Source organism: Phycodurus eques, chromosome 4 (assembly GCF_024500275.1).
Source record: "Phycodurus eques isolate BA_2022a chromosome 4, UOR_Pequ_1.1, whole genome shotgun sequence".
NCBI lineage: Eukaryota > Metazoa > Chordata > Actinopteri > Syngnathiformes > Syngnathidae > Phycodurus > Phycodurus eques.
Window position 1 is genome coordinate 7,300,601 of NC_084528.1, and position 236,392 is coordinate 7,536,992.

General features: G+C 41.3%; 7 protein-coding genes across 19 annotated transcripts in view; 2 read left to right on the plus strand and 5 right to left on the minus strand.

Annotated features, from left to right (window-relative positions):
• LOC133401915 (uncharacterized) overlaps positions 1 to 2,351 on the minus strand; it is a 4,533-nt gene extending 2,182 nt beyond the window's left edge. The window contains exons 1-4 of the mRNA XM_061675446.1: positions 2,267 to 2,351; positions 2,121 to 2,192; positions 1,929 to 2,047; positions 784 to 832 (exon numbers count right to left, since the gene is read on the minus strand). Coding sequence (XP_061531430.1) covers positions 784 to 832; positions 1,929 to 2,047; positions 2,121 to 2,192; positions 2,267 to 2,311 — 285 coding nt within the window. The 5' untranslated portion in view covers positions 2,312 to 2,351. The remainder of the gene's footprint in view (positions 1 to 783; positions 833 to 1,928; positions 2,048 to 2,120; positions 2,193 to 2,266) is intronic.
• Positions 2,352 to 34,408: 32,057 nt separating this feature from the next.
• Positions 34,409 to 49,221, minus strand: faxcb (failed axon connections homolog, metaxin like GST domain containing b). The gene is given in 8 exon segments (XM_061673798.1): positions 34,409 to 37,362; positions 38,024 to 38,140; positions 38,935 to 39,152; positions 44,515 to 44,651; positions 44,653 to 44,712; positions 45,090 to 45,225; positions 47,406 to 47,527; positions 49,089 to 49,221. Coding segments are annotated over 8 exon segments (1,167 nt in total). The 5' UTR covers positions 49,143 to 49,221; the 3' UTR covers positions 34,409 to 37,039.
• A 235-nt stretch (positions 49,222 to 49,456) lies between these two features.
• Positions 49,457 to 69,333, minus strand: coq3 (coenzyme Q3 methyltransferase). Of its 3 annotated transcripts, none has more exons than XM_061673801.1 (6): positions 69,300 to 69,333; positions 65,831 to 65,968; positions 62,610 to 62,706; positions 57,516 to 57,782; positions 55,751 to 55,910; positions 49,457 to 52,299 (listed from the first exon to the last, which is right to left on the minus strand). In XM_061673801.1, exons 1-6 carry the CDS (start codon positions 69,311 to 69,313, stop codon positions 52,145 to 52,147), a joined length of 831 nt encoding a protein of 276 aa, XP_061529785.1. In that variant the 5' UTR covers positions 69,314 to 69,333; the 3' UTR covers positions 49,457 to 52,144. The 3 variants fall into 3 exon arrangements, with proteins under 3 accessions (XP_061529785.1, XP_061529784.1, XP_061529783.1); XM_061673800.1 differs by lacking the exon at positions 69,300 to 69,333 and adding an exon at positions 67,944 to 68,199 and having other exon boundaries at positions 65,831 to 65,957; XM_061673799.1 differs by lacking the exon at positions 69,300 to 69,333 and adding an exon at positions 67,940 to 68,199.
• Positions 69,334 to 70,729: 1,396 nt separating this feature from the next.
• pnisr (PNN-interacting serine/arginine-rich protein) lies at positions 70,730 to 78,909 on the minus strand. Its single transcript, XM_061673802.1, has 12 exons — positions 78,802 to 78,909; positions 78,230 to 78,335; positions 77,961 to 78,134; positions 76,666 to 76,907; positions 76,208 to 76,370; positions 74,279 to 74,469; positions 74,020 to 74,157; positions 73,844 to 73,943; positions 73,269 to 73,322; positions 72,727 to 72,921; positions 71,523 to 72,618; positions 70,730 to 71,047 (listed from the first exon to the last, which is right to left on the minus strand). Exons 2-12 carry the CDS (start codon positions 78,315 to 78,317, stop codon positions 71,014 to 71,016), a joined length of 2,475 nt encoding a protein of 824 aa, XP_061529786.1. The 5' UTR covers positions 78,318 to 78,335; positions 78,802 to 78,909; the 3' UTR covers positions 70,730 to 71,013.
• A 5,476-nt stretch (positions 78,910 to 84,385) lies between these two features.
• Positions 84,386 to 148,006, minus strand: usp45 (ubiquitin specific peptidase 45). 11 transcript variants are annotated; one of them, XM_061673807.1, is made up of 19 exons: positions 147,712 to 148,006; positions 145,897 to 146,001; positions 129,479 to 129,648; positions 124,206 to 124,303; positions 123,907 to 124,007; positions 113,932 to 114,083; positions 111,041 to 111,136; positions 106,070 to 106,200; positions 91,896 to 91,983; positions 90,070 to 90,151; positions 89,550 to 89,641; positions 89,362 to 89,418; positions 89,121 to 89,240; positions 88,392 to 88,713; positions 88,074 to 88,298; positions 87,830 to 87,942; positions 87,641 to 87,727; positions 87,322 to 87,466; positions 84,386 to 86,113 (listed from the first exon to the last, which is right to left on the minus strand). In XM_061673807.1, exons 2-19 carry the CDS (start codon positions 145,991 to 145,993, stop codon positions 85,983 to 85,985), a joined length of 2,307 nt encoding a protein of 768 aa, XP_061529791.1. In that variant the 5' UTR covers positions 145,994 to 146,001; positions 147,712 to 148,006; the 3' UTR covers positions 84,386 to 85,982. The 11 variants fall into 11 exon arrangements, with proteins under 11 accessions (XP_061529791.1, XP_061529790.1, XP_061529789.1 ...); XM_061673806.1 differs by having other exon boundaries at positions 87,322 to 87,463; positions 87,845 to 87,942; positions 88,074 to 88,713; XM_061673805.1 differs by having other exon boundaries at positions 87,845 to 87,942; positions 88,074 to 88,713.
• A 406-nt stretch (positions 148,007 to 148,412) lies between these two features.
• tstd3 (thiosulfate sulfurtransferase like domain containing 3) lies at positions 148,413 to 152,910 on the plus strand. The gene is made up of 4 exons (XM_061673815.1): positions 148,413 to 148,651; positions 148,776 to 148,949; positions 149,985 to 150,144; positions 152,287 to 152,910. The coding sequence occupies exons 1-4, from the start codon at positions 148,510 to 148,512 to the stop codon at positions 152,339 to 152,341; spliced, it is 531 nt and encodes a 176-aa protein (XP_061529799.1). The 5' UTR covers positions 148,413 to 148,509; the 3' UTR covers positions 152,342 to 152,910.
• A 25,587-nt stretch (positions 152,911 to 178,497) lies between these two features.
• Positions 178,498 to 184,574, plus strand: prdm13 (PR domain containing 13). Its single transcript, XM_061675521.1, has 4 exons — positions 178,498 to 178,811; positions 180,037 to 180,168; positions 180,272 to 180,392; positions 182,268 to 184,574. Exons 1-4 carry the CDS (start codon positions 178,644 to 178,646, stop codon positions 183,698 to 183,700), a joined length of 1,854 nt encoding a protein of 617 aa, XP_061531505.1. The 5' UTR covers positions 178,498 to 178,643; the 3' UTR covers positions 183,701 to 184,574.
• Positions 184,575 to 236,392: the final 51,818 nt, after the last annotated feature.

The window sequence follows — 236,392 nt, forward strand, 5'->3', positions numbered from 1 at the left end:
TAGCACATCGAAAGTTGCAGGGCGCCAGTAGATGTGTAATGCTAATCGCTTCGTGTGCGGCTTAAGAGAAATAAGCAGTCACACGTACCCCCGTCATATTGGAATGAAAGTGTTGGCTATACCTTTTTTATAACCACTAGGTGGCGGTGGCATTTAGGAATGAAAGTGTACAGCTTTTTCATAACCACTCAAGGGCGGAATACATTTATAAAATGTGAAAGTTTTTTCCATTTGCCCATATACCCATGTATAATGCGCACTATTGACTTTGGACAATTTTTTTTGGGGGTGGAAATGCGCATTATGCACGATAAATTACGGTAAATCTCCACAAATGAGTATTATATAGTTCTTAGACTTTGCACACGTTTTCAGCTATTATCTTCAAACGTGTATGTTTCTTTCTCCAAATTCACTTTACAGGGTATTGAACTATATTTTTTTCAATGCACAACATGTGAGTGAGTAATGCAATTTATGTGGATATATTTTTAAAAATGCACTTTGTTACTGTACAGGTATGAATAATGTCATTGATGTACAGTATGTATACATGCGGCTTTTTATCTCTTTAAAGTTTGCTTGTTTTTGCTTAATTTTCTTTCCTACCCGCCACAGGGACTACCGACCGAAATTTGCTGAAAAGCTACAGTATAATCTCAGACAGAGGATCTCTCCGCTCAAGTTTGTTTTCTGTACATGTTCCCTGACAAATGAACCAATAAACTAAAAACCATGTGCGTTGGAACAACTGAGTGCAAATTGTAGGGAGTCTTCTCTTACCAGCTTGGACTCAGCCTCAAAGCAGTCTTCCACTTCAAACTCCCAAAGCCTGCAAATATAGACAAAAAAATATCAGCATCAAGCATTTTCACTCTTCAATAGAATCATATTCATGGGGAGAGATTTGTCTCAAAATTATGTACACAAATATATCCATGATTTACATGTTTTTCAAATCCACAAATATATCTGTGATTTACATGTTGTGTGTGCATTTATCATGACTCGTCATTTGTAAATATTAAATTCCGCTTGTAAATCTTAACGCAGTTTTCAAGATATTCACACACACACACACATTGAGAATATTCACAAGTGTGGGAAGGCCATCTCTCCATCTGCTAGGTGGCAGTGTTGCTGTCTCTGTTGATGACTTGACTGCAAGTAATTTTTATGGGAATCCAACACTCTATGGTCCAACCATGCTGAAATCCCCGGTAAACCAACCATGGCCGAACAAGGTGGACAACCAGTAGCCCCATCATTAGTAAGTAAAATAAAAAGAAATCGCCTTGTTCATCTGTCATCAAGATAAAAAAAACAGCTTACAGTGTTTCAATAATAACAGTGGCTAGCTCTCAATCATCTACTTTATAGACTATGCTCTCAACGGAGACAAAATACTGCCACCTCGCGGATGAAGGGACGGGCCTTCCCACACGTGTGAATTTTCTCAATTTGTGTGTGCGTGTGTGTGTGTGTGTGTGTGTGTGTGTGTGTGTGTGTGTGTGTGTGAGAATATCTTGAAAACTGCGTTACGTTTGTCCATCCATCCATTTTCCGTGCCGCTTATCCTCACAAGGGTCGCGGGCATGCTGGAGCGTTTGTCTCAAAAATAAATGCGCGGCCCCACTGATCCATAAACGCACCTTCACCAATTCACAAGCAGAATTGAATATTTACAAATGATAAGTCATGATAAATGCACACACAACATTAAAAATTTTTTTTTTAAAAACATGTAAATCGCGGATTTATTTGTGGATCTGAAAAATACGTGAAAATCATGGATATTTTTGTGGATTGGAAAAACGTGTAAATCGCAAATATATTTGTGTAAATAATTTTGAAACAAATCTCTCCCCATACTTATTAGCATGGATAGCATTTAAGTGCCATGTAGATGGAAATTCATAGTAACTTACTTTATTCGAAGTGAATTCTTTGTTTCCACCACCAGCAGGTCAGCCATTGCTTCAGCAGTCACCTCAGATGGGATCAGGTTATTCTGCTGAAGTCTTAAAAGTTCTGCCAACAGTCCAATCTAATGAAGAAAATAAGACCTTAATGCTTCTACTTATCTTTCTTGTTTTTGTAATTTTGTGCAAATTGCTTACCTGTAACTTGTAAGAGACAAGATTCCAGCAGGTCGCCAGAGATTGTTTATATGCAGGAGTGTCAAAAAACTTCTATAAAGGCAGCAGGACAATATTCACATTAGCACTTAATTGGTAGTTTTAAATATGCCATTGAACATACATACCATAAGGGGTCTGTAGATGCCAATGCTGCCCTCGATAAAATCCATGCTGGCGTTCTTTCTCAATCTAGCACAGACTCAACTCTTGTTGACCTAACGTGCGCCAAAACATTTAAATTCTACATGGCAGAGATGCACTTTATGACGTCAGCTATTACGTTGTTCTGTCTTTGATGTTGCTAAGCAACCCATTCTGCTGCCGTTAGGGAGTTACCTATGGGCGGAGAACTTGATCAATTTCAGCGTGTTGATTTAATCACGCGGGTCGGTCACGGCTTCCGCCATCATGCCGTGTCCTCGTGACTGACTGATGACGGAAAAACTATTATACTTTGGCACAAAACAGCGTTTATTGTTGATCATGTCAAAATTTCTCTTATGGCAACAAGAAGTGCACTTTTGACATTAAGCTTAGGGAAAGAATTTCGCTGCCACCTTAGGCTAGCTAGCTGGCTAAATCACGAATGACGCCCTTCACAAAAATAAACTAACTGCTCCGACAGTAGAAGCAACAATGTTTGAAAATAAAAGAATAACGAAGGCATAACAAATTAAATATAAAAGCCGCCATACTCACGGTTTAGTTAAAAAATATATATAACTAAAACATATTCGAGCTCCATGAAGGCTACACAAAGTCGAGTCCGCAATTAATTCGCTTTGGGCGTCGTGCTTCACGGAATGTCCGTTCCACAAAATAAGAGGAGACAATAGTCTTCACCAAACATGTCCATTTGTATCCATACTCAGTCACTTTTTTCTGTCTCAATCGTTGGGGGTTAGAAACACAGCTACGAGACGTTTGTATGGTTTCCCTGCTAGCGGTAGCGGGTTGCAATATGTTCTTCTTACCTAGCAACATACAGGACTGAAATCTGATTGGCTAAACTTACAAAAAAAAACACACATCTACTGTACAATTCGCTAATTGTATTCTACGTCGTAAATAAAATACACTAATAAAATAATCCAATAATATCATCCATCCATCTATTTTCTTTTACTGCTTATCCTCACTCGGGTCGCGGGCTACTGGAGCCTATCCCAGCTATCTTCGGGCGGGAGGCGGGATACACCCTGAACCGGTCGCCAGCCAATCGCAGGGGCACATACAAACAAACAACCATTCGCACTCACATTCACACCTACGGGCAATTTAGAGTCTTCAATCAACCTACCACGCATGTTTTTGGGATGTGGGCAAACTCCACACAGGCGGGGCGGGGATTGGAACCCCGGTCCTCAGAACTGTGAGGCAGATGTGCTAACCAGCCGGCCAAATAATATCATAGTCATGAGTTACTAAGATAACATTATCATATAGAGGAGACGAAATGTATTTGTTGATTGATTGCCAATTGACAAATTCATGAAGGACATGGGTGTATTCGTCATCCAAATATTGTCGTTCCTAGTTTTTATTTATTTATTTATTTAAACTTCTCTGGGATGAAAGTAAATGAACAAACATGTTTCGATGTAAAATATTTAGTGGACATATTTATTGGGGTTCTTTTTTTTTTAAATAAGGACGTGATTACCAGTAATATATTCTGGAATTTTTCAGATATTTCCGATCCTGTATTTATATAAAACCATATTTATATTGTCTACTGCACTCTGTGGAAGTTGTCTGGATTTAAAAGTGTGGTGCTATTTTTGCACACAGCAGTTTGTGTCAGGTCTCTGGATTTTCTAAATAAGCAAAGGCAGACTACAGTACATTGATAGGTGTGTATAATTAACAATGATGCCCATGAGCCAATTATATTATAAATAGTAACTTTTAACTGCATTTACGACTGGTTATTCAACAATTTAAAACACTTGTATAATTGTCTGTTTTGGGTAGTCTATTTCATACGTCAGACATACATACAGTACATCAGCTTATAAAAAGGGGCATTAATTTCTTTGCTTGAATAACATTGTTATTAAAACTATTTGTTGTTTCTTCATTGACACCAATGTATTGTCAAATACAACTAAAATGTACAGTTAATATACTGACTGAAACAAAAATTGCAGTGTTAACAGAAGAAACCACAGCTGATATCAACCATTAAAGGTTGTTATTGTCACATTTTTACTAATAGCTGTGGTCAGTTTGCTTTGCAGGGGATACACATTCAGATATAGTTAGACACATTCTCATTTACAGTGGGAGGAAAAAGTATGTGAACTCTTTGGAATTTATGTTTCTGCATGAATTGGTCATAAAATCTAGTCTGATCTTCATCTAAATCACGAGAATAAACAGCGTGCTGAAACTAATACCACAAAAACAAATGTATTTGTGTCATATTTCTAGAGAGCATAACATGTAAACATCAAAAGGACCAGGAGGAACAAATAAGTGAACCCTTGGATTTAATAACTGTTTGACCTGCCTTTGGCAGCAATAACCTCAACCAAATGTTTCCTGTAGTTGCAGATCAGACGCACACAACAATCAGGATAAATTGTGGACCATTGCTATTTCCAAACATGTTGCAGTTCAGCAAAATTCCTGGAATGTCTGTTATGAATAGCGCTTGAGGTCATGCCACAGCATCTCAATCAGGTTGAGGTCACACATTTGACCGGGCCATGCCAGAATGCGTATTTACTTCTACTGAAGCTATTCTGTTGTTGGTTTGCTTCTGTGTTTTGGATCAGTTTCCATTTGCAACACCATAATAGTTTGAGCTCCAACTGTTGGACAGATGGTCTCAAGTGCTTCTGCAAAATATCTTTATACCTTTCTCAACTTGTGAATTCATTTTTCCACTAATGATCGCAAGCTGCCCAGGCCCTGAGGTAGTAAAGCACGCCCATACCATGATGTTCCCTCCACCATGTTTCACATTTAGGATAAGGTTTTGATGTTCATGTGCTGTGCCATTTTTTCTCTCCACACATGGCATTGTGTGTTCCTCCAAAACAATTTAACTGTGGTTTCGTCTGTCCACAGAATATTTTGCCAGCAGTGCTGGGGGGACCATCTCAGTGCTCTTTAGCAAACTTCAAACGCACAGCAATGTTTTTTTTTTTTTTTTACAGTAGTGGCTTCCTCCTTGTTCTCCCATGAACCCCATCTTCGTTTAATGTTTTACGGATGGTAGATTTGTCAACAGAGATGTTAGCATGTGCCAGTGATAGCCACCTCCCACACTCTGGTGGGCGGTGTTGCGGGGCTGGGTGGGGGGGCCCTCTCTGTCTGTGGTTGTCCTGGCTGATGGGCCCAACCTGCAGGAGCCATGCCTCTTAATCACTCACTCAGCACACTCTTACACCATTCACTGTAAATATCGTCTTTTTTTCACGAGTCACATTCGGCCATAAAAGAGATACAGATCTTCCTTTCTACTTGACCTAACAGCAGAGTGTGTTTGTGTTACACATAAATAAAAAGAGAATACAATGATTTGCAAATCATGTTCAACCTATATTTAATTGAATAAACTACAAAGACAAGATATTTAATGTTCAATCTGATAAACTTTATGGTTTTTAGCAAATAATCATGAACTTGGAATTTTATGGCTGCAACACGTTCCAAAAAAGCTGGGACAGGGTCATGTTGACCACTGTGTTACATCACCTTTTCTTTTAACAACATTCAATAAACGTTTGGGAACTGAGGACACTAATTGTTGAAGCTTTGTCGGTGGAATTCTTTCCCGTTCTTGCTTGACGTACAGCTTCAGCTGTTCAACAGTCCGGGGTCTCCGTTGTCGTATTTTACACTTCATAATGCACCACACATTTTCAAGGGGAGAAAGGTCTGGACTGCAAGCAAGCCAGTCTCGTACCCGCACTCTTTTACTACGAAGCCATGCTGTTGTAACACGTGCAGAATGTGGTCTGACATTGTCTTGCTGAAATAAGCAGGGGCGTCCATGAAAAAGACGTTGCTTGGATGGCAGCATATGTTTCCCCAAAACCTGTATGTACCGTTGAGCATTAATGGTGCCTTCACAGATGTGTAAGTTACCCATGCCAATGGCACTAACACAGCCCCATACCATCACAGATGCTGGCTTTTGAACTTTTCGTCCATGACAGTCTGGATGGTTCTTTTCCTCTTTGGCCCGGAGGACACGACCTCCACAATTTCCAAAAACAATTTGAAATGTGGACTCGTCGGACAACAGAACATTTTTCCACTTTGCATCAGTCCATCAAGATGAGCTCGGGCCCAGAGAAGCCGGCGGCATTTCTGGGTGTTGCTGATAAATGGCTTTTGCTTTGCACAGTAGAGTTTCAAGTTGCACTTATGGATGTAGCGTCAAACTTCATTTACTGACATTGTTTTTATGAAGTGTTCCTGAGCCCATGTGGCGCTATCCTTTACACATTGATGTCGGTTTTTGATGCAGTGCCGCCTGAGGGATCAATGTTGGTTTTCGGCCTTGCCGCTTACATGTAGTGATTTCTCTGAACCTTTTGATGATATTATGGACCGTAGATGATGAAATCCCTAAATTACTTGCAATTGTGCCTTGAGGAACGTTGCCCTTAAATTGTTCGGCTATTTTCTCACGCACTTGTTCACAAAGAGGTGAACCTCGAAATTGTGGACGTCGTGTCCTCCGGGCCAAAGGGGATAAATGACTTAATCGAGGAACGATTGTCTTATTTCACCCAAAGATTCCTACCTCCTCCCGCTTCACTCCTCTGTCAATATTCTAGCTCCTCAATGGAATTTCTGGTGGGAGGCGCTAGTATGTAAACAGAGGAGCTCGGACCTAGGAAGTTCCAAATATAGAAATGAGATTTACCCCAAGTGCGTGTTTTTTCATGGCCAGAGCAGCTTTAAGCCACACATTATTTTAAGCAGACTGTTTATTGTTGGGATTTAGATGAAGTTCAGACTACATTTTCTGACAAATTTATGCAGAAATGTAAGAAATTCCAAAGGGTTCACATATTTTTTCCTCTCACTGTACTGTGATTATACAGTACAAATACATGCATATTGTGGGGACTTTTGTTCCTTATTCATTACTTGCGCACACACAGACATACACACGCACACATGCACACACCCTAACCCTAACCCTCAACAAATCAAATCAATAGTATTTTTTTTCTGATACACAAGGTTCTTTCACAGCAAATCTTAATAGTGCTGTTTTTGATATTGGGTATGTAGCAGTGACATCTAATGCATGATATCCACTGACTGGAAAGAGCTCTGTTTGCATTGTTTCAAAAGTCTATTGCCATTTTTGGAACTAACAGTGAGATGATGTGAAATTGGGACTCGTGAGCATACATGGTGATTGACAGACGCGCCGTCTGTCAGCTCCTCAACACAGGCATCAGCGAGCAGCAGCAGTTCCGCTACTGTCAACGCTCTGTTCTGGTTCACTGTGCCACACGTACATATGCACATGGTCGAGCACACTCAAATGCAAATGGGGATGGACACACACATGGATCCAAATGCATGCTCAGACACACGCATGCTTTTATTTTCCTTTTTCTTTCTATGTCGGTGGACACAGTCATGCAGTAAAGTGTTGATGTCCCTCTGCTGTGTCCGAGCATTCATAAGTTGGTCCTACTCTATGTAAATTCCTTCTTGTGAGTGATAAGTGCCAATTACATATAAATCACATATATTGACATACTGCTCAAAAGTTGCAGCATTGCTGTTTTGCAAAGATAAAGATGCAGAAGTTAAATGGTCGTGTGGGTGGTAGAGGCAGATGTATCCTTATTTAGGGAAGTAGGAAAGGCCAGAATGTGAAACTAAAAAATAGTCCGGAAAACCAGGAACCAAAACAACTAAGTAAAATATTTGTCTCTACTAGAACCACTATTTTTCAGAACGGTAATATACATAAAAGATAAAGACCTAATCGGAAGCCATATGAACATAGCATTAATAAAACTACTAATAAAACCAGGGAAAGACCCCACTCATGCAACTCATAACCGACCACTGTCACTAATTAATACGGATATCAAAATTATTTCTAAGGCTCGACCAAACAGACTAGAAAAAAATTCTCCCGTCGATAATACAGTGTGACCAAACAGGTTTCATTAAAGGTCGGAGCTGAACCAACAATGTCAGGCGACTGATAAACCTTAAAAGTATGTCTCAGCATGATAATCTAAAAGCTATTGTCTTGTCATGAGATGCAGAAAAAGCTTTTGACAAAGTTAACTGGTCTTTTCTTGTTGTAGTACTTCACAAATTTGGCTCCGGTGATTCATATGTTCACTGGATCATAACGTTATACAACTCACCCAAAGCAACGGTCACCACAAATGGGGTTACGTCACAAAGTTTCACTTTACAAAGAGGAACGCGACAAGCATGCCCACTCTCACCCCTGCTATCTGCACAATTAATCAAACCAATGACAATAGCGATACTGCAGAACACTAATATTAAAGGTTTCTGCTCTCCTGTGTCAGAACACAAAATCAATCTATACACAGATGATATTCTTTGTCACAATATGTAATCGTATAGTATTGTTAACGGAGAATTTGGTACCGCTGCACATGCTATTCTTGAAATTATCCGCAGCTTGGCGAATAATATGTAGCAAGACCCACGACAGCCTGAACCCCTGCTTGGAGGCGACGCCCCCGAGCCTGGCCAGCGTGTTGTGATAGTCTGTTCTGACCCGGACATCTCAGTGCATTCGCTTGCTTCTCCAATTGGTGATGACAAGCGTCCCGTCCAACAGACCGCAGGCATGCACATAACCGACCACTGCGATGATCAGGTACGACCCATTATCCACCATCCATTGTCTTCCGCTTATCCGAGGTCGGGTCGCGGGGGCAGCAGCCTCAGCAGGGAAGCCCAGCCTTCCCTCTCCCCAGCCACTTCCTCTAGCTCTTCTGAGAGGATCCCGAGGCGTTCCCAGGCAAGCCGAGAGACGTAGTCTCTCCAGCATATCCTGGGCCTTCCCCGGGGTCTCCTCCGGGTGGGACGTGCCCGGAACACCTCACCAGGTCGGCGTCCAGGAGGCATCATACACAGATGCCCGAGCCACCTCATCTGGCTCCTCTCAATACTACACGTTACTAAAACCAAAATTCGCAGACCAAAGGCCAGTGCGACAATTAGACTTCGACAGTCTCCGACCATACCCTGTGACTCACTGAATGACTCTAGCGTCCTGTCAAACAAAAAAGACAAACACACAAACATTTTGACACCTTCTACATAACCTCACCGTTAATGACTCGTTGGAAACGTTTTACTTGACAACCACACTTGAATGTATGTCCCAATATGACGGACTTGTGGATACTGCAGCAGACATCACGGTCATGTCCGAGGACGTGTTTGACTTACTGCGTGACAAATTACAGCAGGAGGGCCAGAGACTCAACCTCCAACACTGCGAAATGACAATTCACCCCTTTGCTTTAGTGAACATCCAATTAGACTCGCTCGTAATCGTTACATTGGAAATAATTCATCCTGTGTTTGTGTCACCTGTCAAATCAGTACCTTTGCTCATTGGACAAGATCTGCGAAGTCGTTTCATGCCACTAATTGACTATACTAGGCGCGAGATTTATGCACAGGTGCGGAGACCCTGCAAAGGCCAGAACACACAAGAGAAACTACCCAGCGCTACATTCTGAACCTTCTGGATGCGCCACGCTTACCAAAACCGCAGCCGGATGACATCTTTACGAAAGGGGGGTGCACACCAGTAACGCTGACGAGGTCGCTCTTGTGACACTGGCCATTCTTTCACGTTTTTGAGACCACAGGACCCCTTGGTGAGATGCAAAATTGCGCCCTCTGAATCGTACATTATGGGCCCTGTCCCTAATCATTGGTCCACCTATTCAACGGTTACGCTAACCTTGATTGGGTCTTTCCTGCTTAGCTGGCCATCACTCTCAGTGGCCGCTAAGTCATTGTGCTTCTTTCATGACTTTTACACACGCATTGCTTCAACGGCGCACACACACACACACACACACACACACACACACACACACACACACACACACATATATATATATATATATTGTCTCCCAAGTCATTCACCACAGTAAAAAGGGGGAAATGATGAAAAGTTTGCAACCACAATAACTATAGTTAAAACTAACATTTAGCCTATCTTTTATTTCTTTGACTCTACTACTACTACTACTACTACTACTACTATCAAACACTATTTCTATACAGTGGACTATAGTTTAATCATCAGTGAAATTCAAAATAATTTATGAACACTACTCGGGCGTGTGTTTAATTTGTCGTTGGCTCGTTTTTGCTGCATAATTACAACTTAATGGATCATCATCAGCTGGTTTACTTTCAATAATAAATATAGGACAAATAAATTATGATTAATTTGTATTGTTTGAAGTTGAATGTATTTCACAAAATTAATAGAAACTACTTTGTCCATCCGTGTTGAGATGTGTTGCTGTACTTATATTAAGAAGGACTCAGTGATTCAGTGAAAACTGCTTTAATACGAGACCTTTGGTATAATATAAAGAAATGTATGGACCAGAAGAGTCTAATAATCAACAGCTATTCATCAAAATATTAAAAATAATACACATGGAATGTGGAGAAAGCTGGAGTACCTGCAGAAACCCCCACAAAAGCACAAGAACATGCAATCTTGATAGAGGGAATGAGCCAAAATTTTAACCCGAGATCTCTTAACAGTGAGGCAGATGTGTTAACCACTAAAGCACCATGCTGCCCACTCAATAAGTTCTTAACATTGACTATTCATACAATGTTAAGCTCCGATACCAATATTGATATGATATGAGGGATCACAATTATAACACATAATACATGTGTTTGTGTTACCTGGACAAGAATTGCTGATATTTCTAATGTAAAAACTAATGCTAACACGTGGGCAACAAAAAAACATTTTATTTCCATAGGGGAGCAGTGTTTTGAATGTTTTTGTTTTCACTCTTTATGACTGACAAGCTTTGCAGACATCATGGTATATGATCACTAATGCTCTTAACAAGTTCATTTTCATATTAGTTATGAATGACAAACTAGGGTTCACTACAAATGTAAATGATCAAATAGAAAGTCATGTTGACTGATTACATTAATCATTTGGGCCCATGCACATGGCATCTGACTTGTGATAACAAATATGAACAATTACTAACTTCTCCACCATTCCAGAGTTAATGACAGAATCTGCAAATATAATTAATGCTGCAAGAAAACACAGCCAGAGATAGTGGAAAGCAGCTGTCATCTGCTATTGTTTTGCTGCACGTCCTCCAACTGAACTTCACCAGCCAACACATTAATTGGTTTCACAGAATCGGGTGTGAGGAGGAGCCATGACCTTGATCTTTCTCCCGGATAAATGATTTTTTTTCCCCAACCTGCTATACATGCAAATATACGGTGTGTGTGTTTGAAAGTGTGTGTTGTGTGGGAAGTAAACAGATACAGATTGTCTCATTTTTCTTGTGTGTTTAGTGGCTGATTAGCTGCCTAATTAAATAGAATGCTCCCAAGTTCAGAAGCAAACAGCGGAGACATTGACCCCGCGACTTGTAAGGCACCATGGGGATCATCTGAACAAAGAGAATAGATGTGCACGGTCCGATAGAGAACATACATTCAGAGACTTTGAACAAACAAGCATCATCAGACCTTTATCACAAAGCCATGTCCTGAATTCACTTTTCACCTTGCAAAGTACACATTTGATCATAATTGTGTGACTTTAGTTCAGGCACGGTGGAAAGTCCAGTGCACAGTTTGCATGTTCTCCCCTTGCTTGTGTGGTTTTTCTCCAGGTTACTTCCCACATTTCAAAGAACATGCTTCTTAGTTTAATTGAAGACTACAACTTATCAGGAGGTGTTTACCTATGTGTGTCCTGCAATTGGTTGGTGACAAGTTCAGGGTGTACTCCACTTCTTGCCCAAAGTCATAGGCTCCAGCGCACCTGAGACCTGAGTGAGGAAATACAATTTAGCTGAGGGGTATTTCAGAGTTTCAGACCTTTTGGATGAACAGCAACCATTAATAAGCTAACACATCACAATGCCTTCCACCGTATGACATTTCTCCACACTCGAGGACAACTTTGGCATACTAGCAGGCCAACTGCATGTTACAAGTGAGGTGAAATTGTGCACTAATTACTATCTGTAGGCTACTCCTACTTGCATAGTTTTACCTCACTAGTCGCATATACAGTAGTTGTCCAACTACAAAGTGAAAACGGATCTAAATGAGGATGCAGAATGTGTCAACTGGCACAGTGCAGTGTTTGAAAAATACTGCTTATTAGTTGGGTGACAGAGCTTCTTTTTTTCAGCGCGCCTGTCTCTGGTCACTGCACTGCTGCAATGGACAGGAACACACAGCACTGCAGGTGTCATGAATCACTACACAGAAAGAAAAATATCAGTAAAAATAACGTTTTTTTTTGTTTTTCCCTGTGCATGATGAGAAGTTATCTTGCAAGCAGCCACATAGACAAATGGTATGCCAGTTCTCTGGTAAGTGTACTGTACACTATGCCAAATACAGAACTGTGGAAGAAAGATGTGAAAATCAAAAGGAGCTCTGAGTTCCAGAAATTTAGAACATAACAAGCCCACTCTCCAGTTATGAGCTTACAAAAGAAACAAAATACTTCTTTTGTGCGACATCCAAACAGAATGTTTCAATTGAGTTCCAGCTAAATCCTGGAAAGTGAAATAAATTAAATTGAACATTTTTTGTTGAGAGAATCATTTGGAAAATATGAATAAATGAATAGCTATGTGTTCTTGTTTGAGCTGAGCTAATCTCATGTCAACTAATAAATGGCATGAGCCTTCTGCAGGAAGTGGGGGGTATTAATAGCCCACGACTGACATGGGGTGTTGAAAGTGCAGCATTGAAGTGGTGGGGTCCAAAGTGATATTTTTTTTCATGAAGCCCCAAATCCCTAACTGGCCAACATGGCCTGACCAATCAAATGTGATCCAATACAAAAGCTGTATGGCAAATGTGTGTTTGTAGGTTGCATGGGTGTAAAGCTACATACACTAAGAGCTTTTCTCCTGCTCAACTGTTAGGTCAAGCAGAATGGTGGATCTGTTTCCCTTTTATGCCGGAACAGTTTTACTGTTTCACAGTGGAGTTTTTAAGATGCCGCTGTGGTTTCTTAAGGCCACTTTATACTCCCGCGCTCGCGCGTCCAACAACGCCCGCATTGCATCACGTGACGTGACCATTGGGCCCTCACTTGACACGCACACAGCAAAAAATGTTGCTGCGCGTAGAATCCCGACGTATTCAGCGTTCCTCTCGGTTCCACATACCACCTACGCCACCACCGCCTTGATCGATTTTGCAGCATAATTAAACATATCATCTGGCCATCTAGGTCCATTTGTTCTAACAGACACTGTTCCACGGATGGCATTGTTGTTGCTTTGTTCCTTGTTATGGAAAAGAAAGTAAAATGGCTACCAGAAATGGCCCAAAAAATGCAAACTCCACCCTGTGGCGTGCTAGCCAATACCAGCCGTCACGACATGCCCGACTTGGAGGTGAACTGCAGCACATTTTCAAAACAGCGCGCGTGGGTTGCGCTCGACTCTAAAAGCAAACTGCGCGCAGGATAGCAGTCAGGGTTGGGGTGTAGGTAAGGGGGGTGTCAGGGCGCCCGGACGGGAACACTAAAATGCTTAAACCCGGTGGGACACCCGCACCCCCCGACCCCATACCGTATTGATGTCTGCCCAGATGTGCCTAGTGAGAAAAATATATACAGTGAGTTGTGTGAGTGTGTGCTAGGTGAGTGATTAAGAGGCATGGCTCCTGCAGGTCGGGCCCATCAGGCAGGACATCCCCAGAAGAAGAGGGCTGCCCCACAGCACCGACCCCGGGATCACCACCACACTCCAGCCAGAACCCACTACCCGCCCCCGAGTATGGGAGGTGGACCCCCCCACAAACCAGGCAGGGTCGAAAACTCCACAGAAGGCCCTAAAGCCCCTCCCCCCCCCCTCCCCCCCCCCCCCCACACACACACACACACACACACACAAACAAAGAGGAAGAGGCGACCGCAGCGGGACGCAAGGAACGGAGAGGAGGAAGCAGGCCCGAGGAGTGACAGGGGGGCAGCTGGCACCGCCCCAGCACCCACGGAACATGAGCGAGTCACCATCACATCATCAATGCTCTCCGGGAGATCAATCCAGTGGTCCGCCCACAGGCACCCCACATTTCTGTGTCAGTGTGTCAACTTTCAGCTTTTTCAACTTTTTCTGAGCAACCGTGAGATTTTGAGAATTGTTTGTCTTGATTTGACTCCAAGCAACATGGAATGTGATTTGAATCATAAGCAGTTGATTTGTCAAAACTAAAGTATAAAAATTCTATGTCCTTGACCTGTGAGTAAAGAGAGTACCAAGTTGAGGTTATTTTATATTCATATATGAGTTTAAACCCATTTGATCAAATTTGTAGACAAGATTCAGGCAGATGTGTTTGGTCTTCTCCAAATCGGCAATCCCTCTTGCCCACACCCCGCCTCTGGAGTATTTAACTCTTAACTCCCACCTTCTCCCTCTCGTCTTGTTTTTTTTCTCTTCTCTTGCCTTGCTGGCAGCTCGCCAGTTTGGCTGGCCTTGGGCCACCCCTCCCCCACATGCCCTTTCGTTTGTTGGGGAACACGGCTCGGTAACTGCAAAAGCCGGGATAGAACAGACATGGCTTCCCACCCTTCAATACATACCATATGTATATGTGCCCAAATGTGCCTAGTGAGAAAAATATATACAGTGTGGTGTGAGTGATTAAGAGGCATGGCTCCTCCAGGTCAGGCACTGCACTGCAGGTCCCAGTGTGACACTGCTAAGCGATCAGAGCAGCTACTACGAAGGTACCAGGTACGCTCCCAGCCAAGCGGGGTCGCTCTGAAATTGCCAGCAAGCAGCAAAAAGAGGCAGGAAGAGAGACGTCCTGTTCTCCCGAGAAGGAGTGACGACCAGCCCTTTTTCTTCTCCTGTCTCTTTTATTTTGCTTTTATTTTTGTCCATCTTTTTCATCTGCAACCAAATCTGTCGCCTTGCTTCCTGAGCCACTTCCAGAGAAAGACTAGCACCTACCAGCTTGAGCCTACAGTTGTGAGAAAACACGGCAACTTTACCAGACTACAATATTAGTGCCTAATAATTTCGGGGAAAGTACTAGCTTCAGACAAAATCAAAATTTTGTCCTCTCTCCCGTCCACACTGGATGCAGTAAACGCTCACGTTTCCAACTTTAGTCCAACACACGATGTTCTATTCCCCTTTTCGTATAATGATTTTCCTTCTTTTTACCATTATTAGTGTTATTTTCTTTTGTTAGTTAGACCCCCCCGCCCGAAGATAGCTGGGATAGGCTCCAGCACGCCCGCGACCATCGTGAGGATAAAGTGGTACAGAAAATGGAAGGATGGATGGATGGATGGATAGTTAGACCCCTTTGTGTGTTTCCCTCTAGATTCCTTTTAGATGTCATTAAATATACCATAAAATTTCATAATGTAGCAACCTTCAGATTACGAGACTGATAAAAAGGTTTCTCGTCATTTTTCCTAAATTTTATACATAAAAAGTGACGTGGTGCCCTAATATTAGCATTCTGACGTATAGTGGCAGCAAGAGGTTTGATAAATATTGCAAATAACATTGGTCAGACTGGACATCCTTGTCTGGTTCCTCTTTGTAAAGTAAAACTTTGTGAAGTAACCCTATTTGTAGTGACTGTCGCTTTCGGCGAGTTGTATAATGTTGCTATCCAATGTATAAATGAGTGTCCAAAGCCAAATTTGTGAAGGGTTGCAAACAGGAAAGCCCAGTTAACTTTATCGAAAGCTTTCTCTGCGTCAAGTGACATGATGATTGCATTTAGATTTTTACGCTGTGACATGCTCATTAAATTTAACAGACGTCTGACATTTTTCGTGGAGCTTCTACCTTTAATGAAGCCTGTCTGGACATCGTGGATTATCGACGGGAGTACCTTTTCAAGTCTCGCTGTGAGGGCTTTCGAGATAACTTGTCTTGATATCTACACTAATCAGTGATAAGGGCCGATAATTAGCCGGGAGAGTGGGGTCTTTACCTAAATTTAGTAATAATTTAATTGAAGCTGTGTTCATATGGCTAGTAATTTGAAATTCATCGTTTATCTCCTTGACTGTTCTGAAAAATAGAGGCGCTAGTATTGGCCAGAAATGTTTAATGAATTCAACAGGGATTCCGTCCAGGCCAGGTGCTCATCCTGATTGCATTTTTTTTTAATGCATTATGTAATTCTGTGATCGTTAAAGGAACATCAAGGCTGTCTTTAATTTGTGTATATAATTTAGGAATGTTTAGATCCTTAATAAACATTTCAATTTATTTTGAGTCCGGGCTGTTCGGAGATGCGTATAACCTGCTATAATTAATGTAACATATTTCATTTATTTCTAGCAGTGACTGTGTACAGTTGCCATTTGAATCTGAATTTGAATGATTTATTATTGTACTCAAAGTTAGTGTATCTTAACTGTTGTTGTAGAAAATCTGTTCTAATTTATGTTTTGCCTTATGAAGTTGAATTTCTCAGCGTATCTGTCGGATTAATTGCATATTCTCCTGTGAGGTGTTTCATTTTTTCCTCAATTCCATTTTCAAATTTTTCTTCTTGTTTTTTTCTTGTACGAAGAGTATGATATGATTCGACCTCTCAACACAGCTTTCCCGGTTTCCCACAGGAGAGATGGGGATATGGTTGGGGAGTCGTTGTATTTCCAAAACTAGTCCCATTTCTTCCTCATGAAAGAATCCAGGTCCTTCAATAGGGACATGTTAAAGTGCTATATATGTGGGGGTCCCAGACTTGATGACATTTTTAGATTGAGAGAAATTGGTGCATGGTTGGATGTGTTTTGGAGGCAATTCTTTAAGCTGCTGAATTGTTTGAGAGAAAAAAAAAATCTATTTTTGAGAAAGAGCGGTGAACCGACGAGAAAAATGTGTATTCTCTTTTTGTACATTTTCTCAGCCTCCATATGTCAACAAGACAAAAGTAGTCCAAATACTGCTCTCGTATATTGGAGCATTGTGGCTGATTGCTATTTTTGAGACTTGAGCGATCTATTAGAGGATTTAGTGTCAGATGATAAATGTAGAATTGGCTGACAAGTTTAACAAGTGTGAAAAGAGCATGTGAAAATAGGCTGGATCATCTTTATTAGGAGCGTATACATTGACATTTGTGTAAAGTTTATTAATTATTGTAGCCTGTATAATTATGTATCGGCCTTCTGGATCTGCTAGTGTACTATTTCTTGTCAAAACTAGTCTTTTATGGACTAGTATATGGACTCCTGTATATGGACTCCTGCTACTGTACTATTTGTTGAGAGACTAAATAAATAAATAAATATCTGTATGTTCTTGTTTGAGTTGAGCTAATCTCATGTCAACTAATAAATGGCATGAGCCTTCTGCAGGAAGCGGCGGGTGGTAGTGGTGGGGATTAATAGCCCATGACTGACAGTGGAGTGTAGAAAGTGCACCATTGAAGTGGTGGGTTCCAAAGTGATATTTTTTTTTCATGAGGCTCCAAATCCTTAACTGGCCAACACGGCCTGACGACTTGCACAATCTAATGCGATCCAATCCAAAAGCTGTATCACATATGTGTGTTTGTAGGTTGCAACACTAAGAGCTCTTTTTGAGGTCATGTAGCTTAATAAGGTAATCAAAATATTATAAACAGTACGAGGCAGTGCAGTTTCACTCCACTGCAAGCCGTAAACTTCAATCACAAGCATTGCACCTCTATGATAGTGACTTTCAAAACTGAACATTATTTATCTTTGCACTGCATCTCGTTAGATGGTACAAGTGGACATAATGTTGTGAGTGAACATGATAATTCTTAATACATTTTATTGAAATGAATTTGTAAAAATTGCACATCATGTTGCTTTAATTATAAATAAAAAACATTGGAAAGCAACATTCTTTAATTTTCAAAAAAAACATCAATATAAAAACTGGTCACTCTATATTTAGAAGATAATTTGTCATCTGTCCAAGGAAGCTGGAGCTAATAAGTGAGTGTAACGTGATCGAAAAGAAATTAGTTCATAGCCGCCACCTTCTTGATGAAGAGGCAATCAAAATCAAAGTGAATTATTCCGTGTGGAAGATTGTGTTTTGGAATTCAAACGGGCAATGCTTCAAAATGACAAATCCACCTGTGCGGTGCATGTTGATTGATTCTATCCACGAAACCTAATAGATTTAGCCTTCCGCGAATTTGGCTCTCATTAACCTCGCAGCGTTTTCATATGAGGATGTATTGGAACCATTTTATCCAGCACTCAAAGCCAATTCACTCCGTGATAAATCCTTTGTCTTATCTGGATGCAAGTGACAACACAGCAGAACACGGGACAGACTAGGCCGTAAACACATTCACAAACACACACACACGTGCATGTGAACCCACACTCTTTCTTGAAGGGGTCACCATTGTGACCTATGCCTGGGGAAAAAATGACTTGTGATCCAACCGGAACCAAAGACATGTTCCTCGACTCGAGGGATCATCCGCAACTGAAAAGTCTTCCTGTAAGCCTTCAGCAGAGAGGAGAAAGAAGAAGGAAAAGAAATCTGAATTCAATTACACAGTGGAAGCCCAGTCCTTGCCCTCTGGGAGTGATATCAGCACCATTTAAAAGTCTGATTACTCACAAAACCAATAACATTTTGACTCTTTGGTAATGGACCAGTAGATTAGAAAATTTAGATTACATTTAACTGCCTGTAGATTCTCATTAAAACGCCACCAACTAGTTAGAAACAATAGGTAATTAAGAGTGTAATGAAGCACAGTAGCGTTAGCACACGTCGGCTGCATGCTATCCTTGTGGGACCCGGTCTTACTTTGCACTTATCCTGCAGCAAAGCCGTAACAGCGTCTCATTTGGGCAATATGACATATCTAATTAGATTAATGAATTTCGGCGGCGTCTCCTTGGGGTTGACTGTGCGCCTTGAGGTGACAGTAAATCATCAGATTATATATTAGGGAAGCCTCCACGCTGAAGACAGGCCAGTGCAGGTTGCTCCCTTGACGGAGACACAACGTTCGAAGGGGACGGGACAGAACCTGTGTCAGCTTCACTCCTGTCAAAAACAAATAACCGTAAGCAAATGTGCTACACTACTCAAGATTAGATTTAGCCAAGTGAGACATATTGAATTAAACATGACTGACTATTGCAGGGAGAGCACAGAGGCAAAAAGACCCATGGTGATAAATAGATTAGTGCCAGTGTTTGGCTTGAAACTCTATTGGCTTCGGCCAGCCACAAGTTAATGGTTCTGTGTAAAGAAGCCAAACGTAAATAAAATAGTGTGTACTTGTGATGTTGACAAACACAACTGGTTTGTTCTTGTGGACTGTTTCAACTGCCTGCCACGCGCAACACAAATCGTTAGGATGATCTCAAAAATGTTCACAAGATTACACAAACATGCTTGACAAGAGTTACAGTACATAGTGAAAGTGCTCATGTTAAAGGTCCCTGAGGTTGTACAATTTTAGGGGAATAATATATGCCTCTAAAGATGCACGAAACCTGGGATTTTGAACTGCCAGATCTCGCATGACATCATGCGAGATGTTGCCAAATCGCGACAAGAACTCACATTAGATCTTAAAATGCTTAAGACTTTAGTTCAGAGTGCTCTGGCACCGTTTTGCTTTTTCTTTGGCTTTGTGTGGCTTTTTTTTTACATCACTTATACTGAAAGAAACACCATTCTCAACTGGAGATATTCAGCAAAGAAGAATGTGAGAATAAGAAGATACGTCGCAAATTACAGTACTGTATGTGAAGCAGGCATGCGCATACATGCTTTAGACCTCAAGTGGTGCTCAAGCACCTACCCTTTGGCCCTCGATGAAAAATGTGTCCCTTTTTGCTACAGACCATTTTGTTCTTCATTCATCAATGATTTAAAAAAATAAAAATTACCCTCTTTGTCATCAATTCCACCCAAAGTGTTTTGCTATCTGTCAGGCATTTATTTGACTCCTTTGGAGAATTATACATGGTATGATATATATATATATATATATATATATATATATACCTTGATGATTTGGATTTGTTTTGTACTCTTCTTCTGACTAATACCTTTGAACAATGAGACCCCACTGATGTTACGGAAGCTCTTTGCAGACCATAGCTTGTGTTGAAAGATGCGACTACAAAAATATCACAAAAAGCCTACTAGAACAGCTGAGGTTTTTGGGGGTCTAGTCAGAGGCACTTTAAATGGTGGCAATTGTGTGGTTGATTCCCATTTGTTTTTCCCATGAGTTTGAATCTTATTGGTGAGGAGAATCGGTTCAGAAAATGAATGGATGGATGGATGGATTCTGAACACAGCCACATCCCCATTTATATAAGGCTATGTGCACTTGTGCAACCACGTTATTTAAGTTGTTTATTTTTAGTTCCCCTCTCTAAATTAATTTTGTTGTTGTTTTCAATTGAGTTGTACAGGTTATAGGTTAACAAATAAAAACAAGTTTTGAAATGATGTGACTTGATCTCATCTTTGTGTATCACAACAACCTGCCATTTTAACAGGGGTGTGTAGACTGTCTGACCTCCTTAATAGATTATTATTATTATTGACTGTGTTGACTGTTAACAGAAATGAATTCATAATACATAATACTTATACACAACGGCTTTTGAATAATTTTGCTTTTGAATAATTTTGCTGACAGGCACCCTTTTTGTTGGCTGTAGCACCTGCCTGCAAAATGTGTGTGTTGTGAACTATGCGTGTTTTCACTTGTTTTCCAAATTAAGGCAGATTAATTTATTGTTATTACATTTTACTGTTTACAGCGGTTAACCTTTTTTCCATACAGTAGGTGTGCCACAATTTAATTGTTTAGTAATGATGGTAATGATGGTTTTATGATTGTGACGGGTTGTCCCTGAAGTGGATTATTCCCTTTTCCAGCCATTGCTGCTGTGAACTCACCAAAGAGAGGACGAAGAACGACCATTGATGCTCTGACACGCGTCGGATAGGCATGTGTCTTTGTCGCAATTCAGGCACAAAGAACTCATTTATCCTTTCAATGTAACGCTCGGAGGTCACAGTAACACAGATCAAACAAGGCCACAGATCAAATCAGCAGAGTAATGTCGGCGAGAGTGGAAGCCAACTTCCAGCAACGCTTTCAGAAATGCATCAATGAAAATGGACACCACACCATGGATGTTGTTTTCCACACTTGATTGTGTCAAATGCTGTTTCAATACAAACACGTTGATGTCAATAACATTTGTTTGCAGCGACCATTTATTAATTTGAGTTTTTCAAAAAGGTCTGTTCTTTCTGCCCCACCTTGCACCATTTACTGTAATATCACTGGCATTATAGTTTAAGAAGAATGAAGCTCAATTAAGAGACTTGTTCTATTTAAGGCAAACGCATTATCATAATCTCCCACATGCTTACCTGACTTTAAGAGTCTATTGTATTCGTTTCATCGTGTTAAGAACTGAGGTTCCAAGTTTTATAGTGTAACACTGTCCCCTATAGGGACAAATCTTAACTGCAGGAGCTCTCGGATTCGAACATATACAGTATACACTCCCAACAGTCATCACAACAGTGATTATTAAAAAAAAACAGAATTACATAATGTTGAAAGGCATTTAACCAACATGTTCCTCTGTTGAGTAGTTTTCACATTACACTGTAAATGGGTTGTATGGTTTATAACTTGCACTGAATCTGCACTATTTGAGAATCACAAGGGAAATATGCCTTGGAAACACATAGACACCTACAACCTGGCAGAGTGTTTGTGCTGGTAAACAGTTGAATGTTTGAGCTCAATTCAAACACAGGACAGGGAAGAAAGAGAGAAAGCGAGCAGATGGCCTGCTGCAGATAGACTTTGTAAGTGTGCGGGAGGAGTGCTCTCTGAAGGACGAGCCCTCGTATTGTTGTGGCAGCAAGGGCTGCTTCTGTCACACAGCGTAGCAGGGGTCCCCAAAGAGTTGGGTCTTATGGTGTCAGTGACGCTCCACCGCTACTCCCACCCCGCCGGGCCCTCATCCACCAGTGCTGGCCCATTGTCACTGCTGCTTTTTAATTTCTCAAATGCAATCAAGTGTGACACAACCTGTTTACCGAGCATGTCTGCCACAAGCAGGAGGAAAAAGAGGGGGGAATAAAACAGACACATAAGCCAGGATCTCTGCACAAAATAATCCTCCATAATGCTGGAGAGTTTAAAGAGGCTTTGCCAGCACACCACCCCCCAAAACCCCCTTCTCCACCTCCCTTGGTTCTTATGAAACAGAGGGGGTGAGATTAAGAAATAAAAGTAAGGGGCACATCAGAAGAAAGCTGTTAGATTTCTCCCTCAGTCTTGTTTGGGATTTATAATTATTGTTTTTTAGAGCACAACAATTGGGGTGTTAGGGCATAAGCAGCTATAGAGATAAGATCTCGGCGAAGGGGAGGGCGCATTGGGTGGGAGGTGGGATGGGGGCAATATGAACGGTAATGTAAAAGATAAGGGGTCTCCAGAAGAGGACTGGTCTATGGCGATGTGATCTTTCAGCAATTAAAAAAAAAAAAAACATCACAAATCATAAATATCCAGGCATGTGCACAGACATTTTTGGGGCTGGTGGGAAAACAAGCCAATCCAACACCAACATTATTCTTCAAGTTCGGGGGAAAAAAACTGCATGATACATTTTAATCATATATTTATGTTTGTTAACACTGTCAACACAGTCAATAATAAAACTATTTACAAAGGAGGTAAAGGGAAGTTACGGTGGATATAAAAAGTCTTCACACCCCTGTTCAAATATAATTATTTTTATGATGTAAAAAAAAAAAAAAAAAAAAAAACAAGCCCTACGCTAAATCATTTAAAACCTTTTTCCACCATAAATCTAACCTATAACCTTTACAACTCAACTGAACAAAAACAAAAAAAACTGTACCCATTTAAAGTCCGTCTGATAAAGCCGAAATAAAGTTGGACAAACAAGGACTGACGGGTTGTGGGTATGACCACTCTACCACCTGAGCTGGCCATGCCGCCCTGTGGGCACATCTTACAGCAAAAGCCATGGTCCGCAGAGAACTTCCCAAGAATTTCAAAGGCATTAAAATTTTCCATGGAACACAGTGAAGACTGTCATCACCAGGTGGAGAAATTATGTGACGAGAAGAAGAAGAAAACTGGTCAGGGAGGCTGCCAAGACGGGGATAGCAACAACGGAGGAGCTCCAGAGATTTCTGGTACGTACTGGTACGTTTAGTACATAGTGTATGACAAAAATCTCCTGTCTTTCATATGTGTGATCTATTTGGCTTAAACTCATATGGGAAAATGTGTTATGCTCTGATGAAAGTTTCATCATGAAACCAAGGTTATACTTTTGGGTAATCTTTCCAAAGGTTATGTTTGGTGCAAACACAGCACTGTTCACCACCTAAAGAACATCATACCTACAGCGAAGCATGGTTTTGGCAGCATCATGCTTTGGCCTGTTTTTCTTCAGCTGGAACTGGAGCCTTAGTGAAGTGGGAGGGAATTACGAACAGTTCCAAATACTCGTCATTGTTAGCACAAACCCTTCAGGTTTCTGACAGAAAGCAAAACGTGTCACTAAAAGCCTGCTAGAACATCAGAATTGTATTCATGTTTAATCAGAGGCACTTCAAATGATGGCAGGTGAGCGCTAATTCCCACTTAACATGAGTTTGAATTAATTGTGAACACATCCCAAGAGGGTCTGCACACCTGAAAAGCCACATTTTTACTTACCAGATCTATAAAAATGTTTTGTTCTTTTTATTCAATTGAGTTGAACAGGTATAGGTCACATTAATGGTGAAATGATTGATCTTGGACAATTTTTTTATATCACAAAAACCCGCCATTTGAACAGGGGTGTGTAGACCTTTTATGTCCATTGTACTTTGTAATGTTAATTGCCTATCAAAATGATTCCTCCGTTGAAAACCTCCACTGTTTAAGTATAGATGCTGATGCTTGCATGAAATATCTCCTTGAATAAACGTGACTTTACTTGCACAGAAGTTTTGGGCAAAATGCTGTAATCATAAAATTCAGAATATTCTAAATGCTTGTAGTCATATTTATCTTATTCTCTTTGTTCAGGCTTTCACAGCAACAAGGGAGCAGTGCCCCTGAAACACTGAGTCAGGACCCCACCAGCAAAGATTATATAGTACTGTAATTATTAAAATTCTGATAAAGCGCTGATGCCAAAATTGAACTAATGCGCTTGGCTCAACATTCTCGTCCTATCTGTAATATTTCGTATAAAGGGTTTAACAGACAGCAAGGTGTATTTTACAATGTCGACTCAAGGCAATAACACTTTGCAACACTCGGGTAACACCGGCTTTAAGTCTGGCCTAAAAAAATAAAGCAAACCAATAAAATAGCACCAAAGGATCTTTTCGTGCATTGCACCACTGAAAATAGCAGTCACGTTTTGTTGAGATACGCCACGAGCTTAAAGTTACTGGCATCGACCGGATGAGAGGCAGTCAGAAATAGCAAGAAATGATTACAACAAACAAAATTGTATTGTTATGTGACAAGCCTTATGGTCGAGAAATGTTATTGACTAACTTTATGCAACATAATAGCAGACTGCCAGACCAGCGTTAATGTCAGCTTGAGTTGATTGCATGCTTCTATTAACCTTCCCACAATTCAAAAGCAAACAAGCCCACAATAGTAACCAAGTATGATGAATGTTCTTTACAGACTAGTACATACTGCTGCGCTTGGTTGGCCTATCACCTGAGGTCACCCGCGACCCTACACTCGCCTCGAAGCCCATTTGCAAAAAAAAAGAAAACCATGCCCGAGGAAAAACAACCAATCAAGTTGTCAATCATTTCATCAATTTGAGGACTGCACTTGTATACATTAGTGAGGGGCATGGCTTCGGTCAGAGACCTGGGCGGATTAATAAAATGAGTCAATCAGCAGCTAAGTTTTTATGTAGTCACAAGCTGAACACTTTGGCTTATTCACAATGAGTATCACCCCGAAGTTTGCTCACTTTACTCACTTGTTTACTTCCCTACTGGGAGCTGGATAAGGACACCGTGTGGACAAATATGTAGCGAGAGCATTCGCCATGTATAATGCCAGGAAACAGCTTGCCTGGCTCAGTCAGTGAGGATCGTTAATTAGCAATGCAATATTTCCATTGTTCACACGCTACATTAAAAGTGTCAACTCAGTTGCGCTATTGGCACAAAATGTGCTGGACAATTTATTGGACAAAACATTCCTAAAGGCTTCACTGGTTGCCCAGCCAGAGATGGCTATCAAGATCACGTACTCCACATTATAGGCACGTAGACTCCCGCTCCCTCCCACTCCCACAAAAATCACTCCCACTCCCTAGCCACCCTGAGTGATTTATTTTTTATTTTTTTAAACTCACCAAATCCAGACTGTTTGAAAAACAATCTCGCCTAATCCTGAGTTTTTGAAAAAAGAAAAAAAAAATCCCACTCCCATGTAGATTGATCCCAATCCCGAGTCAAAATTACAGACTCCAGCTCCCACCCCAACACTCCCCCCCCCCCTTTTTTTTATTCCCAGTCAAAATGTTTCTGACTGTTTCTAAATGCAAACAAACTGGAGGTTGTCATCATCATTCAAAAACTACTGATTAGGGTTATGTTCAACACTATAGTCCCTTTTTCCTTTGTTCTTTGGCCATTTCAAAATACAGTATACCCGTATTCTCCCTTCCCTAAATTAATGCATAGCATAACTTTTGCTTGACCAAAATACACTGACCAGCTACAACATTACGATCACTTGCAAAATAGACAATAGACATAACAAACAAAATCCAATACAAGAGCTGTATCAAATATTCTCCCTTTGAAAAGGTAATACATGATGCTCAGTTTTAACTGATATTGTCAGAGAAGTTGAATTCTAATCTTTTGTTTCCCACAGTTAATTACTCAGCATGAGGCAGTACAATCCCATACCACTACAAACTACAGAAAAATTTAAATAAATCAATAAATAGCCTTTTTATATATATATATATATATACTGATGTATACAGAAAAAAAATGGCTGCCGCAAAAAGGGCACATTTTTTCATCCAAGGCAAAAAGGCAGGTGCTTGAGCACCACTTGGAGTCTATGTATGCATGTCCCTGATCATAACATTGTGCAAGTGGTCATAATGTTGTGGCTGGTTGATGAAAATACTCTGATAGGGGTGCATAAGACACATACTAGAATTGTCACACACACACACACACACACACACACACACACTAGCTCTTTTCAAAATTGAAGAGGCCAGCCAAAGTCATCTGGAAGCCTCTTCATGCCAATGAATAAATCAAGCTACAATTAGTTAAGAAAACAGCGCCACCTGTTGGTGTCTCGCCCCTGTTAGCTCAAGCCATTATGAAGGGCTATGGGGAAACAGCTGAGCCTGTAAATTAAAGGGTTGGCCAACGTCATGGAAATGTGTGTGTGTGTGTGTGTGTGCGCATGTTGTGTCTGTGTGCGTGCCTGTGTGTCATAGCGCCTCCATTTGTCATGGGTCTTGTGTGTGTATGTGTGTGTGTGTGTGCGTACGTGTTGTGTGTGTTTGTGTGTGCGTGCGCGGGCGTATGCGTGCATGCATGTGTGTCGTGTGTGTGTGTGTGCACGCGTGTGTCTGTGCGTGCGAGCAGGTGTGTGTGTTGTGATTTTGACTTGTTATTTGGCCCGCCCCTATAACCATGTGTGTCGTAGCGCCTCCATTTGTAAAGAGGCTTATTGAGCATATGTGTTGGTATTGTGAGTGTGTGTTTGTGTGTTCCTCCTACAAGTCCTGGGGCGCACCTGGCAGCAATGTGCACATTCTGGCAAGAAAGCAGCTGGCCTTCGGGCTGGGGAGGGTGTTGTGTGGGGAAGGGGTTTGAGAGGGGTGCAGGGGTCGTCCACGGACCCCTTCCCACCAGAATTAGACAGTGGGAGGCAGATGGACGGGCCAAAGCCACAGCCAGAGGGCCAAAAGGGGCCAGGGGGCCAAGGGAGGAGTCTGACTGAGCTGAAAGACAAACGCAGACAAATACTGGGGGGGAAAAAAAGAAAAAAATAATAATGTATGCCTGACATCTTGACCCTTTTTATAATCTGGAATTACCTCAAGGTGAGGAGAAAGCAAAATATATAATGTATTTAAAAATATAAATACAGTAATATCAAATAACAGATGCCAGGAAACCCAACCAAAAGTAGTTGTAAAACAACTGAAAACCATTCTGACAAGAATGTCTAATATGGACCAATATAATAACACAAATATACTTGCTGGGCAATGGGGCACAGAGGGACGCCGGTTCGTATCCCTCGCATGTCATCGTTGTGTCCTTGCAAAAGACACTTAACCCACATTGTCTACGAATGAATGCGGTTGGATGTTTGGTGGTGGCCGTAGGCGCAGAATGGCAGCCACACTTGTGTCAGACTCTGCCAGGGCAGCTGTGGCTACGCAAATAGCTTACCACCACCAGGTGTGATCGAAGAGTGAATGAATAATGCATGAATTTGGAAAGCATCTTTGAGTGCCTACAAATGTGCTATAAAAGTGTAAGCATTATTATTATTATTTATATTATGATTATTAGTATTATATACCTTTACTTTGTAATAAATTCTGCATTCGTGTTTTCATATTTTATATCAGCAACATAAATCAAAACTTTGTGTGTATTTTGTGGTCAATATTTGTAAATTTATGTAACAGTAAATTTCAAATGCAGGGATCAGGACTCTGGGCCATTAAAGATTAAATTGCTTGGGTGAGTTTGGTGTGGAAGAACTTGAAAGCCCTGACCTCTGCATCATAAAAAACACCTTTGGGATGAACTAATATATCAGGCCTTCTCATTCATACAGCAGTGAATATTTCATTTTTTTTCCCTTTTATTCCTCTTCATTTCGGTTTAACCCTGAGAAGCTCCCCGCCCCCCCCAAAAAAATATCTGAGACATTTTATTACCTTGAATCTGACAAATCAAGTTGAATAAGAAGAAATAGATATTGCTTGATTGAGGATTGAGGATTTGGAGGTTGGTGGGGGGCTCACGGCTGTGGTGTCCTTGAGCAAGACACTGACATCCCGAAATGCTCCCTGTTCCAGTGTGTTCCACTCACATGTGTATGTGTTCCCTGTGATGGGTTAAATGCAGAGAACACATTTCGTGTACATGCATGCATGTTCATGACAATAAAAGGTTATTCTTCTTCTTTTTCTTCTTGTTTGTGGCCAAAAACCAGTGCCTATAAACACATTTACTACCCAATAATATTTACTGACTTTTTTTTAGGATAGACTCAAGCAGGCACGTGCACAGATAGACCTGAGTGGTGCTCAAGCACCAGCCCTTTGGACCTGGATGAAAAGGTACCCTTTTTGCTGCAGCAGCTACCAATTTGGCCAGGACGAAGACGATTCAATATAATCCATTTGGCTGCAGCCCATTTATCACCCCGGACCAACTGGAAAATCCGTCAGCACCACAAACTTAGCCAACTGCTTGCTATAGTGTAGGTGTCAGTGGACGACTGTCACACACATGTTCAGTATTCATGAATATGTACCATGTAGTAGTAGTGTAGCTGTAAGCCACCAGTTCTAGCAGTCCAAAGAGCCACAGATGCTCGACTGTTTGTATGTTGACTCTGTGTAATTTGTTTGCACTAATTTGTTTTGCCGTACCAGGGGAGTTCCCTGGTTTAATTTAGCTCTATGTTTACCTCTCTTTGTGGCTCGCTGATCTGCTCAGCATCGAGACAGAGCGGGAGAGACAGCGCGGAGGGTGGGCCTTTCGCAAAGCCAAATTAAAAAAGGAGCCATGCAGATTGTTTTAAGCTCTGGCAGCCCCTTCAGGCCCAAAGGCCTCGCTCGCAGCCCGCACCTGCTCCGTCCCCCAGGAGCTTGCTACCTGATCCGTGGCCCTCGCTTTCTCCTCGCAGACTTACTGCCCAACACCTCCTCCTTTCCTCTTTCTCTTCATATACTTCTATCCTTTTTTCCTACCCTACCATGTCGGTCTGAGCCCTCTTCTAGTTGCTCCCACTACTCCGTATGTTCCTGTCCTCCTCCTCTGGAACTTCTTGCCACTCGTCAGGCCTCTTGTCACCACCACCTGTGACTCCTTATGCTTTAAGTTCCACCTTTTGTTTTCATCCAACTTTGTCCTCATTGACACTTTCCAACGTTTACTTTTGTAGCTACAGCATCTTTTTTCTTTCTCCTTCACTTAACTTTTAATGATGGTCAATTGTTAACCCAATTGACGTAATTGATATGTGTCCTTCTACACCACACAATGTTGGGGAGTAGCTAATTACATGTAACGAGATTAATTATATAATGTACGTAATTCCAATCCATTACATTGCTAGTAGAAAACGTGTCATTGAATTACAGTTCCTTTTGGAAATTTCTATGAGTGCAATTTTAGTTTGAAAAATAGCCGCAAAAGCTCAGGTTTGAAAAAAAATAATTCATATTACTTCCTCCTTCCAGAGCTGACTCCTGTGATTGGCTCTTTCTGGTCATGTGCCATTCTGCCGTAGTCTCAAACATTAAAATTTTCCAAATACGATCTCAAAGCGCCACCTTGTGTTGCAATCTATCAGTTTATCTGAGATTTTGAAAAGGTTAGACTAATTGTTACACCTTTGTATGGAGCATTCACTTACCTGGGTTGTCATATTATCCAGTTGTCTAAATTGTGCACATTTGTCATTAGGTCAACATGATTTGGTATGGTGGTTTTCCACATGCTGCACGCATACAACAAACACATTGTCTATTACATATTTAAATGTCCTCATGTTTTATTATCAATTTATTATTTGTGTAAAGAACAAATATGTGGTCAATTTGAAAATAATGATGCCACTTGGAGGCAGAGGGAAGAGAGGCGGAGTGCAGGTCAAGCTCCGTAAGAGAGGTTTCCGAATGCCCCTCCCATGAAATCACCTTGCAAGTCTGCGTTCCCTACCCAACAAAATGAACGCGCTTCTTCTCACAAAGACCAGTAAAGACTATGGACGTTCCGTCGCCCTGTGCGTCACGTAGACATGGCTTTGTGAACACATCCCCGATGGCGTCGTAATGCTTCCGGGCTTCCAACTACACCGGCCAGACCGCGTCATGAGCTATCGGGGAAAACAAAAGGCGGCGGAATATTGCTTCTTTACCAGTGATTTCCAACCTTTATGGAGCCAAAGCACATATTTTACAATTGAAAACTCTCACGCCGCACCAACAAACAAAAATGTCACAAAAAGTGGATACATTAATTACTGTATGTACTTCTTGCCATCTAATAGAAGAGCATTCATTTGTTCTGTCTGTCACTATGCCTCAAAACCCCAAGGATCACCGGTGACACCCCGGCGCACGCGTATTTCAAGCTCCTCGCTACTTTGTGCAATTTCAATCATTCAAACTGCCCCTGAAAGCTGTGAAACTAATAAATATATATGTTATTATGGTGCGAAAAGGGATAAATAGATGAACAAAGATACATTATTTCTTGAAAATAAATTATTTTTTGAGAGCAATTAAGGAAAATTTGATCATTTCCCACGCCTGAAAAGCACTCACGGCACATTAATATGCCACGGCACACTGTTTGGGAATCACTGTTCTATATCAACGAAAAATGGTGTACCGATTTCACGGAGCTCAACACAAACACTGCAGCCCAGACTTGGAGTCACTGTTTGTGAACTGTAAGCCATTCTACTTGCCACGCGACTTTGCTTCATTTATCCTCGCCGGGGTCTACATTCCTCCCCAGGCTGACTCAAACGCCGCACTGCTAACACTCGCTGAACAAGTAAACGAACTTGAAAAACAGCACCCAGATTCACCCCTCTTTATTCTTGGGGACTTTAACAAAGCTAAACTCAACCACGAACTCCCTAAATACAAACAACACATTGACTGTCCCACCAGGGAAAAACAACATTCTAGACCACGCTGACGCACGCCGTGCTATCCCCCGTGCAGCTCTGGTCTCGTCCGATCACTGCTTAATTCACTTAATACCAGCATAGAGGCAAAAATTCAATGTGCGAAGCCTGTAGTGAAAACAGTGAAGAAGTGCACCTATGAAAGTTAGAACTTCAAGACTGTTTAGCCTGCACAGATTGGAGTGTCTTTGAAACTTCAACTGGCAGCCTAGATGAATATACGGACAGTGTCACATCCTATATCAGTTTCTGTAAAGATGTGTGTGCACCAACAAATTCATTACATGTATATATTCATTCATATTCAATAACCAACAAGCTGTGGTTCACTTCACTGGCAAACTTCAGCAACTTCGCCAGACTAAAGAGGACGCCTATCAAAGTGAAGATAGAGCCCTGTATAATTGCGCTAGAAACCATCTTACTCAAGAAGTTAACATTGCAAAGACAAATTATCCACAAAAGCTCGAAAACAGTTTACCGCTAACGACTCTAAATCAGCAGGATCATCCTTGGTAGTCTCTGAGGTGAACTGTTGGGACAGGGCATCAGGCTTTGTGTTCTGGGCCCCTGGGCGGTAGGACAAGTTGAATGTGAACCGGTCAAAAAAAAATGTTGAACACCCACCTGGCTTCACGGGAGCACAGCCTCTTGGCAGAGCGGATGTACTCCAAATTCTTGTGGTCAGTCCACACGATGAATGGGTGTTCGGCGCCTTCCAGGAAATGCCGCCATTCTGCCAATGCCATCTTCACCGCCAAGAGCTCCCGGTCTCCAATCCCATCATTTTTCTCCGCCTGAGACAACTTGCGAGAAAAGAAGGCGTAAGGGTGGACATTATCATCATTCCGGGATCGCTGAGACAGCACCGCGCCAACCTCCGCCTCCGAAGTGTCAACCTCAACCTCAACTCGTTTGGATGGCGTTGGCCACTCGGTGACTGTGGCTACCTTGACTGGGTCCATTTGAAGCTGCCCCTCAGCAATGACGTAACCCAGAAAGGTGGTCTTTGGGACATGGAACTCACATGTTTCCGCTTTGACGAAAAGCTTGTTCTCAAGGAGCCTCTGAAGTGTTTGGCGAACATGTCGTTCGTGATCTGTGCCGGAATGGGAGAAAATCAGGATGGCATCCGGGTACACAAAAACACGTTTTCCGATCGTGTCACGCAGGACGTCATTGACTTGTGCCTGGAATACAGCAGGGGCATTGGTTAAGCCGAAATGCATGACGAGGTACTCGTAGTGGCCTCTATGGGTGTTAAATGTTGTCTTCCACTCATCTCCCTCCCGAATGCGGACAAGGTGGCAGGCTTGGCGCAGATCCAAATTGTTGCCCTTTGAAGGGGGAAAAGGCAGAGTCAATCAGGGGCAAAGGGTACTTGTTCTTAATGGTGATGTTGTCAAGGCCACGATAGTCCACACATGGACGGAGGGTCTCGTCTTTTTTGTCCAAGCAATACAAAAAGGGCTCAGAGAACTAGATTCAGGATTAGCAGGGTTTCCAAGGAGGACCAGTCTGGCTGGGTAGGAGACCGGATTGCTGGTGGCCCGCAAGAGCTGAGTGCTGGTTTCCAGGGAGCAAGGGCAGACGGCAGACTGGAGACAAAGAGCAAGAATGGGTCAGAGATCAAATTACGAGGTGGACAAGGTGGCGAGGCTACGAACTCGACATAGAGCGATGATAGTCTGGCGAAGAGTTGGAGTCCCACAGTGTCTTAAGAGTAGTCAGGTGTAGTTAGGATGATAAGATGCAGCTGCTAGACTCCAACACGTCAACCCTGCAAAGCACTCATGACACACACACACACACACACACACACACACACACACGTACACATACTCAAGGGCTGGACTCAGGGTGCTGAAACAGCAGCCCTGACACAAATGGGGGTCTGTTGTCGTACTGGAGTGGCTCCAACTACCGGAGACAAATTCCTTGTGTGTTTTTGACATACCTGGCAAATAAAGATGATTCTGAATGGTTTTAATCCACTTTTCTTTTAGAGGAAACATGCAGTGCATCACCAGGACACATTCATTCAATATTAAGAAAAGTAATCAAAATGTAATCAAATGTAATTTGTTATATTACTTTAAGAAAGCAATTGAAATGCAGTAGTATTCCATTTTCAGCAAGGTACCTTGTAATTGTACCCAACTATATTATCAAAGAAATCTTCCCAACACTGTATATGCTGTACATATACCCTCCACACCAAGTGGACAACTTAGCTGAACATTATTGTAACATTACTATCAGAAGCTAGTGCTGATTGCAATAACACAACCAACACTTAGCTTTTGGCTTTGACATGATGGAGCGTCTGCACAAAGTGGTTCTGTCATGGTCTGTGTTTTAGTTTAGATTATATCTAGTTTTGTTTCATGTCTTCCTGTGTCCCACGTTGTTCATGTCTTCTGTGCTCATTCATTGTGTCCACCTGTTCTCATCAACGTTCTACCTTGTGTCAACCAATCAGCTACCTCCAGCCTCTCATGTCTTGTACATGTGTTCCTCGTTGTCTTGTTAATTTGTTTGTATTTAGTTCCCTGGTTTCTTTCAGTGCCTGTTGGTTCATTGCTAAATGTTGTTTGTCGTTTCTTTAAGTCATTTCACTAGTAATGTCCTGATTCCTGTTTTGGGTTTAATCGAGTGCTTCATTGTTACTTTGATTATTGATCGTGGGACTTTGTTTAATTAGATTTTTCCCCATGCCTTGGTTGCCTGTTTTTTTTTTTTTTTGTAATTTCTGCACTCCTGCCTGACCTCCCTGCTTCCCCCGCACTTGGGTCCTCCACGTTTTGTCTTGCCTTCCAACACCACGAAAACAAACCCGACCCTGACAGTTTCTTTAATTTTGGAACTTTGGCCATCCCAGCTGCCGAGTCATTGGCTGAGAAACTTGGTGTGTGGGTGAATATTGTTATTCGGCCCCACTTTTCGAAGGTTCATAATGGTTCGCTCACAAACACATTTCCAGAAATAAACAGATAAGATTTACTTGGTAATTTCACACTTCATAGAGCTGCATGCACTCCAGAGACACATATTTGTATACAAGACATTAAAAAGTATTTTTTTTCATGTCCCCTTAAAAAAAAAATAAAAAAAAAAAAAACATTTAAAATTGTCAACGCTCTTTATTGAAATAAGACAGTCGACCCATTTTTTTTTTTTTTGACTACACAGCCACAGAGTGATCAATCAGTCTGCTCTACATACATCATGGTACAATTTGTCACACATACAATATTTACATTAAACCAGCATAGATGAGATGGTTTGAGACATTTACTTTTTAAATGGTTTGGTAGAAAGCAGTCCAACTGAAGGAAGGGTTTCAAGGGGTAAACATGAGAGAAGTTCTGCCCATTTTTTCTGTGTCCAACTCTTGAACGGGATATCATCTCGGGTAGTTTGTCACTATGCACAAAGATTTATGTCTAGATTTAGAGATTACGCTCAGTCCAACTTCAGTGAGCCTACTGCTTTTGTGGTACCAATGAACATGGTTAACATTAAATGACGGTCATTGGCATCAACATGCACCACTGCTAAATCCTTCATTGTGTTAACCTGACAAGACTTCTGTTTTTGTTCCCTTTAGCAGCTGAATGTGTTGCTGAAGGGAGTTAAACATGGACAGCATAATGAGTTATGATACCAATATGCATGTGAGGTGTCTTCACACATAGAAAAGAGGCTGACAAAAAGGTTATCGGGCATCTTCCTCAGCACACCTCACGATGAGGCACTGGAACCATGTGATGTCTCCCAGCCAATCAGGGGAAAATGATATTACTGCACAACTTTGTAAAAGTATAAGAAATTGTAATATCTTGCAATGTACCTCAGTCCCTGCAGGGTTTATATCCAATCATTGTTTTCTTTTTGAAGTTGACAATATATTTTAAAGTGCCCCTAAATACGGATTCAAAACTAAAAAGAAAAGAAAAAGACGAATCAGAGCATGTAGCAAGAAAGAAAGTGGTACACTGACCATTTCATTTACAGTATGTCGCAAATATTCAAAATTAGCCTGTTATAATCCCCTCACAGTTATTACGTTATTTTCACATCAGCTATTTGGTATGCTAGATCGCATCCAATGAAATCTTCCTCCATCAACGGGTTGTTTGATGACATTCACACAACCAGTAAGATTCACATCCACACAGAACAGCTTTTAGTAGCACAGTGTCCTCACTGCACAAACACGACTTAAACCTGCTTCATAAATCAAATGCATTATTATTACTACCCATTTCTTTAGCATTTTTCAACTCAAATAGAATCATATCCCCCAAGCTTTCACATACATAAAAATAAGGTGAAAAGAACATTTCACGAGTGCAAAAATAATTTCTTTTTGAGAGCAATAAATAAAAGAATAATAAAAATATATATGTATTTGACACGTAAGATCTTTCATAAAGAAAAACAAAGTGGCACTGGTGAACTAAAGCGCAGACTTTCAATCATTTGTTTGAATCAAATACTAACTATGAACTGTAGCTGCACTTAATAGTAGAACGCAAATATTATGTATGACTATTTTCTGACCGGTAACCACAATGTTCTTTTGACTCCAGGTCTTCATTAATGGCTAGGGTGCTATTGCCACCTGCTGGTCATTTTTATTAAGTACAACCACTGTGTTTGTACATCATGTACAGTAAGTAAATGGCCAAAAGCTCCAATTCATCCATCCATCCATTTTTTGCACCGCTTATCCTCACGAGTGTCGCGGGCGTGCTGGAGCCAATCCCAGCTGACTCTGAGCGGGAGGCGGGGTACACCCTGAATTGGTCGCCAGCCAATTGCAGGGCGCATTTTAACAAGCAACCATTCGTACTCGCATTCACACCTACGGGCAATTTCGTGTCTTCAATCAACCTACCATGCATGTTTTTGGGAAGTGGGAGGACACTGGAGTAGCGTCACACAGGCACGGGGAGAACATGCAAACTCCACACAGGCGAGGCTGGATTACAACCCGGGTCCTCAGAACTGTGAGGCAGATGTGCTAACCAGTCGTCCACTGTGCCGCCAACCTCCAATTCAACAAATAAAATAAAATTTTAAAAACAAATAAAAGAAAAATGGAACAGGCACAGAGATGCTGATCAATGAATTTCTCTTCAACCAGCCTGCGAAGGAATTAAATCCTGACTGATGTTTGATGTAGATGCGCATACATTTGATATGTAGTCTTTCCATGAATATAGGGCTAAAAGAAATAGCATGATAAAATATGATATCTAAAACTAAACAGCTGAAATAACTAAACAGCTATTCATTTCAGCCACATGATCAATCTCCATTTGTTTGTATGACTTTCAGCTTTAAGACAAATGGTAAAATGGTCGATATACCTGCACCTACCCGAGCTGTTTACTTGTTGCTAATCTCGCACACCTTCATCTGTATTACAAGATCACACAAATAAGGCAGAGACAAAATGCCACCGACATTTGTGACATTTTGGGAAAGAACAAACCGGGCGGTAAAATGTGAAATTAGAGATTCCGTTTTTCGTACTGTGCATTTCAATACCCACTCTGTCCAAAGGGAAGCTTTAACATGTTGGGTATTCACGACCGAGTCGGAACAGTGATCCTGTTGTTCGGAACTCAGCGGGCTGTGGTGACAGCTGCTCCACTCTCCAGTCAAACCTCCAGGTCAGGCATCGCTTCCTCCTTGAGCTGAATTTCATCGTCCGACCCCGTGCCCACATCCGAGTCAAATAGCGAGTGGTCCGAGTTGGGTGTGTGCGTGTGCGTTCGTCTGGCCGAGCGGCTGCTGGCGTCGCTGTCCTCAAGAGTGTCAGTCCTGGAGAAGAGCCCAAAGTCCGGCAGACCCGTCGGAGACGCCGTGCCGCCGCTGCTCTCGCTGTCGCCGTCGTAGTAAAGGTCCTCCACTTCCACGAACCATTCGGGCCAGAACCTCCTTCGCATCCGCTCGCAGAACATGGCTAAGTTGATCAGTTCCCCTAAGAGAACAGCAAGATCACATGAGCTCTGATCTGAGCTTTAGCAAGTGTTGTAAAAAAAAAAAACAGAAGGTACAGTATATGTCAAATTGGAAATTCCCACTGCTGTGCAAACATCTTCGGCATCTTTAGATTTACGTGGGGGGTGGCCAGTGAGGTGCCCAGCCTTCAGCACCCCTGGCCACCCCCCTTTTTTTTGTCAAGCCGTTCGCCTTTGGCAATAGATTTAGAATGAGGAAGCACATGAATTCCTCGCGGCTCATGAAAGCGACTCGCCTATGTTGAGTACTGTACATCAACAATGTCACTAAGACCAAGTACACCGACGTGGTAAGTGTGGATACATTTTTTTTTTTAATATCTATTCACAATAACTTTGTACTTTACTAGGTGTTTTAGGCCACACAAAAAAAATACTAAACAATAATTTCGTACTGTACAATAATATGGGTGCATATGGCCTCCAAAAAAAAATGGTTTCAATGTAAAGGACAATCGGCTATAGCGGACGACCTCCCGCCCTTATTAGTCCGTTCTATCGAGGTTCCACTGTATAGGGTTTGAAAATACAAAAGGGAAAAAGTGCACAGCTTGGTATTTATTTGTGAAAATTAATCCAGAAGCATGTCTTTCTTTTCAAAAAATATGATATTACACAAACCTTTCATGAGTTGTTCTGGCCGCGTACCAGGCAGAGTCCACATGGCCTGAGCAAGATGTCCAAACACTGTTGCATCTAATGTGGATATCTTGGAGCCCATAAAGTATTTCTTATCCCCTGTAGTGTGCAGAGGAGACAATTGTATTTAAACTCTCAAAGCAAAGAGATTTTGCAGTTTCTTCTACAGAACTAAATGATTAAAGATAGGAGGTGGCATTTGTGCGTAGATCCACACAATAGAGACACTAAAGGGAAAGGTAATTGTTTATTATGTTAGCTAGCCCGCGAGCCAACGAGCCAGCAGGCGAGGTGATGGGCTGTCTCCAGCGCCTTCAACGAACACGCCCACACAGTCCTGCAGCTCAAGGGCGAGCCTTATTTTTGCTCATTTCAGAGCCTTATTTTACATAGATGGTGATTTTTAAATTCATTCAAATTTGGCAGGCTTTTTAAAAACACTCTTCTCTATGGTGTGTCAATTTTACAAGGCTTTTTTTTGTTTTTGCCTCATTGGTTCAACTTTAATGTCGCTGTGTTGTTGTTTTAATGTATTGTGGTGTTTACATTTCCGTTGTGGGTTGTTGTTGTGTTGTGGTGTTTGCAATTGTTGTGACCTGTCTCGGCCACTATACATTTCATAGTTAGAGTTGAATCAGTACTTCTACTTTTACCTGAGACTTTTTATTTTTACACAAATATTTGTACTTCTACTTAAGTACAGAGTGTGAGTAGTTTTGCAACTTCTGCAGACTGCAGTATGTCCTCAAATCAAATGTCAGCGAATGTCCGGCAGGTATACAAAACAACATTATACTTGCATTATGTGGTGGTTCTTCATTGATTCAAGATTACCATTTGAATGTAATAAACCATAATTGCATCAGACCCAAAAGCGAAATAGTCTCTCCTACCCAGCAGGGTGGCCAGCGTCCTCATGTCCTTCTCCATCAAGGCGTACACTTCCTCCTTTGAGAAGCGACCGATGCCGTGGCCGTACATCTCCCTGCGTACCACGCTGCCGTTCAGGCGGCTCAGCAGCCATTTTAGTGTGTCGCTAAGAGGGCCACTCATTGCCAGAAGCTTCTGGGTTTCCTCCAAGTTGTCCACCCACTGACAGTAGGCGATCGTCCTGCATGAAACATGACATCCACAATGTTACAAATTAATAGTGCATCGGCCAGGTTTTACATAACATACCATGAATAATGCACACACACACGTAAACTCAGAAATACTGCATTTATGTAGGATCATTTGTATACTCCATGAAAATGTTGAGCATCCCGTGTTCTCTCTCTGGCGCAGATGTAGCGAGACACGATGGAAACCACAGCAAAGTGCAATGAGCATGTCTCTTCAGATTGATTTCCTCATTTGAAGCAACCATTTAATGTGCCATGACGCCCCTCACACAGCTTGATCGACATGTTACTCATTCCCTTCCTCACAGATATGAGCCCATCATTTGCACCATCACCATATGCGCCCGGCTGTCTGCATGCTTTACCGCAATTAACCATCAATCCAAGAAAGGGAAAATGTTCCTTCCATTTGGAAGACCAACTGTGGACACGAAACGTTGGTCGATTTTAGCACCTGCCCAACTTGCTACTTAAATGCTGACTGGGATGCTGTGAAGCAGGGGTGGGTGTGCATGACTGAGAGGGCCACTCTAAAATACTATTTTCAATTTGCTGCATGGATGTGGAGGGGTCCAAATGAGTTTTTTCACGGTGCCCCAAACTCCCGGATAGTGCTCCTGCGTGCAGACACTAACAAGATTAAGTCTCTATTCATTTACACACTTATACTTCCTCACCTTGTCTCTGGATAAACAGATTAGAGACTGACCTTTTAGTTCAGTCCAACTGTGGGACTAGACATACGATGGCATCATTCTAGGTAGACCAGTCAGGATAGTCATGATAAGACTGTAAAGAAGAGTCTGGTCTTCTGCTTGTTGTCTTCTGCTTCCCTCGATGGAAATTGGAGGAAAGATCAGGCTTATTTTACAGGTGGGGCTGGTGACTATACAACATCCCAACTTCATTGGAATTGGGGTTGTATGTTAAATCAAGGTTGTACAAATTTTTCCTCAGAGGGCCACCAACAGAAAAATGAAAGTAAAAGGTGGGCCCACTTCAACTTGAGCTTATATAACAAGCTAAAATCAATTTAATATGCTTTAGGTCAACATATGATAAGCAGTTAAAACAGTCTAAATCTCAGCTTGCTGTTATTGGTGACAAATCAAAAAGTTATAACGGTAGTACTGGTGTGATGATGACGATGCAGACCATAGCTTGTGCCGTAACACTACAAAAATGTCAGGAAAAGACTGCTAGAACATCTACACTTAATTTGGGGTTAATCAGCGGCACTTTAAAGGTGTGCGCTGACTCCCGTTTTACACGAGTTTGAATGTGATCAGTTAATTCTGAACACAACCATGTCACAAGTTATAAGAGGATGTGCACACTTGTGCAACTACAGCATCTCAGTTGTTCCTTTTTACTTTGCCTTTCTACAAGTATAAAATTTCAGGTTTTGTTTTGTTTTGTTTTTTTTTCATTTGAGTTGCACAGATTATAGGTCGCATAAACAGTGGAAAAAGTTTTGAAATGATTTATCATTTCAAAAGTTAGTTTTTTTTTTGTTTTGTTTTTTACCTTTGAGTCATTCATATATTCCTCCTACAATTTTAAGAAAGACACACAGTAGAGGATGTCGCATGATGATGTTGTGTGGTCGTATGGTTGCTAGTTGTTCAGTCTTCTGTGACCTTTTTCGAGGCCTCTTCCTAACCTGAAACCAGCTACACAAACAGCAGCATGCCGCCGCACTGCCCTTCCCGGACATTAATATTTAATCCAGGAAGTGAGCATGGAAGTCTCAACGTGGCACAGCGTAGACAGAGCACGGCGAGGAAACATTCGACGAGCGCGAGGCATCGAGCAATGTGGGTTACATCACTGACCTCGGTGGATGGAAAGTAATGCTTTTTGATGATCGCAGCATGTCATGGGCAAAATACACAGTGAGGTATGCGTGTGTATGTGTGTGTGTGTGTGTGTGTGTGAGTGTGTGCGTGTGTGTCAGTCAATGGAGCTTTTAGGTAATAGAAAAACACTCCAGGCTTGAGGCAGGAAAGTGAGTTCTGAGAAGTGATGTCTTTCTCACCCAGACAAGGTGGAGTGACTCACCACCGGAATGCTACTGCACATCCTTACGTGTTACACGAGCCTTCTTCTTGTTATCGTTTTGGCAGTACAATATTTCCTTCAATATGAATAGGGAGATGCAAATAGTCTGAAACCATGATGCACAACTGCTACAACCAAAGACCAACAATGAGTGCTTGAAAGAATTAAATGTTACCTCTGTGTGCCCAGCCAATTGCAGGGCACATAGAAACAAACAACCATTCACACCTACGGGCAATTTAGCGTCTTCAATTAGACTTACTTACTTAACTTCGTCAGGAATCCGGACTGTGAGCTGGTTTAACGCGCTGCACGGCTGACGTCACGTAAGTAAGCGCTCCCCCCGCCCCACCACCACCACCACCGTCAATCACCCACAGCTTTGCTAGTTAAACAGTTAATCTTGTCACCTTTTCTCGCTCTTCGCATCAAAATGAATATGGTGGGAGCAATTTTCAATCATTTTGGGCCATGATTACATTAGGGGCATTTTTACATTATGGGTTTCTCTTGTAGAAGCCCAAAATCGAATACTGGCACATATTGTATTAACGGCCCGTAATGCAATACATTTGCCCTTTTTAAAACGTAATAGGCTCATTACATAATTTAGTATTACGTTATAGACTCAATTATTACATTTGCAAAGAATGTTTTTTGTTTTGTTTAGTTTTCTTAACCAGGCAAATTAATTTAATAATCAGCCAATAGCGTAATAAGCTATTGGCCAAATAGCTTATTACTTATTATTAAGTTACTGGCCAAACAGTATCAGAATCAGAATCATCTTTATTTGCCAAGTATGTCCAAAACACACAAGGAATTTGTCTCCGGTCGTTGGAGCCGCTCTAGTACAACAGACAAGTCAATTTACAGAACACTTTGGAGACATAAAGACATTGACAAAAAACAATTGTGCAAAAAGATGCAGAGTCCTCGAGCACTTAGAGCAGTTCGAATGACTAATATTGCGATAGTCCGGTGCAATGACCATTGTGCAAAGGGCGCTGAGACTTCAAGGAGTGTATGCGGTTTAAAGTGACGAGTAGTGCGATCATCTGGGACAATGTTGGTTGTGCAAATGTTACAGATACTCCTCAATCAGTGTGCAAATGGAGCAGATGCTACTCTGGCATGAGTGGCCAGTATATGCAAATAGTGCAGCATGGCAAGACAACTACAGTGAGTGCACGAGTAATGCATAATTGGCCCCACAGAAATGTGACAACGAACTCAAGTCAAAAAATTGCCATCTTATTGTAATGGAATTATAGGTTAGGTGTTTAAGAAGTTGATCACAAGAGGGAAGAAGCTGTTGGAATGTCGACTAGTTCTAGTTTGCATTGATCGGTAGCGCCTACCTGAGGGAAGGAGCTGGTGACCGGGGTGCGGAGGGTCCGAGAGGATTTTGCACGCCCTTGTCTTAGTTCTGGCAGCGTGCAAGTCCTCAATGGTGGGTAGGGGGTACCGACAATCCTTTCAGCAGTTTTGATTGTCCGTTGCAGTCGGAGTTTGTCCTTTTTTGTAGCAGCACCAAACCAGACTGTGATGGAAGAACACAGGACGGATTCGATGACCGCTGTGTAGAACTGTCTCAGCAGCTCCGGTGGCAGGCTGTGCTTTCTCAGAAGGAACTTGAAGGTCTCGACGGTTGACACAAGGCAGCTGGACAGCGTGAAGGGCAGCTGTGGCGAAGGATGCCTCCTGAAGTCCACGATCATCTCTACAGTCTTGAGCTTGTTCAGCTCCAGGTTGTGTCGGCCGCACCACAGCTCCAGCCGCTCCGCTTCCTGTCGATATGCAGACTCGTCACCGTCCTTGATGAGGCCGATGACAGTGGTGTCATCTGCAAACTACAGGAGTTTGACAGTCGGGTTCGCTGAGGTGCAGTCGTTCGTGTAGAGAGAGAAGAGCAGCGGAGAGAGGACACAACCTTGGGGCGCCCCAGTGCTGATGCTGCGTGTGGATGAGGTGGTCTCTCCCAGCCTGACCTGCTGTGTCCTGCCCGTCAGAAAGGCTGTAAATCCACTGGCAGATGGCAGGTGAGACGCTGAGCTGGAGAAGCTTGGATGAAAGGAGTTCAGGGATGATGGTGTTGAACGCTGAGCTGAAGTCCACGAACAGGATCCTCGCGTAGGTCCCTGCACTGTCGAGGTGTTCTAGGATGAAGTGCAGTCCCATGTTGACTGCATCATCCGCAGACCTGTTCGCTCGGTAGGCAAACTGCAGGGGGTCCAGCAGGGGACCTGTGACACTCTTGAGGTGGTCCAGCACGAGACGTTCAAAGGACTTCATGACCACAGATGTCAAAGCGACAGGCCTGTAGTCATGCAGACCAGCGATTGGAATGTCAGCGATTGGAACGCATGCCAGACTGATTTAGAGTCGTTTGCGCTAAACTGATTTTCCAACTTTGCTGCATAGCAAAGTTTGCTGCATCTTTGCAATGTTAATTTCTTTAGTCAGCTGGTTTCTAGCTCGATGATACAGGGCCCTGTCCCCGCTCTGATATGCGTCCTCCTTAGCTTGGCGAAGCTGCTTAAGTTTAGCAGTGAACCACGGCTTGTTGTTGTTGAATATGCGAAATGATTTTGTTGGTACACAAACCGCTTCACAGAAACTGATATAGGATGTGACAGTGTCCGTATATTCATCCAGGCTGCCAGCTGAATTTTCAAAGACATTATAGGTTCAGGACTTTTATTGGATTATTGGCCAGTTATTATATTATGGGCCTATTACATTTTAAAAAGGCCAACTGTATTACTTCATGGGCTGTTATTACATTATGAACTTCTACAAACCACAATAATAAACAGCTACAAAAACAAATAAAATAAATGAATACAGCGGAACCTCTAAGGTAGACGTGTCAATCTCATTTTTGTCATGGGCTACATTGTAGTTGTGGTTTTCCTCAGAGGCCCTTTATGACTGAAGCCATATAAATGTATAGTCATCTCATTATATTCTTATGAATACATAATTGATGCATGCATAATTCTTAAATGAGCCTCTTCAATCTCGTGTGTAACTGTGGGCTGGATCTTGTTGGCGAGTGTGCGCATTCCGGTATTACAGAAACCAAAATACTGTCAAAACACAAACAAAGTCATCATCAGAAATGCAGCTGTTCAGTGGCACTGAAGTTCCTGTTATTTGTTTAGTTGTACAAATTACTATGTTTATGAGTCGGGACCTTCTCTTCAACTGTTGTGACTGGTGATTATATGACATGGCCAGATAAAAGTCATCTCCAAAGCTGCAAAACTACATGGAGCACCTTACCAGTATAGATGTTCTTCAACCATTTTGGTGACAGCTCGAGAGACGGCTCGCTCCTCTTGTGTGAGGTTGTGGTTGAGGTTGACTCCCAGTTTCTCTTCCAGGAAGTCTACGATGAACTCTGACCCTGAGACCTGTTCAGTAGTTGTACTCCAGCCAAGGCATTTTGCCCTGTGGTGACAGCTTCCCATCAAAATAGTTCTAGGGAGAAACACAGCATCGTGTAAGAATCCATCCATGCATTTTCTATAGCGCTTGTCCTCATCATTCACACTCGCACCGATGGACAATTTATAGTCTTCAATTAACCTAACATGCATGTTTTTTGGAATGAGGGAGGAAGCCGGAGTACCTGGAGAAACGCACAGGGAGAACATGCAAACTCCACACAGGAAGGCCGAGATTCGAACCCTCAACCTCAAAACTGTGATGCAGATGTGCTAACCACTAGCTCACTGTGCTGTGTCACGGAAGAATATTTCGCATAAATACAGTAAATAAAATTGGTTAAAAACAGGAAATTGTCATCGTGATTTCCAGGCTCGTTGCTCACAAGAACCCAAAAGGCCAGCACTTACCTGATAGGGCAGGTCCACCATTCTCAGATAAGTCTCTATTTTGAGGCAGAAAGGTGAGAGGCTGGGGACACCATTCTTTGGTCTGGAGAACTGATGGAGGATGATGGCGTCTTTAGAGTCCAGCTCCTGCTCCTTCCTGCACAGCACACACACACACACACACACACACACACCCAGAGAGAGAGAATTTTGTCTGATCTCGTCTGGTACTTTTTGTCTCTACATAATATGGTCGCTCACTCTGTAAAATCAAACCAAATCAGTTTCATCTGTAAACCGATCAATCCTTGACTGACTGAGTCATCACACTGTTTTCACGAATGGCTGGACATTTCCGGTCCCTCTCTAAAGATGCAGTCATACACTGTGCACAAATCATGTACTCACTTTTAATGCGCTTGGATGCTGTTTCAGTCATGCTGTGCGATTTGGTTGTTTTATTAGTTTTGTTTTAATCACAGATCAAAGTCCCTTTGGACATACAAGTATCATGGAATCAAATGCTAAATCACAAAAAAATGTATCCATTTTGTATACCACTTATCCTGTTCAAGGGTGCGGCAGGGAGGTGGATCTTATGCCAGCTGACTTAAGGGGAAAGGCAGACTACCCGCTGGACTGGTCACCACAGGGGACATGTTGACACAGACAACAGTCGCACTGGCACTGACACTAGTAGGAATTGAACCCACTCTGCCTGCGCCAAAGTCAGACAAGTGAACAACTACTTATACCACAGATGACTCCATTCTGATCCAATTCTTTCCATATTAGTCTAGCTGTGTGGCAACAGCAGTGGTATACAACTGCACTCCATCACAATGAGGAGGAGTCTCTTATACTGACATAAGGTACCCAAAATATTAGAAACGGCTCTCAGTGTGGTGCAATGCAAGAACACAAATTGTCAGTCAAGGGCGACCTGGCATTGACCTAAGTTGTATTAATATATTAGTTTTCACAGAGAGGACTCGCAAAGTGCTTCAAGTAGTTAAAATACAGTACAGTGATACATACAAAAATACAGAATCACAACGTTTTACAATTAATACTGAGGGGGGGGGGACGGGGGGACGACACAGAATCAAAATAAATATAAACGCTTTTAAATTGAATTTTATTTATTTTTGTAGTAGTATTGAGGAAGAACAGAGTAACATGTTTGGATGAAGGTTTATTTCACGAAAGCTTTTGCATATTTTTATAGACCTAATTATTCAACGACATTTATTTTATTAAACCATTTTTGTCTCCTTAGTTCAATTTCTGTTCAGTTACATCATTGTTTCAGTATTTGCTTGACATTTTATTGGGTTTTTTTTTCGTCTTCGTATATTTTTAGTCAAGATACATTTATATAGCGAAGTGAATTTATTGGTTTTTGCACCAAACGTCACTTGTGTTACTGTACCTGTTCTTTTTATTTATTTACTTTATAATTATTATTATTTATTTATTTATTAATGCCTAGATGATATTCAGTATCGAAATGCCGTACCACTTGTTGTGCAAATCAACCCCAGCAGTGTGTTTTGTTTTTGTTTCTCAGTTTCTTCAACACATGACACTCCCTCAAGGGGAACCGCACCAATGAAATCTAATTTTGTTCAGGGCTCCATGGAGGCTCGGGCCGGTTCTGATACGATAGGCTGGTTAGTGGCTCTGATAAAATCACGTGAGGCGGCCAGGCCGCCTTTGTGTCTCTGTCCACTGCCCTGTGGTGCTGAAACTGTCCGTCGAGCAGTCACAAGCGTCGCAGCGTTTATGTTCACGGATCAAAGGATGTGTGATCATTTATGCCCCCCATACATTAGATTTATAACAACAACAACAACAACAACTGCATTACACCAAAATGACGTCACGTGTCCCAAGCAGATGATGCTGGTTGGACTTCAGTGGGGTGCACGTGATTCTGCGGCAGCGCTCGAGCACGAAGGTTAGAGCCACTGTTTACACAGGATGTATTCACACCTCCGTACCGGCCTAGCCCGAAATAATCCTGCCATCGCCAGCCATGCACACTTAACTATAGTCCATTAATCCGTTTGGCATGCCAAGGACTGCTCACATCTCGAGGGAAGTAGACTGCTGCGGAGCAGCAGCGGGGGTTCATTAAAGGTCGGCCCTTGGAGCACTTCGGTTTTAGTCACGCTCGGGTGCCGACGGGGGCGGGCACGGGAGCATTATGATCGAAATATACATTTACCCGCCTCGCTTGTTGAGACGTGCCCTTGGAAAGAGGAAGTGGACGCTGAAGGCTCGGGAACAAGCTTGGACCAGAGTTTTTATGAGGAAAAAGCCTACCGAGCCTACCTGATGGCAAGCAGCTCGTGCAGCAAGTAGGCTGCAGCGGCCAGGAGGGCCCCCCCGGTGATGTAGAGGGTCTTCTTCCACCAGGAGTCCGAGCCCAGAGCCGTCATGATGCCGCCGTAGTCCTGCAAAGGGAAGGCGATGATGTATCCATACAAAGACTGCGGCTGCTCGGACACACACAGCCCGAGTGGGAGGCTGTGATTCCGGCCCAGATCCACCACGCACGGCCGGGAAGAGGCGAAGCCAGTAGCCCAGTACATCCTCCCTTCGTCGGTCACACGCAGCCCTCTTCCTCGGCGCTCGGCTCCCTGCTAGGCTGCATGTACGAGCCGGTCCGGTCTACGGCATGGTGCCGCGGGGGACTAGTATAGTTCCACAAAACTATAAGGAGTAAACACCTCGATTCCCCCTCCCCAGGACGAAGATGCTAAGCCCCCCACCTCCAAGTTCACTTTCCTTTGACGCGTCTGTCATCGTCAAGTTCCGGGGAAGTACAGCAGCCTCACTTCCGGAACACGTGTTTCAAAATAAATCCTATACGTGTGCTGACATTGACGAGGGCGCTGTTTCCCGCGAGCACAGCTACAGTGTTTGGAGTAAATAGATCATTTCCAGGTCAATCGATGATCTCTCACAGCACACTAAGGTGCCACAGCACAGACGTTGCTAATCCCTGGACTCGTAGAGCGCTCAAATGAACATGTTTGAGATGAACACCAAACTCCAGGTTGCAGTTTGATTTGCAAACCGTTGTATGAATTTTAGATTCAACTTTATAATCACCTCACGGGCAAATATAAAGAGCTAGGCTCTGTCACAATCGACTCAAGTACCCAAGGACAGTGACCAAGTATTCGTACTACAATACAATGTAAAATTGCCTGCCCTAATATAAATAGAGTCACCGACTGTGTAGTGATGCACTCGCCCTGACTTTGGTTCAGGCGGTGTGGGTTCACTTCTCACTCAGCCAACGTGTGAATGTGAGCGGAAATCGCTGTCCAATCTCTTTGTGCTCTGCGATTGACTAGCGACCAGTCCGGGGTGTAGTCTGAATTTGACTTGAATGTCGGCTAAAATTGGCTCCAGCTCTCATGACCCTGAACAGGATAAGTGCTGTGTATATATATAAAACGGATGGAAAGATAGATATTACATTTGGGCTGCACTACTTTAATTTTGGCAAACTATAGTTGAGAGCCGGTCTCAATGTAGGAAATAGTTGTAACTTAACACAGCCGGCCTATTGTCTGCCGGAGTTGAGGAGCGGCCCCACCCTGACGAATCACTGAGACAAGTGGCCACCATAAATATAAATGTACTTAGACTGCGTATCATTTTTAGTTCCATCCCACGAGCGTTGTATGTTCTAAATTGTTTTCTTGTAAATTGTGAATAAAGTGGATGTAAATAAGTTTCTATATATATATATATATATATATATATATATATATTAAACTGTACAACAGAGAGAGCCATTGTCGTTTGCAGTGCTACTTTTATTTATCGACATGACACATCGTGTGACATGTTATACTTGACTACAGTTAAATCGCTTCAAGGTCGCATTCTACAGGCAGCGAATGTTCCTCGCACGAATCAACATTTGAGCTTCTTGCTGGTCGACGTGTTCTACGCATATAAACTTCATCCCGAGAGAATAAAGTCTCCTACTGTACTCACTCCGGAGCAAACGCGGAAGCGCAGCAGGTAATTCATGTTGAAGCCGCCGACCATCGCGTGTTGTCGGACAATGTTGGCCGGGCATGCCTCCAGATGGCCGCGAACAACTTGCTCAAAGAAGATTTCGTCAAGATCCTTCCGACATCGGGGCAGCCAACAGGTGGCGACGTGTGCACATCAATAACAAGATCACCTTTAAAGCAGAGCAGCCGGATGATCTGCGCCCGTCCGTGCGCCATCAGTACCGCAATTTACAGGTTCCCGAACTCGGCTTGGGTGCGCGCGCAGGAGCACTCGAAGGTGGGAGGCCAAGCCGCCTGTGGTGGGGTGGCCAAACTTTGTTTTAAATTCATCCTTTATTGTTAACATGTGACGTTATCACGCTTGTTACATTTTACAATCAATTTCATAACATTAAAACGTTATCTTGGTTAAATACAACTTTATTCTCGTAAGATTTTATCATGACTAAATAGACCTTTATTCTATTCTTTATTCTTTATTCTCAAACTTGACATCTTTTTTTCCCCCTCTAAAAACAAAAGTACCATGTTTCTCAAAATGGGCTCTATGGCATTTAGGGGTACACGGTGATGTTGAATCGAGTCCTTGGAAAACTTTCTCCCCTGCAAGGGGTTTCTTAACCCAAAAATAAAAATTCTGAGAATCCTTGGAGTATACATAATTCCTATTATTTCTTTTCTTTCAGGTTGAGGTTTGGAGGGGGCCACTCACTCCATGACCATATATGCTTTTTTTCTCAAGTAGAACTCTGTTGCCCTGACAATATGTTTTTGTCATGCCATCCACAGCTTGATTTTGAATTTACATCATTTACACATTTTTCCCCCTACATTTTTGACCGATATTCTGCCAACTATCAATCAATAAACAAGCATAGAAATTGGAGATTGAGTTAAATTCTTTTGAAGTGAGCTTACTAAAAGACAGCGTGGATCAAATAATTGTTTCCCCGCCTTTATTATGTTGGACTCCCACAGAATACAGTGGGTACGGAAAGTATTCAGACCCCCTTAAATCTTTCACTCTTTGTTATATTGCAGCCATTTAAGTTCATTTTTTCCTCATTAAATGTACACACAGCACCCCATATTGACAGAAAAAAACGAAATTGTTGACATTTTTGCAGATTTATTAAAAAACAAAAACTGAAATATCACACAGCCATAAGTATTCAGACCCTTTGCTGGACACTCATATATTTAACTCGGGTGCTGTCCATTTCTTCTGATCATCTTTAAGGTGGTTCTACACCCTCATTGGAGTCCAGCTGTGTTTGATTATACTGATTGGACTTGATTAGGAAAGCCACACCCCTGTCTATATAAGACCTTACAGCTCACAGTGCATGTCAGAGCAAATGAGAATCATGAGGTCAAAGGAACTGCCTGAAGAGATCAGAGACAGAATTGTGGCAAGGCACAGATCTGGCCAAGGTTACAAAAAACATTCTGCTGCACTTAAGGTACCTAAGAGCACAGTGGCCTCCATAATCTTTAAATGGAAGACGTTTGGGATGACCGGAACCCTTCCTAGAGCTGGCTGTCGGGCCAAACTGAACAATCGGGGGAGAAGAGCCTTGGTGAGAGATGTAAAGAAGAACCCAAGATCACTGCGGCTGAGCTCCAGAGATGCTGTCAGGAGATGGGAGAAGGTTCTCGAAAGTCAACCATCACTGCAGCCCTCCACCAGTTGGGGTTTTATGGCAGAGTGGCCCGACGGAATCCACTCCTCATGAAAGCCCACATGGAGTTTGCTGGGGGAAAAAAAACACCTGAAGGACTCCACGATGGTGAGAAATAAGATTCTCTGCTCTGAAGAGACCAAGATAGAACTTTTTGGCCTTATTCTAAGTGGCATGTATGGAGAAAACTAGGCACTGCTCATCACCTGTCCAATCCATTCCCAACAGTGAAGCATGGTGGTGGCCGCATCATGCTGTGGGGGGGTTTTCTCAGCTGCAGGGACAGGACGACTGGTTGCAATCAAAGGAAGATGAATGCGGCCAAGTGCATGCATATCCTGGACGAAACCCTTCTCCAGAGTGCTCAGGACCTCAGACTGGGCCGAAGGTTCACCTTCCAACAAGACTGACCCTAAGCACACAGCTAAAATAACGAAGGAATGGCTTCAGAACAACTCCGTGACTGTTCTTGAATGGCCCAGCCAGAGCCCTGACTGAAACCCAATTGAGCATCTCTGGCGAGACCTGAAAATGGCTGTCCACCAACGTTGGACAGCCAAACTGACAGAACTGGAGAGGATCTGCAAAGAGAAATGGTTGAGGATCCCCAAATCCAGGTGTGGAAAAACATGTTGCATCACTCTCAAAAAGACTCATGGCTGTATTAGCTCAAAAGGGTGCTTCTACTAAATACTCAGCAAAGGGTTGTAACACTTATGGCTGTGTGATATTTCAGCGTTTCTTTTTTACTAAATCTGCAAAAAATTAAACAATTCTGTTTTTTTCTGTCAATATGGGGTGCTGTGTGTACATTAATGAGGAAAGAAATAAACTTAAATGATTTTAGCAAATGGCTCCAATATAACAGTGAAAAATTTAAGGCGGTCTGAATACTTCCCGTACCCACTGTACATTTAGTGTAATTGAAAACACACTCAGCCTTACAGCACAATTTTTTAGACATCCGACAAATGTGACTTATTCGATGCCATTGCTTTTATTCCTATTACGTAATACAGACACGTGAACCGCTTTCCACTCTCAGAGCATGTGACTGCCCCCTCTTGCTCCTTTCATGCTAAAAATAGCATTGTGGTGCCAAATCACACAGAATTGTGCTTATTGTTAGCATTCCAGACAAATAAAATAACATGTTTGACTCATGTCCTGCATATTCAGGGAGTCAAGCTGGAATTATTAAATAGGAGCCATGAGCATTCAAACAGATGCAGTGTGGAGCTGCAGCTCTGCTCCTAACAAACTCATTTAAATAATTGTCTGCTGCCTAGATGTTCAAATCAGCAATTGTCTCAAATTTCTTGACCGATCTCTGTCATGTTCAGTGGCTCAGCTATGTGAGGCTGCCTGTTTGGGGGTCTGACTGGGGCTCCTCAGCCAGTTTGACAGCATGCAGGGCATAATTGATGGCGTCGCTGTTGATCCAGCTCCAGGCTCCTGAGGCTGGGTTGTACATCAGACCTTGGACCGACTTCACTGAGAAACCATCTGATGGAAAATGAAGTAAGATGTGGGTCCAAGTAGGAAAGGAGTAGACGACAACACACTGTGAATATGCACAGCCTAACTTCGGAAATAGTAGTACAACCTTGAGGTTGTACATTCAAATCAAACAAAATGTTTGAGAAATTATTGCGTTCAAATTGACATCTTGCATGACTTCCTCATGATATCACACAAGACCTCAGGGTACCTCACTAAAGCTGTTGGGCAAGAAAACTATTTACTCTGCATGCTTTTTACTTATTTTACTTACTTAACTTAAGCTTATTTTTTAAAACATATTCCTAAACAATTTGCCCCAACAAGGTAGGTTAAGACAAGAATTTGAAAAGATAAATATACACTGGGAGTTGTGAACATGCTTCACAGTCAAAGAATGCAGCTTAACCATACACAGTCTCTTGTTAAAAGATAAAGGCTAATAATAGTCTTGTTTGTATATTTTCAACCGTTACCTTCTTTTTAAACCTCCGTGATTACAAATGTTTTACAAAATAGATAGGAAAGGCTGACTTTCACATGACATCTTCATCATTCATTGGTGATAACTGCGGTTAACTTATTATGAGTGCTTTTACAAATGGTTGGGAATATTAAAATGGCAAGAGAAATAAAAAATACTGTATACATTTACAGTGCAGTGAAAAATATTTGTCCCATTCCTAATTTCAAATATTTGGATATTTAGTCACACTGAAATGTTTCAGATCATCAGACCAATTTCTCCTAAAGATAACCCTAGTGAAAGCAGTTCCTAAATGATAATTTTATTTGTTAAGGGGAAAGAAAATCCAAACCTATCTGGCCTGATGTGAGACAGTAATATCCCCCTGAACCTATTAACTAGTTGGGACCCCTTTGGCAACTGAAATGAAGTAAAGGAGTAGCGAGTATTCGGACCTCTCTTTCCGCAGAGTATGACGCCCCATCGTGGGACCTGAGAAACGAAGGGGAAATTAACATAGCACAAAGCAGTGAGCTTAATGTTAGTCTACTTTATTAACATACAGCGGCTGAAATAAGTATTTAACATGTCACAGTTTTTCTCACTAAATATACTTCCAAAGATGCTATTGACCTGAAAATTTCACCAGATGTTGGGAACAACACAAGCAATCCATACATAAAATGAAAGTAGAACAAATAAGGTAACAAATTAAGTTGTGTGTAAGAATGTGAAATTACATGGGGGAACAGTAATGAACACATGAAGAAAGGGAGGTGCAAAAAGGCATTGGAAAGCCAAGACCACACCTAAAATCTATCAATAATCAAACAGCAATCCAGCCATTTGTAAGCGCAAATGAATATCAGCTGGTTGAGTCCTAATTGATGGCCTTCAAAAAGGTCTCATTCCCAAGGTGTGAGTCAAGACACATCTGATGATGGGTAAGAGCAGAGAGCTGTCTCAAGACCATCACAAACTAATTGTTGCAAAACATAACGATGGCATTGGTTACAGGCGCATACCTAAGCTTTTGAATGTTCCAGTGAGCACGGTTGGGGCCATAATACGTAAGTGGATCCCAAAACCAATCGTACCACCATAAATTTGCCTCGATCAGGTGCTACTCAAGACTTCTGACAGAGGAGTGCAAAGAATAATCAGACAAGTTGTCCAGGAGCCAAGGACCACCTGTGGAGAGCTTCAAAAAGACCTGGAATTAGCAGGTACTGTTGTCACAAGGAAAACAGTGAGTAATGTACTATGCCGCCATGGCATAGTACATGCCCCGGGCCCCCACAGAGAATTTTTTTTTATTTGAACATAAGTTAAGTAATCTGGAAGGCTCTGAAGAGTACAATAAGGAAAAATGAACAAATTTACTTCAGGCAGAAAAACATTACATTTAAATTAAATTTGCCTAATTTCTTTGCTTTTTTTTTTCTTTTGGCCTTCCAACTTGAGCCCGGCCCATCTCCACCTCCACCCGATGCCTGCTTCAAGCTGTGCCACATGAAATAGCATCCTCCTCTTTAAGCACTCTCATTCTGGAAAAGAATTGGCTAAAATCATTGTCTGTTTCACTTCATTTTTCACTATTACCAACCTCAAAGGCAAATCCCAAATGCATCCGCCAGGAAAATATTAAGTATGGATTTTTTTCTGTTTTTATTGTCCATTTCTGAATTTGAAGTTAGTTAATTCTGTGTTGTGACATAACCCCTAACATCGCTTTATCGCTTCCTACATGTAACATTAACATCCGTAAACTACTTAGATAAGTTATAAGTGGGCTGAAATATCCACGTTTGGGCATACAGCGCCAGACAAATACTACAATACATGAAAGCTGTTGTTTTTGTTCGTATAACTGTAAACACGAGGAGCGCGGCGTTGTCTTCCTGACGACCTTCCCAACATGGTGGTTACGTAGGCACAACGATCAGCCGGGGTGGCTTATCTAGCGTTAATACCTATGTCCAGGAAGCTCAATAGAAGTTGCAGGGACTCATTGATTCCATGACGTGCATTCAGAGACTCAAATAGTTTCAAGTGTAAAATTATCTATGGATACAGTATATTTTCCCATAAAACATTCATAATAAACAATAGTATCGTTTATGTTTTTTTCTTTTAATGCCACTGATATAATATTAGAGCATAATAAAGAATTGTACACACCTTACAAATTCTGCCCTGGTAAGCAACATACAGTCCTGCTCACCATTATTGGCACCCGTAAATGTTTTGCACAACCTGTATATCTTCAGAAATGGAAATGTACTCAACTTATATCATCAGGATCTTCTAATTGGTGATACAAAGTAATATAACTTAGATAATTATTTTTTTTAACTTAGATATTGTAATTTCAAAGAAGGAGCTGAAGGGGGCGGTTGAACTCGCATGTGATTGGTCGGTACAGTTCATCACTATCCCAAAGTTGTGCTGTTTAAAATAGAAGCACCCCGTATGTAATGAATCATAACCTTTCGTTTTTGGCTATGCTGTGGGACTGCTTCCGGGTCCGGAAGCCAACCACTGGCCGCCAGTTAGGGACCTCTGTTTTAAATGATGTCACCATGATCGAGGGGCTCGCTGCGTCGTGAGCGGCGCACCAGATGTTACCACAACAATGAAAATGTATCGAGTCCGGAAAAAAGTCTTGTCAATTGTATTTACTGAACGATAACCCGCCCTTACTCTTACTCTACTCTCTATTTTCCATACTTTACCAGACCTGCATATTTATGAAATCAAATTCCATACTTTTCCATACTTGCGTAGGAACTCTGCATTTTGTATTTACTTGGGTTGTCTTTGTGATATTGAAATTGGCTTGAAGACCTAAAGCCTTTAAGTGTGATGAATATGAAAACAGAAAAAGAAAATCTGAAATCAGGAAGGGGTAAAAACACTTTTTCATCATATTGTTCAAAGATATATTGGTCCTATGGATATGTATTTCTGATGCTCTCTTTTGTAACTTACTGGACTCCAGAAGGCGCTCCAGTTCTATTGGGCTGATAAACTTTTCCCAGTCATGCGTCCCCCTGGGAACGATGCGCAGCAGCTGCTCAGCCACCACGATAGCCAGCGCGTATGACAGGTTGGTTTTATTAATGGTGGTGATGAAGAGTGAGCCGCCGGGCTGCACAAGGGCAACATGGACAGTTTATGTAACAACAGGATCAATATTTAAAATACTTATGTCAGTCTTGATGATGCTGCTTTAAAAGTGTGAAGTGCAGAGGTGGATAATTGCACAAATTAATGAATTATGCTAGACTTATAATCCAAAAACAGTTCATTCTGCCAACTGTCGAAAGAGAGCCCAAAATTCTAAATAAAAGTCCTCACTAAACTATTTGAGCTTTTACACAATAGCCCAGAGATCCAGCTGAGTAGTACGCTCTTTGTCCTACCTCGGAAGTCAATTCATCGCACTCATAGAATAGCAAGGGCGTACTTTTAGAACCATTGTTTCTTACTAATATTTTTTTCCACTACTAGTGCCACTATTGGCCTACTACTACAACCTTAAGATGGATATTGCAAAAATATTAAAAACAGCTTTAATATCCTTGATGTTGAATAAGTGCTCAATGGCGTTGAATCGTTAACTTGATATCAAATAAATGCTCCATTGATTTCTGTAAAGCTGTTTGAGCACGTGTTCAATATACTTGATATATGTACGAGGGTGCTTTTTCCGCACTCGTAGGACAACTTTGGCATACTAGCAGTAGGACAACTACGTTACTAATGAAGAAAATTGCATTACTTTTTCACAGGGCTAGGAAGCTTTGAACAGCTTTTTTCCCCCTTAAATAAAATCACCATTTTAAAATTCCATTTTCTGTTTACTTGGACTATTTTTGTCTGATAGTTACATTTGATAAGATGATCTTAAAAATGAAAGTGGGAAGACTGCAAAGAAAATAAGAATTTGAGAAGGGGGCAAATATTTTTTCACAGCACTGTACATGTTCGACTAGTATGCCAAAGTTGTCCTACTTGTGTACAGAAACGTTATGTAGTAGTGGAAGGCAAAAAATTTTACTCGTAAGACAGTCATTCAACCAGTGTGCTGTATTGTCTTACTAGTGAGGACACAACAAAATAAATAATTAAATAAAAACGTACTAGTACATGGACTAAGTTGCTTGACTGGATATTGAATAAATGCTCAAACTGCTTTCAATGGGTACAGTACCCTGTTAGTATATCTAGGGCGACATCTAGTGGTAATACTTAATAAAGATGGTTCTGACCATACAATATTTAGCAGCTTTTCAGTGAGGAAAATTCAGTCAAACAAACCATTCCCTTCAACACTGCACATAATGGGAGAGTGACCTTATTTGTGCTTCAAATATAGTAAATTAATAATATGTAGAACATTTGAAAAACAACAAAACCCGTTAAGGGTCGCCACAGCGCGTCATCCTTTTCCATGTAAGCCTATCTCCTGCATCCTCCTCTCGAACACCAACTGCCCTAATGTCTTCCCTCACGACATCCATCAACCTTCTCTTTGTTCTTCCTCTAGCTCTCTTGCCTGGCAGCTCCATCCTCATCATCCTTCCACCGATATACTCACTATTTCTCCTCAGGACGTGTCCAAACAAAACTTGCTAATGTATTCCCATTGAGGCTACCTAGCCAATGTCACCATATGTGCCTGAGAGGAACATTCACACAGGGATGCAGAAATGTATCAGACTTGAGGGAGCAGCTGGAAGCAAGCACACACCTTCAGTACGCGTCCGCAGCAGAAGGCGAATGTCTCCAGTTCGGCCAGATGTTCCACAACCTCGGATGCTACGATGGCATCAAACAGGACGTCTCCCCGGCCCGCTTTTCGTTCCGCCACATCTGCCGACAGCTCCTCCAGGGTGCATGCCCGATAGCTGACCCGCTCGCTAAGATCGGGGTCATACGACAAATGCAGCTGTGCCGTGCCGATGCTTTCTTCCACTGGGTCTATACCCAACACATTGGCTCCAAGGCGACCAAGGGGCTGGGGTGGAGTGGAAGCAGTAGAAGGTGACAGAGGAGAGATGTATTATCATCGCATTCGGGAGTGAAAAAACAATGGGGAATTTTGCATAGACGCACACTCGTCCTACTTAAAAGGCCCCAGAGAAGTGTCAACCATTGATATTCTACGAATAAAAGTTTTCACTTTGTCACCTGTGTTTTTCAACAGTGACAGCAGCCACAAAAAATGTCTAAAGTCCACAAACGTGAGGAAAAATTAACAATCTTAAAATACACAAAGTATGTCGCCATTCATATAACATAATACGTCATTGCTTCCTGCGCGTACACTATATTCCCAAAAGTATTCACTCACCTGCCTTAACTCACATATGAATTTTAAGTGACATGCCATTCACAATCCATAGGGATTAATATGACGTCGGTCTGCCCTTTGCAGCTATAACAGCTTCAACTGTTCTGAGAAGGCTTTCTACAAGGTTTAGTAGTGTGTTTATGGGAACTTTTGACCATTCTCCCAGAAGCACATTTGTGAGGTCACACACTGATGCTGGACGAGAAAGCCTGGCTCTCAGTCTTTGCTCTAACGCATCCCAAAGGTGTTATATCGGGTTGAGGTTAGGGCTCAGTGCAGGTCAGTCAAGTTCATCCACACCGAACTATCTCATCCATGTCTTTATGGACGTTGCGTTGTGCACTGGTGCAAAGCCATGTTAGAAATGGAAGAAATGTTATTGCAAAGTTGGGTGCATGGAATTGTCCAAAACGTTGACTCCTTAATTCCAGTGAAAGAAACTGAAGGATTCAACATACCAAGAACCTTTGTACAAATCATTGCTCCCAACTTTGTGGGAACAGTTTAGGGATGGCCCCTTCCTGTTCCAACATGACTGTGCACCAATGCACCAAGTAAGGTCCATAAAGACATGGATGAGAGAGCTTGGTGTGAATGAACTTGACTGGCCTGCACAGAGTCCTGATACCAACCTGAAAGAACACCTATGGGATGAATTTGATTGCAGACTGAGAGCCCGGCCTTCTTGTCCAACATCATTGTGTGACCTCACAAATGCGCTTCTGGAAGAATGGTCACAAATTCCCTACACACACACACACACACACACACACACACACTCCTGAACCTTGTGGAAAGCCCTTCCAGAAGAGTTATAGCTGTAAAAGGTGGACCGATGTCTTATTAAACCGTATGGACTTCAGTTTTCCAACTTTTTTGGGCATGGCTAAAACGCAGCCCATTGATGCACTTGAGCGATGAGTTGTCCCTGTCCAACTGTATAAAAACTTGAGCGGCCTTTGTTTGGATCAGTGGTTAACCAGCGCAATTGCAAAGTTACTAAGGCCCACCGCGCACAAGCGAAGTGACCAAATTTAATTACAGTAATTCATTTCTGCTCGATGAACGTTATTCAGAACGGACTCATTCTGGCATCTGTGAGGGGTTTTCGAACGATAGTTCATTTTCAATCAAGAGTGCCAGGTTTTGTTAGGGACTTCCAGGACAAAACCTGTCTGAACACAGTATATACGAGCTTTCAAATGTCAGCGGACAAAGGCTGTATTTGGCAACCATTTCAGTGCGGCCAGCATTCTTATTTACATGTACGAGGTGTGTTCAGCAACACTCCGCAATTCGGAGAGAGAATGTTATTTGTTCGGAAAATTCTTTTTATCAGAATGCTTTAGTTAAAACACTGTACGATAACACTGTTATCATATGAAATGTATTTTGTTTCATAATATAAGACTAGATAAGATAAAATATTTTAATGCAGTTAGCAAATTTATCTATGTGCTTTCACCTCCGTTGCTGTCATGCTGTTTTGCGTGTTTTTGTTTGCACATTAAGGACAAAAGTCCTGTTTTTGTTTTAAATTCCCATTTTAAAAAACACCATTTAAGCAACAAGTGTTTCCTCATGTTTTTGAGATTGTAGGGTGAAAGCTGCAGCGAGCTACAAATGTGGACTGAATGGGTAGCAACAATGGGGAAATAAAATGTCAGTATTTTGAGGAGAATAGCCCATCAGCAACATATTAAGAAAATACAAAAAAGAACTATAAACGAGTTCATTTTTTGGAATGGTGAATTTAGTCAAAAAATTAGAATTATGAACTATGAACTTAACTAGTTAATTTTTAGAACAGTGAACTGAACTGGCGGCACGGTGGACGACTGGTTAGAGCGTCAGCCTCACAGTTCTGAGGACCGGGGTTAAATCCCCGGCCCCGCCTGTGTGGAGTTTGCATGTTCTCCCCGTGCCTGCGTGAGTTTTCTCCGGGCACTCCGGTTTCCTCCCACATCCCAAAAACATGCATTAATTGGTGACTCTAAATTGCCCGTAGGTGTGAATGTTAGTGCGACTGGTTGTTTGTTTGTATGTGTCCTGCGATTGGCTGGCAACCAGTTCAGGGTGTACCCCGCCTCCTGCCCGATGACAGCTGGGATGGGCTCCAGCACGCCCGCGACCCTAGTGAGGAGAAGCGGCTCAGAAAATGGATGGATGAACTGAACTTTGAACTACTTCACATACAAAATGAACTTTCCCAAGACTGTGTACGGCTTTGTTTATCACGAAGTACACTACGCAACCTTATAGCAACCACAGGTGCCTTTGTTCAGTGTAACATTTGGCCAGTATAGTATACTACCATCCGATGATCTGCAAGAGGTACAACCTTGAGTCAAGTAGATTAAAAACAGGGGAAGTGTGGCCAAAGAGGAAAAAGAGGGAAAATGGGTCATGTATCCAAACAGAGGAGGGCTTGACGAAGTCAGAAGAAGGAAATATTGTATTCTCTCAAGGTTTCTTTATTTTAGTTTGAAAAAATTTAACACTTCCAAAACTTGTAGTAGTACAAAGAACTTTCATCTTATTCCTTGTCAGCTGGTCTAAGCTCATAAATGCACAGCCATGAATCTAATGTATTAATAAGTTATAACATTCTAAAATGCTAACTGCTTAAGTGAAGATGCACAAAGGCTGTTAACTGTTTTTTTTTTATAAAATGAATGCCTTATCTTTCATGACCAATGTGAGTTTAAGAAATAAAAGCTGTTGATTTTATAAAAAAGGAAACCAATCAGGCGTACGTTAAGTGGTACGTTATGGTGGCCCTCAAGTGCAAAACATAACAGCAAATAACTAAACACAGTGGCAATTTTTTTTAAAAATGCAAATAACTAATCACAACAACAAATAACTAAACAAAACAGCTCATCAAAAAAAAAAAAAAAAAACTCAACAGCAAATAAAAAAATACAGCAGCAAATAAATAATCGCATCAACAAATAACGGAACACAACAGGAAAATAAAAAAACAACACTACTGGTACTGGTGGGGGGGGGGTGATAAGACTCATCGCTGGTTGGACAAGAAAGACGACTTGATTGGACGACGCTGTCTGTGCAGCCCAATCTTTTTTTAAATGTGTTGTCAGCATGCGCATACTTATTTGAATGTTACGATCAGTCCTGAGGTTCTCCATCCAGTATCACCTTATACTGAATGTATGTGTAATGGGAGTAAACTAGGCTGTGCAGACATGCGTTAAGAACCCCCAATCCTTAAAAGAGAGCGCTGGCCACAGAATTAACGGCCTGGGCACTCGTCTCCCAATACGACACGGTGGCAGTGTAGGCTTGAACCCCGGTGTGGTCGACGACGTAGGAAAGATCGCCGTAGTTACGAAATCCAAAAAGTCTTATTTTCTCTTTTGTAGTCATAATCACTATTTAACCAAACAAAATATAGTTTATCCACATGCTCGATTGTTTGAAAATAATTTTCAGTAGGATACTTTAGTACTAAAATACTCATTAGCTGCAGCCCAACATTTAACTCCCTGTTATATTGTCGTATTTTTCATTATTTAATAAAAACCTTGTTTTGCGTCCCAGTGCAATTAACATGCAAAAAATGGCTCCTCAAAATTAGAAAGTTGCTCCTCAAACGAATAAATGATTCGCAAAAGTGTCCCTCAAAGAAAAAACAATATTTTGAGGCTTGGATCATATGTAAGCCAATGCAGGTGAGCGGACACTTTTGGCAATCTAGTGTATATCAGATTTGTGTACAATTGAAAAGGTCCACATTTCACACTGAGAAAATCAATTCGTGAGTAAATTGATCATCATTATTTCAGTATTCAGTATTGTCTATGCGTAACAAAGGTTGGGAAAGAGCAACTGGAATAGCATTTTAGTGCCCCCTCGTGGACTAAAGCTATAAAGGCAGCCCAGTGTGAACTTGCTCGCCCTAGGCCAGTGTCTCTCGCCTACAGCTGATCCTCTCTGATAGGAAGACTTCGAAGTGACAGAAACATCAAGAGACACTTTCCCAGTTGCAATTCCCACAGACAGACTTTGTGGCTTGCTCCTGCGTCGGCATCTAAATGACAGTCTGTGTGAGCCGCATAAATACAGGACCTGATTTTGTCTTCCCGGATCACACAGCGCAGCTAGTAAATCCTCAGCATGAATGAAAGCTGAGACAGGCGCTCGGTCCCCACTGAGCAGCCATCAACACTAACAAACATAAACAATTGTAAACGACCAACTGTCCACTCCACCAAACTGTGACCAGTCAAGTCAACGGAAACCGTGAATTAGACAGACGTTTCAATGTATACTCTTATACGTGAGGACTGGCAGAGGCCACTGAAAGCACATTCTCACACTGTAACAGACTTTGGCTTTGAAGGACAAGACAATCTGACATGAAGGATAGTTATTTAAACAATTGCAGATGATTGTGTTGAAGGGGAACACTTTCGTCTACTTGTCCTTTTAACACCAGATCTGCACACATACATAAAACAGTAATACCTCAGTGAGCAGTCCGCCTCCACAGCCAACATCTAGTACTCTCAGTCCGGCAAGTGGTTTCCCAGGATGATGTGCTTTGTGCACATTCAGATTATCTCTGGCCAGGAAAATAAGTAAACATAAAAAATGAAATTAAAACAAGATTGTTACACACAAAGACAGCATACGGCCATCTAAAATGGGCTTAATAATCGATTGATTGGTATGTCAATGGAGTGCACGACTCGGCTGTAACCATCAGTCTGTAGTATCTGTACTACGCGTTGATTCAAAAGTAACTACTTCAAAATACAAATTATTTGCGATTTGTTTCTCATTTTTGTTTAATAATGTATAAAAATGTAAAAAAAAATTTTGTTCTCTACTCTATGAAAATGTGTTTTTTTCCAGATTGATTCCGTTTGAAATGTGTAAACCCGACAAACACGGCTGAAAGGCATTAGTGAATTTATGAACTGTCACAAACAAAGAATAAAAGTACAAAACGTGAGAAGAAAATGCAATACAAAAATCATTCACAACTATTTTATAGTTACTTTGCAATCACCCTGCAGTTTGCTGTCATCTCTGCGGAGAGTTGCCTCTATTATTCTGCTCAATAAAACACTGGCATGAAAACAAGAGTACAGAACACTTATTCATTCATTTTACGTACCGCTTATCCTCACTAGGGTCGCGGGCGTGCTGGAGCCAATCCCAGCTGACTCTGGGCGGGAGGCGCGGTACACCCTGAATTGGTTGCCAGCCAATTGCAGGGTACATTTGAACAAACAACCATTCATGCTCACATTCACACTTACGGGCAATTTCGAGTCTTCAATCAACCTACCATGCATGTTTTTGGGATGTGAGAGGAAACTGGAGTAGCGTCACACAGGCACGGGGAGAACATGCAAACTCCACACAGGCGAGGCCGGATTTGAACCCGGGTCCTCAGAACTGTGAGGCAGATGTGCTAACCAGTCGGCCACAGAGAACAGAACATGCAAAAAGAAATTCACCCGAAGATTCAAAATGAATAAATGTTGTTAATTTCCCCTACAGTCGATCAAGGAAATTAAGTCAAAGATTCCAACAGTCTTCAGCATGTGATGCTAATGAAAAAGGGAAGGTTGTGTCACATTTTTCCTGCTACCAAAAGCCCCAGGCAATTGGAGTGCGCAACAAGCACAAGTTATCCTCTAGCTAAATTCCAGCTAAAAATTGCTGGCAAAATCATTGCTCTTCTGTCCTCCTACCATGCCTCGCACGGTGGGTGACCAGCCTCGGCCAAGAAGCGTGCAGAGCAGGCGTTGCTATTATTAAAGCGATCACTTTGGTACAAATAAAGAAAATAAGCGGTTGACAGATACTTAGCTACCAATCAAAATCTGAGTAATGTGTGTTAAATACCGTCTTACCTGTTATTCTAAATAAAAATATTAGAGGAGTGGTTACATTATTGTGCACACTATCTCTAAACAAGTTGTCCCAAATGTGCATTATATCATTATAGAAGTAAGCACCACAGCAGCATCAAAAGGTGACAATCCTCCAGCAACAGTACAAATGATGCTGCGTCTCATTCAGACGTGTCCCCAGGGCAGAGATGCATCAGGGAAATCAGCCACACTCAAGACACACTGGCACTGGATCTGTCATATACTGTCGCCATAACCACACATCAACAGCAGCAAAGAGACCATAGTGGGGGTGGAGGAGAGCAGCAATGGCCTTCGCGCCGGATGGATCAAGTAGTGATTATCATGCTCGGCCCCAACAGCAGATCTTATCAATCAAAGAACGCACATGCACAGCGCCGGGGTAACTCAAATACTATTGGCTAAAAATGTGTCCATGGTGGAGGAATCCTGTCATCTTCAATTTGTACACTTGGCTCTAAAATACCACAACTTATGCCCCAGGTTGTGTTTAGAAAACCAACATATCTAGTAGCCCATTTGGGTAGTTCTTCCAAACATTACAACTAGACTTTACACCGATCTGATCGGCCTGATCGCTATCGGTCAATAATTAGCATTTTATGGTGATCGGCTGATTGGCTTTAATGTCATAATTTGCTGATCCGATCAATTACGTCATTGATCAGGAAAGACATTTACTCTGCGTCGCCATTGTGTACTGTACATTTAAATCCAAATGCTAGTTTATTTTTAGCCTTGTTCCATGTCTTTGGACGTAGTACTGTAAATATCTGACCGCCAATAATTTTTTTTTTGTTTTTTGTTTTTTTAAATGTCAGCGGTGTGGGACAGACAACACGTAAAGTCTTTCACGATTGCACCATGTCAGACTACTGCAATAAAATATTGTATTCCGATACCACAGCATCCCGTCTTTTACAATCACTGGGCTTTATCTTGTCAACTCAAACGCGACCGGATACACTCGTTACCACGGCCACGGCAACAACAATTGATCGTGTCGTGTGTATTATAAGAACAAAATGGGTGAAAAGGTGTGTTGGGAGAGGACGTTCATTTAAGGCTCGCTTGAGATATGTTCACGTACTTTTAATACGATACGGCTCGCAAGCAGGCAACAAAACGTTATGTAGCGTAGCAAGCTAGTGCTAGCACTAACGGTTTTAAGCAAACATGCAGACGTTCTGTCGAATCTTGCTGTAATGTTTTGGTTTTGGTGTGTGTAAAGCAATTTAATTACAATAAAGTAATTTAATTACAGTAAGTTAGCACCCATTATTTCTGTCATGTTGTAATGTTGGTTTGACCTGACTGATTAGAATACATGACCTGACTAGAGGAGTGATTTTCAACCTTTATGGAGCCAAGGAACATATTTTACAATTGAAAAATCTCACAGCAACCAACAAACAAAAATGTCACAAAAGTGGATACATTAATGACTGTATGTACTTCCTGCCATCTAATAGAAAAGCATGTATTTGTTCTGTCTGTCACTATGCCTCACTGGCATAAATAGATGAACAAAGATACATTATTGATTGCAAATATAATTTTTTGAGCAATTAAATACACAAGTATATACAGTAAATGAACAAGTCATTTAAATAGACACATAGCTCCATCTTGTGATTGGATCGGTGATCGGTTATCGTTTTTTTAAACTCGCTGATCGGTCCCAAAAATCCTGATCGTGGAAAGCCTAATTACAACAACATTTAATTTCATATATATATATATATATACACACACACACACACACATATTGCAATACATAATCTGTACAAAAACACACACCTTATGAAAGGCACTCTCAGGTCATTCATGGCATGAAGGGCCCTGAACACGCCATTTTCATCCCACCACTTGATGGCCAGTGATCGGAAATATTTCAGCTCATCAGGGTCCACTGTGGTTTGATGGACTGCTCGAGTACTTGGCAGGGAAAAATGCACAGATGTTACAAATAGGCATCCAGTCAATGTGGGAAGTCTTACTTGCACTGTTACTACACATACACAAATCAGGAGGGTTAAGATTAGAGAATTAAGTATTTCAGTCCATTTTCTACACCACTTGTCCTCATTAGTCACGAACGAGCTGGAGTCTATCCCAGCTGAGTGGATGAGAAGCAAGGTACACCCATAGACAGGAGCGAGACGCCATTGTGTCTGTGTCTGCCCACTGCTTGGATATGTTAGAGCATCTGGCATATTGCAGCAGTCAAGACCACTCTGTCAACCAGCACAAGTCAGTGGGATAGTATTATTTCTTCATATAAACGGATCCCTAACGTTCAAATTTACACGGCTGTAAAGAATGATTGTATTCAACAATTTATAGTCATTAACGTAGCATAATTATAGTGGAGATCAGAGAGATAAAAATGGAAAAAGTCCGAAAATTTAATGGTGACACTGCAGGGTAGAACAGTTATATGTCAATGACAAAAATATAAAAAATACAAAATTAGGTATTTATAGATGTATGACAGCAACCACTTCAACTGATATGGTAGTTATTGTTTTATTTTACCAATTTAAAAACCTTGAAAAAGGACTGCCTTATACAGCATCGTGTGTGAATTGCTAATTGGGAGTTTTCGTATTCTCATTTTAGCAATATGATGTAATCTCTGTTTGTGCAAAACTGAAACTACCACTGACATGAGTCCAAAATGATAGTTGTCAAAGCAAAATTGTCTGTCCGCAATTTGGCCCCTGAGAAAATGTCCTGCGATCCCGTGTCCAGATGGACAAAACCAATCGTTACTGACGGGCAAAGTAAATTATTGTAGTTTAACTGAATGTGACTGATTTCTGATAAAATAAAAAAATTTCTTGCAGTGCAACAAAATGTTAGAAGAGGAAATTCCAACAATCTATTTTCGACTGTTTGACGATTTGTGCAACCCCAAGCAGGACAGTGATGCGGCTTTGTTGTTGATGTCTTGACAAATGACTGCCCCAAGATGGTGGACACCTTGACGTATTGGCTGGCGAGTCAGTAAGGCGTCTAGTCGATGGTGTACTGTATACGTCTGTGGGGTACACCTGGGCTGGCCGCCAGTCAATCGCACGGGAGATACAGAGTCTTCAGTTGACCGAGCATGCATGATTTTTGAATGTGAGAGGAACGGACGAGGAGAAAACTTTCATAATCACATGTACAACATGCAACTTGCAACACATGATTTTTAGTTAGGCTAACAGTGACAAGGACACAGGTTGTCATACTGACAAAATAAGATTATGTGCAAAAGAGTTATGTGCATGCAAGTGACGTGGTGTCAACTACATATTTTCCGTTTCAAATGTATTTCTTTTTTTAAATACTGTTGTCCATGTGACTCTTACATTGGTTGCTGAATGTAATTATGATAGTGATAAACAACATATGCTCAGAAAGGTACCAACCAGTGCAATAAAAAAAAGGGGGTGTTTAAAAGGAATGGCCACGTCAAAGGCAGGCTTGTGCCCCGTGACCCCCTCGTCCCGACGCCTCTGGGTAAACCTAATATTTTGCCCCTCTGTGCAAATAAAAGAACCAAAATCGTACATTACATACACACACTAGTCAACACTAAACAGTATTGTCTTCAAATAGTAGTGCACCTCAATACGTTATTGAGGTTGGATGATGGTGAATGTTATAGTCTGTGTACTGCTGTGTGTAGGTCACGTCCTAAGAGAAAATATGACACCAGATTGAACAGCCACGCCTTGCTTAATTTCAACCTATGATCAAATAATGGCATACATAACGTTAAATCATAATTACAAAAATTCCCGTACGTTTTGCTGTCAATAAAAACCTTTACGTTACGTTATACATTTACGGTTAAATTGCATCAAAATATGACTGCCACATCACAGTATGAGAGTTGACAGCACTCCGGCACACTACCTGCCTTGGTGGAGCAAGGCGTGCTGTTGTGTCCTCTCCTCAGAATTCATCCGGACCGACAGCGTCCGCCGTTTACACGCCACAGTCCAAATGAAACGGTTCCGACCCACGTTACTCTGGACACCGCATACGGACTCTGCGCTGCGGAAGTACAACCCTAATATAGTACGGCCAAACTTGTTTGCGAACATTTTAATGACAAACTACTTGGCATTAGGAAGCTCCGAGTGGACAGATGGTACACAGGTGATAATTGTTCGGCCAGAAACAGTTTATAGTGATAAGGGTTCCTCATCCTCGCATAATTTACGCGTTGGCCCAAATTCATTTGTGAATCCGTTCTACAAACATCACGACTATACGTTATATGACGTATATGCTGCTCTTAAGACTTTTCTTACAAAATAATTACTTCTGAGCTACCCTTGAACTGTGATTTTGTCAGTCCTATACTGAGACTGTTAATCTACATCTAAAAATCACATATCATAACTGTAGCAAGATATCTGCTGATTTATCGAGGATATTTCTAACTTTTAGCTTACTTTGCAAAATTTACTTTTTGTGTGTGTGACACATCAGTTGAAAAAGAATACTATCTAATTAATCTAATTCTTCTTACGTTTTGTATTTATTAATGTAAATTTGTTCAAGTAAAATCAATTTTCGATGAAGATATGAAAGAACTAAAACAGTATTTGTCAATATCTGCTGCCAAAAACAACGCTGTCAAAATCTTGAGATGCTCCCATTACTGTTTTTAAAATTTTTACTCGGAAAATTGAGCATGTTTCTCATTTTTTTAAATAGTTACCCATTTTGTTGCATCCATCCATTCTCTGTACCGTTTATTGTGTTTGCCTGTTAAATAAAAATGGAAAAACACGTATTTCAGGTTCTCGCAAACTACGTATTCATCATTAAAATCTATACCACCTGTAGCTTGTAGGTTGTGTGACACGTACATTCATGCTTTTTTTTAGGGAAGCAGCCACCTGAGTTTTAACAACTCCCCCCAAAATTAACTCGGAAGTGACGTTTCAGGATCGATGATCCTCAAATGCACCACTTTTCCAGGTGAACTTAATTCGACCTTCTCTTAAGACTTTCGAATGCACGTGTTCAATGTTTCAGTACTTTTTGCACAACTTGCTGTTCTCTAACAAGGAGTTTAACAGCTAAATTCTGTTTTAATCCACAAATATATTTCCAAAGACGTCCACCTACGACGCCGTCATTCTGCCTCAGTTCTCTCCGTAGCAACCTGCTGATAACATGGTGCCCGTGGACCTGAAAAGAGCTCACCGGTGATGGGGAATTGGGATTTCCTAGTAGTGTTGTCAATGCGTATGCTTCCTACCTTGTTAACTCCATCCATTCTCAATGCATTTTGTCCTGTTCGGGGTAGCGGGGCAGTGGAGTTTATCCCAGATGACTTGGGGCGAAAGGCGCACTTAAAACCTGAACTGGTCGCCGGCCCGTCACAGGGCACACATGGACACGGACAACCATTTCGTGCTCACGTTCACGCCGTCACTGAGTGGGAACAGAACCCACGCTGCCGACACCACCAGTGACTTCCTTGTCAACTCACCGTGATAATTGTCTTCACATAGATGAATGAGCTACTAAGTCGTATATCAAGTCTGGTCATACTTTGAACTCACCGCGCTACCGTTATTGGCTAAGTTGGTGTCAGATGGTTGGTAGGCACCACGTTGTTACCCAGTGTCCCCATTTCCCCCATAGGCGTGCGTTTAACTGCAGTGGCTTTGCCCAGTTTTTGCCAATTTGTAAGAGGATTTTTGTCCAAATTCTTTGTGTGGCTGTAGGCTGTTCCACACATTCCGGGCGACGCTTACCGATGCATCGTTTTCAAATAAACACAGAAAGACAACGTATTATTTTTAAAACGAAAATGGTAACTTTTTTTTTAACGTGCGGCTAATTGTTTCTTTATGACAAGTGGTAGCGAATCGCTGTTAAATACTGGTCACATTCCATTGTTTTACTGTGATCAACTGATACTTGTACTTCCGTGTTTGCTGCTATAACGGGTCCATCCATCCATCCATTTTCTGAGCCGCTTCTCCTCACTCGGGTCGCGGGAGTGCTGGAGCCTATCCCAGCTGTCATCGGGCAGGAGGCGGGGTACACCCTGAACTGGTTGCCAGCCAACCGCAGGGCACATAGAAACAAACCATTCGCACTCACAGTCATGCCTATGGGCAATTTAGAGTCTCCAATTAATGCATGTTTTTGGGATGTGGGTGGAAACCGGAGTGCCCGGAGAAAACCCACGCAGGCACGGGGAGAACATGCAAACTCCACACAGGCAGGGACGGGGATTGAACCCCGCACCTCAGAACTGTGAGGTTGACGCTAACCAGTCGCCCACCGTGCCGCCCTATAACAGGTCAATAAAGTTTATTCAATCCAAGTACAGTACACATAAGTCGTATACAAGGGCGTGTATTAAATATATAATTGCATATTACGTTCAAGTTATACAATACTAAACACACTGAAGTTCCTTGAAGTGTATGAATATTATATTGACAGCGAAAGCAATAAGATGCACGCTGAAACTATAATATAAGGTGGGCAACATGGTGCCCACGCATAACTGGTCCAACTTCATAGATGACTGCTGAGCTACTGCCACCTCAGACAAGCAATATAACACCAATACACAACTTAGGACAAGCACATCTTTCCAATATTTTCCATTTTAAATTGATTAATATGCATATTAATGATGGTCAATATTAAAGGACCAATGAGACAAGACAAGGACATAGTTTTATTGGACATTTTACATTAAGTTTGTTGAGAAACTGTGAATCCTGTTAATATTTAAATGATGTCAGTCCTTAGTGTCAGCCAAGGCTTATGCTTTGCCAATAATACATGAAAAAATCTAAACCATTCATGTCTTGTTCCTCAGACACACTTTAAAAATAACATATTTACAATGGGGAAACAAGTGTAAAGGGATGACCACCTACACAACTGCCTCTATAATGAGACAAGCCACTTGATCTTGTGGAATTTAGAGGTACGGAAGCACATCCTCAGTGTCTGCTACGACGAGTGGGGGAAGTTGACCTGGAAAAGGATACACAGAACAGATTAATAACGCACTGATACATTCGCTTGGACTAAAAAAAACAGTAAAATGCAGTACACAACTATACTGCACCACCCACCAGATATTATCAGGAAAAAAACTATTCACAAATCAGTGTTCAGAAAGTCTACCCTGTAAGACCTTAAGTGTGGATTCACTGTAAGACCTTAAGTGTGGATTCACTTTGACCTACAAAATGGTCCCAAAAGCTCTCTAGCTTCATGTTTGCAAGGTACACTGCAGATGAGGCCTGAGCACTGCAACATGGGGCCAAGTCACATCATAGCTGAATCTACACAATTGCATCGGATAGCCAGCTTCCCAAAACATTTGTCCAAGAATGGATCATTTCCTAAGATTTAAACATGTTGATTAAGATGACCTGAGACATCACAATTAGATGTACAATGAGAACACAGAATAGGAATAGAAGAGGAAAAAAATGAATACTACCTTGATCGCGATTTAGACTTGTGTTTGCGGCTTGCCTTCTTACCAGACTTGTGTGATTTTTCCGCTGACCGTGAGCGACTACGTTTGGATTTCTTAGATTTCTTTTCCTTACTAAGTTCCGGCGTAGGGGATCTGCTTGAATCAGAGTTTGACAATCTCTTGCTAGCTTTCGTTAAGCCCTTTTTACTGGATTTGCTATCCTGCCTGCAGTACTTGTCAGTCAGTGAGTCAGTGTGTGAGTCCATCTCTTTCCGTTTCTTAGATTTTCCATTTTCCTCATTAAATGAAGAATTGGTCTTGTCTTTAGTCCTTGGCTTCTCCTTTCTTTCAGAGTCTCTCTCCTTATCTTTATCTTTCCTTTTTTTGTCTCTCTCATGGCTACGGCTTCGATCTCGCTTCCTTTCTTCGTCTTTGCTGGAGGATTTCTGCTTGTGTTTGCTGCTGTGACTATTGTCCCTGCTCTCCCTGCTTCTTTTCCTGTCTTTCTCTCTGTCCTTTTCGTTCTCCCTGTCTTTCTCCTTATCCCTGCCCTTGTCTCTGCTGCGACTGCGGCTGTCTCGGGCCCTGCCCTTGCCCCGGTCTCTGGATTTGGAGCTACTCCTGCGGTTTCTTCGTTCTCTGGAATCACTGCGGTTTTTCTTGCGGTGTCCCGCTCTTTGCTCTGTGCTGCTTCTCCTCCTGTCCTGTATCTTTTCACTACGACGTCGACGAGAGCTGTGGCTGCGACTACGCCTGCGGGCCTTACGGGATGACGATCTACTACGTCTCCTTTTCCTTCGAGGGGAAGAGGATCGCGAGGAACTACGAGATGATGATGTCGAAGATGAAGAGGACGACTGACTGCTGCTGCGGCTGGAGGAAGAACGAGAGCTGCTGCTGTGACTGTTGGCTGGGGAATCGCTACCACTTCTGCCTGATCTTTCCTTCCCCCTGCCCAAATGCCTTCCCTCACTACTCTCAATTTCACTACGGGACCTACGCCTCTCTACTAAGGGCTCTGGCTCCTTGTCTTTTACTTCCTCTTTGTGATAATTTTCGGACTGGCCTTCATCATATTCAACCCTTTCTCTGCTCAATCGTTCCTTCACCATCTCCTCTGTAGAGACAGAAGGAGAAAAAAGCTTATTGAGTACACAAGTGATTTTACAGCTAAAGTGACTAAAAGTAATCAGAAATCAAGCATTCAAGGACAATAAAGTCTCACCACGAGCAAGCAGAGCATCTTGTGCATGTTTTTCTTGGAGCTGTTGCATTTCTCGCTCCTTGCGATAGAAGGCATCCAGCTTCTCACGGATACGATGGCGCAGCTCCTCCTCATCAGTGTCGGAGGACTCTGACCCTCGGGCGCTGCGGTCGTCCTCATCTGCACTCTCCTCTGAACCATAGTCCCCCAGCCCGCCTGCCACAACAGAACCCCATGTTTTAATGTTGGAAAAGGATCAACATCAAGTACTTACATTCCATGTGTGAAACCACAAATCTTAACCCAAAGTCTTATTTAGGGGCAATTTGTATAGTTTAGTTTTACAACACAACTAAGACCACAACTAAGGGACTGCATTGCATGCTTCTATTATAAGGGGCAAAACTATACCCAGAATAACCAGAGCTTTATGTGCACCGTAACATCTGAAGAAGTTGAATATTTAGGTAATATAATCTGTCCAGCAACGTTCCCCCAAACTACATAATAAAGAAATAATTATATTCCTGCCCTCCCACCCACTGTAAAAAATGGATACTCACTGAGACCAGTCAGAGAAGCCAGTGCACTTGACTGTGCCAGCTGTTTTGCAGGAGCTTTGATTCACATCAACAACAGGAACAACATGTTAAAACACATATTGCCATTCTCTCAAAGGCAAGAGTCGCTAGAGAAGGGATGGGGGTCACAGATAAAGCACTATTCACACAAGCTGCCATTGGTAACAGGAGAAAAAATAAAATTAAAAAAATGGGAGAAAAGAGAGAGGGTTAACAAAGAAACATCCGTGAGACAATTCATATCAAAACAGTCTGAGAGGAGAACCACTCTGTACTAGTGCATCACATGGCTCCTATCTGTTGAACTGCTGGGCAGCAGGACCTTACGTGCCATGGACCACAGCAGGTTTCAAAAGCTCAGCTTTCGCTGATGCATTAGCAGAGAATGGTTGTAAATGCCAATTATATCATTCCTTCCACCCCCCCCCCCTTTTTTTTTTTTGCTCAGCCACTTCTACGTAATCAGACATGATGATTGTGCACTCCTTAGATTCACTTCAAACTAACAGTTTTTGTGAAACGCAATAATGCATTCACTGGACAAGACAAGAACAGACCTCGTGTTGCTTTGCGGTGGACTTCTTTTGCCACAAGCAAGATCTCTTCATTCGTGACCTCGAGAAGGATCTCTGTGAGGAGTGTTTTTGTGATGACCATCTAAACAAACAAACAAAAAACAACCGGTCACACTTAGTCTAACTATGACATTCATTATCTGTAATGCAGGACAGACCAGCTGGAAGTCCTTTTCCTCCTCAGTCATTTCAGGCTCACTGTCTTCTGCTGGAGGCGATGGGCTTCGCACAAAAAACTCTTTTTTTACAGGAGGCTTTTCTTCATCATTGTCTTCATTTGTTTCATCATCACTGTCCTGATAAAGACAGCAGCACAGACTTTAAACAGTTCACGACCTCCGATATCCTTTCATCAACATGCATAACACAATGTTTTTCCAAGATCATGTTGCATAAAAAAATAAATAGTCTGCTTACAAATTTACTCTTGCGGGGCACACGAGGCCCATCATCCCCATCATCCATCTCGTGCTCTTTGTCATCCTCTTTTGACATTTCTGCACGCTCCTTTTCCATTCGCTCTCGCTCCAGTTTCTTCTGATTTTCTCTGTCCCTCTTTTCTAGCCCCTCTCGGATCCAGGCAGGTAGAGTACGTCTTTTCACCGCATCTGGAGGTGGTCAGAGGTCCAAATGAGGATGCCACAGACTACTACTTTAATACTACTTAACTTGGCCTGTCACGATAATTACTATAACTCGTCATTCGATAAATAAAATGGACGATAGTATTTCCGGACTCAGTAAATTGTCATTGTTGTGGTGAGCCAGCGTGCGTATCACACAGTGCGCCAACAGAGGTGGACGGCTGTGTCATTAGCTGCTAGTGGGCTCATGGAACAACGGCAGACCGGTATACTCTTGCCGGTGTTTGCTCCGCCCAATACTCCAGTCTTGCTCCATGTGCAGCACGAAGATTCACACAAAAGTGACACTTAAGGGAAAGTTAACTGTTTGTTGTGTTCACTAGACCGGCCGCGAGCTAGCTCACAAGCTAACCTGCGAGCTATAACGAGTTAAGAAGCTAAACAGCTCGCTCCACTCAGCAAAGTTGTGTAAAAAATCAGTGCTTCTCAGAGTTGTGTGTGTGTTAGTCCCCAATTAACACAAACATGGGCTTGTTAACTCTTTATTCAGCATAATCTCAGTGTCAGACATTATTCAGCCAGTAGTTGACTACAGCAAATGTCAATGTATATTTGATTGACAGGTGAAGGGCTCATCTTCAGCGGACCTACCAAATAGTAGCCAGGTTTCCATCGAGACATTTTTTGTCATTCCAATTGAAGATCTTTGGTCAACTGTTTACATGTGACGTGATCCATTCCGATCGGGTTTATATATTATGTGCACTAAAATTAATCGGAACAGCCATGAGACGTGCACGTCGTTGTGAATGTCATGTCATTTATCAAGAGGGAGGTCTGTCGTCTATTCAGCACAGTAGTTGGGATTGTTTTTATACGTTTATTTAAATAAAAAAAACACTTATAAAGTAGTTAAAAACAAGAGCTCCGTCACACATGAGCTCTGTTGGGAGCAGCCATATTTACGTTGCGCGTAAACAATGACATCACCAAGCATTCACGTCAAGACGAAGTATGCGCAGACAGAGCTTTTCCCGGCACTCTGAATGACGGTATAAATGGCGAAGATTTACTTCGATTTGGCAAAAGGAATATTCCACCCCTGTGAAACCGAATGAAATTCCATTCGGATTTGGTCTGTTAATTCCAACTGAGGTGTTTATATGGAGCATTTTCATGCAGTGTGGGCTTCGAAACAGATTATAATCGAAATAGAAGGCCCCATGTAAAACTGGCGCTTTGCAGCTCTATTCTCATTTCAAAACCTGGGGGGATCCATATAACAGAGTAAAGAAAAACAATAGAAACAAGACATGACATAATAATAACATCAACTATAATTATTTAGAAGCAAATAATTTAAGACAAAAAATTAATAAGGGCAAGCCTTATTTTTCATGATTTCAGAGGCATTAACAAAACAGTATTATCGTTTATCGTGATAGTTTTGGGGGAAATATATCGTTTTTGAAAAATCTTCATAACAGCCCTATACTCAGCTATGATCACATGCTTGCTGTTGGCACTGACACTATGTTGACATGTATTCATCAAGTAATATTCCATTAGTTGGTGTATGATAAGTATGAATAACGACAGAACATACAAGCCTCAGCTCCCTCACTTAATAATTAGGAAATCAAAATAAAAAAATTACATGTACAATTTAGAATCAAAGACATAAAAGTAAAGCACAGGAAAATTATTTTGCTTTTCATCTTTGACTTTGTGTCACAGACCCGGTATGTGAGTAGGGGCTTACCAAGTGGTGCTGGGGCTTCCTGTTTCATAGGAAGCTGGATAGGGGATCTGGGCCGATCCCTGAAGCCAGGTGGTCGGGCATCCCGTCTGTTCTGAGGGGGACCCTGCCAGTATGGGGCGTGGAAGCCAGAGGGCGGAGGTGCAAAAGATGAAGCAGCTCCATGCTGTTAAGAGACAGCACAAAATCAAAGTTATATTAAGTTATCTGAGGTCTGAATGCCGATTTGGGGTTGTCTTCTTTGAGAATGGTAAGAGCCAAAATGACTCACGACTGCACTGGTTATGTTGTTTGGCTCAAAAGCTATAAAAAGAATACCAAACCATGCTGGATCCTCAACATGCCAATAGATTCCTTTCAACTGCCTCAAGGAGGCAATGACTGACACACCTAGATGACCTGGCAACGTTTCTATGGAAAACCCAAATGCTTCAACAATTTTTACTGCATCATCTGCATACCTGATAATCAAACTGGTTTATGGCCATGGGGGCCATGGCGTAGCTGTCGGGCTGTGCCCCATACCCATGGCTGTTCTGGGGGAAAACCCCGCGATGTGCTTCAGAGTTGAACTCTGCACTGTCCTGGCTGTTGCTATCTTCACTGGGGTTCACAACATCCATCTGGGCTGAGCCAGGAGGAATCCAGGTTTGTTCAGGAGGTGGTGGAGGAGGCGGTGGCGGTTGGCCATGCATTCCCCATTCTGTTCATGACAAAATACTTAATGAATATAGGTAAAGCTAGGTGGGCAGCAAAAACAAGAGAATGTGTCTTGGCTTTGCACCGTAGATTCAAACGAACTAAAATATTACCACTACCTCAGTAATTGATAGGACAAATTAATGATCAATTGTTAAGACATTATATTCTTAGCAATTAACCAGTGTTGCCATGTTTAACAAACTAAATAAGAAAGTAAAGGCAGAACAGAAAAGATAAAATACATGGCTGAAAACTACCGCAATGTGAGCAACGGGCAATCATGACAATGTTTATGACACTGTATGTGCTAAAAGAAAATACAAATAGATTCCAAAGATTGAGGTCAGATAACCTGGAAATGTCTCGCTAATCAAGTTTACTCCAAGAGAAAAATATTTCAGCTTTGAGAGAAAAAAAGGATACCTTTTTGGCCCATGTTGAGATCTCAAGTACTGTTACAAACAGACAGCATTTGAACATGTTCCAAATAAAACGGTGACATGTGTTCTATGCGTAACAAAATCTCAGAGGCAGCAGCAATGGTGGATGGGGGCTCCCTTGGCGGGACACAAAGCAGCTCCAGCTTACTGATTTTTGTGGGTAATGTCAACATGATAGCAGCAGTTTAGCCAGTATTAGAAAACACCCGATTTAGAGGTATTTAAGTTGAGGGGATTTTGATAGCCCGGAGAACATACAACATTTGATACAACATTTACAACACACTTTGTGTAATATTTCCTCACGGTCCTGACCTACGTTGTCTCAATTTCCACAGTGGCAAATTAGTTGGGGCTTAACTAATTGCATTTGATTCTGGTTGGTAAGTAGTGAAATCTATGATATCTCAGTTAAATTAAGACTGGTGATTACACAACAAAATAGCTGATCAATCAAATTTCGAGCAACACAATTCTTCATCAAAGCTGTATGTGTTTAACTTGCTCGACCCTTGCTTGGATAACACCAATTTAGAAGAAAAACAAGGCTCAAATGAAAATGTTATTCTAACACAAAAATATTAAAATTGATCTAATCATGTTTCTATGTGTACCTGGCTGCCACATTCTGCCAAAAGCAGAATCACCCTGGAAGGACCCATGGTTGCCCTGTGCAGGTGGTTCCAGACCTGGGATGTCTTGTCCGTTGGGCTGAATGTTAGGCTCGGATCCAGTTGACTCCTTATGAGCTATCCAAGCTTGTGCAAGGGCAGCCCAGTCCACTTGACCTATGCAAATTCAACAAACACGCATAAAATATATAAACTTGTTGGCACTCGAAAATCAATGTTAGTGGAAGGTGCCCAGTGCTTTTCCCACTGACCAGGATCTTGCTGGTGCTGGAAAGACTGCATCCACTGCTGCTGGCTCAGCGGCCACTGCGGCCAGGGTTGGCTTCCCTGATCCCACATTCCTCTCTGAGTTATAATCTGAAAAGAGGAAAACTTGAATTACATTTCCACCAAAAAAAGTGCATGGTGGCCAGAGCCAATATTACTGTAGTGTTCAACGAACAGTCGTTCGAAACAAACGTTAGCATTATGCTCAAGTTAGCTACAATAGACTGCTGCCGATGTAACGGTATGCTACATTAATTTGCACATTATGGAAAGGACTATTGTACGAACGAAGGTACTGCAAAGCAAATACAATAAGGACAGACTAACCAACCAACCAGCCTGAAATTGTACTCTGGATATACGTTTGAAAGCCAAGGAAGCTAAACCAAGCTAACAAGCCTTCGTTTTAGCTAAGCTAAGAATGACGGCTAACTAAGCCGCTGCACTTACAACTAAACAGAGAGACAAGTACCTCGCATTTAAATAACGCCTTTAAAGATGCAATGATAGAAGCACAAACCATGCTAATTTGTGGGGGAAAAAAAAAAAATCTTACCTTTCCCGAACAATTGGTCTCAGGCGCTGGTGGTCCAAAATGGCTGCCGTCGGAGAGCAAACTGCTCACAGTAAATGCGAGTGACACTCTGCTGCTTCCTGTCCTCTACTTGATTTGACAAAAGACTGTGCATTTGGACATGTCTACTTTACTGCAGAATAGGTTTAGGAAATGCGTTTCTTCTTTGTATGAAAGATATTGAATAAGACCACGCTGTAAAATGTAGGCATGACAAGATTTGATATCATAATAAATTAATAAAGTAATCTTAATCTAGGGAGCTGTGCCGTGAATAACGAAAACATTTATGCCAAAAGTAATTGACGCCAACCTCCCAATAAAGTTTGATGATTTCCTATTTTAATTGTTAAAACTGCTCATATACATGGCAAACTAAAATCACATAACAGATTAATATCATTCCTCCCTGATGTAGCTTCTCTCACAGTCAAGATAATTTCAACAACAACATAATAATAACAACCCGTCCTGGAGCCATCACCTTATCATGCTGGAGGGTGGAGCTAAATTGTCTGGGGCTGAATGCTCCTGGCAGTGTCACACATGGCAAACAGGTCATAGTTGAGGGACCAGACAAAGCATGGCTAAAAGACAGACTATGATGAGTAAAATCATTGAACCATGTTTTCTCTTGCCCGGACGTGGTTCACCGGGTCCCCCCTCTGGACGTGGAACGTCACCTCTGGACATAGTTGGGGCTCACCTCAACACGCAGCTTGGGCTCCGGCACCAGTCTTTTCGAGAGAGGTTGGACAAGGCCTCGGGGACGACCCAGGACACACTGGAGAGACTATGTCTCCCGGCTGGCCTGGGAACACCTCACGATCCCCCTGGAAAAGCAGGATGAAGTGGTTGGGGAGAGGGAAGTCTGGGCTTCCCTGTTTAAGCTGCTGCCCCCGTGACCCAACCTCGGATAAACGAAAGTAAATGGATAGATGGATAGTAATAATAATAATAATAATGATGATGATGATGATAATAATAGCGGCGGCACGGTGGACGACTGGTTGGAGCGTCAGCCTCACAGTTCTGAGGACCTGGGTTCAATCCCCGGCCCCGCCTGTGTGGAGTTTGCATGTTCTCCCCGTGCCTGCATGGGTTTTCTCCGGGCACTCCAGTTTCCTCCCACATCCCAAAAACATGCATTCATTGAAGACTCTAAATTGCCCGTAGGTGTGACTGTGAGTGTGAATGGTTGTTTGTTTGTTTGTTTGTGCCCTGCGATTGGCTGGCAACCAGTTCAGGGTGTACCCCGCCTCCTGCCCGATGATAACTGGGATAGGCTCCAGCACGCCCGCGACCCTAGTGAGGAGAAGCGGCTCACAAAATGGATGGATGGATGGATAATAATAGCAACCCTCGTAAGGATAAGAGAGAGAGAGAGAGAGAGAGAGAAGAGAGAGAGAATCATCTTTTATTGTCATGAACATGCATGCATGCACATGAAATTTGTTCTCTGCATTTAACCCATCACAGTGAACACATACACACGTTAGTGGAACACACTGGAGCAGGAGGTAGCTGAAGCGCCCGGGGAGCATTTCTGGGTATCAGTGTCTTGCTCAAGGACACCACAGCCATGAGTCTGGGGGATGTTGGCGGATGGTCCAGTCGGGGTCTTGAACCTAGGTCCCCCACGGTGGCAGGCGATGATCTTAACCATTGGCCCACAGCTGCGGTCCAGAACATGGAGGGACGGATAATAACAGGCCGCACGGTGATCGACTGGTTGGCACGTCTGCTTCACAGTTCTGAGGACCTGGGTTCAAATCCAGCCTTGCCTGTGTGGAGTTTGCCTGTCTTCCCCGTGCCTGCGTGGGCTTTCTCCAGGTGCTCTGGTTTCCTCCCACATCCCAAAAACATGCATGGCAGGTTAATTGAAGACTCTAAATTGTCCGAAAGTCTGAATGTGAGTGCAAATAATTGTTTGTTTATATGTGCCCTGTGCTTGACTGGCGACCGGTTCAGTGTACCCCACCTCCTGCCCGATGATAGCTGGGATAGGGTACACACAATGTATTTGTCTCCGGTAGTTGGAGCCGCTCTAGTACGACAACAGAAAGTCAATTGACAGTCAATACTTTTGAGACATAAAAACACAGTCACTGAGCAAAAAAAGGTTCCCAATAATGTGGTAATGCCGATACTTTTTTTTCCCTGATAATTGTGCAAATGATGCAGAATCTCAAAGCAATTTAGAGCAGTTTGAAACGTCTAATAGAACAATAGTCTTGTGCAGTGACCGTTTTGCCAATGGCGCACAGACTTCAAGAAATGTATGCAGTTTAAAGTGACGAGTAGTGCGATAATCTGGAATAATGTCAATTGTGCAAATGGTGCAGATACTTCTCAAGGACATGAGTGGCCAGTATTGGTCAACAACACATATGCAAGTAGTGCAGAGTGGCGAGACTACTACCGTGAGTGCACGAATAATGTATAATTGGCCTGACAGATGTGACTACAATCTCAAGACAAAATTGGCAGCATGTTACAATGGAATTGTAAGTTAACTGTTTAAGAAGGTCATGGCAAGAGGGAAGAAGCTGTCGGAATGTCTGTTAGTGTTAGTTTGCATTGTTCGATAGTGGACGACTGGTTAGAGTGTCTGCCTCACAGTTCTGATGACCAGGGTTCAATCCCCGGCCCCACCTGTGTGGAGTTTGCATGTTGTCCCTGTGCCTGCGTGGGTTTTCTCCGGGCACTCCGGTTTCCTCCCACATCCCAAAAACATGCATTAATTGAAGACTCTAAATTGCCCGTATGTGTGACTGTGAGTTCGAATGGTTGTTTGTTTGTATGTGCCCTGCGATTGGCTGGCAACCAGTTCAGGGTGTACCCCGCCTCCTGCTCGATGTTAGCTGGGATAGGCTCCAGCATGCCCGCGACCCTATTGAGGAGAAGCGGCTCAGAAAATGGATGGATGGACAATGTCCCAACTTCATTGGAATTGGGGTTGGGACATTGTGTTAAACATAAATAAATACAATGATTTGCAAATCATGTTCAACCTATATTTCATTGAATACATTAAAAAGACAAGATATTTAATGTTCAAACTGATAAACTTTATGGTTTTTAGCAAATAATCATTAATTTAGAATTTTATGGCTCCACAACGTTCCAAAAAATCTGGGACAGGGTTATGTTTACCACTGTGTTACATCACCTTTTCTTTTAACAACATTCAACAAACGTTTGGGAACTGAGGACACTAATTGTTGAAGCTTTGTCGGTGGAATTCTTTCCCATTCTTGCTTGATGTACAGTTTCAGCTGTTCAACAGTCCGGGGTCTCCGTTGTCGTATTTTACGTTTCATAATGCGTCACACATTTTCAATGGGAGACAGGTCTGGACTGCCGAAAGGCCAGTCCAGTAGCCGCACTCTTTTACTACGAAGCGACGCTGTTATAACACGTGCAGAATGTAGTTTGGCATTGTCTTGGTGAAATAAGCAGGGGCATCCATGAAAAAGACATTTCTTGGATGGCAGTATATGTTTCTCCAAAACCTGTATGTACCTTTCAGCATTAATGGGGCCTTCACAGATGTGTAAATTACCCATGCCATTGGCACTAACACAGCCCCATACCATCACAGATGCTGGCTTTTGAACTTTGCGTCCATAACAGTCCGGATGGTTCTTTTCCTCTTGGCCCGGAGGACACAACGTCCACAATTTCCCAAAAAATTTGAAATGTGGACTTGTCGGACCACAGAACACTTTTCCACTTTGCATCTGTCCATCTTAAATGAGCTCGGGCCCAGAGAAGCCAGCGGTGTTTCTGGGTGTTGTTGCTAAATGGCTTTTGCGTTGCAGAGTAGAATTTCAAGTTGCACTTACGGATGTAGCGCCGAACTGTATTTACTGACATTGGTTTCCTGAAGTGGCGGCACGGTGGACGACTGGTTAGAGTGTCAGCCTCACAGTTCTGAGGACCCGGGTTCCATCCCCGGCCCCGCCTGTTTGGAGTTTGCATGTTCTCCCCGTGCCTGCGTGGGTTTTCTCCGGGCACTCCAGTTTCCTCCCACATCCCAAAAACATGCATTAATAGCAGACTCTAAATTGCCCGTAGGCATGACTGTGAGTGCGAAAGGTTGTTTGTTTCTATGTGCCCTGCGATTGGCAGGCAACCAGTTCAGGGTGTACCCCGCCTCCTGCCCGATGACAGCTGGGATAGGCTCCAGCACGCCCGCGATCCTAGTGAGGAGAAGTGGCTCAGAAAATGGATGGATGGGTTTCCTGAAGTGTTCCTGAGCTCATCTGGTGATATCCTTTACACATTGATGTCGGTTTTTGATGCAGTGCCGCCTGAGGGATCGAAGGTCACGGGCAATCAATGTTGGTTTTCGGCCTTGCTTCTTACATGCAATTTCTCCAGATTCTCTGAACCTTTTGATGATATTATGGACCGTAGATGATGAAATCCCTAAATTCCTTGCAATTGTACGTTGAGGAACATTGTCGGTAAACTGTTAAATTACTTTTTCACACAAGGCCAGGTAATTTTGAATAATTTCCCCCCTTAATAAGCTAAAGCATTAAAAACAGCCTTCTTTGTTTACTTGGGCTGTATTTGTCTGATATGTACATTTGTTTTAAGATCATGTAGAGAAACTATGCAATGTACTATGTGGACTACAGATGGGGGACTACAGATGAAAACTAGCCTTCTGGCTAATTCTGGCTTTTTTAACCATGTGTATTTCATGTGTTTTATGAAATTGCATTGTCCCCTTTCAAATAAACTGATTAATAATAATAATAATAATGTAGGCTAATACTTTTTAATGGCACTGCATCTTAACATTTCGCCCCATGAATGTATATTTATTTCAGATATTTCAGGCAACATTTACTGTTAAGTAGGATTGTGGTCTTGGTGCATGTATATGCTGTGTGAAAAGAAAAGCTCAAGGCAGTGTGTAGAGCTTTACATGAAGGGATGTGTTTATGTTATTATTAATTTGGGTACGTGTGATGTGGCGTCAAACTGGGCGAGGATGGCGTGTGGTGAGAGCAGCAGAATTTAACCTGCACTGCTGGTAGACAGTGATGAGCCCTAGAGCACCAACCCATTTGTTTCTCACAGCTGTCTCTTTAAGGGGCTGGGGTGCATTTTTGTTAACTGAGATTAACTCATGTCTAATGCATCAGCAGCATATCCCTGAGCCAAAGGCCATGCCAGCCATCCCTGCCTTTTAAAAATAGCCAAACACATTTCAGAAAATATTTGCTTTTTCATTGGTGGCAGCTTGACAACCTGTTCTTACGTTCGGCAGCATGACTTGTATGTCACAGCTTGGAGTAAGATGATAATGCACATGGCAATGTTTGTGGACGTTGCCCTTTTCCTGATTCCACACCCACCTCCTCTTCACCAGCTCTCGACATGTTCTGGAGCAGTGCTGCTTTGCACCTGTCAGGCCACATCAGCAGGCAAGATGGCTCGAATGTGGCACCATGGGACACACACTGACAGAGGATTTGTCGCCACAATTTCAGAGGGGAAAAACAGGAAGACAACTCCAGCACCAAGACAAAACATTTTCATCATGCTCTGCATTTTATTCAGGTTGTTGTGGCTAAAACACAGACAAGTTCTTCAAAAATCTTTAGTTCATAAATTTCATTTATTTGATTTTGTGATAGTCATGGTTTCAATGCAGACCAAATGTTCATTTTATTAAGATGAAATGTCCTAGAAAAAAAGTATTTGCCTTAAGGAAAAACCCTGCATCCCTTAAGCACCACACTCTTGCATTAATCTTTTTTAGTATACAATTGCATTATACTATTACAAACTACAATGTACATGAATGTCACATATCCATCAGAGCATTTATTTTTACACATCCATGTTACACATCCATGTTTCATAACAATAAGCATAGGCACTGAATCTGTCAAATCCAATAATAATGAAAAAAACTTCTACTTTGATGTGAATGCCAACCAACAACTTTTTGGCAAATGCTTGAACAACAGAAAAACACCTAATATAAAATAAAAAATAAAAAGTCTCATTCATTGATGCACGAATAACCAATATATTAATTACAGCATTAACCCCATGCATATTACACAAATATGTTGTACGAGTAAGGCTTGAAGCCTTGGAGCATTTTATTCCCATGATTTAGTAAAACTTGACCAATAGTAGCAGTGTAGTCATTTCACTAAGTGTCTGGTGCTTGCCTAATCTCGCAGTCGAGCTGAAATATTTTACAATGAAGGAAAACGAGGTGACTTGTTAAAATAAAAAAACTGAGTATTTTGTGTGTGCAACAAAATACTGATTACCTTAAACAGAAAAATATATTTTTACAAATCTTAATAAATCGAGATTTCGAAGGCAGAATGACACTGTATATTTGTTTGGTTTTCTGTTCTGACTTAATCTTTGGCAAATGTCATCTATTAATACATTCTTACATAATAAGGACAAGAGGATTATATCACCACTGTTCTACTATTGTTTTGCCACTGCTTTTGATTTTTTTAGGTGTAGCAACTTAAACCAGTATTTTAATGTGAACTTTCAATATTAGCTTGAGTATTAATAATCATGAATAAATGGCTTAAGCTACATTATTCCACCGCTAAAATTTGATCCAGTATGATGATAACGTTTCTTAAATGAACATCTGACAGCTTTTGTTATCAACCCTGTTTGGAGCCATCCAAACTAGCAGTGAGCACAACATGCTTTTCTGAGCTCTAGATCATCTCGAGAAGGTGGTGCACGCAGGGTGAACATAGTACCATGACCATTCAGGAGCTACATTTACATGTACTCACCATGTTTCTAATGTTGCTCTGGCAACAGTTAATCATGTGGGTGGGCCATATAGGTCACTTATAGCAACTTAACATAAAAACGTGTTCCAATGGTTATGCGTCAGAAACGTGTGAAGGTTTACACAAGCAAGCAAAAACCCAGAGCTAATTCCAAAGTAACCTAATGTTCATACTGTATGTTAATCTACCAGTAGATCATTCTATGATTTAGAAGGATCCATTTATGAAAGAAAATAACTGCAAATGATGTTATTGAAGAAAAAGAGAGTAATCTTTTCCCTTTTCCTATCCTGACAAAGAGATGAACACAAAGTACGAGTTAGATTTGAACATTTGTCATGTATGAAATTTATCAGATCATATGATTTCCTCATAGAAGAGCAGATATGCCTGAGAGAGGAGAACTCTGGACTCTGGTACCATTTGGACTGTGGTATCGCTAATGTAAAACCATTGGCCTGGGGAACTGCTGCTCGAGTCCTTTGCACCTGAAACACGTACACAAACACATATTGTGTTAATACAAAAAGGAAGATAGTTTAATTTGATGGAGGCAGTCGTTTGGGATACTGTCAAAATGTTTAACTGTGAAAACATAGAAAATTGTTTGCGGTTGTGTTTAGCAGTATTTCAATGGAATTTTCCAAGTTTACATCATTCACATCAAGCCTTATTATAGGATTTTATTAAAAACCCGTGCCAAAAAGGCAATGAGAGTATAAATTTATTTTAAAATAGCTACATCATTTAAAAACAGGATTGCACGTAAAAAAATTTCACCTTTTTTTTTTAAATAAAAACAACCCACAGACCTGACTGAACAGTAAGGGACTGCGCAATCAGCTGAGCTGGCGCAGTACTCTTGGGCGACGGTCCCCAATCTTTTTTGCACAATGGAATGGTTTTACCTAAACACAATTTAGGACTTGGCGATATGGGGAAAAAAAATACTCTCACAATAACTTTTTTGATATCAATTTATCGATGCATATATCGTGACATAAAACCAATCACTATTTTTTTCCCGCAATCTCAAATGTTCCCTGTTGCTCTTAACAGTTTTATTTCAATATTTATTTTCTGTCAAAACTTAAACATGACATGAAACATTATACAACTGCGTCAGACATTTCAAATAAAACGGATATTTTCATGAACATCTATTGTATAACTTGATTATGCAAAAGCTTTCAAGTTTTCCAATTCATTCAGTTGCCCATTACTATAGTCATTTACTAGAATCCCTTACTTTCAACCGTGCTTACAGGGAACATGACTTTTACGAAACAATTTGTTGATTTTGGGGTGGGTGTCAGGGGGAATTAAAAAATGATGTAATAGTAGCCGGCACGGTGACCGACTGGTCCCTGAACTGGTCATCAGCCAATTGCAGGGCAAATAAAAACAAACAACCATTCGCACTCACATTCACACCTGCGGGCAATTTAGAGGCTTCAATTAACCTACCATGCATGGTTTTGGGATGTGGGAGGAAACCGGAGTACCCGGAGAAAACCCACGCAGGCACGGAGAACGAGGCCGGATTTGAACCCGGGTCTTCAGAACTGTGAAGGTGGATGTGCTAACCAGTCGTCGCCGTGTGCGCACACACACACACACACACGCACAAATATTTTTGATAAATGCAAATCTTTACAGGACGAAGGCCTCCATGCATTGACTGCTGAACCCTGACCTGACAAGTTCCGGTGATGTTCCGTTTTCCTCTGAGGAGCGCGGACTTTTACGTATGCAGTGTAGTGACCACCACGCATTGAGCCACTGTGCTCTACAATCCCATACAGGCTGTAAAGGACACGGTCATCTTGGGCCAGGTTCTGCTAATGTTGAGGAAATACAATTAGCAAAAAAGAAAACAAAAAAAAACCTAAAAAAAGAAAATAAATAGCCCCCAACAACAGTACACATTTATTAAAAAATACAGTCTTTGAGAAAGATTAAAAACGTTGGACACAGATTGTGCAGGTGTATCTAATGTTAAAAGACATTTCTACCTTGCATGATGCTGAACAAAATGGGGCCAGATCTAAGATCAAAGGAAAGTCGACATGACGGTTCACTTTTCGTAGATTCATCCCGGCCTTTGAAGACAAAAGGATAGCAGACAGATATTTGACTCTCGGATCAACATTTTAAAAAGTACACACCTTTATGTATTAGGTATTATATATTAAAATAACTACAAAAAGATGGCAAACTTGGTGGAAGCGTTTCAGATGCAAAGTGATGACAGGAGGAAGTGAGGAAATGAGCATTTGTTTTCTTGCACTGGTGTAGATCTTCTCCACCTTTTTATCTACAACAGCAACACAAAACAAAGCAAGGTAAGAATTTAAGTGAACAGAGGCTTTCAGTATAATTGCCTGACAGTAGAATTTTAGAATCCTGTGAAGGTAAACAGTGACATGCACAAAGATTTTGGCCCACCAGCTGAGCTGCTCTTGCGTATCTGCTTTTGTCTGCGTTCAGTGCAGCTCTCACAAAGCAACTTGTTGTTGCCCATGAGCAGTTCCACAGAGGTAAACTGGTGGAGGCAGGACTGGATGGAGCACTCCTTGGAGCTGGGATTGTAACTGTGGGAGAGTGCCTGGAATGCCCCCTGGTGGTACTGATGGTGGAGATTCTCTCGTGACCTCGTTTCCTCTGGCTCCTCTGGAGAACATCGCAAAGGAGGTGAGCTGTCCCCTGAACTGAGGCCAAGGCTGACTTTTGACAAATTGCTTACTAGCGGGTCCACAATGCCACCTTGCTTGGAAGAGGATGATGAGGTATAAACAAATACAGCGGCTGAATTGACAGTGGGTGTCGTGTGAGATTGGACATGACTGGAGCAGGAAGTGTGCGGGGCCCACTCGCTTTCTGAAGCCTCACTATCAGCATCATTACTGCTGTCCTGAGGGCCAGAGCCTCTCTCACTGCCATCTGAGAGGCTTCCGCAAGTGGCCATCTTGTGAGTAGAGACACAGCGGGCTGATCCACCCGCAATACCCTCTTCTTCCGGTCGTTCCACACTGCAACCTGCCCCCTTTCCATCCATAGAGCTGGAAGACATCCTGCCACATTGTTTCTGGAGGAAAAACAAAAATGTAAGCCCCTTGCAATGACAACAATACACATTACTAAATGTATGCATTCCTAATTTAAGTAACCACACATGACAAATTTGAGCTACAAACGAGTCTGTGCTGAGTCGAATCACATCGAGTCCCCCCAAAAAAAACGAACGCCCATACACAATTTTTGCACTCGAATCATAAAATAAAATATATAAAATAATTGACTAAACTCATTGTCTGTTTCACTTAATTTTTCACTATTACCAACTTCAAAGGCTAATCCCAAATGCATCCTCCAGGAAAATATTAAGCACAATATTTTATATGTACTTGCGTGTACTTACAACACACAATTTCTCTGTTCTCCTTTATATTTGAATGTTGATGTGTAAAGACAATTATAGCAGCAGTGACCCACCTGTCCACTCAGCTTCCTGGTGTTTCTGTTGGCTGAGTTTGTAGTGGAAATGACCACCGTGTTGGTGTCCTGCTCTCGACTTCCCTTCGCCAGCCTGATACTGTTAGACGGTTTTGATATCTGTGGCAACAGTGTAAAGCGACATCAGCACAAAGTTTTGACAAAAATCTTCATTTGCAAGCATAATTAAGAATCCGTTAAGAATAAAACAGATATTTCTAGAAGCTGTTTAGCATGTTACCCGTTCCTCTATGATGGGTAAAGAGATGTCTATGAAAGCTTCCTTAACTGTCGAGATCTGAAAGACAAATCAGTGTGTGAGTGTGTTACAGTAAGCTACATCAGCACTAAAGACTCACTTTTCCAATGCAACGAATCAACTAAGTTCTCTAATTGGTTCATAAATCATGTTTCGCCATCCACACTTACGTGTTCACACTCTTCACACATAATTGTGTTGGTCAGCTCTCCAACAAAGATGCGGTCAACAAAGTTCATCTTTACACCTTCCTTTCCATATGCTGGTAGGGAGAGACAGTGTTTGAATAATTGAACACTATATGAATATAATTGTAATTGACCATATGTAATTGCAATCTGCCATATGGAAGCCAGACTCCACCAAAGACAATGTAGTTTATCTCTTTTTTAGGCCACTATTTTAGCTGGACTAGACCCTAGTGAGGATAAAGCGGTACAGAAAATGGATGGATGGATAGTTTTCTTAAAAACTTTTTTTAAGGGTGGAAACTCAACGTAGCCAAAATTTAAAACCCAGAACAATAAAGCTGTAATTCACATGATCTGCTACTTCATCTTGCAGATTTTGCTTTGTAATCCTCTTTTTACAGTGGAGCCATCCTGTTTCTGTTTAGTAATAGTATTTCCTTAAACAGCCACAAGATGGGACTATGGTTCTTAGCCAGCTGAATGGTTCAGCATAATGAACCTTTGACTTGACGTCTGGTTTCCTCATCTGCTGTCTTCTCGGTTGGATTGTTGAAAGCCCTGAGAATTCCAGCCTTCACCCTCTAGAAAACAAAAACAATTAAACAATTGTGATTTCCCATGTGATTTGGAGGATTTAAAATAGATACATTGCAATACAATTACCATGGTAGATTCCTTTTGTGTTTCTTTCTGTTACATTCTTTTAATTACATCCATTACATAAATATCAGCATCCCGGCAAAATCTCAGCTTGACAGTTGTATTTATTATAAACATCATTAGTAAAATAATTATTGTGCTTGTCTGAAACTGTTAAGATGGGGTTCTCTTCATTATCTGTGTATGTACGCACATGTGTGTGTGAGAACTCTTTGGAGGGGTCCTCTGATTAAAGGTGACATGGTCAGTGAGTTGTTGGTGAGAGAGCTGTGAAGAGGCACAACCAAAGTAAAGCACCAATCAATACATAATTGGCCATGGTCTGTGTCTGTATTTGAGACCAGTCGTCCCCATTGTCCCAGGAGCCACGCAGTGGACTGGCTATTTAGGTCAAAAAGCCTCGTTAATCCGAGTCCAGCCAGTCTCTCACCCCACTCGGTCAGCACAGTGAGACGAGGCTGAAACTCTCCTAATTAATTACCAGTAACCCCCACCCTCCCCCTCCAAAGTAACAGCATGCATGGTCCCACATGGGTAAGGAGAGGGGGGTTGTGAAGGATGTGGAATGGTTGCTGGTGCAACGGTGCAGGAATGGAAACAAAAATGAAGATGGGGTGAAGAAGGACAGTCCATGCCCTGAGAGAGTAATAACTACCATCTCAGTTAATTGCTGATAATTGACTGGGGTCAGATTAGCATATTTACATCTCTGATACTAATAGCCAATGAACACAAACACTTAGGGGCTCTCAAGGATGGTCACACCCATCTCCTTCTCATGCTCAGCGACACACAAGGCAGTATGCATTCACACTGTACTAAATATTCCAAATGTTACAGTATATGTACAAATCACCAGAAACAAACGAATGATTACTCCTTTCTAGAAGAACTGAGTTGATCTTTGATGTTCTTTTTTCCAGCAAAACATTCTACACCAAAAAATGTGTGATTGTTCTCATTTCAAACACAGAAATTACTATCCCACTTTATTTGTGAACATGCCTGGTTGATTAAATGCATTTGATTACACGAATAAAGGCTGTACCTCATCCTCTATGCTTCCTTGATTAAATTGGAAAATGGCTGATGAGTGTGCGTGTAGGGAGGGGGTGATGGGTGACCCTCAAGCACAATGGGGCAGCCCAGGAGTTCATTCAGCAGCTGTGGGTTTCCCAAGATCACACAATGATGTTGGCTATGCCACTTGCAAGCCCCTGAACTGGCACAACTGTCAATGTTCACAAGTTTGAATGGGAGCCTAGACTGTGGAGCCTAGGGCTGACCACTAAACACACCCGCTATCTTCCCCTGCTAGGTTCACGTAGCCACTGGTGGGGCAACTGGGAACATCTCAGCCTTCCCAAAAAGCGGCTGCGGGTCTGCTAATTGCTCTGTGAAGGGTTGTGGGTGGCAGTGTCGCGGGCATGCATACGCACGCACGCGATCACAAGCACACGCTATAAAACGTCAGATCAAACCTCTTATTTACAATGCTGCAAATTGTGTGATAAATAAATGGGTGATAATATTTAAAATGAAGACCATTTTATTATTGAGCTGTCAATGCTACATACAGGAGTTAAAAAAAATTGTTAAAAAAGATTATATGAGGCTCTTTAATTGCTCAAAGAAATTAAACGTATTATAAAGGACATTACTTACTTTAGTTTCCTCTACTCTTATGGAGTCCAGCAAATAGTGAAGAAGCTCCTGGCTGTCCTGTTGTTGATACCCCTTAAAGCGTGAAGCCCTAGTAAAGAAAGTAAATTTCTTACTGAAACAAAAACAATTGCGCACAAAAAACAGAAACATAAAGCTTTTTCAATTACATTCATACATATTGTAAACAGACTAAATAAAAAGGCTCTCCTCTTTCTAACACAAAAAAATATTCTGATGCTCCTATAGTGACTGTATCATAAACATCAGCTGTTAGTAATTCAAATGATAACATCAATGATTGGTATTTTCTGCTCATATCTGCCTGCCTATGCGTGTGTGAAGCCATTCATCTGCCCACCTTCCTATCTGTGGAACAACTATCATTTGAAGAGATATTATTCAACAGGATCACCAATACCATCTAGAGTAGACAAAAATATTGACAATTCTTGATCTTATTACATCTGATTTAACAGACCAGCTCAGCACCTTTATATATAAACATCATGATGTACATGCTACCATCAATATTTTCTGTAAAATAGGTATTTATAATGTACAACTACTCTCATCTTAAATCAGGTAGGCTGCACGTTGACTTTTTTTTTTTTTTTTCCCCCCCTTGTTAGATGGCTGTCCAATATAAGCATTAACGCCTGTGTACGAAGAGGAAAGGATCTTCATCCGTCCGTCCCCTGGCTGTCCACATTGAACAGATGTGAGGACAGATGTCAGGGGCAGATGGGCAGCAAAGGACAGAGCCACATCAACCTGTTGGGCCAAAATACACACATAACCACAGGACAGGTTGGTCTCATATGCACAACACAAAGTGAGAAGCAACACTTCTGGTTCGGGAGACCAACAGTCCAAGTATTGCACTAGTCTGTTAAATCCATATGGTAAACTGATACCTAATGCCCTATAACGCAAAGTTCTTGTGGTATAATACTTATTTGATGGCCAACAGCACAGGTCACTGACAGAAGGTCTAGCGTTGGCCTAAATCCACTGCCCCCACCACTAAATACTGGCACAATGCTGGTCCCTCTTCGTGCATTCAAAAGAGAAAGGTGGGTGGAGGGTTGAAAATTGTGGAGGATGTCATTAATTTGCAAGACCTAAAAACGAACAACATACAATGAAATTTCCACCTCTCGTTTAATCTGTTTCCCAAGTGTGTAGTCAATCCAGAGTAAATTAAGAATATCAGTTAAGAGACAGAAAGAAAATGGACAGATGAAAAAAGAAAAATGAAAAACTGATTAGAATTAGTGGGAAAGAGGAGGTCTGGAAGCTCGTCCCAGTGGAGGGAAGCAGAAGGGCCCTGTGGCGTTGCTCTCAATCTGGCCAATGCAAGCAGCTGCGGTGCTAACGCAATTAATAGCCGGATGAGTTAGTACCAGACACAAGGCCACACAAGCTCATATCCCGAACACACACGTATGAGCAACACAATGCACCCATAAACAAATGAAATAAGGAATTATTCCTGCACTCTCTCACATGAAGACAAACACTCGATCACTTAAGAGTATGGTCGACTAATTATAAAAAAAGCAAATAAAGAGATAGATATACAGATACAGTATCTTGTATAGCATCAGTAGCAAACAGCATTTTTGTCTGGCACTGTTCATTTGCTTGTAAATTTCAATGAATTATTTTAGTATTTCTGATTACCAAATATAATTTGGGGTATTAAGAACATAATCCACCGAGGGATGCAATTATAAACATAATTTAACTCAGTCACAGGATTATTAAAATATCGCACTAATTGAGTTAAAGCGCAAGAAGTTTCGGTAGATTACGTGGGTAACAACAACAAAAAAAAGTCATAAATAAATAAATGAATAAACATTAGTGTTGAATGAATAGGTTTTAGCTGGGCAGAAGATTGTTCCATGTGGTTAGTGCATTTGTCTCACAGTCCAGAGGTTGTAGCTTCGAATCTGTGCTCAGGCCCAACTCCCCAAATACACATTCCAAAATCATGAATCATGACTGGATAGCACATCTGCCTTATAGTTCTGAGGACCGGTGTTCAAATCCAGCCTTTCCAGTGTGGAGTTTACATGTTCTCCCCGTGCCTGCATGGGTTTTCTCCGGGTACTCCGGTTTCCTCCCACATCCCAAAAACATGCATAGTAGGTTGATTGAAGACTCTAAATTGCCCGTTGCTGTGAATGTGAGTGTGACTGGTTGTTTGTTTCTATGTACACTGTGATTGGCTGGCGACCAGTTCAGGGTGTACCCCGCCTATCAATCGCAGTTAGCTGGGATAGGCTCCAGTGTACCTGCGACCCTCGTGAGGATAAGCGGTGTAAAAAATGGATGGATGGATTGATAGACTACTTAAAGATTTTAAACTGGCCCGAGGTGTGAATGTCGGTTGTGTGGTTGTTTGTCTGTATGTACCCAGTGAATTGAAGCTTCCACATTGAGGCAAAAGTTAAGTTTGAAAAGACTCAAATTACCTATATTGTGCTTGACATTACGTGCATTTGCAGGTTAGCATTTTTTTTAAATTATTATTTTACATTTAGAAACATGACTGTATTTACAAAAGTGACCTCAACTGAAGACTTTAAGACAATTTTGACCACGCCTCTATGATTAGAAAACGCACACAAGCCTATATTTGTTCCATACAACTGTGAATATCTTTCTTATTAAATCTGAAAGATATCTTGCCTCATGCGCAGACAAACATGTCCACCCCGCCTCATGTTGTTTGGACTGCATGTGTGTGTTTGTGTGTGTGTGTCACAGCAATAGATCAAATTCATTGTTGGTCTTGGCTGTTTCCATCAGGGATGTAAGGCTTCTCATCAAGGATTCTAAACAATATTTTTCAAAGATGTGGGTATGTTGACATTTTCACAAACTAAATGGATAGAGAAGAAAGCAAAGTCTTATTTTTTTCCACCCAACAGAATGAAGTGCACATCGGCCATCCTAAAATTTTAATCAATTCAAGAAAAAAGCAAGGGAAGATGAATGTTGGTGACGTTATTGTCCAGCTTGTAAAATAGACATACATAAAGTGCAGGACAATACAGGTGGTAAGAATACTGTAGCTAATCTACAACTTCAACAACAACTTCCTATTACACATGAAAAGAGGAGCCTTTTTCTCAGGTGCACTGGATGAAAATATTTGAGGCATGAACATTTTACAATTTTTCCACAACTGATGATGTATTTAAAATTCATGGTCTCAGTACAGCCGGCACGGTGAACATTTTACAATTTTTCCACAACTGATGATGTATTTAAAATTCATGGTCTCAGTACAGCCGGCACGGTGGTCGACTGGTTAGCACATCTGCCTCACAGTTCTGGGGACCGGGGTTCAAGTCTGTGACTCTAAATTGCCCGTTGCCTGTGCGGTGTTTGCATGTTCTTCCCGTGCCAGGGTGGGTTTTCTCCCACATCCCAAAAACATGCGTGGTAGGTTGACTGACGACTTTAAATTGCCCGTAGGTGTGAATGTGAGTGCGAATGGTTGTTTGTTTCTATGTACCCTGCGATTGGCTGGCGACCACTCGAGGGTGTACCTCTGAATTGCCCAAAACTCGGATAGGCTCCAGTACACCCGCAACCCTAATATGGATAAGCAGACTAGAAAATGGATGGATGACATTACATTTGTTCCACTTTTATGTCTATGTAATTGTAGGTGGGCGTTCCAGATTATACAGGTTTAACCAGTCCCATTTATATGAAACGTATTGTAATCTTTCCGCTATTGAAGTGGGTGGTGTCCAAAATCTAAAGAGCACCTAAGAAACAAGTTTGTGAATGAATGTGTTGCTCCTTCACATCGAGAGGAGCCAGATGCGGTGGCTGAGGCATCTGATTCGGAAACAAATTCCTACCACCACGCCGTCAAGCCAGCCGCCTGCCCTCATCACCACCTGCCACACATTCCCTGCCTCCATTACCCGCCAGCGCACCTCAAGGACCATCTTAATTTCCCCTTTTCAATAAACTGTTCATCACAACCTCTCAGCCTCCGCCTGCTCTTGGGTCTGTCCAGTCTCCATCCAATTCTAGACATGATCTATATTTAAGACGAGTCTTAAGGTAGTGTTGACCACCAGTCAGAACGACAAACTTAACAACAACAGGGAATAATTAAGTGGAGATTGGAGTAAAACCCTGCAAAGTCCAAAGCTACGGAACAGCAACAAGGTAAACTAACCTTAGGATTTTGTGTGTGTTTGTATTTCACAGCAGTGTGTGCTCATTAGTTACAATGATGCCTACAATGACAAAATTGCCTGAACAATGATGAAACTGCAAGAGTTTATGTCACCCATATGGTATTGGCCATATAGAGACAGATCAACCTAAGGGCATTTATGGTGACCTGTTCAAGTGCCGCCCAGAATTTCCTTGGACATTTCCTTTCCACTGTACTTATTTTATCTTATTTAAGTATAGCTTAGGACTGATCACAGATCCCGCAGATTGTGGGATCTGTCAGCTGGTTGAAGTTGACACTAAATTAGGCTCTTTCAAGGATCAGTGTAAAAAAAACATGCACACACTGCTCCTGCTCCTACACTTGAGAAAAGTCTCTAACAGGAGCTGTTCTTGACTGTATCCATAGAGCTGAATCTCTGACTGAATGCAAAAACAGTTAGCACATGAAGTTTGCGAAATTGAATCTTTGATTTAAGATGTGATTAAAAGTAAATGAGAATAGTCACGGTTTTTGTTATAGGTCAACCACAATGAAAACCTGTTCAAAATATAGTGCTACAAGTAGGTAAAAATGTGACATAAGAAACAAATACTGAGGCTTGTCACAATACCTTTTATTTCAAATGCATGAGAGTGGAATGCATAGCCCACTGTAAGATTAGTTACATTTGATTGCATACAGGTGGTTGCAATGCTTACTGTCTGAATGCACATTGGCTTCACGAGTGCTGTGGGCTGAAATGGTACCAGGTGAGGTTACAACATGCACAAGGCGCGCGCACACGCACACACAAACACACATATGCACAGACGAACAAATGCACACATGCCTGCTTGATGAAAGCTAGGTACCAGAATAAATGTCAAAGCCGCACCAGAGATGTACCTAGTCACCCAGCATCAAATATCCTGGTCACCCACCTGCACAATAGTGCAATACCAAACTCCTGCAATGTACCATGCCTAAACAAAAACCCAGCCCAGACAATATTCCCACAATATCGAAAACAATATTTTAATAATGGGGCCATCATCACCACTTTGTTTAAAATAATCAAACAAATATAAATATCAGAGAAAGATAACCCATACAAACATAAAATGAAGTTTTTAAACGATGATTTTATTTATCCATCCATTTTCTGAGCCGCTTCTCCTCACTAGGGTTGCGGGCGTGCTGGGGCCTATCCCAGCTATCATCGGGCAGGAGGCGGGGTACACCCTGAACTGGTTGCCAGCCAATCGCAGGGCACATACAAACAAACAACCATTCGCACTCACATTCACACCTACGGGCAATTTAGAATTGTCAAATAACCTACCATGCATGTTTTTGGAATGTGGGAGGAAACCGGAGCGCCCGGAGAAAGCCCACACAGGCACGGGGAGAAGATGCAAACTCCACACAGGTGGGGCTGGGGATTGAACCCCAGTCCTCAGAATTGTGAGGCAGACACTCTAACCAGTCGTCCACCATGCCCCCTGATTTTATTTATTAAGGGGAAAATCTATTCAAAGCTGCTTGCCCCTGTGTGAATAAGTAAATGCCCTCCTTGTTAAATAATGAATTAACTGTGGCTAATCACATTTTTTGGAAAGCTGAGTTCATTTACAATGACCACATCCAAGCCTGATTACCTCCAGACCTTCTCAGTCAAGAAATCACTTAAACAGAACTTGTCAGACAAAATGAAGATGGCCAAAATCTCTCAAAAAAAGCTGCAACAAAATGCCACGAGCCAAAGAAATTCAAGAACAGCTGAGAAATAAAGTAATTGAAATCTATCAGACTGCAAAGGGTTACAAAGCCAGTTGTAAAGCTTTAGGATTCCAGCAAACCACGATGAGAGCCATTATCCTCAAATGGAGAAAACATGGAACAGTGGTGAAGCTTCCCAGGAGTGGCCGGCCTAGAAACAATTACCCCAAGAGGAGAGCGATGACACATCCAGGAGGTCAAAACGGAACCCAGGACAACATCTAAAGAACTGCAGGCCTCCCTTGCCTCAGTTAAGGTTAGTGTTCAGGTTAGTTAGTTAGTTAGTTAGTTAGTTAGTGCTCTGCGGAATGAAAAAAATCAATGAAATAATTACACAGATAGCTGGTCACGCTTCTTCAACATGCCGAACCTACATCTTTGAGTCCTCTGCCTGGGTAGAATGCCATCTGTCAAAAACAATATTATATTGTAAATGTAATAGTAAAGCCTTCTCTATTCTTTGTTGTTGTTCATCTTTTATTTTGCCCTTTTTCTCATTTATGTATTTACTTCTCTTTCTCACACTTTAGACTGATTTGCACGATGAAAGGACATGCATGGATAGGGTACAGTGGGACAAAAAGTATTTAGTCAGCCACCAACTGTCCAAGTTCTCCCAATTAAAAAGATGAGAGGCCTGTAATTTTCATCATAGGTATACCTCACCTATGAGAGACAAAATGAGGGGGGGGGGGGAAGAAAAAAAAAAAAAAAAAACAAAAAAAATCCAGGAAATCACTATTATTTTTAAAGAATTTATGAGCAAATTGTGGTGTAAAATAAGTATTTGGTCACCTACAAACAAGCAAGATTGCTGGCTCCCACGGACCTGTAACTTCTTTAAGAGGCTCCTCTGTCCTCCACTCGTTACCTGTATTAATGGCACCTGCTTAACTCATCAGTATAAAAGACACCTGTCCACAACCTCAAACAGTCACACTCTAAATTCCACTATGGGCAAGACCAAAGAGCTGTCAATGGTCACCAGAAACAAAATTGTAGACCTGCACCAGGCTGGGAAGACTGAATCTGCAATAGGTAAGCAGCGTGGTTTGGGGAAAAAAAATAAAATAAAATAAAAATTAGAAAATGGAAGACATACAAGACCACTGATAATTTCCCTCAATCTGGGGCTCCACGCAAGATCTCACCCCATGGGGTCAAAATGATCACAAGAAGGGGGAGCAAAAATCCCAGAACCACACGGTGGGACCTAGTGAATGACCTGCAGAGAACTGGGATCAGAGTAACAAAGGCTACCATCAGTAACACACTACGCTGCCAGGGACTCAAATCCTGCACTGCCAGACTTGTCCCCTTGCTTAAGCCAGTACATGTCTAGGCCGTCTGAAGTTTGCTCGAGAGCATTTGGATGGTCCAGAAGAGGATTAGGAGAATGTCATATGGTTATATGAAACCAAAATAGAACTTCTTGTCATATTTGGAGGAGAAAGAATGCTGAGTTGCATCCAAAGAACACCATACCTACTGTGAAGCATGGGGGTGGAAACATCATTCTTTGGGGCTGTTTTTCTGTAAATGGAGCAAGACGACTGATCCGTGTAAAGGAAAGAATGAATGGGGCCATGTATGTTTTGAGTGAAAACCTCCTTCCATCAGCAAGGGCATTGAAGACGAAACGTTGCTGGGTCTTTCAGCATGGCAATGATCCCAAACTCACTGCCCGGGCAATGAAGGAGTGGCTTCGTAAGTAGTATTTCAAGGTCCTGGAGTGGCCTAGCCAGTCTCCAGATCGCAACCCCATAGAAAATCTTTGGAGGGAGTTGAAAGTCTGTGTTGCCCAGCGACAGCCCCAAAACATCACTGCTCTAGAGGAGATCTGAATGGAGGAATGGGCCAAAATACCAACAACAGTGTGTGAAAACCTTGTGAAGACTTGGAGAAAACTTTGACCTCTGTCATTGCCAACAAAGGGTACATCAAGTATTGAGATGAACTTTCCACCATAATTTGCTAATACATTCTTTAAAAATCAGACAATGTGATTTTCTGGATTTGTTTTCATTCATTTTGTCTCTCATAGGTGAGGTATACCTATGCTGAAAATTACAGGCCTCTCATCTTTTTAAGTGGGAGAACTTGCACAATTGGTGGCTGACTAAATACTTTTTTGCCCCTCTGTATCTTCTCTTCCGGCATAAAAGAGATACAGATCCTCCTTTCTGTTTGACCTAACAGCCAAACAGAACAAAAAAAAAAACTAATAAAAAAAGGTTAGTGTTCATGACTCAACAATAAGGAAGAGACTGGGCAAAAATGGCATCCATGGCAGAGTTCCAAGGCAAAAACCACTACTGACCAAAAATAACAAAGGCTCGTCTTTTGCAAAAAAAACTAACAAAAAAACCTGAATAAGACATTTGGGACAATATTCAATTGACTGATGAGACAAAAGTTGAATCATCAGTTCTGCTCTTTACCAGAAAATCCTGAAGGAGAATGTTCGACCATCAGTTTGTGACCTCAAGCTGAAGCGCATGTGGGTTCTGCAGCAGGACAATAATCCAAAACACACCAGTAAATCAACTTCTGAATGGCTTACACCCCTCAAAAGAAAAAGAAAAAAAAAAAGGTAAAAAAGGGTGGGGATTTAGGTAGGTATCCCCTGTTTTCATGGCGAGGCTCCTGCTGGATGGGGGTGGTGGGTCCCTGCATTCTTCTCCTGGTGGCTGGTTTTGGGGCGCTTTGGTGGGGCTGGCGGACAGCCCTGGATCCCTTTGGTGTGGGTGGTGTCCTGTTGGCCAGGCCATTCTTGGGTCCTCCCCTCTTGGCTGGATGGGGTGGGGTCATCCATCCCCATCATGCTGACACAGCAATTCCAGGAAACAGACAACATTTATTGTGCATGAGAGACTGTGTCAATTCACTTGTATGTGTCCACAGACACACCGATAGGACTCAGTTACTAGGTGTGGGGCCACTCCGTAATTGCTATAAATAATAACGACTTGGTGAACTTCTTGGGATGTCCCCTCAGTTGCATTCCGTTTCTACAGATGTTTGAATGTACATAGCCGCTGCCTCCACACTCGTTACACAGCCGGGTTTCGCTACCCTTGTCCTTCTTTCTTCCATTCCTGTCCTGTCCTTACATTGTCCTGTTGTTCCCTCACAAGGTGTAGCACTAGTGTAAAACTTTAATCCAATGTATCATGAGTATGCATATAATGCTTTGTTTTGTTTTTCTTACAGCTAACACGCTCTCTTCTTGTTTTTCTTTTTTGTCACTCCGCTTTGAAACCGTGTTCTGTCCAACTGAAATTTTCAATAAATGTCCATTATAATACAAAGAACCACAGTAGAGAATAAAAAAACTCCAATGTTGCACAGTAAAACTGTTCTGGCATGAAAGGGATACAGATCCTCCATTCTGCTTGACCTACTGGCCAAACAGGACAGGTTGAGAGAGAAAAAAAGAAAAAAAAAAGAGAGAAGTTGGAGGTTCAGAGGATATAGTAATATAAACTCCTTCAGCTACAGACTGCTACGTCCAGTGTAGGAAGGATCACTCAGGCATCAGGCTATACAGTAACATAATTTACTTAGACCACATAAGCCCACTGCTTTACTGTGTAATGTATACAACTTTTACTTTTACTTGTGCTGTTGTTGCTTCGTGCATTTTTCATCACTGCTCTGTAACTACACCCGCCTCCAAAAGCATTGGAATTAAATTTTTTCCATTTTCTGTCTTTTCTTTTTTTGGCCAAAGAAGACTGAGGCCATGTCCAGACAGAAACAGAGCGGGTCTAGTTCTTTTTCATTTTTTAAACAGTTTCCCATACTCACGGAATCGTTTCAGGAAATGTGTGTGTCCATACAGACGCTTAAACGCTGTAGTATGTATGCCAGGCCTGAAGTGGCGCTGTTGTGTCACATAGTCACCATAAAACACATAAGAAGAAGCCCATGTTATGTAAAAATATAACAATGGCGGGAATTAGCGAACAGAGACTGACGACAAGGTGTAACTTCACCTTCAGAATAAAAGCTCACATTTCAGTTTATACTTCCAGTTGTAACATCTGGATCTATACACAACTTAAATGACATTACTGTATTTGTAAAGAAACACGGAACCTTTAGGTGAGCAAAAATATTATATAATTCAAATAGACTAAAGTGATTAAAAAAACACCAAATATGTGACCCTCCAGCACGAAATCGATAGGAAGCCACAGGGCCATGTTTTGAGTTATATACGTTTTCTGAAAAAGCTTTAAAACCGCTTTACAATGATGTATAGATTGTGGTAATTGGGTAACATGTTGTGAAGATATGTTCGTTTAAAGATAGGAAGCACCTTGTCAGCGTTAGCCTAGCAACAAGGATGTTTTGTTTATATCACGAGGGACTGTATTACGGCGTCTTGTTGGCTCATACTTGTAATGACGAACATTAGAATTAAATTCGCAGCTGAAGAGAAGACCAAGCTTTTTGGTGATACCAGACATGATGACTTATTCCTTGTTTTGCACATGGCAGCAGCCGATTAGTGTCGCTAATTTCTCGTTGTCTGACTTTTCTCATGGAGATTTCGCTATACCCTCTCAATAAAAGTATTATTTTTTCAAGGCATTAAGGTAAGAAATTCACATAAATTCCAACCGGGAAGTGATCTTTATTTACATCTGAATATTGATATTTTTCATAGAGTCAATGCTTCATGGCAGAGATCACTAACTGGCGGTCCGTGGTCTGGGTCTTGATCCAGAGCAGTCCTATATGGACCCACACCATAGTAAAAAAAGAACGGTTATGATTCAAGGCATATAAGGAGCTGCTTCTTTTAAGCAACGCAGCATTACAGGCTTTATAGTAGTGACGAACCGTACTGACCAAACACATGCCAGTTCAGCCACCTCCTTCAGCCAATGAAATCAGTATCTCAGGCAGTAATCACTGACTGCACGCAGACCAGACTAAGAAGAGGAGAATTGTAGCAGGGGGGAGAGAAAGAGACTCAGCGTGGAAGTCGAGTTAAAGACAAAGAAAGATCAGAAAATGATCGATAAACGAAGAGAACATTTGGAACAAATTGCACTTAAAATGGAACGTCCACCGTAATTTTTGTGTGTCCTCCTCGGTAGGAAGTTCCCACCGGGAGCACTTATTAAAAGTGCATATATGTGAATTGTCCATCCATCCATCCATTTTCTGTACTGCTTATCCTCACTAGGGTCGCGGGCGTGCTGGAGCCTATCCCAGCTATCTTTGGGCAAGAGGCGGTGTATGCCAGCCAATCGCAGCGCAAATATAAACAACCATTCACACTCACATTCACGCCTACGGGCAATTTAGTCTTCAATTAACCTACCAAGCAAGGTTTTGGGATGTGGGAGGAAACCGGAGGACCCAGAGAAAACCTACGAAAGCATGGGGAGAACATGCAAACTCCACACAGACGAGGCCAGATTTGAACTCGGGTCCTCAGAACTGTGAGTCAGATGTGCTAACCTGTCAGTTACCGTCTCACCAATGTGAAACGTCATTATTAACAAAACATACAAGTTTTGAACAAACATAACCATTAAAACGGTTGAGTTAAGATTTGTTAAATTAAAATATGTAAAATGTTCTGAGACTTCACTGTTGTGTCAAGATGCCAAATAGAAAAGGGGAAACTAACTTTTTTTTCTGAAGCACTTTATTTGAATAAGTGTAAGTATTTAAAAAAAAAAACATTTTTAACTTGCGCTTATTGTGAAATGCCGCCCTACCTTTATTTAGTAAATGAGAAAACATTACACAATTGTGCTCATACGTTTGATTACCCGGGCAGAATTTGTAAAATGTCCTTATTCTTTAAAGAAAACGAAGGATTAGGCAAAACACAGATTGTATTTTTAAGGGGATTCAAATTAAACTGTCAAGCATTTCAGGAAAGTACAATAATTAAACAAAACCTAAACATAAAAAAAATAATATGTTCCAGTCATATTACAAAAAAACATTTCACAAATTCTGTCAGGGTATGTTAACTTATGAGTACAACTGTACATATCAGAAGTCATACATATTTGTTTAGTTCTGTGTTACTTGAGAATAATATTTTTAATTTTTGGATTTGACTGAGGTACTTATTACAAGCAGATGTAGATACAATGACTAAAGAAGAAGAATCACCTTTATTGTCATGAACATGCATGCATGTACATGAAATTTGTTCTCTGCATTTTACCCATCACAGTGAACACACACACTTGTTAGTGGAACACGCTGGAGCAGGGGGCAGCTGAAGCAGCCCGGGGAGCAGTTTGGGGTTTCAGTGTCTTGCTCAAGGACACCACAGCCCTGAGTCCGGGGGATGTTGGCGGATGGTCCGGTCGGGGTCTGGAACCAAGGTCCCCCACGGTGGCAGGTGATGATCTTAACCATTGGGCCATGGCCATTGGGAAGGCTACTTACAGTAAATAGACACTAGATGAGCTTTCGGACCTTGGTTCCAGACCAAGGGGATCATGATCAGATAATTCATCATGAGCAGATAATTTCTCATCCCAAACTTCAGCCTTTCCATTAATTTGTTGAAGGTTAATCTTTGTCTCATGAGTCCATAACATTTTGTCACAGCATGATTTTTTCAGCTCATCTTTGTACTTTTCAGCATATTCCGGGCCTGGTCTATGTATTGTTCTTGCTAAAGAGTGGTTTTCATCATCAAGAATAGGATTTGCCCATTTGCTTTACTGATGTCAATAACAGTTGTTTTAGGGTCTTTCTTTACAGTCGTTACCTGCTGTTGATATCTTGGTCTATTTATTCAACGTTATCTTGGTTTAGTCATTCTCTTATTAAGTTGCTTTCTTCAGGTCATTATAAAGTGGGGTATAAAATTTTTGTCATGGGCCATATTCGAGGGCCGTTATGACTGTAAACCCATAAAAATGAATTATCACCTCTTATAATTACATATATACAACAAATTGCTGAAAAACTAGTTTTGGAATCAGAAGCCTAAAAAAAACATGTTTTTCAACTGTGACATTTCTTTTCAAAGTGGGACTGGTAACAAAAATATACTGGTTTGCAATATCAGCGTTATTACAATAGAAAACATTTAGCATTGTGATTTGCTTTTGCGGGCCACGTAAAATGATGTGGTGGGCTGGATCTGGCCCTCAGGACACCAAATTGACACCTGTGTTCTAAAGGGTTGTATTAAATGTTGGAAAATGAATTGGAACTTTGCCAAAACATTGCCATCTTCTCTGCGCTTCACAACTGCTTGTATTCTACCCATAGCTTTTTGGTTTAGATTTTGAACTTGCATAAATGTAGTAAAATCTGACACAGATTTAGCGCTATGTATTGTTTAAATTGTAGAGATTCTGTAGTCGACGAGACAGGAGTGAAGATGAGTTCAGTCACCACTTTTCTAATATAGCATTGATAGTGGCTTCATCGATTATCGTCCTCTTCAAAGCATTTCCACTATAACAGCTTCTTTATGTTCTTCACTTTGCCCTTGGGACGTGATGTTGGTATTTCCCAGTTGTCGTCACTGAAAACAATTTGTCAATGGGTCCTTTGTCCGGATCTTGAATCAGCCCCTCCTATGTTAAGTTTGCATGTTCTCTCCATTTACTCCGGGTAATACATATGCCGCTTGCCTTTAAAACTTTGTGTTCTAACTTTTGAAATTTGTTTGACTATTGTGTTTTGTAGCTTATTTTCTCTTCATCTCTCGTCTGATGTAGTCTGAATCAGAGCAGCACGATCTTCCAGCATCACGTGACCCATCTGGTCGCTGTCCAGGTAAAAATAGTCATTTGACTATTGTGTTTTGTAGCGCATTTTCTCCTCATCTCTTGTCTGATGTGGTCTAAATAAGAGCAGCACTATCTTCCAGCATCATGTGACCTATCTGGTGGTTGTCTCGGTGGAAATAGTCTTGGTGAGCGTGAACTAAGCGTTTTAAATCCAAACAAGTGGCAACCGCAAGAAATCAGGAGAAATTAGAAGCATTTTTAATTCAAATTAAGACTCTCTAAAATTTAAGACTCTTCAGACTGTATAGAAACATTTTCTAAAGAATCTATCATCTATGATGTAGCCGCATGGTTGGGAATTTATATTCTGATGGTATTTTTTTTAGAAAGAGAAGCCAAAAGGTAGTGGAGACTTATAATTTTACTACTACTACTACTACTAATAATAATAATAATGAGTGCCTTACTTCTGACAGAGTTGATTAAAGATGACCTTGGGATTAACTGGACCTTTTCCTGGTTCTTTCATGCTTTGGAGGAAGAGAAGCATGGCTGCAGTCAGTGGCTCTGGACTAGGCAGCATTGCCACTAATGGAGCCTGCCAAAAAAAAAGGTATATTTTGATAGAGGACGGAGGTACAAAGTAACAACAAAATCTACAGTATATTCGTTCATCACTAACAAGTAACTCAATAATATATTGGTCTAACATACAGTGCATTCAGAAATGTTCACATTGATTCCTTGCAATAAAATACTTTCAAATTGTTCTACACTAAACTCAGTACCCAATAATGACTATACCACCTGCACCAACCATCCACAACAATCACGATCAGTTTCTTTAAATACTGTATGTTATCCTCTACAACTATGGTATCAAATATTCTGCCTTTAAAAAAAGGTAATCATAGCTGTTCAGAGAGGTATTCATTTACAATGTTTATTATTGTGTACTGTAGTTTGTTATGTTGTAGAACTGTACTTCATAATAATGAGAAATGTGTCTCAAGGCTGCTGCACACCGAGCGACGTGGCCAAACCTGATTGAACTGTCGCGAAGTATGCGTGGTTTGGCAACGGTTTTCATAAGTGGCCGATCAGTCGGCAAACTGGTTTTGCCGCAAATCAGAATTTGAATCACAGACGCACAGTCGCAACATCGCAGCTCACAGCCAATCAAAATGACTAAGTTTCACTCCATTCAAAAAGTTAAACTTTCACGGATTATAGATTCAGGGCCCACAATTTAAACAATTTCAAGTATTTATTTGTTTATTTTTACATAATTTGTAAAAAAAATTTACATAAAAACCTACAGAATCTGGAATTAAAAAAATTAGAATACTGTGAAGAAATCAGCCCAAATTTTGCAGGCCATAAATGTTTTAAACTGAGTGTCACACACTAATCACCTCCTAAACTCAGAAGACCTGCCCAGGTTTCCCCATATGTCATTTTAAATAGCTTTTCAATGATATAAATTTTTTTTGGAAAGGGTCAGTACATTTCTAGGCTTTAAGCATGCAAGACACCCTAGGGGGAGGCACAAGCCACTGCAAACTGTAGGCCAGTCCCAAGCCCGGATAAATGCAGAGGGTTATGTCAGGAAGGGTATCTGGCTTAAAACTTGGCCAAAAAAGCCTTCATCCAAAGAATTCCATACGGGATCGGTCGTGGCCTGGGTTAACAACGTCTGGCAACAGTGGCGTTAAACTACAGGACGCTGGTGGAAATTCAGCTACTGTAGGTTGAAGATGAAAGAGAGGTGGAAACCGGGTCTTAGGCAGAAAGAGAAGAGGCACAGAGCTGAGACCTGAATGTGGGGACTTTGAATGTTGGGACTGTGACAGGATAAGCTCGGGAGTTGGTTCAGAATCAGAATCATCTTTATTTGCCAAGTATGTCCAAAAAACAAACAAGGAATTTGTCTCCGGTAGTTGACATGATGATTAGGAGAAAGTTAGATATATTGTTAGGGGTAGTGTTTAAATTATTTTAGTGTCCAAGACATACGGCCGCAACTCCGATGACACGACCACAGTCGATCACCGAACTGCGACCTAGGCTATCCTGGTGCCAAGTTTACGTGTGGACACCCTTATGCTTGAACATGGTGTTCGTTATGGACAATCCGTGATGAGCACAGAAGTCCAATAAGAGAACACTGCTCGGGTTCTGATCGGGGGGGCTGTTCCTCCCAATCACGCCCTTCCAGGTCTCACTGTCATTGCCTACGTGAGCATTGAAGTCCCCCAGCAGAACGATGGAGTCCCCAGCGGGAGTGCTCTCAAGCACCCCCTCCAAGGACTCCAAAAAGGGTGGGTACTCTGAACTGCTGTTTGGTGCATAGGCACAAACAAAATAAGGACCGGTCCCCCCACCCGAAGGCTGAAGGATACTACCCTCTCGTCCACAGGGGGTGAACCCCAACGTACAGGCGCCAAGCCGGGGTGCAATAAATATACACGCACCTCCTCGCCGCCTCTCACCGTGGGCAACTCCAGAGTGGAAGAGAGACCAACCCCTCTCGAGAGGACTGGTACCAGAGCCCAAGCGATATGTGGAGGCGAGCCCGACTATATCTACTCGGAACTTCTTGACCTCACACACCAGCTCGGGCTCCTTCCCTGCCAGAGAGGTGACATTCCACGTCCCTCGAGCCAGCTTCTGTAGCTGGGGATCGGATAGCCAAGGTCCCCGCCTTCGGCCACCGCCCAGCTCGCACTGCACCCGACCCCTATGGGCCCCCCCACAGGTGGTGAGCCCTTGGGAAGGGGGATCCACGTTACCCTTTCGGGACTGTGCCCAGCCAGGCCCCATGGGCGCAGAACCGGCCACCAGGCGCTCGCCTTCGAGCCCCACCTCCAGGCCTGGCTCCAGAGGGGGGCCCCAGTGACCCGCGTCCGGGCAAGGGAAACCTGAGTCCATTTTTTGTCTTCAACATTTCAGATTGGTTTTGGAAATTGTGGATGTCGTGTCCTCCGGGCCAAAGAGGAAAAGAACCATCCGGACTCTTATGGACGCAAAGTTCAAAAGCCAGCATCTGTGATGGTATGGGGCTGTGTTAGTGCCAATGGCATGGGTAATTTACCCATCCGTGAAGGCACCATTAATGCTGAAAGGTACATACAGGTTTTGGAGAAACGTATTCTTCCATCCAAACGTCTTTTTCGTGGACGCCCCTGCTTATTTCAGCAAGACAATGCCAAACCACATTTTGCACGCGTTACAACAGCATGGCTTCGTAGTAAAATAGTGCGGGTACGAGACTGGCCTGCCTGCCTAGATTGGCCGACCTCTCTCCCATTGAAAATGTGTGGCGCAACGGAGACCCCGGACTGTTGAACAGCTGAAGCTGTACATCAAGCAAGAATGGGAAAAAATCCACCTACAAAGCTTCAACAATTAGTGTCCTCAGTTCCCAAATGTTTATTGAATGTTGTTAAAAGAAAAGGTGATGTAACACAGTGGTAAACATGACCCTGTCCCAGCTTTATTGGAACGTGTTGCAGCCATAAAATTCTAAGTTAATGATTATTTGCTCAAAACAATAAAGTCTATCAGTTTGAACATTAAATATCTTGTATTTGTAGTGTATTCAATTAAATATAGGTTGAACATGATTTGCAAATTATTGTATTCTGTTTTTATTTATGTTTAACACAACGTCCCAACTTCATTGGAATTGGGGTTGTAGATGTCGTGAGGGAAGACAAGAGGGCAGTTGGTGTTAGAGAGGAGGATGTAGGAGATAGGCTTACATGGAAAAGGATGATGGCGCTGTGGTGAGTCCTAACGGGACATGTCGAAAGGAAAAGAAGCAGCAGCAAGCAAGACACCGAACGGCTGCTGTGCAGTCCCAAGGCGAATAATTGGGATATATAGAGCATCGAATATTGTTTTACACCAATACTTAACTATACTCATAATGTGTAATGTGGCAGTGGATGAAAAAGCAAAGCTTGTGACCAAAATGTACACAAACAGTACGTTCTGTACCTTGCTGGGTGCATACATATGAATGGAGTCAGCAAGACTGCCTTTAAAATATCCATACCCTTGCTTTTATTCTCGCCTGCGTCCTCTCTTTAGCAACATGCTTCTTCCTTAACTATTGATCTATCTTTTTATGGTTTAAGAAATGTGAGAAAGTACAACAGACTGTATGTACAGCATCACATGCCTATGCAGGCTCGCTGTTCATGGCGTCCATGTATCCAATCGCTCAATATGTGGGGGTGTGTCGCCCACTCTTATTTTTATGTGATGGTCAAGTCCAGTTGGGTTCAACCGCATTTTGCAGTATGCGGCAGGCTTAATAATTTGGTTGTCAATTAGTTATACACACTGTGGCAGCATCATGAACCAAACCGAACTGTACTGCTTCTTGGAAACTTCCCTATAGAGGCCACTCTTTTAAACATTAAGTTAAGCAGAATTACGTGGCCATAACCCTGCCTCTACTCTCTTCTGCCATTACCTTTTTTTTGCCATTTTGTCAGCAGGGATAGGTTATTGTTTTCCAAACCAATATATGTAATTTCACACAGACTGACACTCAAAATGCACTTGGAGTTGTTCACAGTTGATGTGAAAGCCAAGGGCCTGCTACTACTTGCATACTGTATGAGCATTAATTTATACCCTAAACATCAACGTAGCCTTCACCTCTTTTGCATTCAGTGTTAAGTATGTGCAGTAGTAGAGCAGCAGGTGTTCTTTTCACCATGCAAACAAGAATAATTTGCTTGACTAATGCTTTTAAAGTGTATTCAACTATTTGCTGGTGTGTTGTCAACGCAATAAAAGTTATCAAAAAACACTAGTTTTGCACTGTTTATTGTTTATTTGTGCTGCTATTCACTTACTCGCTTGTCCGTACGACGCACTGTTTTCTGGTTTACATTTTTGTGCAAATAAGAGAAGTGAGCACGAAACAAACCAGGCAGGACAGGGGCATTGTTTATAAACCGAACAACCAATTTGGACAGGAGAAACTGAACTACAGGTCTGAAAGCATACTTATTCCAAACGAACTGGCCTCAACAGGGGCATTAGAAGAAAATAATGATGTACTTTACACTGGAAATTACCTGAAGGGGACTAACATTTAACACAGTAAGAATCAGGTGTCACCAAAAAGGGAGTTATTTGTTGACAAAATTAGGGAGTGTTTTGTATTAATGCATTACTATTTAATAGTGATGATTTGTTTTACATTTGTGTGACAGTTATCTAGTGAGATGCAAAAAAAAAAAAAAAAAAAAAAGTTAAATTTACTTTTAATTAATTTTCTTTGCATGATGAATATTCCATTGAGTATCACAAGTATCAACAATTGTTTCAAGACCAGCTATAAATATTCACCCAGTAACTTGACAATTAGTATTTGAAAAATAAATCCAAAAGTCAAGAAGAAGAAATGGTAGCTGTACCAGATGGCTCTCAACTGGGGGGCAGATCCTTAGTTTATATCCTTTCTCCTTCACTTCCTGGATGAGGTCAATGAGCATGTGTGTTTGGGACAGATTCTGTAAGAAGAGACAGTTTTCAAATTTCATTTATGATTAAATCACTTTTTTATATGTAATACAGTGCATTTTTTAATCCACTCCTCGCTTCTTGCAATTCCATGTGGTCATTTAAAATATCCTTGTGAAATGTTATGCCAATTTAGAAGGATTGATGGTCATTTTGTCATGTTGCTTTAAAATGGGGAGTCTTTGTTTGGAGTAGTCAATGTCCCATAAGAGAAGTATCTTTTCCTTTGCTTTCAAGAGATTTGTTTGGTCACATCTTGGCAATGAAGACAGTTGCTATGGAAAAGGCACAATGGAACTGGCATTGTGAATGCAGACACAGCTCATCCTCTAACAATTACGTGTTTTCACCAAAAAGATTGCAGTTTTCAAGGAGACAATACAAAAGAAGTGAGAGAGAGGGGAAATAGCAAGTAAAGCGCGCTCACTCGGATTTCAATTGAAGAGGAAGGTCTTAGGGGTGATTAACAAAATGGCGGAAAAAACAGGTTTATTATTAAAGAGGCATGTCAGTTTGCAGTGACCATGACACAACCAGAGAGAGACTGGGGAGGTTTTATGGTTGGATTGTATTGTGATCATGCTCTGCACCCACCGAAAGCTGCTCATGTGTGAAGCAGGTAAACATGTCCATGTTGGCATTGTATGTGTCATTGCATTGAATATATTTCAAAATTACCTCAAAAGCTGGCTTGTTTACTTTAAAAATAAGTTTTTGTAAGTGTTTACACACATTGAAAGAGCGTAAGCGGAAACCAGATCATCAAAACACAGGACCAAGCAAACACTTATCAAGCAGTGTTTCAATATCGCTGAGAAATACTACCATTTTTCTCACAACATTCAAATCAAACACTGATTTCAACGACGATTTCATGATAATTATCTTAACCATTGGTCTGGCCATTGTCTGTCTCTCTATCGATCTACCTTGATGGGAAAAAGTACAGAAACTCTAACCCATCCCTCTAACCCAAGCATGTTTTGGAGACAAAGAAATAAAGTGATGCATGAGGTGGCGAATAGAAGCCAGGCCTCTCACATGTCCAGTTTCAATATCAAACGTTACTTGTGGATTCAATTTTGCACTTTGTGTATGACTTCGGTGTTGTGTTGTCTGCCTTTTTTTCTATCAATGATACTCCACATGCCTTTAAATTGCCCTCGGGATAAATAAAGTTGATTAATTGATCAATTGATTGAGATGAATCTGATGCAAAATTAAATTGGCCTGTGGAAAAGGGGCACAATTATTTTTGGGGGGGCACTGACTTTTAAATCAGACTTTTTTTTTTTTTAATTTACTTCTGTCTCCGAGAAGTTTCTTTTTTTCTGAATTGTTTCTCCCATTGCCATAAATTCACCCTTCACAATACATTAGCTAGTCGCAATTTTAATCATGAGCTCATTTCGTTTGACTTTGTTGCAGGATCAAAATAGGAACTGTGACTTGTCAAGTAAAATTCCCTACAGGTGTGTGTATCGCAATAATTCCCAACAAGTGTACGTAATATGAGTATTGATTCCAAATTGACATTTGGCATGTGGCGTGCGCAGGGGAGCGGAGTGAGGTGGCTAACTGCGTCCTTCCACTGCTAAGTGATCGCTACCCCCAACTAGAATAAACGAAGGACACATTAAACCCCTTCTTTTATTTGTTCATATGTTGTATTTTATTTGTAATAAAAGACTAAACAGTGCTGTTCTGATTTTGTCTCTCAGGCGTGAGACTCTCTATTTGCACATTATGCCACCACATTGAAAAAAAGTCCTTCATTTTATCATCGGTTGTGCATGATTAAAATGTGGTAAACTGACGTACCGGTAATTTCCCCTCTTCCGTCGAAAATAATAAATTAAGTTAATTCTTAGGACCTTTTTTCAGTGTAGTAGCAGTAACACTGTTGATGGGGCTCTGCATTGCTGGCAATAAGACAAACTCTTTATTTTATATATGATTTTATTATTATTATTTATTTATTTATTTTACTTACCAGGGCAGATTCCCTACAGGTGTGCCTGTGTGCATAGGCACGGTTTGATAGGATTATAGTCATACACCGGTTTCAGCTTTTGTGTGTACGTACACTTTCAGTAAGAATCCTCCGCACTTTTTGATAAGTGAGGACACTCACCTGTCTCCCATTGAAAATTTGTGGTGCATTATGTAATAAAAAAATACGACAATGGAGACCCCGGACTGTTGAAAAAATTAAGTTGTATATTAAGGAAGAATGGGAAATAATTCCACCTACAGCGCTTCAACAAATAGTATCCTCAGTTCCCAAACACTTAGTGAGTGTTGTTAAAAGGGCAGGTGATATCACACAGTGATAAATATGCCGTCTAAGCGTTTTGGAACGTGTTGCAGGCATCATATTAAAAATGTGTGAGTATTTGCAAAATAAATAAATAAATAAATACATTTAATCAGTTTGAACATTAAAATCTTGTTTTTGTAGTGTTTTCAATTGAATATAGGTTGAAAGGGATATGCAAATTATTGTATTCTGTTTTTAATTACGTTTTACACAACTTCTTAAATTTATTGGAAATTGGGGTTTGTAAACATTGGACAGTTCCAGACAACGTTAGACTGATATTTATTAGATAGTTGTGTTTTTGTGTTGCGTTCTTATATTTGACGCCGACATCTCCATGTAAACCATTCTCAACTGTCATATTGACAATACATATGGGTAAATTGTAGACATCAAATTATGGAAGACAAAGTCTTTGAGAACCTTTGACTTATTTTTGTGTAACCAAATTAGAAATGTACCAACCTGCATAACAGCATTGAAGAAGCAGGTGTTTCCGAGGTTATTGATGCCTTTAACAGGAACCAAGGCACTGTTGATGACTGAGCTTTTGCCTCTTGAGGGGTCTTTATAATCAGTGGGTTCTTCTCTCAATTTCTGGATCTTGGCGGATGTTGCTAGAACATGAGAACATACAAAATGCCATGATTCCAAAAATTGGCGATATAGTTTAACGTGAATTTCAAACTTCAAAGTTCACACACGCCATGCATGCCCTTTGTTCTAGAATTAATTTGACGATTCACATAAAATCACAACTTTTTTCTTCTAAACAATTCACAAATTGTGATCAAAACATTACAAGTTTAGACAACTTACTTTTTTCTTTTCAATGTCTCCTTAACACTCATTTGTACAACCACAACAGTGCCTCTATGACAGACAATTATGAGATACTTTGCTATCCAATGGGTCAAATGAAGATACAATTTAAAGACCCTCTAAAGTCTCTTTCATGGATGCCACAATTTACAGAGGAACTTGGTATTATTTTATTTTATTTTATTTTATGGTATTCGGTCTACTGTAACAAGTTGAAAACCCAAGCAGTGTATGGTTTATAACTAGCAGGAAATGTCTGTCAATGTGAGCCACAGGCTGAATAACCTATGCCGCTGTGTTTAATAAACGGTTGTAGTGGGAGGGAAAAGTATGTGAACCCTTTGGAATTTTTTTTATTTTTATTTTTTTATTCCTGTATAAATTCTTCATAAAATCTGGTCTGAGCTTCATCTAAATCACAAGAATAAGAAAACACTGCTTAATGTAATACCACATAAACAATTGTTCTCAATGTTTTATTAGAAATAAGATGTAAACTTTCACAAAACAGGAAGGAAAAAGTAAGTCAACCTCTATGCTACGGATTCTCCAAGAGCTAATCAGAGTCAGGTGTGAGCCAACCTGGAGTCCAATCAGTGAGACAAGATTTGAGGTGTGAGGTGTGACAGAGGAAACCAAAGTTGAATTGTTTGGGAGGAACACACAATGCCATGTGTGGAGCAAAAATTGTGGTATGTGTTAATACGCCTCTGCAACATCATATGGACATCGGGGACAGTCCCTCTGGATTGGCAAACTGGGGTGGTGGTCCCCCTTTTTAAGAAGGGGGACAAGAGGGTGTGCTCCAACTACAGGGGGAATCACAGTCCTCAGCCTCCCCGGTAAGGTCTATTCATGGGTGTTGTAGAGGCGGGTCCGTCGGAAGTCGAATCTCAGATTCAGGAGGAGCAGTGTGGTTTTCGGGTACTCGAGGGTGCGTGGGAGTTCGCCCAACCAGTCTAAATGTGTTTTTTAGACTTGGAGAATGCGTTCGACAGTGCCCCTTGGGGAGTCCTGTGGGGGGTGCTTCGGGAGTATGGGGTACGGAACCTCCTGATACAGGCTGTTCGGTCCATGTACGACCAGTGTCAGTGCCTGCATTGCGCTACAGCGCCAGTCAACAACAGTGGCTAATTCTGGAACTGACAGACTTTGTCAACGGCAGTTCAAGTGACAAATGGAAACTATTTTTGAACACATTGTTTTGTCCCGATGGTCTGTTTTAACCGATATCAGTTATATCGGAGTGCGTTTTATCGAGGTTCCACTGTACACAGTATACATACTATTGCTGAACAAATGCAATGATCAACTTGTACAATCACCCACCCATCAACCAAGATGTCACAATTAGCGTCACATTTATTCTCTAAAATGACCTTGGCTTGGAATAAATTACATTTTAACCTCTTACAATTTCACTGCTTAGTACATTTACTGAAAAAGCTATCCAAAACACATTTGCAATAATTTTTATATTGTCTATGAGTTGGAAAATCTCTTCTGTTTAAGGGCAAGGCCATATATATCAGTTTCATGTGAAACACCACGAGCAATTCAAATTGTATGCTCAAAACAAAATTTTATCCACTAATTCTGCTCAGAAAACCAAGGGATTATTTTTTACTATTCCGAGAATATCACATCCTGCTGTACTTTTTAAGTCAATCTCATTCTTATCTCACATTACTGCTACTCAAACAATGTGGCCTGAAATTAAATGGAAAGTGTTAAGTGCTTATTAGAAAGAAAGCCTTTCAAGGCCCATCCAATAGTTTTTGGATTATGGAGGTTCAGCTTGTTGAGGTAACAGTCTGTTGCAGCACTCCACTCAGTAGTGCTAATTACATCTGGCCCCCTGTGCTGGCAACATCTGGGGTTTCCAGCTACTCCATGAAGCCATAAGGGAGCACCCATATGTCCAGAACACACAATGTGGAAGTAGGGAAACTGAAGCCCTTGTCAGAAATAGTGTATTTCCAGACTGCGGTTGACACTGAAAATATGTGAAAAGGGTAAATGCAAGTGATAATTTTACCTTAAAGAAAAGACAGAGTATGTCTGGTTGTGTGTGTGAGAATAAAGAACTCAGTCAACAGCCCTACTGCAGCTTGAGTACATGAGTTGCGACTGGCACTACCTAAGGAGGAGAGGGACGAGGAAACTAACTGGGCGGAATGGGGATGCCTATGGACACTGCACTGCATCTGGGACCGTCACCCAAGGTAAACAATGTTCACAGAGCCATCTGGTTGAGACTGGAGAGGGAGAGGGGGCAGCAGAGGACAGTTGAGGAGTGTAGTGGGTGGAGGGAAGGGTTGCAATGAGCACAAGCATATGGAAAAGCAGATTTTTCCTCTCCCTGCAGCAATCAACGATGGCAAATGTTAACATGCGCTATGTCCACGCTTGACTGTGCCGCACTAAGCACCACCACCTGGCCCTTCTTGCTCAGCACGAGTATGGGCAACAGTAACAGTGAGAGTGGAGCCTTTCCCCAGGGTGGAGAAAAGCACTGTAGTGCTCAGACTGATACACATGCACGCATGTACACCAACACCTCCTGCACTCCCTGCTCATTTTCACACAAGAGATATTCCAAGAAGCATAAGAATTGTTCACACTTTTAGAGAGAACAATATTGGAGAAAAAAGACATACATAAGTGACCTTTGACCACATTATTATTCTGGATCAAAAGACAACTATTCCCAAAGACCAACTCCAGAATCTTGTCAAAAGTCTTAACAGAAGAGTCAATACTTTTTTAGCTGCAATGGAGGAGCAACAATATCTTCTTTCATTTTCCCTTCAAGGCCCAAGTGCACCGATTAAATGGCCAAATACTTGGATATAGATATTTCTCAATAACTGCAAACAATTCATCAACTAAGACCACAGTGAAAATACATGTTAAGAGGCTATTCATATGATTTCTAATATGACAATCTAATCGTTTGGCCAGTCAGGTTTATGCTTCTATGTTTGCTTACAGTGCAGCAGAGCAGAGCAAGCTCCCTTCATGCAGAGCAAGCAGTCATGAGGAAGGACGAGCAACACCAAATGTCTTATTAATTCAATAATTTGTTGTGACTACAGGGCATAAAAAGCTTGCTTCCTTGCCATCTGAGGCCAGGCTAGCTTAGTGATGTTTTACTTACATACACATACACATGCTAATATATTAAGTGCACCTTGGTAAAATTATGCAATGCTATGCAATGTGATTTTGCTTAAAATGACTCTCACAAAAAGAAGAATCCAAATTCCATAATTTGGAAAGAATCTATTTGAGATAATTATGGACAAACACAAAACACACAAGTGCACACACTGGCCTACTTTCATGCGCAGTGGTGGGAATTAAGATAGGATCACTCTTGATTACCTCCATGTAAGCACCACCAGGGGACAAGCATTTCGCTTGCCACTGACTCGTCTAGACAAGTTAAATAAGAAAAACAGCTTGGTGCACATTTTCTCCATTACCTTTTGGTGGTAGTAGCTATCGGCCAAAGTCATTTGTCAGAAAGTCAATGCTAACATATCAGTCCTTGGCACACTGATCCAAAGAAGAAACTTGATGGGCATATGGGTAGAAATATATGCCACCAGAAACTGAATTTGAATCATTGACATTTTAATTTCAGTTTTGTGGAACTTGAAAGTGTCCCTCACATCATATCCACTCATTTTTGTGGAAGATGAAGCCCTCAAGTTTTTGTGTTCGTCCATTCTCAAGCTATTGTGAATGTAGCAGGAAGCTAACCAGATACTATTCGTCCCAGTCTCATCCATGGTCAAGACATCCTACTGTATAGGATAAGCACTTATTTTTCCATTTCATGGTGGGTGGGAACAGAAAAGGCCACTAACTATGTTATGTCTATAAAAGGTAGCCGCTGAATGGCCAAAGAGGAGACCCGTGTATCTGCGCATGATTGCTCTTCCTCAACTATCCAGATGTTTGTCAGCGTAAATTGAAATTGAATTTTGAAGACTGAATCTGAATTGTGAAAACTGAATGTGAAAACAGATTAAATTAAATAATTAAATAATACAATTTAAATCTTCCATTCAGTTTCAAGTTTATTGGACTTCAGTTACAAACTACGGTAATTAAATTTCAAATTAAACTATTCAGATTTCAGTTTTCCCATGTGATGTTTCAAATTAAACAACAAATTTAAATTATGTGATTAAAATTCTGTGTTTTATGCAATTATTCAAGTTTAGCAATTGAAATGCAAATACAAATGATTTCAATTCACTTTATGGAGGCCCATATTTTCACCCATAACTAATTTTTGATGTGAGAGTTAAATTAATCAACCAGTCATGTTTCTCATAAAATGTAAATATAAACTGTTCGAAACACACGTTAGCAATCAATTCTTCAGTCCTGAAGGGTGCAAATGACCATCAGGACATATTTTCAAAGCTGGGAAGCTCACACACAATAAACATAAAATATCCAACCAACTGGTCGCCAGCCAATCGCAGGGCATATACAGTGGGTACGGAATGTTTTCAGAGCCCCTTAAATTTTTTACTCTTTGTTATATTGCAGCAATTTGTTCAAATCATTTAAGTAAATTGTTTCCTCATTAATATACACACACAGCACCCCATATTGACAGAAACAAAACTTAATTGTTGAACTTTTTGCTGATTTATTAAAAAAGAAAAACTGAAATATCACACAGCCATAAGTATTCAGACCCTTTGTTGTGACACTCATATATTTAACTCGGGTGCTGTCCATTTCTTCTGATCATCCTTAAAATGGTTCTACACCTTCAATGGAGTCCAGCTGTGTTTGATTATACTGATTGGACTTGATTCGGAAAGCCACGCACCTGTCTATATAAGACCTTACAGCACACAGTGCATGTCAGAGCAAATGGGAACATGAGGTCAAAGGAACTGCCTGAAGAGCTCAGAGACAGAATTGTGGCAAGGCACAGATCTGGCCAAGGTTACAAAAAAATTTCATAAGAGTACAGTGGCCTCCATAATCCTGAAATGGAAGACGTTTGGGACGATCAGAACCCTTCCTAGAGCTGGCCGTCTGGCCAAACGGAGCAATTGTGGGAGAAGAGCCTTGGTGAGAGAGGTAAAGAAGAACCCAAAGAGCACTGTGGCTGAGCTCCAGAGATGCAGTCGGGAGATGGGAGAAAGTTTTAGTAAGTCACTGCAGCCCTCCACCTAGCCCACCTCCTAAACACACAGCTAAAATACCAAAGGTATTCTTGAATGGCCCCAGACAGAGCCCTGACTTAAACCCAATTGAGCATGTCTGGAAAGACCTGAAAATGGCTGTCCACCAACGTTTACCATCCAACCTGACAGAACTGGAGAGGATCTGCAAGGAGGAATGGCAGATGATCCCCAAATCCAGGTGCGAAAAACTTGTTTCATCATTCCCAAAAAGACTCATGGCTGTATTAGCTCAAAAGGGTGCTTCTACTAAATACTGGGAAAAGGGTCTGAATACTTATGGCTGTGTGATATTTCATTTTTTCTTTTTTAATAAATCTGCAATTCAGTTATTTTCCTGTCAATACGGGGTGCTGTGTGTATAGTAATGTGGAAAAAAAATTCACAAATGATTTTAGCAAATGGCTGCAATATAAAAAAAGTGAAAAATTTAAGAGGGTCTGAATACTTTCCGTACCCACTGTATGAACAAACCACCATTCGTGCGCACATTCACACCTCAAGGCAATTGAGAGTCTTCAATCAACCTACCAAGCATGTTTTTGGGATGTGGGAGGAAACCGGAGTGCCCGGAGAAAACCCACGCAGGCAAGGGGAGAACATGCAAACTCCACACAGGCGGGGCTCGCGATTTGAACCCCGGTCCTCAGAACTGTGAGGCAGATGTGCTAACCAGTTGTCCACCGTTCCCAAATAAAATAGAACCATTGAAATATTTATAATATAATAATTACTTGGCAGCTAACATTTTTTTAAACATTTAGAACAGATTTGTTCCATTTAGACTGACTGTGTATAATCTGCAAAAAATTTTAAAAAAAAATAATCACAGGGGAGTAATTATTCAGTACTATAAATACCATGAAACGAGGAGGAATTACAGGATTGTAGTGGGAAATATTGTATGCCTATTCAGAACCTTTTCATTTACTTCACAAAGACACCCAGCTACATTGTAGTACAGAGCCTAGCTCCCTGATGTAAACCATCTTTTTATTGGCACTCTGGTACTTCAGCCAAAGACCTTGATGGTGAGAGAGCAGTTAGTTAGTTAGTTAATCGACTTTTAGTCTTCAATGAGCTGTTGTAACAAATTATTGTGGATTCTGAAAAACATCCATCCTCCGGCTCCAATGTGAATGGGGAGCATAGAAGAAGGACAACAACATGTCTTTCTAAAAAAAATATTTAAATAAAAAGGCACAGCGATGGCCGGAGCTTTCTTTTGTAAAAAAGAATGATACATCCTACCGAAGTTGCCGAGGTGCAGACTTCTCCAGCGGGAAAACTGTCCTGTTTAATTCCTGGTAGGCTGCCACGTCAGCATTCCGAAATTTGGGCACGCTGAACCGGGGCGCCGTGCTTTTTGCGGCTGTCACGTGGCCCTTCCACACTGAGCAAGTGCGGTGTGAAAAGGCCTTAAAGCTCAATGAGCTATACACATATCAACGATAATTTTGTATATCAGAATGAGAATCATCTTTATTTGCCAAGTATGTCAAAAACATACAAGGAATTTGTCTCCGGTAGTTGGAGCTGCTCTAGTACGACAACAGACAGTCAATACTTCTGAGACATACAAAGATAAAAACACAGTCACTGAGCAATAAAAGGTTACCAGTAATGTGCAGACGATGTACTTCCTGCGGCTTCTGAGGAAGCACGGCCTGCCACATGAGCTGTATAGGAAGTCCTACACAGCAGTCATCAAATCAGTCCTGTGTTCATGCATCACAATCTGGTTTGGTGGTGCCAGAAAAAAGGACAAACTCCGGCTGCAACGGACAATCAAAACTACTGAAAAATTTATTGGTTCCCCCCTACCAAACCTTGAGGACTTGCACGCTGCTAGAACTAAGACAAGAGCATGCAAAATCCTCTTGGACCCTCCACATCCTGGTCACCACCTCTTCCAACTCCTTCCCTCAGGTAGAGGTAGAAGCCATCGATCAATGCAAAGTAAAACAAGCAGACATTTCAACAGCTTCTTCCCTCTTGCCATGAATTTCTTAAACAGTTAATTTACAATTCCATTGTAACATGCTGCCAATTTTGTCTTGAGATTGTTGTCACGTCTCTGTCGGGCCAATTATACATTACTTGTGCACCCATTGTAGTAGTCTCGCCACCCTGCACAACCTGCATATCTGCTGTTGACCAATATTGGTCACTCATGTGCTTGAGAAGTAGCTGCACAATTTTCACAGTTGACACTGTTGCAGATTATCGCACTACTAGTCACTTTAAACTGCATACATTTCTTGAAGTCTCTGCACCATTTCCACAATAGTCACAGCACCAGACGATTGTTCTATTAATCATTTCAAACTGCTCTAAATAGTGGGAGGGCTGGGCATCATTTTGCATAGAATCCAAATGGATAGAGGCATTCAAGTTTAGAGATTTGGTTTTGTCAAGGAAGTGAAAACTGGCCCATTTGCCCAAAAAACTGCAAAAAAACTAAAAAGTGCTGCTGAGGTCTTCTGTCCTGTTTGTTCTGAAAGAATGGGTGTTCCTTGGTGTCATAGACTGAATTGCACACAATATATACATGTTTTAATGAAAAGACAAATAGTTCAGGTAGGCAAACTGTGTGCTAGATAGTGTTTGCTCGAAATTAATGCTCTTGTCAACATGATCTCTCTGCAAGTACAAAGAGAGTTAGTGCACTCCAGCTGTGGAGAGTGATCCAGTTTCTCTAACTTGATTAGGACTGGGACTCACACTAGTGCTGCGCACAGGCTCAGAGGTGGCGAGAGACAGAGGAACAAGGGATGAGGGACAAGAAATAGAGAGGGAAAAACAATGGAAAACAGAGGCCGATCCTCTCACAGCTGCTCACGTTCTTCAGGGAACCCAGCCGGGAACCTTCACTCAACCGCTTAATTCCGCTAATGTGTGCAGTCATGTGACATGCAGAGAGGGTGGGTGACTGTCACAGCATCAATCCTGCAACTCCTCAGCTGTGGCTGAAAGACTGACTCGGAACCAGCCTCAATGTGCATGGCTGGCTAGTCTTTGGACACTGGCAAATGGACACCGTTCAGGGGGCGATAGTTGAAACTGGTCAGACCACAAAGGGAGGAGCCATCACACAGATTATCTACAGTATTTAAGTGGCCTCTTGTCAGGTCAAAACCAAGTAGTGAATGTACAAAACAGAAACTCCCTAGGGGGTCAAATTTAATTATTGATTTACAAATTAATAAAAAAGTAATTCATGCTTAATGACCTAAATCACAGAGGTGAAAATATTTCCCTTACCGGTCTCGACAAGCTGTCTTTGTATCATTGGTATGGAGACAAGTCCCAGTCTACAAGTGCTAATCCAACCAAATCGTATGGTTGAAGTTAAACATTTTCTAATTATGGCACCTGGCACGCGGATTATTGCATAGATTGAATGCATTCCTGCACAATGCGCATAGGACAATATGAATTGCTGGTGGGCGAGTGATTTATTCAGGGCTTTACACTCATCGGGCAATAGGTGCTAAGTGACTGTCCAAGATGTGGAAAGGAGCAGCTAAACTGACAGGTCAAGTGACAGAGACAATCTAGTGAAACCATCAGTCAGTCTTGGGTTATGCACATAGCTATCATCACAGCTTTCTAGAAGGGGGGAAAACTCCACACAGGTACGAGAGTTCCAGCCTCCTTAGCTCAATCGATAAAACACTATTCAGAATCTTTGAGACAAATGTCATCATGATTGGACAAATTAATGATAGCTCGGATAGTCACAAGTGTGTGTGTGTAGGCATAAGAAGTGACCACTGCGATAATGGCCATAGATAGCTTCTAAATGGCAAGCAGGTTCAATTGAGGAATGCTCATAATCTTAACCACCAGGGGGAGCAGGTATCTGACAATCTGACAAATTTAAACCTTTATGAAATTTCTATGTGCCCTGCAATTGGATGGCGACCAGTTCAGGGTGTACCCCGCCTCTCGACCGAAGATAGCTGGGATAGGCTCCAGCACGCCCGCGACCCGTGTGAGGAGAAGCGGTACAGAAAATGGATGGATGAAATCTTTTTATACAGAACTCACCTGTGCTCAACAATGTTGCAAAACAACGACAATAATCTGGAATCAGGATCACTAGTTATTGTTATTTATCAAACCTGGTGATCTGTTTTGCATCTTGTATCCGATGGCAAGGTCATATTTATAATAAACTGAAAACAGTGTTGTTGATTGATATTTAGTAAAACGCTGTCCTTGATTATGATTATAGTTTGTCAATGTCAAAAGGTTCTTTATCCTTAATTTTGGGGATTTGGTGCCATGTCTGAGCCATGTCTATGAATAAATTCAACTGAGATTAATTTAGCATTGCTGAAATTTCAACAAGTGCTTGTAATTAGGTGCAGGACTTGTAAGACAAACACTTTACCTGATGTTGCCTTGAAAGAGTGCTTCTGTAAAAAATCCAGGGCCTGTGCCAAGGCTTTTTTGTTACAGTGAGTGGACAGTTCCTCATTACATTCAAAACACCTGTTAAAAAGGGAGTAGTGAGACAGAAAAACATCTTAAATAACTATTGTAAATTCAATAACCCTCAAATTATTTGTCTTAAAACGATTAAGAACAGAAGAACTTGATCTAAGTGGGAAAAACATTTTAAAGTAACTGCAACAACAAAATGTATTGTATGTATTGGAACATTTTGCCTGAATCTGGAAGGTTTCTCACCAGGCTTTCCAAGAGCTTAAGTTTATGGTGATGCAATGATCGGGATGAAAAGCTTGGTGGTGCTTGACAGCATGTTCAATCCCTGAGTGGTTACATCCCTGTAACAATTATACACTGCAAGTTATTCAACTGGCAACAAAAAATACCTATCACAGAAAGGACACAACCATGTGGTGGTATGGAGCTATGCTTGACTATGTAGGAAATAAATGGCTGAAATTGTCTCGTAATTTCACAGTGTAAAACAACAAAAGTAGTAGCACCTGATACAAAAACTAGATGCATTAACTTAGCTTTAATTTTCCGTTATTGTATGCGATATTATTGCCTTGTCCATATGATACACTGCATAAATACATATACTGGGACTACATGTGGTGACAGATTATATCTATATGATCAAGTTAATAAAATGTATGGTTAATTGCAATTTATCATTTACAGTGCTGTGAAAAAGCATTTGCACCTTCTCAAATTCATTTTTTTTGTGCATAGTTTCCTCACATTGTTTAAGAAATTTAACTATCAGACAAAGATAACGCAAGTAAAAAATAAAATGCAGATTTAAAATGATTTTATTTATTAAGGAAACAAATCTATTCAAAGTTCAAATCTGTGCAAAAAGGTAATTGCCCCCCTTGTTGAATCATCAATTAACACATTTAATGGCAAGCTGAGTTCATTTTTACTGACAGAACCCAAGCCTGATTACTAAATCACTTAAGAAATTCACTTGAAAAGAACCTGTCTGACAAAATGAAGGCAGGCAAAAGATGTTATAAAGCTGCAACAAAATGCCACAACCCAAAGAAATTGAGTCTATCAGTCTGGAAAGGGTTACAAAAGCCATTTCTTAAGCTTTAGCATTCCAGTGAACCATAGGGAGAGCATGGGGAAAACATGGAAGTGGTGTAACTTCCCAGGAGTGGCCAGCCTACAAAAATTACCCCAAGAGCACAGCGACGACTCATCCAGGTGTCCACAAGGAACTCAGGAAAACATCTGAAGAACTGCAGGCCTTCCCTGCCTCAGTTAAGGTCAGGGTTTATGACTCAACAATCAGGAAGAGACTGGGCAAAAATGGCATCCATGGCAGAGTTCCAAGGCGAAAACCCCTGCTGACTTAAAAGAACAAAGGTTCATCTTACTTTTGGGGGAAAACAAAACAAACAAGCAAAAAAAAAAAAAAAAAAAAAAAAAAAACATCTGAATGATTCCCAGGACCTTTGGGAGAATATTCTATGAACTGACAAGACGAAGATGGAACTTTTTTGAAGGTGAGTGTCTCTTACGTTCGGCGTAAATGTAACAGAGTATTTCAGAAAAAAAGATCATCATAACAGTTGACAATCATGGTGGTGGTAATGTGATAGTCTGTGTCTGCTTCCTCCTGTCGGACTTGGATGACTTGCTGTGATTGATGGAACACCGAATTCTGCTCATTACCAGAAAATCCTGAAGGAGAATGCTCGGCCATCAGTTTGTGACTGTGATAGCTTGGGTTCTGCAGCGGGACAATGTTCCAAAACACACTAGCAAGTCAACTTCAGAATGGCTTAAAAAGAAAAAAAAGAAGGTTCTGGAGTAGCCTAGTCAAAGTCCAGACCTGAATCTGATTGAAATGCTGTGGCATGACCTAAAAAAGGGTGTTCATGCTCGAAAACCCTCCAGTTTTCAAGGAAGCAAGGAAGAGTGGGCCAAAATATCTCCACAGATATATGAAAGACTCATTGCCAGTTATTGAAAACACTTGATTTCAGTTGTTGCTGCTGACAGTGGCCTAATCAGTTTGTAGGTTTTGGGGGCAATTGCTTTTTCACACAGGGCCAAAGTAGCTTTGAATAGCTCTTTTTCCTTCTTAAATAAAATCACCTGTAAAAACAGAATTGTATGTTTACTTGGGTTATGTTTGTCTGATATTGACATTTGTTTGATGATATTTAACATTAAAGTGGAGAAACGCAAAAAAAATACGAATTTGAGAAAAGGGCAAACACTCACAGCACTGTACAGTGCCTTAAAAAAGCATTCATTCATACCCCTTGAACTTTATCACATTTTGCCACCTTATAATCACAGGCTTAAATGTTTTTTTTAATTGAGATTTTATGTCATCGACCAACACAGAGCAGCACATAATTAAAGTGGAACCGTAGTTCTGAGACCGGTCTCGGCCGGACAGACGGACGTCACTTGTACTATTTTCCAGCATAGAGTGCTGTTCTCTGAGAGATTTTGAGATCTACACAATGATAGGTCTTAAAATTACATTATTTCTTTTGGTTTCTTTCTTTTTAATCAATTTAGCTTAGCTAACAGACTATATACAGTTTTTTATTTGCTTAAAATATTTTATTACATTAAAAGAAAAAAAAAAGACTTGTATATGAAAATGCAAAATTTTAATGAAAATAAGCAGAGACAAATGAATCTCATACCTTCTGTCCCTATTTACAGGAAATATTTACATTTCACATTTAAATAACCTATTCAGAAACACTTTTATTAAAAAATTTTTTTACACTGATGTAAATATCAAGATAAATACTGCTACCGTGAAGGGATACCAGGATATGAATTTTAGGCCATATTGCCTAGCCGTCAGTCCCTGTTTAAAGCAGTTTATGACAAAAATATGAAAAAAACTTTATTTACATACGATCTTAAATTTATCTACAATAAACGTACATTAGTGCGGGTTTAAACATCTTTGGTTAATGACACCCCAAGTGTAGTTTACTGTTACAACTACACACGCAACAAAAATAATTACACATATTGTATATTTAAATAAAAGACACACATGATCGTTTTCAGAATCGCAAGCTTAATGCTAACAGCTGCAAGCGTGTAGCACCATGCGTGGATCGCACCACACTTCCCCTAAGAAGCCAAAGCGTACAGCAGGAACACCAGATACAGTCATGAACCCCCTCGACTGTCTGACATAAAATCAGACTGAAATTTTGCCATTTTAGGTCAATAAAGATTATCAAAATGATTTCTATTTGCTAAATATAGTTTTTTATTTCTATTTTTTAATATTATTATTTAATTTGTACTAATTTATTTTGTGGTACTTTTATATATTAAAAGTTGAATTTTCGTAGTTATATGTATCGGATCGGAACTCAGTATCGGCAGATACTTAAAATCAAAGACTGATGCAAAAAAATTGGATCGGGACATCCCTAATAGTTACACATATATGTAAGCAAGCGTTCAAATTGGAAACAAATACCAAACAAACAATCAGCAAATACGTGAATTTTTTTTAATGCCAAACAGCGAATATGCTGGGGTTCACTGTACTAATATACAGTGCGTACGGCAAGTATTCAGACCCCCTTAAATGTTTCACTCTTGTTATATTGCAGCCATTTTTCTAAAATCATTTAAGTAATTTTTTTCCTCATTAATGTACGCACAGCACCCCATATTGACAGAAAAAAACGGAATTGTTGAAATTTTTGGGAGATTTATAAAAAAAAAAAAAAGAAAAACTGAAATATAACACAGCCATAGGTATTCAGACCCTTTGGTCAGAATTTAGTAGAAGCACCCTTTTGAGTTAATACAGCCATGAGTCTTTTTTCACACCTGGATTTGGGGATACTTGGGCATTCCTCTTTGCAGATCCTCTCCAGTTCTGTCAGGTTGGATGGTGAATGCTGATGGACAGCCATTTTCAGGTCTCTCCAGAGATGGGTTTAAGTCAGGCCTTCGGCTGGGCCATTCAAGAACAGTCACGGAGTTGTTCTGAAGCCATTCCTTTGTTATTTTAGTTGTGTGCTTAGGGTCTTTGTCTTGGAAGGTGAACCTTCGGCCCAGTCTGAAGTCCGAAGCACTCTGGAGAAGGTTTTCGTCCAGGATATGCCTGTACTTGGCCGCATTCATCTCTCCTTCAATTGCAACCAGTTGTCCTGTCCCTGCTGCTGTAAAACACCCCCACAGCATGATGCTGCCACCACCATGCTTCACTGTTGGGACTGGATTGGACAGGTGATGACCAGTGCTTGGTTTTCTCAACACATGGCGCTTAGAATTAAGGCCAAAAAGTTCTATCTTGGTCTCATTAGACCAGAGAATCTTAACTTCTTCAGGTGCTTTTTAGCAAACTCCATGCGGGCTTTCATCTGTCTTCTTGCACTGAGGAGAGGCTTCCATCGGGCCACTCTGCATAGAGCCCCGACTGGTTGAGGCTGCAGTGATGGATGACTTTCTAGAACTTTCTCGCATCTCCCGACTGCATCTCTGGAGCTCAGCCACAGTGATCTTTGGGCTCTTCTCCCCCGAGTGCTTAGTATGGCAGGACAGCCAGCTCTAGGAAGGGTTCTGGTCATCCCAAATTTTTTTCCATTTAAGGATTACGGAGGCCACTGTGCTCTTAGGAACCTTAAGTGCAGCAGACATTTTTTTGTAACCTGTGGCAAGGCCAGATCTGTGCCTTGCCACAATTCTGTCTCTGAGCGCTTCAGGCAGTTCCTTTGACCTCATGTTTCCCATTTGCTCTGACATGCACTGTGAGCTGTCTTATATAGACAGCCCAATCAGTATAATCAAACACAAATGGACTCAAATGAAGGTGTAGAATCATCTCAAGGATGCTCAGAAGAAATGGACAGCACCAGAGTTAAATATGTGAGTGTCACACTACAGGGTCTGAATTGTTTTTTAATAAATCTGCAAAAATTTCAAAAATTAAATTTTTTTTCTGTCAATATGGGGTGCTGTGTGTACATTAATGAGGAGAAAAAAAAATATAAAAATATTTTTAGCAAATTGTTGCAATATAAGAAAAAGTGAAAATTTAAGGGGGTCTGAATACTTTCCGTGCAAACTGTATACCAGTAATACACATTCACGCGTGGGTTTGTGGTCTTGTGCTTTTCTTGACACAGGTGCCTTGCTCATAATTAGTGATGGGTCCAGCAACACCGATGCATTGGCATATGAGCCAGTGCACGTTTTACTTTAACAGAAAGTCACGTGACCGATACAGGCACTGTATCGCTCATCACTACCTGTCACTGAGGCGCCAAACTGTGATTATAAGGAAGCCTGTCAACGTGACGCATCTCTGCCCAAACACAAAAATAAAAAAAAAGAAGAAAAAAAAATCATCACAGATCTTTTGAAGCACAATTCTTCCCTTGAAGCCATTGTGTTAGGAAGCCCAAAAAACAGAGAACCCTTTGTAATTGTGTCTCTGAGTGTACATATTGGCTTGGCTATTGCTGTGATCTCCAATGTGCGCCTGATGGAAGTCTTACTTGGAAACCACACTTGAGGCATACTAAGATGTCTTGAAATGCTTCTGGCTCGCTGTTGATCATGGTCCTTTCCTTCAGACACTCAGAACACACCAACCACAAGCTGGACAACACAGATTTCTTCACCGAGCTCAAGTCCACTGCCTTTGTCACATGTTGACAAGTCAACCCTGTTTAAGAAATGTAGAACAGAAAAAGACATTTTGCAACACAGTTAGAAATTAGCATAAAATCTGAAGCATCATCGGAGCTCTAGTATAATAATTTCTAATGTAAAAAAAACATTTGATCATTTGTGAAGCAATTACAGAAGGGTACTAGGAATGGCAACAAGAAAAAAGTGCGATGATAACCATAGGGTTGAACCAGAAATGGTACTGACTGCAACAAGGTATGGTTGCTCAGTGCAATAGTTGCAAAGTAATTCATTGGTTGGGCAGGCACTCCAGAGACCCAACTATTTGTAAATAAACAAAAAGTAAATTTTCCATAACATGTGCCCTTTAGGTGGTACGGTGAACGACTGGTTAGCACATTTGCCTCAAAGTTCTGAGGACCGGGGTTCAAATCCCAGGCCCCACTTCTGTGGAGTTTGCATGTTCTCCCCATGCCTGCGTGGGTTTTCTCCGGGCACTCCGGTTTTCTCCCACATCCCAAAAACATGCACGTTAGGTTGATTGGAGACTAAATTGCCCGTAGGTGTGAATGTGAGTGCGAATGGTTGTTTGTTTATATGTGCCCTGCGATTGGCTAGCAACCAATTCAGGGTGTACCCCGCCTCTCGCCCAGAGTCGGCTAGGATAGGCTCCAGCACACCCACAACCCTAATGAGGATAAGTGGTACAGAAAATGGATGGATGGATGTCCCCTTCAAAGCTGGAAGTTCTTTCACTTGACAGTATGTGTACAGTATGTGTATCCTGTGGCCAATGTGTCAAACTCCCTGTTTGTGGGCCAAATGATTTGATCAAAAGCATAGAACTGGCCTGCACAGTGAGCATAAAAAGGCCATAAACATATAGTGTCTTTGCTATATGATTTGTTTTTCTTTTTCCCAACATCACCTACTTTACATTTGACTCCAATACACGTTTCCCCACTGCTGTAAGAGACATGAGTGTCATAACTGCACTAATATTGTACCTCAGTTTGTTATAGTCACTACAACCAAAAGTAGCAATAACACTGGTCAATAACAAATTTATTGTCTTAAGATTATTTTTAGCTGATTTAGGAAAATATTGATGTGCTGAATACAAATATCACATTGGTTTTACTCAATCAAGTCAACTACGGCCACATTTTTGTTTACATGTACAGGTATTTTTGATAAACGGAGGTTCATGCCCTGAATTTTGAACGAAAATGTAACATTCAATTTACAGGTACTTACTTTGATCAATGTCTCCTACTCAATTTACTGTAAGCAATGTTTGTAAAGTTTGATTAATAAAATGCAGAGGTGGATAGAGTAGCCAAATATTGTACTCAAGCAAGAGTACTGTTACTTTAGAATAATATGACCCAAGTAAAAAGTAGGCCTCCAAATAATTTCTTAAGAGTAAGAAAGTACTAGGTGAAAAAAGTACTGAGTAACTCGTGTAACGTTTTTTTTTTTTTTTTTTTTTTTTTTTTTTTTAAATCAGAGCATGAACGTCAAATAAAATAAAAAATAAAATATGAATGTGCAAATTCAGATACTGCTGAACAATATCACTTAATCTAAAGCATAATAAATAAAATCTTAAAATAAAATTTTCGAAAATAACAAATTAAGACAAATTCAGCTCCAAGAAATGGTCTTATTCTATATTGTTTCTACTTGTTAAACAGCTCAATACTGTAGGCTCACCAGGCAGATTACAAAAACAGGAACAAGGCTGTCGTGAATAAAACAAAAGTATGCACACACCTTTTTAAATGCCAGGTTTTTGTGTGGTAAAAAAATTTGACCAAGACAAATCATATGTGTGTGTGTATGTGTGTAAAAGAGAGAGAGAGAGAGAGAGAGAGACCATATTCCAGAAAATGTATGTTTTACAGTTACTTGTGATCATAAAAGTGTTAATGCTAGTGCTAATGTTCCCATATGCACAGCCAAAACAGCAGCAAGTTACCACAGGTTTTGTTTCAATTTAGAAGTGGGCTGAAACATCCAATAGCGGCACGGTGGACGACTTGTTAGAGCGTCTGCCTCCCAGTTCCAGGGACGGGGGTTCAATCCCCGGCCCCGCCTGTGTGGAGTTTGCATGTTCTCCCCGTGCCTGCGTGGGTTTTCTCCGGGCACTCCGCTGTCCTCCCACATCCCCAAAACATGCGTGCGAGGTTAATTGAGGACTCTAAATTGCCCGTAGGCGTGAATGTGAGTGCAAATGGTTGGTTGTTTGTATGTATGTGCCCTGCGATTGGCTGGCAACCAGTTCAGGGTGTACCCCGCCTCCTGCCCGATGATAGCTGGGATAGGCTTCGGCACACCCGCGACCTGCGTGAGGAGAAGCGGCTCAGAAAACGGATGGATGGATGAAACATCCACGTTTGGGTAGTGACAAAAAGCTGCAGGTTAACGCTGTTATACTATTTTTCATAGTCTGTCAAGTAAACACGAGTCACACGCGGCTGTCACGACTCACTTTGATTGGCCCGCGAAGCACAATAGAAGACTTAGTGTGCGGATATATGACTTCCTTGTGTAATTTGATTGGTGAACTTGAGTCAAACATCACTGTGGTAACGGAAGATTGAACGGTGCCCGATGCGGGAGTCAAAAACATGTCTAAAAATAAATCCCGCACGCAATTATTTATAAATGAAAGTAACTAGAGGCATGTAGGTCATTGTAACAGTACAGTTTCTTCTCAACATAAATACTCCAGTAGAAGTAAAAAGTATGCTTCATGAAAACTACCCTGACAAGTACAATTTATCCAAAATGTTACTTAAGTAAATGTAATGGAGTAAATATAGCGCGTTATAACTGTTAACAACTTTGCATAAAAACCTGACCTGAACAAGAGAAACAAATGTCATTTTCAGATTCAGCGATGCAAAATTGTCCTAAATCAGTTGAAAAAAAACATACACAACATACACTTTCTTTTTTCCCCCCACATTTTAATGTAGCTTCACTTCACTACTCTCTCCCCCTCACTCCAAGCCTCTGGCCGAAGCCATGCCCCACATCAGCTCCTAGCTTGTAGAGAACGTTCTGTAGTCATCTTGTAGCAACAAAAACGCTGCTTATTCCGTCACACCTCATTCACCGTTAAATAAAGAAACATGTTATCATACTAAACATAAGTGGCAAATTAACTTGCAGTATTAAAGTTAGAAAGTAATCGTCATGTACGTTACATTTGATTGATTATTAGCCTATTCCACATTATAGTAGAGGCACTGTCCAGTGAATTTATATCCTTTGTTGTTCAGAGATCCCAAGAGGAGAGCACAGCTATTGGTGAGGAGGTAGGCTATGCTCTCTGTAATGACATGATTTGTACACATGCGCGCACACACAAACATATTTTTGTTTACTGTAAATCACAGGTAAAATCAAAGTGTCAACTTATATGATTCTTGGAAAAATTTGTAACAAAACTTTGAAATTGTCACGTAAAAAAAAAAAAAATGTTGAGCCGTCACAAAAGCAATTTTTGTTACCAAACCCATTTTTACATTAACTTGAAAAATAGCTTAAGAAACAATTGTCATTGACTTCTGCTTACAAACAGAGTTAACAATCACTTTGTTGTATACGTATCGGTAATATGATGGGCCAATTAAAAATGTATTTCCAGTCATAAGGCCACCTGAGGGAAACCATAACTACAATTTGGCCGTGAAAAAAAATTTGCTTTCCACCCCTGTGTGTGAATGTACCTGTACAAGAATGAATGGTAAATGGACTGCACGTATATATAGCACTTACTCTACACTATCACAGTGCCCAAAGCACTTTACAAAGCCTCACATTCACACACACATTCATACACCAATGGGCAACTGCTGCCAGGCAAGGCGCTGCCAGGCCCACTGGTAGCAAATTAGGGTTCCGTGTCTTGCCCAAGGACACTTCGACACGCAGACAGTTGGAGTCAGGATTCGAACCAGGTACCCTTAACTCACTGGACGATCCCGCTCTACCTACTGAGCCACAGCCGCCCTCACGAAGAATGAAAACAGAAGAAACGGTACTGTATTGTATTAATTAGATTTTTGTTCATGGGATGGGTATGAGGGAATGGTTTAAATAATTTTACAGGCTGCTTTTATATGTGGAGATCAGAAAGAATAGATGCTGTATTTGTAACAATGGATAGCCAATTTCACAAACACAAAATCTAATCACCATAATGTCTTGCTTTACCGAAGAGTTGACAAGATTGAGGTTAGACGAATCACATAGTGTGATAAAGACATTTCTGCAACGTGACCCCAGCTCCATGTTTTGACGTCCACCAAGAGACGTGTTGAAGCTCGTCCGACTCTTCAGCCCCTGATCAACGGATTGGTGTCTGTAGACAAATGGCAAATTTCATGGACACCTCGATCTTGGACGAGGGAGTTTTGCACCTAGCCAGATGGATGTAGAATGACATCTGGACAGTTGATAACTTTTGTGACCCTGGAGAGAACAACAGACAATTCCGCGAAGGCCACCTTGTATTGCTAATGTGTAATGTGGAAAATGCCCAAGGACATTATATAGGATTCAGACAAAGCAGTTTATTGTCATAATGGTACAATGGTATAATACTTTATATTTTTTAGATCCGTTAGCACCTTTTTGTTGTTTTTTTATTATATTTTTTGATTATATTATTTTCTTTTTTTTTTTTTTTTTTTAATTTACCTTCAGGAATGTCTGCAAATTTCTCACCTCCTTCCATCTTATAAACACCAGTGCCTTATATAATGCTTGATCATGGAATGTAAACTTAAAACAAAGCAATTAAACAATTTAAGTATTTAAAAAATTTATTTACAGATTATAAACATAGCTCGATGACAGTAAATTTAAGGTTTCTCCAGTTTTCCAGCGTTGCCTCGTATCAGTCAAACCCCTTGGCAGTGTGTCCCTCAGAAAGAATCTCACACATACAACCTAAAATACTAATAACACTTCGAAAATAAATTTTAACAAAACTGTAAAAGAAATCTAAATTACTACAAATAGACTTGACATCATTATTTGAGAAATTTAAAAAATGACTTTACTCAGTAATGTCAGAAAGCATGTACATGCATGTTTACGACTACATTCTGCATATTTGTACATTATTATTTCATGAGACAGCCATTTAAGTAGAACTCACCTTGGCCTCTGCTGAGTTTGCAACAGTTCCCAAGTAGATGACACCATTTCCCTGACAGTAAGCCAAGTCACCGAGGATCATCAGGCTTTAAGTGTTGTGCCAGAGAACCTGTAATTACATTTTATATTTATTGGCTTATTTATAAAGGGACAAAAACAGGAAAATTGACATGCATTTCTACTGTACCTTTTGCTAAAAAATGGTACTCAACATTTGTAAGATATAATGATAGTCTTTCTTTTTCAACCCTCAATGTGCGAAGGGTCTGCTACAGGACTTTATGTTTTTCTATACCTGGACGAGGACAAGACAAGATGGGAAGAGAGAAAGTCCCCTGCCAGCATTCCGACGTTCATGGGCTGGGACGCACAAACAGTATGGCGTCGAAAACATCAAAAAACGAGAAAGAAAAAAAAAAAAAAAAAAAAAAAAAAAAAAAAACTAAATCACAAAATAAGTTCTGACGCACCCAATGAACTACAGAAGCGGTTCTCCTGGATGTAATATGGATCTCAAATGGTCCAGGGGCTTGGCATACAGTCCCTTTTTTGAGGTCCTTAGCTGGACAAATGTTGACTGGTAGATGGAGATACTGGAAAGCTGCATCAGAGTGTAATGATATACAATTGATGCAGGTTTTCCCATATCATCATCAACAGTTACTTCCGCGGCACCAGGTAATGTTTGTCTCTGTTGTTGATGGGTCTGGCATGTTTTCTCAAACGCCATGCACTGTATACTCCATGCTGATTGTTGAAAGGGCATCCAAACGAATTTTGCTGTTCAGAGCACCTCCAATTCAGTTTAAGACTAACTATGAAACAGCGGAATGACAAAAACAATAAGCACACTAAATGCGGAAGTAGAGGGTGTCTATACTACCTTATGGAGGCATGAGGCCTAAAATCCTCATCAGTCACATCTGAGGAAACATTAAAGGTTACATAATCTTCCAGTAATGATATGATGCTTCTTTTTCAATGCACCACTTGTCATTGACTTCATCTTCCCAGTCAATGCAAGTGAAAAAAATATCAAGATACAGTAAAGTTTACATACAACAAATTTTGGGGAAAAAAATAAAATAAAAACTTTACAACATTCCAGAAAAGTACTTAGACGTTTATGTTTTTGAATTACTTTTCATTGATGTCCACCGACGACAAACTAAATAAACAAAAGGAAAAAAAAGTGTTATTGTAGCGCTTGTGTAAAGAATTGTAAAGTAAATACCATGGGACTAACTGCTGGAGTTCGCCCGTGGGGATGTCAATGTCATGTACTCCACCTTCTGAAAAAAAACCCCTCTCTGTCAGAATGTCAGAAGCAGCTTTTATGAGATGGGACTTTTTATTTATTTATTTTTTAAATTCATGTAACAGCCCTTCAGAATAGTACAGGCTTAATTTGCACAATCCATCCAACCCTTTATTTCGGTTTCTGTGATAATGTTTCTTAAAAGGCAGTGAGCTCGATGAATACTTTTCGTGAGTACAAGGCCCACACAAATACACAATATAATCACAGAAAGAACAAGCAATCTGTGTGTGCAGCAGTAGCAGCATGTTTGCAGCATTATCCGTGACAATAATAGAGCCTGCAGGAATGTAACATTGCATTCAAGTTTGTAACAATGTGGCTTCCACACATAGCCCCAGTTAGAAAAACAGTCTTCATACGAAATCTAAATCTTGTTCTCTGCAATGTTCTCTTTTTTTTTTTTAAGCATATTTGTTTGACCTGCTCGTTGTGATGTCGTGCTAAATGAGCCCGTTTGTTGTTTCCAAAATACCTCGTTCGCATGTTGCACTCCTTGCATACAATTGTGGTAATGTCAAGCTTTTCCATAGGATATGATCTAAAGTGAAGCCCACATTGTGGGGTTTCGTGACGTGACGACGGAGCGAGCGTGTCAAATCGCCTACTACTGCTCCATGCTGCTTAAACGCTGATTACTAAATCATTACAATGTCGCAGCTAAATCTGACCTAACGCTGGCTTTTTTATGGTGCTAACACTGGCTTACTATTGCTAGCAAATGATGCTATTTGGCTGAACTTGTTTGTTAGCCAAGCCGTCCGTGTCCCATGCCCTAGTACATACGAACACGGCCTTAATAATGTATATTAACACAACGCCATTAGTTATATTTTTGGGGAATGTACACTTAATTACAAATAAAAATAGGTGACACACTTACCTGCCCAGCAGGACTGTAGCCAATTCTACGTTGCTTCCAAGTCCGATCAAATGCCTGAGTTCACGCCACGACAAGAATTCATGTAAAAATATTTACCCTACTTTTATTTCTCTCTATATTAGATGCCCTCTTTTTAGCCTTTATCGTTTCTTCGCTCTGCTTGTGTTTTCTTGTATGAGAAGACCCAGTTGTTGGCAAACGAGGGACAAGCATTTTTGGATTTGTCGACGAACTGTCCACATCTGCCATTGTTCCCGGATCTTCTGGCGTGTTATGCATGTTGACAAGAAAATTATTGACGCGTGCAAGTGTCTGATTGGATAATTCCCTCCGTCACACAGACTTTTCAAAATAATAATGAAATTTAAATTAGAGGCATTAGGTGGAGCTGGAGAGAGAAGAGTTTTCAAAAGATCATATAGAGTAAATAAGTCTGAGAGTCATATAGAGTAAATAAGTCTGTCAGGACATGCAGAGTTTTAACATATATGATAAAAAGCTTTTTTTTTTTTGTCAAATGACATACTTCGCCTTTAACTGCACATTACTAGAAGAAACACCACGTCAATGTTTTTTATTTTATTATTTAAAAAAACAATGGAGGTATTATACCTCTGCTGGAAGCCATCACCTCTTTATGGTGGAGGGGTTTGTGTCTCCCAATGATCCTAGGAGCCAAGTTGTCTGAGGCTTCACACCCCTGGTAGGGTCACCCATGGCAAACAAGTCCTAGATCAGGGACCAGACAAAGCATGGCTAAAAGACCCATATGATGAAAAATATTAATGGATTGAGGTTTCCCTTGCCCGGACGCAGGTCACCGGGGCCCCCCTCTGGAGCCAGGCCTGGAGGTGGAGCTCGAAGGCGAACGCCTGGTGGTCGGGCCTGCACCCATGGGACCCGACTGGGCACAGCCTGAAAGGGTAACGTGGGTCCCCCTTCCCATGGCCTCACCACCTATGGGAGGGGCCATAGGGGTCAGGTGCAGTGTAGCCAGAGGCAGGGACCTTGGCGATACGATCCCCGGCTATAGAAGCTGGCTCTCGGGACGTGGAATGTCATCTCTCTGGCAAGGAAGGAGCCTGAGCTGGTGTGTGAGGTAGAGAAGTTCCGACTAGATCTAGTCGGGCTCGCCTTCCACACATGGCTTGGGCTTTGGTACCAGTCCTCTTGAGAGGGGTTGGACTCTCTTCGACTCTGGAGTTGCCCATGGTGAGAGGCGCCGAGCAGTTGTGGGTATAATTATTGATTCCCAGCTCGGCTGCTGTACGTTGGGGCTCACCCCAGTGGACAAGAGGGTAGCCTCCCTCCGCCTTCAGGTGGGGAGGGGAACAGGTCCTGACTGTTGTTTGTGCCGATCCACAAAACAGCAGTTCAGAGTACCACCCTTTTTGGAGTCCTTGGAGGGGGTGCTGGAGAGGACTCCATCGCTCTGCTGGGGGACTTCAATGCTCACGTGGGCAATGAGCTTTGGAAAGGCGTAATTGGGAGGAATGGCCCTCCGATCAGAACCCGAGCGGTGTTCTGTTATTGGACTTCTGTGCTCATCACGGACTGTCGATAACGAACACCATGTTCAAACATAAGGGTGTCAACACGTGCACTTGGTACCAGGACACCTGAGTTCGCAGTTCGATGATCGACTTTGTGGTCGTCTCATCGGACTTAGGCCGCATATCCTGGACACTCTCTATCCTGGAGGTCCGACGTGGCAGACCCAAAGGTATTGTGAGGGTCTGTTGGGAACGTCTGGCAGAATCCCCTGTCACAAGCGGTTTCAACTACCACCTCCAACAGAAATTTGCTCATGTTGCGGGGGAAGCGGGGGACAAAATCAGTCTGGCGTGCATTCCAATCGCTGACTAATTACAAGCGACGATCCCCCCAAGCTGAGAACAATAGCACACTAGCCAACGACTTGAATACCTTCTATTGCAGATTTGAAAAGGACAGTTTCACTCCACACACCCACCCGGCCGCACCCGCGACCACAACCACACCTCTGACTTCTGCGTTAACCATCCATGAACAGGATGTGAGATGCATCTTCAAACAACAGAAGATTAACAAAGCGGCAGGACCGGACCATGTATCCCCATCCTGCCTCAAAGTCTGCGCGGACCAGCTCGCTCCAGTCTTCACTCAGATCTTCAACAGATCTTTGGAAATGTGCGAAGTTCCATCCTGTTTCAAACGCTCCACCATCATTCCAGTCCCCAAGAAACCTGCAATCTCTGGTCTGAATGACTACAGGCCTGTCGCTTTGACATCTGTGGTCATGAAGTCCTTTGAACGTATCGTGCTGGACCACCTCAAGAGTGTCACAGGTCCCCTGCTGGACCCCCTGCAGTTTGCCTACCAAGCGAACAGGTCTGCGGATGATGCAGTCAACATGGGAATGCACTTCATCCTAGAACACCTCGACAGTGCAGGGACCTACGCGAGGATCCTGTTCGTGGACTTCAGCTCAGCGTTCAACACCATCATCCCTGAACTCCTTTCAACCAAGCTTCTCCAGCTCAGTGTCTCACCTGCCATCTGCCAGTGGATTTACAGCTTTCTGACGGGCAGGACACAGCAGGTCAGGCTGGGGGAGGCCACCTCATCCACACGCAGCATCAGCACTGGGGCGCCCCAAGGTTGTGTCCTCTCTCCGCTGCTCTTCTCTCTCTACACGAACGACTGCACCTCAGTGAACCCGACTGTCAAGCTCCTGAAGTTTGCAGATGACACCACTGTCATCGGCCTCATCAAGGACGGTGACGAGTCTGCATATCGACAGGAAGCGGAGCGGCTGGAGCTGTGGTGCGGCCGACACAACCTGGAGCTGAACACGCTCAAGACGGTAGAGATGATCGTGGACTTAAGGAGGCATCCTTCGCCACAGCTGCCCCTCACGTTGTCCAGCTGCCTTGTGTCAACCGTCGAGACCTTCTCTCAGGACCTGAAGTGGGCGACCAACATCAACTCCGTCCTCAAAAAGGCCCAGCAGAGGATGTACTTCCTGCGGCTTCTGAGAAAGCACGGCCTGCCACCGGAGCTGCTGAGACAGTTCTACACAGCGGTCATCGAATCAGTCCTGTGTTCTTCCATCACAGTCTGGTTTGATGCTGCTACAAAAAAGGACAAACTCCGACTGCAACGGACAATCAAAACTGCTGAAAGGATTGTCGGTACCCCCTACCCACCATTGAGGACTTGCACGCTGCCAGAACTAAGACAAGGGCGTGCAAAATCCTCTCGGACCGTCTGCACCCCGGTCACCAACTCTTCCAGCTCCTTCCCTCAGGTAGGCGCTACCGATCAACGCAAATTAGAACTAGTAGACATTCCAACAGCTTCTTCCCTCTTGCGATCAACTTCTAAAACACCTAACCTATAATTCCATTACAATAAGCTGGCAGTTTTTGACTTGAGTTCGTTGTCACATTTCTGTGGGGCCAATTATGTATTACTCGTGCACTCACTGTAGTTGTCTCGCCATGCTGCACTATTTGCATATACTGGCCACTCATGCCAGAGTAGCATCTGCTCCATTTGCACACTGATTGAGGAGTATCTGTAACATTTGCACAACCAACATTGTCCCAGATGATTGCACTACTCGTCACTTTAAACCGCATACACTCCTTGAAGTCTCAGCGCCCTTTGCACAATGGTCATTGCACCGGACTATCGCAATATTAGTCATTCGAACTGCTCTAAGTGCTAGAGGACTCTGCATCTTTTTGCACAATTGTTTTTTGTCAATGTCTTTATGTCTCCAAAGTGTTCTGTAAATTGACTGTCTGTTGTACTAGAGCGGCTCCAACTACCGGAGACAAATTCCTTGTGTGTTTTGGACATACTTGGCAAATAAAGATGATTCTGATTCTGACATTGAGTCCGAGTGGACTGTGTTCCGCGCCTCGATTGCTGAGGCGGCCGACCTGAGCTGTGGCCGTAAGGTGGTCGGTGCCTGTCGTGGCGGCAATCCCTGAACCCGTTGGTGTGAGGGATGCCGTTAAACTGAAGAAGTAGTCCTATCGGGCCTTTTTGGCCTCTGGGAGTCCTGAGGCAGCAGATGGGAACCGGATGGCCAAGCGGAATGCAGCTTTGGTGGTTGCTGAAGCAAAAACTCAGGCTTGGAAGGTGTTCGGTGAGGCCATGGAGAAAGCCTTCCGGACAGCTTCGAGGAAATTCTGGTCCACCATCCGGCGTCTCAGGAGGGGGAAGCAGTGCACCATCAACACTATGTACAGAGGGGATGGGGCGCGGCTGACCTAGACTCGAAACGTTGTGAGCCGGTGGGGAGAATACTTCTAAGACCTCCTCAATTCCACAAACACACCTTCCCATGAGGAAGCAGAGTCTGGGGTCTCTGAGGCGGGCTCTCCTATTGTCTGCGGTTGACGTCACCGAGGTGGTTAAAAAGCTCCTCGGTGGCTTGGCCCCGGGGCTGGATGAGATTCGCCTGTAATTCCTAAAGGCTCTGGGTGTTGTGGGGATGTCCTGGTTGACACACCTCTGCAACATGGCGTGGGCATTGGGGACAGTACCTCTGGATTGGCAGACTGGGTGGTGGTCCCTATTTTTAAGAAGGGGGACCAGAGGGTGTGTTCCAACTACAGGGGGATCACAATCCTAAGCCTCCCTGGTAAGATCTATTCAATGGTGCTGGAGACGTTGGTCGGTTGGGAAGTCGAATCTCAGATTCAGGAGGAGCAGTGTAGTTTTCGTCCTGGCCGTGAAACAGTGTCCAAAGTGTCCCTCGGGGAGTCCTGTGGTGGGTGCTTCAGGAGTATGGGGTACCGAATCCCGATACGAGCTGTTCGGTCCCTGTACAACCAGTGTTGGAGTTTGGTCCGCCTTGCCGGCAGTAAGTCGGACTCGTTTCCGGTGAGGGTTGGACTCTGCCTAGGCTGCCCTTTGTCACCGATTCTGTTCATAACTTTTATGGACAGAATTTCTAAGCACGAGGCGTAGAGGGAGTCCGGTTTGATGGCCTCGGTATTACATCTCTGCTTTTTTCAGATGATGCGGTTATGTTGGCTTCATCAAGCCGTTATCTCCAACTCTGCAGCAGAGTGTGAAGCAGCTGGGATGAAAATCACCAACTCCAAATCTGAGACCATGGTCCTTCGTCAGAAAAGGGTGGCGTGCCTTCTCCAGGTTGGGGATGTGATCCTGCCCCAAGTGGAGGAGTTCAAGTATCTTGGGGTCTTGTCCATGAGTGAGGAAAGAATGGAAGGGGAGATCGAAAGGCAGATCTGTGCAGCGTCTGCAGTGATGCGGACTTTGTATTGGTCCGTTGTGGTAAAGAAGCAGCTAAGGCGAAGCTCTCAATTTACTGGTCGATATACATTCCTGCCCTCACCTATGGTCATGAGCTGTGGGTCGTGACCGAAACAACAAGATCCCAGATACACGCGGACAAAATTAGTTTACTAGTGTCCGGGCTCTCCCTTAGAGATAGGGTGAGAAGCTCGGTCATCCGGGAGGAGCTCAGAGTAGAGCCGCTGCTCCTCCACATTGAGAGGAGCCAGATGAGGTGACTGGGACATCTGATTCGGATGCCTCCTGGACGCCTCCCTGGTAAGGTGTTCTGGGCACGTCCCACTGGGAGAAGACCCCGGGGACGACCCAGGACACGCTGGAGAGACCATGTCTCCCAGCTGGCCTCGGAGCGCCTCGGGATCCCCCCCCCGGAAGAACTGGAGGAAGTGGCTGGGGCGAGGGAAGTCTGGGAGGCTACTGCCCCCGCGACCCAACCTCAGATAAGCGGAAGAAAATGGATGGATGGATGGATGGATGAGGTATTATAACCGAATCAAAGGAGGTCATTTAGATTTGGGGCGTCCCGATCCGATCTTTCAGATAGGAAAACGGTCCTATGTCACCAAATAAACGAGTATCAGATTGGATTGGATGTAAAATCTCAGATGTTACCACTCTTATAAAAGCAGCCCATTCCTTACTCCGCTCCATCACTTTTATCCAGCAGCGCCCAGACAGCATGCTTATCCCACGTGGTCATAACAGCAGGTTGCCGAAGGTGCTAACATAGTAGCGAGGAGTAAGAGTGAATGTTGCTTGCTTAAAGTCATTTATTTACACTCCAGTTGAAGTTCACTGTAAAAATAAACTCATAAACAAAAGAATTACACCGATTGAATGTTCAAATACAATACAGCCTTCGTATCTTCATTTTTGTGAAAAAAAAAAAATTGCTAGCTCAAAGCTAACACACAAATGAAAAACACCATTGACAAGCTAACGAAAATTAGCCCTGAACTCACGGCACTTACAGCGGCTTAAATAAGTATTTAACACGTCACAATTTCGCTCATTAAATATATTTCTAAAGGTGCTATTGACATGAACATTTCACCAAATGTTGGGAACAACCCAAGTAATCCATACATACAAAGAAAGAAGAACAAATAAAATCCCAAATTAAGTTGTGCGTAAGAATGTGAAATGATACAGGGAAAAAGTATTGAACACACCAACTAGTATTTATTTAATACTTTGAACAAAAGCCTTTGTTTGCAATGACAGCTTCAAGACGCCTCCTGTATGGAGAAATTAATTGCATGCATTGCTCTGGGGTGATTTTGGCCCATTCCTCCGCACAAGCAGTCTTCAACTCTTGAAGGTTCCGTGGGCTTCTTCTATGGACCTTGAGTTTCAGTTCTTTCCATAGATTTTCCATTAGATTCATGTCAGTTGATTGACTGGGCCACTCTAGCAGCTTCATAATTTTTTCCTTGGCAGTATGTTTCGGATGATGATCCTGCTGAAATGTCTACCCTTGTTTAATTTTCATTATCCTCGTAGATGGCAGCAGATTTTTGTCAAGAATGTCTCAGTGCATTCAGCCTTCCTTCAATAATGTGAAGTTTACCAGTACAGTTTTCTGAAAAGCAGCCCCACACCATCATGTTCCCACCTCCGAACTTCACTGTTGGTATGGTGTTTCTAGGGTGATGTGCAGTGCCATTTCTCTTCCAAACTTGGTGTGCATTATGGCATCCAAACAATTAAATTTTGCTCTCATCCGACCAGACAATATTCTCCCAGTATTTAAATGGCTTGTCGAAACTTTAAACGAGCTTTGACATGAGCGTGCATACAGGCCATAGCGGTGGAGTACATTACTCACTGTTTTCCTTGTGACAACAGTACTTGCTAATTCCAGGTCTTTTTGAAGCTCTCCACATGTGGTCCTTGGCTCTTGGACAACTCTTCTGATTATTCTTTGCATTCCTCTCTCAGAAATCTTCCAAGGAACACCTGATTGAGGCACATTTATGGTGGTATGATTGCCTTTCCACTTATGTATTATGGCCACAACCATGCTCACTGGAACGTTTATAAGCTTAGATATGCGCCTGTAACTAATGCCATCGGTATGTTTTGCAACAATTAGTTTGTGATGGTCTTGAGACAGCTCTCTGCTCTTACCAATCATTAGATGTGTCTTGACTTCACACCTTGGCAATGAGACCTTTTTGTAGGCCATCAATTGGGACTGAACCAGCTAATATTCATTTGCACCGACAAGGGGCTTGATTGCTGTTTGATTATTGATAGATTTTAGGTCTTGTGTTGGCTTTCCATACCTCCTTTTGTTCACATGTTCAATACCTTTTCCCTGTGGCATTTCATATTTTTACACACAACTGAATTTCTGATCTTATTTGTTTTCCTTTCTTTGTATATACGGATTACTTGGGTTGTTCCCAATATCTTGTGAAATATTCAGGTCAACAGCACCTTTAGAAGTATATTTAGTGAGAAAAATGTTGACGTGTTAAATACTTACGTCAGATGCTGTAGGTGTCACCTCACTGATGAACACCTGCAGTCCGTCCTACGAATCTCTACACCAGCAAACCTTGTCCCTAACATAGACAAACTTACTGCCAAGAAAGATGCCAAGTAAACTGACTTGTGATTCTCTAGGGAATAGTGAACTATTCCAAAAACTAATATACAAAGAGTAGCTTTTTCCTTTACTACTATTGCATCTCATATGCTGGAGTAGCATCTGCTCCATTTGCACACCGATTGAGGAGTATCTGTAACATTTGCACAACCATCATTGTCCCAGATGATCGCACTACTCGTCACTTCAAACTGCATACACTCCTTGACGTCTCAGCGCCCTTTGCACAATGGTCATTGCACCGGTCTACTGCAATATTAGTCCTTCGAACTGCTCTAAGTGCTAGAGGACTCTGCATCTTTTTGCACAATTGTTTTTTGTCAATGTCTATGTCTCCAAAGTGTTCTGTAAATTGACTGTCTGTTGTACTAGAGCGGCTCCAACTACCGTAGACAAATTCCTTGTGTGTTTTGGACATACTTGGCAAATAAAGATGATTCTGATTTATTTTCCATACCACTTATCCTTACTAGGGTCGCATGGTGTGCAAGAGCCGATCCCAGCTATCTTCGGGAGAGAGGTGGGGTATACCCTGAACTGGTAGCCAGCCAATCGCAGGCCAATATAAACAAAAAAATCATTCGCACTCACATTCACCCCAATGGGCAATTTAGAGTCTTCAATTAACCTGCCACGCATGTTTTTGGGATGTGGGAGGAAACCGTAGTACCCGGACAAAACCCATGCAGGCACGGGGAGAACATGCAAACTCCACACAGGCGAGGCCGGATTTGAACCCGGGTCCTCAGAACTGTGAGGCCGACGTGCTAACCAGTCGTCCATCGTGCCGCCATGCTGGAAAAAGAATTACTGAATTAAATGAGAAAAATTAATCACTTGTTTTTGCAGTATACCTTTTTTTTTGCATTAATTACATTCAGTATATAAAAAAAAACAATCTTATAAGAAGTCAATGATGCTCAGTTATTAAAACAACAACAAAAGTGTGGAAAAATATTTCATTTCTGTGACTTACCACCGACTTCATCTGATGAATCTTCGTCTCGAGGTTTTCGTGGTTTATTTGTCCGCTTAGTCATGTTGGCGGCTGTCAGGGGGTCCTTAAGACGCATTTGGAGCTCTGCAGGTTAAGACGTTGACGTTATGACACCAAACAATCACACTGTTCTTAATTGTTCTTTTCACTTTCCATTCAATCAATTCGTTCAAGTTAATATGTCAGGATGATTTTTTTCATTCAATTTTTTTTTTGCGGCTTCCATAGTTCAAAGTGCGTCTTGCAATGCTTGACTAACAACATGGCTACGAGCAGAGTGAAGCTAGTTTACAAAAGCATAGACAGTGCTGACAAATTTGTGAATTGTCGCTATATTTAGCATCTTTTTCAACATCTCTCGCAACTACTTTACAAAAAGTGCCAAGAGAATTTTATTCCTGCTCAGAAACATACATGAGGGGAATCATTTTAACATTGAGTTTCATATGACATGAAAGGAGCCTGTTGGTCGACAATCACAGGGCCAATTGCGCTGAACCTTGCTAAAGACATGGTGTCCATTTCCACGTTGCAAAACCAGTGCTTTATTGATCTGTTGGAAACCTTTGACCCAAGGTATGTACATCCATGCTGCAAATATTTTGCAGCGGTCATCTGCATCACCTGTTGATCTCCAGATGAGAAAATAGTAAAGGTGAGCTGGAGAGGACTGTGGGAATAGGCTTTATAAAAATAAAAATAAATAAAAAAAGACATAAGCCGAGCCATACAGTCTGACAGCTCATTTTATTATGTTAAATTTAACATTTTTAACATTAAAATTCATTAAGGATCATGTTTACGTTCGTATTTTGAAAAACGGGCATTGTTCTCATGAGGGAACATTTACTTTAAAGGTCCCGTATTTTGGCTATTTAGATCTCCCCGTGCCTGTGTGGGGTTTCTCCGGGCACTCCGGTTTCCTCCCACATCCCAAAAACATGCATGCTAGGTTAATTGAAGTCTCTAAATTGCCCCTCGGTGTGAATGTGAGTGCGAATGGTTGTTTGTTTATGTGTGCCCTGCGATTGGCTGGCAACCAGTTTAGGGTGTACCCCGCCTCCTGCCCGAAGATAGCTGGGATAGGCTCCAGCACGCCTGCGACCCTTGTGAGGATAAGCTGCTTGGAAAATGGATGGATAATTTTTTCTGTTGAAGTTAAGTTAATAAATAAATTCAAAAATAAATTTGTAAAAAACTCAGTTTTTTTTGTATAATGTAACACAACACAAAAATGGGAACATTTCAAATTTGATTTTTGTGGGGTGAAAAAAAACAGATTTAATTTTAAAACCCTTCTCAACTAGCCCTACTTGCCATGTCAGACAACAGAAAAACAATGTGCACAACTTGTGACTGGTATCCAACGTGCATCCGAGTAAATTATCTCTTCATTCATTAGGTGTAATCTAGCATTGTGTGCTCCAGATGGAGGCTAATACAATTAAAATTGTATTGACCTATAAACGATAACTGTCAAGTACCTAATATTTAGCACCGCCAAGTCAAATTAATATAACATGTTAAACAGTTGATATATTTATTCAAAATATTCTCCCTTTGAATATAATTTTCTGTTAGGCTGGGATATAAATTCTGTGGCATTCAACAAGGGATGCCTTTTTAAGTGATAAGGAAGTCACTTTATTCGAGACGTTCACACGGTTAAATGATTCCAATTACAGCACAGTCGGAACTAACATTATAGAACATATAGAGGTGTCGAAGATGAACAGCAAGGTGACACTTTGCTAGCGACATTCGGGATGCATCAGGAAAACATAAGGAGCTCACCTCTTTATTTTTTCGTTCCAGTGATTGACAGTGTTCGCTCAAACAAGCGATGCTAGCTCTTCCTGGCTAGCCACAGGCTGTCACCACTAATGATACAATTAACGTAACTTTTTGCTGCTTGTACAATTGGAAACAAGGGAATTACGAACTAAAGCCGAGCCCATGGAATAACATGTACATAAAATAAATCCACTGTTACCCTTGACTAAACGTTGCCAGATTTTGCATCATAAAATAGCAATCCAAATAAACGTGACGCACTCGGAAGCAATATGGCAATCGGCAGCGTTGCATTCAAATCCAGCAGGAAACTGGGGTAACGCTCAAATACTCGGGTGACGTTTTAAACAGTCATACTTAAAAGGTTTTAGAATGGGCGTGATGGAAAAAAATAAAGTAGTAAGAATTCGATATGCATTTGAAGCAAACGCCAAACAATCAGTTAATTCCACTTTACGAGTTAAATCTGTAAACATTGTAAACAGAGTACTGACTGCTCTAAGTAATTTAGAAGTCCGTGTACTTGTTCACTTTCCGTTATGCACATTAATACCTCATATTTTTTACTACTTTAGTGGGGACTAAATATGTAGTCGTGTTATACTATTTCATCTTTAAGTTATTTTATTTTGTATTTTATATTTGTATGTGACACTATAACTTTGGTCCTTTGCGCGACCCGTACTCTACGCATGCTCAGCTCGTGGTTAGTTAAGTGCACACAACAGGGGCTGCGTTACATTTCGAAGTTTTGTAAGAATAATTCATCTTATTATAGACTCTACTTAGTAATTGCTCATGGCTCTCCGAATGTGTGTGAGATTTTCCAGAGTCGCCCCACGACTGTGCTGGGACAGTGACGTCCTTCATAGTGCCTTTGTCCCGAGCGGACGAATCCCCCTGCCAGGAGGACTTTCCAACACACAGCGTCTTGACACAAGTGAGTTTTCTGTTTTGCGTTGGTAACAGTTCACGCGATATTTTACCAGTATGTAAATAACAAAACCCGACAATAATGTCTCCCACGTTTTCAATATGCGGCAAGTTGTCTGGTTGTCCTTCAGCTCCAGAGTTGTGGCTCGGTTGCCGCAGATTCGGTTCGGTGTCACCGAGCACTGATGTGACTTACGAGCAGTTGAAGAAGCTCTTGGCCGGTGGCAAGTCAGTCGTTATAGACGTCAGAGAGCCATGGGAGCTCCGAGAATACGGCGCCATCCCCGGCGCAATCAACATCCCTTGTAAGTGTTGTCTTCCCTTCATTTAAAACATTTGTTACTGGGGCGTGGACCCATTGATTGGCAAATATGATTTACCATGCTTTAATTTGTGTTAGCAAAGGGCCATTTAAGGCACTGGTTCTCAACTGTCACCCTAAAGTCGGTATTTTCCTATTGTCGTTTAAGTTGTGAAATGTATTGTTAAAAATAGCCAATTTTTAAACATAACTGCACATTCTTAGTACATGTTCAAAGTACCTTTAAGAGGACATTATTAGGAAACTGAGGATGAACATGATACCTGCATGTTCAAAAATAAATCTATTCTAATTAACTATTGCAATCACACAAAATACAACCGCAAAATTTCACTGATCTCTGTTTCGCAATGCGCAACATTAATAGTTTGTCTTTATTTGACGAAGTGAAAGATGTAGACAGCGAATTATGATCATACCGTAAAAACGTGGAAGGCCGTTTAAATGCTGCTGCAGTTTGTACTGTGCAAGTTGTCTTTCAAACCTCCACTGTTATTCAAATGACGTTGACGTAGCGCCGAATGCATATTGCTACCCACGATATTAGTAGTCAGAAGCTGAAATGCACTGTTTGTTAGGGAGTAGATTAATGGCTACCTACCTTTATATGAACTCTATATTGTAGCGGTGTAGCCAATATAAAAGGCAAGTCCAACCTGGAAAATGTATACATAAGTTGGAGTGCGCTAAAGTGTATCACAAGCCAAATGCTGATGCAGTAGTAAAGTCATAGTTGTAGTATTTTTTTTTTTGTATAAATAGCACTTTAGGCCATAAATGTAAAACAATCAAAGGCAAAAATGATCAATCCTGCCTTGCTGCACTGTCCAGAAAACTAGCTAATTCGTAATTGTTCGTCACGTCAAAGTGTCATGCTGGGACTGTCGGAAACTGACCTCTTGTCTTTTTTTCTTACTACCTGAACTTGAACCACCAATAGGTTCACGACCCCCTTTTGGGGTCTCGACCCACCAGTTGAGAATCATTGAGAATATCATCTATATACTCACATTTGCAGTGGGGCAGGTGAACACCGCTCTGCAGCTAGGTCCGGAAGAGTTCAATGAGAAGTATGGTGGAGAGCTGCCCCAGCAGGTAGACAACATTGTGTTCACCTGCCTGGCCGGCATCAGGAGCAAGACTGCACTTGACATGGCTTCCGAACTGGGATACAAAGAGTAAGACTTCTTAGTTTGGTTGCAAAATCCTGGGAAAATTGGATGTTAATGGAAATTTATTGGGATTGGAACGAGGGCCGCACGATATTGGAAAAAAACAAATGTAAATTGTTTACTTTACTGATTACTTTAGCTTAAAGGTAACGTCGTCACTTTACTAATAACCTAATTTCAAAAGTAACTAAGTTAAGAAAAGTAACATTTTAGTTACTTTCAGCGGCTGCCAAGTGGCGGGGAATATCACTTATCCATTGTACAAAAAAGCTTTAGCTTAACCGTACCCATTACATGGTAATGTACGCCACACAAGTTACAGAATGATGTCATCAACATGAACGAATAACTTAAATATTAGTGAGGTTTAAGCCACATTAAATCAGCAACTTATTGCAGACTTGACATGCCAACACAGTAGAGTAAGTACCTAAGCGTAAACAAGCACACCATTCTCAGTACACTGCTGATTGTGATCCATGAAGGCAACCGTGTGTGTGCATGCGTTTGTGCGTGCGTGTATGTAAATATGAAAGTGAGTGACACACATCATTGCTCCCACCACAGTAATTTTGATGCGAAGAGCGAGAAAACTTTTTCGTTCCCAGTGACCAGTTTAATCAGCTGTTTATTTAGTAAAGCTGTGGACGATTGACGGGGGGAGGAGCACTTACTTCGTGACATCAGTCGTCCAGCGCGTTCAACCAACTCACAGTCCAGACTCCAGATGACGTTTAAAGTTCTCACTTTTCATTGTAAATGTTCATTAAGTTAAGTATTGTAAGTCCTTCAATCGCAGGGCACATATAAACAAACAACCATTCTCACTGACATTCACACTTACGGACAATTTAGAGTCTTCAATTAACCTACCATGCATGTTTTTTGGGATGTAGGAGGAAAATAGACTACCTGGAGAAAACCCATGCAGGGACGGGGAGAACATGTAAACTCCACACAGGCGAGGCTGGATTTGAACCCGGGTCCTCAGAACTGTGAGGGGGATATGCTAACCAGTCGCCCACCGTGCCGCCCCTAGTAATTCATTTTTACATGTTTGGACTGTATTACAAAAGAACACATTCATGCAGCTGCCGTCTGCCTACCTACAGTCCTTTCATTCTGAAGAGCGAAATACGAAATGCAGTAGCTTCAAACAGGCTCCTCTGCTGGTCACTTTTAATATTACAGTTGATTCACCGAATATTACCGTAAACCAACATCGCAGCAGACCCTGCGATTTGACTATTGGGTGCACGTGCACAATGACGATGCTCAAACTAAACATCGTGAAGCCCTAATCGGAACCTTTGTTATTGTAACAAGGAAGTTGGATGTTATTGATCTTGTCTTGTGAAATAATGTTGGTTAAAAAAATCCCATTTATGCATCTCATAGGAAATGTTTATTCTATCAATTATGAATGCTTGATTAAAGTACTATTTACATATTCATTCCCCCCAAAAAAAATCACATCCAACTTCAAGATGAACATTAAGAAATTAAGGTTCACACATGCATTGAACAAAATGTGACCGTGATTTGAAATGCGGCCAACTGGTTAGCACATGCGCCTAACAGTTCTGAGGTCCTGGGTTCAAATCCGGCCTCGCCTGTGTGGAGTTTGCATGTTCTCCCTGTGCTTGTGATGGTTTTCTCTGGGTCCTCCGGTATCCTCCCACATTCCAAAAACATGCAATGTATGTTAACTGAAGACTCCATATTGTCCATAGGTGTGAATGGTTGTCTATAATGTATGTGCTCTGCAGGTGACCAGTTCAGGTTGCCCGAAGTCAGTTCAGGTCTCGCCCGAAGTCAGCTGAGATAGGCACCAGCACACCCGCAACCCTAGTGGGGATAAGCGGTTCAGAAAATGGATGGATGGGTGGATTTAAATTGTCACAGTTGTGAATACAGCAAACACAATATGAGTGACACACTGGCAGGGCGCATTTGTGAGAGTTTGGTGTCCATGTTCTGTGTCCACAGTTCCTATTTTCAACCAGTTGTTCACAAATGCCAATACATTGTGACTACTATCTAAAGAAAACAACACATAAAAGTTAAACACTTCAGGATTAAAACATACATATTTAACTCACCATCTTTTCCTCCCATTTCACTATCTCATTTTATCCCCTATTTCAGAGTTCAGCATTACCCGGGTGGATGGCAAGACTGGGCAAAAAATGATCAAAACTGAAGGTTTAGCAAAAACTCAAGCTTTTTTAAAATTGTTTTCTTACACCTGATTTATCTGTAATTAAATATTTAATAAGAGTTCCTGTAAATTGTTTGTAAAATATTTTTTTGTTTTGACTGTGAATCCCAAAATGTATCAGAATTATTGGCTAAACATGCATCAGCTTGTTTACCAGTACTACTACAAAAATACTTGAAATATTTGCAAATTTAGTTTGCTCTATAATTATTGACAAACCCTTTACTACCTGTAACATTTAAGACTGCTGATTATCATAGACTATGGCAAAGATGCCAATGTGTTGTTATTACCCTGTGGCTTTAATTAATGCATTGTATTTAAACAAGATTAAAGTGTATTATTGAATATTGTGAATAATTATACATTTCAAGTTGATGTAAATATGTTGTATTGTTAAATGCAACTTTCCATACAATGTTTGTAAACCTCTGAATTATTACATTTTTGATTTACAAATGAGTTTTTCCTCTCTTTTCAGTCCCACTGTCCAATATATTTGATTGAGTTTGTTCATTAAAGAAAAAAAAACATGGAATTTGTTCAGATGACACATTCTGCGAACTGAGATGATTGTATTCACTTTTAATGGTCACTACCACCAACCTTCGATGGAATATCAACAGATTCCTCTATCAGCTGTTTCAGTAATTGTTTGACGAGGGACCTTGCTTTCTTTTCAGTAAAATGTAGCAGCAAGTTGAAAGTCAATAGATAAATATGAAAAATCGCACTCACTGTTGTTCAATTTCATAATTTAATATCTATAGTCAATACCCAGTGAAAGTAATAGATTATGCCAATGTTGATTCAAAGAAACTGATCTCCGCCTGTCCACATGCATCAGTAAAGACTCAATGTTTTTGTCAATGTCAATTGCCATTTTCATGATTGTTTTTTCCCACAAATACTCCAATTTTTTATTTTTTTTTTGTATTACCTTAAGGCAATTCTTCAAAATAGGTTTCGCAGTGTGTGTGTGTGTGTATATATGTGTGTGTGTGTGTATATATATATATATATATATATATATATGTATATATATATATATATATATATGTGTATATATAGATATGTAGGGTACTTGACCTTGAAATTGTTTATGCTTCTAATTGACTGCTCCTACTGAGGCCTCAAAGTGAAATGGAAAATACTCAGTGACTGATTAAATTTCTCTCCACAAAGTTTGATGCTGGTGAAAGATCTGAAGTGCAGTGACACTCTCCTCCAAAAGTATTGGAACAGGAAGACCAATACATTTATTTTTGCTGTTGACTGAAATCATTTGGGTTTGACAGCAAAAGATGAATCTGAGACAGTTCAGCTTTTATTTCCAGTTATCTTATTTTGATGCATAACTTTAAAGATTGCACCATTTATCATGTGAACAAAAGTGAATGTATTGTGGTGGTATCCATGGACGTGCCCTTTAATTAATAAATGATCATGCAAACAGAGGTGGGTAGTAACGCGCTACATTTACTCGGGTAACATTTTCCATAAACTGTACTTGTCAGAGTACTTTAAATGCACCGTACTTTCTACTTTTACTTGAGTATTTATGTGAAGAAGGATCAGTACTTTTACTCCGTTACAATGATTGACATGCCGTTCGCTACTTTTTATTCATTCTTGCATGTGCGCGTCTATTTTTAGACTTCGACTTCTGCATAGGGCCCCAGTTGGGCCAATCAAATGGGATGACCAATGTCATTTGACTCCAATTCATCAATCAGACGACACAAGGCAGTCACATGACCGCTATGTATTCTTCGCGAGCCAATCAAAATGAAAAAAATTTCAGTCAAATGACACAAGGCACTCACATGACCGCTATGTATTCTTCACGTGCCAATCAAAATGACTTTTTTTTGGGGGGGGGCGGTGGGACAGCCGCATAAATTTATTTTACAGACTCCAAAAAACATGAAAAAAAAAAAACATTTATCATGCAGCTCTTAAATTGTGACTGCACAAACTTGGATATTTCAGCCCACTTCTAACTTGATAAAACTGATTGTGGTAAGTTGCAGATGTTTCTATTGTTGTTTTGGCAGTGGATATGGCAACATTAGCACTACGGTGTCGCACACACGTCTGTTCAGCAAACAGCTTCTTCATGAAGTCATTTAAACGGATAAAGCAAATAATGTTTCTGTAGGGCCCAATGTATGTGTTTTTGGGCAGTTAAACATTTTAATGGTGGCAGGTGTGTGTCAACTCCCATATTGTTTTTAAAAAAATATTTTATGTTCATGCTCTGCTTAAGAATAATAAAAGTAATCTTTAGTTTATAGTTTTTTTCATTGAGTACTTTCTTACTTTCACTCAAGTAAATATTTGGATGACTACTTTTTACTTTGTCATATTGTTCGAAAGTGACAATACTCTTACTTGAGTACTTGGGCTACTCTACCCACTTCTGCATTCAAACAATAAGTAGTGCTGACAGTCTATGGCATGCTCAGTTTTACATTTTGGTTTTGCCTTTAAGGACTGCATTTATACTAGTTACAGGTGTTGCAAACCTGAATCACGGAGAGTTGTCTATGGGTAAAAAATAAACAATCGTAAAGCTGAGAGAAGATGGAAAATCAACCATAGCCATTGCACAAACATTGGCCACAGCCAATACAATTATTGAACAATGAGTGTCCTGTAGAACAACAAAATCTTGTGTACTAAGTAACAGACAACAAATGGGTAGATAAAGTTTATTTGTATAGCCCTTAATTACAAAAGAGTATCAAAGGGCTTCACAGGCCCAAAGTTGGCCATAATTGACGACGTCCCGTTATTTAAATCACCCCAATGGGGCAAGGAAAAACTAAAAACCCTACATTTGGGGAAATAATGAAACCTTAGGAGCTTTTCCAGCGCTGGAAACTTTGCAGGAACTTGCCAAGCTACCCTTGTAGTTTGAGTTAACCCATGTCACCAAAGGAAAAAAAAAAACTACCAGGGTATGGAAGGTTTCCCCTGGATTGTTTGTTCCTCCTGGCAGGTAGGGTCTTCTGAGACTACCAGGAACTCGTTTGGGGTCGGACTGTGCTAACAAACGTTGATTTGGTTGACAGACTTCTGTAGGCTAGAAATAAGAGGATGAAAATACACTGAAAAGCAAAGCTTCGAATCACCAATCGAGCGTGGCATACCTTGCCACAGCGGCAAGCTACTCTGTTCCGTTAAGGAGCGGAGGTCCAACCCCAAGTAGGCCTGTGCGTTTTCCTTGGTCGACGCTGAGGGGCGTGAGGCTTCCAAACACCGATCTTTAAGTTTTCCCGCTGAGCCACACTTGGTTTTCTCTCCGTAGTCCAGTTTCCTCCTACATCCCAAACAACATGCATGGTAGGTTGATTGAAGACTCTAAATTCACCGTAAGTGTGAATGTGTGTGCGAATGGTTGTTTGTTTGTATGTTCCCTGCGATTGGCTGGCGACCAGTTCGGGGTGTACCCCGCTTCTCGCCTGAGGATAGCTGGGATGGGCTCCAGCACACATGCGACCCTAGTGAGGATAAAGCCGTACAGAAAATGGATGGATGGATGTTTGTGCTATTTACTCAGTACTTCGGTAATTATTTCACTGTGTACTATTTACTCTTACTCAAGTATTTTTTGGGAGGACTAGCTTTTACTTTTACTTGAGATTATTGTCAAGTTAACTGTACTCTTACTTGAGTACAATATTTGGCTACTCTACCAACGTCTGGAGTGGACATCCTCTGTTGCTACTCTTACGTTTATGCAACATCTTTGCTCATCAGATCACTCAGTGTCCTATTTGTTCCACTGGTCTTTTGTATTTTCGCGTTGAGGTGGTGCGGTTTGTGGTTCCAGCGGGACCGCGAAGCACACGTAACATCGGCGACAACCGTTGATCCAGTAGTACATCTTGTATTAGGAAACACGCCTACAATTATCTGATTAGTTTACAGATGTTAATGTTAAGTGTATAAAGCGACGGAGCGATGTTAGGGATTATGTCACAACACAGAATGAACTAACGTCAAATTCAGAAATAACCAATAAAAAAAGAAAAATATTGTCCTTAATATTTACCTGGAGGATGCATTCAGGATTGGTCTTTGAAGTTGGTAATAGTGAAAAAATGAAGTAAAACAGGCAATGATTTTAGTCATAAAAAAACTCCAGAATGGGCGGCACGGTGGACGACTGGTTAGAGCGTCAGCCTCACAGTTCTGTGGACCCGGGAAGGAGCGGAGGTCCAACCCCAAGTAGGCCTGTGCGTTTTCCTTGGTCGACGCTGAAGGGCGTGAGGCTTCCAAACACCGATCTTTACGTTTTCCCGCTGAGCCACACTTGGTTTTCTCTCCGTAGTCCAGTTTCCTCCTACATCCCAAACAACATGCATGATAGGTTAATTGAAGACTCTAAACTGCCCGTACGTGTGACTGTGAGTGCGAATGGTTGATTGTTTGTATGTGCCCTGCGATTGGCTGGCAACCAGTTCAGGGTGTAACCCGCCTCCTGCCCGATGACAGATGAGATAGGCTCCAGCACGCCCGCGACCCTAGTGAGGAGAAGCGGCTCAGAAAATGGATGGATGGATGGATGGATGGATGGAAATTCCAGAATGAGAGTGCTTAAGGAGGAGGATGCTATTCATGTGGCACAGCTTGTAGCAGGCATCAGGTGCAGGTGGAGATGGGCCAGAACAAAAAAGCAAAGAAATTAGGCAAATTTAATTTTAATATTAAATTTGTACATCAACGTACTTGAGCGGTGTAAAAAAAATTTTTTTCTGTGTGAAGAAAATGTTTTTTGTTTTTTTTTCATGCCTTTGGTTGTTTGCATGTCTGATTTTATAACTAACAGACCTGTCCATGAAGTCATGTATTTATTTATTTATTGAACTTTATCCAGGTAGGGTACTGCATTTGCAATGCTAACTTGGCTGCAGAAAGCAGAGTAAAACAAAGCAAAATATAAACAAATATTTAACTTAATATATATTACATCCTAAAATTTCATGAACATGAAGAAAAATGTAATCGCCTGAAGGCCAAGACATTAGAAAAACTTGTCTTTTTGAATAAATATATAAATAAATGTACAAGTCTGCAGATCTCTCTAGATGTGATTTATTGTTCTCAAATTTGTAATGAAACTGTAAGGCTTCAGGCTCATGTCCCGATTACATATTCCAGATGATAAATCACATCTACAGTAATCTGCAAGCTTCTGTTACACAATCTATTTTCGTATGTCATCTCAATAAAATAGAATATCTTCTAATGTATTGAAATGCACTTGTATATAAAAAAACCTCCCTACCTCAAAGACTGTGCAGCCAGGTTGGCATTGCAAATGAGAATCAGTCATAATTGCCTCACCTGGATAAAGGGTTAGGTCTTAAAGGTATCAAAAATACTTGAAATTTAGATTAAGATATAACATAAAATGTTGAAAGTTTGAAATACCTGCATTTTCTTTTACATCCAGTAGGTGTCAGTAATGAGCAACATCAGCCTCATTTACTTAGGCTACCCTGAACTTATAAGTGCAATGGAAACAGAAACTACATGGGCCACAGGAACCTTTTGCTAGCAGGAACTCCTGCTACCAGAAAGTTCCTGGGGCTGGTTGATGGAAAAGCCCCTCTTGAGAAGGGATTCCAGAAGGAGGGGGGGGGAATCCCACCTCCAGGATGACCAGGCTGCAATGGATGTCAAGTGGGCAACATTTATCACATAGTCCGTTGCTGTCCATTCTTCATGACGATGGCAAGATGCTGTACAATGTTCACTAAGATAGTATACGTCCATTTCAAGAAAAAAGGTGCCGCAGGGTAGACACCTTCAGTGGTTCTGCCTCAGGACCTGGCCTGGTCAGTCAGAGCAGAATTCCCCTTTGCAACAACTCCAGGGGAAGTGGTCCACCTCAAATCTAGTTCCAGTTGGTTGGTGCAGAACACAAACAGCAATAGCCTCAGATTCGCTCACCAAGCCATCTCTCAGAGCAGGAGACGAGGAGGTAGGACTTGCGGCAGTAAAGCAGTCCTACATGTACTTTAACTAAATGCTAAAGAGTAGAAATAAGTCTTAAATAGGGATTTTAAAAAATTCTACCGAGGTAACAGCTTTAATGTCTGCAGGTAGGGCATTCCAGAGTACTGGAGCCCGAATAGATAATGCTCAAAAGCCTGCGGATTTATTTCTGGCTCTCTTGAGTCACTAAAACACCAGTGTTTAACAAGCGTAGGTTTCGTGATGGAACATACGGTACAACTAAGTCAGCGAGATTAGAGGGTGCTAACCCGGGTAATATTTAATAAGTCAGTAACATGATCTTAAAATCGCATCTCAAGTAGACCGGGAGCCAATGCAAGTTGGCCAGAATGAATGAATGAATGAACTTTATCGTCCTCGTCAAAAGTTTTGCTGCAGCGTTCTCTATGAACCTGAGGCTTTTAATACTCGTCATGAGAAGACCAGAAAGTGGCACGATACAATAGTCGAGTTGAGACGCAACAAATCCGTGGACCATGATCTCTGTGTCACTAGCAGATAGGATGGGCCGTAACTTAGCGATATTGTGAAGATGAAAAAAACCCCGCAGTTTTGGTAATATTCCTAATGTGCTTTTGAAAGGAGCGAGTTGAATCAAATATAATGCTGAGATTTTTTTGCTGACTCACTTTGGGTAATGGTGCTTTTGTCAAAACTCAGGGTGGTGTCTTTAAACAAGTGGCTATGTTTAGCTGGGCCAATAATCAAGGGCTCAGTTTTCTCAGGGTTAAGGAGCAAAAATCTACAGGACATCCACTGTTTAATCTCAGCAAGACACGACTCCAGATTATGGCAATCACGTGGGCTAGTTAGTTTTTATGACATGTATAGCTGAGTATCGTCGGCATAACAATGAAAGCTAAACTTATATTTGCGTAAGATATCGCCAAGCAGCAGCATATAAATACTGAACAAAAGAGGGTCGAGTACGGATCTCTGCGGGACTCCACAAGTGACATTATAATACACAGAGGTCACATTACCATTAGTTAAATGGTGCACCCTAACGGAGAGATAAGAGTTAAACCAAGAAAGTGCTCGCCGATCAAGTAGTATATAGTGAACAATGGTATCAAAGGCAGTGCTGAGGTCGTGTAATAATAGCTAGTAAAAGATCATTTGTCACTTTTGCAAAGGCCGTTTCAGTAGCGTGGTCTGTCCTGAATCCGGGCTGATGAAGTTCAAATAGATTGCTACAGGCCATGTGATCATTAAGATGTTGTACTAAAGTTTTTAAAAGAGTATTTTAAAGCAATAGGAGATTTGGCACTGGCCTATGATTGCAAAGACTCTCAGGGTTGAGGTTGGGTCTTTTGAGTAAGAGTCGAATAACCGCTGTCTTGAAAGCTGCAGGAACAGCGAGTGACAAATTTATAGTTAAGATTCAAAGTTTTAAGATTAATAACAGCTCTTTGATAAGTTTCCCAGAAAGACGTTCAAGCAAGCAGGTTGTCTGTTTTGCCGCACTAACGAGTTTTGTGAGACTGTGTCAAGGGAATACTTAAAATGAGGGAGGCAATGGTAGTCATATTAGTCTCTGCGATCGAAGAATTCAACCGGATTTGGGGCACGATGTCCTTAATCTCATTCCGAATAAACTCAATTTAGTAAAAAAAAATTGCATACAATCATCAGCTGAAAAGGAGCTGTAGGAAGTAGGCTGCTTTTGGGTTAGCATTGCTACAGTATCAGTATTTAGGGTTATTTTTATAAAGACAAATTATTTTGCAAAAATAATTAGTTTTAGCTGTATTTGTACTTGTATTTCAGTGAACTATCCCCCCATGCCTGACGGAAGACCTCAAGTTTAATCGCACACCATTTGCAGTCGAGCTTCCGAAATGCTTGTTTTAGTGCTACGGTTTCATCTGTGAACCAAGGAGTACATTTCTTCGGACGTGTTTTAGGTCTTAATGGTGCGACGGTGTTGAGCGTTACACAGAGCCACATTAAAATTGTTTGTGAGATTATCAATAGGACCCACATAAGAAGGAAATGAGAAATTGCTGAGGGTAATAGTTCAGTGAGTGCAGTAGTAGTTGAAGAACTAATATTATTGCTGCTATAGCTTTGGTTGTGGTCAGAACAATGCCGGTGGGCCAAGACTTCAAATTTTATGAAGTAATGGTCAGACAAAGCAGTGGTATGGAGAAGTACCATTATATTTGAGGTTGCTATGCACAGGTTAAAACCGCATGTAAAGTATTACCGTTATTATAGGTCGGTTCATGTATTAATTGGACGAAAGCAAAAGTGTCAATTATTCAATACAATTCGTCTAGAAAGCCAGAGTATGTAAAATAGCAGCAGTTGATGCCAAACTTGAGTTATAAAGAAGGCTAAAAAAACAACTTTTGTTCAGAAACAACCTCAAGGGGGCAGGAGTAAAGGGATAGTCTATTACTGTTTGCTCACACTTTGGGAACAAAAGTAGAGAGGGGACACTAAAAGATGCAAAGAACTCAAAATTCTGAGACAAAGTGTAATGGACTGCTGAGTTAAACCTATAACAAAGTGATGGAAACTGTTAAAGCTTTGGTGAAGAAAGGATCGACTCCTGGTCCCAAACAATAATGTAGTAATGTCATACTGTAGCTGTTGTTCTGTCACATTTGGTGTATTTACTGGCATTTCTCAAATTCAGATTTTTCCGCATTTTGGCATTGTTCTGATCTACTGTATGATATTCTGACCCAGATGCTGACAATGAATTGTTTAATGCAAAGGATGGCTATTAGGACTGTGTGTGAATGTTTGATCTAATAATGCTTTTGGTATAATAGATACCCCCCCCGGAGCAGCAGGCCTGACCACTATTTTCTCCCCTCATATCACTGTGCCATGTCAACTGTAAAATTCAGACTACAATCACCCGCCCCCATCTTCTGCCTCCTTATTTCCCCTCAGTGGCAGTTAATTCCATTTGTTTCCCCTGAATTTCTGCACACTCTTGATTTTATGTGCCGAAAACAGACCAGACTAATAAGTACTAATTTGTGTCAAATCTTGCCAGGGCTCTTTGTTCTTCCATCGCTCTCATCAGGTCACCCTCCAGCTTCTGCTTGGCATTCAATTAAAGTCCCTCTTCCCATCAGAGCAGATCACATCAGTTTTGCATCTACTCTCTGCTTTGATTGTCCGGGGCTTGCTCTTTATGGCTGTCTAATTTTCAGTGCCATAATGGCAACGTCATAGGTAGTGTGAATCTGAAAAGTCAGTGGTAATGGATGGCTTATTCAACTCACAGCTGTACTATCAAGCTGGACAATATGGCCACTAATGGCCCTGCAGCATTCATACCATGTTTGTAGTCAGCTATTGTGACCAACAGCTCCTCACATGAAACTGGATGGAAACCTGGGTTGGTGCAAACATTCAAGATTCCACAGCTGTTAATTTACAAGTCTGAGATTTAAAAAAAAAATATATATATATATATATTTTTAAAATAAAATATAGCCATTGAAGAAAACGTATTGGAACAGTGAGACCATTTCCTTTAGTTTTGCTTTAAACTGGGAAAAAACAAATATTCGCTAAGCAAAAGTATTGCAACAGATTAATTGCAAAATAGACTGAAGGGTATACGCTAATAGTAAGTATATACGGTAGTTGCATAACATCAAAATAAGTGGATCAAGTCACCAAACTGCAAATGTTACAGACAGAAATATTTAACACTGGAGTGGTACCTCAATTTATAAGTTTAATTCATTCTCTGACCAAGCTTGGAACTCATGTTACTCCCATTGACATGTATTTAAATGTCATGAATCTGTTCCAGCCCCCCAAAAAACATGTTTTGTACCATGTTTTTTTTATAAATAAAAACAGCACTGTATTATAAAATATAAAAACACTGTAAAAAAATTGTTGCATAAATTCAAGATGAAAGTTACCCATGTGTGTTGATTATGAATTATAGATGCAAGAAGATACAGTATTACATTGAAACAATTTCATGCCATCCATCCATCCATTTTCCATACGGATTATCCTCACTAGGCTTGCAGTTGAACTGGAGCCTATCCCAGCTATGGGCAAGATGCGACGTGCACCTTGGACTGGTTGCCAGCCAATCACGGGGCTCACATAGACAAATAACCATTCACAGCTAAGGAAAATTAAGAGTTTTCAATTAATTTAGGAAACATGTTTTTGGAATGGGAGGAAGCCAGAGTTGACAAGCACCGGGTGAACATGCAAGCTCCACACAAGAAGCCAGGAGCCCTGATTCGAACTTCCAATCTCAGAACTGTAAGGCAGATGTGTCAACCACTAGTCTACAATGCTGCTGTAATTGCATACATCTTATTTAATACATTTAATTTAAAAAAAATGATTAAACTTTAAAATATTTCCATTTGTTGTATGTTTTGATTCACTTTTAATCGACTCGACCAAAGATGTATTATTGTAACAATTTATGTATCATAGTAGTTCGCAGTGTAGAACGTTTTGCAACACCTGGTCCTCCAGGTTGGGGATTGGTTATGGGGCAAACAACTCCACCCCGTAAAACATTTTTGCTTCAGAACCTATGACAAATGCCTTAAGTTTTACATCCACGGGCACAACAGTGGACGCTGACCAACCCACGAGCAGTATGATCACTCCAGGTGAAAACTTTAAGCAGGAAGTTAGCAGTGTGACAAAGAGCCTACTTGGCCAGAAAGATCCGCCTAGAAGCATGGAATTTCCGCACCTTACATGAAACATAAACTTTCCTAGGTCATCAGTGAAATGAGAAGGTACAGGCTGAATGTTTTGGGAATTAGCGAACGTCGATGTACTGGTTCTGGACATCAAACAATCAGCGATGGATCAGTTATCCTCCATTCTGGGCACAAAGACATACACGGCGTGGCTCTTATCATCTCCAAAGAAAAGGCCCAATCCTTGGTGGAATGGGAACCTGCTTCAAGTCTAAATATTGCAAACATACCATCATATAATGTTGTGCTTCAACAAATGAAGCTGACAGTGGACAAGGATGACTGGTATGAGGAGCTGCAGCAAACTGTCTCCAAGGTCCCTCTACGTGATATGTTGTTGATCATAGGTGATACAGTATGAATGCCAAGGTCGGAGCCAATAATGACAACTGTGAAAGAGCAAAGGGAGACATGCCTGTGGTGTTGTGTTAGGATCAACAAAGGTGAGCGCCTTGCCTACTTCTGCCTCAAAAACAACTACGTAGTTGGTGGTACCATCTTCCAACAAACTCACTTGGTGATTACCTGATGGTCAAATATCCCGATTGACTACATCTTAATCAAAAGGAATTGGTGCAGGTCTCTCAGAGAGTTTGTCACTCTCCAAAAGTGTGAACATTATTGTGTTATTGTGTTGTACAACAATACTTAACTATATTTATAATGTACCTGGATTTAAAAAAAAAAAGTCAACTCTGTGTCCAAAATGTACACGGGTGGTATACATACATACATTTGTGCCTCTCACCTGCTGTTCAAATAAGCGAGCATATTTTAAATACTGTATCGCTCCCACATCCTGATTCTGTAGCAACCCGCTTCTTCCAACTATTAATCTAACTTTTTGTGGTTTAATAAATGTGATAAAAGTACAACATACTGTTTGTGCAGCATCAAACCCATATCCAATGGCTCCAAGGGGATGTCGATTCCCGGGCGTGGAAGACATTTTTCCCCTGTCGTCCTGCTCTTCTTCCTCTTTACTCATCTCGATCGTGGTTTTTGTGTCACGTCTCCGGACCTCAGCTGTATGCTCCCGGCGATCGATGTCTGCAGGGAGATTGAGAAGTTGCGGCAGCCGGCTGGGAGAACCTCTCTGCATCATGACAGGTGGTGAAGCGGCAGCAGCGTTGCGACGCTCAAAGTTAGAATCAAGTGAATACAAGTTCTCACAAACCACATTGCGGAGTCACTAGCAAGTTAACTTGCACACGTTGAAAGAGATTAGATCAACAAAAGCAATAAAAACAAATCAGTAAGGACAAGAGGAGTGCTGGGTCATGACCACGTGACCACCCACACAGCTGCTGGCAGTCAACGGCTCGAAAAGAGGTAGATGTTCGTTTGCGGCAGTTTTTATTGTTGTTTTTGTTTACACAATAATTATTGAATAGATTCTGTGTTTTATGCTACAGAAATGCAACATAATACTACGCTCCGCTCATTGCTCGGCAAAATGCCGTCATTTCCTTCTGCATTATTTTCAGTGCGCCAGCGTGGGAAATGAATCGGACATTCACTAAATATAAACAAAATGAACTATTGAAGAATAAAGCAAGATGTCAGAGGAGCTGACAGGCTTAATCCACATTTTGTCATCTCCTCTAGTATTGGTTTAAGTGGAAATATATATATTTTTAACCAAAATAAAGTAGTGGATTCTAGTTTTAAGTGCAGTATAATTTTGAATGACAGCTTCACGAAATGATTCCCTGTAGGGCTGCAACTAACAATTATTTTAATAATTGATGAATCTACGGTAGGTTTATTGAAAATAAATTGCCCGTAGGTGTGAATGTGAGTGCGAATGTTGCCCGATGATAGCTGGGATAGGTTCCAGCAGCCCGCGGCCCAAGTGAGGATAAGTGATAAAGAAGATGGATGGATGGATTAATCTGATGATTATTTTTCAATTAATCAAGGAATCAGATTTTTTTTCCGTCCCTTTTTCAAAAAAAGTAAAAAAACAAGACATTTCAAATTGACAGTGCAGAAAATGCACAAACGTAAATTGATTATAATTCATCCGTTGGTATGGTCGGCAACCTGTCAGAAAATCAGCTAAAATGTTGATTATCGTTTACCAAACTAAAGGAAGATGCTTGCAAATGTCTTAATTTGTTGAAGTATAGTCAGCTGCCAGCTGAAGAGAACTTGGGTTCTGCGACAGGATAACGATCCAAGATACCCCAGCAAGTCAACTTCTGGTTGGTTAAAAAAAACAAAATGAAGGTTTTGGAGTGGCCTAGTCGAAGTCCAGACTTGAATCTGATTGAAATGCAGTGGCATGCATGCTCGAAAACCTTCAATTTTTGCTGGATTAAAACAATTCTGCAAGGAAGAGTGGGCCAAAATATCGCCACAGAGATGTGAAAGACTCATTGCCAGTTATAGAAAAGGCTTGATTTCAGTTGTTGCTGCTGAGGATGGCCCAACCAGTTATTAGGTTTAGGGGCCATTACGTTTTCACACAGGGACAGGGAATTGAATAGTTTTTTTCCCCCCATTAATAAATTATACCATTTAAAAATTGCTTTTTAAGTTCACGTGGGTTATATTTGTTTGATGAGCTTAAACATTAAAGTTGGGAAACTATGCAAAAATATAAGAATTTGAGAAGGAGGCCAATACTTTTTCACGGCACTGTATACAGCGGCTGAAATAAATATTTCACGTCAGAATTTTCCTCAAATATATTTCCAAAGGTGCTATTGACATGAACATTTCACCAGATGTTGGGAACAACCCAAGTAATCCATACATACAAAGAAAGTAGAACAAATAAGATCAGAAATTAAGTTGTGTGTAATAATGTGAAATGATACAGGGAAAAAGTATTGAACACGCCAACTAGTATTTATTGAATACTTTGTACAAAAGCCTTTGTTTGCAATGACAGCTTCACGACTCCTCCTGTATGGAGAAACTAGTCGCATGCATTGCTCTGGTGTGATTTTTGGCCCATTCCTCCACACAAGCAGTCTTCAAATCTTGAAGGTTCCGTGGGTTTCTTTTAAGGAACTTGAGTTTCAGTTCTTTCCATATATTTTACCGTTTACCAGTACCATTTGCTGGAAAAGCAGCCCTACAGCATGATGTTCCCACCTCCAAACTTCACTGTTGGTATGGTGTTTTTATGGTGATGTGCAGTGCCATTTCGCCTCCAAACGTGGTGTGCATTATGGCATCAAAACAGTTCAATTTTGCTCTCATCCGGCCAAACTATATTCCCCCAGTATTTAACTGGGCTGTGTGCATCCTGTTGCAGCCATTTAAGTTGTTTATTTTTACCTCCCCTCTAAAATCGATCAATCAATTTAACAAGCAGAAACAATATAGTATAAGACCATCTCTTGCAGCTGAATTTGCCGTAATTTGTTATTTTACAAAGATTTTATTTCAAGATTTTAAGATTAAGTGATAATGTTCAGCAATATCTGAATTTGCAAATTTATATTTTATTTAGTTATTTTAATTTTATTTGATGTTCATGCTCTCAAATAAATCAGAAGTTACTCACCATTTACTCAGTACACAAGTCGTTTTTTCAAAGAGTATTTTCTTACGCTTACTCAAGTAATTATTCTGAGGACTACATTTTACTTTTACATGAGTCATATTATTCCAAAGTAACAGTACTCTTGAGTACAATATTTGGCTACTCTACCCACCGCTGTGTATGTGTGGGTCTCGTACATCTTAAGTGGAGACTGTTTTTCAACTTATTATTTCCTTAAAAGTAAAAATTTTTGAGTGAAGAAACATTTTCATTGCACACTGATAGCCTCCAAACCATCCGGAAATCAAAGCAGTATAGCCCCCGACCCCCCCAAAAAAACAAAAAACAAAAAAAAAACCAATATCCGACTGTATAAAAGTAATTTTGAATCAGTTTTTCCGTATGGCTCAGACTGCTGGCGAATGCTTGACAGCTAGATGAAAAAGATCAATGCATTCCATAATGGGTGTCTGTGGAAGATATGCTGCATCTTTTGGCCAGAAAATATTTCAAATGAATACCTGTTCAAAAACACGAAATCCCGCAACGTGCTGCTAGAAATTAAACATTGACGTGTCCTGTGGCTTGGACATGTCCTCAGGATGGACCAGGATCACATAGCCATAAGATCGACCACACCTGGAAAAAATGACACAAGGGAGGCCAAAAACAACCTGGCAGAGAACTGTGACCTCAGAATTGAAGACAACAAACCTTACTTGGGGCAAGGCACTACATACCACAAAGGGTAGAACCACATGGAAGTCTTATTTTCCACAGGGAACGAAGAGGATTAAGTTGAACGTTATGGACTCATTGAGAGGCATTTCTAAGACTATGGCCCTCTCATATAGCTAGTATGCATAGATCTACACCATGACAAAATACAACCACAACAATAAACATACTGTTAAATTAAAACATTTGTGGCACTATCAATTACAGTTTTTCTCAGTCGCTTTGGTACATTTCTCAGATAAGAATTGAAATTCTCAAAACTGCCTTGTTCAATCTTCATATCATTGTCTCAATTGTGCACATCAAAAAAGCATTTTCTCAATTCTTTGAACACGTTGTAAACGGTTTGGTACATCCATGCAAATGATTATGTACAATTTTCTGCTGTTCCCTACATTACATATTGCTGATGCCATGTTGATCAAATATTTTAGTATTCTTTGTTGAATAGTCTCACCCTCACAATATTTAGGCACCTGTTCATCGCATAAGTCTTTCTATGTAAACTACTTTAAACAAGTTGTCACAATATGTCAAGCCTACTGTATTTATATACATTTTCATTAGACTTTCCATCAGGCTTTTTTTTCCTCCCAGGTGAATTTGGACTTTCTTTAACAAAGGGAAATGTGAGACGTTTGAGATCAACCGTTGATCAACCAGTTTTCTGAAATAGCTCAAAGGTGCATCTCATAAACGAACCATCAACTGGCAACTTTATATGGTGCATGTAAAAATCTGGTTTTAACTGTATTTGGAGAAAAAGCTTGAGCAGAGGGAAGTTGAAATTTAATTATTTGCAACTGCAGTTTTGACATGATTATTATACAATTATAAGATAACATTCCACACGATTTAAAATACAAAATAGAACATTTTCTTCCTTTCGCGACAGTATCGTCACTGCCAAACAAATCATGAAAGTAACTTGCTGTTGCGGCACCTAATGGGACAAACCAAAGATAGCAATAACTTGACCTCTTTTCACTCATTTCCCCTCTTTTTTTCTTCTTCCCTGTGTTCTGGACAGTTTTAGTTGTTTAAAGATGTTTCCAGAGTTCTCTGGGGTCACATCAATACATTTGCCACTACCCCAACAGAGAGCGAGCAGTATACTAATCAGCCAGAGGAGGGAGTATTTGCTATCATCTTCCATCCATACATCCATCTATTCTCAATACTGCTTATCCTGTTCGCTTATCCCAGTTGAATTCGGGCGAAAAGCGGACTAGACCCTAAATTGGTCGCCGGTCCGTCACAGGACACTTATAGACACGGACAACCATTCACACTCACTTTCACACCCACGCTGCCTGCAGCGAAGTTAGGCAAATGTACCACTACACCATCAGTGACTTATCATTTGCAATTATATAAATTGGGCATTTTTTGAAATTCGAATCTCTATAGGTATTTTCCATTTAAAAAGTTAGTTGTCAGGTTATTGCAAATATGTGCAGCTTCCCCACTTGAAAGAGACTGATTCAGCCACAGAAGATTCATCTGGATTTTACTCAATGACCATGGAACATTTTCCTTTTGGCTCATTTTATTTTAGCATCCAGCAGTTTGACAATTCATCAAGGAGTTTCATTCCTTACATTTGTCTCTAGCAATGAGGTGCATTAACTGCTTTGGTGTCTGCATTTCAATTATATTTTTGAAAGATATCTACTAAAATCACAAGAGAAAATATGTGTTTGTGAATAAGTGTAAATAGTAAGAGAGAAACACAAATTATTGCACAAATTTGTCATTTTTTATATCATCAAGCTCCAGCCTTGCATTTTCCAGTTTTCAATTTATTAAATAATTAGTGTATTTACATTTTCTTATTGCTCTGTAATATTGTACTGAACTGTTATGTGTAGTCATTGTTGTGTGTTACTGTTGGGAAGGTTGTGAGAGCAAGATGTTCTGTTGTGTTTAGCGCTGTTAATTCCGAGAGGCTATGAATGCATCGCTCTGCACATTATGGGCTTTTCAACCAACCAGCTCAGGAACTTTGAGTGCCTGGTAGCAAAACGTTCCTGTGGCCCATGTGGTTTGTGTTTCCATAGACAGTCTTTGAGGTAGGGAGTTTATTATATACAGGTACATGTCAATAAATTAGAATATATTTATTCTATTTTATTGAGATAGCATACCTAAATAGATTGTGCAACAGAAGCTTGCAGATGACTATAGATGCAATAGGGATGTGAGCCTACATTTGACATTACATTTTCTTCATGCAAGCTCTCCAGCTTTAGAGAACATCCGCTCACATGGCTTTTATGGCTCTTTTATTCACCATGTGCTATGTAATGTAACGTTTAAGTTGTTACTATATCACATTGTACAGTTGGCATCTGTATTTGCTTCTATTTTGATTTGTTTTACTCTTCTGTCTGCAGCCACGTTGGCATTGCAAGTACCTTACCTGGATAAGGTTCAATAAAAAAATACATAACTTCATGGACAGCTCTTAGTCAGTTTTTAAATACAGCAGTGTGAAGTATTTGGAGGTCCGCCGCCGTGATGTCTGCCACCACCACGCTCAATTGGTGATGTGAAGTTTTGCTTTTCAATGTATTTGAATCCTCCTACTTCGAGCCTTGCGCAACGCCGCATCCAGTCCATGGCGGGTCTGTGAATGGAATAAATAAATGCCTACAGAGGTCTGTCAACCAATCAGCGTTCGTCAGCACGGGCCACCCCTCAAAGAGTTCCTGGTAGCTCTCAGAAGACCCTACCTGTCAGGTGGAGTGAAATAATCCAGGGGGTACCTTCCCTACCCTGGTAGTTTTTTTCGGTGGTGACACAGGGGGAACTTAAGCTACCAGGGAAGCAAGGGAAGTTCCTGCATAGGTTGCTGCAGTGGGAAACTTCCTATTGTGGGGAAAACGGAAGAGAGAGAAGGAGCTTCGAATGTGAGCCGATTCCAAAGTACTGTGCATAGTTCACCTTGCTCCTCTTTTTATATTTAATTGTTGATAAAAAAAAAAAATAAATCATGCATTTGGTAACCCCGCCCAACGGGCAGGCCGGCCCTGCTCTAAATTGCCCATTATTGTTGTGCTTTGCTTAATTAATGTGTTTTCCTGAAATGCCTGATAGTTTAATTTGAACCCCATTCAAAATATAATTAAATGAGTTTCGCCTGATCCTTCATGCTTTTTTAAAAGAATGACACGTTCTAAATTCTGCCCAGGGTCATCAAACTTAGGAGCACAACTGTGTAATGTTCTCTCATTTGATAAATAAAAGTAGTGCTGAATTTCAAAATAAGAGCAATTACATAAAAAGTGAAAATTACACAGGGTCAAAAAAAGTGCTTAACTACAGAAAAATAAAGAAATAAGTTTGAGTTTTTCCTTTTCTGATTACCATCTTGACACAACAGAGAATTCTCAAACAATTTTACATATTTTAATTGACCAAATCACAACTGAACCGTTTTAGAGGTTGTGTTGGTTCAAAACCTTTAAGTTTTGTTTCATTATGGTGTTTCACATACAGTCAGAGGTGACTAGAGTAGCCAAATATTGTACTCAGTTAAGAGTACTGTTACTTTAGAATAGTTTGACTTAAGTAAAATGTAGTCCTCCAAATAAAGTACTGAGGAACTAGTGAGTAACTTCAGATTTATTTTTTAAATCACAGCATGAAGGTGAAATAAAATAAAGAATACCTTAAATATGAATATGCAAATTCAGAGATTGCTAAACAATATCACTTAATGTTAAACATAATAAATAAAACCTTTACAAAAAAATCTGTCAAATAAAAAAATTAAGGCAAATTCCATTCCAAGAAATGATCTTATACTATATTGTTTCTACTTGTTAAACAGCATAATACTGTAGGCTCACAAGGCAGATGACAAAAACAGCAACAAGGCTGTAGTGCATATAAAAAGTATACACACCCCTGTTAGAATGCCAGGTTTTTGGTTGTAAAAGAATTTGACCAAGACAAGTCATTTTAAAACATCTTCCACCATTAATGTGACCTAGAATTTCTACAACTGAACTGATTTATTTTTGTATCTTTTTGAGAGCTGAGGTGAAAATAAACAACTTAAATATACTTGAATGTGATTGACTTGGACTTGATGCTTAACTTGCTGCCTTCGTGTCCAGGTCACCATTGCAAAAGAGATGTTCTGTTTAAACTGGTCTTTTACCCAGTTTAAATACAAAGAAAGTCTAAAAAATAGATTGTGGACGCAATCATTGATAAATGAAAGATGAAAGTAGTGAGCAGCATGGAGATTATTGTAAAGGAGTAAAAGTACCGTTTCTTCTTAACATAAATACTTGAGTAAAAGTAAAAAGTATGCTTCATTAAAACTACTCTGACAAGTATCATTTATCCAAAATGTTACTTAAGTAAATATAACGGAGTAAATGTAACGCGTTACTACCCACTTCTGTATACAGTATATGCATTTTTAATAAGTGCTCCCAGTGGGAACTTCCCACTGAGAAGTACAAACAAAAATGACTCTGGCAGTTCTATTTTAGGTACCATTTGTCCCAAATGTTCTCTTGCTTTATCAGTCATTTTCTGAACGTTCTTGTCTTTTACTCAACTTCCACGCCAAGTCTCTTTCTCTCTCCCCTGCTACATTTCTCCTCGTCTTTGTCTGGTTTACGCACAGTCAGTGTGGTGAATACCGCGTGAGATGCAGATTGGCTAAAGGGGTGGCTGAACTCGCATGTGATTGGTTGGTACGGTTCGTCACTACCGTAAAGCCTGTAATGTTGCGGGGCTTAAAAAAGAAGGGCCCTGTATGTCTTGAATCATATTTTTCTTTTTTGGCTATGGTGTGGGTCCATATGGAACTGCTTCTGTGTCCGGACCCGGACCCTGGTCTTCCAGTTAGTGAGATCTGAGCTATACTATGAGCCTATTGATTTGGGGATGAACATAGCTGCTAAGTGCTCATTGTGTGAAAGAATATTCAAGAATCGAGGTCACCAACATGGTGCCCACAGGCAATACCGCAGGACCTAAGAACCTGTGGAACTGTTCTAAAAATAGTTCATCAGTGATGGGACATTTGTGATTTCCTAGGAATGTTGTAGAACTTGCATTCCCCATTGTGGGACTAGTAAAGGTTATCTCATCTTGTTATTTAAGAAGTGATCATTTGAAAATGTAAACACTTGCAGGGATTCATAGAAAAAAAAAAGTGTTAAATATTGATATTCATCTGTTTCCTACTTTGTTAAATCCTTTTTCATAATTATTGTAAGATATAGTTAACACGATCAGTGTCTTCACGTAGATGAATACCATGAATGATTGATAATAATGTGTAATTAAAAGTAATTTGAGGACATTTGTTGTTTCATAATTGTGAATCAAACTGGTAGCCCTTCGCATTAACAAGCAAAAAAGACGTAGCTCTCAGTTTCAGACATGGTGACCCCTGTTGTAGAATACAACTGTGCTAGAAATAACTAGTTGGGAAAATGTAATGTTCCACAAAGATGAATTTCAGACAACCAGCGTGTGATCATTTCTCGCTCTTCACAGGTGAGAACGTGTATCATCGTCAACCTATTGGTGCCCTATGATTGACTGGTAACCAATCCAGGGTGCAGTCCGCATATCGCCCAAAGTCAGCTTTGATGAGGTCCAGGTCACCCATGACCTTAACCCTGAACAGCATAAGTCTTATTAAATAAATACATTGATAATCACTGTTTCACACACATGCAACGCTTCCTTTTTAAATTCTTTCCCTCGCTCTTTTCGTAATGGTAAGAGATCAGGATTACATGGTGGAGGGTGACCATCAGCAAAAGACTAACGCCGGTGGTGCGCCTAATGACTTTGGTGACCAAACAGCAAGGAATCTCAACTGACCCCTCTCGCTCACCCTTGAACCTTGATGCCCCCTCCCAATGTTTGGACAATGACCTTTGACCTTTGTACCTGAGCAGAAGACCATGAGCGACTTTTGCTAAGGCGGCAGACCTTGACCGACAAGAGTTAAATATGCATCCGCCTTGGAATGGTGACCTCATTCTCGAAACATTTCAATGACTCAGACCCCCATTTGTTTCTGCAAATAAAGCCATCAGGAATCATTTACTTAGCCTTGCTTGATACATGCAACTAGGAAGATACAGGCAGGCAAAGCAAGTAGAAAGAGAAGGCAACTGAAAAAGAGTCACCTGAGGGTCCAGGCAGCTGACCTGACACTTTCTGGAGGGTCCAAGATTCCATCGGTCAAATTTGTCCTTCCAACCAAATGACAGCATACAGCCGTTTCCTGTCCTCATTCCATCCACTCCCACACCTTTTCGTGCAGCTGCTGATTGAGAGCGATCGGATTTGGCCAGCAGATGCCAAATACGCTCAGTGTCTTACTCAGGGGCTTGTCGCAGAGAAATGAAACACACCAATCTCATAGAAGCTGTAGCAAGGAAAATGAAGGAAACAGTGTGATCATTATCCCCAATTTTGATAATACTATATACAAATTGGTCAATTAAGATGAAAAATCAGGATGCCGTGTGATTTCTCTTGCATCTCACAGTGAGTTGTAAGTATTTTGCTTTTGGTTTTAATGGTAATATAGTACGCACATGAAAGGAACTCGAAGAAAATGCATTTATTAAAGTATGATTATTCCACAAGGGGCAGACGAGACCACATCTGACACGTTTAACAAGATAGAACTGAAAGGGTACAAGAATTACCACGCCCATAAGGAAGAAAAAAAGGTTAACGCGAAGGTATGGCCCTTCCACTTCCACAAAAAAAAAAAAAAAAACATCTCTAGGTTGTGTGTGAATGTTCTGAACCACCTATCACAATATTTAATAACCATTCATATTTTCATTCATCTAAAGCTATCAGCACGTGCATAAGCATTGTTTATTCTCATACTTGAAGGGGACAATTATAACTCAACTCCAGAAACGCCAGTTGCCTTCATAATAAGGCGCGGTACATTGTGCATGTCATTAGATCACATTTTGTTATCACGATTTACTAATGCTCGTCCAACCTGAAGGGTGCATGCTGTATATGAATGGATATGCTTATTTCGGCATGACTTAAGGAGATATAATTTATCATGGCTATAATTAACAGTGTCAGCGTTAAGTGTGTGTGCGTGCATACGGGAGTGTGTGGTGTGTGTGTGTGTGTGTGTGTGTTCAGAGCGGAGCTCTCCATGGTGCCTCGTGTTTAATGCCGACGCCGCAACAGATTTCAAGAGATAAATCAAATCGCATTTACAACGTGTTTCTATCAACACGTTAACAAAGCGAGTCCTGAATCGTGAGTTTGAGTATACTCAAATTACAGTTTCAAATTGAAATTCATTATTTTTATTTTTTTAAATATTTGAAAATAAATAAATAAAGAAAGAATAAATAAATGGCCGGGATGGTGGATGTTCTTTTTTAGTAACTGTATTCCCGTATATGACAATCCATTGTGCCATTTTAAAAAGAATGAATGTTACAGTAAATATACACGTTACTACGATATACAAAATATTATCATTTGAATTATTATGGAAATACAATTTGTATTGTTGTTGAAAAAAGGCAAATCTAGGTAATGGAGGAAAATAATAATAATAATAAATTCGTTGCAATTCATGCAATGACAATTCGGGCCACTCATGTTCGGCGCGTGGTGGCCGTGAGGAAATTTAAAAAACGACAACTATGAAATTCGTCATATAAAAGCCATAAAACGTGAGGTCCTGTTCAAGCGATATAGGCCAGTGGGTTACATGTTTGAAAGGTGCTCTTTGCCATGAGTTGTTTTGCTGAGACTTTTGCTTCGCAGAAACACGCCACACATTCAGCTGGGTCACTAACCCTTCATCCTGCTGCAAAAATGCCGTTTTTACCCTGAGAAGAGGGAAGGAACTGCGTGCATTCATCAAGGAGGGCAAAAGTTGCGACTCTCTTAGAAACTGGTGATCTTGAGTCACTTTGTGCATGTGCTTTGGTGGCTAAATCCCAATTAGAGTCGGCTGACACGCTGCTCTATTCATCCGCGGCCCTGCCTGCATACATTTGCCGAGGAATGAACGGCTCCAATGGATTGTGCCGCTAAATGCGTCGGACACCAGAGAGAATCGGCCTGAGTGACACGTTCTTTCTGAGGCGCTCGAGTGAGAAAAGGTATGAATTTATAAGGTACACCGAAACACATCCATTCACCAGACTTCACACGCCTTTGTCCGCATCTCCTCATGCGAGACAAAAGTGAGTTTGAACCCGCGGGATGGGACTGAAAAAGCCCGGCGACAAAACTTTCCAGACACTTTTGATTCCCAAAACTTTGGAATCAACTCGTGAACAGCGTTGTGTCCTTTATTTGCACCCCCTCTAATAAGATTTGGAATATTAGTCTGGGTTCAAATCCCAATCATGTCACCTGGTGGGAGTCCCATACAAGCTCAATGACTATTCACGGGGGTCTCTAATGTCCCACCCGCATCAAGCAGCTGGTCGGTCAGTGGTACAGCTTGCGTGTTTCCCAATAGTCTTCGCAAGGAAACACAAGCGGTGTGACCAGAGTGGGCAGAAATTAAAAAAAAAAAAAAAAAAAAAAAAAAAAGCACAAACTTACTTTACAAAAAAAAAAAAAAAACACACATCTTTGTCTATACGAGCGAGGTCAGATCAGAAAAATGATGCCTTCACTGCAGCGGAGTGAGCTGTTGTCTACTGAAAGAGGTGTGACTGATGTATGCGGAGATGTCCACTTCCATGAAGAAAAATAATTAATTTCTTTCATTTTTTTTTTTTTTTTTTTTTTTTTTTCACGTCTCAAAACGTGGGAATCCTTCAGAAATAGGCCACGCTGCAAAGTGGGACAATGATTGGGCTCTGTTGAATAGAGCCAAACAGCGTTTTATGGGTCGACATAAAAAATGTGTTTTCTTGAGAGCTCTTAAATAGTGGGCCATTGAAACCAGTCCAGGAGAGGTGGTGGTGAACCCTTGGCACCGCTCAAGTATAGTCAGCCAGCATGAATGGAGATCCCTGGTGGGGCATTGCTCTCTGTATTTACGCCTTGCTTTGCAGGCAGGTTGTTCCTCTATATTCATGGCTCATCAATGGCCAACCAGTTCAATCAAAGCCCCGCCGCTTATATAGTAAAACATCCAAAAAGGACTGGCAAGAGCCAGGCTGAGCCACCCATAAAACCTTCTTCGCCCCTTCAAATAATCCAATTCTTCCCAGGTCGTCATTAAATAGCTTCACAGAGTCTCCGCTCTTGATTGACTCCACGATATTGTCAGAGAATAAAGATCCGACCCATGTAATTAATGTTTCTTTTTTCTTGCAAAAAACGGAAGACACAATACCGCTGGTCAAAGCATTGAAATTCGTTGAATTTTCCATCCCATTTGCTTTCACGCTTGACACCGTCAGTCTTGGACTTCTCTTGTTGGCTTCTGTGCGCACACTTTTAGTCCGAAAAGTCCTTGCCTGAACAATACAGTGCATATACATTATAGTGTGGAGAAGTGAGGTGACGCGGATGGGAATCTGTAAAAAAAAAAAAAAAAAAGCCACGCGTTAATAAATAATCCCCCCCGCCGCCCTTACACCTTCAGGCGCAAACATTGCGTCTATTGATGAAATTGTCTTTGAGTGGAGGCGCGCACAGGAAGAAGGCGCAACACTGCGAAGGCCTGCGCGGTCACCCACGCACACGGATCGATGTGCGTTGTTTCTCGAATTCGCTATCGCCTCCAAAGTCACACGCATCCAATACATTTCCTTTCAATCCATTCATTCATTCATTTGATTAAAAGTGTTATTTCTTCACGCAGCTCGGGTTTGAAGCTTTCGTTTCAAACATCCTGCTATTTTCTTAAATCCAATTTACCACTTGTTAATATCCAAGTGGACAGGTCAAATGTCAACATGTTCGCAGTGTGAATGGCTCGCCCACAGGTCCTTGTTCTCTTCATGTGTTTGGACTCATCACTGCATTATCAAAGGACCTATGTCAGTTTAAAAAGAAAGGAAGAAAGAAAGAAAGAAAAACAAAAGTACTGCAAAACCACATGTTGGCGCCTCCTTTTCTTTTATTGCTGCACTGATGGATACAAACAAGTATATGATATGTTGATAATAAATATAATTATTATAATGGCCTACACATCAATATGTATTTCTCCTTGACAAAATGGACAGGTTCATGTTTGGACGAAACACATCAACATGCGCTTTTCATTTGACTTTATTGGAAGTCGCACTTAGACAGCTACTTTAACATTAAAATGATTTGACCGGATTATTGTTGCCAAAAAAAATGTATTCCATATACAGGTTTTTTGTCCCTGTTGAATCGGACAATAAAATAGTGAAAGAATTCATTGCAAAAAAAAAAAGAAAAAAAAAAAAAGGACGCATATTTCTCAACAGAAAATACAAGTATAATAATTTGCGTAAATCAGAATGATGAAGACGCTTGTGAGTCGGCTCACGTTTTTCGCCCGTCTATAGTCCTGCTGCTGGTTCTTCCTTTTCAGTACCTGTCTGATCTCAAGCCGGCACACGCCGAGAGTCAATAGAAGTTAACAAGTCCTCCAAACTTCCCTGATCCTTTTGTCTCAGTAAGGACACAAAGGAGGGGGAGAATAGTCCGCTTTGAAGTGCATAAAAAGCCTAAATAATGCCGGCAGAGTAGATTTAAAGTAGCCATTGATTCGTCAAACCTGGCTTGAATGGGAAGAATGGAAAGGGATGAGGATTTATGGAGAAATTATACAGTGGATTTGTCAGTGAAAATATCGGAACTGTCTGGAGGATAAAGCCACATGCTGAGGATTAATGGTTGCTCTGGACCTTTGATTATGCACCCTCTTTTCTCTGCCCTTGACAAATTGGATTTTGGGGACGGGAAGGTCGCCTGGCCCTTTGTGTCTCTTGACCAGTTTGGAGCGATTCATTATGCGGCGGGGTGAGGGAAAGTCTCCATGTGACCACGCAGGCCGCTGCGTCTTCCACTGTCCTCACAGCTGCTGGAATTGCTCGGCTCTCTCACACTCACTCACACTCACACGCACCGCATCGCACCGCGAACTCAGGACCACTCTCCTCCCATCTGAGCCACACTCGCATCCCGGACCGCATGGGGAGGGGGTGGATGAATGGTCGGATGGTGGGAGGTGGAGGGGGTTACCTTGCCTGCACCCATCACTAGAAAAGCGGGCTGCATAACGCCACCGCGTCACTTTGCACGGTCCTCCTCCTGCGCTCTTCTTCCTCCTTGAACCCTCTTGCCTGCGCTCTCTCACACTCGGCTTCCATCAGCCTTCATGGTTCTGATCTCACCCCACGCCATGCAAGCCACCCGGGCGTCCGCCACCGTCAGTGTGCTTTCAGACTGTGGAATCCCGGCTGGGCTCCGGATAGGTCCGGTACCTGGCGTCTTTAAATTGGGGAAGTACCTGTCAGACCGCAAAGAAGTTGGGCCCAAGAAAAAGGTAATCTTAAAACTGGACTCACTTTTCAGCCTATTCTTTCTCTCTCTCTCTCTCTCTCTCTCTCTCACTCACTCTCGCTCTTTTTTTTTTTAGCTTATTTGTAACTTTTAGAAATCATGCACATATTTTAAATTACATTGCTTGCATTGGCATTGCACCAGAAAGAAAAGACAATAAACTTGGAAAAATATTGTTGACAAATCAGTTTCCAAATGATCACGCATTCGACAAATATGTGCATGTACCTATATTTTCTCGTTTATTATTAAAATTCTGCGGAAGTGGATTTGTTCTTTTGTTTTTGTGTTTTTTCTCTCTCTCTCTCTCTCTCTCTCTCTCTCGCAACACTGTCAAAATCAATCTCTCTTATTAATCAGTTTGGCCTGTCAGACTGGGAATAATCGAGCCCAATAAGTGGGCAACTTGTCAGTCTGGGCGTCTACTTAACCGTTCTAATGGGCGAGCCGGCCTGCTGTGTGCGGCTTCCATGCCCTCTGCCTGCCTGGCGGGCCTGTTTATCCCGATGAGTTGTTTAATTTCAATGGAATCTGGCCACAGCAAGATGTCACTGAGGCTCGCGGCGATGAAAAATTATAGATACGGCGATTAACTATTAGAACGTCGACAAATGTCTTCCTATTTTTTGGGGGGTGGAGAGCGGTCAGTTTGCATAGCAATTTCGGTGTTTTTAATTGTTTTCTTTTTTTTAAAGCGCACTTCATTCAAAAAAACCAAAACCAAAACAAATCTCTGTTGAATCAAATCGTCTGAATAAATAATAACAATAAAACATCTTATTTACAGAGAAGCGAAAGTGAACAATTTGTCCATCCCGAGGCTCACCCAGTTATTGTTGAGGCTGTCAGTGGTGGTGATTGATGCATCTAAATGCGTGGCCCCGGGCTTAGGGCGTTCATCAGGTGCAATCTCCGTGTCAAATGTCACGCTTGAATCTTTAATGTCCTTGAACAGTTTAAAAACGCTCTGACACTCCTCAAATTCGTTTCCCATATCAACTCAATTAGGCCGGCGTGTCATTCACTTTAGTGAATTATCAGCAGAGCGGATAAAGACGCATTAAGGCTCGTTTTGGTCAAAGCGTGAGCGCACTACCTCCAGGTGCCACATAACACACGCTTATCAGTTATGAGATTGATACGAATCGAAACAAATTTAAAAGTATACAAAAACATATATATATATATATATTTCTTGTCATTATCAGATCCGCTTGGTGCGGGAAGAATTTGTGGACGAGTCTGGCTGTCCCGTGTCAGACTGGATCGGATTCATCCGAGCCGCTAGAAACGGTCAAGAACAAAATCTCGAGGCTGTATCTGACCTACCTGGCGGACAGGTACACAAGTGTTTTCCAGATCATGAACATGAATCTGTTATTTGAAGATGTTCCAATAAACTTTCTCTACTCCTGCTCCATTTTCTTTTTCGTTTTCTGGAAGATATTTTACCGAGCGGTAAGAGAAATTCCTGCAGGGGAAGAACTCAGTGTTTGGTACTCGAACGCTTTGGCCCAGTGGTACGACGTGCCCACGACGGCCACCCCCACGCACGACGAGAAAGGTAAGCAAAACTCCTGCGGAATTTCGAACCCAAGTTTGGAATGTGTCATAAAAGGACAATTTATAACTGAGAGAAACAAATTCTCGTCACAAGTCTGTTCGCAAAGTCTCATCGACATGATCTTGCGCTGTTAAAGGCTGCCAATATTATTCATTGCCTCTTGAATCTCGCGGTAATGGGAACCAATGATATAATTGTCATTTTCTTCAGGCGGCCTTTCTAAAATATTGACTTGTCATAACCTCTACGGAAACAAAACAGATTTCGGGGGACTCTGCTCCTACCCCCTAATGAAATCAATCTTAAAGCAATATATATAAAAAAACAAATAAATGTTTTAATGAGCACTATAATAAATCCTCTTCCTTCTCCCTGCTCGTCCAAATTCCTGCAATCTTAACGGAATATCGGAACACACATTTGCAATTCATTCCTTGAATAGACAAAGTATTATAGTTTGATCTCTCTTTTTTTTTTTTTTTTTTTTTTTTACAGCCAGAGTGCCAGAAAAATACACAAGGTGGATCAACGCTGTATCAAAGCTACGATTAAACAATCACACCAATTACCGCGCTTGAACGTTTGGAATAATAATAATCATCATCATCATCCTAATAATTATTATGATTATTATTATTACAAACACAAAGTGGCAAGTCTCTGCAGCCCTGAAAACAGGAGTTTGTCGATTCAGTTGGGGGTTAACGAATGTCACTGTACTATTAATATTCATTTATTCAAAAGCAAATAAACTCCCCAAAACGAGCGCTTCACGGTAAATTAGGTGGGTGCGTTAAGGTATTGTGAGCTAATGAATGCTAACTTTTATGTGGGGTGTATATTGCCCTGATTGTCGGGCCCAGCACACTGCGTTTTCGCTCCTGGACATACGCTGGCTCCCATTATGAGGCGTCAACAGATGGGCCGGCGTCATTGTTTCTGCAGACTTGCGATTTCAAGCCACAGCTGCCGTCAGTCACTTCCACGGGAAGGAGCCCAGAGAGGGGAAAAAGCAGAGCTCTTCAATGCATCGCCAGATTGGGCTGGGCGTTTGCTCTTTTCATGGGCTCCGTTAACAATGGGCCCGGGTGAGGATTACAAAATCATTACATCTATATCAGCCTCTGAATGCTCGCCTGGGAGTCATTAAAAAGATGACTCGCCCTTTGCTCTTCCCTCAACCGGATCCCATCGACTCTATAGAATTGTTCAAAGTTCATTTCAAAGGAAATTGTCCTCAAGTAACAATTATGCTATGGAACGGAATATATATTTCTTGGTTCCATCATTTGTTTTTTTCTGGCACCAAAGTGGAGAGTGACATTCAAACGGATAATATTGATCCATCGAAGATAACACTGTCAGACTGTTATTAAGCCGCCATGATGTTTATTATCGTATATATGTCAATTTTAATGTCGTAGAAGACTGCAGCGTATTGAGAGTTATTTGTGCTATTTTGAACTTGTCGGGCAGTTTAAAAAAAGATGAGCAAAATATTCGAATCACTCCTGCAATGCAATTCTAAATGAACGGCAACCACATCCTAAAGTAAACGAATCACTTTATTATTGTTATTATTATTATTATTATTATTATAGTATTTCAGATGTTGAGTTGAATTTGTAAATTTGCACAGTATATAATATGAACATATCACACGCATAAATGAATGAATGGTTGTTGATTTGTTTATAAACTCATTTATGAGGAGTGTGACTGTATGTAGCGTGCCCAGCACAGATTCTCTGACTTCTTCGCTGACATTTTGCATACGTGAGTCTTATATGTGCAAGTGTATCTCTCATCTCATGCGGCGGCTTGTGACATTTAGTGACGTTTTGTTGACATTCGGTTTGGCTGTCTCTCGTGCAGGTGAGGAGCGTTACATCTGTTGGTACTGCTGGCGCATCTTTAAATACCCCAACACCCTCAAAGCCCACGTCCACTTCCACTGCGGCCTGAGCAATGGGCGCGGGTTCGTCGGCAGCGAGCAAGCCAGAGGCACGGAGGCCTTCAGCAGGTCTCCGAAGTCCGGAGACATCCCCAACATGTCTTCTTCGCCAAGAAGCTCTCAGAACATCTCGTCTATGTCCGACTCCAGCAGGCGGCCACTGTGCTCGCCTTTCCTGGGCAAGGCCGGAGCGGTGAAGAAAAGCAGCTCCGAGGAGCAAGACCGAGCCCTCGACATGAGCGTGACTTCATCCCGCAACCAAGGACACACGCTCGGCCTCGGCGCAGCGCCCTCCGCGCTGACCTCCATGGGCTTCCACCCGGGTGTGCGCTCCGCATTCAAGCCCACCGGCGTGGCGAAGATCCCGGTCGGCGACGCGCACAGAGAGGACGCCAGCTCCAAGATGGGCGCGTTGGGATTCGGCAAACTCCTGAAAGCGAGCGGCAATCCTGCGGCCAAGTGCGCCCCGGGGATGCTCGATTCCCCCGGCACGGTGCCCGCATGCGCCAACGCCATCCGAAGCTTTCCTCTGCTGCCGCACACGGAGGAGACGTCGGCTTTCAAGCAGGTCGAGAGTCGAGTGCACGCCGGGCTCTCCCCGTCCCGCTACGCTCACGTGCACCCGGGACTCCACTTTGAAAGGTTTTCTCTGCCCAACTTCGACGGCGCAGACTGTAACATCCCCCTGATGCCCTTCACGGTCTACAACGGGGAACTTCTGTACAGTTCGCCCTATTACCCTCTTAAATTCCACTTCAGCAATCTCCTCAAGTACCCGGAGTCCATGCCCTACTTCGGCGCGCCCTCCCTAAACCAAGACATGGGCACCATGGCCAACATTGACCGGGAGATCGCCATGCACACGCAACAGCTGTCCGAAATCGCCACCGAGAAGGGCCGCGGCAGACTGGACCCCTTGCCCGCGGGAAGCACCAGCAACGCCGGCTCTGCAGGCAAACCCAAAAAGGGACACCTGTGCCTGTACTGCGGGAAGCTCTACTCCAGGAAATACGGCCTGAAAATCCACATGAGGACTCACACGGGCTACAAGCCGCTGAAGTGCAAAGTGTGCTTCAGGCCCTTCGGGGACCCCAGCAACTTGAACAAGCACATTCGGCTCCACGCGGAGGGCAACACGCCCTACAGGTGCGACTTCTGCGGCAAGGTTCTGGTCCGGAGGAGGGATCTGGAGAGGCACGTCAAGTCCAGACACCCGGGCCAGAGCGTCAAGAAGCTGGACGACAAGGCGGGCCTGTTCGGGGACGCCGAGCTGAAGAGCGACAACGACAGCGACGTGGACGTCTGCTTCACCGACGACCAAAGTGAGCCCGAATCCAGCAAGAATCACGACTGAACGACATCGCTATGGGTACATCTGCCTTTGAATCCTGACGCCCCCAACAACATTTTATTTAGAACCCTTTGCACCATGCCAGCCAGTTCACTTGCGATTTTTTTTGTGTTGACACAGGGAGCCCCCCCCCCCACACACACACACATCCCCCGGAATAATATATCATATAAAGACTGTACAATAAACAAGTGACGTTTGATGATACCAGATCGAATTAAAAACGTGCTGTAATGCAAAAGGCCAAGGTTGTTTCAATATTGGACACACTCTGTCGGCTTCCTAAATTGCACGACTTCGGTTTGTCTTACTTTTTTTTTTTCAGTGATAAAAACAGATCTGTTTTTCTCCCTAGTATATATATTTCTTGCTTCACAAATGGCCTGCTTTTTTTTTTTTTTTTTTTTTTTCTTTTACAGTATGAACACTAACTACATTCCAACATACGCTGGCGCAAAACTGGAGAAAATGCCAAATTTGTTTATTTATTTTCACTGACGTGTAAAATGAACATATAGGCCTACAAATCCCCAAAGTCCCACTTGACAATACCTGACAACGATCCCATCTGCACTTTAAGGAAAACATTTCATTTTAACCAAACCGCTGCCGGGTTATTATGATGAAAATTCAACCTATTTTCCTTACTTCATGTAAGACTCAGCTTCTTGCGCCTCACTCATTATACACTATTTAAATTTGCACTTTCTTGCCGAGGCACGCTGTTCTTAAAGAAGCAAACAGCATGTGATTATTTATGGAATTATTTCTGAGAGAAAAAAAATGTATTGAGCTATGTAAAGATGTGTAAAGTATGATAATTCACATTAAAACGATGTACGCGTCTGTTTATAAGCCATATTGTCAATGATGACAATATTTTACCTTTGTCCAAAATGTGGTTGTGTTTTTTTTTTCTTTTTTTAAATAAATCCGAAAAAAATAATTATATGTTTTTCAATGAGCAATTAAGAATTTGCAGACTTGAAAAATGAATTCTGGGCTTTCTCATATATATATATCACCCATCATTTGCTCTAAATTTGCTTTGCTGTGATGGATTTTCGACAGTTTAAACAAACTGATAATAATCCCACCATTTTCGGAGCTGCTTCTCCTCACTCGGCTCGCGGGCGTGCTGGAGCCTATCCCAGCTCTCATCGGGCAGGAGGGGGGGGGGGGGGGTATACCCTGAACTGGTTGCCAGCCAATCGCAGACTGATAATAATAATAATAATACTATATATATATATATATATATATATATATATATATATATATATGTATATATATATATATATATATATATATATATATATATAAAGAGAGAGAGAGAGAGAGAGAGAGGGAGAGAGAGAGAGAGAGAGTGGGAGAGAGAGAGATCAGCATTTTCTTTTATGCTTTCCATTACTGATTGTGAATATAACACAACAAGTAATAATAAAATATACAGTTTAAGCCACAATTTTAATGTTTAAGTGTTGGACCTCAGTTCAGTCATATTTGCCATTTATAATCGGCTGTCTTGCCATCTTTGTTTTCGCCTTACGCATAAAGACAACATCTTGCAATGTTGCTGTACATGCGCTTGTCAGCGCGGTGCACAGCATTCTTAAAAGATGTAAAGGTTTGAGCTTCATGTGCATTCTAAAACCATTTTGTTTAATTTCCAAGACAATCGACAGGTGGTCTCCATTCCAGCATCCCCATGGTACTAACATGAGACATGCAAAAGCAACAGACGAGAGAGAGAGTTACTTTTTTTTTGCTTTTTAAAAATGTATTATGTCCACAATGATTGGACTGATTGGGAAAGTAGGCTTGTTTAATTATTTTATTTCATACCTTTTGGAATTTGACAAAAACATGATCAACATTGATTTATTTGCATTTCAGATTTAACTTGAAGAATGCCATAAATACTGGTCATTTACCATAAATCTAAACTCTTATAATAACATGAGGAACAGATTAAGATCTTATATTTATATTTATGTCAGTTTAGCATATGGAATAATAGTTCTGTATTAGATCAGTCAAAGCTGTTGCCAATAGTGGTGCAATTACAAAACCCTCAAACCTGCATCTTTTGAATCTGCTCTAGGCTATACAGTGATGTTCCTTTGTGACTCTGGATGTCTAACTTCCACAAATCATACCAAATCCACACACTGTGAACCATCTCACATTGGGGCAAAGAAGGAGTTTCTCCTGCCTTATCTCAACCATGAGGGCATGTATGATGTGATGTAAAGTGATGTAAGTCTGACAAGGATACAGAGTTATGATAAATGACGGTGATGTTATGAAAAAGGCGCAGTGACATTGGCATCATTGCCTGCCTGAGCTTGAGTATGATTTAAAAAACGGAGGAAAAAAAAAATCCCACAATGCTTGCGTAGCAGGTAGCACAACCAGCTAGTGCTATTAATTTTAGAAAGCTAAATAATGCTGTTGTTTTCTTATTCATTGCAGCTGAATCTAAACTAACCCGAAATAGAAATATGTTTGAGCGAGAGTGGAGGAGATTTACTGACCCCAAACAGCTTAAACTCCTTCAGACAAGACCAAAGAAATACTGTATGTCAAACAAAGCAGTGAAATCAAAGGAAAACTGCATTTTTACACATCTTCGTCAACATGTCGAAAAAAAAACCCCAAAACATTTTGATTCCGAGCTTTTGGAATGAAAAATATGACAATATTGGTGAGGATTTCAAGCATGCTCTTGGCTCTCAAAGGAGTAAGTTGACTTCCAGTCTTTCCGAGGAATTATATATATATTTTTCTGGTAAACACGACTGAAGAGAATGTATAAAACCGCATTTCAGCAAATATGTTACTGCAATTATTCTTACAAATGATTCCACCCTTTGTGAGGTGCTACCTAAACTTACGCTCACCGCTTGGTTCCAATATTTGGATCAAGCTGGAAGAAAATTGCAGTTCCAGGCAATACAATTAATTCTTTAATTTATTTATTAATTTATTTTTTTTTACTTTATATTGGTGACCTCAATACTGTGAGTGGACTTCTGGTATGCCATGCCTTAACTTCTCCATGTGTGCAAGGAATATATAATAATCCATCCATCCATTTTCTGAGCCGCTTCTCCTCACTAGGGTCGCGGGCGTGCCGGAGCCCATCCCAGCTATCATCGGGCAGGAGGCGGGGTACACCCTGAACTGGTTGCCAGCCAATCGCAGGGCACAAACAAACAAACAACCATTCGCACTCACAGTCACACCTAAGGGCAATTTAGAGCCTCCAATTAATGCATGGTTTTGGGATGTGGGAGGAAACCGGAGTGCCCGGAGAAAACCCACGCAGGCACGGGGAGAACATGCAAACTCCACACAGGCGGGGACGGGGATTGAACCCCGCACCTCAGAACTGTGAGGCTGACGCTCCAACCAGTCGTCCACCGTGCCGCCGGTTGCAAATCAATTAAAGAAAAAAACAGAGACTAAAAAATTTTCATAATCGCATTCACACCATCACTGAGCAGGAATTGAACCCATGGTGTCTGGAGGCAAGTCAGACCAGTGAACCACTACAACATCAGTGACTCACCCAAAATATGTATTCAAATTATTAGTCAATTTGAAAGAACTACTGATTGTTAGGGAACGCTCTTCAGAAAGTAGGGGATGGTCCCTCCTTCCCTTGCATTAATTTTTCTGCTATTACAGTACATTTTTACTCAATTCTCAGAGGTGTTTACTGTGCCCCTCCTCCACACACACACGCACACACACATTAGTTTGGACTGCACCCAAATAGCGTCGCATCAACATGAACTCTTTGATCTCTCACACAAGCACTTCCCTTGTAGGCCTCCGATTTACCAGTCAATTTATCAGTGTAAATTCAATCCAATGCCAGACTTTAATGGCAGGCCAAGTCTGACATGTTCCCTGGCTATGATTCATTCTATTATGTTCTATAAGATGTCCTTGAGCAAAGTGACTCTGGTTAACCGTTTGTTAGCACTAACCTGCTCCAAAAGATCAAAACCACATTGTAAACATTTGTTGTACTCCAAGATATTTCCTTTACTGATTTTCATCACAGTCAGCTGGTTGAACAATCATGTACGTATTTGTGCAGGAACACAGCAACTTCAATCATTGAAGTAAAGCTTCAGTGTTGTGCACATACTGTATTATGTGCTCATCAGGGACAGAAGGAACAATGAGGGAGGTCAGGGCTGTGGTTATTCAGTTCCATTATTTGTATATGACCTGCAAAGGTTAGCCCTTTGTAGCTATATAAAAGCATTCAGACCTGCCTTGTGGACAGAAATGTCACAGACACACTCAACATACTTACACAGTGTACCGGGGGCAGATTTAAGATTGAAGGAGATCCAGGTTTCAGCCCAGATGGGAGACTGTTTTTCCTAAGTGTCCATGAAAAAATTGGCATTTTTAAAAAATTATTTCACTACAACACCACAACTTCAAATTCTCACCACCAGTACTGGAGAACAAATACGGACCCTACCCTTTGCCGTAGCAAATTAACATCTTAACTTAAAGGGGAAATATGCAGTTAAAATAAATAATTAAAATAAACTGTCATATATGTTATATATATGTAATATATTATATCACGTTATGACCTGACAGTAGAATATTATGAAAATGATCTTTTAAAAAAATCAACCTCATAGCCCCATCTAATGCCTCTAATTTAATTTTAATCATCATTTTACAACTGGGCCTGGCGTGACAAGATGAGCTAATCATTGACTGTAGCGACAGAAGGCTTGCCCAAAGAGATGTCAGTTATTTCTTTTGCGCTCCCATTTACCATGCATTCAAGCTGTCGTAAATGGAGTCTCGCGGGGAGACACCGGAGACTGTCGCAAAGGAGACTATTCAAGTTTCTTGGACAGATTAGTTAAATCATGTTAGCAACAAAATTAAAAAAAGAAGGAATTGGAAAGCGCTTCAGTTCAAATCAAGGGTCAATACACAGTATATAACGGTGGTGTCCTAAGCAATGGCTGCCGATGGCTGGGCTTGTAAACCACCGTGTACATCAACCTTCTTACTGGGACATCAGGGAAGTTGATCACCTCTGTTATATTTTTATTGATTGTAAATTAAAACAAAAAAAATACAACAAACCGATAACATTTCGTAAGTGCCCTCCTCTGGGCCAGCCTCCAGCAGGTCGTCGGCGTGTTCGGGACCCATCGATGTGCATTCTGAGGTGGTCAGGTTAACGCGACGTTTAGTGAGTTTGGGACGTTTCTTTGGGCAGAGGCGAGAGTGGGTATTGAAGGTACGGCTACATTCAAATTTTGAAATCAGTTTGGAAACTGCATATTTCCAAGAATAAATACAGTCAGAACCTCAGTAAAGTCAATCACCTTACAAATCTGTAACATTACTGGGGGCTTCTGCTTTTTTTTGCAGCTAATTCCGACTATTGTGACGCCTGTTTCGAGTTGTGGTATCTGCCACTTTTGCTTTTGGTATTAGCAGTGAAATGCCTCTGTAGCCATATGGTGATGATGTCACTTTGTGAATAAACACAACCTAAATGTGAACCATCTAAACTGCAGTATTGTATATTTTCCCTGAACAATGCCCCATTAGACCGACTCACTCACAGCACTATGGCCTGCCAATGTTGTTTCGTTTGCGATGTACTTGCGCATGTCTACGGTAACATTTAACATGTCCGTGCAAGTATTCTGTTTTTATAAATCAGTGTTTTCAGAATTTACATGACAATAATATTGTTTATAAAAATGTTTACTTGATAACTGTTGTCAAGTCTTTGAACATTTAAGCTCCAAAAGGAACAAAATAGTCTAAACCAGGGGTAACCACCACGTTGATTGCGATCGACAGGTAGCTTTCCATGCCCATCACGGTAGATACCGGTTAAAAACAAAAACAAAAACAAGCTCAATTTAAAAAGAAAGAAAATTACTTTCGTCACTGATGGTGTAGTGGTACACTTGCCTCACTTTGGTGCAGGCAGTGGGTTCAGTTCCCACTCAGTGACAGTGGGAATGGTTGTAACTGGTGGCCAGTACAGGTTGTAGTCCACCTTTTGTCTGAAGTCAACTGGGATAGGCTCCAGCGCCCTGTGAGCCAAACCAGGATAAGTGGTTTTGCAAATGGATGGATGGAAATAACATACTTTTTAGTTAGAATATTTTTTGGTTCTACGTTTACAAATGGGTTCTTTCATTATTTTGTTCACCAACGGGTCCTATTATGCATTATTATATTATCTTATAATATCACAATCAGAATCATCTTTATTTGCCAAGTACGCAAAAAACACACAAGGAATTTGTCTCCGGTAGTTGGATCCACTTTAGTACGACAACAGACAAACAATTGACACAGAACAGTTTTGAGACATAAAGACATTGAGAAAAACAATCACTGAGCAATAAAGGGTTGCTAGTTATCTGGTAATGCCAGTACAAATTATTATTATTTTTTTTGACAATTGTTCAAAAAGATGCAGAGTCATCTTGCACTTAGAGCAGTTTGAATGACTAATATAGCAATAGTCCACCTTCCTCCACCCATTCCAACCTGCTTGGACCCGTTTCTTCACTTCTGACCACACTCACCATTGCTCTGGACGGTTGACCCCAAGTATTTAAAGTCCTCCACCCTTGTTATCTCTTCTCCCTGTGGCCTCACTCTCCCCCCTCCACCCCTTTCATTTATCCACATATATTCTGTTTTACTTCGACTAATCTTCATTCTTCTCCTTGCCTGGTGCATGCCTCCACCTTTCCAGCTGTTCCTCCACCTACTCCCTGCTTTCACTGCAGATCACATTGTCATCCGCAAACATCATGGTCCATGGGGATTCCAGTCTAGAGTCTGACTAATAATCTCTGTGTGTATGTACTGTAGGCACTGGTCCTGTCAAAAGTGCAGAATTAATAACAACACAGTGTTACCCGTAGAAAGTGTGTTTTTTTTGGAAGATATTGTAGTGGTAGATCTCAGCTTACATTCTGTGGAAAAAGGGATCGTAGGCTTGAAAGGTTGGTTCCCACTGGTCTAAACAAATGACCAAAATTAGACTTTTGAATGTGTTTAAGTCTCCTAAGAGTAGAAACGTGTTAAGAGTGATTCCAATAAAGGGTAAACATTTTTATTATTATTATTATTTTTTTTTCTCCAAAAAACTAAATCTCATCTGAATGCATTTCAAGGTTACACACGTGGCTATTCCAGGGCAGTTTTGTGATGAAGTATCTCTGACACAGAGGCACTGGATGCCTATCTCTTTACCAGGCCAATAATGCTGAGTGACTGCTCTGCTGCAGGTATTTCTGGACATAAACACAGGTAGAGTCGTCTCGCACAACTGGTCAGACAATTCTTGAGAGAGATGGAACAAATGACATGACATCCATACAACATACAAGCCGCCTGACAGGGTAAATGGGGACTGATGTTGTCACTGCTGGCAGCCTGTTCTCCTGGAGCAGGTAAACCAGGTAGAGTAAACACACTGCTGGTTTCCCAGAGTTGCACAGGGAGAATGAAATACTTGCGTATGTGGGATAATGGGACCGTGAGGACAAAGCGATGCAAGTAGACATGCATGCACAACTAACTGGAGGGAGGCAAAGAGAAGGACATCAGTAGACATGTGGATGTAGACATGTGCATGTGAATCAATCCATCATCTAACATTTACTGCTTTTGGAACTGTCCCTGCTCTGCTTCAAAGGTCAGAGAATTCACATTGTTTTTAAGGTGCCTGAATGTTCTTTATTTTTTAATTTTTGGAAGGAGGATTACTAAGCACAAGGGCAGGAATCGGCAGCTGGAGAAAACAAGCTGACAAGTTAGGCTCAGATTGATAAACGAACAGAAGCAGTTGATGGATGGACCACAACTTCAACGGGATTAGCCCCTGATTTGGCCTCAGTGTGTCAGTTGTGATAGCAGCAGGTAGAAGGCTAGGACTGTGACACACCAGCTGTGGCCCACTGGTACCCACTCCTCCTCCATCCCTCCACCACCTCTGCAACACATACACATGCTAAACAGGCCACTGTCTCCACAGCCTCCTCACATTCAGCTGCAAATGAGCCCGCTCTGGGCCCCAGCTCTGTTTGTTTGATGTCATGAATAATGAGGGATGAATTTTCATCTGCCCAGGTTTGTGAAAACTATAATACCTATTGTTCAGGTCCATCACATAAAGCAGTCAGGTCTGGGAGCTCAGATAGATTTCGTGAAATCGGCAAATTGGACATTGTGGCTGTATTAGACTGCACATGCACATTACATACAACATAAACAATAATAATTTGAGCCATACTGTCACTGAGAAGAGGCTCGCAATGTTCTACATGATGAAACAATCTCATGCATATCATTATGACTCCAATGTATTCTGTTCATTGTTTCATCAAGGTCAATGTAAACAATAAAACACAACAATTCATTTATGGTCCGATACCAATAGGATGACAAGCAGCAAGGAATATTTCAGAGTGGAACTGAAAAAAAAAAAAAAAAAAAGATACTGTGTAAAAAATATCGTCATCAAGACATTTAAAAAAAATGTAATCACCATTATAATGATTACCATTCTGCAGTTACAAAGCATGTCAATATTAAGTATAATATTCATTTTCCTTTTTTTTTTTTTTTTTTTTTACTGTACTGTACTTTGTTTTCTTTGCAGACAGTCGTTGCCCATAACATTAGGGGCGCAATGTCATGGTCTATGTTTTTGGTTTGGGTTGTGTTTGGTTTTGTTTCATGTTTTCCTTTGTTCCATGTTTTTCATGTCTTGTGTGCTCCGTTAGTTATTGTGTCCACTTGTTCTCATCAACTTTCGACCTTGTGTCGACCAATCGGCTCCCTCTAGCCTCTCGTGTCTTGTCCAGGTTTTCCTCATTGCCTCGTCATTCTGTTTGTATTTAGTTGCCTGGTTTCGTTCAGTTCTTGTCGCTTCATTGTCGTTGTCAGGTGTCTTTGTCTCGGTCTGTGCCACGTCTTAGTCACCAGTCATGTTTTGTTTCCAGTTTTAGATTTATTCAAGTGTTTCTTTGTCACTTTGGTTATCTGTTGTGGGACTTTGTTTCGGTTGCTTTTTTCAATGTTCCTTGATTGCAATTAAATATATTTTTTTGAGACTCCTGCACTCCTGCGATCACACAATGCGATTCTATAGTGAAAAGAACTGCACTCACTGCGGGAAAGGTATTAATTTAATAATATGCATTAAACTGAGAGTGAATAGGATCCAATTCTCAACCACTCTAAACTCCTACCACAATAATAACAGTTTGATACAGGAGTATGTAGGTGTCATTGGCATATGCTTGCATGTGTATGTGTACAATGTAAAACAGTTGTTTTTCAAATTTACATGCAACAAAATGATCCTTCGAAGCGTCTTCAGCATTTAGATGGCAAATGGCGTGGTCTTTATGGTACAGGAGTGTGAAAGAGGCAGGTCTAGTAGCTACCATTGAGTAATTGGCACTAGTTGGATTTAATTGAGGCCCATAGGCAGCTACAAGCTATTATTGAACCCTGCAAGAGAGAAACATTTATCTGGTCAATTTTCCACCTTGTTGACATTGCTAAAGAACGCCTTTTCTGAGACATTTAGATTCACTCTCTTGCAAATATTAGGTTGCTGGGAAGAGTTTAATAGTAGGCTAAATAAGAAGAATGAGCTCTACTTCTGTACAAGATTTTTATCGTTGAACTGTGCCAGTTGTGAAATTTGTGTTAGCTGTGGTCCATTGATTTCCCCATTACCTTCAGCCTACTAAACAAGGCGAATGACTGCTAATGCACTTGTCATTATCATTCAACTTGCTGAAAAGGTCTCTGATGGCCATCCTCTCTCAACCATCCCCAAGGACAAGGACTTGTGCTCTATTGTATACAGTTTACCTTGTTGAAATAGAAGCATTAAGATATATGAGGAAAAAAACCACACACATTTGACCATTTTAGTTCATGTGCTACTTCTCTATACAAAATAAACAGTTTTATAGATGATATGCTTCATTCCACTTACACTCCAAATGTTAATAAATGACTTCACATGATATAATGAATCTTTTACTGCAAGCTGCACATGCTTTAAGGGAATGATAAGGTCTTTACTGTATGTGCAGCTGTATTCAATATTCAATACTTTATTAAGCATTTTTGGAGAAAAGGAGTCTATTTGATTTTCACTTTTATATTAGATGAGATGACATGATCATGATAAGTTGCATGAATAGTCTATCCAGCCGTTCATTTCCCCCCCGCATATCTGGGGTCAGGTCATGCAGATAGCAGCCTAAGCAGGGAATCACAGACTTCATTTTTACCAGCCACTTCGTTCAGCGAGGGGGAATCCTGAGCCATTCCCAGGCCTTCTAGGAGACATTCTCTCTCCAGCATCTCCAGTGTCATCCCCACAGGGCCTCCTTCTGTTGGGACGTGCCCGGAACACCACACCGGGGAGACGTCCAGGAGGCACCCTAACCAGATGCCCGAGCCACCTCATCTGGCTCCTCTCGATGTGGAGAAGCAGTGGCTCGACTCAGAGGCCTTCCCAGATGACCAAGCTTCTCACCCTATCTCTAAAAGAGAGCTTTGACACTGGAGTAAAAAAATTTTGGCCGCTTGTATCTGCAATCTTGTTCTTTCCGTCACGACCCACAGTTCGTGACCATAGGTGAGGGTGGGAACATAGATCGACAAGTAAGTCGAGAGCTTCACCCTTTGGCTCAACTTCTTCCCACTCCATTCTTCCCTCTCTTGTGAGTAAGACCTCAAGATGCTTGAACTAGACAAGGGGCAGGATCTTCTCTTGGATCAGGAGATGGCATTCCACCATTGTTCGACTAAGTACCATAGTCACAGATGTGGAGGTGCTGATTTTTATCCCAAACACTTCACACTTAGCTATGAACTGCTCCAGTGGGAGTTGAAGATTGTGGCTTGATTAGGAACCACATCATTTGAAAAAAGAAGAGATGTCATACAGAGACCACCAAACAAGATGACCTCAACACCTCCATGAAATTTATAAACAGAATTGTTTGCAGATGTACACCCTGCTAAGGGTGTACATCTGGTCCACTGTGCCACAGCCAGGACTAAATCCACACTGCTGTTTCTGAATCTGAGATTTGACTTCACGATCGACCCTCCTCTCAAGAACCCGTGAATAGACCTTGAGGAGTGTGATTCCACTATAGTTAGAACAAACCCTCTGGTCCCACTTCTTATATATATTATCTTGAGGGGACAATCATTACCAAACACTACAATGGCTGACTATTTAAACCCTTGCTCCTGTTGAAGGCTGATTAATATTGACTGAAGATGAGGAGTAAAAAAAGAAAAAGAAAAAAATGAAGGGCAGGAGAAAAAAAAGGAAACAAAAGCCGAAATAGATGCTGGGAGAAAACGTGGAAAAGAATAAGAGGATGGATAGACAGAAAGGGGGAGACAGAAAGAACAAGACATCCATTGAGAAAGATGGTGAAGAGGAGGGTCTTTTGGGGTGCAATGGGCTGTGAGACAGCCCCATTCACTGTGATCTAAACACTGCGTCCCACTGCGCATTGGCGCTCTCACCCAGGCAGCCAACATTGGCCACAGCTTCAAAAGTTAACCAGTCAACTCCATTACAGTGCAGGGGGCGTGTACAGACCTGCCACACCAAAGCGATCATGCCAGCCAGCCAAGAATATTAATTGCTTTTAAATGAAGTGGAAGTCTCTTTATTGGGTGTCTGGTGTCGGTTTGTTATCTGTGGGGCTGCAAAGGCCTCGTTTCTCTTTGGTCTTGCCGCCTTTGAAAGCGAAACTGACTCTTGATGAGGTCATTGATCAGCAGGGGCTGTATACTCCCAGTGGGTTTTTGTGTGTCCTGCCCCTTTAACTACCCCTTTTGTATTCTCTCCATTGAGTCTTCATTGCACTCTGGTCAATAAACATATTTGTTAATGATGTTTCCTCCCAAGAGTCGATTTAGTTCAAAGCATGTTGTCGCACTGTTTACTATGATATGCAGTAAACAAGCAACATTTTGGGGTGGAGCGATATTAAATTAATATTAAGTACTTAAGTAAAATCTTAACTGCAAAACAGATGACAAAATTGTATGGTAAAATCTCATTTGTACTTTTGTCTCTCTTTTGCACCTTCAAAGAGAATGAAGAGAACTGGAACAAAAGAACATCATTAATGTAAACCTTTAAAAGTCCCTATAACATTAGAATAAATGTCTTCTAAACTTGACACACCACAGAGAAGAGTGTTGCTAAAGACTGCCAAATTTGAATGAATATAAAAAAAAAGACAGCACGTACTGTTTATAAAATGAGGCTTCAAAATCCTGGAGAATCAAGCAATTCTCTTCACTCAAATGCTAAATGAGCTGAAACCATGTCCTGCTCAATTGTTAATCAAATACCACTGCTACGACCTGGAAAAATGGATGCTTCGTCTCGCATCTTTTTTATGCTTACACTTAACTAAATGTTCGAGTCGCGAAACTACAGGTATAACCGCTTAAAGCCTTCGATGGCTGGAATTTATCCCACCGGGTCGTTGTGGGGCTTTTCCACGTCACAACAACAAGGTGCTCTAAAGAGGCAGCGCCAGCACAAAGACCCTGACCACAAGAAGGCTGTCAAGGAAGACTATTTTTAATTTTTTTTTTTGTCGCTTGCTCTTCCACCTTTTCTCAGTGATGTGTGCACACTCACGGCCAACATGTAGGAACTCTAACGCTCCGGGCCACCCGCTGGCTGTCAAGTCTGACTTAAAAAAAATAAAAAAATAAAAGAATTCCCCCCTCCTCGCTATTGTGCCTTTCTTTGCGTGACATGCACACACTCACGGCCGAAAATGAGACACACTCAGGCAGCTATGCCAACAGACTATCCGAATGGAAGATGCATTTTCAGGGTGTAAGCACAGCTAGCCTAAATACACATCGTACCTGCGCCTGATAACCACTGATGCGAATGATCTGGGCTGGGGCGGGGGTACGGTCTCCAAGTGCCACTTCACAGCTTGGAACCATCCACCAGTGGAGGTCTGCTTCAGTGGCGGCTGGTCAATAAGGGCGCTAGGGGCGACGCCCTTCTGGTCAGCTGAGTCAAATTGAGTAAGAAAAAAAAGTTCAATAATGAAAATTAAATATGATAATAAAAACATTACAAATGAAATGTATGTATATTTTTAGATGTGTAGGATAAATAGTATACCGTTAATGATGAGTAAAATTGAGTTGTTTATATCTCCGTTGTCCCATTTCATGATGTCACTTCCTGTTTGGGTGCACAGCAATTGTGCCCACTTTACTGTTTAATTGGGACATGTGGGGTGTGGTCACGAACTGTACATTGCATTCAAGTGCTTTGGTGGGATGAAAACTAATTTTTGCACAATTTGCACAAAACCATACTCATCAAGGCTTCCATCCGGTAGTTTTTAATAAAAATGTTATCATGAAAGTTGCATCTTATCAGTCCTAGCAACACTGTTTCATCCAATTCCTCCATTTTGGTAGCCAAGCTCTGAGGTGTTCGTCAGTGTAATCGGTGTAGCAGGAAATTATGCACTGACAAAGGTTTTGCGTTGTTCAAAACGCAAAATGCATGAAATGTTTTTATCGAATTCATTTGTGATTATTAATCGCGATTAATACGTTAGTACTAATACGTCCCACCCATAATAATTTTGTATTTAGAAACAATATCTGAATACACTTTATAGGGTCTTTGAGATAGCAGATGATGGGGACAACTTATTGTTACAGTAGTAATCAAATACATCAACATCTACAATCTACAATCTAATGTATTAAAGTAAGCTAATTTTTATCACCGTCAGAGAGGTAATAACTCAACATGTTTATTGTTAAGTGTGTAGCATGTAGTTATTGTGACGTTTGACTCTTAGCCACAACAAGCATTCCAAAGTAAACTCAGGGCACCAATTAAATAACAATCAAAATTTAATTAAACAAGGGAACACGTGGAACATGAGTTAACAGATATACTGTAAATAAAGATCAAAAATGACAAAGACAAAAGGTCAATGTAATGTGTGAAAACGTGCGAGGTATACCATACAACTAAGGCTGAAGACAGGCCTACGGTGTAAAAGAGAAAAAGCCCAAAAACAAAATTCAAGTCAAAATATCAAATCGGAACTACACAAAGTACAAACGATAAATCACAGAGGTACTTTAAAATGGAGACAGGCAAAAAACAGCAAGCACACTGGAGGATAAACGGGTAAAATACTCGAAATACAAGAGCCACCTTCAGCAACTGGAGTTAAGTCATTGGAACAGCCCGATGTGTCCTTACAACCACAGCTGCACCTATAAACCAGCTGATTGTAAAGCGTAACGCAGATGCGTAACAAGGAGACTGCCCACCGATGGCAACTGAGACACAAAACTAGAAAAGGAACACGACATTGACAAATGATATTGCAATATCATGAAGAGCGTTTTGCAATTGCCCCCGAGGTATCTAACTAAGATAAACAAAACTTTAGAAAAGATTTAATTTAATTTAAGTTTTAACTGTAAACTGAAATTTAGAGATACATGCAGTGGGTATGGAACGTTTTCAGACCCCCTTTAATCTTTCACGCTTTGTTATATTGCAGCAATTTGTTAAAATCATTGAAGTTCATATTTGTCCTCATTAATGTCCACACAGCACGCCATATTGACAGAAAAAAACTTAATTGTTGAAATTTTTGCTAATTTATTACAAAAGAAAAACTGAAATATCACACAGCCATAAGTATTCAGATCCTTTGCTTTGCTCATATATTTAACTCAGGTGCTGTCCATTCTGATCATCCTTAAAATGGTTCTACACTTTCATTGGAGTCCAGCTGTGTTTGATTATATTGATTGGACTTAATTAGGAAAGCCACACACCTGTCTATATAAGACCTTACAGCGCACAGTGCATGTCAGAGGAAAAGAGAATCATGAGGTCAAAGGAGCTGCCTGAAGAGCTCAGAGACAGAATTGTGGCAAGGCACAGATTTCGCCAAGGTTACAGAAAAAATTCTGCTCTACTTAAGGTTCCTAAGAGCACAGTGGCTTCCATAATCCTTAAATGGAAGACGTTTGGGAACCCTTCCTAGAGCTGGCTGTCCGGCCAAACTGAGCAAATGGGGCAGAAGAGCCTTGGTGAGAGAGGTAAAGAAGAACCCAAAGATCACTGTGGCTGAGCTCCAGAGATGCAGTCGGGAGATGGGAGAAAGTTCTAGAAAGTCAACCATCACTGCAGCCTTCCACCACTCGGGGATTTATGGCAAAGTAGCTCGACGGAAGCCTTCTTCTCATGAAAGCCCGCATGGAGTTTGCTAAAAAACACCTGAAGGACTCCAAGATGGTGAGAAATAAGATTCTCTGGTCTGATGAGACCAAGATAGAAATTGTTGGCCTTAATTCTAAGTGGTATGTGTGGAGAAAACCAGGCACTGCTCATCACCTGTCCAATCCTGTCCCAACAGTGAAGCATGGTGGTGGCAGCATCATGCTGTGGGGGTGTTTTTCAGCTGCAGAGACAGGTTTCAATCAAAGGAATGATGAATGCGGCCAAGTACAGGGAAATCCTGGACACAAACCTTCTCCAGAGTGCTCAGAACCTCAGACTGGGCCAGAGGTACACCTAAAAAAAAAACAATGACCCTAGGCACACCGCTAAAATACTGAAGGAGTGGCTTCAGAACAACTCTGTGACCGTTCTTGAATGGGCGAGCCAGAGCCCTGACTTAAACCCAACTGAGCATCTCTGGAAAGACCTGGAAATGGTTGCCCACCAACGTTCACCATCCAACCTGACAGAACTGGAGAGGATCTGCAAGGAGGAATGACAGAGGATGCCCAAATCCAGGTGTGCAAAACTGCATCATTCCCAAAAAGACTCATGGTTGTAATAGCTCAAAAGGGTGCTTCTACTAAATACTGAGCAAAGGATCTGAATATTTATGGCTGTGTGATATTTCAGTTTTTCTTTTTTAATAAATCTGCAAACATTTCAACAATTCAATGTTTTTTTTCTGTCAATATGGGGTGCTGTGTGTACATGAATGAATTAACTTAAATGATTTTAGCAAATGGCTGCAATATAAAAAGGAGTGAAAAATGTAAGGGGGTCTGAATACTTTCCGTACCCACTGTAGATGTGAACCTTTCAGGATTTCCGAACAAATTAGTCATAAATGTGAGGTGATATTCATCAAAGTCACAACAATAGAGAAGCAGAGCCTGCCTTTACCAATACCACACAAATGTCTTCATGCTTTATCGGACACATCATTTACACTTTTACAGTGCAGGGTGAAAAAGTATGTGAGCTATTGACTTCTCCAAGAGCTAATCTGAGTCAGGAGACAGCCAACGTGGAGCCTGATTTTCTAATGGTTTGCACCTGCAAAAACGAGTGCATGACGATTATGTACGCAAACACATGTTGAAGTTGATCTACTAACTGTATCTGCCAAACACGTCAAAATGTAGTATATGCAAATTGATCAAGTTAGTACGCACAATATGATTTATCAAACCTGAGACGAAATATCACGGATGAAAGGCAGGTGCAAACCAGCATGCAAAGTGTCAGTGTAGTGAAGGCAAAATGACAGGTCCCTTTTTTCAAATTTTTCTTAATACCAGCAAAAAATATTATTACTATTATTAAAAGTTTCATTTTGCACTTGCGCTGCTCTCCCACATTTTCCATGATGAAAACCATCAGTGCAACCTAGGGCGCAAAACCCTCTTTTACAGTTTTTGTCACTTTGGCTCAATTATTGAAACTCTGATTCACTTGAGCTTCATCGTCACATTTATAGCACTGCATTTATAGCACTTCTCCAAGTGGTTGAAGACATTACCATTGTTTTTAGACATTTCCCAGACATTTTTTAAAGACATTTAACACTGCTCTAAATAAAGGCACCTTCACAATGTTGCCTTGTGAACAAATGGTTTATAACCCACAACAATGTAGTTCCTGGTTGCATTGCTGTTCCTTTCCTTAATACAATCGAGGAGTTCTTCTCAGCAAGGAGTTGGAAGGGGTTTACTGTAATCACCATGCTTAATAGGAGATGTCTGCTGGAGACAATTGGATGCAGATTATCTGGCAATAGATGTGGATGAGATGAATCTTTCCAAGGTGCATCAAAAGAGAGGATAGTCAATGTGGAGGACAATCTGTGGCCCAAAGCTGAGGAGCTGGTGGACTAGTTGTTCGAGCCAAAGTTTAGTTTTGCTTTTATTTGTTTTTCATTCACAGTAGTCTTCATTTGAGTTTGGTATTTAATTTCGTCTGTGGAGAGGGCATCAAAGCATTGGACTAATTTGCTACCTAAGGCCCTGGACATTGCTATTATTAATGCAGAAATAAGTTTTTCAATACCTTTTGCAGGAGAACTTAAAACCATCTGTCTGACAATTGAACTTTAACAGAAGGTGGGTGATGCAACATAACATCAGCCCAAAGAACAGAAGTAAATTAATAGCTGAATGGCTCCAACAGAAGAAAATAAGCCTTCTGGAGTGACCCATCAACCCGAATGAGATAGTAAGGGATGACCTCAAGCGAGCGATTCACGCCAGGCTTCCCAAGAATATTGCTCAACTTAAACAGTTTTGTAGATACCAATTATCCAAACTTCTTTCTGACCATTGTGAAGGTCTGCTGCACATCTGCAAGAAACATTTGGTTTCAGACAAAGTTTTAGCATGTGCATGGTATGTGTGTGCATGTAATGAAGCTGTCAAAAGCCCATGTTGCAACATGAGATCAGGAAAAAAATAGAATGTTTGGCTGTGTATTAAATATCGTACTAACTCCTCATGGCAATATGTTGACGCTGCAACTGAAAATCAAACACAGTGGTTCCACCTCTGCGGCCTCCACTGAGCTCTGTGTCTGGGCCATTGCAAGCTGTCAGAAGGACATTAAGTATCATTCTCTGAGCTGTCTCACTCACAAAAGGGTTCCGGGTACCAAACAAAGCCAAAGCCTGCTGCATCTTTGGAGATGAAGACTGAGATTTCACATCCCTGTGAATAAGGTTAGATATTAATCCAGCAAAGAGAAGAAAAAACATTCTACAGGTTGCTTTCTAAGCTTCTTTTGTGGGAGTATTTCTTTGTGTTGCAGTCTCACTGGCTTGTGAATAGAATCGTCCACCCTCTTTTCTACTATGTCCATTGAAAAAAATTGGCTTCTAAATACAAGCTATTAGAATATTTGTGCAGATGAGTAATAAGTTATTAGTAGCAATTACTGGTCATCTATTAGTCTGGTATAATAGGCTGATTAGCCAGTGGCCCTTTTAACTTCTGAAGAAGTAATTTGAAAGACAGCCTACCTTTGACAAGGCAAAGAAAGGCTGCCTTTATTCAGAGCATATCTGGCTATTGTACTGAGACATGTTATAATGGGATTACTGGCGACTGCAGTGGACTGATAAAATAAATGGCGAACACATCATTTTGTGTAATTCACAGGTATTGGAGATGAGAAGAATTCATAGCTAGTGAGAGGACACTTCAAACTGAATGAATAGGGATTCATATATGCAATATGCAACCTACATTTAATGTAATTTATCATATGGGTTATGGTAGGGAACACTCCTGGGTTATTGTGGGTTCATTTATCATTTTTTGACATATTGGAGATGGACAGGGAATGAAATGTGACACATTCAATTATTTGGATATGACGAATTACTGTATAGACCTTGCAAAAATTGGAAGCACGGTCTTCCCAGTACAGGTAGTACTGTTTATTTTTTTTGTCAGATAAAATGCTGTAAGAATCCTTGAATAATTTGTTTGATGTTTTCCAAGGACCCCCTCTTGTCAATAAATGCATCCCTGCCACACAGTGTTTTGTTTAAAGAACTACACAGCTTTATAAAGATACTAAATGGGCTTCCACCTGAAAAGCACTTTTCCATATTCAAGGCACTCAAAGTGCTTTTACATTGTCTCCTCATTCACCTACTGATGATGCAGCATCAGGAGCCACTGGGGATTCAGTATCTTGCTCAAGGACACTGTGGCATGGGCACAGGGGCTCAGGATCAAACCCACAACCTTTGGGTTGTGGAGAGGATCATTCTGCCACCTGAGCCATGCCACCCAAAGTGCTTGGCGGTTGGACTTTTTCCCCCTTAAATTCACCAGGATTAGTAAATCTTGAGCACTGTTTCCACCAAAGCCAAGTTATGTGTGAATGTGAAGTAGTGTAAAGGGCAGTTTTTACCACAGACATAAGCTTGAACTTCATGTAAAAGATTTATAATCTGTGTTTTTCTTTGATGCGTGCAAGAAGTCCCACTCCACAAGGGGTTCATCATAGCATTACCACCCTCGCTTAGTGGCTCAAGCTGTGCTCTTTCCATTTGGCAGCAGACACGAGAAGTGTATTGCTTTCTTCCCTAGCCACTTGTCTCCTCTCTTAATATCTCTGATCCTACGTAGCATGTTGCTTATTTTAATGTGGTCCCGATGGAGCAGCTGGTACTGACATGGGCTTGATTATGCTGTTCCCACAGTGACATATTGAAAAGGGGCCAAGGAAGGCGCCTTTGTCTTTTCACTCTGTGCATGTCAGCCCTGCCTGTTGCACCAGCTCCACACTGGCGAGTCCCTGTTGCGAAGAGAGTAGGGCAAGCGTGCGTCGACACTAGTGTTGGGAATCTCTGGCAGGAGGCCGATTCGATACATATCTAGATACACAGGTTACAATTCGATTCAAAAACGATATCTTTAAGGGTGGAACGATTACTCGATACGATTACTCGATACGATTGGAGATTCGATTTGGTGCGGAAACAAGGCAATTGTTAATATTTGTTGATGTAGATGTTAATCATAAAGAACCTTGAGTTGACTTGACTTAACCCAGTTCCGTAAAATGACATTTGTCCAAGCCTTTTTTCAAACATGTCAAAGACCATTTGTCTCTTAGAATAGTTACTTTATGGCACTGTAAAAAAAAACAACCAAATATATTACCTATCTCTATTTTCAAATATCAAATTAATTATTTAAATAGACCACAACAATTTATTTTGTAGAGAAAATAATCTGCAAAAAAACAAACAAAAAAAAAACAATAATTAAAAGCCAGGGCGGGGGTCTAGCACAGGGTGCCTTTCAAGCTAGGAGCTCCATTACACACACGCAATCCTTTTTCTTTCTTTCCTTGGGATAGCCGGTCCACAGCCCTAAAACCAATGTATTTAAGGATTCCTGGCGGATTTTGTATCGATTATGGAGTCTGCTACCGATACAGTCGTATCTCTCGCCTTTACGAACGGATATCCGGTTGCATCGATTTTTCGTTCCCAACACTAGTAGACACATACTCTCTATATGTAAAACTTCAGATGAACCACATTGAAATACACTCCTGCTTTCTATAGTAATACCCTGTAAAACTGTCAGGGTGATCTACTATAATATGTAACATCGCAAACAATTCCTTTCCAACACATCCAATTTACTCTCTATAGCTTGTCTTCACCAGAATGCTGCAGAGGTATACTGAGAAAGAGCCCCCAGAGAGCCAAGACGTTCACCAATGATACCTGCAAAATCATACAACTGTGAAAGTTAAACATTCAAACACCCCAGTGGTCATACAACCTTGAAACTATCTGTGCATTTTTATTAAGTAAAATCATATTGTTCATCTTAAAAACTAAAATTCGGTCATTGAACCATCGTTATGCGTGTTGTCATGCAAGAAGTCATGCGAAATGTGAGAACACCTCACCCTTAAGGTAATGGTTACCCTAAACGGGCCAGGTTATAATCGTAAAACCACATAAATGTAAAATCGCTGGAGGTGTAACGGTAGGCCAAATTTCACAGTCTGTACCTTTTGTTTTCAGATAGATTGGTTCACATTTGGTGCTGTGAGGGAACAATATGTAAAGCAAACTGCCTAAATTAAATAGGAATAGATTTAATTACTTTTAAACTAAAACATCAATAGCTTAAAAGTGTTCTTTTTAGGAAAGTGTAACAATAGTTTGTCTTCTTTTTAGGAAATAAAGGATTCAGAATTGCAACAGTAGTATTTTGAACAGTGTGACTTGTTATGATACACTGTAAAGAAGTGACTTTCAGGCTTTCCCCTGTCAGGAGTAGCCACAGCGATTCACTCGCATGAGTATGGCGAGTGAAAACTTTATCCACAGATCTGTCTGTGAAAAAACGACACAAACAGACTGGCTCGTGAAACATCGCCACAAGAAGTGGATCTCATCAGGTTTTCCCGAAGTGTTGCCTTTGGCAAGATTAAGTGATGGATGTCATCAGTTCCATCCATCCATCCTCTTTACTGTTAATCCTCACTCACAAACAAACAACCATTCACACCTATGTACAATTTAGTCTTCAATTAACCTACCATGCATGTTTTTGGAATGTGGGAGGAAACTGGAGTACCCGGAGAAAACCCACACAGGCACGGGAAGAACACGCAAAGTCCACACAAAAAGGTCAGATTTGAACCCTGGACGTCAGAACTGTGAGACAGATGTGCTAACTAGTTGTCCACCGTCCCACCTCATGTCATTATTTAAATAATAAAATCTTCATTGAAAAATGTGTAGAATATTCATGAGCAAGTGTTTCATACTGATATAAAAATGCTAATAATGGCATTTGTTATTGCTAGGCTGTTTAAATGCCACTTGAAATTGAACTCCATGACTTTAGGACTTTTTTAATCATATGGCTGGCCATGACATCACCTAGCCAAAAGGTGAGCTGCACTGTATTTGTTTACGAACTAGGTGTGTGACTAGGCCACAAGGCAGTTAAACTTCTTGGTCCTTAATTAATATGTTCTGTGTGGGAACCTGAATAATCGACCCATAATAATATGCAATGACTGCGACATTTTTTAATGATCATTTTAATGGCTCCTGGAGGTATGGCTCGAAGGCGAGCGCCTGGTGCACATGGGGTTTGGCCGGGTAGAGCCGAAAGAGGCAACGTGGGTCCCCCTCACCATTGGCTCACTACCTGTGGGCGTGGCCAAAGGGGTTGGGTGCGTTGTGAGCTGGGTGGCAACTGAAGGCGGTGATCTTGTCGGTATTTTTCACGGCTACAGAAGTTGGCTATAGGGATGTTCCTCTCTGGCGGGGAAGGAGCCTGAGCTGGTGTGCAAGGTCTAGAAGTTCTGACTAGATATAGTCGGGCTCACCTCCACACACAGCTGGGCTCTGGTACCAGTCCTCTTGAGAGGGGTTGTACTCTTTTCCTTTCTGGAAGTTGCCCATGGTGAGAGGCGCAGAGCATGTGTGGGCATTCTTATTGCCCCAAGGCTCGGTGCCTGTACATTGTTGTTTACCCTGGTGGACGAGAGGGTAGCCTCCCTCTGCCTTCAGGTGGGGACCCCCGCGACTAGAACCCGAGCGGTGTTCTGTTTTTGAACTTCTGTGCTCGTCACGGATTATAAATAACGAGCACCATGTTCAGAAATAAGAGTGTCCACAATGTGCACTTGGCTCCAGGACACCTTAGGCCGCAGGTCAATGATTGACTTTGTGTTCATGTCATCAGACTTGCAGCCGCATGTCTTGGACCCTCGAGTGATGAGAAGGGCGGAGCTGTCAACCCATCACAAAATGGTGGTGAATTGGCTCCGATGGTGGGGGAAGATGCCGGTCCTACCTGGCAGACCCAAACTTATTGTGAGGGTTTGTTGGGAACATTTGGCAGAGTCCCCTGTCAAAAGGAGCTTCAACTGCTACCCTAACAAAATGGGGGACATTGAGTCCGAGTGGACCATGTTCCGCGCCTCCATTGTTGAGGCGACTAATCGGAGCTGTGCCATAAGGTGGTCGGTGCCTGTCGTGGCGGCAATCCCTGAACCCGTTGGTAAACACCAGCGGTAAGGGATCCTGTGAAGATGAAGAAGGAGTCCTATTGGGCCTTTTTGGCATGTAGGACTCTGGAGGCAGCTGATGGGTACCGGCTGGCAAAGCAGAATGCAGCTTTGGTGGTTGCTGAGGCAAAAACTTGGGCATGGGAGGAGTTTGATGAGTCCATGGAGCACAACTTCCAGATAGCTTCAAGGAAATTCTGGTCCACCATCCGCCGTCTTAGGAGGTTGAGGCAGTGCACCATCAACACTGTGTATAGTGGGGATGGGGCGCTGCTGACCGCAACTCAGGACATTGTTAGTCGGTGGGCTGAATACTTAAAAGACCTCCTAATTTCCACCGACATGCTTTCACATGAGGAAGAAGAGGCTGGGGACTCTGAGGTGGGTTCTCCTATCTCTGGAGTTGAATTCACTGAGATGGTTAAAAAGCTCCTCAGTGGCAGGGCCTCAGGGGTGGATGAGATCTTCCCAGAGTTTTTTAAGCCTCTGGATGGTGTGGGGCTGTCCTGGTTGACACGCCTATGCAACATCGCGTGGACATCGGTGACAGTGCCTCTGGATTGGCCGACCGGGGTGGTGGTCCCCCCTTTTAAGAAGGGGGCCCGAAGGGTGTGATCCAACTATTGGGGGATCACACTCCTCAGCCTCCCTGGTAAGGTCTAGTTAGGTATAGTGGAGAGGAGGGTTCATCAGGAAGTCGAATCTCAGATTCAGGAGGAGCAGTGTGGTTTTTGTCCTGGCCATGGAACAGTGGACAAGCTCTCTACCCTCAGCAGGGTCTTCAAGGGTGCATGGCAGTTTGCCTGACCACTCCACATATGTTTTGTGGACTTGGAGATGGCGTTCAACCGTGTCCCTCTGGGAGTTCTTTGGGGGATGCTGTGGAAGTATGGCGCACCGGACACCCTGATACAGGCTGTTCGGTCCTTGTGCGACTGGCGTCAGAGTTTTGTCCACATTGCCGGCAGTAAGTCAGATTTGTTTTCAGTGAGAGTTGTACTCTGCCAATGCTGGCCTTGGTCATCGATTCTGTTCATTACCTTTATGGACAGAATTTCTAGGCGCAGGCAAGGTGCTGAGGGGGTCTGGTTTGGTGACATCAGTATTACGTCCCTGCTAATTGCAGGTGATGTGGTTTTGATGGTTTCATCAAGCCATGATCTCCAACTTTTGCTGGAACGGTTCACATCAGAGTGTGAAGTGGCTGGGATGAAAATCAGCACCTCCAAATCTGAGGCCATGGTCGTCAGTCGGAAAAGGGTGGCGTGTCCTCTCCAGTTCGAGGATAAGATCCTGCCCCAAGTGGAGGAGTTTAAGTATCTCAGGTCTTGTTCACAAGTGAGGGAAGAATGTATCGGTGCAGCGTCTGCAATAATGCAGACTTTGAATCGGTCTGTTGTGTTGAAAAAGGGGCTGAGTCAAAGGCCAAAGCTCTCAATTTACTGCTTGAGCTACACTCCTACCCTCAGCTATGGTCACGAGCTGGGGGTCGTGACTGAAAGTAAAAGATCGCGGGAACAAGCGTGTTCCCTCTGCAGGGTGTCTGGGCTCTCCCTTAAAGATAGGATGAGAAGCTTGGTCATCTGGGAGGGGCTCAGAGTCGACCCGCTGGTCCTCCGCATCGAGAGAAGCCAGATGAGGTGGCTTGGGTATCTGGTTAGGATGCTTCCTGGACACCTCCCTGGTGAGGTGTTAAAGCCACGTCCCAGCGGGTGGAGGCCCTGGGGACGAGCCAGGACATGGTGGAGTGACTGTCTCCCGGCTGGCCTGGAAGCGCCTCAGGATCCCCCCGGGAGAGCTGGGATTTGAACCCCGGTCCTGAGAACTGTGAGGCAGATGTGATAAACAGTCGTCCACCATGTTACTTAAATTGATACAAAGCTAATAAATTGTTTAACTGTATGGTGAAAAGAATGTTTTTTAAATATATCAATGGCATCTCTTAATTTGCATTCAAATTGTAATGCAAAAGATGAATTTGTAATTTAGGTGTTTTTTTCACACATATTTACGCACAGACATGTACAGTATTATTGGCTGGTAGCCTTGTTAGATAGCATATAATAGAATAGTGGGTACACAATGAAAGAAGAATAGAGGAGCTATAGTCACTCAGTCAGTCCAGCTCCTTCATCATAGGGCCCAGTTTGAATCATTTGGTCTGTAATTGCTGCCCACAAGTGAGCCACTCCACATGAATGGAAGTGCAGTAAAGCATCAGTGGCCATGTTCAGTGTCAGCCCTCAGGTAATAGCCCCCTCCTCCTCCTCAATCCCAATTTCATCCCTGCTTCCCTCTCCCAGGCTGAGTCTCCTGTTGAATGAAGGGATAAAAGTAGGCAGCAAGTTGCATCAGAAATGGGAAGGGTGGGGGCCATGTACGTTTTCCATAATTACATGTAATGAGACTTTTGTCTTGGAGCATTGTGAGGATGTTCTTGAAATTCACGCTGGAGGTGGTTTTCAGATGGAGGAAGAGACTCACGCACCTCAAGTCCTCTCGTCGGCAATCTCATCCATATGTGCAGTAATAAGTAATTACTGAAGTCTCATTGAAGTCCATGTAGAATATTCTGCCTTGCTCTCTCGGGGCAGATGAATACCCACCACTCACCTATTACGCAGAGTGACACTCCTGGAGATCCAACGTGTCATTTCAATCTTCCTCTTCAATCCCCCCCCCCCACAAACCCCTTATTTCCCCCGATTGAGAAAACAGCTGGCACTCTTTGATGTATGACTGGCCTACATTGGGTCACCTCCACTGCATCTCACAAGGTATCTTATCTATTCAGGCAATTCCCCAGGTGTTGAATTCTTCGATATGGTACCATGACCCCCCCCCCCCCCCCGCCTGTGTGGAGTTTGCATGTTCTCCCCGTGCCTGCGTGGGCTTTCTCCGGTTTCCTCTCACATCCCCAAAACATGCATGGTAGGTTGATTTAAGTTTCTAAATTGCGCTTAGGTTTTAATGTGAGTGTGAATGGGTGTCTGTTTATATATGCCCTGCGATTGGCTGGCGACCAGTCCAGGGTGTACCCCGCCTCTCGCCCGAAGATAGCTGGGATAGGCTCCAGTACGCCCGCGACCCTCGTGAGGATAAGCGGTAAAGGAAATGGATGGATGGATGGATTTATACACTTTCTCAACGCAGGCATATCCAGTGTTTTACATTTATAGTTTACTATGCTGTACGGTAGAAGTTACCATAGTACTGCATTTCAAGTGCATAGTTTATACAGTACATGTATAAACAGTTGTAATGGCGAGTAGGTTTTCTTTATAACTCTAACACATCTCACTTTCCTGATTCTTTTCAAGCCAGATGATCCCCATTCCACAAATAATAATCAACTAGAAAACACTGAACTCCTAGAGCAGGTATTCACGCAAAGTCAAAGGCTTGAAGCAACTTCAATTGGCAGACTTTGATGCTCAACAGCCTAAAGTCAGTTTGGGTAAAACCACTGTTGGTTGCCACAGTTACCTTGGAAAAGTAACTTAGTTACTTTACTGATTACTTGAGCTTAAAAGTAACTTAGTTACAGACATACTTAGGACAAGTGTGCTTTCGAGGGGCTTTTCAACCTGTATTATTTGATAGGTATTTCATGATGTATATGTAATAAGTGGGCCCACATAATGAAAAACCTCTTGGTTACCCATAGCTTTTTTCTTTTGTTCGGTTAGATTCCAATGTTACATGCTGGAAATTCAATGAATGATTAGATTTCCTCGTAGTACTTAACATACACACAGACATACTGTAAGCTCTCAAGAGCTCATTTTCTCTTATGTGAAGACTGACAACATATTTGCGTTCTCTCTTGATGTGAACACTTCCATTCAAGACGCTCTAGATATTTTTTAAAAGAATGATCATTTTGTCGCACACAATTGAGTAAATAGACAAAAAGCAGCATTTTGAATGTTGTAGTAAATAATGACACATTGACCTGCTATAAAATATGCACTCTTGAGATTTTTCCTTGTGCTTTTGTTTTGTGTTACTAAATGAAAAAATAGCCTTGGTGAAGACTCATGCTGAGGCTCACACAAACAAGGACAAGTGCCCACACATATATACACACACACACACACACACACACACACTCTTGCACACACAATAAACAGCTGTGCGGGTGGGTCTCATCATTAGTGCGCATTGTTTTTTGTTTTGATTGAAGGAAGTTACATTGTGGTGCAACTCTCAATGTATGTTTCCGAGTGAATGTGTGCCATGTGGATCTGTTCTCAGTGTCCACTCGGCACAGGGACTAATTTGCATTCCTTTGTGCATGAATAATGGACACCTATTCGGAGGACAGATTTTACCAGCTGCCATCCAGGACTAGTCCTTATTAGAGCCCTGCTGTTCCTCTGAGAACGCCAGCACATGTTCAACACGTGCTGCCGCTCACACACAAACACACGCACACACTCAAGGACACGTGCGGGCCCATAGTCATACCACAGTCATCTTTTCAGACACAAATGAAAACACACTAACACCACACACAAAAAGAACTTTACATGGAAAGGGTCCAAACAGTGATTACCAGCTCTAGTAGTAATAAACTACAAGTATCAACACCAGGGAAATAGTGCCTTTGCAAAGCAACCAGTTAATATATTAAATAGTTCATGTTTAATTGTGATTTTAAGAAGAAAAACATAGTTTCACACACATTAATTCATGTTCTTTTAAGTACACACAACCAGTTTGTACTCATCAAATGACAGTGTCAAGAAGTTTAATGTCTTAAAATAGTTGGTCCTGCATTGTAGAAGTGTGGAACCATACTGGCAAACCATATCAAAGAAACTGGTCTGTTTTGGTGAACGTAGCGGGGCTTCAATGGAAAGAAGCCCACTTCATGCAGCATTGTACTTTTTGGGCACAAGGAAATAAAAAGGGAGTTTTGTTTTGTGCGATACGCAATACCATTGTTTATTGTTGTGCTAATTGTGTGAATGCACCTATGTTATTCTACCTTTATTTTTTATTTATTTATTTTTTTCATCATCATTTTTCTTTTAATTAGTATTCCGTCCACTTTTTTGACAGGATTCTCCTTCGCCATTTTGCATCCGATTCACTCCGTTCCAACTTCGACATGTTCGGAAAATTCACGCCTCGCGTGGCATTACTCATTTAAGCCCCACAATTTCCCACAATTCAATTTTTTTTGGGCCAAAAAAGTGCCCATTCATTTCCAATGGCAGATTCAACAAAACACCTTCACGTCGTTCCCACCATTTCAACGTCGATGTGTTCAGTTCATTCTAGCCATCTTGTGAACCACTCCCGTTACCCAAATTTCACAACTTTTCAAAATAAAAGCCCAGAAATTCTACATTTTTACAAATTTAGCCACAGTTTCCTTATTTATCAACCGATTCGCACCGTTCCAACTTCTTCGTGTTCAGCTCATTCTAGTCATCCCATTCCCCCATTTTACTAATTTTCAAAATAAAAACCCGAAATTCTTTTTTTTTTTTTTTTTTACAAATTTAGCTAGTTTCTTTATTTCTCAACCGATTTGCACCATTTGAACTTCTACGTGTTCACGTCATTCAAGCATTTCAGCATTCACACACAATTTCTCCAGGAATTGCACAGTCTAGTATGTTTTTGATACACCACTGAATGTAATGCAGTCAGTGATGAAGTTGATGTTTAAATTTGCAATTTAATTTCAGTGTGGCTGTATTATTTTGAAGGGTATTGAGATCGGTGCCACTGACTATCGCTGGGTGTAAATGATTATTAGATTATGGAGATGATTTGTTGCTTCAAAGAAAAAAACGGAACGGTTTCGTTTGAGGGTTATTTAAAAAGAAGACGGAGACGGTGACCATTGTGGCCTTGGCATGAATACCTAATTACAAGATGGTAAAATTATCCAGCTCTGTCTACAATTACAGAGAGATTAAGACAGAACTCTCAACCTCATTTGGTATAGACAGAATATACGTACATTTGCATATTTTATGTTGATGATTAAAAACATTTTAATCCTGTGTTCATGCTTCTGAAGTAGATATTCAGGGCCATATAATGTTTTTCTTCCAATAACACTCCACTATTGTTCCTGCTTTCTTTATCGTGCTTTTCACCAGTTCTCTCTTATCTATTTTGCATTAATTGCACCGCTCTTAATTGTTCGTCTGTGAAATAGAGAGTTATCAAGGTGCACAACAAGTGGGCAGCGACAAAGGTACTTAAAAATGTTGCACACTAGCTAACACTCAAGTCCACTCCAGAAGGACCACAGAATGCACTTTTTAGTGCTTCATTAAAAATCAGTTTAAAAAGGGACGATATGCATATTATGTTGTTATTAAACACTGAACAGTTGGTTTGGACGTTTTAGTTCTTAGAAAAACTAACAGACTGTGCCACCATTAACAAACAGCAATGGAATGGATGAATGGACAGACATTACCGGACGGATGGACATGTGTGTCATGATCAAGGTTTTTTGTTCAGCTCTTTTGTTTTACCCTGGAACAGATCATTTCTTTGGTGTTAGCTGGAGTTTTGTGTTCATATATGCTTCGCATGGCACCTGTTCTCGTCAGCCCTGCTCCCCTTGTGTCTACCACTCATGTCGCGCCAACCACTCGTGCCATTAATGTCCAGGTGTGCCATGTCTCGTTTTTTGGTTTTTGGACTTTTAGTACTGATTGTGCTGCTCCACCACATTTTGTTATGCCATTTGTAAATAAATACCTTTTTTTGAATATGCCCCTGCCTCCCTTGCTGCCCTGCGCTTGAGTCCAACCTTTCCCTCCACATCACGATCACAGACTGAACCGACCACACAAGGTCCTAACGGGAAGCCCATAGCGAGAAGCACACGACATAATTAGCCTTCTTGTTTTTCCTCTCTCTGTCTCTCTCAAGTTGTAGTCTCTCTTCTGTTTGTGATGTTTTCTGTTCGCCCTTCGACCCCCTTACCTTTTCCTCCATATTTTTTTATAGACTCCAAGTGTGCAGATTTTGAACTGTATAACTATAGTTTTTTTTTCAACTATATATTTGATTTTGAACTATATAACCTCCTTCCCAACTCAGATTTTGACTCCGACTTAGATTTTGATTTCTCCCCTCATCAGTTTGTGTCACGTTATTCTGCTTCATGTATGCCTAAATATTTGTTCCCCTCTGACCTCAGCATTGGTACCCAGTTAGCCATTTATTCAAGACAACATTGTGGTGGCCAACGGAGGCCTCCATGTAAAAGTGGATCGTGATGAAGAAGAATCATCACGATGGGGATAGATGGCGAGATAGACGTCTCCAAGTCAAGGCAGAGTCAGTGTCACAATTACACAGAAGATGAAAAAAAATCTGGGGCCATCACATTTATCCAAATAATGAATACTAAATATTGAGAAATTGTGTAAGTCACAGGTAAATACTGTTATAATTTTTTTGCAATTTGACTCACTGAACCACAGCACCGGCGGCACGGTGTCCGACTGGTTAGAGCGTCAGCCTCACAGTTCTGAGGACCCGGGTTCAATCCCCGGCTCCGCTTGTGTGGAGTTTGCATATTCTCCCAGTGCCTGCGTGGGTTTTCTCCGGGCACTCCGGTTTCCTCCCACATCCCAAAAACATGCATTAATTGGAGACTCTAAAAATTGCCCGTAGGTGTGACTGTGAATGGGTGTTTGTTTGTATGTGCCCCGCGATTGGCTGGCAACCAGTTCAGGGTGTACCCCGCCTCCTGCCCGATGACAGCTGGGATAGGCTCCAGCACCCCCGCGACCCTAGTGAGGAGAAGCGGCTCAGAAAATGGATGGATGGTTATGCTTCTATTGAAAAAGGTGATGGATAATGTTGGACAGGAAACTATTTTCCTCTCTAAAAATGATGAACATGACTTTATTTCCTCTTAACAACAGTTTTTACACTATGTTATTTCCAGCCTTATGATTCGTATTCCCATTAACCAAATAAAAATGAACAGTATCTCAAAATTCTGCCAGGGAGTATATGAACAACATTTCAGGGCGTTCAAAACCACCCCTTGGGAAGGTAATACATTGTGCCCTGTTAAAGAAGATGCAACAAGTATGTTTCCACGTGCAAAACAAAGAGCAGTTTCTTCAACGACGCAAAGGGGCCGAAAAGACATGGTGGACATGAAATGATGTTAGGCCCGCTGATTTGCACAGATGTTTCCCCTCATATCCACAAGCGTGTGACCAAAGTCACTGGTTTGTCCTTGCCTGCATGGCGCCCGCTTATGCAGCTTGCCTCATGGTCCCTCCACATTACACACAGCTCGGTTTGACTGTGATGGGTCCTGAAAGCCAGGAGCCATACGCAGCGGTAACAACATCAATGCGCTTCACCAGGTTTTCAAGTTAGGGAAGTGTCTTATCGTTAAATTACTACCTTTGTGTTACTTATTTGGTTCAAAGAGACACATCCTCATGGTGCTTTATGGAGTTTCGTGCTTTCCTATTTTCCTCCCCCTCTTCCCTCCTTTTTGTCCTCCTATCCCATCTTTGGAGAAAAGACCACAGTTTGGAAAAAAAGGGACATGGTAAGGGTGGGGGGAATGGTGGGGGCAGCAGTGATCTGCAAATCATTTATTTACATTTGGCATCTGCATAATGAGACAGGGAGCCAATGGCAGCCCCGGCTGGCTGGAGACAGGGTGGCAAGCCTTCAGTTTTAATGGGCGCACGGAAGAAACTTCCAATCCTTCTTGACATTTCTCATAGCGAAATAAACGTGCTCTGGCTCAGAGTGTCTATTAGGAAGATAAGAGACGAACAAGTCAATTATACTTCAATGACTATATAGCCAGGGGACCTCATTAACATGATCAGGGAGGCCCTTGCTGCAGTAGCCCTCTTGTGTGTAACTCCTGATTAAGTTATGGAAGAATGACATGGCCATTTCTTTCCATGATTTATGTAGAAAAAGATGACAAAAACACAAAGACAAATATATTCAAAAGATACAAAGCCGCTGCCGCACGTACAGTATAGGCCCACGCAGGAGTGTTCTGTACATAGCCAGGATGAAGTGTCTGGCCAACGAGCCAGAAATTGTTGACACCTTCAAAAAAGTGAGAGGAGCCCTCCATCAGGGGTTGCGGGGAGCTTCTATCTACTGATAGGGTCACGGAAGTGGATGCTTGGGGAAAACATTTGTGGCAGGGGATGTTGCGAGCTGTCATGCACAGGCATGGTGCATGGCCTTGGGTTGCAAGGGTGGCGGCGGTGTGTGTGTGTGTGTGTGTGTGTGTGTGTGTGGCGGGGGGCTAGCGAGCAGACGGGGCACAGGCAGAGGCGGAGGCGTGGGTTAAAAAAAGCAGAGCCTGGGGTTTGGTGGGCTTAGTGGTGCATGTTTTTTCCTCGTTTCCTCTCTGCTAACTCGTTTTCTCTGTGAGGACGCTGCGATCTGTTGACGTTGATGGGATGAGTGCAGACAGGGCACAGGGACAACGGCTTGTCTTTTCTAGTGCTTGCATAGTGTGCATCATATCCAGCCACTGCTTGGATAAGGCTCTAATTAATTTGTTTGCAAGCCTATCTGGATCAATGCGAATTGATCATCGTTCAGCTTATCAGTGACAAAAAGGCGAGCTACTCACTGAAAGGGAAACATTCTTACAAACCATCCCTTCATGCTCTGCATGTGCCTTTTTGCACTGATTCTAGAACAAAAATACCACACTTGATCCAAGATCAAATGCATACACTGCATATGTTGTAAGCGATTCACAGATTAGCCTACGCAAAAGGTTACACTGTATTTTATGCATGAGCTCCCTGCACATGTGAAACCCAAGGCAACCTCACAGGCCAAAACACGGGCAACACACACTCGAATCAATAACGAGGACATGATGCAGACATCCTGACATTTGCTCAGTATCAAACTACTGTAGGTATGTCCTTCGTTTATAGAAATGCATGGATGTTGAGGACAGTTAGCACAAAAATATATATTTTTTCAATAATTATATGCAGATATGGTTAGGTAGTAAGGACTGAGTAAAATCGTAGTTGTTTTCAAGTAACTCTTATCTTATGTGGGTGTTTTACACACAGGCTACACTGAAAAAAAAAGTACCAAACTTGATGATGTACATCGGTTAAAATGTGGTAAACCGACCTACGTTTGAATTAAATAAATTCAAAGGACTTTTTGTACAATGTGTTATTTTTCTCATGTAATCTGTTTACTGGTGAAATTACCTGCATTTATTAGCTTCAAATATAAAAGATTCTAGAGCTGCAATTGAGGCTTATTTTAATAATTCATTCATCTGTTAATTATTTATTTGATTATCGATAATTGAATTGCAAAAAAAAAACTTTCCAATTTCCACCCCTTTGTTCGAAAACAGGATATTATTTCAAATTGGCAGGGAAACAAATTCTCAAACATAAACTGATTATGATTCAGGTGCTAGTTTGGTCCGTAACATGTCAGAAAATAGGCAAAAATGTTGTTAATTGTTTTCCAAAGTAAAAGATGTTTTAAATTGTCTTATTTTGATGAAACACAAAGATAATCAGTCTGCTTTATTATGATGATTATTATTATTCATATTGACTTCTTTATTATTATAATACATATATATATGAAAAAATACAGGCGAGAGGATGAAATTTCAAGGTTTTGGACAATTCTAAGTTAAACAAGGTCCTTAAACCATTCATTGATGATCAAATATCGTTACTGATTAATTTTATATTCGATTAGTTGTCGATTAATCGTTGCACCGCTAAAATATTCGCAGAAAAATGCTTTTTTTCAAAGAAATGCTTGCAACCACATCTTAGAATTGCTCTCCAAAGCCTTCTCGGTGAAGAGTATATTTATGTTACATGACCGCATACGCTTTAAGTTGAATTGATGGGTCAGACTACATTGTTATTATCTCTTTGTTCGTTTTATTTTGTGATGATGTTTGGTTTTGAATGTCTTTTGACGAATGATGACGAGCAGAGGCTCTGAGGCAGTAACAAGCTTTTGTCTGCGGGCACATCATGCCCACACAAAGACATCCCACTAGGAAGGGTTCTGGCCGCATACCTCTGCTCACATTCCTCCATTATTGCTCCCTGAAACATGAATAATTTGATTATTTGATGACAGCTTATTTCTTCTTTCGGCACCATATGTGTCTAATATGCTGTTGGCCCGTTACACGGATGCCTTGCCCTGGGGTCTAAGAGAGGCCCGAGCCATTTTTAAACCTGGAGGGAATATTTCGTTGTGAAGTCGTACAGGCGTACCACGCTGCAAAAGTGCATCGGACAGGATTCGAGTGCATATTAAAAGTGTAATCCTTCCAGTGCACGACTGTGCTTGGGTTTCTTCTCTCTCGTTGTGAATTTGCAACTCTTATTAAGACTGAATGAATACTGACATATTTGAATGTCAAAAAAGAATAAATTCAAGAGGAATTTGAATTGAATCGTTTATTACTTTGCTTGTCTGGGTGCACATTTTCATGAATGGCACACCAACAATTTTCCCTTTGTAGATTTTAAAACACAGCGAATCCCACTGAGTTTAAATGAAGTTCAGTTTTGCAACCTGTATTTCCCATTAATTATCTCCTATGTCCATGTGACTTGGTGACAGTGACGGCCAGTTGGTAAACTAGGGCAAAATGTCCATAACATGTCGACAAATTAAATTAGCTCATTCCTTCCTCTGAGGATGTGTAATAATTATCCTGAGTCAGTGTCATTTTCTTTTCAGCTCGCATCGAGAGAGCAAATTAGTAACACTTTAGTGTCAGGGATTATTAAGTATTCATATTTTTAAAATGTTTTCGTGAGTTTGTTATCTCTGGAGTAGAACATAAGGGCAAGGAAAAAATAATGCCACATTCGTAGAAAATATTGAATTGAAAATATTATTTTACTACCAGGAAAGATCCCGTGCATTTTAAAGGGATTGCTGTACTTTTTGACACCCTATGCGGTTGAAAACCTTTCTTTCTGTACAATTTGAATGAAAACTAGCCTGATTGTAACCTGACACCCATTCAAGCAGAGAATAACATTTAAAGTAATTGGATAATCCCATTTCTTTTTTTTTTAAAAAGTATATGTTTTTGAGCATTTTTTTGCGCCGCGCTAATACTTGGTAAAATGCACATTTATGTTGTTTGTTTGTTGCCAGGGGCTTTAGGAGAGATGCTTATGATTACATGTGTGGGTCACAAAGGTCACAGCATTGAGGCCGCTCTCCCATTCTAATGAGGACTTGTGCAGGAAGCAACCATCATGTGTCCCTCTCACATTCACACTTCATAAAAAGAACCTGATGGCTCAGCATTAGAACTGATTCAATTGTGAGGATAACAAGGGTAATGTCAAAAGAAATACACACTAGTCGTGAACTGGATGTTGGTTTCTCTTCAGTGAATGTGTATGTATGTATGTGTATGTGTCTTCAGGAGCCCCAAGGCTGCATCATGACCATGAACTTTCTGCTTGCTATTTTGTTTACTTTTCCTGCCGTTGCCAAAGATATGACTGATGATTAGTCACAGGTTAATGTGATGAGACTCAAGAGAGACCCAAGCGCATGCAGTTATCATACCTTTGTTTGTTCGCCACAGCGCTCACCATGCTTGTGCATCATTTGAGTTAATGGTAATAATTTGTTGTTAAGTTTTACTGTACATGTGTTAACTTAAAACAATGTTTAAATGTGTGTTGCTTGAAGCCAAGCAATCTGCCTTGGGCAATACCCTCTTCTTCTTTGCTTAGGATTGGTGACAAATTGACTAAAAGAAGAGGTTATAAGATAGATTTCAATTTCAACCCCTGTGGAGTTTGCATGTTCTCCCCGTGCCTGCGTGGGTTTTCTTTGGGTACTCCTGTGTGGGTTTCCTCGCACTTTTTAAAAAACATGCATGGTAGGTTAACTGAAGACGCTAAATTGTCCGTAGGTGTGAATGTGAGTGCGAATGGTTGTTTGTTTATCTGTGCCCTGGAATTGGCTGGCGACCAGTTCAGGGTGTTACCCGCCTCTCGCCCAGAGCCATACATTTATCTAGTATGTATGTACTGTATGTATGTATTGAATTCCAAGTATTTATTTGTTTATTTTTACATAATTTGGGGCTTCCAGCTCATAAAACCCACAAAATCAGGAATTTAAAAAAATTGAATACTGTGACGAAATCAGCCCAAATTTTGCAGGTCATAAATATTTTAAACTGAGCGTCACACGCTAATCATTTACTAAACTCAAAGCACCTGTACAGGTTTCCCCAGGTGTCATTAAATTGCTTCAAGTCCAATTGTCTCAGTTGGGTTAAATATGGGGAAGACTGCAGCCTTGATAACTGGCCAGAACACCATCATTGATACCCTCCATAGGATGGGTAAGCCACTAAAGTTCATAGCTAAGGAGGCTGGCTGTTTACAGAGTGCTGTGTCCAAGTATATCAATGGAAAGTCTAGTGGAAGGAAAAAATGTCACAGGAAAAGATGCACTAGCAAAAGAGATGACCGTGGGCTTCAGTGGATTATCAAAGAAGATTCAAGAATCTAGGAGAGATCCAGAAAGAGTGGAATAAGGCGGGAGTCACAGCTTCAAAAACCACCACATTTAGACGCATCCAGGTGATGGGTTACAACAGTCAGGTTCCTCTGGTCAATCCACTTCTGAGCCTGAGCCTACATAGGAAGCGTCTCAACTGGGACAAGGAGAAGAAGGACTGGACGGTTGAGGTCTTCTTCTCCGATAAAAGTAAAGTGTGCCTTTCATTCAGGAATCAAGGTCCAAGGGTTTGGAGGAAGACGGGTAAAGAACAGAACCCAAGCTGTTTGAGGTCCAGTGTGAAATATCCACCGTCAGTCATGATTTGGGGTGCAATGTCCAGTGCAGGTGTTCGTAAACTCTGCTTTTTTAAATCCAAGGTCACTGCAACAGTCTACCAGAATGTTTTAGAGGACTTCGTGATTAGTTCTGCTGAGGATCTGAATGGAGATGCAGATTTCCTCTTCCTCTTCCATACCCCCAGAAGCACCAAAACCTGGTTTGATGCCCATGCCATCACAGTGCTTGACTGGTCAGCCAACTCGGTGGATCTAAACCCCATTGAGAATCTATTATTAAGAGGAAAATCAGGGGCAGCAGACCCAAAACAAAGAACTGACCGCAAGCATCAAGGAAATATGGGCTTCCATAACTCCCAGGCAATGCCACAGGCTGATTGCCTCAATGCCACGGCGCATCGAGACTGATTAAAGTAAAGGGATTTCCAACCAAGTATTGAAGATTAACATATCGTTTTGAAAGTATCATATTTTGATTGATTTAATGTGACTCTAATTTAAGTAGAAGTATTTGGTGATTTCTAATATTTTGAATTCCTGAATTCGTGGGTTTTATGATCTGGAAGCCCAAATTATGTAAACAAATAAATACATGGAACTGTTTAAATTGTAGGCCCTGAATCCATAATCTATGAAAGTTAAACCTTTTGAATGGAATTATGGAAATAAATCAACTTTTCCATGATATTCTATTGGTTTGGAAAGGGCCTGTATGTATGTATGTATGTATGCATTTATTTATTTATTTATTTAAACCAATTCAGAATGTATAAAGGTCATGTAGTATTCAGGAACAAATAGTTCTTTATCTATAAATAAAGTACCATGCTATTTCAAGGTTTGCTCCACAACACAAATTTAGACTACAAAAAATCTCCAAGGGCACTTTAAATCTTTTCAAATCAGCCAAAAATGTTTCTGTGCACCCGCGAGCACTGGTGTAATACTGTACAGTTGAAATCTGCCAGAAATAAATTGAGATGTTTGAAATATTTAGCTACATGTCTTATTTGGATTCTTGTTTTATCTTAATAAAGCTTGGTAAGTGTGAGTCTTTCTGATCATTTAGCCATGCTAATTGCCCCACTGTAATTTCAAATCATGTACTCATTTTACAAAATATTCAGATTCCCATGATGCCACAGGGGAAAAAAAAGACATTTTACTGACATCCTGTGAATAGTTTGGGACTTTTGAGAAAGTTGGAAGTCAGTACTGGCAGTAGAACAGGGGCTGCAGCAAATAAAGAAGGATTTATCTTGTCTCATGGTGCTGCTAAATGTCCCGACAGCAATCTCACTAAGAGACAGTGCTGGTTATGTGAGTTAACATCCTTCCATTAGCTTCCTCACTCTATTTCTTCATTAGTTTGCTTGCAAGCATTCAAGAGATAAATATGCGTTTTAATAAATAAATGTGCAACAACTGAAATCACCAGCAGAAGTTCTGCCTTCTTAGTCACAGGATTTTGTTGAGTTATTGACTAGTGTACAATAACATTGCGTTGCTTATTACTGTGAGGAAGTGAGGCATATCACATTCCTCCCTTCCATAACCTCTGAGCCATACGAAAGCTGTTATGTCTGGAACAGAGCACAGCACGAGTGGCACAATGCGTTCTCACGGCAGGTTGTTTTGCTCTGCTGCTCAAGCGTAAACTTAAAAACTGTGGCGGATTTTGATGCTCCGAAAGTTGCTGTTTAGGACAATGATGATGTGATGTTTTTGTTGTTCTACAGATCACCAGTCCATTATTATGGGATGTTTCCCCATTTTAAAATTATTGAAATGTCCTCATAATGTCAGGATTTTGAATGACACGCAGGACAAACATAGTATAATATAAAAAATTTGAGTAAGTGAATTGTTGTGAAAAAATGGACAAAATGACTTCTTGCACTTAATGTCTGTTTTCTTTTCAGCAGTTTTGTGCCATCTATGAATGGCAATTTTCATGTAAGACAGCCCCTTGCACTGGAAAAAAAAATAAATCTCAGTATGTGGTCAGTTTTTTTATTGATGCAAACCCTTTGTTGTTGAAGAGCAGATCTTTTATACATGCATTTCAGCTTAAAATATATTAAGATACTTTGATGTACATTCATCCATCCATCAATTTTCCGTACCGCTTATCCTCACTAAGGTCCCCAGGCGTGCTGGAGCCTATCCCAGATTGGTTCAAAAAAAAAAAAAAAAAAAAGCACATATTTCGACCATATTTAAAATGGCATCTATCTGGTTAGGAAGTACGCGGTCCTGGGTAGCCTCCTGGTAATGCTGACAAAAAATTGGGGCCCCCTCCATCATTTAAGTTGTGCATCCCTGAGATAGACAGACAGACAGAGCTTTTCATCCCGTTGGGGAAATTCAGGATTTTTCTCTGAAGCTGTAGTTGTAGTTGGTGCACAAAAACACGTGTGGAAGACACGAAAAGAACAAAAGACTATGGGAGGTACAAACATATGCTGTCACTCAGAGGGATGCCCTTTGATGTCTTTGATGCATAGCCAAGCATAAGAGTAGGACTTTTCTGGACATTTCATTTTCTGCAGCACTTGTAAATATATGAAAATAACATTTGTCTTTTCTACCAAATCCAGGGATACATTTCATTGGATATGGAAATAGTTATAATATATAGAAATGGTACAATCGATGTCTAATGCTTGTATTCATAGCAAAGTAGATGATTGCAGGATCAGTTCTTTTTATTCTGCTATTCTTCAAATTTCCCTCTACAATTCTTAGTTACTTCTTTTAGACAAAAACAGATTTGTGAATTTACTGTAAAAGCAAGTCACTGATGGTGTGGTGGCACACTCGCCTGACTATCGTCCGGGCAATGTGGGTTCAGTTCCCACTCAGTGACGGTGTGAATGTGAGTGCAAATGCTTGTCCGTGTCTATATGTGCCCTGCAACTGACTGGCGACCAGCTCAGCGTGGCGTCCGCCTTTTGCCCCAAGTCATCTGGGATAGGATCCTGTGCCCCGTGACCCTGAACAGGTTAAGCGGTGTTGAGAATGCGTGGCTGTAAAAGCAATTCAAATATGTTTTGATTAAAGGGTCTTGTGATGTCAGGTGATGTTAACTCTACTATGCAAAGCAAAAGCCATTTATCAACAACACCCAGAAATGCTGCCGGCTTCTCCGGGCCCGAGCTCATCGAGGATGGACTGGTGCAAAGTGGAAACGTGTTCTGTGGTCCGACGAGTCCACATTTCAAATTGTTTTTGGAAATTGTGGACGTCATGTCCTCCGCGCCAAAGAGGAAAAGAACCATCGGGACTGTTATGGAGGCAAAGTTCAAAAGCCAGCATCTGTGATGGTATGGGGCTGTGTTAGTGCCAATGGCATGGGTAACTTACACATCTGTGAAGGCACCATTAATGCTGAAAGGGACATACGGGTTTTGGAGAAACATATGCTGCCATCCAAGTAACGTCTTTTTCATGGACGCCCCTGCTTATTTCAGCAAGACAATGCCAAACCACATTCTGCACGTGTTACAACAGCGTGGCTTCGTAGTAAAAGAGTGTGGGTACTAGACTGGCCTGCCTGCAGTCCAGATCTGTCTCCCATTGAAAATCTGCAGCGATTTATGAAGCGTAAAATACGACCACGGAGACCCCGGACTGTTGAACAGCTGAAGCTGCACATCAATTAAGAATGGCGAAAGAATTCCATCGACAAAGCCTTCAAGAATTAGTGTCCTCAGTTCCCAAACGTTAATTGAATGTTGTTAAAAGAAAAGGTGATGTAACACCGTGGTAAACATGACCCTGTCCCAGCTTTTTTGGAACATGTTGCAGCCATACAATTCCAAGTTAATGATTATTTGCTAAAAACAATCAAGTTAATCAGTTTGAACATTAAATATCTTGTCTTTGTAGTGTATTCAATTAAATATAGGTTGAACATGATTTGAAAATCATTGTATTCTGTTTTTATTTATGTTTAACACAACGTCCCAACTTCATTGGAATTGGGGTTGTATATAAAATGTTTTGAAAGATTGAATTGCTGTATATTGGACTTACACGTTAAGTACAACTAAACGGTACCCAGGCACTGATACTAATACTATTTAGTGAAATAATTAAAGTTATAAAGTTAAATTTTAGAACTGGGCACTGGTCAGCAAGCCTAAATTTATGTAATATTATGTATTTTGTTTTTTATGATCTTGTATGGCAGCTCTTATGATGACGAGCAATGTAAAATTTTTATTCTTACAATCCAGGTCTTATCTGTTCTTTATTCCAGGAAAAATGCATTAAATCAAAATTTAATAATGCTCATAGCCATCCTTTTAGCCTGAGGGTGAGTGTTAGTCCCGGTACACATAAAGACAATCAGCCTGTTTTTGTTCTGATTTAGCCCCTTCTCGATCAAGCACGTCAAACATCAGACAATCTTAACTCTTATAAGATTATCCTTTAAGATTGTCCTTAGGTCTGATGTGTGTTTTAGAGTGGATTCGTCCAGATTTTAGAGTCCGAAACAGGTCAGGGCCGACAATCTTAAATAATGAAAAATATTTATTATATCCATCCATCCATTTTCCGCCTTGCTTATCCTTACTATTTACGACAAAGTCTTCATGTGTGCGGGGGAGAGCCGACTTCTCCAGGGTTATGACGCCGTGAATTGTGACGTGGAATAGAATAATCAAAAAAACACCCTGACTCAACAAAATGAAATAACTGTCAATAAAAATGAGCACGTCTGACTCTGTCATTTTTTTTGTACAAAAGTGGATTCCCCACACGGCAAGAAGTATTTTCCAAAGCAAGTCATTTTTTGAGGAAAACACAATTTTTCAAGGCTCCCGGCACCGGCAGTCTTCGGTAACCTTTGGGAAACATCGTTACAAAGGCGGAAGTGTTTTTGAAATTTTGAGTTCGGCTTTTGAACATAATCCTTACGTATGTGGTGACATTTTCGAAACACAAGATTTGTAAAGTTTATATGTGTGTACCAGGCCTTAGTAGACCACACAATGTATTATGTGTTCTATCATCTCTCTACACAAACCTTTGAACCTTGCTTGATTCACCCTTCCAGTAGGATCAGGATAATCCCAGTTTTTAGCTTCAAAACTATCCTAATCTCCATTTTGGAATTTAGAAGTAATCAAGAACAACAATTGATCAGGATTCCAGGGAGTATTTGACTACCAAATCCATATCTCAATTTATCTAGAATCAGGATCACATATTCTGGTTTGAAATACTCAATTTTCAGATTGCATCATGTCCAGACCAATATGATCCAGATTAAATGTTTTGAACTACTGGACCTTGAGCAGTGAACTGATACAGTATGTACATACCCGTATTGTATTCTGTTGAATGTCTTAACTCGGTTTGGGTATAAAGATTTGATCCTTTGTTTTTCAACTCTTGTTCAGTGCCTTAACTATTTCTAATGGATCATGATATATGATATTTATTACCTCATAGACTAACTAACCTGTTTATGGTTGTGCTACTTACTGTATATGTAAGAGGTGAGGTGTAGGATGCACAATGAGATGTTGAGTTACCCTACCTAAATATTATTTTGCCCCTAGAAGGCAAAAGTGTCAAATTCCTCATTTTGAGGCTAAAGGCCTGGTACAATCATCACATTTTCCCAGTGCTGGCTAATTGACCATAATTGCCAAATTAACTGGTCAATAATTTATTTTTAATTATTCTTATTTTTTTCCGAATAACATCCCATCACTCTCCTCCATATTGTCTGACATAAAGAGCAGGCCTGTTATGTGCGTCATGTTTAATAAAGCAAGCAGGGATTGGATCCAATTAATTTCATGAGCTGAACTCTCCAAGAAAAACTGGAGGGAGAAAAAAAAAATCTAACAAGGGCACTTCCTCTGGGCGTAATTGAATCTGATTACATCGGCTTTAATTTGAGAAATGCTGCCTGCAGGCTGTACGTTTGTCTTTAAAGTGAATGTCCTAAATAAATGATCACGCGCTGATACGCTTTTGTACACACCTATGAATGTTTGTCATTCAGTATTGGGATACTTTATGAGCGTCCCCAGAAGAATTATTGCTTTAGTCTTTCCTACTCACAATATCCACAACAATATGAGAAGATGGTTTTCTTCTTTTTCGTTTCATGCATGACTCTTGCATCACAATTTGTTCTCAAGTGGGCAGCCCATCTCGCACAATGGAAATGTAAAAACCTTATAATACTTAAAGCTATTCTGTGTATTGCCAGAGAAATATCAAGCATTGTTGCTGACCAGTATAACACATTCCCGTGTTTACACCTTTGGTTAAAGACAAAGTAAAAAGGTTGGCTCAGTGGTTTAAAGCTCTTCCCACACTGTCTCTCTCGGCTTGACCCTTTGACAGCCGAAAGCATTATTTCTTGTAGGGTGGCCTACAAAGATCTCTGCATTGTGGACTTTCGGATCACATCGCTCATTACTTTTCCAGACTCTTGAAATTGTAACCTTATGATCCTCGAGGCCAAACTCCAAGGGACACCAGAGTCAAAACCCGCCCCAACCAGTTCGCTGGATTAGCGCTCCTCCGATTCGATCATATTCCGAGCCATCAGAGCAGCCCTTCAGACCAACTAACAGCAAATCTGATGCGGCACCTCAGGCCCAAGACCTGCCCGAGTTTACCCATAGCCTGGAGCCACGCGACTTGACTGACCAGCTTTGATGCCCTCAAACCTTAAAAACTACAAGAGCAGCAAGGGAGACCGACCCAAAAAGACCAGCATGGTCAGACACATGAGGGTCACATGATGATCCCTCCCAAGTTCCTGCTGATGGAGATCCCACATAATGAACATCTGGATGCCATCGCAACATTCAGCAAGGGATGTGTCTTTTGCAGTATTGGGCTGGTTAACAAGGGCCGAACACGTACGTACAGCACAGGAGGCTATGTACCCTATACTCAGTGATAGTAGTAATGATGTAAAAATAAACAGCACTACTTTTTCAAATAAACAGTAATCTAATTAATTTCTTTTTTCAATTATGATCATGCTGTTACCATACCTGCATAAAAATTGCAAAGCTCTTTTCATCATACCAACTAGATCTCTAAACCAAGGGGCAAAAATGTTTTTGTTTGTTTTACTGTTCTTCTATGTGAGGAGGCACGAGGCAACTGTAAATGATAAAGGTTGGCTGTGGTAGAGTAAAAGTTCTAAAAGTAAACCAATCAAAGGTGAAGTTGGGTGGGCGTTGTTGACACAAACAAAAGCAAGCAAAGTCGCACACACAATGAGTTCAAGTCGTAAGTAAACGATGAACAACAGGAATGGCGAGCCTGGTTAAATCTACAGGTAAAGCAGCCTTATTAACGCAAGAGTTGAGGTATTACTTTTCCGTAAATGAAATTAAAGGAAATAATGTACATTTTAAATGGACATTATGCGCTGGACAAAATTGCTACTCCACGTTGGTTGTGAAGCAGTTCCAGCATAATGAAACATCTGACCGTCACGTGCTTTGGTGAAATTAGTGGCCATTAACACCGATCAAGAAGGTACATTTGCTAACATTGGTTGCTAGTTTACTATCACGCTGACGGGGTGAGGTGCTTGTAAATGCCAGCTGTGACTAATGTACTGTAGTACCTCACTCTTGCCTTATGAGTGATGCTGGCCAGCAGGGAGCCAGTTTGGGCTGTACGTCCTCCATGCTTCTCAAAGTGTGGAGATTGCAGTCGTGTGAGATCGAGCCTTGGGCAGGACCATGCTGGATGACCACTGTTGACCACTCATTTAGTATATTTTTTGTATTTAATTGCTTTTATTGAACATATAAACACATAACAGAAGATATTATAATAGTAAATAGTATATAATAGTGAAAACAAATAGAAAACATCAGTTGAGTCATCATTAAGCACAACTTACATGTTGAAAAGGGAGTTGGAAGCACAAAAAAATTTCTCGTCCTACGCCTTGTTCTCTGTATATTTGACTTGTCATGTTAATACAATAATAGGTTATGCATATGATGCATCTCAAAGAAAAGAAAAAAAACTACACTACACCCGTGTGCAGATTATCATGTTGTTGAGCTCAACGTATAAACCTTTAGATATATATACTGTATATACAAATACAATTTACACACACACACACACACACACATATATATATATATATATATATATATATATATATATATATATATATATATATATACACACACACACACACACACACACACACATACAAGTATATGTACATTAAACACACACATACATACATACACACCCTTACACATATTCATAAAACATTTTACCCTTGAGATAGATGAGTGGAGACGTTACTGTTGCTCTTGTGGTAATTACAAAACGTAAATATGACTAAAATGTGAGTAATGTCGTTTTCTGAATGATTGTGGTTTAGTGTGAAACAGACACGTTTTATTAAGTTGTTGTTAACTTGAACGATGGTTAGGGAAGCAGCTTTGTGTGCTTATTTTAAACACTGTAGGAGCCTTGGAAATATGTCAAGCAAGTGTAAATTCAAAGGGTATAAATGCCTTTCATATTTCTAATGTTAGTGAAAAAGATAACTGAACAATGTTGTTCATGATGTTAATGTTTACATGCTCCAATACTGAGATTTCTAGTGTTTCTAACATTTTGCTAGTCTCAAAAAGCCATTAGACCTACTGTATGTATGATTCACCTGCAAACAAGAACCTTTATTGTCTTTGTAAAGGCAGATTCTTTTAGGTTTTGAGTGTCATTAGATTGTGGAATGTTACGGCTGATCAGTGCATAGTTTAAAGAAAAGCATCCAAAGAATTAGGTCCATAATCAGAGTCCAGTATAATAGAGACCAGCAAGTTGACTAGAAGACTAGTGCATTTGTGATCAGTGCACGGGGTCTGGGTTAGCCAGCAATACATGCATGTTGACTAGTCTTGTATCTAATTGGATTATTTTTAGCCCGTACACATTTTTACTAAAGCATGACAAATAGGCTGCTGCTTCTATTTTTTTTTTCTTTTGCTCTCTCCATCTTATTTTGTTACAGCTCCTGGTGGGTGGTGGAGTGATGGAGACTTGAGTGACCTATATGAAGGAAATTACCACAATTGTCATTCCAGTGCATAGAGGTCTTATTTAGAATGTTCAAGACAGCTTGTCTATCTCTCAGAAAGAGGGGTGAATGCATTAGTAGGATGACATTTTAAATACAATCAAACCAATTGGGCTTATTCATGTCGTGTGGAGAACTATATTGATAAATCTACCAGTACCTAGACACCCACATAAAAAAAGAATCTTTTTTGACATGATATGTTTGACATAGGAATCTTTCATTTGAGCACACTCTTCCCTTTTACAGATGATGTATTTTATATAAATAAATAAATAAATACATAAATAAATAAATGCACTTTTCCCTTCATTCTCTTTTTGAGACAGTATATGATGTTGTGAAGACAGATTTTCAATTAGGTTGCTCACTGTTTACAGGTATTGTGCAAGGGGTTGTCAGGCCAGCATGGACTAGCCTCCAGGCCATTGTGCCTGCTCAAAATAGATAATGAGCTATATGCAGACAGCAAAACTGGGGACACTTATACACATACAGACACACACACACACACACACTGGCACAAAATCATCCTATGACAGGGTGTCACGACATTCATTTGTCTGTTGTTTTTTGTCATCCATCTATGCGCCTGCCTCTCCATGTTATTAACCTTTTCTGTCATTCCCGATCCTGAATCTCATCCATGCGCTGCAGCAGGGTTGAACAAGTTCTGAACAAAATTGTGATTAGTTAGTCGGTTGAACATTTTATTACAATTGCTTGTTTGTTTTATTACCTAGTGCATATAAAATATCAACCAATATCAATAAATAATAAATATACATGAAATATTTACAGTTACATGTATATAGCACAAAACTGTGCAGTTATATTGCACACAAATTCCTACACCTTGGAATTTGTTTACAGTGCAATATGTTTTATTTGACCAACCATTTAATGGGCAAGAAATTATATTTGGTAACTTCAGTCAAAATGGACACCTCACACACCTCACATCTTCACAGTAGATCCATGAGATTTTTCCAAGACAATGAACATGTTAGGATATTAATGAAGTTGCTATAATAAAATGTTAATAAGCAATGCATTTCGTAAAAAAAAAATAAATAAAAAAAAAGTATATTAATATATAATAAATATATGTCTTTCTTGCTGTTACTACTAAAATACGTATAAAAGCTGGGTGGGATTAAAGGTTTGAAATAAAGTATCGTCTTTGTCCACCCTGCAGTGTGTGTGTGTGTGTGTGTGTGTGTGTGTGTGTGTGTGTGTGCATATATATATATTTATATATATATATACAGTGAGTCAAACGCCCTTAAATTTTTTTCACTCTTCGTTATATTGCAACCATTTGCTAAAATCATTCAAAATATTTTTTTTCCTCATTAATGTACACACAGCACCCCATAATGATAGAAAAAATGGAATTGTTGATTTTTAAAAAAGATTTATTAAAAAAGAAAAACTGAAATATCATTCAGCCATAAGTATTCAAACCCTTTGCTGTGACACTCATATATTTAACTCAGGTGCTGTCCCATTTCTTCTGATGATCCTTGAGATGGTTCTACACCTTCATCGGAGTCCAACTGTGTTTGATTATAGTGATTGGACTTGATTAAGAAAGCCACACACCTGTCTATATAAGACCTTACAGCACAAAGTGCATGTCAGAGCAAATGGGAACATGAGGTCAAAGGAACTGCCTGTAGAGCTCAGAGACAGAATTGTGGCAAGGCACAGATCTGGCCAAGGTTACAAAAAACATTCTGCTGCACTTAAGGTTCCTAAGAGCACAGTGGCCTCCATAATCTTTCAATTGAAGACGTTTGGGACGAGCAGAACCCTTCCTAGAGCTGGCCGTCCGGACAATCGCGTGAGCCAAAGAGCCTTGGTGTGAGAGGTAAAGAACAACCCAAAGATCACTGTGGCTGAGCTCCAGAGATGCAATCGGGAGATGGGAAAAAGTTCTAGAAAGTCACCCATCACTGCAGCCCTCCACCAGTTTATGGCAGAGTGGGCCGACGGAAGCCTCTCCTCAGTGCAAGCCACATGAAAGCCTGCATGGAGTTCGCTAAAAAACACCTGAAGGACTCCAAGATGGTGAGAAATAAGATTCTCTGGTCTGATGAGACCAAGATAGAACTTTTTGGCCTTATTCTAAGTGGCATGTGTGCAGAAAACCAGGCACTGCTCATCACCTGTCCAATTCAGTCCCAACAGTGAAGCATGGTGGTGGCAGCATCATGCTATGGGGGTGTTTTACAGCGTCGGAATATTCACTCGTTTTTGCCCCGTGTTTACCGCCGTTTCTGACCGCTGTCCAAATTTAGGCTCAATACGATTATACCACACGGGCCGTTTGTCGTGTCTCCCTGCGTTACCTCTTTTTGATCTCTGGTTGTGAGTTCCTTTAGTTTCGTATGTCTCGCCATCCCATGCTCTGCCATTTAATTAAAATTGTTCGGACCTCTTACCTGGAGTCTATTTTTTGGGATCTGCCCTTACGGCATTGCCGCCCGTGACAATGGTAGGTTGATTGAAGACGCTAAATTGCCGGTAGGAGTGAATCTGAGTGCAAATGGTAATGTGTTTCTATGTGCCCTGTGATAGACAGGCGACCGGTCCAGGATGTACCCCGCCTCTCACCAGAAGATAGCTGGGATGGGCTCCAGCACGACCCTGACCACGATCCTAGTGAGGATAAGCGGTATGAACAGAAATAGATGATTTCCTCCGTTGTTGCCCTCGTTCTTCTACTTTATTGAATTCCTTCAGACATACTGTGGGCGGCTTGGTGGAACATGTGGCTAGCACGTCTGCCTCACATTCAAAAGGGTTTTTAATTTCAGCTCACCTATAGCTCGGTAAAATACAAGCGGAAGAAAATTGATGTTTGTACTGTGTCTTGTTGGTATGATGTCACACTGTACAGTATACTCTATGTGGGTGACATAGCTATATAGAACCTGCTGTGGGAATGCAATGTTTAATTTCCATAACTTACAATGGCAAGATGCATTCAACTGTGGTTTTAGTGCACTGATTGTCAGTGATCATGTTACATTTTCATTAAGCAGGGAAAGTGACACTGTCCTAGAAACAAAGCTAAGAAGAAGGCAGTAGAAAAGAGTCAGGCCAGTTTACTTGGGAAGTAAAGCTGTATACTACAGTATGTTTTAGGGCTGCACGATTATTGCCAATATGATAATCACGATTATTAATCACAATTATTCCTCATGGTAGGGTAAACATCTGTATTTTATTGGACTACTTCTCAACAAATTAAAAAGAAAAAAAAATCCAGAAGAATTTCAAATTTACCAAGGGCGAAGGGAAAAAATATGCTATTACAGAGTGCAATCGCGAAGTGTAACTCGATGGAAGCAAGTACAGTTTTTACATAAAAGGCAGTGACACGAGGCTGCAAGCAATGACTTTTTATGAATTGTCAAGGACAAGTGTGGCTCCATTGTTCTGCTTGACCATAGGTCAGTCATGCACGGTCGCAAACTGCATGGAACTCGACAGTTGTGCGGTTTTCACCGAAGTCAGGCCAGCCTCCAGCACAAAAAAGAACAAGTCAAGCCGGCCACCACAACAATTGTTCATATTTTGCATTATGGTAATAATAACATTACACTTATATAGTGCTTTTCATGACACTCAAACATGCTTTCCAATTGCATACATTATTCATACACTCCACAGTCACATCATGGTGGTGGCAAGTTACTTGTGTAGCCACAACTACCCAGAGACAGTCTGATGGAGGTGTAGCTGCCATTCAGTATAGTTAATGCCATTTTGGAGAAATAATAGTCTGAGGGGATCACGTTTCTTGTCCAGTGTTTGGCTGTTTTCCTGCCATTTTTTTCAGTTGGTTGAACAGATAAATTGTGTTACTTTTCAGGGCAGACAACTCTGCGGCAGTCTTAACATAGCACTTCTTTTTGAACGTCACTGGCCTTGAATCAAAACGTCTATAAAACGGACGTTTTATCCTTTTTGAGGCACTAGCTCCTCACCATGATGATACTTATCTCAAATGTTTTGCTGTACTAGCTGGGATAGGCTCCACCACGCCCACTTATTCCCTAGTGGGAATAAGTGGTACGGAAAATGGATGGATTGATGGATAGTGGCTTCTCTCAGCATGACACACTCTCGTGAGTCCCACATAGCGTTTAGGCAGTTTAATGAAGCCTTAACCATGCGTTCGCCCACTGGTGAACTGAGTACTGGTTGAGAAGTGCTAAAAGTTCATATGCAGCAGAGACCGCATTTTAAATGTAAAAATTGCCAGTGATCAGGTTAATTTAACCGTGGCAGCCAAACTCATAATCACAATTCAAATGTGATTAATTGTGTCAAAAGCAGTGGCGCCAGAATGATCAGTTCTCGGTGTACCCCACTTCTCACCCTAGGTCAGCTGGGCCTGCAGCATTTTTATCACAACAGAAAATAATATTTAACAAAATGATGGAAGTGGCACTTCTCTGCTAGTTGAAGGTTCTTTTTATCTACAGTACGTGTGTGGCATGAACACAGATTTACGAATAACATGAAAAGCCAGGTTAAATAAAAAACCTATGGCAATATTAACTCAAGGGTTACTGCATTAGGTGCACCCCATAATTGAATAATATCCAATTCATGTACCCTTGCCAATAATTCTGCCCCCCCCCCAGATTTAAGTCAGTTCTTAAAGTGCACTTCTGAATTTACGTATATACTGCCTATAAAAATGTATCATTGGTCTATTCTTAAAACTCATACGTCGTACTGTTAATTTATTTTGATGTTGGACTTAACTTGTGGGTCATTCCATCAGCAAATTATAGTACAACTTTGCAAACGTTAAATAAGATCATACAATTTGATGCATCATGTTGTTTTTATTGCCTACATTTAATTACTTTATATATAACGCATATATGCTTTATTGCCAAAAGCGTTCGCTAACCTGCCTTGACTCAGATATGAATTTAAGTGACATCCCGTTCTTAATCTATAGGGTATAATATGACATTGATCCACCCTCTGCAGTTACAGCAACTTAAACTCTTCTGGGTAGGTTTTCCACAAGGTTTAGGAGTGTATTTATGGGAATTGATGAGCATTTTTCCAGAATCACATTTGTGAAGTTACACACTGATGTTGGACAAGAAGCCCTGGCTCTCAGTCTCCGCTCTAATTCATCCAAAGGTTTTCTATAGGCTTGAGGTCAGTAATGTTTGCAAGCCAGTCAAGTTCATCCACACCAAACTCTCTCATCCAAAGTCTTTATGGACCTTGATTTGTGTGCTGATGCACAAGTTATGTTGGAACAGGAAGGGGCCATCTCCAAACTGTCCAAAATATTAGCCGCCGAGCTCCAGTGAAAGGAACTCTGAATGCTTCAGCATACAAAGAGATTCTGGACAGTTTGGGGATTACCCCTTCCTGTTCCATGGTGCACAAATCAAGGTCCAGAAAGACATGGATGAGATAATTTGGTATGGATGAACTTGAGTGGCCTGCACAGAGTCCCGCCCTCAACCTGGCAGAACACCTTTGGGTTGATTTTGAGTGGACAGTGAGCCAGGCCTTCAGTGTGTGACCTCACAAATATGCTCCTGGAAGAACTGAAGAGTTGAAGCTGTTATAGCTGCAAATGGTAGACCAACATCATATTAAACCATATGGATTTAGAATGGCATATCACTTAAAATCATATGTGAGTCAAGGTAGGTGAACGAATACTTTTGACAATAATAATAATCCTAATAATTTACACATACAGTCCTTTTCTAGACACTGAAAGACAATTTCCAATCTCATGCATTATTCATTCACTCCTCAGTTACACCTGGCGGTGATAAGCAACTTGTGTAGCCACAGCTGCCCTGGGGTAGTCTGACAGTAGCGTTGCTGCCATTCTGCGCCACCACCAAACATCCAACCACATTCATTGAGGCAATGTGGGTTCAGTGCCTTGCCCAGGAACATGACGGCGAGATGTGCTCGGGCGGTGAAATGAACTGGCGAGCCTCCTGTTGCAAGGCGCATTCGTACTCTAAGCGCCACGCCGCCCCATAAAGCGCATGTATGTCAGTTCCTGACATGTGGTTGCTGTAAATCATTCTCAAGAATATGCCAAACGAGTAAACATGTATATGTTTGTTGTTGCTTTTGGAATTTCATCCATTCCGTCCACCTTGCTTTGATCAAGAGGTAGGATGTACCCTGGACAGGGTGGCAGTCAATTTCCGTAAAATTATAATAAATGATAAAAATATTTTTTTTTCTGCGAGAAAATAGCTCCTATGAAAATCTTCCATTTCACAGTCACAAACTGTTTTTGGACTGACGTGTTTTCATGGGGGAGCAGAAGTGAAGGATTTAGGTCAGATGCAAATCTCTTCGTTGTAATAATTTCAGCATGTGTTGATCCATCTGGAGCCCACAGCCGAATAATAAGCACAAGCCTTGCTAGCATGTGCCGACATTCAAAAGGCGGCAAAGACATGCTCAGCAGCTGAAGGCGACGTAGTGTGCAGCTTAGCTTAATTCAGATAAAAAATGTTAAAAATTAAGCTCATGTGAATGATTTCAATGACTGGACCAGTATGAGTTCTGCATGAAATATACAGTACATTTTAGCAGTGATACATCAATTGTTATCAACTTAGGCTACTTAGAACAGGAAGCTGCGGGAAATCACACCTAGCTCCCCGTGTTACTGCAAAAATTAATGAAACACGACTTTGGGTCGTAGTCACACATGTCACGTCAAATTTCAGGGAAATAACTCGACTGAGCGCGAGGCCTCATCTAATTATGGAAAAGTTGCT

Excerpts from the sequence above, each read along its gene's own strand:
- pnisr (XM_061673802.1), bottom strand. The coding sequence starts at position 78,317 with ATGTGGGATCAGGGAAGCCAACCCTGGCCGCAGTGGCCGCTGAGCCAG. Across the intron at positions 76,371-76,665 it reads TAAACCAGTTTGATTATCAG|CATGGAGCTGCTTCATCTTT; the intron begins GTATGCAGATGA and ends GTCTCTTAACAG. Across the intron at positions 73,323-73,843 it reads CCACCGCAAAGCAACACGAG|CTCCTGCAAAACAGCTGGCA; the intron begins GTCTGTTCTTGT and ends TGTGAATCAAAG.
- usp45 (XM_061673803.1), bottom strand. The coding sequence starts at position 145,993 with ATGCGTCTTAAGGACCCCCTGACAGCCGCCAACATGACTAAGCGGACA. Across the intron at positions 106,201-111,040 it reads CCCCAGTTGAGAGCCATCTG|GCTCCATTAGTGGCAATGCT; the intron begins GTACAGCTACCA and ends TTTTTTTGGCAG. Across the intron at positions 89,241-89,361 it reads TACCCATCATAGAGGAACGG|ATATCAAAACCGTCTAACAG; the intron begins GTAACATGCTAA and ends CTGTTGCCACAG.
- tstd3 (XM_061673815.1), top strand. The coding sequence starts at position 148,510 with ATGGCTCTCCGAATGTGTGTGAGATTTTCCAGAGTCGCCCCACGACTG. Across the intron at positions 148,652-148,775 it reads CACACAGCGTCTTGACACAA|CTCCAGAGTTGTGGCTCGGT; the intron begins GTGAGTTTTCTG and ends GTTGTCCTTCAG. Across the intron at positions 148,950-149,984 it reads CGGCGCAATCAACATCCCTT|TGGGGCAGGTGAACACCGCT; the intron begins GTAAGTGTTGTC and ends TCACATTTGCAG.
- prdm13 (XM_061675521.1), top strand. The coding sequence starts at position 178,644 with ATGGTTCTGATCTCACCCCACGCCATGCAAGCCACCCGGGCGTCCGCC. Across the intron at positions 180,169-180,271 it reads CTGACCTACCTGGCGGACAG|ATATTTTACCGAGCGGTAAG; the intron begins GTACACAAGTGT and ends GTTTTCTGGAAG. Across the intron at positions 180,393-182,267 it reads CCCCACGCACGACGAGAAAG|GTGAGGAGCGTTACATCTGT; the intron begins GTAAGCAAAACT and ends TCTCTCGTGCAG.
- coq3 (XM_061673799.1), bottom strand. The coding sequence starts at position 68,130 with ATGTTCGCAAACAAGTTTGGCCGTACTATATTAGGGTTGTACTTCCGC. Across the intron at positions 62,707-65,830 it reads CTGAGAGTGCCTTTCATAAG|AGATAATCTGAATGTGCACA; the intron begins GTGTGTGTTTTT and ends TTTCCTGGCCAG. Across the intron at positions 57,783-62,609 it reads GAGGCGGACTGCTCACTGAG|CCCCTTGGTCGCCTTGGAGC; the intron begins GTATTACTGTTT and ends ACTCCACCCCAG.